Source organism: Mesoplodon mirus (genome assembly GCF_964341445.2).
Source record: "Mesoplodon mirus genome assembly, chromosome: 15".
Classification (NCBI taxonomy): domain Eukaryota; kingdom Metazoa; phylum Chordata; class Mammalia; order Artiodactyla; family Ziphiidae; genus Mesoplodon; species Mesoplodon mirus.
This window is the reverse complement of record NC_138991.1, coordinates 37,171,864-37,460,221: the sequence shown is the minus strand read 5'-3', so window position 1 is coordinate 37,460,221 and position 288,358 is coordinate 37,171,864. Positions and strand designations below refer to the sequence as shown.

At 47.6% G+C, this 288,358-nt stretch overlaps 3 protein-coding genes and 1 pseudogene across 15 annotated transcripts in view; 1 reads left to right on the top strand and 3 right to left on the bottom strand.

The window, feature by feature from the left end:
* Positions 1–9,517, bottom strand: part of NCF1 (neutrophil cytosolic factor 1) — a 14,531-nt gene extending 5,014 nt beyond the window's left edge. The window contains exons 1-5 of the mRNA XM_082644758.1: positions 9,339–9,517; positions 4,673–4,753; positions 2,059–2,134; positions 1,742–1,907; positions 650–705 (exon numbers count right to left, since the gene is read on the bottom strand). Of these exons, the coding sequence (XP_082500884.1) occupies positions 650–705; positions 1,742–1,907; positions 2,059–2,134; positions 4,673–4,753; positions 9,339–9,410 (451 nt within the window). The 5' untranslated portion in view covers positions 9,411–9,517. The remainder of the gene's footprint in view (positions 1–649; positions 706–1,741; positions 1,908–2,058; positions 2,135–4,672; positions 4,754–9,338) is intronic.
* Positions 9,518–17,823: 8,306 nt separating this feature from the next.
* GTF2I (general transcription factor IIi) lies at positions 17,824–116,422 on the bottom strand (the record flags this gene model as incomplete). Of its 7 annotated transcripts, none has more annotated exons than XM_082645464.1 (35): positions 116,048–116,422; positions 96,227–96,330; positions 91,675–91,813; positions 88,708–88,842; positions 87,319–87,502; positions 87,122–87,150; positions 84,032–84,086; positions 83,488–83,531; positions 74,580–74,657; positions 65,741–65,800; positions 63,658–63,714; positions 61,692–61,754; positions 53,280–53,390; positions 52,112–52,177; positions 48,112–48,295; positions 44,508–44,566; positions 43,631–43,702; positions 38,565–38,748; positions 37,502–37,560; positions 34,273–34,344; positions 32,687–32,870; positions 31,981–32,039; positions 31,521–31,595; positions 28,745–28,846; positions 28,080–28,145; positions 27,348–27,531; positions 25,807–25,865; positions 25,348–25,428; positions 24,521–24,604; positions 24,172–24,355; positions 23,074–23,102; positions 21,071–21,112; positions 20,232–20,273; positions 19,692–19,767; positions 17,824–18,966 (listed from the first exon to the last, which is right to left on the bottom strand). In XM_082645464.1, the coding sequence occupies exons 2-34, from the start codon at positions 96,323–96,325 to the stop codon at positions 19,709–19,711; spliced, it is 3,000 nt and encodes a 999-aa protein (XP_082501590.1). In that variant the 5' UTR covers positions 96,326–96,330; positions 116,048–116,422. The 7 variants fall into 7 exon arrangements, with proteins under 7 accessions (XP_082501590.1, XP_082501591.1, XP_082501593.1 ...); XM_082645465.1 differs by having other exon boundaries at positions 65,741–65,797; XM_082645467.1 differs by lacking the exon at positions 61,692–61,754.
* On the top strand, positions 56,202–58,328 carry LOC309817292 (elongin-C-like; annotated as a pseudogene). The gene has a single exon. The product of its transcript is annotated as an elongin-C-like (transcript).
* Positions 116,423–168,598: 52,176 nt separating the features above from the next.
* On the bottom strand, positions 168,599–282,243 carry GTF2IRD1 (GTF2I repeat domain containing 1). 6 transcript variants are annotated; one of them, XM_082644188.1, is made up of 27 exons: positions 281,991–282,242; positions 247,745–247,873; positions 244,923–245,064; positions 241,952–242,107; positions 239,936–240,119; positions 238,816–239,126; positions 237,649–237,738; positions 236,147–236,230; positions 231,262–231,445; positions 225,722–225,747; positions 224,690–224,798; positions 223,780–223,817; positions 223,258–223,338; positions 222,566–222,655; positions 214,953–215,000; positions 213,981–214,046; positions 212,688–212,871; positions 207,097–207,146; positions 206,821–206,877; positions 205,244–205,327; positions 200,837–201,020; positions 200,215–200,243; positions 177,446–177,523; positions 174,999–175,191; positions 172,922–172,959; positions 170,278–170,396; positions 168,599–169,194 (listed from the first exon to the last, which is right to left on the bottom strand). In XM_082644188.1, exons 2-27 carry the CDS (start codon positions 247,865–247,867, stop codon positions 169,126–169,128), a joined length of 2,817 nt encoding a protein of 938 aa, XP_082500314.1. In that variant the 5' UTR covers positions 247,868–247,873; positions 281,991–282,242; the 3' UTR covers positions 168,599–169,125. The 6 variants fall into 6 exon arrangements, with proteins under 6 accessions (XP_082500314.1, XP_082500317.1, XP_082500315.1 ...); XM_082644191.1 differs by lacking the exon at positions 170,278–170,396 and having other exon boundaries at positions 281,991–282,243; XM_082644189.1 differs by lacking the exon at positions 214,953–215,000.
* Positions 282,244–288,358: the final 6,115 nt, after the last annotated feature.

Genomic DNA, 288,358 nt, shown 5'->3' with positions numbered 1-288,358 from the left:
TCTATGAAACTTTGTTATAGCAGCCTGACCTAAGACACTGCTGGTCACTGGACCACACTTTGAGTAGCCCAGAGTACTTGACCGTGTGTCCCACCGACTGGCTAAAATCCTGCTCCACATTTAGTAGCTGTGTGTCCCTTGTCAAGAATCTCAACTCAAATCAAGCCTCAGTGTTGTCCAGTTGCAAAATGGGAATAATAGCACAGTTGTACCTACTTCATACTATTATAGAGATGATTACATGAGTTAATACATGGAAAACATTTAAAATAGTGCCTGTAACAGGGTAAGTGCTCGATAAATGTTAGGTAGTGTTATTAACAATTATCATGCAATAAAGACTAGTACTGTCATGCCCCTGAGTCACCCCTAAAGGCCACTTTTGCCCCTAAATCTGTTCATCCATTCAGCCAGAACATCCTCTGGGCTGTTGGGAGCCAGGGTCTGTGCTGGGCACTGCAGCCATGGAGGTCAGCTCCCTTCACTGACCAGTGACCCTCAAAGACGCCAACACTTCAGTGCAGCCACCAAGACCCTTCACAGCTGCTCTCACCTCCTGCTCTCTTCCCTGCACACACCGAGCTCAGGGCCCCTGATGGTGTCAGCAGTCCCTTAGGGTGACCTCACTTGGCTGACCACGGCCTCTCACCTGCAGCGTTACTCTTGCCATCTCTGGGCATCAGGTATGTCTCTGGCTTTTTCACCCTGCATCAGAGAACAGTCTGGGTTAGACGCTCAGCTTCCCCTGGGGAACAGCATGCTCCGGGCAGACCTACAGAAGAACTTGCCAAGAAAGTTCCCAAAAGGAACGTGGGAAATGGGGGCCGCCGCAGAGAGAAGGTAGCAACTGGACTGGGAGGACAGGGCTTTGAGGAGAACAGGATCTGCTCAGCCAGCCCGAGGAGGGGCCCCAGCCTCCTGCAGACCCAAAGGAGAAGGCTCGTGGGCCAGCTCCCTTCTGCTGGAGCCTCGAGAGGGAAGCCAACAGGAGTGGGCGCCCCCAACCCCCGGGGCCAACGGGAGCTGCCCTGCCCAGGATCGGGGATGTGTTCAAGGGTCCAGATGCACTGGCTGGAGTTCTGCTGTCTGTCTACAGCAGCCCTGTCCTCCAGGCCTCCCCCAGCGCTCAGTACCAGAGAGGGGCAGAGAGAAGGACCTTCTGCAGCACATTCCCGCGAGATCTCATCAGCATCTCCGATGCTGTCCACGCAGGGCCCTGAGCACAGGAGATCCCTGGGGCGAGGGCAGGCAGAGAATGAGGTGACAAAGGATAGGCAGGAGCCTGAGAGAGGCTCAGGAAGGACCAGAGGCCATCGGCCCCCCACGTCCTCTCGGGGGCTCCACACTTCACAGTTTGTAAGCACTCTCCCCAGCACCCACTACTGCATCTGGCCCTCACCACCCGGTCACAGAAAGGGAAGCTGCTTTCAGAAGGCTCCAGGTCCCACGGCCAGGCAGTCTCAGAGTCAGGACAAGGACTTAGGACCTCAGACCCCCAGCCCACAGTGCCTCCCCCCGACCCCCAGCACCTTGAGGCTCAGAGGGGTCCAGGTAGAAACTTGGCAGGGATGCTGGGGGTGTCCAGAGTTGGAATCCTGCCTCCTTGGCTTTCCCTGCTGTGTGACTTTGGGCAAGTCACTTCCCCTCTCTGAGCCTCAGGCTCCTCCTGTGTAACATGGGGATAGTCCCACCCCCTCCAGGCAAGGGTCTGACCACCACCTTTCCTCCTCCTGCCACTCACTGGCTGTCCGTGGGGAGCTTGAGGTCGTCAGGGCGCACCTTGAAGAAGTTGAGGAGGTGGGGGCAGCGGGAGATCTTGCCAGGCAGGTTCATGAGCGAGTTGCAGTACTCGGTGAGGGTGCCCTGGCGGCTCTCGGCCACCCGCTGCCCATCAAACCACCGCGGGGCTGGGCGGACCAGGGAGGGGCACCAGAGGACCAGTGAGCACACTCGAAAGGTCAAGTCCGGAGAGGGTGGGAGTGGAGGGGGCAATCGGAGGGCAGGTGAGGGGAGCTGGGACAGGTGAGCCTGCCCAGGTGACTCAGCCCTGCTCCTCACCTGGCAGGTGGGGGATGATCCTGTTCTCTGGGTTGATGTCCCCTGCCTCGATAGGAAACATCTCCTTTAAGGTTTTCTAGACAGAAAAGCAGACGTGAAGGAATCTGTTTTATTACAGCACTGTAAAACACAAAATTGGACATGACCTAAATACCCTTCCAACTGCTCAGGCTAGAAGCTCCTGGTGGCATCCTGGATTCTTCTTTCTCTTCCACCTCACATCCAACCCATCCGCAAATTCTTTTGGTTCTGCTCCCCAAATCCATTCAGAATCTGATCCTTCTCACTACACCTGCTGCCACCACCCTGGTCTGAGCTTCCACCGGGTCTGGTTATTATAACCTCCTTAGGTCACTCACCCCTCCCCCTCCCTTGTCTGTCCTCAATCCACCATGCAGAGGGATCCTCTGAAAACCTAAGTTGCATCCTGTCCCTTCTCTGCTCAGAACCCTCCCTGCCTCTCAGCTACTCAGAATGGAAGCCAAAGGCTCCGCATTGGTCTACAAGACACCATGTGACCTGCCTCTGCCTGCCTTGCTCACCTCTCCTGCCCCTCTCCCCTTGTTCACTCTGCTCCAGCCACCCTTGAATGCTCCAGGCCCACTCCTGCCCCAGGGCCTTTGCACGTGTGATTCCCATTCTTCCCCCACACAGATCAATAGCTCACTCTCTCTCTCTCTTTCTCCTTCTTCAAGTCCTTGCTCAGATATATCCCACTTCAATGAGGCCTCCTCCCTGACAGCTGTCCTTCCTTGTCCCTCCCTTCCCACCTCCCCTCCCTGCTTTATTTTTCTCTGTAATTCTAAGGACCATCTAACATACTATATAAGTTACTTATTTTTTTGTTTGTCTGTTATCCTGACTCCTCAACTAGAACATAAGGTCTACTAGGGTGGGCAAGGATTTGCATCTGTTTTTTATGCCTTTCAGCAGCATTTCCTTCTCACTAAGTAGAAAGTGCCTGGTACTTAGTTGGTGCTCAATAAATAGTGGTTGGATGAATGAATGAGTCGACCAATTAATAAAAGAAGCTAATCCTACAATGGAATAACCCAGAACAGTTTAAAGAGGTGAGATGAAGCCCCACCAAGTATCGGCATGGACTGGTCTCAAAAATGTAACCTAGCAACAGTAATAAGATTGAGAAAGAGGCAAAAAGCACACTGATGGCATTTATATACACTACAGAAAATGCAGGCTCCACACTACTGCATGTTGTTTCTGTGTTGTGTGTGTACGTGTGCGTGTGTGTGTGTGTATGGCCACCCAGGGTAGGAGCTGGGAGGGATATGAGATGAAGGGCGACTTCCACTGCTTTTGTAATGTTTTATCTCCTTTATCTTAAAAACACCTTATCTTAAAAACACCTTAGGGCTTCCCTGGTGGCGCAGTGGTTAAGAACCCGCCTGCCAATGCAGGGGACACAGGTTCGAGCCCTGGTCCGGGAAGATCCCACATGCCGCGGAGCAACTAAGCCCGTGCACCACAACTACTGAGCCTGCGCTCTAGAGCCCTCGAGCCACAGCTACTGAGCTGGCGTGCCTAGAGCCCGGGCTCTGCAACAAGAGAAGCCACTGCAGTGAGAGGCCCGCGTACCGCAATGAAGAGTAGACCCCGTTCCCACAACTAGAGAAAGCCTGTGCAAAGCAATGAAGACCCAACGTAGCCAAAAATAAAATGAATTTAAAAACAAACAAAAAAAAAAAACGCCTTATAGCAAACGGCCCAGTGATATCAGCTGTGACTCCAGGTGCCGGGTGTACAAGGCTGGTTACAGTTTTCTTTGCATTTATCTGCATTTCACTTTAAATAATTCACACAAGAGAAGTGCAGGAACCTGTACGCTTCCTGAAGCCCCTTGCCTGGTTAAGGAGGGCCCTGCGTGTGGAGTGGGCCCTGGGGGAACCCATCTGGCTTTTGTGGCCCCTCCATCCATATGACCCTGTCTGAGACCAGGACCCAGCACTGTGTGCACTGTGACCCCCGATGACCACCCCCAATTTTGTCCAACCAGCCACTGGTGTTGGGAACCCTGGGGGATTCTCTCATGTGAACCTTGGTGATAACAGGCACCCACAAAGCAAGAGGACCCGGTTTCTTGGGTGTCAAGATTATCCGCCCTCCTAACCCACCAGGGGTCCTCATCAGGCCAGTGACGGTGAGTGAAAGAGCAAGCTCCTAGGATGACACCTGTGGTGGGGACACTGGCAGGCTGTCCCCTGCAGGGACAGAGCAAGCAGGGCCCTTGAGACGGCCCCCTTGAGAGCCTGTGGAATGGGTGCAGAGTTTTGGTTTGGGAAGACAGAAATATTCAGAAATGGGTGGTGGTGTTGGCTGTGTGACATTGTGAATGTACGTAATGCCACTGGCTTGTACACTTAAAATGGGTAAAGTGGTAAATGTATGTCATGTATATTTCACCAAAATAAAATGTGCTTTAGTGCTTTTTAAAGTTAAAAAGAATAATGCCCCCTTATCTGTGGGCTGGGAGGGGATGGGGGGACTCTGGGTTCCTCAGCTCCTGGTCAGCACCTGGGGCGCTCCCCTCCCCAAAGGGCAGAGCTGGGACTGGGTGTGGCATCCCCTCCCTGGACCCCCAACACAGGGCACTCACATGGAATTCGTAGATGTCAGTGAAACGCCGGTAGACCACCTTCTCAGACAGGTCCTGCCACTTCACCAGGAACATGTAGACCTGGGGGGTGGTAGAGGTGGGGCACCTCGTTCAGCCATGCACCTGGGCAGCCCCCCACCCCATGGTGGAAGCCCACAGGACTGGGGGTGGGATGGAGAATGCTCTTTGTGGTAACCTGGGCCATAGAAAGAGCACCAAGTTCATGGTCCCCAGGGCAAGAGGGATGACTTCTCTCAAATTAACTCAAATTCATCTGTAAACTGGAGGTAAAAGTAGGATCTCACTGCTGAGGCTGGTATGAGAGTTAACAGAAGGTAAGATACAGAAAGGGCTGGCCTCAGACAACACAAGAACTCAGTAAGATGTTGTATGGTTCCATTTGTATGAAATGTCCAGGGAGTTCCCTGGTGGTTCAGTGGTTGGGACTCTGCACTTTCTCTGCGAAGGTCCCAGGTTCAGTCCCTGGTTGGGAAATTGAGATCCCACAAGCCACGTGCGTGGCCACACACACACACATAAAATGTCCAAAAGAGACAAATCTATTGAGACAGAAAGTAGATTAGTGGTTGCCAGGGGCTGGGCGGGGTTGGGGGTAGGGGGGCTGAGGTCTGACTGCTAATGGGTATGGGTGATGAAGAAAATCTTCTACAATCAATTGTAGTGATGGTTGTGCAACTCTGTGAATATACTAAAAACCACTGAATTGTACAATTCACATAGGTTAATCGTATGGTATGGGAAATATATCTCAAAAAAGCCATTATTTAAAAACAAACAAACAAGAAAAAAACAAAACAAAAAACCTCAGGAAGGAAAAATAGGCCTGCAAAAATAGTTAGGAGAAAACCCCTCAGCCACAAAAAAATAGTTAGGAGAAAACCACTCAGCCACAAAAAAATAGTTAGGAGAATACCACTCAGCCACAAAAAAGAACAAATTACTGATACTTGCAATCACATGGATGAATCTCAAAATCATTAAATTATGCTGAGTGAAATAAGCCAGGCATGAAAGGCTACATATGATTCCACATCTATGACATTCTAGAGCAAGCACAACTAATTTAAGGTGGAAAAAACCTGGGGGTGGGGAGGAATGACTGGGGCGTGAGACGGGGTGATGGTCATGGTCTACATCTTGATGAGAGTTTGGGTTACGTAGGGAGATGTACTGTCAAATCTCAGCAAATGTACCTCTGAGATTTGTGGGTTTCATTTTACATAAATTTTACATCAAAAGAGAAAAAAACTACAGAAAAATACTGAACTCTAGTTGTGATATGCATGCTAAAGTATTGGGTTGGTTCGTTCGTTCAGGTTTTTCTGTAAGGTCTTAAGGAAAACCAGAATGAACTTTTTGGCCAACCCAACGTTTAGGACAGTGTACTGATGTTTGTAATTTGCCTTGAAACGCACCAAAAATAAGATAGATTGATGGGTGGATGGATGGATGGATGCATACATGATAAAGCAAGTACTATAGGAAATGTTAATGGTATAATCAAGATAGTAAGCATGTGACTGGTTGGGTTTGGTTTTTTTTTTTTTTAATTAATTAATAATTTATTTATTTTTGGCTGCGTTGAGTCCTCGTTGCTGTGCACAGGTTTTCTCTAGTTGTGGCGCATGGGGGCTACTCTTTGTTGCAGTGCACAGGCTTCTCATTGTGGTGGCTTCTCTTGTTGCAGAGCATGGGCTCTAGACGCTTCAGTAGTTGCAGCACACGGGCTCAGTAGTTGTGGTCTGTGGGCTCTAGAGCGCAGGCTCAGTTAGTTGTGGTGCACAGGCTTAGTTGCTCTGCAGCATGTGGGATCTTCCGGGACCAGGGCTTGAACCTGTGTCCCCTGCATTGGCAGGCAGATTCTTAACTACTGCACCACCAGAGAGGTCCCTGGTTGGGTTTTTTGTTTGGTTTTGTTTTGCTGTAAAATTTTTTTCAACTTTGCTGTATATTTGAAATTTCTCAGAATAAAATCTTGGGGAATAAAAAGAATAGCTACCAATGGGGATGATAAAAATGTTCTAAAAATTAGATAGTTGTGATAGTTGAAGAACTTTAAATATACCCAAAACCATAGTGCACTTTAAATGGGTGAACTTGCTAATATTTTACATATTTAGAAGTAAAATCAACAAGGATTTTTTTAACTTTAAAGTTGGAAACAAACAGAAACAAATGAACTTAACTACATATAAAATGGGTAATAACCTAAATATTAAAGGAGAATGGAAAAGAATCCAAGTAGCTTTTAGTTGCAACACTTTCAGTATTCTGTCCAAAAGGACCAAAAAAACTGCAAAGAAAACTTAAATTTGAATTAATAGGTTAGTAGGTTTATTGTTAATAGTGGCGTGGGTGTAATTATTCTGAAACAAGTTTATGTGTATTTTAGAATTGAGCAGAAGAGTGAATATACTGATCTCATTGGGAGCCAGGGTTCCTGCAGTGAGAAAAAGGAGCTACAAACATAAAGTGATGAGAAGCAAGGATGATATGAAATAGCTATTTCCTCCAGTCTGTCCACTGGAAAGGCAGTCATGAGCCATGACACCTTGATGGCAATGAGCACACCTAGCTTCCAGATCTTGGGTTCTAATATCACTCCCACTAAAAAGAACCAGGGCTCTTTAGTGAAATGGTTGAGTCCAGGACTAGGGCTGGGAAAGTCCAAGTTAAGCTGGCCCACTTTGTGCCATAAGAATGTACCCAGGTGCCCTGTCCGCGCCCCCCCAAAAAAGAATGACAGGATATATTAAAAAAAAAAAGTACAGGGCTTCCCTCGTGGCGCAGTGGTTGAGAGTCCACCTGCCCATGCAGCAGGTGCGGGTTCGTGCCCTGGTCCAGGAGGATCCCGCATGCTGTGGAGCGGCTGGGCCCGTGAGCTGTGGCCTCTAGGCCTGTGCATCCGGAGCCTGTGCTCCACAGTGGGAGAGGCCACAGCAGTGAGAGACCCGCGCAAAAAAAAAAAAGTACAGAAGCCAGCCTGAAGGAGCGCCCAGTCACCAAATCTGGGACATTCTGAGCATCAAAATAAGTAATGATGGTATTGGATTATAACTCACTGAATAAAACAGGAATCCATGGATCCATACTGACATAAATAAGGAAGAAGGGAAGACACAGGAAAATGTTAACTAATAAATGCAGAAGGACCAGTAGAGTTTAAAAATCATTATTTGGCAATCATTATAGTAATGTGATTCAGGCAAGAGTCATACAGGTACTATAAGGCACAGGATATTCACATAGCTTTACATAACCTCCCCACAGTTTAGTTATTAATTACAAAGGGGAAAATAGTAACTTTACAGCAGAGAAACTTGGAGGACACATCCAGGACTCAGTGATCAAAGTTAACATCACCAATAAAGGAACAAATCAAAATCACCTGCCACCTGATAGGATCAATGAAAAGAACATATCAATACTTCTGGGGTGTTCCTGCATTACCAAGATCTAACAAAATATCAGACACACCCAAATCGAGGGGTGTTCTGCAAAATAACTGGCCCCATCTCTTCAAAAAGTCAAAGTTGAGGACAAAGACTGATTAAGACTGATCTGGATTTAAAGAATCCCAAAGAGACATGACAACTCAGATGCAACAGGTGATCCTGGATAGTTTTTGTTCATTTGTTTTAATTTGTGTGATCTTGGATTGGATCCTTGACCTGAAAAAATTTTCCTACGGAGGGACAAGAGGACAATTGGTAAAATCCGAATAAAGTCTGTGGGTTGCATAACAGTGTTTTATCAGTGTTGATTTCCTCATTTTAACACCTTTGGTTATGTAAAAGAATGCCCTTGATTTTAAGAAATACACACCTGTAATAAATATTTAGAGGTAAACAAACACAGTGTCTCCAAATAACTCTCAAATGATTCAGAAAATGTATATTCAGAGAGAGAGAAAGCAGGAGGGACAAAGAGAGGGGGAGAGACAGAGAGAGTGAGAGGAGAGAGGAAATGTGGGTGAAGGAATATTGGAGTTATTGGTACTTTTTGGGACATTTCTGTAAATTTGAAGTTATTTCAAAATTAAAAGTTAAAAAAGAAGGGTCTTGGCACATACACTAAAAGTGTCATTCAAGTGCCAATTTACTAATTGGATCCCTCCGTGGCCTTCCTCTGGGTTTGGGGACCCCGTGATGGGGTGGCCATGCCTGGGCCTGCACTCCTCCAGCTCCCCCAGGGCAGGAGGGGGGACTCCTCTGGTCCCTGTGGTGGTTTCACCCTACAGGAGGGGTCACGACTCTAGTGTAACTGATCGCCACCAGCGCGCCCTCCCGAGGACCCTTCCCAGAGGGGCCGCAGGGACACTTGCCGGGCGTGGAGAGGGGACGCCGGGCTGGGGCGGGAAACAGGGCGTGGGGTGGGTGGGTGGCCGGGCGGGGGCCGGGGGCCAAGCCGCTGTCCTCGCACCGAGGGCCCGGGTGGTGGCGCGCATCTTTTGAAGGGCGCACATCGACTGCGGCCACGGCGGGAGGCCTGAGGCCCAGAGCCGGGGAGCCTGGGCCGCGACCCCGCGCCCTTACCCCTCGGCCGCCCGCGTCTCGGGCCGGGAGTCCCGGGGCTGCGCGGGGACCGGCACCTGCGCCCCGCCAGTCCTGTCCCCACGCGCAGGGCGCCTCAGGCCGGTACTCACGTAGTGCTGGCTGGGGACGAAGCGCTTCTCGAAGCCCAGGAGGGCGATGTGGCGAATGAAGGGGTCCCCCATGGCTGAGCTGCGTGCGGCCCCCTCTTCTCCGGGGCGCTGCGGGCTGGGACTTAAATAGGCTGGAAAAAGGAAGTCGCCTCTTTCGCGGCGGGGCCGCGGGCAGGAGGGGGCGGGGAGCGTGCAGATAGGGCTTTGCTTCTTCTTTCAGTTTCTGGGCTTCCTCGGGTTTCCGTGGTGCGGACATGGGTAGCCCCACGCACGCAGTTGTGCGAGGACACGCCCGTCATTTGTCCTCTCCGTGGCCCACCCGACTCCCAGCTCTCTCCTCCTGCCTCCTCTGAGCCAGCCACGCTGGCCCCTCTGTTCCAGGTGCTCCCATCTCAGGGCTTTTGCACAAGCCATTCCACCTGGCCCGTCTCCCACACACCTGTAACTTCCACCCTCATCTTCTACAGGTTTCTGCTCAAAGGGCACCTCCTCTGAGAGGCCTTCCTTGATATAAACTTCACATAAAATAGCAAAACTTCATGAGGACCCCACCCCTTTCCTTTTTTTTTTTTTCAGACCACTCATCACTATTTTTATTTTTACAGTGTCTTTCCCTACCAGAATGTGAGCCCCATGAAAGAAGGGTTTGGCCTGTTTTGACAAGGGCCCTGGCCCCAACCCCTAGAGCTGGTGCCTGGCACACAGTGGGCCCTCTGTAAGTATTCGGATAGTAACTGCATCACTCGCGAAGTGATTGACGGAATGAATCTTCCAGGGGAGCGTGTGCAAGCCTCAGGCGTACATCCCGGGTGACTGTGGCTGAGGGCAGGGGCAGCGGGGCAGACTTGTTTTTGGTGGGCAGAACCGCGTTCAAATCCTGATCAAAGAATGGCCGCTCAGAGCAGACGTGGTTTCCTCCTGAGTGAAAGGGGACTCCCAGCTCCGCTGAGAAGGGGGAGAAGGGGATTTGGGATGGAGGGGTGAGGAGGACAGCGGCTTGCTGGGGGAGAGGCTGGGGCCACTCTCACTAAAGCCTGGGGTGCTTGGCCAGGTAGATGCGGGGGCCTGGGGGTCTCAGAGGTTATAGAGCTGGTTCAAGGTCATGCAGCAAGTGGCCTCAGACCCAGGCAGTTTAGCTGCAGGCTCAGGTGGGCAGGGCCAGTTTGTGGCCCAGATCCCCAGATTCCAAGATGGAGAGATGATGGCAAAGGCCATCAGCACTGGGAACACTCTGAGAGCCACAGGTCCCCCTGGACCACCAGGGGTGAGGGTTGATCTCCGGCAGGGGATTTTATCTAGGAAGCCCGGCGTCCATCTCCTCTGCTCTGAAAGATCTGCTTGGCAGGTCCTCTCTGGTCACTGCTGCTCCCCGATCACCCTGAGGTCACCAGCCCTGGGTGTGACCAGCCTTGCAAGTCCTTCCTCTGATCATTTCCATTTACACATCTAGGATCTCCCTGCACAGAAGGATGATGCACTACTCAGCAATGGGCAGGAACTGCCGGACACAACATGGGTGAACCTTCCAGACACAATGCGGGGATAGAGAAGGCAGACACAAAACACACCTTCTGCAGAATGCCATTGACACCAAGCTCAAAAACTGCCCATGCCAGTCAGTGGGGTTGGAAGCCAGGGTGACCTCCAGCGCAGGGGTGGGGTGGGGTGGGGCAGCAGTGAGTGGAGGCAAGTAGGAGGCGGCAGGTGATTTGCTCTGTTGATAAGGATGCCATTTCCACAAGTGCACTCACTTTCTGAAAATTAACCCAGCCCCAGACACGTCAGTTTCATGCACGGCCCTTTTTTGTGGGTGTGTTGTACCTCAAAAGAAAGCTGAAAGCAAAGAACATTGAGTGGGATCACATGATGGATGCCAGTCCTCACTTAATCCCACATCAGTGGCCCCTGCAGCACAAGGCCCTTGGCTCACGGCTGAGTGGCTGTCCTTTCATTACTCACTAAATGCCCCCTCCCTGAGGGATGCTCAGCTTGTCTCTGGTCTTCCCTGTCCCATGTAGTGCTGCCTTGCGGCCCCCACACAGAGGTCAGACTTGCAGCATTGGCTCACCTGGGAAGGGTAGAGGAAGTGGCTGGTGGGGCTGGCTGCAGTGGTACCCACCCCCCCACACACCTCCATGCCCCGGCACTTCCTTCCCTTCTTCTCAGCGGTCTTTCCACTCTTGCATAATTGCCCAGCCAGGCTGCTCTGTCCTGCAGACACCAGGCACAACTCAGCGGCCCAAGCCATCAGCTGCTACCTCTCCACTTCCCTCCTGTGGTCTCCCCAAACGTCGCCTTGCTCCTTACCGCGCCCAGGCAGAGTGCAGGCGTCCAAAGCATGAAGTGCTAAGAACTCGTATTTACCTTGTAAGGACCTCCATAAGCGGGCTCATAGCCTTTTGTTGGGATGAGATAGATTTACTTGAATGCATGGATGAAACAAGTGAGTGACCAAATGCTTAATTTTAAAAAGTGAACAAAACTGGAGATAATTAATAAATAAGTTTGTTTTGGGAGGGAGATACAAACTTAAAAATTTTAGAACTTTCAAATTGTGAAATTATAGAAAACTACAGAAAAATGAAGTTTAAACATAAAATTTTAGCTAACATTATAGATATCTCGTTACCCATCACCCAGGTATTAGATGAATACCAGAGCCCCCAGAATCCCCCCCCCACTTCCCATTGAGTGCTAACAAAGGACTTAGCCTGGGTCAGGAGTGCTTTATATTTAGGATCACATCTTATCCTCACAGTGAGACTATCAGGTAGGTACTGTTATTTCCCCTACTTTATAGATGGGAAAACCGAGGCACAGAGAGGTAAATAGGTTGCCACCACTGGTAAGCAAAAAGCTGGGTCTTGACCTAGGCAGTCTGGACCCTGGACCCACGCTCTTTTTTTTTTTTGGCTGCGTTGGGTCTTTGTTGCTGTGCGCGACCGGGGACTACTCTTCATTGCAGTGCACAGTTCTCATTGCGGTGGCTTCTCTCATGGCGGAGCACGGGCTCCAGGCGCGCGGGCCTCAGTAGTTGTGGCGTGTGGGCTCAGTAGTTGTGTTGCACGGGCTTAGATGCTCTGCGGCATGTGGGATCTTCCCGGACCAGGGCTTGAATCCGTGTCCCCTGCATTGGCAGGCAGACTCTCAACCACTGCGCCACCAGAGAAGTCCTGGACCCACGCTCTTAACCACTGGCTCCCCTGAGTGAGTGAATGACGACTGGGGTTCACAAATGAGGAGCCAGACTGTGCAAACGCCTCAAAGAGGGAGATTCTCGCAACAGGCCAGACTGGACGGGAAGCAGGGCTTCCCAGTCTGGCCCAAAGACCTTGGCCTCTCCAGATGCCGCCTTCCTCAGATGGACAGGGCTGGGCAGTTCCTCAACCAGGAGATCCCCAAGGCTGGGCCTTGGAGACAGGCTACATGGAGAAAGGTTTGGCCTGAGGGCCTGAGGCCCAGGCAGTGCCCTCTGGGATCTCCTGTCAGGCTTCCCAGGATGGGAACAAAGCAGCCCTGGCTACAGGAATGCTCCTTCCCAAGTCTAAATTAAGCCCCTCCCGCTGGTCCCCAGCTAGGCAGTTCTCGCCTGGCGCCTGGAGGAGGAGGGGCCCCGGGCCGCTGCTGGCCGGTAGGCTAAGGGCGCCCTCGGCGGTGAGGCTGGCTGTGCGGGGGCTCTGAGGGCAACCAGGGGTCTGCATGGAAATGTCGGCCACGCACAACCTGCCTCCCTTTCTTAGCAAATCAGGCCAGGAGCGGGCTCGGGCTGGGTCAGGGATGGACCTCGAGGCCTCATCAGAAGAGAACCGGGAGCCTGCACTCAGGACCGGGGCTTAGGACATACCCAAGCCACACGTGGGAATTCCTTCTCCCCTGGGCCTGATGACACTGATGTCCAGTCCTTGGCCTAGGGACACAGGAGTGAGGGCTCCAGTGCTGGACATGCACAGGAATGAGACTGAGCTTTTGGTCTGCAGGAGGCCACGTACACGCCAACCGCTGGCTATGAGCACACGGCCCGGAACCCAACCCACACTGACCTCCTCCCATTCAGGGCTGTGTGCCCCTGGGCAAGCTCCGGGCCTGTACTTTTCACCTGTAAAATGGCATTAGTAACCGTACCTACTCTGTGGACTGTTCGGAGGATTTAGGGAGGTCCGAGGCAGTTTCTTGCTGTTTAAACCGAGCCTTTAAGGAGGGAAGTGTCACACGGATGAGAGCTGGCACTCCAGGCTGCTGGGGCGTGCAAGCCTCAGACCCCAGGTCAGGCTTGTGCTCTCTGCCGCAGCCATCACGGGGAGCCGTCAGCACGCTGCGAAGCCCCTGGCCTGGCCCTGAGAGAGCTCAGTAGTGCCTGGAGCTGTGGGCGTGGGATGGGGACTTCCCAGACCAGGCTGGGGAAGACAGCAGCTAAGGGCATGGACAGCAATTTGTTCTGGGGGGCAGGGCTGGGGCTGTCCCCTCTGCACTCCGGCGTCTGGCAGGGGTCCTGACACCAAGAGGGCCCTTAACAAATGCCAGACGGACAGGAACTCTGCAAGCTGGTCCCACTCCAAAGCCAGGAGCCCAACGCTGGCCCCCAGGGACTGCCTGTGCCCGCCCTCCCGCCCCACTTCCTCCCTGGGGCCTGATGTGTCACGTGGTGAGAGCTATTTGAAGTTCACCGACCAACCATCAAGGGTAAATCCAGCAGCAGGCTGCCGCCTCAGGGGGTTTTGTGGTGATTTGTCTAGAGCTTGAAGCTAATTCCAGTAATGAGAACTCCCGCCTAAATCCAGTCACCAGGGCTGGGCTGCCATTTCCACATCTCCCCAGCCCAGACACAGCGCAGAGGAGCAAGCTGGCGGCAGCATGAAGTCCGTCTGGGACCTGCCCAGGGCTCAGTACCTCTGCCACTGCCCAGGGGGTGCCGAACAGTAAAGACGCACAGGCCTGGGGTGAGGGGCTGGTCACCTGTAGACAGATGGTTTGCTTACAAAGGTTCCTGGCAGGGCCCCATCTTGCCTCAAGCACCGGGGCAATGATGCCACTCCCCTGAGACAGAAAGCTCCTCTTCTGAAGGCCAACAAGAGCCAACACTTGCTACGGCTTTTTGACCACATGCCATAGGGTGCCTGCTCTGACCTTGCCATTCTGGAAACCTGCGCTTGCTATCTTTCATTAGGGGTTTTTCCTAGAGGATATATTGATAGATGGGTCGTTGTCAGGGAGAAGGCAGTTTGTCTAAATTACAGAGCATGCAGATCTATAGATCCTTTCAGGATTTATCTAAATCTTCTTAGGAGCCTTGGAGGTGGGCTTTCTCTTCTGCTGCCTCTGGTTGGGGCTCGTTCAGTAAATGAGTTGGGGCTACTCAAGTGGGAACAGCTCTTACTAGGTTCCCCCAGTCACTGCCAAGCACATGGTCTTTGGTGAGGGTCATTATTGCTTTCTACAACTTGAGGCACTGTGGGTTTTAAACAGGCATCCTGAGATCATGCATGAAGTTGATGCTGCAAAAGGCCCATCAACCACCTGCTCTTGCTTCTGAGAAGGAAACCCGGCAGGAAACACTTACAAATGGGCATTGTATCATAGCTTGTTTTCAGTGCTACCTTTCCTGATACTTCCTCAAAATAAAACCACAAGGTACAGGGGGTTAGGGGTCGGACAGGACAGGACAGGAGGGAGGTGACACACAAGACCATTGTTGACCAGAGTAGGGGAGCTGGGAAGCCAAGGAGCTTTGCTGTTTTTCACCCAGCACCCGGGGTTAAAAAGCCCCTCTGGAGCAGCAGCTAGGTCCATCCACTGTGACTTGTCAACGGGGCCACCATACCCTGAGGAACTTGTGATTTCAACAACCTGCTACAAGCCGCTTTCTTATCTGCCTTTTGAGCCAAGAAAGCTGGCAGCCATGAGGGGAAGTACAGAAAGCTTACCAGCCCTTTAGTAGGTAGTGGAGTAAAACAGAACCCAAACTGCAGAGGTTGGAGAGCAACTCTACGGTGGTCTAACCAGAAGGCTACACAGCCCCACTTGTGCTCATCCTACTGGACTCAGGGCTGAGTAGAACAGGGACCTCAGAGACTGCCTCAATCCCCACATCCTGTCTCCCTCTTCTTCCCTATCATAGGGAAACCGAGGCATCTCTGGGAGACCACCACATCTTTCAAAATACATAGTCCAGAAAGTGGGGCTTCCACTTAGCAAGGTGAGACCAGATTGTGACAGTTACCTGTCCACTAATGGTTAAGCCAACCAGGATCTTGAGTTTATTTAGACTGGGGCTTGGGGTGTGCAAACTGGAGGGGTCTGGTCTCTCAATCTCCCTCTCCAACGGACCTTTCCGGTTCCTGTTGGGGGAAGAAAGAGAAAAGGCAGAAATGAAGCTGGAGGATGCTCACATAGCCAGCCTACTTCAAAGGGGCATTGGCTGCCTGCCATAGTAGGCAGCTCTGTCCTGGCGACACTGGGCGCTACAGACCCGGGCCCAGTCTCGTCCCTCAGTCTCGGAGGTAAGACTGTGCCAATGACTTGATTTCTTGTCTTTATTTCCTCATCTCTCAAATCCCAAGGTGACCTGGGCATAGGGTGTGAATGCACAGTGAATAAGCCTAACCTCACTTCCTGCATCACAGATGATTTAGATCAATGAAAAGATAAAAAGGTCTCTTAGGATGTGCTGACTGCTCAACAGGGTAAGTTTACGTGCACTTGCACAGTCTGAGTGGTGGCAGGCTGGGCAAATGCAGATTTCTCTCAGCACTGCCGACAGCCATGCCCACAGTAGCTCTGCCAACTGCCCAAGGGCAGAGGCTGCCCCATGAACAGAGCTCGGCTCTCCCCGCCACCCAAGGCCCAGAGCTGGGCACGGGGTCGTTAGCACTTGGCCCAACTCCACCAAACGGGGTTTAACTCATACAATCCTGCGATGGACACATTTCTTTGGTTCTACCGTTTTTCTGTCGGCAATTTACTGAAGATAACAGCTGTCCAGAAGCAGAGCTTGGATTTGGTCACAAGGCCTATGTTCCCAGTCATTCTGCTGCACTTCCTGGTAAAATAAGGTTTAACCATCACTATCATGGAATCAGGATGTGTTCCAGAAACACATTAGAATTACTGATGAGACCTATGTAACCTGTCATTTGTTTTTCAGTCCGGTCCTTACTGATCTAGTGAAGACCTTGGTGGCCAAGTTTTAACACCCCTCACCCCCTGAAGAATCACGCTATCTATCAACTGTCTCATTTCTGAATGCACCACCTGTTCACTAACACAGGCGGTGGAAGGCTTGTCTTGTACACGGTTCCCGGGCTCCGAATGAGCAGGCCAGGGCGACACTCCAGCCATTTTAAAACAAGCCCATGATGCTGAAACCAGGGCTAATCTGACCATCGCAGGTAAGGAGGCAAATTGCTAAGGCAGTCACCTCACCAGGAAACAATGCTGTCCTACGGAAGGCTTTACTGAGATACCCGACTGTGGGAAGCAGAGAGTTAATGAGGTATGTTAAAACGACAGTGAGTTAATAAATAAAAATGACTTATTCCACCTCCAGGCTCTTCCACTCAAAGACAGATGCAGGAACAGCACCCCTTGCCTGAGGTTCAACATTTCTTAAAGGAACCAATAAGCCTGTTTAGAAGAGAGGCAGAATGGGACAGGACAGCATTCTTAAACCTTTTGCGTATCACCACAAGGAGGACGCAGCACTGGTTCTGTGCTGTTGTCCATAGTACAGAAACGGATGCACTTGCTAGACGTTAAGAAACTTTATATATATATATTTTTTAAAAAAGCTTTCTAATAGTATATATAAAAACAAAAGACGTGTGTATGCATATATACAGAATTTTCATACTGGATGTATACACTTACACTGGGAAACAGATCTCCTTGTAAGTCTGTGCTCCCGCAAACTTTTTGTTAAAGAGTTACATGCACAAGCTTAACTCCTTTTAAAAGCAGCCTTTGGATGACTACGGTTCTCCAGTGGCTGGGATGGGAAGCGTGGGTGGAGGCAGCCAGGCTGTGAACACCTTAAGAACACGGGAAAGGAACCCTGAGACTCTACTGCAGCAGCTGTCTCCTCCTAATGTCGGTTGGTAAGTTAGGAACAAACCAGTTTGGCTTTCCCTGAGGTCACACTTGTAAGGGTAAAAGAGAGGCAGAGGGTGATGGTGGAGAGGACAGAGAAGACCTGGAGCCAGTGTGTGGTTTTCACGGGGGAGGGGCTGACATACGGGCTCTACCTGGGGAGGGACTCTGACCTCCAACATCATGCGTATGCTGCATACAGTTGGCATGTCACAGATAAAAAGCTGGGGGCTCCAGCCCCAGCTCAGCCCAGAGGCACAGCGGTCTCAGACACACCGTGAGCAGTGGTGTCCTGACAAGGGACTGAGCCTCTGGACCGTGCCCACCTAACCTCGCCTTGCATTCCGCCGAGCCACCCAAGGTTTCCCCACACAGTCATGAAAACACCTTAAAAAGAAATGAATTAGTGTGTGAAAGGCATGGATGGATTTTATTTATTACCCTATATCTACAATTTGAGGTAAAATATAAGCAACACATAAAAATGCCTATTTCTGCTACCATGTAATATAATTCTCCATCGTGAATATTGTGATAAAGCTAATGAAAACTCTATGCCATCACATACTCTAGCTTTTCATATAGCTGGTATTTTACAACTCTTACTGTTTGTGAAATCTCAACACATGTAAGATTCTCCTACAAATGGCGCAGAATATCAGAGGGCGCCTGATCAGCTTACTGACCCCTCCCTCCCCACACTGGAGCCTCAATGTTACAAGTAGAATTGTTAAGTAATGAAGGCAGTGAAACTCCCTTGAGTCTGATCCAAGCTGGAATAGTGTTCCAAAGAATTCCACACCACAATGGGTTACATGATAGTGAGGCTTTAGTGTCATTCAGCTTGCCCAAACACTTATACCTGATCTGAAACTTCTGGTACACCATGCATTTTATTTGGATGAAAAGTAAATGTGGATGGAAGAGGTCCTCTGTACTCCATCGATAAGCCACACGCTGAGATACTGACCTCTTACTGGCTGTTAGGTGATCCAGATGGTTGATTTTTAATTACGATAAAAAACATATGAACCATGATAGAGAGCTTAGGAAAAGGTTTAGTCAAATATACAGATACTAACTGTTCACTCAGTCATTAAGGAGAACCGTGAACAAAAGGATCAATTAGGTGATTTTTCAAATAGAAAAACTAAAGAGCTGAACTATCACAGGTATTTTCTTCACTGCAGAAGCTGAGATGTTCCAGTAGGAGAGATCTTCACTTGATTGGGAAACAAACACCACAGCTGAAGGCTCTGCTGAATACGTAAAAAATCTGATGAGATTCATCCCTGTCATTTTCCCTGTCGTTTTTCCAGCACTGCTGTAAAATCCTTATAATACATTCCAAAGTAAACCAGCCATTCCAAATCTACAGTCACTCTGCTCTTTAATTCAATTCACAGAACTGCTGAAAAAGTAGACATTTCTATCTAAAAGTAGAAAAAAAGGTTTGTATAGAAGGTATTTCTGTTATACAAGTATATTACACAGCTTGGGGCAGTAACAGGTCCGAAAAGCTCTTCTCACCCACTGATACTTTAAGCTAAAATAGGAGAGAAAACAAACAAACAAGAAAACAGGTTAATTTGATTATAGGAACTTATGATTCACTAATATCTCAACTTAATTACCACTTAAATCCATGGACTGACAGTACATGGCCAATTCCATGACCAAAAAAGTCTCTGGAGTGTCAGGTACAGATGAGAGCTAACTGTATCCTCTAACTATCATGAAAACATTCAACAGCTGGGGCTTAGTGTGGTTCAATATGACATGAAAACCAAGTTTCACTGACTCCTGGTCTAGAGCTGCCCCTCCTGGGTAGTAACCTGGCCAAGTTTAAGATGTTTGGAATAACTGGATCAGGCTTTATAACTTAATTATGCAAGATGCACAATGGATTGTGTAGCTCAGCCAGACTCTGCAAATACTGTTACTATGATTAGGGGAAAAAGTCAGTCTGTTGATACCGACTCTCAGTGAACTCCAATGGCAAGGACAAGATTTAACCTATAGGTTAGAAACAAAACACTTTCCATTTGAGGCAAAGCGCTTTACCTTCTTTGCCTGACATATATTGATCCAAGGAAAATCTGCTTGAACCTTCTAGCTCAAACCACCCAGTATGCTTATACTTTGTCCTCACGTGCCCTGAAGGCGGGGGCACCATTTATGACTGAAGCAGGGAAAACACTTCAGCTTATGAATATGCAGGTGGGTTCAGATAGATACCACATGGCATCCTGGACACAGAAGCTGATTTACCCTAGGAGGGAAGAGGTCTACCACGTAGGGTCTGGTTCTTGCTTGATTTGAGAGCTTCCATCAGTCTCCTTTATTTCTATCAAGTAAAACAAAAGGGAACCGATTAACTGTACTATTAATGCAAATCTGTTCAATTACAAATCTACTCATACCAAACTATTCATTACAATGACTTAATAGGAATTATAAGATACTAAAAATGATAAGACTGTTCTCTAGCAGTAAGTTCTAAATTTTGTTACTTAGATTTTCAAAGTAACGAACATCTTATTAATTATGCATGCAAAGGACCCACACTAGCTATATCTAGGTTATATAGCAGTCATTCAACTATTTCAGAATTCATTAAGAGTCATTTGGGGAAAATGGAGGAAAAGAACCCATGAGTCATCTCTAAACACAATGTTTCTGGGCATAAACTACAAATCCAGTTCACCCAGAAACAAAACTACCATACAGGTCCAGTTAAACGGCGTTAAAAACACAATTAATCCTTTGTCTTTGGCCCTTAATTTCTGACAACCAGACTACTCTTTTTACCTTCTGTTGCAGGAACCTCCAACTGGCTTGGCTCGGCTGATTCTGAAGAGAAATACATAAAGATTTTACTTTAACATTTTTCGAAAGTTGCTTTCAGTTATTTAAAGAGCCCAGAGGGAGAAAGCTCCCTAGACATTGTACACAAAGCCCAGGTCTCGGTGAGACAGCAGCCAGATTCCTGGGATCAAACACACCGTTACTCAGCCAGGCTCTCAAAAACCTGCTTTTCTGAAACCTGTGAAAGTTGCCTACACAATCGAAACCTTAAATAACAATCTTAATTAACACAGCTCTAACATGAAAGTAGGAGTTTCTCTCTCTCTGTCTTTTTCCCCTTTCTTCTGTGGGCTCCCTTTTAATAAAAGCCTTTTGTTACTTTCAATGAATCACACAGCAGGCCTAAACACTTTGTTTCTAAGGGCTTTTTAAAACTACAATGCATGCATTTCCGCCCAACATAATTTTGGTTTATAGCAACCATTGGAAACAAATGGCATAAGAAGCCAAGTTAAAAAACAACCTTCTCCCCCCATCACCCCACAACTGCATTCTTCGCCACTGGTCTCAGGGTTCCTGACCTGGGACGGTGGGAACAAATGGCATGTGGTCCAGTTCTCAATGAGGACCTATGGCTTGAGCTTATATAGGCTTTCAGACAAAGGAGTCCAAGCAAACAAGTCTGCATGTGCACGAGTGTGTGCATATGTGTGTACATGTGTGCTGTGGAATTAACTTTCCCTGAAGTTACGTAAATGTAAGCATGTGAGGCCACACAATTTATGTGACCTGTTTTATTGACTAAGTAGGAATACTTCTATATTTTACCAAGCTTAATTTACCTTGGATCACTGGGCTTTCTGACTCACTCTGATCAACCAACTCTGAAAAGAAAGCAGATTCATTTAAGTAATAATTTAATGATATGTTGTTATATTTGAAAAGCACTTTTTACATACATTCTCTAATCTGATGCTCCAACTTTGCTATAACAGGCACTATTTTCCTTATGACAAGAAGGGAACAAATATTAAAAATTCTAGTATGTCCCATCAAAGTAACTAATTCAGAGTAATTACCATAAAATTCTATAATAATAGACTAGGGCACAAGGAAAAGAACAAAACTGAACATTTTAAACATAAGGTAAAGGAGCAGGGAGGCATAAAATACAGTGTCTTTTGAAATTAAAAATTACACAGAAGGTAGATGAATTGGGATCAATAAATTCTTTTCCCCCCCAAAAAACCCCACACCTTATCATGAGGTTTCTTTAAATGACAAAGTTCCCGGGTGTAGTTAAAGCTGAATGCCAAAGATGACTGAAAATCTATGAAGCAAGGTTTACTTCTCTTTCATTCATTACTGACATCCCCAGATGCTAACATACTTGGCCAAGATAGACAGTATAATAAAAACAGATTCTATAAAGAAAGAACTCATGGCTTGGGGGAAAAAGCAAATAAATATATTTTGTGATAAAGTGAAACTCGAAACTTGGGGGCAGAAGAGATATAACCAAATCCGTGACACTGAAGGAGTGGTGGCCACAGAACAGCATCAATAGTGTGAAGCATGGGGGCTTCCCTGGTGGTGCAGTGGTTGAGAGTCCGCCTGCCGATGCAGGGGACACGGGTTCGTGCCCTGGTCCGGGAAGATCTCACATGCCACAGAGCGGCTAGGCCCGTGAACCATGGCCGCTGAGCCTGTGCATCCCGAGCCTGTGCTCTGCAACGGGAGAGGCCACAACAGTGAGAGGCCCGCGTACCGCAAAAAAAAAAAAAAAAAAAAAAAAAAAAAAAAAAATAGTGTGAAGCAAACAGGGGGGTGGGGGCAGGCACAACAGGGGCCCAATTTCTCAGCTCAGGGGACAAACCAGCAACTCACGAGGCTCAGCTGCTCAGTGACCACTGAAAACTCCTGAATACTTTCCCAACAAATAAAGTATACAATTGAATACCCAATACAGATGGATTTTAAAGAGTTGGAATAATACCAGTTGGAAAAAAGACTGAAATGCTAATGGTATTAGTTAAGGATAATTCTCACTTTTGAAATTTTTTAACAATAAAGTTAACAGAAGAACATAAAACATACTAGCATAATTAAGTTTTGCTAAAAAAAAAAAAACTGTTTAAACTGATACGAACATCAGGGAACTAGAAGAACACTTACACTTGTTTATGCAACAGTATCTGAGGGCCCAGTGGCTGCCAAGACACTAGGCCTAAATATTAACAGAAGTAGCTAAATCACATTAAAAGACTTATTTTTTCCAGCCCAGTAATTACAAACTAATAGTAAAAGTAATAACAGTGGTAGTAAAAAGAGTAACAAATATAGATTTTGCTTACTGAGCACATACTAGGGTCGGGGTCAACAAACTTTATTACAAAGAGGCAGTAAGTATTTCAGGCTTTGCACATCAGCCCAGTTTGCCATAAGCAAATGGGCCTGGCAGTGCTGTAATAAAACTTTATTTACACGGACCGCAGCTTGCTGGTCCCTGTTTTAGAGGCCTGACACATAATGTGTCATTTAAAATGCTCTAAAACTCCCAGAATGGGTACTAATATCATTACCATTTTCCTAATAAGTAAACCGAGATTTAAAAAGGTGAAGCAACTTGCCCAGTTTTACACCTAGAAAGTGCCTGGTGCCTCACACACTGAGGGCTAAAATGACGACTTTGAATGATTACTGCTGTAGGTGAAGTAATAAAATGTTACACTCTCAGGTAAGTGTACGTGCAAGTGCACACACACGCACACGCACACACACCCCCACACACCCTTCTCACATCCCAGAAAAGAGAAAAAACAAAAAGACTTCAAGAAATACTCACGGTTATTAATCACAAGTCCTGGAAATGGTCTAAAGAGAGAAACAAATTGTACAAGTTTTTTTTTCTACTCTACAAGAGCTTACATGTATATTCAGTTTATTCAACTAACATTTAGCCCATGTCACTTACGTGCTAGAATGAGAAAAGCTGTCCACTACTGTTTAATCTTATACTTTTTAATCTATAGACAGATATACGAATAACTAATATGGCACATTATTAGAAAATGCTACATCAAGATGGTGGGAAAAAAATAGGAACAATGCAAAGGGAACAGAGTAATTGTAGTGAAAGGAGGAAAAAGCCTTGGGAAGGTAATACATTAGCTATTTCTGAGTGTTGGTCCTATGCAGACAGTGGGAACTTGACAATGAATGGGTGTTATTTAATAACAGCTAAGTTTGGGGAGGTGGAAGAAAAGAGTGAAAGGCACTTGGGACTTCTGCTTAGGTGGATGACAAAAGGATACCGTAAGACTTACTGTGACAAGCACACATCAAAGACTGTAATTCTCACAATGCTGTTAGATGGCAGGTGTAACCATCATTCCTACTCTGTGGATAAGGAGCTAACACTCTCAAAGGAAACAACTACAATCTCACTGGACAGACAAGGAAACAGAAGTGACTTAGTATTGAATCCCTGTCTGATCCAAAGCCTGTGAAGAGATGCCTGAGGCAGAGGCTGGCAGCATTTTTCTGTAAAGGGCCAGACAGTAAATATTTCCAGCTTTGTAGACCACACTGTCTCTGTCCCAACTACTTAATTTTACCACTGCAATATGAAAGCAGCCACAGACGATATGTAAACAAACGGATGTGACTGGGTTATAATAAGACATAAAACTAAAATAAAAGCAGATGGCAGGCTGAAGCTGGTCCACAGGCCATGGTGTGCTAACAATCCCCTGCCTTAAAAACCAGAGAACTGAGTCAGCACAAGGAAGAAAGAATCTAATAGTACAGTAACTAAAGAATTTCATTATAGTTCATTTCATTACATGGCAAACTTACTACATACGACTACATTTTGGAAGATGACTCAGCCTCAATGATCTGCAGGTTCATTCTTATGACCAAGCAAGGAACTCTCACGTACCTAATGACTGTGAATTTAATGAACTCAGCAGAATCTAAGATCCTTCTCATGGAGCTGATTTCCAGATAGCTGGGGGCTTTGAATGACACTCCAGGAGGCATGCCATCAACCACCACACAGCCAGGGTTAATTGTGATTTTCCTGTAGGGAACTTTCACAGGGAAACCCATACCAATGGCTTCACCTATAGCAAGACAAACGGCATAAAAGCACAGATGAACCTAGCACCTTAGTTGAGTGTTGTAAAAGCACAGATTAAAACTACCTGAGCATAATTTACTTTTAAGATCTTATTGAGACGAAATTTCCTTGCTTACTGCAAGCTATACTATGCAAATGCAAAACTTACCAAATTTTCGACTGAAGAGGTCATTAACTTGTTCTCTTAGCTGTCTAGCTTTTTCAACTTTTGACAGTCTTTCATTATCATCATCTAAAAAGGTTAAGAGCAAGTTGTGACTTAATAATGCGATTTTAATACCAGATAAATTTTTAGGTGCTTTATGTAACTTCACTTTATGGTTTTGGAATGTTTTTAAAAATGAATCAAGGGCTTCCCTGGTGGCGCAGTGGTTGAGAATCTGCCTGCCGATGCAGGGGACACGGGTTCGAGCCCTGGTCTGGGAAGATCCCACATGCCGCGGAGCAACTGGGCCCGTGAGCCACAACTACTGAGCCTGCGCGTCTGGAGCCTGTGCTCCGCAATAAGAGAGGCCGCGATAGTGAGAGGCCTGCGCACCGCGATGTAGAGTGGCCCCCGCTTGCTGCAACTAGAGAAAGGCCTCGCACAGAAACGAAGACCCAACACAGCAAAAATAAATAAATAGATTGTCTCCTATTTAAAAAGTAAAATAAAAAATAAAAATCGAATCAAGATTGAAATGATTTAACCAAACAATTTAATAATAACACCAAACTGACAATGTTGCAGTTATGAAGAGCTTTGCTTGCCGTCTTATACAAATTTTTTAAACAACACACTAGGCATCTGGGTAGCCTACAGGTTTTAGCTCATGCTGAGTCTCATAACTGCCAAGAGCTGTTTAGCGATAAACTGACAAGGTGATGTATTTGGTTAATAACTTCTGCAGGGGCTGGTGGGGACAACACACAATGTGCAGTGTATTCAAAATCCATGAAACCCCACAAACTACGACTGAGGCAGAGAGATCATACCTGGAATCGTCACCTGAATGATGTTAAGGTCTTCAACACCTGATGCAGTAGTATTCACACTGGGCGATGAATTTATTTTTCCTTAAAACAGAAACTCGAGATTAGAACATATACAAATGCAATCAGATCTTCCCTAATAAAGTGCTTACAATTCAGACTACAAAAGATAGTATTTTAACCCAACTTTGTTCCTTTTCATGACATGTTTTGTTGTTCTGTGATATTAGGCTTCCTGAAAGACGTTTTGCACTTTTTTCTCTTCCTTGTGGTGCTTCGTAGAGCATCAAGATATGTGGAGACCCTTAGGTATTAAAGAACTTAAAAATCGTAAACTAGTCCAAACCCCAACCTTGAATGAGCTTTCCTGCTTTTATCTCAGTAGCCACTCTTTTAACGATTTTCTAAATTAGCGCTGCAAAGTAAGTGTCTAACAGCGTGTTTTCTGCAGCAAATGCTTACTTGGAGGGCTCTTAGAGGAGGAGGTGCTCTCCTTAATGGCCGTCTCAAACATTTCAGGCCTAAGAACAAGAAAAGAGAAAAAACTTTTGGGCTAACATTCCAATAGTAAAACATTAAAAATTAAACAAGTAAGAGATTTTAAAAGCCAGCAACTTTCTATAAATACACATTCTTAGTAATGGAAGAACAGAAGTAACATGGATCTCTAAAGGAACACACATATAAAGACTAATTATAATTGTGATTTTACCATCCACCCCAGCCCCATCTAGTATAAACAGCTTCTTCCTGTCATTTCAATATATCCTAGAAAGAGTCAATGCTAGACTGGAGAAGGAAACAGGAAGAGACCCGAATGCAGGTAGCATGGAAACAGAAGACAGGCTGTAAACACCTGAACACAAGAGACTGTCTCTCTTAGGAAGCAGAAGCAGGGGCCCTAGCCTCTACAGACCTGGCTGAAGGTACAGAGGGAGGACATTATGGTCGGCAATGTCAGCTGTGATTATTCGACAGCATCCTTAGGCAACTCAGAAGTAACCTTTAATAAATAAAACCTAAAATTCCTTTCAATTCATTTCAAATGTATTTTGTTAACTCTAATTATTTCCATTTACTTCAATTGTGCTGGCATAATTCACAGATTTCCAAGCAAACAGGAGAGAAATTTAAAATATTCTGCAAGCTGGAGAAATAAAAGGGCTTTATAAAACTGAACCACTGGGCTTCCCTGGTGGCGCAGTGGTTGAGAGTCCACCTGCCGATGCAGGGGACACGGGTTCGTGCCCAGGTCTGGGAAGATCCCACATGCCGTGGAGCGGCTGGGCCCGTGAGCCATGGCCGCTGAGGCTGTGCGTCTGGAGCCTGTGCTCCGCAACGGAAGAGGCCACAGCAGGGAGAGGCCCGCGTACCGCAAAAAAAAAAAAAAAAACTGAACCACTGCCTAGGCTCCAGTAGTATCAACCATTAGGATATCACTGTGAGGCTTCCCTGGTGGCGCAGTGGTTAGGAATCCACCTGCCAGTGTAGGGGACACGGGTTCCAGCCCTGGTCCGGGAAGATCCCACATGCCACAGAGCAACTAAGCCCATGCGCCACAACTACTGAGCCTATGCTCCAGAGCCCACGTGCCAAAACTACTGAAGCCCGCACACCTAGAGTCCATGCTCTGCAACAACAGAAGCCACCACAATGAGAAGCCTGCGCACTGCAACGAAGAGTAGCCCCTGCTCACCGCAACTAGAGAAAGCCTGCACACAGCAATGAAGACCCAACACAGCCAAAAATAAAAATAAATTTATATTTTAAAAAAATGTCACTATGCATAGACTTCACAAAATCAAGTTGTTATCCCCCTGATAAGCCATAGCCCTCCCTCTTTTGACCAGTTATGAAAAATTTAAAATATATACAAAGGTACAGCTTAAAGAGCTTCTTTGACCCTAAGGTTTGGCTGAGCTCCAAAGTTGAATCCATGTGCCATCTCCCAGCATCAAACTGTATCAACTCATGGTCAATCTTGTTTCATCTTATCTCCTTACTTTTTAATGATGAACTTAATTTTGGCTTTGTTTCTGAGTATCTTCTCCAGCCTTGGAATGCCAAAAGTAGATGGTCGTCGGAATGGCACACCCTCGGGTAAGCCTTCCACGTAAAAGTCTTCAGGGAAAGACTCAAATAATGCAAACGGCACTTTCACAGCTTGTTTAAGGCCAAGAGCTTCACCTAAAAAAACAAAACACATTTACTGGTTCTCATATTTATAACTTTAAAAAAAACTAAACCTTTTTTTTTTTTTTTTTTTTTTTTTGCGGTATGCGGGCCTCTCACTGCTGCAGCCTCTCCCGTTGCAGAGCACAGGCTCCGGACACGCAGGCTCGGCAGCCATGGCCCACGGGCCCAGCCGCCCCGCGGTATGTGGGATCCTCCCGGACCGGGGCACGAACCTGCGTCCCCTGCATCGGCAGGCGGACTCTCAATCACTGCACCACCAGGGAAGCCCAAAAAACTAAACCTTTTTTAAAAAATGCATTTTAAATTACATTTTGCAGCTACTAAAACCTTTCTTTTTTAAAAATCACATTAATTTTAGAAAAGTTTCTTCAATTTCTTGGTGCTCAGAAATGTGGAAGAAATTATAAAATTCATGCCTGCAAAACCCACACTTCTGATGACAGTAATATTTAAATGCTGAACAATTTTACTATGCTCACATTTTTCTATTTTATAAAAAAGCTACCTCATATTTTAATAGTATTTCAAAATAAACTTACCACATTTTTCATTGAAAAGATTTTCAACTTTCTGTTTTAGGTCAGTGATTTTGGCATTCCAGGCCTCTGCATATAAAAAAACCAAGAGCGATTAAGATGTTAGTAATAGTTACTAGTATACATCCAATGGCAGAACTTCTGCATCTTTTATTGTGCATCTTTAAGCAATACAAAATAAAAAATACATAGGTTTTAAACACAGGCATGTCTTGATAACTACTCTAATCCTGATGCATTATTTAACTGTTTTATTAACATATTTAACTAATATGTTGGCTACGAATAAATAAAAAAAAAAAGAAAACCAAAATACCCCCCCAAAACAATTTCAGTATCTACTACGTGCCAGATATAGTTTTACCCCTTAAATGATCTGGTATTTATAATCTTCATAATAACCCTATGGAACAGGAAGTAATGTTATCCCCACTCATAGATAAGGAAACTGAGGCACAGAGACGTTAAGCAGCCTGCTCAAGGTCACAGAATTATAAAGTACTGGCACCAGATTTGAATTCAGTCTGGCTCTATAATCTGTGCCTTGAATTGCTAATATATACTAACTCACCAAATAAAAAAAAAGAAAACAATTCAACTAGTAAAATATTTTACTGACTCCTTTTATTTAAAATAATGAAATAAAGAAAAACATAACACGTATTTACCAAAGGAAAACTCTCTCCCTCGAGGCTTGAAGGGAACATTAGAACCATTAGTCTGGGTAGAGGTTCGAACAGCTGAGGTTTGAGGGTTGCTGTTATTAGGGCCTACAGAATTAAAAAACATAAATAAAAAACATAATCAGCACATATATTCAGTCATCCTTAAGTACTGCTCATGATTTCTCTAGGACATGCTCTTGAAGTCCAACCTGTGCTGGAAAAGTTATGTTCAGTGTGTATACAAACAAGCACTCTGCAATGAAAATAGCCACTGCTGTCAGTTTTACAGACCTCCATCCATTTTCCTACTTCCATCCCTATAATCAGGCATTTCCCCCCAAAACACATCTAGCTTTCTGGCTGATCTGAGGAACTTTCAATTCACTTAATGATTCATTACGCCATTCTGAAGCCACTGGTTACCTATGTTTGCCTTTTATGTTTTTCTTTCGGCCTTTGAACATAAACATGACTTTAGATACAACTATAGTCGTGTTTATGTTCAAAGGCCGAAAGAAAAACATGAGCTTTCCTTTGGATTCTCTAGCTGACACTGACATATCCTTTCTTTGAATTCTTAGTAATATACAGAAACAATGTTATGGGTTATCAGTTGTTTTCCATTAAAAGCCTGACTATGGCCTCAAAATCAAATAAAATATCAAGATTCAACATTCTAATCTTTAATTACTTCAAACTCCTGAATAAAAACCCCACAGCTTCCTTAAAGAGCACAGTGATAAAAGCAAAGTATTTCTGGACCAGCTGGATCTAGCAGCCTGGTTGACCTGGCAGGTATAATAACCAGACAGAGGAACTCAGTACATCCTATTACCATACTTCTTTAACAGGCTACTAAGATCACTCAACTAATATCTCTTTTTATACTCCATGTTCATAAAGCAGCCTTTTAATAGTAACAGGGCAAGACAGGAAGAGACTTGTGGTCACCTGACAGAATTAAGCTGACTGAAATATCTACTTGCAATTCAAAAATCAAAAAACTGGCATTCTGGTCTATGCTTAAGTGAAATGACACTACACACCCACTAGAACGGCTAAAATAAAAAGAATGACAATATCAAGTACTGTGAGGACGTGCAGCGACTGGAATTCTCATACATTCCTGGCACAAGTGTAAAGCAATACAATCAGTTCAGTAAACTGTTTCTTAGAAAGTTAAAAACCCAGTAAATTCCACTTTAAATATCTATTCAAGAGAAGGAAAGCATACGCCATGTTTTGTACACAAATGTTCATATAGCATCTTGACTAGACAAAGACAGGAAATAAACCCAAATGCCCACTGATAAATGCATAAATTAATTCTGGTGAATCCATACAATGGAGTAATACTCAGCAATAAAAAGAAATACTGAAACATGCAGCAAGTATAAATCTAACAACACTGTGCTAAGTAAAAGAAGGCAACCATAAAAAGAAAAGATACAACATGATTCCATTTATATGAAATTCTACAACAGGCAGAAGTGTTCCATGGTGACAAAAAGTGGATCAATGGTTGCCTGTGGCCTGGCCTGTGAGGGAGTGACTGCCAAGGAGCGTGTGGGAGACCTTTTAGGGTGAGGGAGATGTTCTATCTATTGACTAAAGCGGTGCTACAAACGTTTTTCAAAACTCAAACTGTACAATTAAAATGTATGCATTTTATCACGTATAAAGTGTACTCAATAAATTTGATTTTTAAAGTAATAAAAAAATCCATTTACAAGCATGATGTATAATTTAAAAGAAAACATTAGTATGGTGGAAAAAGAAAAAGTCCCTCCTTGCTATCACACTCTTGACAAAAAGTCCCTGAACATGGACACAGCTCTTTACTACTCAAATTAGTTAGTGTTAAACCACTAACAACTATTTTGTGGTATTTTAACAAATATAAATTAAATTTGGGGTCTATTTATAGCCCTGGTTAAGCAAAAGAAAGCTACTGTGGGACAAGGTCCTCTGTGGCTTGGGTAAGACAACAGAAAGAGATTCTCTGTTAATCTGAAGGCAGGTCAAAACCATTTTTCATTAACCCATCACTGCCCTTGTACACGAATGTTCAGAGCAGCATTACTCATAAATAGCAAGAAGTAGTATAAACCAAATGTTCATTAATTGATGAATAAACAAAATATGGTATATCCACACAATGAAATACTAGTCATCAATAAAAAGGAATGGACACCCATTAGGATGGATATTATCTAAAAAGCAGAAAGTAACAAGTGGTGGCGAGGCTATGGAGAAATATCACCTTGCAACTGAAATTGTTAATTAGAAACATTTAGAAATCTAACTTTGGGACTACCCTGGTGGCGCAGTGGTTAAGAATCCACCTGCCAATGCAGGGGACACGGGTTCGAGCCCTGGTCCAGGAAGATCCCACATGCCCTGAAGCAACTAAGCCCGTGCGCCACAACTACTGAGCCTGCGCTCTAGAGCCCGCTAGCCACAACTACTGAAGCCTGCGCGCCTGGAGCCCGTGCTCCACAACAAGAGAAGCCACTGCACCGCAATGAAGAGTAGCCCCTGCTCGCTGCAACTAGAGAAAGCCCGCACGCAGCAACGAAGACCCAATGCACCCAAAAATAATTAAAAAAAAAAAAAAAAAAAAAAAAGAAATCTAGCTTTATTGCAGTTAAGTGTTCTGCACCTAAAACAAGTTTTATAAAAACTCATCTGCATAAAAATATAAATAGTAAAGTGAAGAAGCAACAGATTAACTAGTGAATTGGAGAGCAGACAGGAACGGGCCACAGAGCAACCTCACCTTCAACAGTGACCTCAATTTCAGGAACTTTTGAATTACTCCCAGGGCTTCGTGGTCTTTTCGGGGACTGCAAAGCTGTAAAGTAAGCATACAATTTCTTTTGCATATTGTAAAAAAATCCCGAAGGAGATGCTTTATAAAAGCAGAGTATTAGAATTCATACAGTTTGGCTCTTTTCAAAGAAACCTGAAGAATTAAACTGGTAGTGTAATCCTCCACATGAGTCTCAACAAAGCTGTGGAAACATGAATGAAGGAGGATTGCAAACATGAAACTGCCGATGAAATGTTTACTTTTAAGAGACAGAGAGGAGGGAGGGAGGGAGAGGGAGGAGGGGGTTCATTAAATGAAATACCTTAAAAAGCAAAGAAACAAACCGAAAGCCCCCAAAAGATATCTGCCAACAACTCAGCATGTTTTAACGCACTGAAGTATAATGAAGGTATACATAATCTCTTACCTTTAGTGTTTATTTTACTAGCCATTCCAGGAGGCAAGTAGGAAATAACTAGTTCAGGTCTAGAGAAAAAACCAAGAAACATTAGAGTGGCCAGTATAATATTGGTCTTCACAGCTAGTAAAAATTGTGATGACCAATGTTTTTTTATAAAGGCGACCACAAGATAACTCTGTAATGTAACAATAGTTTCTTCCATTATGGACCAAAAAAATTCACTTTTCCTTCCTACAAATACCTGCTAAATGATTTTATGAAGAGTAAATGACTTCTTTCATGAAAATGAAAACTAGCTATCACTAGTTTAGTTTCTTCAACTACTGAAATGCTGCAGACATATAAATGTGAAACTTAATCACTTAAATTCAGTTGCCCATAAGTTTAACCAGGAATAACAGCACATAAAAATCAGCACTTTCATCCTTCCCTCAAGTATCTATCAATAGTAAGAGACAACACAGCATCCCTTAACAAACTTCACCTCCACCAATGTGAGGCAGGTACAACTCTCCTTGTCCTGATGAAGAAAATCAAGGACAAGTTAAAGGATGGGAGGCAATGGACAAGGCCAGGACTGTAGCTCAATGCTACGCTTTCCATCATGGACTTCAAAGCCTTAGCCATAACCTGAAGCTAGAAAAAATTTAAATAGAAATATGCCTTGATTGTTCTAATTCCAGAAAGGACTACATTGGCAAAGAGAACTTACTTTTTAACAACAAACTTAATTTTATTACTTCCACGGACAATCCTTTCAAGTCGTGGAATTCCAAACCAGGTAGGGCTTCGAAAGGGAATTCCTTCTGGCAAGCCTTCTACATAAAGGAACTCGGGGTTTGATTCAAACACCGGGTATGGTACTTTTACTGCCTCTGTGAGTCCAAGAGCTTGAGCTGAAAGTGTAAGAGAACATAACTTATGGAAGGTAAAATTTTACAGACAGTCTTTTAGTTTTGTCTGACAGCAGTCTCTGTTTATGTTTTTAATACATATACTTTTTAAAACTGTGATATAATGAACATATAACATTATATTAGTTTCAAGTGTATAGCATAATGATTTGCTATTTGTATATATTGTCAAATGATCACCATACTGAGTGTAGTTGACATCTGGGCATTCTCAAATACGTTGTGCAAAAATTCCCAACAATCTAGCAATTTCCACCTAGTAATATAGGTATTTTGCTTAGTATATTGTGTAAAGTTGACAAAGAAGCCTAAAAAATAAGAGGAACATTTTACCACTTCAAAGCAAAGGGATAATTAATCAAAATTGTCTCTGTGCTCTGGGCAGAAATGAACTACAGCCATTTCACTGCCATGCTACCAAAATGGCAACTATCCAGCCCTTGTGTTATCATCTAGGTGCAAGTTTGCTGTTTAAAAGATAAGAGGGCTTCCCTGGTGGTGCAGTGGTTGAGAGTCCGCCTACCAATGCAGGGGACGAGGGTTCGTGCCCCAGTCCGGGAAGATCCCACATGCCGCAGAGCGGCTGGGCCCGTGAGCCATGGCCGCTGAGCCTGCGCGTCCGGAGCCTGTGCTCCGCAATGGGAGAGGCCACAACAGTGAGAGGCCCGCGTACCACAAAAAAAAGATAAGAGGGAATTCCCCGGTGGTCCAGTGGTTAGGACTCTGTGCCTTCACTGCCGAGCGGCAGGGTGCGATCCCTGGTCGGGAACTAAGATCCCACAAGCTGTGCGGGGCACGGTCCTCCAAAAAAAAACAAAAAAGAAAGAAAGAAAGAAAAAAGATAAGAGGTGCATAAGATGCATCTGAGCAGAACTGGTCAAGAGTACTGAAGATTCCTGATCCAGGACACAAACGTCAATACCAGTTATTAAAACGACGATGGCAACGCCCCAGGAATATTGATATCACTCCACTCCTTACTTCCTTCTCCATGACAGACACACCCAATCAACTGAAACACTCTTGCTGAGCCTCCTCAGAATCCTCAAGACAGCGCTCCAGGAAACCGCTGTCAACAAATCTACGTTGAAACAGACGATGAAACCTATTTGCCACAGGTGTTAGCCAGGTTACAAGTACAGACAGCGGAACTGAGATTCCTCCCCAACTCCTCCCTTCCTCTCCCACTCTGACACATGAGAAAACAGAATCCAGGAGACAGAAAGTAACTCGCTCAGTTTAAGTAGTGAATGTGGTAGGAGAAAGTCAAACCCAGTTTCTGGGACCTTCTTTCTTTAGGTCCTCAACTGCTATAATGTTCATTCAAAACACTGCCTTTCATTAACGTTTTTAAATTAAGACATAATCACTGTGTTTTACTTACCAAATTTCAAATTAAAAATCTCTTCCACTTGCTTCCGTAGCTTGGTAATTCTGACATTCCAATCTTCTTTGACTAGAAAGGAACAATAAATCTAATTAACAATGGCCCTTATGGATGCTGACACAAAATTAGACTGGATGCTGTTCTTTCCAGTGATGCTATTTTTTAAAAACTTGAGATATAATTGACATATAACACTGTATTAGTTTAAGATGTACAATCCAGTGACACTCTTAATAAAATTTTGCTTAAAAGCAAAAACTTCAGATAAGGAACAGAAGGATTTCCTGCACTTGTCAAATATCAGAAGTACAGGGAGATAGAATTCAAATTTAAGTTTACATTGTAAATAAAGAAGAACTTGTTCGTAAGTATTCAAAATGAATGGTTTTCAAACACTTTTCCTTGGAGGTACATCAAAGAACCCTCTCAGGGTTGGGAGGACCAGCTATATAAAGATCCAGGCCTCCTATACCAGGTTCAACCAGAGGAGCTTCACTTGTATTTGCTTTCTAAACAGGCATTCCTTGTTTTATCGAACACGTGTGCCTACAGATTTACACAAAGGAAAACTTCACTAATCACAGCAAGAAGTAAATGATAAAGTGATTAGGGAGCTGTCACTCAGCACTACTCACATCTGGAATCCAGTTTATTTCTTTACCCCTCATTTATAAGACAACCATCCCCTTTTAAATACAACATAAAAATAAAGAAAAAATAAGCTATTATAAAAGACACGTAGGGTGGCACTTACTTGGGCAGATAATCGGGGCTTGTTTGGTGGAGCTGAGGATGGAGAGGACGGAGGTAGACTTGGAGACAATGGAGGATGGTTGGAGGTATTGGATAAGGAAAGGAGGGAAAGAGAGAGTAAGAGGAAAGGGTAGAGAGTGCAAGAATCGCACTACGTGTGAAAGTCACTTGTGTCTGTGGACAAGGCGATAGGAAATGTTGGAGAAGTTCTGAAAATACTGCTAAAGGTTGGGAGCCTCAGAAGATCTTTCATTTCCACTTTACTTTTACTGTGAAAGTACTTTGAAACCTTTTCTTTAAAAGAAAACCCAGCATCTCAAGGGCTTAATATGGTAACTCGGCCATTCGGCCAGACGAAGTCAGTCTGGTATAAACCAAATTTGAATATTGCTATAACAATATCTAGACTCTCCTTCTCCGAGGTAAAGGGCTTCTGTTAACCTGGTGCTCAGCCTCCCCTTCCGCCTCACCCTGCACTTCCTTCTCTGGTATTTGCTGCTCTAAGACAAAAAGATCTCTGTACTGCTCTACACAAGAACCAAGTCCCTTCTCATTCTTCCCCTTCAAAGCTCAGCTATCTATCTGGCTAGTGCCCCAACTTCCTCACATGTGACATCTACCTTTTACCAAATTGAGAACAAAGTGCACCCACGTGTGTTTAAGCATACAACTGTTACCTCAGTTAAGTAGATGTCTCTGATGGCAAGGACTAATACAATTCTTCTGTCAGGTACGCTGGGACTTGAATTGGCCCAGCAAGACTAACGCCTGGGTGACTGGCAGACCCAGTAACATTTTGTTGAAATGAAGGAGGACAACCTTTGATTCTTTCCAAGGTCTTCTACGAATGGTAGAAGGCCAAGCATTGTTAATAATTGGGAGAATGGAGAATCTTTTGATAATAGGCCGGTAACCATCTATGCTAGAAAACATCAGATCAAGTACTACTGAAAATATTACTAAATCCTCGGAGTAACTTGTATGGTGCCTACAGATCGTTCGAATAATACATGTTTAACATCCTCAATTTGCAGTCATTATTAAAATTGCTCCTAATAAAAGCAGTTATCACATTAATCACAAGCTTGAACTTGAGGTCTGTCTTGCGAAACGAAGACTCATACATAGACTTTCATCATACTCAGACTAATGCGTATTAAAGCGCTACCTTTGGGAATATTTTTCTTTGCATTATTTTGCTTAGCAAAGTCTCCGTCATGTCCAATCTTCAATGTGTCACCAATATTTTGTTTCTTTGCCTAAATCAAAAGCATTCTGGGGAGCTTGCTGAGTTAATGTTGCTGCTCAACCTGAGAAGTTAAGCCTCAACTCTATCTTCTCCCCGGCAGGATTCTGGGCACAAGATAGTTTGTTTCCCTAGTACAGTATTTCTCAAATACTTCTCATGCCATGATAAACAAAAGATTATACAATCTATTTGGCATACTGGTGACCTTCACCGGTTGCCTCCAGGTACCCTAAAAGCTCAAGAATCAGTATTATAGTTCAGACAAATAACCCTTCCTGTACAGTAGTTCACCTAAACACATTTACAAAAATGATTAACTGCAAAAATGAAAGATAAGGAAGGAAGGAAGGAAGGAAGGAAGGAAGGGAGGGGGAGGGAGGGGGAGGGGAGGAGAGAGGGAGGGAGGGGGAGGGGAGGAGAGAGGGAGGGAGAGGGAGGGGGAGAGGGGGGAGGGAGGGAGGAGAGAGGGAGGGAAAAGATTAACTGCAACAATTCAGAAACACCCATTGGTTCTTAGCAACAGAAGTTCCTAAGGTTGTAGAAGTTCTACAAGTTGTGGTCACTTTTTCTGACATTATGGAATGGAAAACAAAAAGATGGGAAAGAAATAAAGGCACACTTATACCTGAAAGAAAATAAAACCATTCGGACAACTGAGACCGAGACTTTTATTAAAGTTCTTTTCTATTGGGCATGATGTCAGCACAGCTGCTGCAATCACAGTATTTGTCATTTTAAAAACAAGGTCCTTGTGAATAGATTAAGGCCTAAATCTGCATGGTCTGGCACATTAGCCACATGTGGGCAACTGAGCACTTGAAATGTCGCTACTTGAATTAAGATGTGCTGTAAGTGTATAATACATACCAGAGTTTCAAATAAAGAATGTAAATAAATGAAATGAAAAATGTAAACTAACTCATCATGTATTTATGTTGATTACAGGATGAAAAACAGATTTGGCTACTAGAAAATTTTACATGACATATATGGCTTGCATTTATGATGCACGTTATATTTCTACTAAATACCACCGGTCTAAATTCAAAGCTCGAGACTGTTTATGTTCATGTGGATAAATCAAGGAGTGCCTGTATTGACCTTCCACAAAAGACTTTTTGGGTGGAAGGGAGAAAAAAGAGGAATTCCATGGCATTAAAGGATTAATAAAAGCTTAGAAACTATTTACTTAAGCTTTTAAAAAGGATTTCACAACTATCTTACCTGGTGTATTCGTTCTTGGCTGAGTAACTTCAGTAGTGCTGTGAGTCAGAAGTTCTGGTCTGTAAAAATACAATTGACATCGAGATGAGAGCATTTAAGCCCACCTTAATTTCCAGTGTGGTTCACTCTACCTTCATCTGCAGTGACAATATCATTTTGGTGACTTCAATTATTCTTAAAGTAGCAATTTATAAAGATTCAGGTGGAACCACCTGTATGTCCTCAAAGGAATTTTAAGCTTAACTTGTGCAAAACAGTTGTTTTGCCCCAAAGCAGTTCGACCTCCTGTTTCTGAAATTTCAGATGAACTAGAGCACAATACAGGTAGATATATCTAGCTATGTCACCCTAAAGCATGTCCCAACAAATAGACATACAAATGCACAACCCCCAATCAGCAAGCAAATTCTATCCCAACGATAATTCTTCTTTATTAAATGGGCCTTCTGTTCCCACTCCCTGCCCTCAAATTACCCATTCTGCTATCCTTCAAACTCAAGCCAAAATAACACTCTTAAGGTCCAATTCAAATTATTTTAAGAGGAATCAGCTTTAAAACCTCTTCAGTACTCTGCTGACTGTGAAGGACATAAAGCCTTCCTCCACTGGGCCGTCTCAGCCTGTCTACCATGCTACGCCCTCAAGATCATCAATCCTTCCATACAGAATGGTGTGGTTATGCAAACATTCGAGTACATCTGACACCTCCCTGCGCCTACCTACTTATGTTATTTCCTTTATTTGAACCCCCTTCTTGCGTTCTCTATGCACAAGTGACCAAACTGCAGGCCACCCTTGCCTTCTCCCCCAAAGTGTTCAAGTAGCATTTTACTGCATTGATCTATATAATAAGCCTCCCAAGGACAGGATTCCTGTTGGGCCCAATTTTGTACATCTGGTGCCTGGCACTGCAGAGACACTTGCTCAAAAAATGAATCTAAATGTAATACCTTAATCTTAATATGGAGAGTAAGACCAACTGGGAGGGGGAAAAGCCCATTTTTATAAAATTAATTTTTTCTTAATGACAACATTAAATTGTTTCTGCAAATTATAATCCTACCTTTTAATAACAAATTTAATTCGATTGCCCACTTGAATAATTTTTTCCAGCCTTGGGATTCCATACCACGAGGGACTTCTAAAAGGAATGTTTTCTGGTAGTCCTTCCACATACAGATCATTAGGATGTGCTTCAAATTTCTGGTAAGGTACAGCCTTGGCTTCGGTGCTCCCTAAGGCTTCAGCTTTACAGAAGAAAAGCAATTCAAAAGACCGGAGACTAAGTTTCCACTGAAATCATATTTTAATACAATCCATAGCAAAGTATATGTCAACTTTTTAAAAAGCAAAGTATACTCTGAAGATATCAACAGCAACTACTGAAATAGACTTAATACAGCAAATGCAAATATTAAATGACCCACGATCAAGAAGTAACTTTCGGTGAATTTAAGTTTCCTGATACTAAGGCCATCTTAATAGCTCTAAGATCTTATTTTTATGTATTCTTTTTTAAAAGATATTTATTTGGCTGCGCTGGGTCTCAGTTGCGGCATGCGGGATCTTTAGTTGCAGCATGCATGTGGGATCTAGTTCCCTGACCAGGGATCGAACCCGGGCCCCATGCATTGGGAGCGTGGAGGCTTAGCCACTGGACCACCAGGGAAGTCCCTCTAAGATCTTATTTTTTAAATTCTCAGTATCCTTGAGAATAAATAAAGAGAAGAAAATCATGACCAACAATAAAGAGCGCAACTTAAATGCTACTTTTTCAAATATCCGGAGGCAGACTTTTGCTACTTAATGCTTCATGAGTACAATAAACTTTTTATTGGCTCTTGCACACTAACTTACTTCAGGCTATACTTTTATCTGTATTGCAACCATGAGATTACTGTTCTTTACCCCTTAAACCTCATCAGTGTACCATTTTCCAAGGAAATAATTCATGGAATGACAAATAAAAATAGTAAGCGGAGGCTGGTTTAGATTAAAAGAGACATATCAAGCAAAATTAAGGCACAAAACTTTATTGTTTAAATCCAGGTTCGAAGCAAAAACTTTAAAGATACTTTTCAGATAAATACTTTGCAGATAAATGAGGAAATTCAATGAAGGACTGGATAAGAGCAAAGAGACTGTTAATTCTGTCAAGTGTGATGAGGACACTGTGACACAAAACGTCAATGTTGGGACTTCTCTGGTGGCGCAGTGGCTGGGAATCCACCTGCCAATGCAGGGGACACGGGTTCGATCCTTGGTCTGGGAAGATCCCACATGCTGTGAAGCAACTAAGCCCGTGCACCACAACTACTGAGCCCGTGTGCCACAACTACTAAAGCCCGAGCACCTAGAGCCCATGCTCCGCAACGAGAAGCCACCACAATGAGAAGCCCATGCACCACAACGAAGAGGAGACCCTGCTAGCCACAACCAATGAAAGCCCATGCGCAGCAACGAAGACCCAACACAGCCAAAGATCAAATAATATAAATAAAACTCAATGTTGTTCAATGGTGCACACTGAACAAGGAAAATGACACCATGCCTGTGATATGCTTTATTAAATTCCTACAAGGGGAACGAAAGAGGAAAGGATGAACAAAATGTGGAAAATCTTAAAGATCACTGATTACAAAAATGGGTATATGGGAATGCATTGTACTATTTTTCTACTTTTGAATAGGTGTGGCATTGAAATTTTAAAATGTAAAAATGTAATTACTAACCCCTACTATGAAGCCACATCCAAACAGAGCTTGTAAAAAGAAAGATCCAAGCAATTTACAAAATATCAGCACTTATAGGTCTCCCTTGTATTCTGTGTTAATTCAAATATTTTACAATCTGATGGTTGAAAAAAGAGTGGCTCCTTGAAGAATCTGCATTTCTTTGATTGTTAGTTTGACGTTCCTCTCAAATTCAAAGGCCTTCTGTCTTAATTTCTTCCTTCATTTCATTAGCACCAAATCTGAAGGGCTCAAGTATAGGATCTCTTTGATAAAAGTAAGGAATGTGTATTTGAAAAAACAAATACAATGTAATTTAGATCATGGCTGTTAAAAGAAATATTCTCTTTTAAAATATGGTAAAGGCTTTCACACTCACACCTGGGAGTAATATTAATTGTAATTATTCTGTTAAATATAACAAAAAAGAACATAAGCCTAATTCTAACAAACTTTCTATAAAATAAAAAAGAACCAAACTGTTGGGAGTTGAGAGAGAAACAGCACAAGTTACAGAAAAAGAGCAAGGCCAAGTGCATTAGTGGTCATCACATCATCGAGGTCTCCCCTATATTAAGTAACCAACCCCCTGTCTCCCTATCCCCCTCATTTTCCTTAATTTTTTCCTGAACACTTAACACCTTCTAATATACTGCATATTTACTGGTTGCTTTGCTATGCATATTTCCCTAAGTTATAAGTGAATGCTTCCCAGGGGAAGCATTCATCATCCTCTGTGCTGCTGAGTTCTCAGCACCTGACACATAGGGGGTTCACAGGTGCTGAATGACTATGCTGCTGCTGCTATACAACTTTCAAGACTTGTGTTTGATATGACAGACAATCATACGTTTTCTGCTTTCCCTTTCAGTAACCTTAAAGAAAGCAACAATCCTGCTGGCTTTTCACTCTCTAAAGTAACTCCAGTCCCAAATGACCCACCTGAGGCCACAAGCAGGATTTTGCTGTTTGTAATATAACAATACATAAACTCTTATGTATTTTCTTAGCTCTGATACAATGAGAAAATATTTTCTACAGGCCAATTTTTCTTTCTATGAGTACACTATCTCACCCACAGCTTTCTCCTTCCATGAGGGAAAAGTCATGGGTGCCATGGCTGGCTGGCACGCACCCATGATCTAATAGGATTGGCTGTTTCTTACCCCAGGCTGAATTTCTAGAACTAAATGTGAGGCCAAAGTTTAAGCCTGTTAATGCAGATGCACATTATCCTATGTCAGCTACTCATGAATTATGATTATGACGACACTATGGTGGCATCTCAAATGACAAATAAGGTTCATAATCTTATTTCACTAAATGTCTTGGAAATATAATGATTTTTAAAGTGGTGAAGATTCTCTAGTTTATTGTTCATTAGCTGATTTCTGACCAGATGTACGAGGAGATACATTTTCATTAAGGTCCTACATTCATGTTGGGTGGTCAAGGATACTGATGAGGAAAAGCTTACACTCTGACTTTTTCTCAAGGCTCAGTAATTTCTCAGTAATTTTTTTTTTTTGTGGTATGCAGGCCTCTCACTGTTGTGGCCTCTCCCATTGCGGAGCACAGGCTCCGGACACGCAGGCTCATCGGCCATGGCTCACGGGCCCGGCCACTCCACGGCATGTGGGATCTTCCCGGACCGAGGCACGAACCCGTGTCCCCTGCATCGGCAGGCGGACTCTCAACCACTGCCCCACCAGGAGAGCCCTCTCAGTAATTTTTAAAAAACTGTTCCATGTATTTTTATTTTTTAATTAATAAAATTTTTTTGAGTCACACTTTTATTTATTTGTTTGTTTGCCAAGGGGCATGTGTGATCTTAGTTCCTGACCAGGAATCTAACCCGCGCCCCCTGCTTTGGAAGGGCACAGTCTTAACCACTGGACCACCAGGGAAGTCCTTCTGAGTAATTTTTTTTTTTTTTTTTCTGTGGTATGCGGGCCTCTCACTGTTGTGGCCTCTCCCGTTGCGGAGCACAGGCTCCAGACGCGCAGGCTCAGCAGCCATGGCTCACGGGCCCAGCCGCTCCGCGGCATGTGGGATCTTCCAGGACCGGGGCACGAACCTGTGTCCCCTGCATCGGCAGGCGGACTCTCAACCACTGTGCCACCAGGGAAGCCCATTCTGAGTAATTTTTAATGACACTGGTCCATTCAGTATTTGTTGAGTATCTGCCCAAGCACCAAGCACTATTCTACTAATAGCCAAGAGATACAAGATCTGGGCTGCTGTTTGAACTGCGTTGTAGTGGAAGGAAAAAGGTAGCCATTAGTGTTTTAAGAAAAAGGGTGATGGCATACAGTGTACTTCGTGGTTTATGTTAGAAGGGTAGGCAGTAAAATCTGGCTGCTTTGGGGCATTGACTTTGACTACAGTGACAGACAGCAGTGAAGAAAAAGATATGGATTTGCAGTGTGTTTTAAATGTACAGTCAGCAGGAGGCCTTGTGGAAATGAAGAAATCAAGTGTGACTGCTAGGGGGTTTGGCTTGGAAGACTAGGTAGAGTGTGGTGCCACTGGGAGGACTGGGAAAGGAACATGCTGGAGGGGGAATCAAGGACTCTATCTAGGACCTGTGAAGTCTGAAGAGCTGTCGAACGGCTGGGTGAATATAAAGGTGTGGTGTAAGAGGAGTTTTCAGGGCTAGAAACTTGAATGTGAAAGTAATCGGGAATATAGACAACACACTATTTTTAAGATAGAGTGGGACCATCTGTGGAGGGCTCAGGACTGAGCTGCAGAGTAGCACCCCAAAATTTAAAGAATGGACTAAAGGGAGGTACCGACAAGAGAACGAAGAGGACAGCCAATAAGACATGAAGAAACCCAGGAACAAACCAAGAGTCAATAACGTTTGAAACTTTCCCTAAGAATAGTTTAAAATGCTTAAGAGAGAAAAAAAAAATAAGACAACTAGGTTGAACACTGCTGAAAAGTACAATAAAGCAAGGGAGTTACTTCTGGTAACAAAAGATGTTGCAATGATAAACCGAACCTGAGCAGTTTAAGGGTTTAGGGATGCCAGCACAGCAAGCACTGCTAACCAGCAGCCTGCCTTCCAGGGACAGACTGCTGCTGCTGGTCCCCTATATCCCGGGGTGGCACACCATTAAGAGGTATGAAGACGAAAGGATTCCCAAACTGTGAAATGCCCTGTGCCGAATAGCCCGTACACAGTATAAATAGCTTAGTCAAGAGTACATGGGTTTTCATTACAATATTCTCTTCCCTTCTGTACAGACTTAAAACTTTTCACAGTATACGTTAAAAAAGTAACAATAAAAGAAAACTGGAGATGAGTCATCCATTGTATTTACTTTCTTAAAGCCAAATCTGGAAAAGTTATTCTGTGATATACTTTAGCTAGGGGGGAAATTAAACTTACCAAATTTTTTGCAGAAAAGCTGATCTACCATCTTTCGTAACTTAGTGATTCTGGCATACCACTCTTCTTTTACTGTAAGGGTAATACACACAAATTCTTCAATTTGATGACATTAATAAATTATTAAATGTTACTAAATAAATTATTAAATAGGTGGTATTGTTTTTCTGTTCTAACTAAAATTACTTCTAAGATTTTAGAATGTGTTTATTAAAACAGTGCTGACATTGAATAAAAAGTCTAAGAACTAACGAAACAATAACAAAATGAAAATTCACAATTAATAGTAACTTTACAGAGATACATTGAAAGTGTCACCACTAAAGCTAGGAAATAGAATTCATTTTACTCAAGATCAGCTAGCAGGTGATTTTTGTGATGATAAATTTGGGGCCACAATAATGCTGGTAATCCTTTCATTACACCAACTCTAAGTGATGCAATTTCCATTTCTTATCCCCACCCTACTCCCTCCACTCCAGAGCAAAAGCAACTAAGAGAACAGATCATGATTGGATTTCCTTCAAAACACATATAACCAACAAGTGATGATGCCCATGGCTATGTACTCTAAGAAGTAAGCCTTTAGCTCCTGGGTATAATGACGGATGATCATTCAACTGATACTAATACAGACTAGGATACTACAGACTAGGATAATAAACTGTTCAATACATTATGCCAGAAAAATTTTGCATCTCAAATATAGAACAGACATGGTTCTTTTATAGTTTATCCAGAAATGTGATGTTTACATTTATTTATAATGGGTTATTAAGAACAAAATGTGTTTATTATTCTAGAGAATCCTGGACAATATTCCTTGTACATCATGTTCTGATCTGACATACAATTTGACACAAGACTGGAGACCTACCTCCTGAAGCTGGTTTATCAAGCTGTAAGTCTTCACGTGTTGAATTCAAAAGTTCATGTCTGAAAGGTGAGAAAAATTACTAATAACTACTAGTATTTGTCATATTCAGTCATCAAAGCCAGTTTTTAAAAGACAGCCTGAACTCTTGAGCACAACTAAATCCTAATTTCTTGAGATTTCCAGAGTCATAAAACCAAATGGTAACTGCAAATTGTTTCTTAATGTGCTTCATGGAGTGTGTGTACGCGCACGCACACACGCGCGCACATACACACACACACTCACACACACAGAGTAAACTTTGTAAATCAAAGGTATTTCATAAAAGCATAACACCAAAGGAAGCAAACTGCAAAAATTTTAAATGGGAGTCTTCAATTTTACATTACATTCAAGACCACCTAAAAACATCTATAATCTGGTTATAAAAACCATATATATTTCAAAACTAACATCTGCAGGACAGCACACATGCTTTTAAAAAATTCTTCCGAATACACAAACACCCCACAGAATTTTTACAATCTAACTTATGTATCCCGCCTCACTCTATTTTGTTGTAATATCCTGAAGTAACGGGGAAGAGGGAGGAGACTGAGATCACAGAGAAGCATGGCCATGTATTAACCATAATCTTGAAAATGTTAGAAACTAATATAGGGTTAAGTCAATGGAAGAGCTGTGAAATAAAACGTTTGCTGAAGTATAGCATTACCCTTCTAAATAAACATAATAGTTTCTGTTTATCAAGACTAACCACATTAACCTTTGGGGAAAGGCTTACAAAGTCCCTTCCAAATGTGAGAGATGGCTTCCCATAAATAAGAACATCAAAAGGACTTGAACAGAACCTGCACAGTATGAGTACCTTGTGGTGAGCTTGCACAAACATTTAAATACCCAAAGATAGAGTTTTATATGCTTTAAGATCAGCAACCATGAGCAAAATCTGAAAAATTATTTGTATGTTTTCCTTAGCTATTCAAAAAAAATTTCAAAACTTCTAACAAATTAAAATGCAAGCACTGTAAGAAAATGACAGTACAAGAGTTCTTAGAACAGGCTTATTAATATATCAATATGTAGGGGGGAAGGAGTGGTTATTTGATTCCTGACTAGGACTGGTGTCAGGGTTTTAGAACAAGCCTCTTTTGTTTACCATTCAATTTCATGAGAGACTAAGAAATGTTCATTCATTCATTCATTCATTCTTTCTTTCTTTCTTCCTTCCTTCCTTCTCATTGCCTTGTTTCCTCATCTGTTAAAAAAAAGTGTGGGTGATAATATAAAGTGCTTGACTGTACTGGACGCATCGGGCTGAACTGCCATTACTATTATTCTGACTTCAAAGCTTGTTCTCCACACCAAGGTGTCTCAAACTTTAATGAGCACTGGAATCACCTGGGATCCTCATCACATGCAGGACGGATCCAGTAGATCTAGGTAGGATCTAAGATGTGGTGTCTCTGAAAGCTCCCGGGCGATGCCAATGCTGCTAGTCTGCACGGCTGCCTACCATGCTGTCTCGTGTAAGGAGAGTTTCGCTTGAATTGTTCATAGAAAAATGGAGGACAAAATCTTTTAAACTACAATTTATTTGAAAGAAAAGTATCTGTTAGCAACAAGTTTCTCTGTGGAGGACAGCTCACCTATTACCTATGGTATTTCTTGGGTCCTTTTTATCCTTAGTTAAATCCTATCATTCCCTTATTTAATACCAATACAGAGGCAAGTCTGCTTGGTTATAATCTTTGATCAAGGTGTTTGTTAATTTCCCCACTTTCTCAACAGTATCAGAGCATTGCCAGAAAAATGAGCATGAATACTTCTGCAAATGACTATCATTCTGCTACTGTTATTGACTTTACTATTTATAGCCCAAAGATATGTGGGAAAAAATTAAATCAGTTATAATATGCACGTGACTCAAAAAGACTCATTCATATTAGAACTTAAAATGAAAGCCACGTAATTCAGGGGAAGTGAACCCCGCCCCCATTCACTGAAGGGTGAGTACTACATGGTCTACACCCATCATGGTGCTATCTTTCCCATGCCTGTGCCTGGCTGAGGAATAAGCACTTGACATAATCCTAACCAAAGAGAAGTAAGGCCATATTCCAAGGTTTCCTTCTCTCAGAGAAACACAGGTAGCTACTGTCCCTCCTAGTAGATGTGTCTGGCTGTGAGTTCTGGAACTACTGCATCCAGCTCACTAGTCTAAGGAAACTATCAGCACAAGGAAGGAAGAATCTGGAAAGGAGCAGAAGCAGAGCCCCAAGTATCACTGTTTTGTTTATTTTCTAATTTTTTTAACTTTTTTTTTTTTGGCCGCACCATGCGGCATGCAGGATCTTAGTTCCTGACGGGGGATTGAACCTGTGCCCCCTGCAGTAAAAGCGCACAGTCTTAACCACTGGACTGCCAGGGAAGTCCCCAAGTATCACTGTTTTAATCATCCTATCTCTGACCCCCTTGCTACATGAGATAAGAATCTTACTGTAACAAGCCAATTTGAATAAGGGTTTTTGTTACTTGGTGCTGGAAACATCCCAACTGCTACCCAACCTCTTTCATGCTGCAATCTCTATTTGCTTTCAAGCACGTTTGGCTACAGAATTCAAGGCTCAAATCATTTCCAATTTGAACTTGGAAAGAATGACGTAATAGCGTTACATCCCTTACTGCTGAAATCAAGTATATGATATCTGCGTGATTTTCATTCTTTATGATGACATGGTCTTATTCTCTGGAACCTAATGATTTCTACCTTTATCCTTAGGACACTGAAACTTTATGAAATGTGACCAGGCATATATCTTTGTTTTCTTCTCATATCCTTTCTCATGTCTCATATACACAATCATCTTTACAATTTATAATACTAATAATCTTTTAGCCCTTTCATTGAAAATTTTAGTCTAGCAATTATATTTGATAATTTCCTAGACAACTATTCTCCAACTGTTCCTGTTTACAAATGCATCTAATACTTGCTTCATGCATCTAACAGAAAGTTTTCATATATCGACATTTGCTGAAATATGTTGATATATGCCCTCTTAGTGTTTTAAAACTTTTATTGTGATCTTAATAGAATTTTAGTCAGTAGAAATTATGGAAATGTGTGATGTAGCTGCCATTTTTAAATGGAAGCATTTACACTTCCAATTGCTGCACATAATTTTTTTTAAAGCTCCTTGCTACAACCCTACGTCAGTGCTAAAGAATTTATAGCATTCTACTTTTTCTTTTCATTCTTACTTCTACTGTTTATTTTTATTTTTATAATCGACTTTATTTCCACCTATGGTTTTTAAAATTCAGGTCTAAAAAAATAAGACACTGATACTTCAATATTTTCTTTAGCATACGTAGAGAAAAATGGTAAAAGAAAATAACAGCTGTATGCCAGTCAGGCATGGACAGGTGTTCATACTCCAAAAGCCAACCCTGGCATAACTCACATAGACACACTGAAAAGTAGAAATAAAACAACATATAATAACTCAAACTTAATTTAAATATAGCCCTAGTGGTTAGTGAATATTTGTCAACAATATAAAAAGATGCACTAGTCAAGAACAAAGTCCAAGAGTCTTACTTCTTTATCACAAAACGAATCCTTTCCTTTGCAAGTAATATCCTCTCAAGGCGAGGAATTCCATAAGTAGATGGCCTTCTAAAAGGGATTCCTTCCGGAAGTCCTTCTACATAAAGATCTTCCACGTGGGACTGGAAAAGAGGGTACGGGATCGTCACAGGACCTTTGGCTTTTATAGCTTGAGCTTTAAGGGTAAAAAGAGAAAGGGAAAATTATGAAACGACAAGGATTAAGCACAGTTTGTAGAAAAGAATAATAATCGAATACGTACATATTGCTTTGCAATTTTTATTATCACTGCATCAGAAGCAAAATAGTACAAAAGGACTAAGAGGAAAAGAACACCAAAGATGCCAGTACTCTACTTAGTCAAAACTGCAATGAAATAATATATTATTTTGAAATAATGTAGATATAGGTAGACTTTCTACTCAAATCTGAGCCACAAATGACCCCAGAAAAACATACCAGCTAATTTCAGCTAATACATACAGCATATAATGAAAAAGAAGTAATATGTTAAAAACATAAATGTTGATGTAAAAAGGATTTTTTAATAAAATAACTGAAGCAGAACATTTTTCTGAACTGTAAAAATTCTAAAATTTATTTATTGAGAGTACAATAATACAACAACTACAACAAGCCAAATGCACAAAGAATCTTAAGAATCAAATACAATGAACAGCCTTTGATAGTTTTATTAAACAAACTACAAAGAGTCAGTTTTTCTAAACAATAGGGGACATTTAAATATCACTGGGTATTAAACAGTGTAATGTTTTTAGATGTGACAATGGAACTGAGATTAAGACAATGCATTCCTCTCACCCAACTTGGAATTTTACAATTTAGAGTTTTGAGAGGTGAAATGACATGATGTCTTGGACATCAGAGTTTTAAAATGTTCTTGCATCACAAAGAGGGCAGGAAAGGCCAAGAAAGAAAATATTGTAAAATATTAAACACTGTTGAACTTGGGTGATGGATATTTAAATAGAGGGTCTTTGGAAGTATGAATTTCATAATAAAAAGTTTTAAAAAGCATCAGTTTACGTTCATCTACAACACAAGCACATTTTTAGCTAGCATTAAAAATTGCACAAACATTTTGATACTAAGTAAAGCAATGCCAAATTCTCCATGACTACATAGCAAACACCACTAATTCTTTCAAAGGTTTCTAGTTCATGTAATTAACATATAGCACAGTTATATAAACTGCTTTCCAGCGAACAGAACAGCACAGATGCTACTGACCTTGCCAGAAAGGTTCCAAAGCAAAAATGACTACGGTGGACTCCCCTCAGCCCCTGCTCCCTCAGGAATCACCTCTCAGAACAGGTCCACTTTTTTGCTGGTATTTTATGTAAAAGTTTATTTGCTAAACATTAATCTTTGTACTCAAGTTTCAAGTGTACCATATTACACATTAATTCTGAGTTAGAGTTAATATCCTTCGTTGATATACTACATCTGAAAATCATATTCATATTTAACAATGAAAATACCTTCCCCGAAGGCAATTACCATTAAAGATGCTTTGAAATTATGAAATGTGAATATTATTATTATAATTTCACAATGACTGGTAAACATTATTCTCTTATATGCAAAATAATCAAATAAATATATCACCATCACAACAAAAGTAAAAACATAACCTTTGCTTCTCTTTATGAGAAACACAGAAATTTATAAAAACTGTGATAAGTAAATTCCTGTTATTCATAATAGTACTAAATTAAGAATACAATTAACAAAAATATAAACAGCAAGCATTTATTATGTACTTACATCCCAAGTATTATAGGAAGCACTTCACAAGCACTATCTCATCTATCTCATCAAATCTTCAGAGTAGAGCTATAGTTCTCATGCCTTTCACAAATGGCTCAGAGAGGACTAAGAGAACATGGCCAGAGAGTCTGTCCCCACAGCCTGTAATCTTAACCACCACGTTATAGTGCTTCCACGTAGAAAGAATATGTTGTGAGTTTTTACTTTGAAATTGTCTAATTAAAATCACAGGCAATAGGACTTCCCTAGTGGCGCTGTGGTTAAGAATCCACCTGCCAATGCAGGGGACATGGGTTCGAGGCCTGGTCCGGGAAGATCCCACATACCGCGGAGCAACTAAGCCCACGCGGCACAACTACTGAGCCTGCGCTCTAGAGCCCGCGAGCCACAACTACTGAAGCCCGCGCGGCCAGAGCCCGTGCACTGCAATGAAGAGTACCGCTCACTGCAACTAGAGGGAGCCCGCATGCAGCAACAAAGACCCAACGCAGCCAAAAATAAAATATAAATAAATTTATAAAAATAAAAAAATAAAATAAAACAAAATCACGGGCAATAGACTCTGACTCTGAAACATGGGAAAAATACTGAGAACCTTAAGAAAATAACTGAAAATATTAAAGAAGGGCTTCCCTGGTGGCTCAGTGGTTGAGAGTCCGCCTGCCGATGCAGGGGACACAGGTTTGTGCCCCGGTCCGGGAAGATCCCACGTGCGGTGGAGAGGCTAGGCCCGTGACCCATGGCCACTGAGCCTGCGCATCCGGAGCCTGTGCTCCGCAGCGGGAGAGGCCACAACAGTGAGAGGCCCGCGTACCGCAAAAAAAATAAAAATAAAAATAAAGAAAAAGTTACTGAATTCCTCATGAAGTTTACTCTAATTATAGATCTTCCCTGAGGAGTATTATAATCCGTGATAGGGAACTGTTCAAGTTACTTAAAGTAAATAATCCCAATGTTGTTTATCATTTAAAAACTTCACTTAGAGGGGCTTCCCTAGTGGTGCAGTGGTTGAGAGTCCGCCTGCCAATGCAGGCGACACGGGTTAGAGCCCTGGTCTGGGAAGATCCCACATGCCACAGAGCAGCTGGGACCGTGAGCCACAACTACTGAGCCTGCGCTCTAGAGCCCGCGAGCCACGGCTACTGAGCCCTCGCACTGCAACTGCTGAAGCCCGCACACCTAGAGCCCGTGCTCCACAAGAGGGGAGGATGCCGCGGTGAGGGGTGGCCCGCTGCTTGCCGCAGCTAGGGAGAGCCCGCGCGCAGTGGTGAAGACCCAACGCAGCCAGAAGTAAAAATAGATAAAATAGATTTATAAAAAATAAAATTAAATTAAAAATTCACTTAAGAGAAATTCAGTAATGCAGGATAGCACTACAGACTTCCAAGTTAAAATTCAGTGTATTATACAATTTTACAGCTTTGCCAGTCATTTGCAAAGAATTCTCCGAATTTAAAAAACCCAACAGGGTTTCCCTGGTGGTGCAGTGGTTGAGAGTCTGCCTGCCGATGCAGGGGACGTGGGTTCGTGCCCCGGTCCGGGAAGATCCCACATGCCGCGGAGCGGCTGGGCCCGTGAGCCATGGTCGCTGAGCCTGTGCGTCCAGAGCCTGTGCTCCGCAGCGGGAGAGGCCACAACAGTGAGAGGCCCGCGTACCGCAAAAAAAACAAAACATATTTTTTAACAATTTTTGCTATTTCTAGGTGAGCATTTGATACCAGGTGATAATAAATCTTGTTTCTCTGATTACTATATAAAGGTAGCTATAGGACGGAATACTAAAATAAAAGGAAAAGAGAATTTGAGATCTAACAAACTCAGGTATCTATCGAGAGTAGGGAAAATAAGGGCATCTAGATGAATACTAGATTTAACACATAAGGTTTAAGGAACACTATTGCTTAAGAAAACACTCTTCAGTTAAATCTCCAAGATTCAAGATTTTGCAACAAATATATAAATAAACTCCCAAACACACATGCTTAAAGTTTAACGGAAATACTAATTGATAATTAAAGAAAAGAAGCTTCTTCTAAAGCTTTGTTGTGATCTGGAAAGAAAATTTCTAATATTTGGACAGATAAGTAAAGAAGGCACAAACACTGGTAGAATGGGACTTGCTCATATTAGATGAACAGTAATTCCATTGTTAAAAAGCTTACGGACCAAACCTTACAGGAATTTTTGAGTTTAGACTTACCATACTTTCTCTCAAACAACTCTTCAACTTGTTTACGCAGGTCAGTAATTCGAGCATTCCATTTCTCTGAAAATTGAGAGAAAGTTAAAACTCAATGATAAATCCCTGTTTGGAGGCACTAATATGTTCTGAAGACGACCCAACATCTAACGACTTATTTTCTACATAATATATCCTGATTTTTAATAATCCACCTGTCTATATAATTTTACTGTTTTCCTAAGGACTTTATCTTTTTTGCAGTTCTTATAATTGGTTCAATGAGAGATTATAGGGTTGTTTAAAGATTATTTTCAGAACACTTCATACTGAGTACAAGCAGGAGGGCAGAAAAGACCTGTCAATTAAACACTACAAAGTGAGGCGAAAAAGAGAAAGGTCCTCAAGACTGTGCAGGAAACCTTCTAAAACATGTCTACGTTGTACGGAACTAAGACTTTATATACAGTTGCAACTTATAATAAATAGCATGATAAAGACTATATATAAACTTACTATATATATAACTTCAATTTATATTCAGTAATTATGACTAAGACAACTTAAAATATTCAAGTACTATTTAAAAAACGTATAAAGCTAAATGTTCTATTTATTCAAAATATGGATCACAAACACATCTTGCCACTAATATTTTACTTAGTCCCTTCAAAAGGATATCACTGTGGTTTGATTAGATCAGAGGCCAGCAGTTACACAAAGCAAGAAAAATTAATATAAAAATTATATCTGAAATAAAAAAGTGATCCAAATCTCAGACAAATAACTGAAATACTAAGTCATTAACACTGATTTTTAAGTCTACCCATTTTTATTTTATTTTATTTTTGGCCACATTATGGCTTGTGGGATCTTACTTCCCTGACCAGGGACTGAAGCCGGGCCCCAGCAGTGAAAGCATCGAGTCCTAACGACTGGACTGCCAGGAAATTCCCTTAAGTCTACCAATTCTAGTTAAGATACAATGTCTTATGCTTTGGTATACACAAACATGTGTAAGCAGTGTCTTTAAGGTTACTTCAAACTGTCCATGGCTTTCCTCAGCTTAGATTATAAGGCAGTAATATATTTAAGGCATCCTCCCCAAAGAATGCTGTAACTCTTCAGTAACAGAAAAAGTTTGGAAGGAAAAAAAAGTAAAGAGGACCACATTTAATTGACAACTTACCAAAGTTGAACTCCCTCACTTTCCGTTTGCCGGCATTGGCAGGTTCTGTGACTGGCGGCTGGGGAGGCTCATTGCTCTTTGGTCTCTTGGTAGGTGGAGAATAATCATCATCTTGAAAAAGAAAACTATCATCACTGGAGGAACAGTCTAAATGAGTGACAGCCACTGCCTGTAAAATTCTCAGCATTCGAAAGACGTGGGGGGATTTAAATATGACTGGGACAGCAACCGTTATTTCTGTATTGCCATTTTCAGCGTATTTTTTCCCAGTTACATTTCCAGCTTTCCTACTCTTTTCGGAGGTGCTCAAGTGAATAACCCTCGTTTTCCTTTGTCTTGCTCCTTTTTTTCAGTTTGCTTAATTTGAACTAAGTCATATAAATTTCCCCTTCTCCTAACTCCTCTCAGACAGCTGTCTAGGATTATAGTGTATTTTAAATCTTCCAAGAAAAAGGTTTTAATGGAGACAGCTACCAACAACTATACAAATATATAAGAAAATGGGGAGAAAATATATCTTGAATGGAGAAATATTTAAGCTTATACAAAATTCAAGCATACATAAAGGAGGTTGGATAACTGTATATTAAAAACTTTTAACAAACAGAACTAAAAGAAGTAAGATTATATTATTTGTGAAACAGGTATTGTTGATTCATCCAATACAATACCCATGTATGTAGAAAATAAGCGATCATATATTTAATCACAGAATATAGACTATCCAAGACTTTGTAGTAAGAGTTCTTTGCGGCTACGCCTGCAACTCAACTCTGCCATGATACTTCAATACATCTGGTGCTAGAATAAAGGACACTGGATCAAGTAAGAAAAGCTATCAACTGTCATCTTCTTCTGGTCCCTGAAAATATCAGTTGGCACACTACTGAGATTTCTGCTCAAACACCATCTATAAATTACTGAAAATACCATTTTCAGATATCTATACTTTAAAAAATGTGGGATGAAGAAGAAAATAATTACTGGGTTAAAGGCAACAGCAGTAACAAAAAGATACCATAAGATACACTAAGTTCCCCTTTTCAGTATAATTTTCATTCTCATTTTATAGCTAAACAAACAAGATCAGAGAATGCTATATGACTTAACCATGTCATATGCTAGACAGTGCAGCTGAGATGAAATTATGGGTATCATTCTTTCAGCTAAACAGGTTAACTCTCAAAAAACAATAAGAAATTCAAACTTAGCCTAATATACAATGATGCCTTGGACAGCAATGGATAACTTTTATATACTTTGTATGTTAAGCAAGGGAAAATCTGACTAAAGCCTAAAATACTTCAATCTCATTCCTATCATAGCATCAGAGAACACAGACATGGCTGCCCTTGTTCACTGACTTTGGGCTCTTCCTTTACACAGCCTGTGGATACCAAAATCCACAGATCCTCAAGTCACTTATATAAATTGGCATATAATTAACCTATGCACATCCTCCCTTATACTTTAAATCATCTCTAGATTACTTCTAATACCTAAGACAATGTAAGTGCTATGTAAATAGTTGTCTGGCACATGGCAAATTCAAGTTTTCCTTTTTAGAATTTTCTAAAAACCTCTTTCTGAATACCTTCCATCTGCAGTTGGTTAAAGCTTGCAGCTATGGTGGGCCAACTGTAATGTCAACAGATATTCTGATTACCTAAAATCATTTACTGACTGACTATTCAAACCAATAAGACAAAAAGGTATCAACGTCACTGATACCAGATAAAGTCATATTAGGACCCATTTATGTGCTGGGAAAAGGAATACTATTTCAGGAACAAGTTATCATATAAACAACTTACGACACTACAAAACCTTTCACGCGTTGAATTCCACTGTAGAAACCCATGTTCAAATCCAGAAAAAAACAAAAAAAAATTTGTAGTAAAAAACAATTTAAAAATGACAAACTACCAGTAAAATAAAACTTGACTATGTAACATGGGCTCATAATGATTAAACTATTACAAGGATTAAAAATGGTCAAAAAATTCTTAAATAGGTTATTAAATAATTAGATTCACACCTAAGTAGATACATTTTGGAAAACATACAAGGTATTTCTCTAATGTCTGGCTTTCAATTCTGAAAACAGCTGACAAAATCCCCCCTTTCCAATTTCCAAATAGATTTTTAGACGCCTGAGAGTATTTTCAGGCTAATTTGCAAAGGGCAAAATGAAATATACTCATTTCACCTATGAATATTGTCAAAGCATTTTAAATGCTTAGTATTAATATTTCTTTACAAACATTAAGCAGTGACATTTAAAACAAAAATATTTTCCTTACAGGCTAATGTAGCCTAAATATTTCTATAGATTATCATTTAAAATTATTGCTAATTGAATTATATAACATGAAAACCAAAAGAGTATAAAATACAAAAGAAAATATAGCTTTAGGATATGGTAATGAAAAGTCAGTGCTCTATCATATTCATCGCAATTGTAATCTGAACGGTTTGAAATTGAGGCCAAGGGGAAAGGGCAAGAGAGCTTTTCTTTAGTGTCCAAGACCTCATTTGTTCAATCAGATTAACTTATTTTAAAACAAAAGGATTTAATAGTATAAATATACTTTATAAAAGTAACCTCATCGGCCATAAACAGAAAAAAGACAAATCTAGGAGAGTGTTTTTTAACAAGATAACAAATGATTTAACAAAGACTGTAAAATATTAAAAAGTGATTATCACATTTCTCTCCAGTGACAAATAATGAAGTCAATCTGTTAAATGTAAACAGAGATGAAATTAATTATGTGTGATGATAAAATACCACACCACATATTTTATTAAAAGACTAACCCATTTCATATATTTATTACCTGATCTTAGAGTGTTTTAATTCATATGAAACATAGAATTAGATCAAGAAGAACTATGAACTCAACCACACCTTCTATTTTTTTTTCTACTCTTGCAGCAAAAAACTCTGATTTTGAAAAAGTATGAAAAACTGTTACTCTTGACCTCAAAATCTCTTTCAGAAAGGATCCAAATTATTTCTCTGTAGCAGAAGCCAGTCTGCCTCTAAACAATCAGTCCAGCAGGTAGCACTGTTTTCTAACTATCATGGTGCTTCAACATTATAAACAACCACTTTTGTGTAAAAAGACACATATCTCTGGACACTTCCAATTTAAGCCCAAACTAAAAATATTTACATCATCAAAACTAAAAGCTTATAAAATGAATTTCAAGATATTTTAACATGCAAAGGCTGCAATTCAGTGAGGAATATGTGACAGCTATGCCTCAGTCTTAAAAACAAGCCTCCCAGGCTTCCCTGGTGGCGCAGCGGTTGAGAGTCTGCCTGCCGATGCAGGGGACACGGGTTCGTGCCCCAGTCCGGGAAGATCCCACATGCCGCGGAGCGGCTGGGCCCGTGAGCCATGGTCGCTGAGCCTGTGCTCCGCAACGGGAGAGGCCACAACAGTGAGAGGCCCGCGTACCACAAAAAAAAGCCTCCCACCCCTTGAAAAAAGGCAGTAACAGACCCTAACCCAAAATTACTATCTAAAAAAATCCTGTTTTCCTTTTTGCAACATACTTACAAATATGCCTATAGATAACACAGACCTCAGAGCTAAAATGTGTTACTAAACTCATCTAATTCTTGATGAATTCATTAATAGCATATAAAAATTTTTTCTGATACTCTTTTCAGCATAATCAAATTGGTAATGTTTTATCAAATAATCTGACACCTATTCAAAGTAAAAGAAACAAATTAAAATAAACCAGGCGCTCTTTCTCTTAATTAATTACCCTACACATTTCAAATTAATAGATGGCATTTTCCACCCATGGACCCAGGTCCTAAATCCTCCAAAAGTCTAATTTTTACATAATAATTGGATGTTCATTAAGTGATTTGTTAGCAACTATAAAGTTGAAAATACAAAGTATTCAAACGATAACCTACCCAATTACATAGATTCTATGAACTCTCATGTAACATTTGTAAGATAAGCATAATAACTAAACAGTGACAAATAGCAAAGACTATTGCTCTATCTTCAGAAATGCCCAGAATTCAATCACTCCTTATCCCTACTGTCACCATCCAGTTCTACAGCACCTCCCTCTCTGCCCTGGATAACTACAATAGCTTCGCTTCCACTGTGGTCTGCTCTCAGTCTTTACAGCAGCCCTGTTTCTTCAAGAAGGAGGACAGAACTTATCACTTCTCTGTTCAAAACTCTCCAGTGGACTTGCCTTTCTTGTTCACACCTTAGCGCCTAGTACAGCCCCCAGCACATACAAGGTGCCTGGTATTTGTGGACTGATTAAATGAACATTTGAATACTGTAGTCCTTAATTTTGTGCAGCAGCCAAGTATTTATGAATGTCCTAAGCATAAATTTCATGAAAAAGGATACCACCAGAGGATGAAATCCAACTATTCAAACTCTAAAACAGTGTTATCCAAAGTGGCCCTGGCATAGGGCTGTGGTGGTGCACGGGGACCCGGTGCAGTGACAGTGGTCGCTGCGGAGCTGATGAGAAACTACTAAAGTTCCTGTGGACGCAAAGCAGAATTTCATAAGAACATAGTGGATGGAGAAGAGAAAACCTACGGTGGCTGTGAGGGCCCTGATGCCATGCATGTAAAATTGTTATCTTCGGATGGTCACGAATTTACTATAAAAAGAGAACATGCGCTAACATCAGGAACAATAAAAGCCATGTTGAGTGGCCCAGGTCAGTTTGCTGAGAACGAAACTAATGAAGTCAGTCTTAGAGAGATCCCTTCACATGTGCTATCAAAAGTATACATGTATTTTACCTACAAGGTTTGCTACACTAACAGCTCCATGGAGATTACTGAGTTCCAATTGCACCTGAAATTGCACTGAAACTGATGATGGCTGCAAACTTCCTAGACTGTTAAATACATTATTTTTTAAAAAACCCAAAAAAGTATAGTCCATATATAGGTGGTATTGTGAACTGCATTCCGGTGTGTAACTATTTATGTATACTTTTCAATTTATTTAAGAAAGAAAAATTTTAATTTCAAGAAGAGTCTTACTTAAGAAGACACAAAATTAACCTTTTTAATCTATTTAAAATCCATTTGAAGGGACTTCTGTGGTGGTCCAGTGGTAAAGAATCCGCCTTCCAATGCAGGGGACTCGGGCTCAATCCTTGGTCGGAGAACTAAGATCCCACATGCCACGGGGCAACTTAAGCCCGCGCGCCACAACTACGGAGCCCGTGTGCCTCAACGAGAGAGGCAGCATGCTGCAAACTACAGAGCCCACACGCCCTGGAGCCCACGTGCCACAACTAGAGAGAGACCACCTGCAAACCACAACTAGAGATAAGCCCGCGCGCGCCACAACTAAGACCCGACACAGCCAAATAAATAAATATAAATAAATTAAATTTTAAAAAATCAATTTGAAGCCAAATTAAGTTAAGAAACAATGAGGGGGTTAGGCCACAGCAGAATAAACATGTGTGAATGACTCAAGTTCGGGGGAAAATGCATTGAAAGTGAACTGCACTGTAAGGAGACCTCTTCTCAAGCAAAACACGTCCTGTTATTAGCACACCCACGACAGCCAGACCTCAAACAACTCTTAGGTAAGACTGTCTCTGCACTTATCAAAGGCATGCATGTGTCAGAGACCTGACAACAGTCTGATTTTGCCCAGAAATGTAGTCACCATGTTTATGAAATTAAGGCACACACAGCCATATTACTCCAAGGGGTATTTCCCAAACCTAAGTAACAAAAGTTATACATGCGCACCACTGTCTTCAAGAACAAATTGATCATCCCAAATGGAAGAGCACATCTCAGCTCAATAGACTATTTCCTGCAGTTTAACATGTCTGCATCAATCTCAATTAAACCCTTCATAACATCACATAATTGCAAATAAAGATATCAAGGTTAAAGGACCGTGGAAAATCTTACAAACTTACTTGATGACAAAGTTTCTTTTTTCTTTTCTATAAACTTTTTGGGAAATGCAGAAAGATACAATATGAGAAAACAAAAGTCACCCCCAGGCAAGCAGGATTATCTTATTTCCTTCAAAGCACAAGTATTTTCCTAAACAAAACTAACATAGTTCTCTAGATACACTTTTCCTTTTAAAGGTGACTTGTTCTTGAAAGGCAGGGTTTTTCTTTTTTCTTTTTTTCCACTACGCATATTACACTAGGGGTCTTTTTTCAGATCACATATTTAAAAAAAAAAGTTACCATTTCAATGCCAATATATTTTTTCTAATATGAGAATGTATCAAAATTTAATTTTCTAACTATGGATATTTTCCTAGTTTCTAGCATTTTATAATCATCTTTCCAGAAAAAAATACAATATACTTATCAATAAGATGTGCATGTGAGTTCTCATTTGACCTGCCTTGTTAATATCACAGATTACATTTTACCTTCCTTAATGTATGGGTAACAATTAGCAATTTAATTAGAGTCGGTATATAATAGTTTGTTCATATCCACAGAAAATGCTACCCTGAAAAGTAATTACGTTACACAGACCTGGTATTTCACTGGTCTTCTGAACATAAGGCAGCAGCCTAAATAGCAAAATTCTACTCGTGGACAAATTTGGATGATGTATCAAACTTCTGGTACTATGTCTTAGTTTAAAAGAAATGGGATTTATCATTCCCTCCAAAGAGTTAAAACTGAAAAGACTGACACACATTTCAAGTTTATAAGCCATTTATTGCATAATTATCTTGACATCCCTTTAAAGGTCTTATACTATTAAAAACAAGTCTTTATTTTCTAAACAATTCTAACATAGCCTTTATCTGTTTTAAGATTTGCTTTCAGATAAATCAATGTGGTTATTAGTACTATTTAAAAGCTTTACGCTAATAATTTTTATCATCAATTTTTCTTATCTCTATAGGAAGGGAAAGGTTCTCAGTGCTCATAATATAAATATAATATTTATAGATTTTTTTCTCATAGTTGAGTTTCAAATTAAAAAGCAATCAAATTCAATTACTGTGGACTTCCCTAGCAGTCCAGTGGTTAAGACTCTGTGCAACAGGCTGGGGTTCGATCCCTGGATGGGGAACTAAGATCCCACATGCCGCCCAGTGTGGACAAATTAGTTAATTACTTACTTACTTGACTAGAAACAATTCAAAACTGCTTTTAGGTTAGTAAAATTATGTTAATGATAAAATATGTATATTAAATTGAGATGTTAACAAAGTATGAGAAAATTTCTGATATTAGGTAAAAGCCACCAATCAACTTATAATTTAGAAGCAATGAAGACAAACACTTTGAATAGCCTGAAGTAGCCAAACACCATAAATAACCAAGTGGACACCAGTAGGAGACAGGTTATTTAAAAAAAAAAAAAAAAAAGGAAAGACAAAGACAGCAAACCAAGAAAGGTTATGTAGCAGTTAAAAAAAATAATAATGATGAAGTACCAAGATGTAAAGTTATGGGGAAAAAAACTACGGAAAATGTGATATGTGTGTATTTTATTTGTTCATTATAATGCTGTATGCTGAAAACATCCATGTATTTTCGCAAAATGAAATATGCATGTGTGTATGTATATACATCAAATTATTTTTAGATGTATACACAATAAAGTGCCATCTACCACTGAGTAGAGGGGTCACTGGAGTAGGGCGGGGGTTAACAGAGCTGTATTTTTACCTTAGAGAAAACTACTTTGAGGAGAAAAAACTTATAGAGGAATAGTGTGACATAACTTCAAAGGAAAAAAAAAATCAATACACATTTAATAATTATTAAATATAAAGCATGATACTGTTAATAATTAGCTGAATCTTTAAATAATTCAGGACAGACTGGCTCATCTGCATTCATGCATTATCCTTGAAGAAAAAACTACATTTGAAGCAACTTTAACTATATAGAGAGATTAGTTTAGAATATTTTTGTAGCTGCTGCTTCAAAAGTTTTGAAGGACAGATTATATGCTAGCCTCTAACTGCATTTTATGGGGGAAAACTATCAACACCTTCTCCTCCACTTCACTAAGGTAGACACAGGGGTTCCAGTGCTAATTAAGTCTCTTATATCACACCCAATAACAGGTTATAAATCTGTTTCTGTGTGCATCCAGTCTGGTCATGGTTTTCGCTTTTTAAAAATCCTCTATTCCCAATGATAGAAAGTATATAGGTTGGCCCACTGCTCGTTTTCACGGCTTACTTTTTGTTGTCTAAAACTCCCAAAGCACTGGGCGTGCTGGTGGGATATGGGCTGCTTTGGTCACACATACACATATATGCTTCAGGTTTTTTTTCACAAGTTTCCTTTAAAAATGAATGAAATGCATACTTAGCAATGTGAATGTGACAAATATTTTTATGACCAGAAGTAAACTTTTGGAATCAATGCTTTTAGATAACTAACCTTCAATAGTCACCTCAACTTCGGGGTCCTCACTTGTTTCTGAAGGGACATGTTGAGTAGAATCTTGAAAAAAATAAAATTCTAAAATGACATTCATTATAAAGCACTTTCTATTATGTTCCAACATTTTACTGATTTGATATTCCAAAAGCAGCCTACTATAAAATTTTACTGGCATTTTAATTCATCTCGTATTTGTTAAGTTAAAATATCTGACCCTTTTCATTGTAAGTAGGGATAAAAGAAAACAGAAAGTAGAGAAACTCTGGAAAACTATTAGACAATACCAAATTACCTGCATTAATGGACTCAAAAAACTTTTATTTTTAGAGGAATAAAATTATAATGAAGTCACAATTATTTTCCTGCTGTAACTAGAAGACACTAGGATAAAAACAAAGGTTTTATTCTTTTTAAACTATTTCTCCTCTTCTTTCAGAAATCCTAGGAGTGGCTTATATTGTTCAATAAAACCACAATCAAATTTTTTGCAATGGGGACCTTCATATCAAAACCGTGACTATAACAAATGCATACAGGACTGTATCACCTAACTTTATATGCAACATACTTTACCAAATTAAATATTTGTGTTACTACACAAAACAAATGTACATCAGAATGTTAGTGCTGGAAGCTCAGCTAGAGAGTATCTGCATCAACTCTCTTTTCATTTTGCAAAGGTTGAAAGATTAATTGATTTGCCAAAGATTATGTTTACTTGTTAGTAAAGGAATAAAGAACAGAACCGAACTTCAATTCGACTCTATTAACACTGCAATATGACAATAAAAATTTCCTCAAAAATAAAGTAGTTCAAGGCCTAATATCTAATTCACATTGCCCAATGAACCCCAGTACAATTTGTCTTGTATACAGGTATCTCCTTGCTGTAAATACTGCCTATCCAAAACAGAGGATTTTGTTACAGAGGAAATATCTAATTACCTACACACAGTAAAAGAAAACAAAAAAATTTTCATCCACACCATCATCTATTAAAAAAACTCAACAAGAAATTTAAAATATTATTTAAAATGAGCATTTCAATACTTCTGCAAGAAATGTATTCCAATTAGAATACTCTAATTCTACAACTGAATTTGGAAAGATCAGTCAACTTTCCAGGGACCTTCAGAACTCCCTCCACTCGAAGAAAGTAAAAGATCAAATTACTGATTTAAAAAAAATAAAACAAAAAAGCAAATATAAGGAATAAAAAGGTACAGAATAGAGTTCCTTTTTATTCTTAAAAAAATAAGGCTTGACACGACCAGTTTATGTGAGAAATAATAATTCTAAAACAATGTCCAGTTACCTTAACCAGTTATTTTCCTTGGGAGAAATCTACAAAAATTCTTGTGGAACTATCTAAACGGTTTAGCAACAGGAAGCCACTCTGCATGGTAACCGTTTAACTCAAGATTCCAATAACTAAAAAAGCTGTACCATAGTTGAATATCTATTCAATCCTACAGTCAAAGGAGGATGGCTGGCTAAGAGACAAAGCAGTCCACAGGGTGGCTATGGATATAAAAATGAGCCAAGAGGAGATCTTTCTTTCATTAATCGTATGAAGAATACATGACCCTACTTTAAAAAATGGTACTAATAGTATGTTTTAAAATGAAATATGAACAGAGCCTGTAATAATTTTAATTCTAACCATCAAAACCATTCTTTCAAAATATGGCAAAAAATGACCAAGAAAAAATGGGCAGCATTTTGCATCATGAAGAGTTTTACTTACCACTTAAGTTTTCCTCCCCATATGCTTTATTATTCAGTACAGTAAAAGAGGTATATTAAATATCATCTTAGGACTAAAAACACAACCTGTTGGCTAAGAAGGCATACCATAACAATCATCATTTCATTTCCAAATAAGGTGCTTTAAGGATAATATTCTCTATAGTACAGAACAACATAATACAAATACAGCAAAGTAAAAATCCCTGTATCTAACCTTCTGCTGGTACTTCCATTTCTGTTCCTTCATTGCCCTCTGAAGAATGATGGCTTCCTAAAAAGAAAATATACCACATATAATAAACCAATAAAGACTGATACTGGAAGAAGAGATACTAGGTAACAATGCAAATAATAACACGAATACAAACTGATTCCTTAACTCCTTAGCAGTTAATACAAACAATGTTATCTAATTCAGAAAAACATGTAACACTTCTGTATGAAAGCTCAAAAAATTATTCTAAAACGTAAATATATAGATTAAACCGAAGTAGGTTTGGGGATTTACTATTAGTTACTGGAACTGCACAATATAATTACTGATAGATGTTAGAATTTGAGAAGTAGAATAGTATGTTTCAAAGTGCCATGCTCATCTGTCAATGACACACACACAAAAACACACATCAGAGTAAATTTCTTCTTTGTTCATAGACTCTATCAAGGATAGATAAACAAGTTCAGGTTGGGCTGTGAAATGTTTCCTGCTTTCCATTTTTACTATGGTGGAAGCTATGGAAACTCAATCCCCATTATTTAATCAAAGTTGCACTTAAAGGAAACTCATAAGTTAAAACTTAAGATACTACCTTTAGTCTCAAAAGCATTTTAATTCAGGTAATATAATCTGCCTGCTTCTAAAAACTGGAACATAAAGCAATGTATCAGGTTAGGCAGTCAAAAGGTAAACAGGCTCATCCTACCAGAGAAGAAGCTATACTCATAAATAGGAAAGAAGTAATCTAAAACCCAAGAGAGCCAATTAGGACAAGTGCCCAAACTGCCCCAGAATATTTATCCTCTGTCCTTAAATGTATGAGCTACTAACATAGAAAAGATTGAAAATCACTGCATTCGTGTATAAATAAAAATATATTACCTATAAGGAAGAATAAAGCACAAAGGGGGAGGGGAAGCAAAATCAGGTCTATTTTGTCATCCATTGGTAACTAATTAAAGAAACTACACTAAAGGTTCAATTCCCAGACACAGGTTTCAAATACACTTTATCTTGATTTTTAAAGAGCACTGACTACAAACACTGTCATGCACTGCCTAGCACCTTTGAATTTAAAGTGCCATGCAAAAGACAAAATGTTTTTGGTTTTCAATGTCTAACTTTATGGTGCTATAATTATCTTGGGATTCTTTTCCACTTATTTCATATTCTGAAAACTCACCTGAGCTCAAAACACTAGATAAATCTATAAATCTGTAGCCATGAATTATTTCTTTATTTAACTTCTTAAATACGATTTCTCAACACACAGCCCCCACCCCCAATTAAACGTTAACATTTGAATTTATGGAGCATTGGGTTCTTTGACTATAATGCCAAAGAAAACAAAAATGTGAGGTCAAAACAATGAGAGATAAGGGAGAAGAGGCCAGTACTTAAAAAGGCAAGATTGGGTAAGAATAAGAAAAATTAAGGTGATTGTCCCACCCGGTCAGAATATTACAAGAGTACACGTAAACAATGATTCTACGTGTACTTTTTGTTCTTTAAAAATCTAAAATAAGCAATTACATTTATTTTAAAAGTAAAGCTAAATAAAATAAATCTTATGAGCTAAAAGCCAGAATAGACAGAAGTAAAGTAAAAGCCAGCACAAATAGCCTATGATCATCAAGTTAGGGAACACTACACAGAAATTCCCAAAGAGGTATTCAATCAATAAACTTAGGGATTTACAAATGATATCTTACAACCTTTCTAAAAACGAAGTATCAACATGACCTTATTGATATTTACATTACTAACTATGCAATATAAGCCTTATTTCTGACTATTCTGATATAAGGTATAAATGTGTACTTTACCTTAAATATGAAAGTGTGTCATGTACCCATTTCGAGATTCATTACTAGATTCACAAAAGGGAAAATTGGTTTTGAAAAATTGTTGCTTGTGAAGTTCATTTATATGTTTAAAAAAAAAGGCCAATACATTTCTTTTTCCTTTTCCATTTAGAAAAGTAATAATACAGATATAAATACTAAAACACAGTCTGTCCAATATAAAGAAACATTAAATAAGAACAGTATGTGGGAAAATGGAAGTGAAAAAGTTATACCTTGCAAAGACTTCGAAAGGGGGAGTTTGTCATCAACATCATCAGTTTCAGAAGGGCCTGCTTTGGGATACAAAGATAATACTTCAAAAGTAATCCCAAAAATGTATTTTGGGTCACTTCAGCAAACAAATTTGGGCGAGAGATATGGAATAATACAGCCTTTTCATGAACAAAAAAGGCAAAACAAAAAAAAAAAAGAAAAGAAAAAAAAAAGACTGACAAAATGAATGGTGTCAATTTATGGTCTTAGTGAATGGAAAAGGTGTATTCAGATAAACTCATATATAGACAGTCAAAAGAAATTTTGAAAATGACTAACTCCACATGAATTGAATGGGAACAATATGTCTAAAATGGTGGATATGGGTAATGTTCATGACAGCAAACTGCAACTTTTACTTCATACAGATTATAAGTGCAGATATATCTTACAAGGTGCATTTGTTTCTTCCTTGCCAAATATTTGGCTTAATGTTTTGTCATACTAAAGAAAAATGCAGAATCAAATTGTTACACCTTCCTTAGAATCTCTAAAATAACACAATTAACCTATCAATAAGCTTGAATCTCCACTGAAATAGAAACATGACAAACAATTAATTCAGAATCCTCCCTTCCTGAAGATCCATAAACACTTTTTAATAACTTAACTTGGTTTTTCCCAATTATTAACATACAACTTATTTTGTGTTAATTAAACCTTCACAGAATGCTATAGATTTTGACAACACACCTGCATGTATTATGCTTTTAGTGAAAGTAATAGATTTAAAAGAGAACAAAACATTGTGTTTTCAATGACTACTTAACATAAACATGTCCTTGCATTAATATGAATACAAACCACTTCACTACCTCTGAATATTTTTTGGAAAATATCCTAAGACTTTTTGAAAGGCTTTGCAAATGCATGACGGATTTCACGAAGAGGCACAAAACTACACATTATAAATAAAGGACACAGCATAGAAGAAAATAATTACATAGAAAATAGAAAAATTATTTGTATTTGGAATCTCAACTAAGAGCAAGATGATAAATGAAAGACACCTGAATTCAAATGCCAGATTCACTGCTTCCTAGTCATGTGATCCTGGGTAAAAATATACAGAAGAAATAAATTAAATGATAGCTAAGTGTACTAACTGACTTCTAAATACTGCTTTAGCTGCTTTTCCACAAGTCTAGCTATGTATCATTATCGATATTGTTCTGTTCTAAATTATTTTAATTAGGTCCTCTTTAAGTCAATAAAAGTGTATTTCTTAGGATTCCCACTGTATAGAATTTCTATTTTAAATAACATGCTTGTTATTGACTTCTAATTTAACTGATTACATTATATTCGGGGAATTCTTTAAGGCTACCTGTGAACAAATATAAAGTCAACTTTTGTAAAAGATCCATGTTTTGTAAATAAACATTTATTTGCTGGGTAAAGAGTTCTGGATATACAACCACTAGCTTAAGTTTGTAAATTTCAGAGTTCAAATACTCTATTTACCATTTATAAGCATTCATCATTTGTTAAAATCTCCCACATGGACTGCATTTACAAATTTATCAATTGTATCAAATTATATCAATTCTTTATTTAGACTTCTGAGGCTACACTGTTAGGTATATACAAATTAATGATTATCCTATTAACTTAATGACTTAGTAGTATATAAATTATATAGTCTTACTCTTCATATTTGTTTTTTTTTCTTTTTTGGCCTCTAATATTACTAAACTTGGTTTCTTTTGGTTACTATTTGCCCAGCATACCTTCACATATCACTATACTACCAAATTATGTTGTTTACTTTTAACCATACATGTTATAATAGCAAGATGGACTCGGACTCCATCATAAGATCAGGAGCACACTTCACCCGCACAATCCCGGAGTGTCTAACAGTCACTGCAGACAAATCACTTTCCCAACGCTCACATCTGAGAACATCTTAGAGGAAAACTGACAGGTACACAGAGATGTGTCCAAGTCTATTTTGGAATACCGAAAGTTTTGGAAGAAAACATAAATGATTTTAAGTGCAAGAATGAACACATGAACTACAGTATAATCACACAGGTAATTGTCGCAATGATAGTATTAAATCTGTACGTGACAAAAATAGGTCAATCTCAAAAACTTGTACTGAATGACACACAAGAACATATACAAAACACATATACGGTATGATACCATTTGAGTCAAGCTTGAAAACAGAAAATGTAATACATAAAATGTATAGGTGCCTGGATACACAGACAAAGACGTTTCTGTGGGAATGTATATGCATTTAGAATATAAAATCGTTATCAGGAAGGACAACCCTCAATTTCAAGAAAACGGTTAACTCAGGAGGAACAGAGAAAAAAATGGGAATTGGAAGGGCCTAAAGAAGGGTGTCAATAACATAGTTAACATGTTATATCACGTAAGATTCAGTAAACCTGGGCAGATGTATATTATGTTTGTGGGTTTTAAATATGTTAATAAAGCATTTTAGAAATACAGCCAGCCATCTGTATCCCTGCATTCAGCCTCTGCAGATTCAACCAACCATGGATCAAAAATATTGGGAACAAAAAATCCCAGAAAGTTCCAAAATGCAAAATTTGAATTTGCAGCATGCTGGCAACTATTTAGCATTTACATTGTATTAGATATTTAAGTTATCTAGAGATGATTTAAATAAAGTATGGGGTGGGTGTTTGTAGGTTATATTCAAATACTACACCGTTTTGTATAAGGGACTTGATCATCTGTGGGTTTTGATACTGGGGGGTGGCCCTGGAACCAATCCCCCTGTGGATACCAAAGGATGACTGTACAGTACAGCAATGCAAATAAACGAACTACAAGTACACCCAACAAAATGTCTCACAAATGACGTGTTTACAGAAGAAGCCTGATACATGCTGACGGGTTCTATTTATATGAACTACAACAACAGACAAAACTAACCTAGGTTATTACAAATCAGGACAACGGTCTGCACTGGATAGGGGCTGCCAGGAAGGGAGCCCAAGGGACAAGGAGCTTCTAGCATAGTGATCCCTAACGACAGACCTTCAGAATGCATGAAGCAAAGCGAAAGAACTGGGAGGAGAAACAGACAGACGCAGTTGGAGATTCCAATACTTTTGTAGTGGACAGAAGTAAAGAGAAAGGCCAATAAAAATACAGCAGGCCTGAATGACCGTCAAGCAACCTTAACAAAGCTGAAATAACTGAAAGTATACAAAGAATGTTCTCCAACCATAATGGAAATAAACTAAAAATCAGTAACAAAGCTACCTGACAAGTCCACAAGTATGTGGAGATTAAGACTACACTTCTACAGGGAATTCCCAGGCGGTCCAGTGGTTAGGGCTCTGCACTTTCACTGCCGAGGGCCTGGGTTTGATTCCTGGACAGGGAACTAGGATCCCACAAGCCATGCGGTGCTGCCCAAAAAAAAAAAAAAGGAAAAGAAAAGGAAAGACTACACTTCTATGTAAATCAGAGGACAAATGGGAAATTAGAAAATGATTTGAAATGAATGAAAATTTTAAAAAAAGTTTATAGGGTGCAGTTAACTAATGCTTAAGAGGGAAGTTTATGGCATTAAGTACTCATATTGGAAAATATTTCAATGATTTAAGCTCCCGTCTTAAGAAACATAAAATAAAACCAAATTAAAATTAAAGCAACCAAAAAGAAAGAAAGAAACATAAGAGCAAAAAAATCACTGAAATTTTGTAGAAGCTAGATCTTTGAGGAAAAAAGAAAAAAACTGAGAAAGTTCTAGAGCAAGAGCAATGGTTCTCCACTGGAAGTGATACTGTCCCTAAGGGACATATGGCAACGTCTGGAGACGTTGCGGATTGTCACAACTAGGGAGATGCTACTGGTATACATCTAGCAGGGAGAGGCCAGGGAGGATACTAAACATCCTACAATGCAGAGCATAAGACAGATACTGACAACAATGAACTGTCTGATCAAAATGTCAACATTGCCAAGTTTTAAGACAAAGCTCTGAGCTAGAATGACCAATAAGAAACAAACCAAAAAAAGACACAAATCACTATAATTAAATTACTACAGACCCTGCAAACGTTAAAATTAAAAAAAAAGAAAACTTAAGACAAAGTAGACAAATTCCTTAAAAGACACAAACTGCCGACTCTTAATCAAGAAGAAATACATAACCCGAGCAGACCTACAATGATTAAAAGAAATTTTAAAATTAAAAGATGGAGCAAATTTTTAAACCTTTCATTAGAGAAACCTCAAGGTCCAGGTGGATTCATAGGCAAATTTTACCAAAAATATATAGAAATGTAGTAATATCAATTCTCCAAAAAAATTCTTCAAATATATCATTTCCCAATTCACTTAGGCCAGTATTACCAAAACCAAATAAGGACATTTACAAGAAAAGAAACTTCTAACTAATATCTCTTAAGAACATTTGAAAATATTCTTAAGAGATAATAGTCAGAACCAACATTTGAAAATTAATGTTGATGACCATTTTAACAGACTAAACGAGAAAAATGATGTAATCATCTCCAGAGATACAGAAAAGACCTTTCACAAAATTCAACATCCAATCACCATAAAAACTCTTTACAAACTCTGAACTGAAGAAAGTTTCTTCAATCTGATGAAGGGCAACTACAAAAAACGTACAGCTTTCACAGAGAAAAGATTTCCTTTTAAAACTGCAAACAAGGTAAGGATGCCTACTCTCACTACTATTCATCGTGACACTGGAATGTTGAAGAGCTGGTGCAATTAACACAAGAAAATGAAAGGGAAGAAATAATACTGTCTACTTATAAAATCCCAAAGATTTTTTCCCAAAGAGTTGCTATACTAATAAATGATTTTTAACTAGGTCACAAGACACAAGGTCCGTATGTAAAAGTCAACTGTAGTTCTACATATTAGCAATAAATAGTTGGAAGCTGAAACTGTAAAAGAACAGTACACCGTTTACAATAACACTGAAACACATTAAATACTTAGATATAAATCTTACAAAATATGTACAAGACCTGTATGTTGAAAACAAAGCACTGATGAAAGGAATCAAGAAAGAGCTAAATAGATAAGGTACATATATCATGCTCATGAATCAGAAGATTCAGTATTAAGATATTCAACCTAAATTAGTCTATAGATTCAGCACAATCTCCATCAAAATCCCCATGGTGGGGGAAGGGGGAAGGGCTTCCCTGGTGGTCCAGTGGTTAAGACTTCGCCTTCCAATGCAGGGGGTGCGAGTTTGATCCCTGGTTGGGGAGGTAAGAAGATCTCACGTGCCTCCGGCCAAAAAAACAAAACATAAAACTGAAGCAATATTGTAACAAATTCAATAAAGACTTAAAAAAAATTTTTTTTAAACTCTTGGGCTTCCCTGGTGGCGCAGTGGTTAAGAATCCGCCTGCCTTGCACTGGCAAGGGACACGGGTTTGAGCCCGGGTCCGGGAAGATCCCACATGTCGTGGAGCAACTAAGCCCATGTGCCACAACTACTGAAGCCTGCGTGCCTAGAGCCCATGCTCCGCAACAAGAGAAGCCACCGCAGTGAGAAGCCCATGCACTGCAACAAAGAGTAGCCCTGCTCGCCGCAACTAGAGAAGCCCGCGTGCAGCAACAAAGACCCAACTCAGCCAAAAATAAAATAATTAAAAAAAAAAAAAAACACTCTTAAAAAAAAAGGAGTCGGGCTTCCCTGGTGGAGCAGTGGTTGAGAGTCCGCCTGCCGATGCAGGGGACACGGGTTCATGCCCCGGTCCGGGAAGATCCCACATGCCACGGAGCGGCTAGGCCCATGAGCCATGGCCGCTGAGCCTGCGCGTCCGGAGCCTGTGCTCCGCAACGGCAGAGGCCACAATAGTGAGAGGCCCACGTACCGCAAAAAAAAAAAAAAAGTCCCCACAGGGCTTTTTGAACAAATCAATAAGCTGATTTAAAAAATTTTTAAACTTATTATATAAACTATAGTCCTCAAGACAATGTAATTTTGGAAAAAGATAGAAACAGATCAATGTAACAGAATATTCTCGAGAAAACTGACAGAGATGTAAAGGTAATACAATAGAAAAAGAACAGTTGTTGGTCTTCCCTGGTGGCTCAGTGGTTAAGAATCCGCCTGCCAATGCAGGGGACACGGGTTCGAGCCCTGGTCTGAGAAGATCCCACATGCCACAGAGCAACTAAGCCTGTGCACCACAACTACTGAGCCTGTGCGCCACAACTACTGGGCCTGTGCCCTAGAGCCCGCGAGCCACAACTACTGAAGCCTGTGCACCACAACTACTGAAGCCCGCGTGCCTAGAGCCCGTGCTCTGCAACAAAGAGAAGCCACCCCAATGAGAAGCCCGCAGACCGCAACGAAGAGTAGCCCCCACTCGCCACAACTAGAGAAAGCCTGCCAACGCGGCCAAAAATAAATTAAACAAAATAAAACAAAAAAAAGAACAGTCATTTCAACAAAAGGTACTGGAAAAACTGGATATCTGTATGCCTTAAGTTTGAACCTGGTATTCTGCACACTATACAAAAATTAGGCCTAAACCAATCACAGACCTAAATGTAAAACTATGAAAACTTTTATACGACACAGAAGAAAAATCTTTGTGACACTGGGTCAGACCAAGATTTCTTAGCTATGATACTTAAGCACAACTCATATAAGGGAAAAAAAAAAAAAAAAGCACTAAGTTGGACACCATCAAATTAACCTATTTGCAAATCACATCACAAAGGACTTTCATTCAGAATATACAAAGAATTGCCAAAGCTTATTAAGAGAAGTACCCAAACTGCATGGACTGTATCTCTCAGCCTAGATGAAAAACTAATAGTCTGGCTCCCACCTTCTTCAGCTGCACTTAAAATATTATCATTTCAGCAATCTTTTCCTCTATAAACATCTGATTTCCACTCTTATTGCTTAAATCACTCACACTCCCTATTTCAAAGGGGGAAAAAAAAGCTTCTATAATCCTGCCTAGTAACAGCAAAGCTAAAAAAGGCAATACCAAAGATAAAGGCAGACATTTTATTTTAAAAATTAAATATAATGTGCTAAAAAGATGTTACTAAACAGTATTAATTAAATATATGTTAGTAAGGTACCAACAACTGCTATAAAGGCTAAATATTTTCCAAATTTTTAACTTTTTAATTAAAAATCCTCAGAATTATCCCAACCTTTTAGCCATGTGATTACTAACATCACAAGCAATAAAATATTCAAATCTGACAGATAAAAATTATGAAATCCAAATACCTGTATACAGATATTCACATGATTACAAACAGAACAAATTTACTCATAACTTTCTTATAATACTCCAGAACTGATAAAGCCTTATCTTTTTAAATGAACTAAACCTATTAAGCAAAGGCAAATTAAAACCAAAAAGAGGTATCACAAGACATCCACTGAAGTGGCTAAATAATGCGGACCATACAAGTGCTGATAAGGATGTGGAGCCACTAGAACTACTGTCCCCACTTATGGAAATGTACAATAGTAAAAGCACAGTGGAAAACAGCTTAAATACCTACCATATATCTCAGCTATTCCAGTTCTAGGGATCTACTCAAGAGAAATGAAGGCGTATTTCCAAACCAATGTTTCAGCACCTTTACTTTTTTTTTTTTTTTTTTTTTCTTTTTGCGGTATGCGGGCCTCTCACTGTTGTGGCCTCTCCCGTTGTGGAGCACAGGCTCCGGACGCGCAGGCTCAGCGGCCACGGCTCACGGGCCCAGCCACTCCGCGGCATGTGGGATCTTCCCAGACCGGGGCACGAACCCGTATCCCCTGCATCGGCAGGCGGACTCTCAACCACTGCGCCACCAGGGAGGCCCAGCACCTTTACTTTTAATAGCCCCAAACTGGAAACAACCAAAATGTCCATCAATAGACAGAGGGATAAACAAATTGTGGTACAGCCGAACGATGGAATAACAGCAATAAAATGGAATTAGCCATCGATATATGCCACACTATGGATGAAATTTCAAAACAATTATGTGGAATTTAAGAAGTCATAGCTCCCCACCCCAAGAAAACAGTACATACTTTATGATGATTCCATTTACATAAATTTCTTAAAACTGCAAACTAATCTAAAATGATAGAAAACAGATTGGTGGTTGGCTGGGGAGGGCTGTGCATTACAAAGAGACTTAAGGGAACTTGAGGGTTATGGACATTTCTTTATCTTGACTGCAGTGAAGATAGTTTTATGGGTATATACATAAAACCAATCAGATCTTATACTTTAAACGTTTAATGTACTTTATGCATCTATAAAAATTAAACTTACCATGAACTATAGATGTTCTTCTAAACTAAAACCCATCAAAGCATAAAAGCAAACTGCATTGTGAAATTATGACCTTTAATTCCCTCTTGATAATCAAGCAGCTACAGAACAAGATAATAAATACCTAAACTTAATGTCTTATCTTTTACAGTTTTAACATAGTGATAAGGCAAAGTTATTTTTATTGCACAGTGATATTAAACGTTTAGAAGAGCTCTTATGCCTTTTGCAAATAACTGAAAAGTCAAATCGAATTCTAAATTGTGCCACAACTTTTGCTTGTCCTTTTAAGAATATTAATGATTATTTAACATTTCCCCTGTAAACTGAGTTTACTTTAGTGCCCCATTTTTGAAAGCTATTTTATTCCAGTGATCAATTACAAGTATACATGCTAGTCAAGGACCAAAGGACCAATCAATAAAACAGTATCTAAGGAATCCGGGCAATTAAAGAATTTTAATTTAAACCACCAATAACTTCTGGAAAGAAAAATTGTATTAAACAGTATTACCTTGAATGTTATATTGATAGTAATCAGGATCTTCTGATTCTTCCTTTACTGTCACAGCTGCCATTTCCAGAGAAATGCCTGTAAAAACAAATTAGTTTTTTAATTAAATTATATAATTACACTTCAGGGCACTCAGACAGCATAGGGAAATCCCTTCTGCCCTCCTAATAATGCAGAATGACGCATACATATTTTAAAGGCTTTCAACAGACCGAAGTTTGCTAGGCGTCCGGGGGACAAAGATAACCTACAACCCAACCTAGACTATTGCTAGTAGTACCAGGGGTCGTACCGACAGAACTACCAACTGCCAGTGTGGTAGTTTTAACCACGCCACTAATACTCTGGGATTACTGAATGCTAAATTTGTTCTCCAACAAGTTCTGATCTTGGCAATTAAAGAAAATTAGTCACACTCTATTTTCACTCAATATTTAAAATGTTTTTATAAATCACTGAACATCACCTGCAAACATAAATTTTAATAACTCACTATTCCAGAGTAAATATGGCATAACCATTTTAATAGTGAGACACATTAATTTTTTCCCCCTCTTAATATATCCCTTTTTTAACAAGGGTAACAAATCATACCTTTCAGCATAACACTTTGCCCACGATGAGGATAAATAATTTGACGTACACCTTTGTGGCCAGATATAAATGAGTGCATATTTTACAATTCCATGTAGAGGAAGGTCAAAATTAGAGAAAAGAAATTTATGTTGTTAAAACTCAAGTAATGTCAATTATCCCTCAAGAAAGCTGAAGAAAAATTAAAATGCACAAGCCTTAGGTTAAAAAAAACCCACTCAAGCAAGTAGTTGATTTTGGGAGGGGAGTAATGAGAGGGGGAAGAAGACCTTCTTGGGGTGTTATTAATGTTCTGTATCAATGAGTGTTAGGTTACAGGTGTGTGTACTTTTTATTTATTGAGCATATATACACTTACACTTTGCATACATTATACTTCAATTAAAAGTTTTAAGAAAGAAGATTCTTAACTAATTCTTTAATGAATTCTTAATAAAGATATATTCCCCATATATTCAAAAACAAAGAGCTCTTGGCTGGGGAGCCTCAAAGGGTTACACAGGAGGGGCTTTCAGAAATGAAATGCTGATTTCACCAAATGGTTGCAGTTCCTACTCTCTCTCTTTCTCATCTGCCATGTCAGGAGTAGATGATACTCTCAGACAAGTTTAAGAAATCAACAGTGGATGGGTGTATGTACACAGTTCAGACTAAGATATCAGCTATAATCATACCAGTCCCATCATGGACTTAATATTGAGCTGGTGCTATGTGACTTTAGAAGGTTTGTACAGAGTATTTTCAACTGAATAAATACTTCAAAAAGAGTTAGTTTGATACACTAAAGGACATTTATCCCTGAAGCCACAAGCAAAGAAGGGGGTTACTCTATGGACAGCAATCACCAATGGAAGGTTGGTTTGCTGCCAGAAGATGGTGGTAGGGAACTTGTCTGGAAACCCTGGGATTCTGTTGGGTGTCTAGTACTTCCATGCTCATTAGCAGAAGTTAATAGAAAATCAAAGCAAACAAAAAAGGCAAATCCATTGTGGAATGAAGGTTTGGGCCACCTCAACCAGGTAAAGAACCTTACCGGATAGGGTCCTGGCTGAAGGCAAAGAAAACATAATATAATGGGTAATGAATTAAGAAAGGTATGAATTTTTGTGACAAGCTGCAGAAATGGGGACACTGCATGTTTTCTTCCTTGTTATGAGTATGTGTGTTTCTGTCAATATTATATATTTGGTTATATTAACTGTTCTCTCTTCTCCTTCCCATTATTATTGTACAAAAATTTTGTTGGAGGTTTCCTTTGCCGGTTAGCCTTTAGATAAGAGAATATATAGGTTGGGGGTATATTTGAGGAGTAATTAACATAGTCCATGACTGGGCAGTAAATTAGTCTCCCAGAGACGGGTACAATGACTATTAGAACAAGGGCGAAAATGATTCCCTCTGTAGGAAGGGAAAGTTGCATCCCGTCAGATGGGACCGTTGTTTAGTTGTTACATGAAGGTTTAAATATGCGGAGGTGTGTGTGGATGCCATGTAGCCAAAGGGGTAGCCTGTGTGAGTCATTAAGCTGCTGTCTCAGGTCCAGACCTGCCCTCTTAGACGCTTCTGAAGCATGGACTGCAAACCAGTTGGTTCCCTGAGAATCTCTGCCACAAGGGAATAGAGTAGGGAGGCTATAAGGCTAGAAGAGAGAAAAGGGACTTGCATCTTTCTTTTGGCTTGCTGCATCCTGTTCCCACCAGGGTCACTCACTCCTTGGTATATTCCTTTAATCTAGTGAAAGCACACCCTTCCCATAGCAACACCTGGATCCACCTTACAAGTTTTCCAACACAACCAGAACCAGTTTCAACATGTCCCCCACATACACCAGTACCATCCAAATAGTATCCCACCTTAGAAATCAGAAGCGAAGTTTTAGGGGTGGCAGCCAATTCCTTGAGTCATTACTTACATGATACCTTAGTATATAGTCCTTTTTTATTACAACTAATTAATCTGTAAATTTTTTCCATAATAATAACTGGTATGATTCAAATAACTGGTATGGCTGTTTTCTCCTAAACAGACCACAACTGTTATGCCCAAGAAATATAAAAAATAAAATAAAATGGAAATTTTAAAAGAAACTGCAAGAAAAGTTAAGACACACATACAAAGGAATATAAAGACAAAGTGTAAGGCAGAAAAAAATAAACCTCTATGATAGTGATGTGTACTATTATATCTATACTTAAGATGGATAAAGAATTCCAAAAATATGATTTTTCTCCATTCAGCCTGTTTATTTTTGGATGCAAACTATTCAGGAGAGGAATATATAAATAAAGGGGAGAAGATATGCGAAATGGTGATTTCAGCACAATAAACTAAAAACTAAACCGAAAATTGAAATTTCCTGTGACATGGAAAAAAGGGGGGAAGAAAAAAACTTCTGTAAAACAAACAGAGTAATAGATTTAAATACTTATTCCCCAAAAGGAGAATTCAACACTGCCTGTCTTGCAGACCTCCCTAAAAATAACATACATAAAAAGTCTCATTCATTCACTCACATATACTCATACACACAGAGTTCTCTTTCTCCTTACCCCAACAATTCATTCCAAATGCCGTTAGATTATGCTGACCAAGATAGGCAGCTGCGTCGGGGAGGTCTGATGGTCCAAAGCAGGGTAGCAGAATGAGACTATTTATATGAGGGGGGAGAGGAAACTGAGTAACAGGTCTGGGAGACTGAGACAAATGGGGGACAAGCATGAGTGGAGTGGTGACAGTCCAACAAAGAGTGTCAAAGTGTCAGCAAGGCAAGGAGGCTGGCAATAAGACATGGCTTAAACGAAGTACATAAACATACTGAGAATATCTGGTTGCTATGATTCTAACTGTGACAAATACTCTCTAGAAAAGGGAGGTAAAAAAGCTTGGGGTGTCAAGAGTGGAACTGAAGATATGGGCATGAAAAAACATAGATGTAAATGGATGTACATATGTATATAATTATGTGTATATAAATACAAATAAACAGATACCCTAGCTTTGTCAACTTAGAAGCAATGACATCCCAACTGCAATAAGAACATCTAGCACCTAGCTTATGGTTTCTTAATAAATAACACTCTCCACAGTGAGGAACCAGGGCTGACTCTAGTGCTGGATTAGGGAAAGAATAAGATGAACCCTAACAACCTTGCTTAGCAAAAAATTAAAAGTTCTCTAAAAACGATGGGCATATTTACAAACAAGGAAGGACACGGGGCACATCTTGAAGTGGTTCCCAACGGCCAAAGCAAGGGCTATTTGCAAATCAAAATAAATAATGATAATAATGAATTGTAATGCACTGAATAAAACAGAAATATACTATAAAATAGAAAGAGTGTACTCTAATATACATGAATTAAATTTTAAGTGGAAGTTTGATGAGTGGTATATATTTCCATAGTCTCAGAGAAACTCCCATGAATATAATAATTACAAAGGAAATACAATTAATATAAAGAAATTACAGTGGAGAAGCCTAGAAAAACTAACTCTGGTCACATAAATAGTACCTTCAGTGAAGGGATAAATAGAAAACAACTTCCACCTGATATGAAAGGAGAAAAAAAAAACCAGCATCGTTTCCGTGCTATTTTTGCAAAAACTGCATTACATGAATCTAATCATGAGGAAATACCAGATACTTCCTTCAAACGTGTCATGGTCACAGAAGACCAGAAAAGCCCGAGAAAGCTGAAGAAGCCATTACTGGGAAAACAAACAAACCAACAAACCCAAAACTTGAAAAGGGTTTGAGAATTAGGAGTAATTTATCTCCCTTATTTTGATGATTATATTGTAGTAATGTGGGACAATATCCTTGCTTCTAAGAATCACACGCTGAAGTAGCTAAAAGAGAGATAGGGGAGACACTGCTCTGGGAAAGATCCCTGGTGTTCTGGCTGCACACTAAACACACCTGGTGTTCTTGCTTTTCCCTCCCCACCAAAAAAAAAAGATACGGTATCACATTGGCATCTTACTGTCAAATGGTACAGGAAAAAGGTCCTTATATTGTACATGCAGGTTTTTTATTAGCTTGCAATAATTTCAAAATGTAACATTTTTAAATACAAAGTTTAAGGCATTACAATATTATTCATTTCTTTCATCACATCTAGCTTTTCTCTAGCTAACAAGTAGTCTGTCTTACAGACACTTGTGCATCAGTGGATACAGATCTACTGCCTCACTGTGTTCAAAGACAACATAGAATTCACCAATGGAGCTGCAGGTTAACTGCTCTTTCTGCAAAGCAGCAACGGGTCAAAGAACATGTGCATCTCCAAATGAGAGATATTACCGAAGTATCCTCCATAAGACAGCAATAATTATTACACACATCAAGGATTTTTAGAACTGCCTGTTTCTCTACACCCTTACTGAGACTGGGTATAAGCAGAATTTAATGTCTGCCAATCTGCTGAGTGCAAAACTTTATCTTTCTTGGATTTTTATCTACATTTCTTTAACTAAACTGAGCATTTTCTCTTGAATCTTTGGTCATTTATTTCTTGAATTAGCTCTTTGTAAGTCAAGTAAAACAACCCTTTGTCATTGGTCTTGCAAATAGCCATTCCCTGTTTCTTACATGTCCTTTGATACATTTTGGCTGATTTTGCCATACAAAACTTTTAGAATTTTTCCCTAGTCAAACTTTATTGCTTAGAAAGCTTTCAAAGGATTACTAAATGTTTTTTCAATCGCTTTTAATCTAAGTTGTTATTACTTGCAGACTTTTTTTTTTTTTGCAGTACACAGGCCTCTCACTGTTGTGGCCTCTCCCATTGCGGAGCACAGGCTCCGGACACGCAGGCCCAGCGGTCATGGCTCACAGGCCCAGCCCTCTGTGGCATGTGGGATCTTCCCGGACCGGGGCACAAACCCGTGTCCCCTGCATCGGCAGGCAGATTCTCAACCACTGCACCACCAGGGAAGCCCTATCTGCAGACTTTTAAACACTTCTTGAAGTAGAATAGATTATGGATATTTTGTTTTTAGTAATTTTCTAGTTGATTCTCTTTAGTGTTCTGTATACATAATCATATCACCTGTAAAAGTGAATGGTACCTGCATTTTCTAATTACTTACTCTTATTTGTAATGGTTTGGACATCTGGAACACTGGTAAGAAACATGAAAATGTGCTAGCGTCTTACGAGGAGTGCTTCTTGTGGTTCACTATTAAACACGAGGGGGTGGCGTTTACAATTATGCATAATATTCCACCCAATCATGTTAAGAATTTCTGCTGCCTTTCATCATCTACCTAAATGATATATTATTTGTAATTAGTTCAATAACGTAAGTGAATTAAGAGATTTTCTAATAAAATCATCCTCATGTTCCTAGATGAACTCTAAATCTGAAATTCACTGCATAAGATAATTTTTGAAGTAATCTTAGAGTACAGCAAAAGCCCCACAGTGACAGGCCCTGCAACAGTGAGAATTCAGATGTAACACAACGTAATACCAATTGGCATCCATCCTCTCTCTGCAAGAGGTCGAACGGGAGACATCATAGTTTATATGTGCCTTTAGTAAGAAAAAACTGTAAAAATCCATTTTTTCCTTACCAATCACCAAGACTAATTTAAAAACATATCCCTAGTAATAATATGATGACCTTTAAAAATTATATATTATTTTTAAAAGATGAAGTTGCTTTCATTCTGACTCTTATCATAGAACCAGAATAACAATAAATTATTACAATAAAATTGTAATCAAGTCAGGAAGACCTGTATGTTTTAAAAATAAGCAAAAATACTCTACCCTAGAAATGGAACATGGCAAGAAAGCAAATATTAAGTAAAATGTCCAAGACAATGCTCAGTTCTAAAAGAACCTGAATAGGAAAAATCAATTTACCTCTATGATAAAAGTGGGAAAAAGGGAAGAAGTATTGGAAACAAGTGGTAAAGGAATTATATTCTCATTTTCCACGTTAATAGGCAACAAATAAAACCAAACCTTAAAACTACATGAAGGGCTTCCCTGGTGGCACAGTGGTTAAGAATCCACCTGCCAATGCAGGGGACACGGGTTCGAGCCCTGGTCTGGGAAGATCCCACATGCCACGAAGCGACTAAGCCCGTGCGCCACAACTACTGAGCCTGCGCTCTAGAGCCTACATGCCACAACTAGTGAAGCCCGCGTGCCTAGAGCTCCGTGTTCTGCAACAAGAGAAGCCACCGCAATGAGGAGACCGTGCACCGCCACGAAGAGGGGCTCCCGCTCACCGCGACTACAGAAAGCCCGTGTGCCGCAATGAAGACCCAATGCAGCCAAAAATAAATAAAATACAAAATAAATAATTTTTGTTAAAAAGCCCACATGAAATACAGTATGGTACTGGCCTAAGAATAGGCATTAGAGTTCAGTGGAATAGAGCTGAACATGCAGAAGTAAACTTGGTCAACTGATTTTTTGACAAACATGCCTAAAAGGCAATCCAATGGAGAAAGGGTATCTTTTCAACAAAGGATGCTCAGACAACAGGATATTCACATGATAAATGTGATAAATATTAATGATAAATGATATATTTAGACCCTTATATCACAACATGCACAAAAATTAACTTAAAATGGCTCTTAGACCGAAATATAACAGTTAAAACTATAAATTCAGGAAGAAAGCTTACATATAAAAATCATTATGACTTTAGGTAGGGCAAAGATTTTCTAGATATAACACCAAAGGCAAAAGTGAGAGAAGAGGGCTCCCCAGGTGGCAAAGTGGTTGAGAGTCCACCTGCCAATGCAGGGGACACGGGTTCGTGCCCCAGTCCAGGAAGATCCCACATGCCGTGAAGTGGCTGGGGCCGTGAGCCACAGCCGCTGAGCCTGCGCTTCTGGAGCCTGTGCTCCGCAACGGGAGAGGCCACAGCAGTGAAAGGCCCGCGTAACCAAAAAAAAAAAAAAAAAAAATAGTGACAGAAGAAAAACTTGGAAAACTGGATCAAAATTAAAAACTTCTAGGTTTTGAAGGACATCATTAAGAAAAGAAAAGCCACAGGACTTCCCTGGTGGCGCAGCGGTTAAGAATCCGCCGGCCAGTGCAGGGGACACGGGTTTGAGCCCTGGTCCAGGAAGATCCCACACGCCGCGGACCAACTAAGCCCGTGCGCCACAACTACTGAGCCTGTACTCTAGAGCCTGCGAGCCACAACTACTGAGTCCACGCGCCACAACTACCGAAGCCCACGTGCCTAGAGCCCGTGCTCCACAACAAGAAAAGCCACCACAATGAGAATACCGTGCACCACAATGAAGAGTAGCCCCCACTCACCGCAACTAGAGAAAGCCCGCGCACAGCAACAAAGACCCAATGCAGCCAAAGATGAATAAATTAAGTAAATAAATTTATAAAAAGAAAACTATATGAAATAGTATGAGAATGATATTTAAAAATAAAGAATTACTAAGCAATACTTTGTAATGGCAAAGAATCTAAATATGGGAAAAGAATCTAAAAAAAGGGACTTCCCTGGTGGTCCAGTGGTAAAGAATCTGCCTTCCAATGCAGGGGATGCGGGTTCCATCCCTGGTTGGGAAACTAAGGCCATGTGCAACAACTACCGAGCTCGTGTGCGGCAACTAGAGCCCACACACAACTAGAGAGAGAGAGAGGAGAAAAAAAAAAAAAAAACCGCATGCCACAACTAGAAAGAAGCCCGCACGCCACAATGAAGAGCCTGCACACCTCAACAAAAAAGATCCTGCATGCCGCAACTAAGACCCAACACAGCCAAAAAAAAAAAAATTCTGAAAAAGAGTGGATATATGTGCATGTATAACTGATTCACTTTGCTGTACTCCTAAAACTAACATTGTAAATCAACTATACGCTAATAAAAATTTTTTAAATAAATAAATAATGAAAATGAAAATAAAGAATTAAATACCAAAAACAGCTTAGAGTTAAAGACAGTTTCCCTGGGGAGTAAAAAAAAATGGGAATGCAATGGGAAAAGGCAGAGTCAAGACGATATTATATTGATTTTTGTAAAATGCACTATAGGACTAGATGACATTTATTATTATTATTCCTTGTGTAATTGGAAAAAACTATTAATAAACTTTGTCTATAAATATGTAATTAGCAATGAATTTCTAGCTACCACTTTGTCAAACAAAGTACTGTATTGGGGTTTTAGTATAATAGAGTAACATTAACAACGTCACCTTTGGAATAAATTTGTTCTGTCTACTTCTCACCAAAGCAATAAGTAATGAGTCAAAATACAACCTTCTACATTAAGGAAAAGGCTTCTTACATTTCATAGAGTCTAAAAGCACAAATACATACCAGAATCTTCTGTAGGTTCAGTTTTCACTTTGATGGGGCCACAACTGAAAGGAAAAGAAGCCCTGATGAAGCTCTGCATTGTGAGGGCCACTCACACAGTGCTCAAATGTCCTGAACTCACTGTATAAACTCATTCACCTGACCAAGCTCAATGCAAAACTGACTCACTTTAAAATTTACGTATTTATTTCTTGCATAAATAACCTGTCAAGTGAATTTAGTACTTTAATTCCAATCAACCATATGGGAGGGAAAAGTATAATAAAACAACACCGAGTAGCAAATCCCATCTTACTATAAGGCCTTCCTACTCACAATGTGCTCATCAGACCAGTCACATCAGCTTTGTCCAGGAACTATTACCTTTCAAAACTACTAAGTCAAAAAGTGCATTTTCACAGGACCTCCAAAGGATTCAACTGCATTATTAAACATCGAGATGTGTGACACAGTGCTTTTTAATATTCTAATACCTCAGTAATCTAAACACTAAAACTTGCTGAGGTGTAGAGAGGTTCATTATTACTAATGAGATATGCTTTACCTTCCACCTGGAGATAGCATTGACCTTTCAGCATCTGTTACCGTCACTCGAGCACCTATGTACAAAAAAAATTAGATTTAGATTTTTCCAATACTTGAAGTATGACTAGTATTTCCAAAGGTCCTAAATGCAGAATGACCCAGGGAAGGGATTTCACAGCTCTGGGTCATCAGAATGAGTATGGTGTTAGTTTAAGAGTGTCCTTCGTTCTCCCCTATAAGGAAGGTAATTAGGGATGATAATCATCTAACAGCTTTTATCCCCTCAACCCTCCAGAACCCTCCCTTTAATGAAAAAGCTCTTATTCTTATCAATGAAACAAATACACCAATACACTATTACTGAATAAGACAATACCGATGTATAAATGATGCCAGATTTCTATTAAGAGTAGATCTGGATCAGAAGAACTGGAAAACAGTAACTGCTAACAGGTACAGTGTTCTTCTTGAGGTGATGAGACAGGGTGATAGTTGTACGTCTTATAAATATCCTAAAACCCACTGAATTACACAACATAAAATAGGGAATTTTATGTTTGTGAAAATAAAAAAGCAAAGACTGACACACACATACACCCCCGCCCAAATGATGACAAAGATAGATGTAGAACAACTAGAATTCACACACTGCTGGTGGGAGCATAAACTGGAACAACCACATTGAAAGCCAGTTTGTCAGTGTCTTAAAAAGGTAAATATGTAACTAACTACCATATGATCTCACTATTCCCTTTCAGGTATTTACCCAAGAGAAATGAAAATATATGTCCACATAAAAACCTGCCCTCAAATATCATAGTGGCTTTCTTTGTAACTGCCAAGAAATGGAAACCAAAATATTCACGGGCAAGTGAATGAGTGAACAAATCGTAGTATATCTATACAGTGGAACACTAATCAGCAATAAAAAAAAATAACTACCAATACATGAAACATGAATAAATCACAAAACAAGAAGCAAAACAAACAAACAAAAAAGAGTACATACTATAAGATTCCATTTCTATTTAAAAAAAAAATCTAGAAAATGCAGACACATCTATGCTGATGACAAGATGAGTGATTGCCTGGGGACGAGGCAGAGAGAAGAAAAGAAGAATTACCAAGAAGTGTGAGGAAGCCTGTGGGTGAAGGATGTTTCATTACCCTGATTGCAGTGATGGTTTTCACAGAATATTCATGTGTCAAAACTTAACTGTACACTTTAAATAAGTGTAGTTTATTGTATGTCAATTGTATCTCAATAAGCCTGTTAAAAAATTTTTACACTGGAAAATACAACCCCATTACAATTGCAACTTTTCAATTACTTTGAAGTTGGTAAGGCAAAAGACCTGAGTCATACAAACCCACCCACTTGGACAACTCATTATTATAAAACACCCTATAGAAATATTCTTTAATTAACCACCAGGCCCCAATGTTTCAGAACAAGTTTCTAGAATCAAAGACCTCATAAAATACAAATAGCAAACTAAGGATACTTAGTTTACTCAGTATACTTAGAGTACTTCAGGGAAAAAAATACTGATCACGAAAAAGTGAATTTTAATTTAAATGACAAATCTACACTTTCTCAATCTTAAAACGGGCATATACAAAAACCAACAGCTAACATCATAATGGTGAAAGCCTGAATGCCTTCCACCTAGTATCAAGAACAAGGCGATGTATGCTACGGCCACTTCTACTCAATACTGCATTGGACATCCTTGCCAGAGCAACAAAATTAAAAAATAAAAAGCATTCAGATTGCAAAGTAAACTATCTTGATTTACATACAACATGACTCACTGTGTAGAAAGTCCAGAAATAAACAGGGTCAACTAAGTTGTCAAAGCAATTCCATATACTACAGGGACTATATACTTAAAATGTTTGAACTTTATGGCATGTCAACTATACCTCAACAAAGCTTCTAAAGTATTAATCTTTTTGGGCTTCCCTGGTGGCACAGTGGTTAAGAATCCGCCTGCCAATGCAGGGGACATGGGTTCGAGCCCTGGTCCGGGAAGATCCCACATGCCGCGGAGCAACTAAGCCCGTGTGCCACAACTACTGAGCCTGCGCTCTAGAGCCCGTGAGCCACAACTACTGAAGCCCACGTGCCACAACTACTGAAGCCCGCGCGCCTAGAGCCCACGCTCCACAACAAGAGAAGCCACTGCAATGAGAAGACTGCGCACCGCAACAAAGAGCAGCCCCCGCTCACTGCAACTAGAGAAAGCCCGCGTGCAGCAGCGAAGACCCAATGCAGCCAAAAATTAATTAAATTTATTAAAAAAAAATATATATATATATATATATTAATCTTTTCATCATGGTGAAAATAACAAAGGTTACTTATCAGAAAACAATATACACTTGGGTGTCTATATATTATTTTGCCCTTTCATGTTTATGTTGCTTAAGGGGTTGCCAATGACAACGGTTATTTCCTTTTAAAAGTCTCAAATAACCCTGGCTCCAAAGGGTACTTTTCCCTTCAAATGGAATGTCTGGCCCTCCCAGAAGGAAGTCCTATTGAAATCCTCTTCTTTCTTCAAGGACCCATCTTAATGCCCTCTTCCTCATAAACATCTTCCTGGGCTTCCTCTAACGAACCTCCACTAACCATTCCTACAATGTGTACGCTGTGCTCTTCTTGTGGTGACTATGGGTTTTTATCTCCACCACTAGACTACCAGCACTAAAAAGCTTTAATGCTTATACATAGTTTTGTATCCCCTCTTCACCCAATCTTATGTCCAATATTTCCATGCCTGCTCAGTGAACACTATGTAAATTAAATCACTCATAATTCTGGGAAACGAGGGCAGATCCAGGATATGACCTTACACATTGCAAATATAAAACCTTGAAAACATCATAAAGCAAGCAGCTGAGTTGAAAACAAAAAAAAAAAGTCTCTGGTTTTTCAGCTCAATGACTCTTCACTGGTTTATATAAACACCATAACACTCCACTCCAAAACGCCTTACAACATATTCTCAAAGAAGATAAAGGAGAAATCATTAAAATGTATTAAATTTGACACAACAGGTTTAGGAACCCATCCTGTTATCATGTAAGCAAAACAACCACTTACCTAGGAGCTTCTTTGGCTCTAGGAAAGGTCTGCATTAAAATAAAACAAAAAACTATACGTAAATACACAAAATTACCATAAAGCATAAATTTAAATGGCTTCTACAGTAAATAAGAATTTTTAAAACATATTAACATAACTTAAATATTCAACTTTATAGGAATAAACTGTTGAGGGCAAGGGAAAAAGTACTTCACCTCTTAATGATAAATGAAATCCCTGCTTTATTCTCCAAAATCCACTTCAGGGTTGCAAGATCATAGTTTTCAGGATGTTTAAAGGATACTCCTTCTGGAAGCCCCTGCACCACCACAGCTGACTGATCTCGTAGCATCTTTTCATATGGAACAGGTACCACTGTTGATTTGCCTAAAGCTTTCCCTGAGGTTAAGAGACAGGGATGAGGTAAAAAAAAAAAGGATAATCATTAAATGGTAAGATTTGAAAAAACTAAACCAACATTAGTTATCATGGCTTAATAGATGGCATTTGTGGGTTTTGTTTTTTGGGTTGTTTTTGGCCATGCGGCTTACAGGATCTCAGTTCCCCAACCAGGGACTGAACCCAGGCCACGACAGTGAAAGCCCGAAATCCTAACCACGAGGACACCAGGGAATTCCCCGGCATTCATATTTTTGTAATATCTGATTACAAAACTACTTTCAAATACTATAGGGCCCTATTCTCATGTTAGCAGAAGTCTAAACCTGAAATGAATTCAAAAGGCCAAAATGAAAAAGATATAAAACACTTATATAAAACCCACACAAAAGGAAAGGAACAACGGCCCCACCCTGGTATAACACAATCTTTTCATAGGCAATTCAGCCTCAGAACATGGAACCCTGACAAACCCAAGTGTTACCATAACATACCAGGCAGTTTTTGGCTAATATTCTCATTGAAAACCTATTAGATAAACACACGCTACATTCACAAATGAATATATCCTGTCAGCTGTCTGTATGTATCAGTGAGCCCACACATGCTAGAAACTCCGTTCCCCAGAGTTGTTTTACCTACAACCTCACAGTGCAACCTACATCCTCCCCCTCTTTCCCTTATTCTTAAAAAGAGCTGTTTACTGCATAATTAGACTACCAAAAGGTGGTTTTTCCCAGGGATTTGGTAAGACCAGCACGCATGTCAAACATAAACAGCCCTCTTTAGGTGACTGTGATGTGTCCTGTAGTTTCTCTGGTGGGGATGCTGACAGTGGGGAAGCTATGCATGTGCGGGGCAGGGTCACGTGGGAAATCTCTGTACCCGCCTCTTAATTTTGCTGTGAACCTTAAAACTGCTCTTTAGTTAAAAACAAAACAAAACCTCTAACAGCTACATTTATTTCTGGGCTCCAACAAACTGGAACTAGAAAGTAAGGTCATTTCCATAAAATCTACTTTATCCAAAAAAAAAAAAAAAGAAGAAGAAGAAAGGTCATTTGTAATGTTAACCCAATATTTGGGAATTAACCCATTCATTTGTAGAAGTATGTTACATGAATGTTAAGTCAATTATGTGATCTGCCCTTTAGAAAAGTCAACTGTATAACATATCTTTTAGAAAATTCAAGTGTATAACCCTACCATAGCAAAAGCAGAAATAGTCTTCAACTGTTTTTCTGAGTGTTTCAATCTCTACAGCATCTACATTCATCCGATTCGCCTGGGTTGTTGATTTCATTTTATGCATCTCTGCAGCCTTTTCTTCTTCTTCAACACCTATCAAATATTAATGATATATAAGGTCCATATCCATGATCTCAATATTTGATTTTTTACTAAGAATATTTTTTCCTAATACTAAGATTTATGATTTGACAGAAAGGAAAGGGAGGAGGAGGAACTTTAAAAATAAACACCTAGGGCTTCCCTGGTGACGCAGTGGTTGAGAGTCCGCCTGCCGATGCAGGGGACATGGGTTCGTGCCCCAGTCCGGGAAGATCCCACGTGCCGCAGAGCGGCTGGGCCCGTGAGCCATGGCAGCTGAGCCTGCACGTCTGGAGCCTGTGCTCCGCAACAGGAGAGGCCACAACAGAGAGAGGCCCGCGTACCATAAATAAATAAATAAATATAAATAAATGGACACGGGTTCGATCCCTGGTCCCACGTGCCATGAAGCAACTAAGCCCATGCACCACAACTACTGAGCCTGCACTCTGGAGCCCACCTGCAACTGCTGAGGCCCGCACACCTAGAGCCCGTGCTCCGAAGCGGGAGAGGCCACCGCAATGAGAAGCCCATGCACCGCAACGAAGAGTAGCCCCCGCTCGCCGCAACTAGAGAAAGCCCATACACAGCAACGAAGACCCAATGCAGCCAAAATAAAAATAAATAAAATTTTAAAGACATAAAAAAATCAACACCTAAAAGACATAAATGACTTGAATGGAAATGATAAGAAACGGTGATTATCTCTGAAATAAGAGTAGCTATATCCATTTTACAAAGTAAAAATTAGGTAACAGTTTAAAAATGGAAAGATACCTTAAGACTAACTACAAACTTAAATATGGGAAGATTATCACCACAAAAAACATCCTTGTTGCAAAGTTTAACACAATAGCCACTCAACACCTGTGGTTACGGAGCACTTGAAATGTGACCAGTCCGAATTAAGATGTATTGTAAGTTTACAATACACACTAGATTTTGAGGACTTAGTACAAAAAAGAGTGTGCAAAATACCCCACTGATAATTTTTTATATTGATTACATGTTGAATGATGTTTTAGACACCAGTTTAAAATACAACGATTAAAATGAATTACTTGTTTCTTATTTTTTATTAGAAAATTTTAAATTAAGTGATTTACATTACATTATTTCTATTGGACAGTGCTTTTCAAAATTCTGAAAGAGAGCTTAGAATTTTCTTCCAAGAATTTCTAAAACTGACTCATAGGGACTTCCCTGGTGGCACAGTGGTTAAGAATCTGCCTGCCAATGCAGGGGACACGGGTTTGAGCCCTGGTCCGGGAAGATCCCACATGCCATGGAGCAACTAAGCCCGTGTGCCACAACTACAGAGCCTGCGCTCTAGAGCCCGCGAGCCACAACTACTGAGCCCACGTGCCACAACTACTGAAGCCTGCGCGCCTAGAGCCCATGCTCCACCACAAGAGAAGCCACTGCAATGAGAAGCCCGCGCACTGCCATGAAGAGTAGCCCCCCTGCTCACCACAACTAGAGAAAGCCTGCACGCAGCAACAAAGACCCAACGCAGCCATAAATAAATAAATAAATAAATATTTTAAAAAACTGACTCGTACACCTATTGATTTAGTTTCAGAAGACAACTACTGATCCTTGTCTGCAGAATAATTTATAGAAACAAATATTAGGAACTTAAGAATTACATCCAAAGATTATTCTCTGTGGCATCAAATTATTGGTAACAAAAAAAAGTATGAATACTAATAGGCAGGGACTACAATTTGCAACTGAGGACAATTCCCCTAATGCTTAGTTCTAACCACTGAAGAACCACATTAGCAAGACAGTATAGGGAACGGAAATGTAAACACAGCTGCCAGTTGGATTACAGTATTCATAGGACAGATGGTAACTGATATACACATAATCAAAGCAACATTATTAATATAAATTTAAATACATAAACATAATCAAAGTCTTAAAAATTCTCAAAATGATAAGAAATAATGGAAAAAAATTTAAATAGATTGCTACCATAAAGCTTAAAAGATTATAGCGGGGTGGGGGGCAGGGGTGGGGAGGGATGTTTTACAGTGGAGGGGATATGTTTTTTAAAAATACAATTGAGAATTGAAATTAATGAATTAAGTAAACTATTTTTATTCACCCATTATCTGCTTGTTGTATCATGAATTGGATCTAACTGGATAATGGAAATTTAAGTTTGGATCTTAAAGACATACATATTATATGCTGATAGACATGTTTAAGAAAATGCTGTATCACTGAGTTAACATAAAACCTATGGAGAGTGTTAGGTTAAACACAGATACGAAAACTGTCACACTGTGAGAGGTCCTAGGTATTAACACCCTACAGTAAATTTCTCTACTGCATTTGTTCTGGTATCAACTAAGTACACTACTTAGATGAACTCCTGAAACTGACTGAGGACAGAGGATAAGATGATTCCACTGAGGGAGTCAAGAAGACCTGTTTAACTTTGCTTCATGCTTACTCAAATTTAATGCACAGAGAAAAACTTTTTTTTTTCCCCAACGCACCAAACATCTATCAGGGAAAGACCTGCTTACCTGAATAAGAAATTTTAATAAGTTTGACATTTCTCTACCTTCTAACATGTTTCACGAATCCAGAGTAATGTCAAGCAAGGAGCACAGTACAATAAACATTTACCATTTTTCTTAAGCTCTTCAGTATTTCCCCTAATATGTTACCATGTCAGTGATTCACTTTGAGCATTCTGAAATGTCTCCATGGACTTCAGAAAGTCTTTTGGGTATAAATTTCATTCAGCTTTAGAAGAAAATACGATGTGCTATCCATAAATATTTAGGTTTAATATTTATGAAATACCGAAGATAATACAATACTTACAGTATTTTACGAAATCTTTCTGAAAATCCTTTCTGGTGTTGACAAAAGCACGTCCTCTCTCTGTTCCAACAACAAATACGTCTGTTTCATACACTGCGATGCAGGCCACTTCCGCCTTGGACTTGGCCAGTTCTTTACACTGAAATACACAAATAGGAAATCTTATGTTATATACAGATGTTTAAAAGCACTGTTTCTGCTCGATGAATAAAAAATCTTATCACTTGACCTGCCTTAATACCTAATGTGGATGACGTGAAGTTCCTAGTTTGGGCCTTAAGTTATCATATACACAACAGAGTCCCCATTTTTTTTTAAGGGAACTCTCTTTCTAACAGATAGTTTACAACCCTGATTTTATTTTATTTTTTGATATTTATTTATTTATTTATTTTGGCTGCACCGGGTCTTAGCTGCGGCACGCAGGATCTTCGTTGCAGCATCTGGGATCCTTTAGTTGCGGCATGAGGGCTTTTAGTTGTAGTATGTGGGGCTTCTTAGTTGTGGCATACATGCTGGATCTAGTTCCCCGACCAGGGATCGAACCCAGGCCACTTGCATTGGGAGCATGGAGTCTTACCCACTGGACAACCAGGGAAGTCCCAACAACCCTGATTTTAAAGAGAAGAAATCACACAATTTATAAGAAAAAAGGCAGAAATCCTTTGTAATCTGTTATAGGTCAAATACCCAAGAAACAGACTCAGAGTTGCACACAGGCTTACTGGCGAGCACTCCCAATAACAACAGCTGTGCACTGGGAGGGGGCCAGATTCTGAAAATGGGGAATCAACAGCTGCCACAGATGCACCGCAGAAATTCTGGAGCTGGGACAGGCCTCCCCAAAGAAGGGGAAAGATGCTGGGCAAGGGAGCCTCTGACACTCATAGAAACTGGGGGATCAGTGCCATCAGTCCTGAATGGGGGAGGTGGGGTCTGGAAGCCACGCTACAAATTCCATCACATAATCCCACCTCCAGAAGTATCTCCATATGTATACACCAGGAATCTCATTTAGATGAGTATACTTTTACTGACTATATTCCTATGAGATTAAATATTCTTTAAACTCTTAATAGAGTATATACCATTCCATTTTATGGATAAACAATAATTCATTTAGTGCAAACCTTATTGAAAATGTTGCTGATTCTAATTATCACTCCTAAGAATAACAATGAAATACTAATCTGGGAACAAAATATTTACGTGTATCTTGAGTGACTTTCTCAGAACAGAGTCAGAGACATGAAACAATATAGCCAAAAAACTCTGACTCTGAAAGTAAATACTTTTAAGGTTCTCAAAACGTACTAAAAATTGCTTTCTAAGAAGGTTTTATCAGTTGATACTCCCATCTGCACTTCTAGAAGAGCTAACTCACAATATCCTAGCAAATGTTATTGTGCAACTTTCGCAGAACCATTTAAAAAGGGTACTTTAGGACTTCCCTGGTGGCGCAGTAGTTAAGAATCCACCTGCCAGTGCAGGAGACACAGGTTCGAGTCCTGGTCCGGGAAGATCCCACAAGCCGCGGAGCAACTAAGCCCGTGAACCACAACTACTGAGCCTGTGTTCTAGAGCCTGTGAGCCAAAACAACTGAGCCTGCGTGCCACAACTACTGAAGCCCGCATGCCTAGAGCCCATGCTCTGCAACAAGAGAAGCCACTGCAATGAGAAGCCCACGTACTGCAACGAAGAGTAGCCCCCACTCGACACTAGAGAAAGCCTGTGTACAGCAACAAAGACCCAACACAGCCATAAACAAAAATAAATAAAATAAATTAGAGTATTGTACCTTGGACAGTTTTTTGTAAATTAGGCTAACTTTAGCTTATTTTTCTACTATGTTAAGTGTTTCTCTATTAATGCGTAACAGTGCCTCACTGATTTTAGGCATAGAAAAGCTGTTTATGGAATTAAATATATAATTATACATATTTTCTTCTGGTTTTTTAGTTTATCTTAATATGACAATTTTTTTAAAATTTTACTCATCTAGAGTTTAACTTGCACAATAAAGACTTTCTTCCCCCTAAAGAACCTATGTTCTCAGCATCATTTGTTGAAAACTACAGCTTCCTCCATTTGTTTTTTGTTTTTTTAATTTATTTATTTTATTTATTTATTTTTGGCTGCGTTGGGTCTTGGTTGCTGTGCGCGGGCTTTCTCTAGTTGCGGTGAGCGGGGGCTACTCTTCATTGCGGTGCATGGGCTTCTCATTGTGGTGGCTTCTCTTGTTGCGGAGCACTGGATCTAGGCGCACAGGCTTCAGCTGTTGTGGCTCGTCGGCTCTAGAGTGCAGGCTCAGTAGTTGTGGCTCACAGGCTCTAGAGCACAGGCTTAGTGGTTTTGGCGCATGGGCTTAGTTGCTCCGCGGCATGTGGGATCTTCCCAGACCAGGGCTTGAACCCGTGTCCCCTGCATTGGAAGGCAGATTCTTAACCACTGCGCCACCAGGGAAGCCCCCTCCATTTGTTTTTGATTTGTACAATTACCACCCTCTAATTTCTTAATTGGAAATTACTTGAATAATATCGCTTAAAAACAGTATCTCAAATAAATAATTTTATACCCACTGTCACGATCAGAAATCTTTTGAACTGTAGTAAAGCCACAGTGGAGAACTTGTGACCGAGGTGAGCCGACAATTGTTCCCAACATGGCGAACAATGCTGTACTGTAATTTTGTTACATGACATTTCTATGATATGTTATATGGTACATATCTATGAGATGTACCATGGCTGCTCACCTGTAAGGAACTATTATTTACTTACCTTGTGATAAATGAGGGTGCATTCTTGCTGCACTATCCACACTCTTAGCTAGACAACCCTGTCTCCAAAGGCAGTATTTACGGAACAGTAAAGCAAGATTCATGTACTGTCTAAGGATTAGATCAAAGAAATCCATGGGCCAAAGGAAGAAGGATGAAGCCGACCTATACACCTGTAAATTATACTTCACAGTATACAACTGGGAACAGGAGGAGAGATCCTCTTACTTCTGCCAAAGATGAGAAAACTATAAAGACATTCTAAGGAAGGGAATTGGTCCTATGTGACCCTATTTCATCCTACACAGAGAGCAGTATTAAAGAAAATTATTTAATATCAACAGAATAGGATTTAATCTCTAAATTATTTAACATTACAGCCACAAATTTTGGCTAACTTTATGACCAAAAGCAAGAAATAAGTGACAGAAAGTTATAGTAGGAAAAAAAAAAACAAAAAGAAAGTAATAGTAGGGACTTCCCTGGTGGTCCAGTGGTTAAGACTCCATGCTCCCAACGCAGGGGGCCTGGGTTCGATCCTCGGTCAGGGAACTAGATCCCACATGCCACAACTAAGAGCCCACATGATGAAACTAAGACTTGGTGCAGCCAAATAAATAAATACTTTAAAAAAAAAAAGTAATAGTATACATAGCCACTAACCATTCTAAAATTTCTTTCTTTAAGGAGATTATTTATTTATTTATTTTATTTTATTTTATTTTTTTGCGGTACGCGGGCCTCTCACTGTTGTGGCCTCTCCCGTTGCGGAGCACAGGCTCCGGACGCACAGGCTCAGCGGCCATGGCTCACGGGCCCAGCCGCTCCGCGGCATGTGGGATCCTCCCGGACGGGGGCACAAACCTGTGTCCCCTGCATCGGCAGGCGGGCTCTCAACCACTGCGCCACCAGGGAAGCCCAAGGAGATAATTTTTTTTAATTCTTATATAGCAGAAAGAAGAAAAACAATGCCCTAACGGAAAAACAAAAAAGATTCCACGAACTATGTCATATTGAGAACTGTGAGGTTAAATGCTATATAATACTAGTCAATGCTTAAGACAGGAAATACACAGCATCCGCCTGCTTAGAATATATAATTTCACTGTGTCAGAAAATACTTAAGTCTGATGTTTCTTAAATCTATGAGTTCAAATACATATTCAGAAAAACATGATAAGCCAACTGAATTACTACCATGATAGTAATATAAAAGTACAGCAAAAGAATACTACTCAATATTTTGCAATTATGTGTACAAGTTTTTTTAAAAATAAAGAGTTAACACACTACTTATTGGGTAGAAGGTCACAGAATTCAGACAACTGGGAAGCACAGCACAATAAAATAAAGAATAGATGTAAAATAGTGAATATGCTCTTATGGCCCAAAATTGTGGTAATGTTCTTTACATAGATACAATAAGACACCAGCACCACACTATAATATACAAACTCATTCTGAGTAACTTCAAATATTACACTTAAATTCAAAGTTAATGCTTACAAAACAAGGGATTGCCTAAGATACTGGGAGGTAAAAAATTGAAATTAAATGTAAAAAATTACACATTCAGATAAGTTAAAAACATTCTGAAACATGCAATAAAATTTGAAAGGCTTAAATCCATAACTATTACTCAAGCAAAAACAATATGTATTTATTAAAAATAATAGACACAGTGTACGTTTTCCAAAAACAAATCAATCTCATTCACAAGCCCAATCTTATCCAACTATGGAAAACTTTATAGAAGTGCAAAGCCATCTCACCATGGACTCAAGAGCAGACATAAGGAATGTCACCACCATCCTGCTCTCCGAGGACTCCTCATCTTCAACGGGCAGGGTAGACATTGCTACTTGGGCCATGATCCCTAGAAAAGAGAAGTATTAGGAAAGTGAGTGGTAGAAATTCAGTGTCTTGCTCAACATATGTTTAGAGCTGTGAGGGTCCTCCGTAAATTGCCTAATTTACAGTTTTCCTGCTTAAGAGAAAAAATAAGACTTAAAAACCAAGTAATCTATCAATATTTGCCCCAAACTTCTATTATCCTATAAGATAGAGAATCTAACCCTCAACTTTCCATCTAGTTTTAGCTCCATAAAACTAGGTCAGGGCTTCCCTGGTGGTGCAGTGGTTGAGAGTCCGCCTGCTGATGCAGGGGACGGGTTCGTGCCCCGTCTGGGAAGATCCCACATGCCGCAGAGCGGCTGGGCCCGTGAGCCATGGCCACTGAGCCTGCGCGTCCGGAGCCTGTGCTCCGCAACGGAAGAGGCCACAGCAGTGATAGGCCCGCGTACCACGAAAAAAAAAAAGGAATGAAGTTCTGATACATACTACAATATAGATGAACCTTAAAAAATATTATTCTAAGGCTTCCCTGGTGGCGCAGTGGTGGAGAGTCTGCCTGCCGATGCAGGGGACATGGGTTCGTGCCCCGGTCCGGGAAGATCCCACATGCCGTGGAGCGGCTGGGCCTGTGAGCCATGGTTGCTGAGCATGCGCGTCCGGAGCCTGTGCTCCACAACGGGAGAGGCCACAACAGTGAGAGGCCCGCATAAAAAAAATATATATATATATATTATTCTAAGTGAGATAATCCAGACACAAATGGATAAATGTAGTGTGATCCACTCACATGAGATTAGCTATAATAATAAAATTCACAGAGACAGAAAGTAGAATGATGGTTGCCAGGGTCTAGAAGGAGGGAGCAATGACAATTTATTATTTAATGCATACAGAGTTTTAGTTTGGGATGACAAAAACGTTCTGGAGATAGACAGTGATGATGGTCACACAACAATGTGAATGTCAAAAGAGACATGTACCACAATGTTCACTGCAGCACGGTTTATGGTGGCCAGGACATGGAAACAACCTAAACGTCCACTGACAGATGAATGGATAAAGAAGATGCGGCATATATATATACAATGGAATATTACTCAGATATAAAAAGAAACAAAATCGAGTTACTTGTAGTGAGGTGGATGGACCTAGAGTCTGTCATACAGAGTGAAGGCAGAAAGAGAAAAACAAATACCGTATGCTAACGCATATATATGGAGTCTAAAAAAATGGTACTGATGAACCTAGTGGCAGGGCAGGAATAAAGACACAGACATAGAGAATGGACTTGAGGACAAGGGATGGGGGGAAGCTGGGGTGAAATGAAAGTAGCATTGATGTATATACACTACCAAATGTAAAACAGCTAGCTAGTGGGAAGCAGCAGCATAGCACAGGGAGATCTGCTGCTTTTCGATGACCTAGAGGGGTGGGGACAGGGAGTGTGGGAGGGAGGCTCAAGAGGGAGGGGATATGGGGATATATGTATGCATATGGCTGATTCACTTTGTTGTACAACAGAAACTAACACTGCATTGTGAAGCAATTATACTCCAATAAAGATGTATAAAAAAAATTTTTAATAGAAAAAAAAACCCACAATGAATCTACTCAATGCCAGGGGAACTGTACATTTTTAAATGGTTAAAATGGTAAATTTTATATCATATATATTTCATCAAAATTTAAAAATTGAAAGGCAAAAATACATCCCATAAAGACATTCTAAGAAGCCAAAACCTAAAGCAAATTTTTTTTTTTTTTGCGGTACACGGGCCTCTCACTGCTGTGGCCTCTCCCGTTGCGGAGCACAGGCTCCGGACGCGCAGGCTCAGTGGCCATGGCTCACGGGCCCAGCCGCTCCACAGCATGTGGGATCCTCCCGGACCGGGGCACGAACCCGTGTCCCCTACATCGGCAGGCGGACTCTCAACCACTGCGCCACCAGGGAAGCCCTAAAGCAAATTTTTAAAAATTCTAATACTAAAAGAACTCTTTCTATAAATAGCATGCAAATTAGATGCCTATTAAAAAGTACCCCTTTTCAATTTGGTTAATTCTAGGTTTTAGCAGGAGACCAAATAATCAAATGAAACTAATATGAAAGGATGACTAAAAAATTAATGACTGGAAGCATAAACAGAAATTCTAAAAATAAATCTGTGTATATAAGTTAATTTACTAAAGACACCTGGGTGTTCCTTAACTGAAGGCCCAATATTAGAGAACACGCTGAGCTGTTACCATGAAAAATCGTTTTGGCTTAAAATGTATGTAAATCTTTCCCCTATTATTAAAGATCATCAGGGAAGGGAGGAGGGGCAAGATATGGCTAAGGGATTATAAGGTACCAACTACTATATTAAATAAATAAGCTACAAGGATATATTGTACAGCACAGGAGAATATTGTCAATATTTTATAATCACTTTAAATGGAGTACAAGCTATAAAAATATTGAATCACTATGTTGTACACCTGAAATTAATATAGTATTGTAAATCAACTAAATTTCAATTAAAAAAAAAAGAGGATGATTTCCCTATTATTAAAAACTGTGGGGCTTCCCTGGTGGTGCAGTGGTTGAGAATCTGTCTGCTAATAAATGCAGGGGACACGTGTTGAAGCCCTGGTCTGGGAGGATCCCACATGCCACGGAGCAACTGGGCCCGTGAGCCACAACTACTGAGCCTGCGCGTCTGGAGCCTGTGCTCTGCAATAAGAGAGGCCGCGATAGTGAGAGGCCCGTGCACCGCGATGAAGAGTGGCCCCTGCTTCCCGCAACTAGAGAAAGCCCTCGCGCAGAAACGAAGACCCAACACAGCCATAAATAAATAAATAGACAGACAGAAAGATAAATAAATAAATAAATGGAACTGTGATCTAGCTCCACCATGTGTTAGCATTTGAATTAACTGCTAGGCTAGATTTGGGCATCAAAAACTAATGAAGTACACATACTTACGAAATAAAATTTTATAATAAAAAAACTGACACATCCCCATAGCTGTTAACAAAAAGAATTTTGTTTCCCAAAACAGAAAAGGCAGTATCAAGCAAGAGAATGGTTAGATGATAGAAATTATTTTCCATAACAGCCTAGGTCCTATTCTTTTCTCTTGGATAAGTAAGTTTTAAGTAAACTTATAGTAAAATGTGGCTCAGTCAAAATGGACAACAAGGCATATTATTTTTCCATAATAACCTTCACTTAGAATATACTATCATTATTTCTGAAAGTTCATAATATATCTTTTTTTTCCATAATATATCTTAATAGTCTCACTTTCCCTTTAATTCTCCAGCAGGAGAAAAAGATGTGTTCTCATTTTACAAATGCAATGATTTGTCAAGGTCATATAGCCACTATCAGAGGCAGAACATAACACTAGGACAACTTTCTGCCTACTGCTATTTCCACTTCTCACCCTCAATTGCCACAGATCTGCTATGATGTCAATCACATTCAGTGTGTGATAAGAAATGGCAGGGACTCCATACCAACAGCCTGTGGGGATGCCACAGGCGATGAGAAATCCTGTTCCATAACCAGAACTTTTCAACAGCATCTTAGTACATTTTGATGGTAAGAACCCTGGAGGTGATCAAGTCCAGTCAGGTTTGATGGGGAAGGATGCACTTTGTTTGGGGCTTTCTGCTCTCTAGAAATGGCTGTATCTGGATTACAAAAGAAATTCACTGAACTGTTCTTTGCCTGTCCCAAGAGGTCATTTCCCTGGATAGTCCTTAGTCAACACTGTTCATGGAACATTCCCTGCACCCTTAACCCAATGACTGCATCCTCTCCTGTTCCCTTTGCCAGAAAGAAACTGCCATCACACAGTGGCATTAACAATGAACACCAGAGGACACACGAGGTCAGGCTGGTGACGCAAGCTTACAGACCATGAGGCATGATGGGCTGGTCCTCACAGAAGCAGGAGCCAGGAAAGCCAGGTTGTGGGTTCCCCAGACCACCAACCTGCTCTGGGACTCCAGTGGGCAACGGCCCTCAGGATCCTCCTCTATGAACAGAGACTCTAAATCAATCACTTACCATGAAGGTTCCTTTCACCTCTGACCCTATAAAATGACTAAATTTAAAATAAGAGCAAGATAAACAAAAATACAACCACCCTGTGAGGGAGAAAGAGTAAGAGAAGAAAAGCAAAGTGGAAGTATCCAGGGAGCCTAGAAAAAAAGACTTGTGAAGGAGATAGCATCTCATAAGCCACTAGGGCAGGAACCATGAACTCTTTTTCTGATTTAATTTAAACAGGTGTGTGTGTGTGTGTGTGTGTGTGTGTGTGTGTGTGTGTGTGTGTGTGTCACTAGAAATGAACAACAAATATCACCAGGTGTGTGTGTGTGTCACTTGAAATGAACAACAAATATCACCAGGATATGATCTGTTATATCTATCCTGTCAAAACTCAGAAGTCTCCCAATTAAAAAGACCATGGGGGGACTTCCCTGGTGGTCCACTGGTAAAGAATTAGCCTTCCAGTGCAGGGATCGTGGGTTTGATCCCTCGTTGAAGAACTAAGATCCCACACGCTGTGGGGCAACTAAGCCCACGTGCCACAATTACTGAGCTCGCAGGCCTCAACTAGAGCCCGTGTGCCACAACGGAGAGACCACACGCGCCTCAACGAAAGATCCCACCTGCCTCAATGAAAATCCCACGTGCCACAACTGAGACCCGATGCAGCGATAGATAGATAGGTAGGTAGGTAGAAAGAAAAAAAAGAAAGAAAAGAAGGAAAAGAAAGAAAAGAGAAGAGAAGAGAAAAGAAAAGATAGACAGATCATGGGGAACTCCCTGGCAGCCCAGTGGTTAGGACTCCACACTTTCACTGCCCAGGGTCCGGGTTCAATCCCTGGTCAGGGAACTAAGATCCCGCACGCCACTCAGCATGGCCAAAAAAATAAAATTAAATTAAATTAAAATAAAGTGACCATGAAACAAAAATTTAAAGTACCTAAAATGGGACAGTTAGTTCTTTGGAGCAAAAAGGAAAATGACCAAAATGATCATGTCCTCCATAAAACAGTAAATATAAAAATGGTAGATCCCTTTTAATCTTTTTAAACACAGAAAAACTGAACTGAGACAATTCAGAAGGTGAGCCCAGGGACTTCCCTGGCGGTCCAGTGGGTAAGACTACACACTCCCAATGCAGGGAGCCCGGGTTCAATCCCTGTTCGGGGAACTAGATCCCGCATGCATGCCTCAACTAAGAGTCTGCATGCCACAACTAAGAGTCCGCATGCCACAGTTAAAAAAAAAAAAGACCCCACATGCTGCAACAAAGATCCTGCGTGCCCCAACAAAGATCCTGCGTGCCACAACTAAGATCTACTGCAACCAGAAAAAATTAAAATGAACAAATAAATAAATATTTAAAAAACATACACATGCACTACAGGAAACTAACTTAAAAAAAAAAAAAGATGAGCCCAATGTTACACAAGAAAATGACTTCTGGGATTTGTACCACAATGTATTTATTCCCCATTGTCTTATCTCTGATGCTGTCTTGGTAAAGGAGAGGTGGTGTAGAGAGAAATGGTGATCTCTCTTTGTAAGGAAGGAGGCAGTAATCCAAGGCAGAAAATCAGCAGTCAAGGAAACAACTGGAAGGTATCCCTCTAGAGATGTGCTATCCAATATGGTAGCCAATAACCACAGGTAGTTATTTAAATTTAATCGAGATTAAGTAAAATTAAAAATTCAGTTCCTCAGTAGTTTTAGCCACAGTTCAAGTGTTTAGCAGCCACATGTAGTTAGTGACTTTTGTAGTGAAGAACCACAATATAGAACTTCTCCATTATCACAAAAACTATACTGCTATAGAAATTAAACTATGTTAAGTAAACTTTTAAATTCTCATGACCTCTTGAGCCACCATGGTAGTAGCAATAGCAAAAGAATGAACTAATCAATGGAAAAGAAACTTAAGGGAACATGAGCCAGGATACAAAGGCCAATCCCAACTCTGTATGAGCATTCTTCACTGCCAATCTCCAAGGATTCTTTTTTTTAATTAATTAATTTATTTGGCTGCGTTGGGTCTTCGTTGTTGTGCGCGGGCTTTCTCTAGTTACTGCGAGCGGGGGCTACTCTTCATTGCTGTGTGCAGCCTTCTCATTGCAGTGGCTTCTCTTGTTGCGGAGGAGCACGGACTCTAGGCACGCGGGCTTCGGTAGTTGTGGCACGCGGGCTCCAGAGCACAGGCTCAGTAGTGTGCCACACGGGCCCAGTTGCTCTGCGGCATGTAGGATCCAACCGGACCACATGGGCTCGAACCCGTGTCCCCCACACTGGCAGGCAGATTCCTAACCACTGCACCACCAGGGAAGTCCCAATCTCCAAGGATTATTGCTACAAGAGTATCCCCATAGAACAGAGTACCAATGTAGCCTGCCTGAGAAAAAGAACACAGAAAAGGAACAGAGAAGTACAGTTTTATGATATAGTAAAGTTAAAATGCATACACAAGACATCTGGGACGCAGATTCTCAGAATAATTAGTAAACTTACAAAGAGCCTAACCCACTATGAGTACAGTGACCTTGCCTTAATGATCAAGTAGCATCATCTACCTGTCATGTTACATATTCTTACAGAACAAGTTATTTAAATAGCTGCATAACAGCCCATCGAAATGGAATCATACAATTTCTCCCAACATCTTCATAAAATTGGCTTTTGCCTTTTTATTTCTGTATTTTAAAAATTTAATGCTGAAATATAGCACGAAATTCTTTATACCTCTTAATACATAATGCTAAAATTTTTCCATTGCTACCAGAAATGTTTAAAAACACTAAATTCATCAGTCTCACCAACATATTGGAGAACTATGACCTAATCACTATGAATACCTCATTATTCCTAAAACAGCTGAATTTCTTTGCTTACTAAAGAAACACTTTTCATAGTTTTATCATCTCTATTTCTTCCTGAGTGACTCATCTGCTTAGGGTCCTATGCCCATTACTAAACTGACCTCTGATGATGACTACACATTGCATAACCTGTCAGAATTCTGATAATTATTATGTGGATATAGCTCCTTTAGTATTCAGCTTTTGTGTATATGTATTTTAATTCTGTATTCTTAATGCAATATTATTTATTTCGAACAATTTAACTTTCATTTTGATTTAACCACATACATATTTATGAAATTCTTTGCTCATTCTTTCTTGCATCTCAGATTTTCCTTCTGCCTAAAGTTAATCCTTTACAGTTTCTTTCTCATGGCAAACTTATTGTTTGCTAAAAATTCTTTATTCTTGAAAGATACTTTCAACTAGAATAAGAATCTGGGTTGACAAATACTTCCTGTCAGCACACTGAGGTTATTTCATTATCTTTTGGCTTCATTATATTTTGGCTTCCATTGTTGCTATTCAGAAGTCATCTAGAATCTCTTCTAAAGGTAATCCCAATCCTCACCCCTGCTGTTTTTAAGATGTTTTCTTTGTCTTTGGTTTCTACAGTTTCACTCTGTATAGTGTGTGTGTAGTGTAGATTTCCTTTTATTCAGTACATTTATCATTCACTGGGCTAAGGATTGTCATCTTTCAGTAGCGGCAAATTCTCAGCTATTATCTCTTTAGGTATTGTCTCTGTCCCATTGCCTATCTCCTATCCTACACAGAGACGCAGACTAAATGTATGCTAATCCTTAAATCTCTTACCCTCTTCTGAATTTTTCTCATTTTTCCTCCCTGACTTATCTTTCTTCTGACTTATCTTCCATTTCACTAATTCCTTCTTCATTTATACTTATTCTGTTGTTAAAACCACCCATCAGGTTTTTTATTTTGTTTATAATTTTCATTTATACAATTTCTATTTGTTGCCATGTCACATTTAAAGTTTCCTACTCTCTAAAGATTTTCAAGCTCGACATATTTCTTTAAACATAGTACGGGTAGTTGTTTTACAGTCTATGATAATTCAAAAATCTAAAGTCTTTGCAGGTGTATTTCTGATGTTTCTCATAGTTCTAGCTCATACTCACAGTTCTCGTTCCCATGTATGCCTGATTGTCTTCTACTGTATGCTGGTCGTTTTACATCAAAACACTGTTTTAAATATGAGACCTGTTATCTGGGAACAATACCTGCCTGGCATCACCATAATCCAAAGCTTCAGGTTCTTCGGATCACCCAGAGATGTTAACCCAGGCCACAAATAGGGATGCAAGCTGGCTTATTTCTTAATCAGCCTTAACCAATTTGAGGTCTCAACTTATTGAGAGGAAGGGTCTATCTGTCCCCTGAATTTTGTGCAGATTCTGGGCTTTGATTTCAGCCTCTCATCTCACATGGTTTTCAAAACTCAAGTTCATATGGTGAAATTGGCAGATGCCCTTAGGGCAAAAGAGATTCTCACTTCTACTATTAGTTCCTATTTTCCTTTTTTTTTTTTTAAATTTTGCCTGTGCCGCAGGACTTGCAGGATCTTAGTTCCTGGTCAAAGCCATGCCCCCTGCAGCGGAAGTGAGGCGTCCTAACCACAGGACCGCCAGGGAATTCCCCCATTTTCCTTTTAATATTAGCTTCTCATAACAGCTCTTCAAAATTCCTATCTTATCAACTTTTTGGTATTTTTACAAAAGTTTTGTTTTATAATTCTAGAACATTCTTATTAGTCCCACCAACTCTGGGAACCACACCTTACTTATATAGTCTTCTATTTTCAAGAACAGTTTATGAATTAGCAGAACTATCTTACACTGCAAGGTTACAAATACCCAATTCAAACCACCACAAGTGAACAAAGGAATATTTACTGTTTTATTTAACTATTCAGCCTAAACATTGCACTGATTCTATACACAGCTAGATCAAGGAACACAAGAGGTATCATTAGAGTTCTCTCTATTCCCTCCCTGCAGGCCTCACTTCTTGAGCAGATGGGTTTCTTTCCTAAGACAATGATGGCCACATGCACCTTTATGCTTACCACACATCTATACCGTGATCCTAGAGGCAGCAGACTATCATATCTTCTTGCTATTTTTTGCACAAAAGTTCTGGGGACTTGGGTCATGAGCCTATCCCAAGCCCACGTGGCTAGTCAGAACAAGATTACCTGGGATACACTGTGATTGGCAGTCTAGCCAGAACCACGTGGAGTAGGAAGGTAAGCAGTTAAAAGGCAAAGCAGGACACTGTTATCAGGAGAAAAGGGTTGATAAAGTGTGCCAGTACACAAAAATAATAGCTACCAGAGTCCGTTCCATTTTCTTTCCCATTTTTTCAATTTCCTTAATTCTTCAATTCTGAACTTTTTTTTGACTTCATCTTTTGTTTCCCTGATTTGATTTTAATTCTCCTTTAAGTTCAAAGCTGAACTTAATTGGCCTGTTGCTGTTTCATCTTTTTATCTTTTATCCTGTCAGCTACTGTTTAATAGAAGCAATGCCTTCTTTTATGTCTCTGAAAACAGACTCCAGCCATTCTTTAAAATCTTCTTGTGTTTCTTATTGGAGATCCATTTCAGGGATTAGGTTTATCTGTGTCCTTACTGTACTGATCCATTCTACCTCAAAATAAGCCCATAATTAATTCCATGTAAGTGTTTTTCTTTGACCACACTTTTGTTTTTAATTTACTGATCCTTGCCGTTAATGCTGAACAGCAAAACAATAAAAAGAAATTTTACAGTGAGTCAAAGAGAACTCTAAAACACTTTCAGGGACCTTCCTGGTGGCGTAGTTGTTAAGAATCCGCCTGCCAATGCAGGGCGGCACAGGTTCGAGCCCAGGTCCGGGAAGATCCCACATGCTGCAGAGCAACTAAGCCCATGCGCCACAACTACAGGGCCTGAACTCTAGAGCCCCCAAGTCACAACTACTGAGCCCACAAGCCACAACTACTGAAGCCCGCGCACCTAGAGCCCGTGCTCCGCAACAAGAAAAGGCACCGCAAGGAGAAGCCCATGAACCACAATGAAGAGTAGCCCTGGCTCGCCACAACTAGAGAAAGCCCACGTGCAGCAACAAAGACCCAAGGCAGCCAAAAATAGATAAATAAAATAAATTAAAATACTTTCACACAGGCCATCATCACTCTAACAAAAAACTGAGATTCTCGGGCTTCCCTGGTGGTGCAGTGGTTGAGAGTCTGCCTGCCAATGCAGGGGACACGGGTTCGTGCCCCGGTCCGGGAAGATCCCACATGCCATGGAGCAGCTGGGCCCGTGAGCCATGGCCGCTGAGCCTGCGCGTCCAGAGCCTGTGCTCCGCAACGGGAGAGGCCACAACAGTGAGAGGACCGCGTACCGCAAAAAAAAAAAAAAAAAAACGAAAACAAACAAACAAAAAAACTGAGATTCTCAATATTTCTGATTATGTTGATTTCTAAAATATTCTAAATTTTCAATGTGTTTCTGCTTCAAATTAAGGTTCAGGTCAGGCTGTTCAGACCGTGGGAGGTGGGGGGGGGACCCATAACACTGATCTTGTTTCTTTTATTCCATTTACGTCTTACTTCTTTTTTGTGCTATTATTTTGTTATTTTCAACAAACATTTCTCCATTTCAATCTTAAAACTTACAATCTTAGATAAAGAAGAAAATTCAAGGGACTTCCCTGGTGGCGCAGTGGTTAAGCCTCCACGCTCTCAATGCAGGGGGCCTGGGTTCGATCCCTGGTCAGGGAAATAGATCCCACATGCATGCCGAAACCAAGAGTTCACGTGCCACAACTAAGAAGCCTGCGTGTCGCACCTAAGGAGCCCACCTGAAGCAACTAAGCCCCGGTGCAACCAAATAAATATTAAAAACAAACAAACAAATCCGCCTCAGCCACTGCTGCCTCCTAAAAGAGCCTTCTTCTACAAAAGAGCCCTTTTAATGCATCGTGCTCCATAATTCTCTTCTCCAAACCAAGCATCCCCAGTTTGTCCTGTGCTTTACCTGTAACATGATTTCCAAAATATTCCTCAGCAGCACCATTCTCAAGATATTCTCTAGTTTTTCCAGGCAATGTCCCAGAAGTGGACAGAACATTTTGGATAAGATCAGTTTGCCAGAGACTACACTAGGACCTGTAACTCCCAGAATTTCCTTATTCCTTGCCTATTAACACAGAGGAATATTTTAATACGCATCTCTAAGAGCTTATCTCTATAGGCTTAACAGGTATTTTCAAAGGGAATAAATTAGGTTGGCGTTTCGTCAGAGGTTCCATTTTACAAATATTTAATAAAAGAATACAAAGTATCACAATTTATAGTAATATGGTAACACATATATTTAATATATACACCGCAGCAAACAAGAGAAATAGAGCCAAAGAGACCATTTAGAAAGAAAATTAGAAATCCCTAAAACAAACCTTTGATCAAGATTGATTTTTAAAAGTCAAGGCTTTTAAGTTTTCATAGCAAGCTATGCTTACATTTTGAGATACTAAAATTTTTCTTTCTGCTGAAATAAAGCTGGTAATTTTATCAGTAAACACCAAGTGATCTCTCGAGAAGAAACAAAATACATCTGAACGGTTAAGATTTGAAATGATCTGCAAGTGTGTTTATTTTTATACTTAAAACTTTATACCCTCTCCACCCCATTTCCAAAATACTGTTGAGATAGCTAACAAAAACAGCTAAATTTTATCTTTTTTTAAAAAGCCAGGTGAAGGGAAGAATGATAAAATTTTAAAAATGAAGGCATAGAAAGAGAATCTGCCCAAAGGTGAATCACACAAGTTCAATAATGAGTGTCACAGTAGCCAAAACACTGTCTTTGAAACAAACAAACAAACAAACACCTTATCAACTATTCAGGAAGACCCACAACTTTTCTTGGCACTAGTTTGAAATTTTTCACAAATGTGTAAGTTATACTTTTAAATTGATAGTGCAGATTTTTTAAAAGTAGAAGCTTTCTCTGCCAATACACAAAGAATGTGCCCCTTTGTCCTTACTTCAAATTTAAAAAACATTTGGTAGTTGATAAGTTGGCTCACTTGTTCTTTTTCTAACTTTGTATGAATTGGAAGAGGAAATGAAAATCAAGTAACTGTGACCTAAAAGTTCCATCTTTATCTTTTTAATGTATTGTTTACAGAAAGCAGGCTACAGAGCAAAGCTATTATGAATGGCAGCTTTGGAATCATGCCAAGTTCTGAATTCAAGTCCTAGCTCCAATATTAGATATGGTTGACTGTGGAATTCTTTAATCCCAAATATACTAATCCGGAAAATGACAATAATGTGTGTACTTACCTCACAAGGTTGGTATCAGAAGCTATTAAGTACCTGACAGAGCGCTTAACACAACCATTCAATAAATTGAGTAAGCATTTAATTTTGGTTTTTTAAAATATTTATTTATTTATTTGGCTGCGTCGGGTCTTAGTTGAAGCACACGGGATCTTCATTGCAGCATGCAGGATCTTTAATTGATCCATGCAGGATCCATAGTTGCAGCATGTGGGATTTTTAGTTGCAGTATGCGAACTCTTAGCTGCAGCATGTGGGATCTAATTCCCTGACCAGGGATTGAACCTGGGCCCCCTGCACTGGGAGCGTGGAGTCTTAGCCACTGAACTACCAGGGAAGTCCCAGCACTTAACTTTAAATTTAATTAGGTATTTCCCTGGTGGCAAAGTGGTTAAGAATCCACCTGCCAGCGCAGGGGACATGGGTTCGATCCCTGGTCCAGGAAGATCCCACATGCCACAGAGCAACTAAGCCCGTGCGCCACAACTACTGAGCTTGTGCTCTAGAGCCTGCAAGCCACAACTACCGAGCCCATGTGCCACAACTACTGAAGCCTGCGTGCCTAGAGCCTGTGCTCCGCCACAAAGAGTAGCCCCCACTCACTGCAACTAGAGAAATCCCGTGCACAGCAACAAAGACCTGACGCAGCCAAAAATTAAAATAAATTAAATAAATTAAAATTTTTTAATTACTTATTTTTAAAATACACATATATGTAATACCTATTTATCTACCTATAAACTCTCCAAATCCAAGCCTGACAAATGAAAATTTCCCAACTAACTGCTTTAATTAATACTGCTAAATAAAATAACCTATTTTCTGATGGGGCAGGAAAAATAATAAGAAAGTTGTCAAAATAAATCACTGCTTTTTTTTTTTTTTTTCTTTTTGCTGTATGCGGGCCTCTCACTGTTGTGGCCTCTCCCGTTGCGGAGCACAGGCTCCGGATGCGCAGGCCCAGCGGCCATGGCTCACGGGCCCAGCCGCTCCGCGGCATATGGGATCCTCCCAGACCGGGGCACGAACCCGTATCCCCTGCATCGGCAGGCGGACTCTCAACCACTGCGCCACCAGGGAGGCCCCCACTGCTTTTTTTTAACCATTTATTTTTATTTTTTTCCCAGCTTTTTTTGAGATATAATTGACCTATAATACTGTGTAAATTTAAGATAAACAACAAATCACTGCTTTGAAATATAGTATGTGCACCTTTTAAAGCATACATCCAACAAGCATGAAAATTTGCTTGTATCAAACCTACTCCTCAAAGATTGTTTCACAATTTAAGTTTAAAAGTCACCTTGCGCCAAATACCAAAAAAAGTACACTAGACTGAACTAAGGAGTCTTTATTGCGAAGCTCTCAACAAACAATAGAATTTGCCCATACCAGCATTCTCCTAGAAATAGACTGTGTTCTGGGGGTTGTGTTCTGAGGGCGTCACACAATACCTAACCCACCCAGAAGGCCTTCAATATGTTGGGTAAGTAGATAAATGAGTACTGCTCCAAATGTGGTAAGGGATCTCTTCTTTTCCAAAGCTTAAAACATAGACAATGAATAGTGAACAATAGTTCAAACACTCATTTTGTTATTATAAAGAAAACTGATTTTCCTATAAGTAAGACTACAAATAAAGAAAAAAATTATGCTCGGTGCTTTGTGACCACCTGAAGGGGTGGGATAGGGAGGGTGGGAGGGAGGGAGACGCAAGAGGGAAGAGATATGGGAACATATGTATATGTATAATTCACTTTGTTATAAAGCAGAAATTAACACACCATTGTAAAGCAATTATACTCCAATAAAGATGTAAAAAAAAAATTATGAAGTGAGTTATCTAGTTGGGTAAAGTGACTACCCCACTGTTTTACAACATACCCTAAGAAAAAGTACTCTAAAAGCTTTACAGAAGCAATCAACACAACAAAAATACATAATCAGAAAATAACTTTTTTTTTTGCTTTATAACAAATTTAATCAGTTATACATATACATATGTTCCCATATCCCCTCCCTTTTGCGTCTCCCTCCCTCCCACCCTCCCTATCCCACCCCTTCAGGTGGTCACAAAGCACCGAGCATAATTTTTTATTATATGTTAAAATAACTTTTAACATATAAAAGATACTATGGTCTCTAGAGACAGTGTATGCAAATGCAATCAAAACACACATCAATTTTCAAAAGTATGGGACCTATACAATCAGAAATCTTCACAGGCTCAGTCTAAGAGGGCTGAGTTTAACCAAATACCCTAAATAGGATCAAACTCTTCACTCCTCTCCACTTATATAATTATACCATAATATAGTCATACACAGTACTTTAAAAAAATCACCTCCTTTGCCATACTATAAAAACAAAAACTTTAAAAATCACTATAACAATAAAAAAGGATGGAAATTCTGACACATCCTAAAACATGGATGAACCGTGAGGACATTACGCTAAATGAAATAAACCAATCACAAAAGGACAAATACTGTCCAAATAATTCCACTTATGTGAGGTACCTAAAACAGTCAAATTTGGGACTTCCCTGGTGGTCCAGTGGTTAAGACTCCACGCTTGCAGTGTAAGGGGCACCAGTTCCATCCCTGGTCAGGGAACTAAGATCCCACATGCCTCACAGCAGGTGCCAGGGGCTGGAGGGAAGAGGGAATGGGAATTACTCTTTAATGGGCAATTTCAGTTTAGGAAGATGAAAAAGTCCTGGAGATGGATGGTGTGATGGCTGCTCAACAATGTGACTGTACAAAGTGTGCACTTAACACTGTATGTTAAGTTTTGTGTTACGTATATTTTACCAATTTTTTGCTACTCTTTTTTTCTTTTTTTTTTTTTGACCGTGCCACATGGTGTGCACGGCCCCTGCAGTGGAAGCTCGGAGCCTTAACCACTGGACTACCAGGGAAGTCCCTACCACAATTTAAAAAAAAATCACTATAAGGGGACTTCCCTGGTGGCGCAGTGGATAAGACTCCATGCTCCCAATGCAGGCGGCCCGGGTTCAATCCCTGGTCAAGGAACTAGATCCCACACACATGCCGCAACAAAGGAGCTGGTGAGCCACAACTGAGGGGCCCGCCTACCGCAACTAAAACCCAGCGCAACCAAGTAAGTATTAAAAAAAAAAAAAAAGAACCTATGTCTATACCCACTGAGCCATATTCCCTCTCTCTCAATTATAAATTCATTTTGCCTCAAGTTACTTTTTTTTTTTCTTGGTACACGGGCCTCTCACCTTTGTGGCCTCTCCCGTTGCGGGGCAGAGGCTCCAGACACGCAGGCTCAGCGGCCATGGCTCACGGACCCAGCCGCTCCGCGGCATGCGGGATATTCCCGGACCGGGGCACGAACCCGTGTCCCCTGCATCGGCAGGCAGACTCTCAACCACTGCGCCACCAGGGAAGCCCTCAAGTTACTTTTTAAATAAACTAATTCTTTTAAAATCCTCTGTAATTTTTCATCAAGTTAAACCAAGGAACATGAGTCAATCCGCCATCAACTCTGACAGTCCAAGGTTATATGCAACTTTCTTACTTTCCCACTAGGTCAAAGTGTTTAAAGCAAAGGAGTAGTGCCAGAGACAGGCATGGGATATGAAGACAAGGACTGTAGAAACAAAGAGGATAAAAGAAAAAACAAAAACAGGGAAGCTGCATCGTTGAGCATTCCAGTAAAGGAAAGACAAGAAAGAGGGAAAATGGTAAAGGAAGAATGAGGAAAGCATGGAAAATGAAGAATATTAAGATAAAACCTTCAGCACTTCTGATCTATCCACATGATTTTTTCCCGTAATTTCCCCATAATTTTTAATACATCCTCTAAAATACTAATTCTTAATTTTACTCTCCCAGGCAGGTGGCCTCAGCTACACTTTGTTTAACCAAATTTTATTCTTCATATTGCTATGCTGCCATTGAAGCCCATTGATTACAAGGAAACTCAACTCTACAATTACAATGAACAACTGATTAATTGCATTTCCTACTTTCTTTCAGTTAGTAACAATGAATACGCTTAACCCTAATAAATGTAGACAACTTCTGAAGAAAAATGGTACCAATGACCTTTGGTAAACTGCTATTAATAAAATTCATGGTATTTATCTTTCAGGTAGATTACCTCTAATGCATTTCGGGAAAAGTGAAATACCATTCTCAAAGGGTATTACTTCTCAAACAACTCTTCAAAAAATGCTTTCCCTCAGACATACATAGAAATTACTTATCAGCATCTGTTTAAGCCAGTGATTAAGACAAGTTCATGTTAATTATACCACAGCAGTTATATGAAGAGGACTGCAATATTTTAAAAATTCATGTTTTCAATGAAGAAAGAAACAATGGTAGAACTGAATTAGGTAGAATGCAATGCAAATAACTACACACCAGTAATAACAGAAAAGGTTAAATGTTTTATTTACTGCTCCTTTAGATAATAACAACCTGGAGCGCGGACCTTGTCTTTTATATTTCATGTTTTGGAACACACCATTGATCTATGGATCATCAAAAAAATGATAGAAGAGAGACTTCCCTGGTAGCGCAGGGGTTAGGAAGCCACCTGCCAATGCAGGGGACAAGGGTTCGATCCCTGGTCCAAGATCACATGCCGCGGAACTAAGCCCACGTGCCACAACGACTGAAACCACGCGCACCCTAGAGCCCGCCTACTGCAACTACTGAAGCTCGCGCGCCTAGAGCCCGTGCCCCACAAGAGAAGCCACCGCAATGAGAAGCTGCGCACCACAACGAAGACCCAACGCAGCCGAAAAATAAATAAAAATTTAAAAATGATAGATTACCGTAAATTAATCCCACTCCTACCTGATTTGAGCTTACTTACTTTCCTCAGAAAGAAATCCATTATACCAAAAAAACTAAAAATCATTCTCACCAAGACGTGTGCCCCAAGAAAAAGAAGCCCAACGCCTACATTTTAATGACAAAGTCTTTGTAGCCATTTTCTTAAAAGTTAGCCAAATCATTGGTGCATGGAACTGGCGGGAGGGTGGAGTTAGGGAGCCCCAGCTGCTCTGCCTGCCCCAGCCTGGCCCAGCTTACCTCAGTTCCAAGCTCAGGCCCTATCTTTAGACTCTGGTGGGGATAGGATGCTTTAGGCATCACTTGAAAGAGATAAATGCCTGTGCCATGAAAAAAATAAATGAATGAGAGGGGAAAAAAAGCCAAGATTAGATTTCTAATTGTATTCTGTACTCAAATCCATGGCTCCTTTTTAAACTGGAGACCTATTAAACTTTACTTTTGTAACCAACAAAGAAAAATTCTTAACTCTCAGTTTTCCAAGCAATCTACAGTAAGCAGTACGAATTACTTTTGGTTAAGATCTCGTTTTAAAGTAATGAAGAGCAAGCATCTAGAATTAACTTCCCTCACAACTTAACTTCCTACGGTAGTGAACAGCTCTCAACTTGTCTGTCCTGGGAGTAGCAGCAGCACCAGGGAACTAGTTAGAAATGCAAATTATCCGGCCCCACCCCAGACCTGCAGAATCAGAAGGTCTGGGGTGAGACCCAGCTACTGTGTTTTAACAAGCCCTCCAGGGGAGGATGATGCTTGCTTGGGTTTTCAGAACCACTGGCTTAGGGGTGAAGAGTCATACTGCCTAGGTTCAAATCTTGGATTCAAGGTTTACTTGGTGGGTAACCAAAAGGTAATTACACAGCTTCTCTAGTCTTGTTCCTCATCTATAGGAGGTTGTTATGAATATTAAATAAGAAAAACAGGGACTTCCCTGGTGGCACAGTGGTTAAGACTCCATGCTCCCAATGCAGGGCGCCTGGGTTCGATCCCTGGCCGGGGAACTAGATTCCACATGCGGCCCGCAACTAAGACCCGGTACAACCAAATAAATAAATAAACAAATAAATATTTTTTTAAAAAAACATACCTTAAGTGTTTAAGAGCGATGCCAGGCATATAAACATTATTCAAGCGTTAACTGTCGCTACTAATATAAACAAAGCACTTTGACGGCTGTAGACTGGAAGGGGGAGAAAAACAAAGAAGGAAAAGGCTTAATCCCTACCGCTCCAGGAGTTTAATACCTAGTGTCTAGGTCAGACACGTGTATACAAAGCATAACCAAACACACTCCAAGAGGAAATAAAGACGCCAGCCTAGGAGGGGCAAACAAGTTGATTGTATGAAGAAGCAACAAATTCTGACCCAACGTTATAAGATATGGCTTTAAAGAAGTAATTGCATGTGAGCAAGAAAGAGTTCCACAGCCTCAAGCGAAGAAAAAGTCATTCCAGCCTACAGGTGCGAGCCATGATCCCAATAAGCGGGAGAAACTAAAGTGCAAGGCAGTAGACTACAGTGGCTGGAAAACGGACAAAGCAAAAATATGTAATAGGAAATAAAATCGGATATCCCAAATCCTAGGGCTTAGCGGGGAGGAGTGAGGGGGGAACACCCGGCCTCCTCGGGGCACTCTACGGCACTCTCATTTGCAAACTTCCCCTTTGTTTCCTGAACCCCCGGAGAACACTTTTATGCAGTGGACCATCAAGCCATTGTTTGCAGCAAAGTTGAATGCAGGTAGGTGAGAAGTCTGCCCGGAGCCCCGCATTCCGAGGAGTGAGCACCACACCAACGGCACCCAACATCTGAACATTCGCGGACGTAAATGAGCGCAAAACCGTAACATTAAACACAAAAAAGAAACTCACTATTAAAAGGCAAAACTTGGATAAGCACAAGTAGTGGGGAAAGAGGGCAGTTTTTTGTCTTCTTCCCTGAACCCCGGACCGGGTGCTGGCAGAATCCAGACGGCTTATTTTCACAGCCTGCAGGCTGAGGTTTTCCTTCCGGTCATTGTGTTTACTTCCCCAAAAGAGCAGGCCCCGCGGGGCAGGCGCGCCGGCCGGGCCGGGGACAAAGCCCACTCCGGACTCCACCTGGGCGCGGGTAGGGGCGGGCAGGGGCAGCGGCGAAGAGGGGCGGCGCTCCCGGGCCCGCCCGCCGGCCCGCAGTTACCAGGCAGCGCGGCACCGCCCCCGCCGCCCGCCGGCCAATCAGGCGCGTCTGCTGCCCGGGCGCACGAGCCCCGGAGACACCAGGCCGAGCGCGACCCCACGGCTCGGGCCTGGCACCGCGCGCGCACCCGCATCGCCGGAGCTGGCCAATCAGCGGCCGGGCATGCGCAGCCCGCAGGCTCGCTCGCGCGCGGGCCTCACGCGTGAGGGGCCCCCCCACGCCGCACCGGCGCGCGCGCCCCTCCCCCATGCACCCAGGAGCGCGCGTGCAACTGTCGTCCCCCGCGACCGCGTCTGCTCCTGCCCCACCCCCAACCACGGCGGGAGGGGGTGGGGGGGCCTGTGGCCCCCAACACGGCCGCCGACGGTCCCCGGACCCCTGTCAGTGCAGGCCCCGGAGGGAGCGAGTCTCAAATAAAGACCGTGCTCGCGATGGCAACCGGGGCGGGGGACCGGAGATGAGGCGACAGGGACTCACCCGAGTGCAGCCGCCTCCAGGCAGCGCCGGGGCCGGGGGTGCTGTAGGGAAGCGAGTGTGGGCCGCGCGCGAACTGCGGCTGCGGCGGAGCACCCTCGGGCTGAGGCTGGCTGGCGAGCGGGCAGGAGGTGAGAGGGCGAGGGGCCCGAGCGTCTCGGCCGAGCTCCTGTCACCGCCGCATGGCCGCCCCGGCAGGGCCTCGCTCAGCGCCTAGATCCGCTCACAGGGGACCGAGGGATAGGCCGGGGTAACCGCGGCAGGCGGGCAGCCACGGCTAGAGAGCGCGTGCGGGAAAGCGGGGGGGCGACCGGCGGCCCCTTTCCTCTGCTCTCCGAGCTTCTCTCTCACCCTCCTCCTCTTTTTTTTTTTTTTTTTTTTTTTTTTTTTTGTTCCTCGAAGGCGCGCTGCGCGTGCGCACCCGCAACACCGCCCAGCGGGAGTTGTAGTCTCTGATTCGTCCCCACCAACGCGGCGTCGGGGGCACTGGACTACGACTCCCAGGAAGCCTCGCGCCGACAAGCCCAGAGCCCTAGGACGCGGCGAGCGCGGCGCCCGGCCCTCTCGGGCAAGGACTGTCAATGGAGGCGCGGGTGGTGGGAGCGAGGAACATGGCTGCACCTGGGGCCTGTGCTGCTGCTCGGGTGGGGGAGGGGAGCCGGGGCGCAGGGATGAAAATCCAGGCCGGGCGAGCTCCAGCCTGCTCCCTGCCGCTCTGCAGCCGGCCTCAGTCACGGTCCAAGCCTCGCACTCACTCTTGCACCCGAGATTGCCTGCAAATTGAGAGGCCGGACCACTGCAAAGGCCGGAGAGTCCCAGGACGGCCTGCCGCCTTCCATGCTCCGCCAAGGGACCTCCTCCACCCTGCACCACCCTCCGGAACACAAAGAACTCCTGTTAGTTTTGAAAGCTTGCCTCAAAATCGGCCAAAAGAGACTGTTGCCCCAACTTTGCACGGGCGAGGGAAAGGCACCCTTCTGTTTTTATTCACCCTCCAACCCCCAGGCTTTGCTCACTTTCACTCAACATTTAGAAAGTTAAAGTGGAAAAGCCATGGAGGGGAGCAGAAAACGTGGTTTGCAGCCCGTTTTGTTCTGTCAACCGCTAGGCAATTTTACTCAGGCCCCTCCCCCCGATAATTTTTTGCATCTCAACTTTCATTAGGTCGTGAATTTCGAAAATGGTGAGACGTTACTGTTCACCCAAGTTAGAAGTTCAAAAAACTCGAGCCCAGAGATTTTAGATGTTTATGTAAAGAACGAAATCGAGTGATTTTGTGATGTTTCTCCCCACCGGAGATTCGGGCCCCGCCGGCCATCCTCCCCCTCCCCCTCCCCCTCCTTCTCGGTAGGTGGCGACCAAGGCGCTTTTTCCAGCCTTTGTCGCTCGCAAGAAAACTTTCCGAGCAGCTAGTCTTTTGATGTAGGTCCAAAACCTTTCCTTTGAATTTGGGTTCACAGATTGGCGTTCCTCATCTTCTTTCTTCCACCGACCGCACCCATAATGCCTCGTCTAGAATGTCCATGTTGGATTTCTTTAAAATAGATGGAGAATTTAAAGGTCCCTGCGAAGCAATCTGATTACAGAAGACTTCCACATTTTTCCCATTTCCCTTGCAATCTTTTACAGTCATTTTGTCTTCGCCTAAATCGATTAGAACTCTCCTTTGTCAAGTCTCTCCGCAGCGTTTAGTTTTTCATAAGGACAATTTTTGCCGTCATATTTCTTAACATTTTGGAATATTTAATTAAATTCCGTCTTCCCAATACCAACTACAATTAACATATTTAGGAACAAACATTAACTCTTGAGAAGCCTACAACTCAGCTGCTAAGAACAGCCAGCCTACGAGCTGCAAACTCAGCGGCTGTGAGCATCAGTGAGTATGTTTTATAGAGGGACTGGAGTCCTGAACGGTTTCTTGGGAAGATTGGGAGGTTGAGGACAGTGAAGGGAGGATGCACTGGGTGTGGTGGAGCCATGGAGTAGCATTGGAAGGGTGTCACAAAGTGAGTTCGTAAAGCAAAACTTCATTTAGTCGAGATTACCCTTGCCGTTGACTTATTTAGGAGATAGTCCCTTCGCTTTCTATGAATTGAACAGCTCAGAGTGAAATTTTGCTGCTGCTTCATGAACAACTCCAGCTTCCTTGGAGGTTGAAGCTGTTCCTAAAACTATCAAATCCTGACGCAGGTCCTAAAACTTTAGCTGGCTTTGAATTGCCTCTGGACAGAAAGCTGGCCCTTTGGGGACAATGAACAGTGTGTGGAAGGGTATGTGGTGTGAGCAGTGTGTAGAGACCAAGCTTTTTTCCCAGTGTATGGCTGTTGGCAGGTGTAACCCTCAAATTCATGTCTCACAGTCATAAATCTCATGCATTTTCAGTTTTCCCTGAGGCCTGGCTTACCACCTTGGCTGCTAGTAATACGCTTGTTGCTGTTTGTTAGCCAGTTTCTCCCTCACCTCATTGGTACAGATGCTATGTTAATGGTGACCAGAGTTACAAGCCACTTGGATACCAGCTCAGTACAGCCAGTTGTTTTTCCAGCACAGGATTGCACTGCTGTTTTTTGGGTTGAGCAAGAAATGAAAAAAAAAAAAAAAAAAAAAAATCATTGATTTGTATTTAGGGATGATTTCGTGTGGAATCCTTTGTTTAAATCACACTCAACTTAACTTTGTTTAGAATCACATTCAACATAACAAGATGTGTGTACCGAGACCAAGATTGCAGGACGAGAAGATTCCCAGCTTTTGGCTCCTGCTCACTTGAGACATGAGTACACAGAGGCCAACAGTTGGCAGAATCTTGCAGCTTATTTCAAATTATTTTAAATATTTCTCTCTTTTTAATGTTTAACTTAGTGGATGCAGTCCTGCAGATGAGTGTCCAAATAACATGACACTCCATTCTACTGCATACAGTAACCCCTCCTTATCCGTGGGGGATACATTCCAAGACCCTTAAGTGGGTGCCTGAAACCAAAGATAATACTGAACCCTCCATATACTATGTTTTTTCCTATATGCCTATATGTACATACCTATGATAAAGTTTAATTTATAAATTAGGCACAGTAAGAGATTAATAATAACATAGAATAGGGACTTCCCTGGTGGTCCAGTGGCTAAGACTCCATGCTCCCAATTCAGGGGGCCCTGGTCAGGGAACTAGATCCGCATGCCACAACCAAGATCCTGCATGCCGCAACTAAGAGCTGGCGAAGCCAAATAAATAAATAAATAAATATTTAAATATTTTAAAAATAAAAAGATCATGTCCTAGAAATTTCCAATAAGAGAAAGTATTCATTAAAAAATAACGTAGAGGGCTTCCCTGGTGGCACAGTGGTTGATAATCTGCCTGCTAATGCAGGGCACACGGGTTCGAGCCCTGGTCCGGGAGGATCCCACATACCGTGGAGCAACTAGGCCCATGAGCCACAACTACTGACTGCGCGTCTGGAGCTGTGCTCCGCAACAAGAGAGGCCGCGATAGTGAGAGGCCCGCGCACCGCGATGAAGAGTGGCCCCCGCTTGCAACAACTAGAGAAAGCCTTCGCACAGAAACAAAGACGCAACACAGCAAAAATAAGTTAATTAATAAACTCCTACCCCCAACATCTTCTTAAAAAATAAAATAAAATAACATAGAATAATTATAACAATATATATTGCAATAAAAGTTATGTGGGGACTTCCCCTGGTGGCGCAGTGGTTAAGAATCCGCCTGCCAATGCAGGGGACACAGGTTCGAGCCCTGGTCTGGGAAGATCCCACATGCCGCGAACAACTAAGCCCGTGCGCCACAACTACTGAGCCTGCGCTCTAGAGCCTGTGAGCCACAACTACTGAGCCCAATGCACCACAGCTACTGTGCCCACGTGCCTAGAGCCTGTGCTCCACAACAAGAGAAGCCAATGCAATGAGAAGCCTGCGCACTGCAACGAAGAGTAGCCTGTGCCCACCCCAACTAGAGGAAGCTGGCACGCAGCAACAAAGACCCAACGCAGCCAAAAATAAATAAAATTAATTAAAATTTTAAAAAAAATAAATAAAAGTTATGTGAATGTGATCTCCTCAAAATATCTTATTAGGACTTCCCTGGTGGTCCAGTGGTTAGGACTCCATGTTACCAATGCAGGGGGCGCTGGTTTGACCCCTGTTTGAGGAGCTAGTATCCCACGTGCTGAGCAGCGAGGCCAAAAAATAAAATTAAAAAAAATTCAAAATGTCGTATTATACTGTACTTACCCTTCTTGTGATGATGTGAGATGCCAGGTAGCACCAGAGTTAATCTGTCTTTCCGTGTTTTATGCCCTGGTGCCTCCTTTGCACTTTTATGAATGTAGGTTCTATTGGGCATCTTCTTCCAGAAGAGCCCAGTTTCATCACAATTGAAGACTTGCTTTGGATAATCTTCTCTGTCCTTAATCAACTTCTTCAACTCTGCTGGAAGTGTGGCAGCAGCTTCTTCCTTAGCAGACACAGCCTTTCCAGTAATTTTTATATTTTTCAGTCCAAACCTATTCCTGAATCTGTGTAACCATCCCTTACTCGCAGTAAATGGCTTGGTGTCACCCGTTTCTGGGGATCCCTGGCTGAAGTCTTCGTACAGGCTCAGTGCTTTCTGGCGCAACACATTGCTGTCAATGGGAACACGTTTTCTGTTCATGTCTTCCACCCACAAATTTAATTCCTCTTCCATCTTAACTATGCACTTATCACGCACTGTGGCTGTAACTTTTGCAGTTTGAGGCGCTACAGCAAAACTAGCACGGATTTCTTTTTCCTTCTTCACAATTTCACGGATAGAAGATTCGTTCTTACCGTAGATCTTAGCAACCTCAGCATACGATTTTTTTTCTTTCCTTACTAAGTCGAGAACTTTCACTTTTTCAATTAAAGGAAGCACTTTACGGCTTCTCTTTGGCACATCCGAACTGCCAGCATCACTACTCTTGCGCTTTGGGGCCATTATTAAGTAAAATAAGGGTTACTTGAGCACAAGCACTGCGATACCTGGCAGTTGATCTGATAACCCAGGCGGCTACTAAGTGACTACCGGGCAGGATACGCTGGACAAAGGGATGATTCACGACCCAAGCAGGACGGAGCGGGCGGGCGTGAAATTTAAAACTTATGAATTGTTTATTTCTGGAATTTTCCATCTGCAGTCAGCCCTCCGTATCCGCGGGTTCTGCATCTGCGGATTCAGCAAACCATGGATGGAAAATATTCTAAAACAAACAAACAAAAAAATGCCAGAAACTTTCAAAAGGCAAAACTTGAATTTGCTGGCTGGGTGCCCGGCAACTATTTACATAGTATTTACATTGGTTTACAACTATTTACATAACAGTTACATTGTATTAGGTATTATAAATTCAGAGATGATTAAAAGTACACAGGGAGGATGTGTGTAGGTTGTATGCTAATACTACAGCCATTTTATATAAGGGACTTGAGCATCTGCAGATTTTGGCTCTGGGGAGTATTGGGGGGGCGGGGCGGCCCTGGAACCAATCCCCCTTCGAGACCAAGGGACGGCTGTAATATTTTCCAAATGCCTGTAACTGAAACCGTGGAAAGTGAAACCGCAGATAAGGGGGTCTACTGTACTGTGGGAGACAAAAGCCAAGTCAGAAGGGCCACAGCCAGGATAGATAAGGATCTAAACCAAGTGTGAGCTCTTCCACCAACTTAAATGCATCTTCATACAGTCTCTGAGCACTTACAGTCTTGTTAATTGCTTTTAAATAGCAAGTGATGTGGCAATGTTTGAATGTCTTCGCTAGTCCTGAAAAATAATCACCTTCTTCTTGGATTTTTAATACTGGTATCAGGAGTCTGCTTCCTCCATTATCATGGGACCCACCCCCATAGGAAACCCCTATCAGCTACCTATGCTGACAGAACCACACTTACACCACTTGGTCAAGGTCACTGTGGTTGAGATTATTTAGTGGGTTTTTGGGGGCGGGTTCGGGGGGGGGGGTGCGGGTTATGCTGTGATCTTAGTTCCCCAACCAGAGATCGAACCCGTACCAACAGTGAAAGCACCGAGTCCTAACTACTGGACCGCCAAGGAATTCCCTAGTGTTAAAAAGATGCTCTTTGGAATCCAAACTGAATAATTAATCTTTTTGTGACCCTGTCGTATATTTTAGATTGTTCAAAACCGTAACTCTAGCAAAAACTGAGATACTCTTTTTTATTATTATTATTTTTTAATTTACTTATTTATTTTGGCTGTACTGGGTCTTAGGTGTGGCATGCGGGATCTAGTTCCCGACCAGGGATCGAACCCAGGCCCCCTGCGTTGAGAGTGCAAGTCTTACCCACTGGACCACCAGGGAAGTCCCCAAGCTGAGACACTCTTGACACACTCTTTTTTCGAAGTACATCAGTCTTTTGATGAACACTAAACAGAGGTTTTTTTTTTCCCATGACTCTGCTTCATGCAGGACCCAAACTTCTGGGTCCAATTTCTTGGTTTTTCTTTACAGTATATACATAGTACAGTATATTGAGAGAATGGGATGTAACATATCTATCATGTGTAAAATAACAGTTTGATCTTTTAGATCTGGGATCCCAGTTAGGAATTGCATGCCTAGTCCAGATCACATGGGTAGGGCCAAAATGACATCTTTAGCTTCTGCATGGGTGTCTGCCCTGTAACAGATAACTCCTTTGTTATTACAAGCATGCTTTTTTAACTGCTTATAAAACACTCTTTTTGAGCAGTTTTTTGTTTGGACAATTTGAATATTTCGAATCCTGAATAAATTACCTTTTAGAGAACTCTTCCAAAGGTGGAAAAAATAAAACTAAATCCAAGTTATAATTTATTCATAATAATTAATAATGTAGATGTAACCTAAATAGACCTTCTAGCTCTTGCTATGCCTTTTTGTGCAAACATCTGCCCTATGCAGTAAATCTAATATTCATGTAACATCAACTGAAATAAACAGTTTTATTTGTTGTTTTAACAGGATCTAAATGAATGTTATGTTCTATTTAGTATTTTGTTACTATTGCTGTAATTGTTGTGTAAGTTCATTTTTAAAACATAAAAATCTCTATAGTATTTTCTCTGCCTCCCTCAGGGATTTGGGGAAATCAGGCAATATGTAAATGAAAATACTTTATAAACTCTTAGTTAAGTGTTCTATAAATATTAAATGGTATAATTTAGCATTCAAAACAGTATTTTAAAATATCTTATGAACAAAATGTTCATGTTTCTTTTCTAATTAAAGAATTTTAAAAATGCTTTTTGTTCTAAGATTTAAGAAAATATATTTACAGATACTAACACTTATCATTGGATTCAGGTGGACTTGTTATCATATCTGACTGATCAGGTGATGCAACTAATAAAGTAACTAGCATTATAAGCAACACATCCTTTCAGAATATATCTCTGCCAAGAATATTATACTCAGAAACCTTTGAGTAGAAAATCGAATCAAGGAAAGTTACTTCCAAACAAAATGCATAATCGATAGCCGTGCAACATGTCATTCCTAAAATCAAGAAAAGGATAATCTGGACTTAATGCTGAAAACAAATAGCCCCATTCTTTCCCTTTATTTATTTTAATATTTATTTATTTATTCGGCTGCATTTGATCTTACTTGCGGCACTCAGGATCTTCCTTGCGGCATGCAGACTCTTAGTTGCAGCATGCCGGATCTAGTTCTCTGACCAGGGATCAAATCCGGGCCCCCTGCATTGGGAGCATGGAGTCTTAGCCACTGGACCACCACAGAAGTTCCTCTTTCCCTTTTCTATTTTTGTTTCCAATATCAACTTAATGTCCAGGTGCTTGATTATTATCTTTGCATTTACCAAGCCTTTACTCTTTTTCTGGTGAATCAAAGCAACCTTCTTAACCCCCTCCTGGCCCTGTGTTTATTATAATTAAGGTAAATACATTAGGAAAGTTTTCATCTAAGAATGAAGAGAAATTTTGAACAAAGGATTAGAGGGGGAAAAAAAGAAGCCAAAAATAATGATGCTGTTCAAATGTGAAGTTAGCCATCATCAAGTAGTCAAGTACTACTTTAAATTGTTTTCCCAGCAGTGGGAAGGTATGCTAACCATCTTTTCTCTTCCCCTTGAATCTAAGGAGAGGGGTTGGGCAGGCTCTGTGTTGTACCTGGGGCCTTTCCCCAGTGAACTCAGATTAACCCCAAAGTGAGCAACAGGAAAGAGGCTGAGCACTGATTAAATTCTGGAAAGCCTGAGAGACTGCTTCTGTCCTCCAGAAATGTATAATAAAGGCTAACATTTATTGAGCATTCCCTCCATGCCACTTGCTTTGCTCAACACTTAGTAAGTTATCTCACTGCACTGACAACTACCCCCTGTGGTGGGTGCTTAGAACCTCCTCATATGCTAAAAAGGCTCTGAAAGGTTAAGTTACTTGGCCAATGATACACAGATGGCAAAATCCAGATTCTCATCTAAATCAGCCTGTGTCCAAGTCTGAATTTTTAACTATTGTTGTCTATTTATTTGTAGGCTGCAGTCATCTCATCCAGGTTGATGTGACACATGAATCAAATACCAGGTACACTCTGGTAAACACCATCAGATAGTACAAGATGGGTGGAGATAAAGCAGGCAATTTTAAATGGAGGAGGCAGCATTTGCAATGAATATTAAAGGATGGATAGAATTTTAAAAATAATAATAACATGAGTTTTTTTTAAAGGGGGAGGAACTCTCTTAGCCTTCTGTGAAATGAAATTCATATTTTATGGCAAGACAAGAAAAACTTAAACACAATAATTCTTCTCTGACCTTTGGCCTCCTCTCTCCCCCCCATCGTGCATTGTGTATTTGCATTATGCATCGACCAGACCTCCCCCATCCTCAGGAATACCTGCTCAACCATAAACAACAACATTCTCCCCACATCGACAAGACAACTCCTTAAAAGATAACATTCCTGAGGGATGGGTTGGGAGTTTGGTTTAGCAGATGCAAACTATTATAGAATGGATAAACAACAAGGTCCTACTGTATAGCACAGGAAACTATATTCAATATCCTGTGATAAACCATAATGGAAAACAATATGAAAAAGAATGTATATATATGTATAATGGAATCACTTTGCTGTACAGCAGAAATTAACACATTATAAATCAACTATACTTCAATAATAATAAAATAACTTAAAATAATACATTATTTGATGTACAGCCCTCCACCTCAAAAAACTTATATAATTGTGCCTTGACTTCTAACAGGCAGAACAGTTCTCAGAGCTTTCTGAGATGATCTTCCCAGGTTATAATCTTCAAATACGGCTCGAATAAAATTTTCCATTTCCTTCTTAGATTGATTGGTTAATTTTTCATTGACACTTCTAATACTTCTTTTTTTTTTTTAACTTAAGAGTTTATTTGGAACATATTCTGAGTTGCACAGGGTTCTCAACTGTGAACAAAAGTTAGAAAACAACAAAAACAAAACAAAAAGACCCCAAACCCAAAAGCCAGGAATAGCATTGCCCAAGCAGGCCCAGCACTGGCCTGGTGAAGGCACCAGTGTAGCCTTCCTTGGGCATTAAATACCACAGCTCGCAAACCTGAAACCGCCTGCATGCCTGTGAGGTCTCTTGGACTGCTGCTCCGGATGCTTCTAGAAACTCAGTGTTGTCCTGCCTGTTGACAGGTGGATTCTTTTTTTTTTTTTTTTTAGTTTCTGCTTTATAACAAAGTGAATCTAATACTTCTAATCAAAGTCATCCTGGTGGGGGCGGGCATGCAAGCCTATAGTGGTGTATTCACATCGCTTAAAAATGTATAGAGATGAGATCATACTATGAATATTCTTCTAATCAATTCCTTAATGATGGACCTTTAGGTTGTTTCTTATATTGGCATGTTTTTAAAGCAAATTCTTGGCAGTACAATTATCACGTAAAAGGATCTGTGCACCCTCCTATGTTCATTGCAGCACTATTCACAGTAGCTCAGATGTGGAAACAACGTAAACTTATCATCCACAGATAAATGGATAAAACAAAATGTGATCATATATATATATATGGAATACTATTCAGCCTTTAAAAAGAAGGAAATTCTGCAGTATGGAACAACATGGATGAACCTTGAGAACATTATGCTAACGGAAATAAGCCACTCACAGAAAGACAAATACAGCATGATTTCACGAATATGAGGTATCTAAAATAGACACTCATAGACTCAAAGAGTAGAATGGTGGTTGTCAGGGGTTGGGGAAAAGGGGAAATAGGAGTTATTAATCAACAGGCATGAAGTTTGTTAAGCAAGATGAATAGGTTCTAGAAAAATGCTGTACAATACTGTACCTGTAGTCAACAATGATGTACACCTAAAACTTTGTCAAGACCACAGATCTCATGTCAAGTGTTCTTACCACAATAAAAATTTTAAATGACTTTTTATGTTTTTTATTTTATTTTTTTAAATTTATTTATTTGGTTGCACCATGTCTTGGCTGCGGCTGGCAGGATCCTTAGTTGTGGCATGTGAACTCTTAGTTGCGACATGCATGTGGGATCTAGTTTGCTGACCAGGGATCGAACCCAGGCCCTCTGCATTAGGAGCGCAGAGTCTTAACCACTGCACCACCAGGGAAGTCCCTGACTTTTTAAATGTTAAAAAAATACAAACCTGTGCACCTAAAACTTTGATACACATTGCCAGTTTGTCCTCCAAAAAGATAGCACCGCTATACATACAAGGTGTGAAAATGCCCATTTCCTCAACACCTGCCCAATTTTAGTGGAAAGTAGTTTTTTATATTAGTGGTCCTAATGTACACATTGTGAATGAAGTTGGGCATCTTTTCATATTTTTATTATCCATTTACATTTATGTTTTTGCAAACTAATCATTTGCATTTTCGCAATTAGGTCTTTGCTCTTTTTTCCCCCCTTATATTATATGAGTGCTATTTATTTATTTTTAATTGAAGTATAGCTGATTTACAATGCAGTGTTAGTTTCAGGTATACAGCAAAGTGATTCAGATATAGATATAGGTATGTATATAGAATATATATTATTTTTCAGATTCTTTTCCCTTTGTAATAGGTTATTACAAAATATTGAGTATAGTTCCCTGTGCTATACAGCAGGTCCTTGTTGATTATCTATTTTATATATAGTAGTTTCTATCTGCTAATCCCAAACTCTTAATTTATCGCTCCCCGCTCCTTAAGTGGTTTTTAAATGAAATAAATTCTCCTTTTGTTTAAAGTGTTACAAGTATTTCCCCAGATTGTCTTTGTGACATTTTTTGTGTGTTGCTGTCATACTGAAGTTTCATTTTTACGTGGTCAAAGTTAGCCATTTTTTTTCTCCATGTCGTCAGTGTTATAAATCAATAGTAAGAAAAGCCTCCCCCACACCAAGATAGGTGTGTGTGTGTGAGAGAGAGAGAGAGAGAGAGATGTGTACATACACACACATAGTCTCCCCACAGCAAGATGTCTATATTTCTCTGTCTCTTTCATCTTTTCCTTCTTTTGCTTGGCCTGTCTGGGGCTTTCCATTTCATGGTCTCTTTTAAGCCTCTCCCTCTGGGTCCCGCGGGTCCAGGTGGGCTGCGCTGGAGCCTGGAGTCATCCTTTCCGGCGCATGGGGCCGCCTCCAGGGCTCCGGAGACCCCGCAGGCTCTCACTTCCCTTGTGGCCCCGGGCCATCATTTTCCCGGCACAGCGGAAGTCGACCTTCCCTTCCCTTAGGCTCGCGCCACTGGCTTATCTGCTTCAACGGTGGTCCCGAGCACGCTGGTTCTGAGCATCCCTGCAAATCCCAGAAGCACATGGCCGAAGGAAAGTCTCGTAGGGTACTTAGGTCCTGGGTGAGGAAGTTGGAGAAAGGGCCAAGGATACCGCTGAATCTTGCTGCAATCGCTCTCGGGCAGCTGCCAAGCAACGGGGAAATCCCCATCTAGGGAGGGATTTCCCTCTCCATATAGTTTGCAGACAGAACATAAACAGCTTAGAACAAAAGCCCCTTTGGTCCGTCGGACATTTCTGTTTCTCATTATAAACTGTGAATAGGTAAATAGGTATTTTGGTTTTATAGTTCCGTCTGTGGGAGCTTGCGCACGGGTTAGCCTCCGCAATCCTCGTCTGAGTCCTGTTCAGCCAGACGGCATCGTTACCTAAATGGTGAAAAAGGTTTCCCTTTAACACGCCCTTTTGATCTTTATAAGTAAGTTGAAGAGACAGTCTCAGTTTGGTACGGATTTTGGTTTTGTTTTATTGCAGTAAAATATGTATAACATAAAATTTACCATTTTAACCATTTTAAGTGTAAAATTCAATGGTATTACATGCATTCACAATGTTGTGTAACCATCATCACTGTTTCCAGAACTTCTGTCATCACCCAAAAAACTATCGATTAAGCAATAACCCCCACTCTCTTCTCTCCCCCCTCTCCTGGTAACCTCTATTCTACCTTGTGTCTCTGAATTTGCCTAGTTTAGATACCTCATAAAACTGGAATCATACAACATTTGTCCTTTTGTTACTGGCTTATTTCATTTAGCATGTTTTAAAGATTACATGTTGTTGTACGCATCAGAAATTCATTCGCTTTTATGGCTGAATGGTAGTCCATTGTAGGTATACACCATGTTTGCTTTACCTCTTCATCAGTTGGATCATTTCCACCTGTCGGCTATTGTGAATAATGCTGCTATGACCATTCATGTACAAGTATCTGTTTGAGTCCCTGTTTTCGTTTATTTTAGATATAGACCTAGAAGTGGACTTGGTGGGTCTTACGGTAATAATATGTTTAACTTTTTAAAAATTTTTATTTATTTATTTATTTTTGGCTGCATTGGGTCTTCGTTGCCGCATGAGGCTTTCTCTAGTTGTGGCACGCGGGGACTATTCTTCCTTGCAGTGCCTTCTCATTGCAGTGGCTTCTCTTTGTTGCAGAGCACAGGCTCTAGGTGCGTGGGCTGCAGTAGTTGCGGCACTCGGGCTTAGTTGCTCCGCGGCATGTGGGATCTTCCCGGACCAGGGCTCAAACCCGTGCTCCCTGCATTGGCAGGTGGATTCTTAACCACTGCACCATCAGGGAAGTCCCTTTTCTTGCCTATTGATCAGGCTAACGTTTCTGGTACTACGTCACATAGAAGTGGCAAAAGTTAACATACTAGTTTTGTTCCTGATCTCAGGGGAAAAGCTTTCAACCTTTCATCATTGAGTATGATGTTTGCTGTGGGTTTTTCATACATGGCCTTTATCATGCTCAGGAAGTTTTCTTCTGTTCCTAGTCTGTTGCATGTTTTTATTATGAAAGGGTGTTGGATTTTGTCTAATTATTTTTCTGCATCAATTGAGATAATCGTGTAGTTTTTTCCCCTTCCTTCTATTAATGCTGTGTGTTACATTGATTGATATTTGTATGTTGAACTAAACTTACATACAGGGATATAGGGATATATCCCACTTGGTCATAGAATATAATTCTTTTTTTTTTTTTTTTTATCAATTTGGCCACATTATGCGGCTTGTGGGATCCTAGTTCCCCGACCAGGGACAGAACCCGGGCCCTCAGCAGTGAAAGCGTGGAGTCCTAACCACTGGACCACCAGAGAATTCCCTATATTCCTTTTAATATGCTGCTGAATTCAGTTTGGCAGTATTTTGTTGCAAATTTTTGCATCTGTGTGTACCCATAAGGGATATTGTCCAGTAGTTTTCTTTTCTTGCAGGGTCTTTGTCTGGCTTTGAGATCAGGGTAACGCTGATCACGTAGGGTAAAAGGTGTTCTCTCCTCTCTGGTACCTTGGACAAGTTTGAGAAAGATTAGTGTCAATTATTCTTTAAATATTTGGTAGAATTCACCAGGTAAGCCATCCAGTCCTGAGATTTTCTTTGTTGACAGGTTTCTGGTTTCTGGTTTAACCTTATTCCTTGTTAAAGGTCTGTTGAGATTGTGTGTGTGTGTGTGTGTGTGTGTGTGTTTGATTTTTTTCTTTTTGAGTCAGTTTTGGTAGCTTGTGTGTTTTTAGAAACTTGTGCATTTCATCTAGGTTATCCAACTTGTTGGCATATAATTGTTCACAGTATTCTCTTCTCTTATAATCCTTTTTATTTCTGTAGAGTTGATAGTCATGTCTCTACTTTCATTTCTGATTTTAGTAATTTAAGTCCTTTTTTCTTAGTCAGTCTAGCTAAGATTTGTCAATTTTGTTGAACTTTTTAAAGAACCAACTGTTGGTTTCATTGCTTTTCTCTATTGTTTTTCTGTTCTCTATTTTGTTTAACTCCACTCAATTCTTTAATATTTCCTTCCTTCTATTAGCCTTAGGTTTAGTTTGCTCTTCTTTTCCTAGTCCCTTGAATTGTACAATTAGGTTATACACATTTTTCTTCTTCTTTAGTATGGATATTTACAGTTATAAATTTTCCTCTTAGCACTGTTTTCACTGCATTGTATTAGTTTTATTTATTTATTTTTAAATTTTATTTATTTATTTATCTTTTTATTTTTGGCTGCACTGGGTCTTTGTTGCTGTGCACAGGCTTTCTCTAGTTGCAGCGAGCGGGGGCTACCCTTCATTGCGGTGCACGGGCTTCTCATTGCAGTGGCTTATCTTATTGTGGAGCATGGGCTCTAGGCGTGTGGGCTTCAGTAGTTGTGGCATGCAGACTCATTAGTTGTGGCTCCCAGGCTCTAGAGCGCAGGCTCAGTAGTTGTGGCTCACGGGCTTAGTTGCTCCATGGCATGTAGGATCTTCCCAGACCAGGGCCCGAACCTGTGTCCCCTGCATTGGCAGGTGGATTCTTAACCACTGCGCCACCAGGGAAGTCCTGCATCCTGTTAGTTTTAGTATGTTCTGCTTTATTTTCATTCATCTCAAAGTATTTTCTAATTTCCCTTATGATTTTTTCTTTGACTCATTAGCTGTTTAAGAACATGTTGTGTAATAGCCACATATTTGTGAATTTTCCAATTTTCCTTCTGTAATTGATTTCTAGTTTCACCCCATTGGGACCAGGAAAGATACTTTGCATGATTTCAATCTTTTCAACTTTGTTAAGACTTGTGGTCTATTCTCAAGAATGATCCATGTTTACTTGAGAAAAACTGTTGTTGAGTGAAGTGTTACTTATATCTCTTAGGTCTAATTGGTTTGTGTTGTTGTTCAAGTCCTCTGTTTCCTTATTGATCTTCTATCTGGTTGTTCTATCAATTATTAAAAGTCAGGTATTGGAGTCTCCTATCGTAGAACAGTCTTTCTCCCTTCAGTTCTGCCAAGTTTTGCTTCATGTATTTTGGGGCTCTGTATGTATATATTAAACCCCTTTAGTGAAATTTTCATTTCAGTTGCTGTGTTTTTTCCGTTACAGAATTTGATTGGTTCTTTTTGATAATTTCTATCTCTTTTATTGATATTCTCATTTTGCTCATACATTGTTTCCCTGATTGCTTTTAGTTCTCTGTCCATAGTTTCCTTTAGCTTGTTGGGCATATTTAAAATAGTGATTTAGGGCTTCCCTGGTGGCGCAGTGGTTGAGAGTCCGCCTGCCGATGCAGGGGACACGGGTTCGTGCCCCGGTCCGGGAAGATCCCACATGCCGCAGAGCGGCTAGGCCTGTGAGCCATGGCCACTGAGCCTGCACGTCCAGAGTCTGTGCTCTGCAAGGGGAGAGGCCACAACAGTGAGAGGCCCGCGTACCGCAAAAAAAAAAAAAAAAAAAAAAAAAGAAATAAAATAGTGATTTAATATCTTAACTAGTAATTCCAGGGTCTTTGCTTCTTCAGGTATGATTTCTGTCAAATTCTTTTCTTCCTATGAATGGGTCATACTTTCCTGTTTCTTTACATGCTTTGTAATTTTTTTGTTGAGAACTGGGCGTTCTAAGTATTATAGTGTGGTAGCTCTAGAAAATCTGATTTTCTCAGTCCTCACGGATTGCTGATTTTGCTTGTTGAGGGCTGGGACTGTCTGTGTCTTTTACAAACTGTTTTCATAAGATGTATTTATTGTATGTGGTTACTGAAGTTTATATTCCATTATCTCTGCAGTCAAGCAGTGACCTAGGGACTTCCCTGCTGGCCCAGTGGTTAAGAATCCGCCTTCCAATGCAGGGGATGCGCGTTTGATCCCTGGTCGGGGAACTAAGATCCCACATGCCGCGGGGCAACTAAGCCCACACACTGCAACTACTACTGAGCCCGCCCAACACAACTAGAGAGAGAAGCCCACACGCCACAATGAAGAGCCCATGCACTGCAACAAAAGATCCCGCATGCCTCAATAGGATCCCGTGTGCCGCAACTAAGACCCAACGCAGACAAAAATAAATAAATAAATACATAAATAAATTTAAAAAGAAGACAAAAGGAGTAAAAGCATTTATATCCACAATAAATAGTTAAAGGATACACACACACACACACACACAAAACCAGTGACCTAGAAAGAGTCCCACCCCCCACACACACACACAAAAATGTTCTGGTCCCTTAAATCTTCCAATAAGTACTGCCAAGGAACCTGCAGTAGCCCAAGGGGGGCAAAACCAAGGCAAGTGTCTGCACTAGTCCCTTAGGGAACCATCAGACCAGCCAAAATGCACAACCCCAAAGATCCCCACTACCCACCCTGGCACAAATCCAGCTGCTCCAGGAACATAGGCTGCTATCCCTACAGTCATGGTGGGACTGAGGAATCGGCAATAGTAGCTGGTTTGTGCACACAGGTTGTGAAAAATCAGCACCTCTCCCTCATCAAGCACTCTCCTGGTTGTTATAAGTGTTTGATCAGGTTCCAGAGTTTGGAAATAATGGATTACAGTCGTTCTTTCCAGCTCAAAGTTTGCTTCAATGGAGGAGGGACTAATCCCCGGAGGTTCCTACTCCACCATCTCGTGTGACACTGGAATGGACTTTTTTTTTTTTTTGGTCATAAGAATTTATTTTTTATGTTTTTCCCAGCTTTATTGAGATATACATGACATATAATAGTGTGTAAGCTTAAGGTATACAACGTGATGATTTAACCTATGTATATATTGTGAGGTGATTACCATAATAAGGTCAGTTAACACATTCATCACCTCACATAGTTACCTTTGTGTGTATGCTAAAAATAGAATGGAATTTTAAAAAATCAACTTAAATATGCTCATTTTAAAAGTACAGTTCTTTGAGTTTTGACAAATCTGTAATGACTGTTGTCATCAAAGTAGAGTCCATTTGTAGCCCCTTCCTATTCAATCCTCAACCAGCCCTAGGCCACCATGGGTCCTACCACCATAGATTAGATTTGTCACTCCTGACTTTTCATATAAATGGAGTCATACTCTATGCAATCTTTTGTATCTGTCTTCTTCTTTTTTTTTTTAACATCTTTATTGGAGTATAATTGCTTTACAGTGGTGTGTTAGTTTCTGCTTTATAACAAAGTGAATCAGCTGTACGTATACATATATCCCCATATCTCCTCCCTCTTGCATCTCCCTCCCACCCTCCTTATCCCACCCCTGTAGGTGGTCACAAAGCACTGAGCTGATCTCCCTGTGCTATGCGGCTGCTTCCCTCTAGCTATCTATTTTACATTTGGTAGTGTATATATGTCCATGCCACTTTCTCACTTCGTCCCAGCTTATCTGTCTTCTATCACCCAGCATAGTGTTTTTGATACTCAATTGCATTTTTTCCTATGTTAGTAGTTTTTGGTCATTTGTCTTTTTATTTCGTTTTGTTTTCTTACTGAGTAGTATTCTATTGTACAGATATGCCACAATTTGTTTATCCCAGCACTTGCTGTTTTTTTTTTTTTTTTTTTGGCCGCGCAACAGGACATGTGGGGATCTTAGTTCCCAGACCAGGGATTGAACCCACGCCCCCTGCATTGGGAGTGTGGAGTCTTAACCATTTCACGGCCAGAGAAGTCCATATCCATCACTTGCTGATGAATATTTGGGTTGCTTCCAGTTGGGGGATATAAAGCTGCTATGAATATTTTTATATGAATATCTCCATTTTTCTTGGGTAAATACCTAGAAGTGGAATTGCAGGGTCTTATGGTTAGTAATTTTATAAGAAACTGACAAATTGTGTTCCAAAGTGGGTACGCTATTTTATATTCTCACCTTTCCCCACTGAATTACCTCAGTACCCTGGTCAAAAATCAACTGTCCATATATGTGTGGTCTATTTCTAGACTCTCTGTTCTATTCCAATGATCTGTGTGTCTATACTGATTTTTTTCCATTTGAGGTAGTGATATAAAGATTTCTTACTAAATATATAAATGTACTTAAATTTTTATGCACAACAATGTTCATTGCAGCATTATTTACAGTATCCAAGATATGGAAGCAACCTGTGTCCATGGATACATGAATGGATAAAGAAGATGTGGTACACATATAAAATGGAATATTACTCAGTCATTAAAAAAAAAAGAAATCTTGCCATCTGCAACAACATGGATGGATCAGGAAGGTATTATGCTAAAGGAAATAGGTCAGAGAAAGACAAGTACCACGTGATCTCGCATATATGTGGAATCTAAAAAACAAAACAAAGGAAAGAAAATGAAAATGTATATCGCAGATACTGAGAACAAAGAAAATGTATCTCATAGATACAGAGAACGAAGGAATGGTTGCCAGAGAGGAGGGGAGTGGGGGGAGCAAAAGAGGTGAAAGGGATTAAAAGGTATAAACCACCTCCAGGGACTTCCCTGGAAGTCCAGTGGTTAGGACTCTGTGCTTCCACTGCAGGGGGGCCAGGGATTGACCCTTGTTGGGGAACTAAAATCCTGCATGCTGCATGGCATGGCAAAAAACAAAAACAAAAACAAACGAACAGAAAAAACACCTCCACTTATACAATAAATAAGCCAATAAGCCATGGGGATGTAGTGTACAGTGTAAGTAATATGGTCAATAATATTGTAATAATTTTATATGGACACAGATGGTTACCACACTTATAATGGTAATCATTTCCTAATGTATGCAAATGTCAAATCACTATGTAGTATACCTGAAACTAACATAATGTTGTACATCAACTATATTTCAATTTTTTTAAAGTACTTAAAATTTTAAGTCTTTATATATGTAAATTTATATAATTATTATGTTATATTTATGTCATTTAATAAATAGTTAGAATATATTATAAATATTCTTAATATTTTATATGAATACATATATATATAATATTTATATATAAATCTGTGCAATTGGTACAAAGATATTGCAAAAATTATAAATACTGAACACAAATACCTGAAAAGTTTTAGGACAAAAACATTCCCTAAATAGTATTAGTTAATTCTCAAGGTATCTTCCTTTGGTAACTTATCTCAGTGGTTATTTGGTTTTCCTCAAGTAATACCCTGCGTCATTGTAAAAACTTCTACCAACTTTTGCAAAGTCCAAATGACACTTGCTTCAAAAAATTTTCTGTAGCTGGGGACATATATTTTCGAATAAATAGATTTACCTTAGCATTATTTATAACAGCAGAAAAGTAAAAACCATCTAAATGCTCAATAATAGAGCACTAGATAAAATGATGTTGGTGCATCTATATATTATGAGATAAAATGCCTCAGGATTTTATCCAGGATTCTGGGGACTTCCCTGGTGGTGCAGTGGTTAAGAATCTACCTGCCAATGCAGGGGACACGGGTTTGAGCCATGGTCTGGGAAGATCCCACATGTCGTGGAGCAACTAAGCCCGTGTGCCGCAACTACTGAGCCTGTACTCTAGAGCCCATGAGCCACAACTACTGAGCCTGTGCGCCACAACTACTGAAGCCTGCGCGCCTAGAGCCCACGCTCTGCAACAAGAGAAGCCACCGCAGTGAGAAGCTTGTGCACCACAATGAAGAGTAGCCCCCACTCATTGCAACTAAAAAGAAAGCCCACGTGCAGCAACGAAGACCCAACGCAGCCAAAAATAAATTAATAAATTAATATATTAATTTTTAAAAATTCTAAAGAAAAAACAGGATTTTGAAACAATAATGACATGGAAAATGCTCACACCATATCTTGGGCAACTAAAAGCAGCCTATAAATATGATATGTCATTTTTATTAAGATATACACACAAAAAAATAAGATTGGAAGAAATATACCAAAATGTGTGGAGGTATTATGGTTGAGTTTTGTTTTCATTTGTTTGTTTTTTGGCCCTGCCATGTGGCTTGAGGGATCTTAGTTCCCCAACCAGGGATTGAACCCAGGCCACGGCAGTGAAAGCACTGAGTCCTAACCACTGGACCACCAGGGAACTCCTGGTTGAGTGTTTTTTAAATAGTCATTTATATGTTTGAATCTTCTAATTTTTCTATGATAAGAATGTTTTATTTATAATTGGAAAAACATGGTAAAGGCCTTGGTGAGCTCTCTATTGATATGTGATTTCTCCCTTCTTTGGAATTTTATAGCTTTCTATAAATCTCTTAGGAAACATACCACATTCTAGCTTGTATTATAACTATCTGTATACCTCTCATATCTTACTTTTTCGATTCTGATTTCTTGAAAACAAAGATCTCATCTCATTCATTTTTTGATCCCAGTCCTGGCACAGTGCAAGTGCCTGTCACATGTCAGATACCTGACAAAATAAATGTGAATCAGCCAGTTGCTGCCAATCAGGAACATAGGTCTCTTGTCACCGAATTTTCTGATTAAGAGAAACCAGACAATTTGAATTTTGGTGGAACTCCATTGATTTTTTAATCATATAAATATTCAGAGTTCAAAGGGAAAAAATTTAAATAAATACAAGAGGAAGGAGTTTTCAAATGAGCATCATTAGTACTGGAATAGTGCTAGCTGCTTAGCTTACAGAATTGGCTGGTGTGGGGTCTCTGGAACCTGAAAATGTCCCTGGGCTTCATTTACCAAAGTGGCATTTTCATGTGTGTTCACCTTGTCACATTTAGCACCTAAGCATCGCTTACTAAACAACAAAACAAATCAGGAGGTGTGCTAAGTAGGAAATGAACTATGGGGAAAATTTTATTTCTGTACATCAGTACCTTTTGTTTGTTTGTTTGTTTAAATTTATTTAATTAATTTATTTATTTTTGGCTACGTTGGGTTTTCGTTGCTGTGCTCGGGCTTTCTCTAGTTGCGGCGAGCGGGGGCTACTCTTCGTTGCGGTGCACAGTCTCCTCACTGCAGTGGCTTCTCTTGTTGCGGAGCACGGGCTCTAGGCACGCAGGCTTCAGTAGCTGTGGCTCGTGGGCTCTAGAGTGCAGGCTCAGGAGTTGTGGCGCACGGGCTTAGTTGCTCCGTGGCATGTGGGATCTTCCCGGACCAGGGCTCGAACCCTTGTCCCCTGCATTGGCAGGCGGATTCTTAACCACTGTGCCACCAGGGAAGCCCCTTCATGTACCTTTTTAAAGGTATTTATTTCTTTATGAAACAATAATGTATGGAATATTACTCAGCCATAAAAAAGAATGAAATTATGCCATTTGCAGCAATATGGATGGACCTAGAGATTGTCATACTGAGTGAAGTAAATCAGACAAAGACAAATATCATATGATATCACTCACATGTGGAATCAAAAAAATGGATACAAATGAACTTATCTACAAAACAGAAATAGAGTTACAGATGTAGAAAACAAACTTATGGTTGCCAGGGGGTAAGGGAGGGGAGGGTTAAATTGGAAGAATGGGATTGACATATACCCACTACTATTTATAAAATAGATAATTAATAAGGACCAGTAGGTGTCTCCACTAGTACCTCAGGGAACTCTACTCAATACTCTGTAATGGCCTATATGGGAAAAGAATCTGAAAAAGAGTGGATATATGTATATGTATAACTGATTCACTTTGCTGTACACCTGAAACTAACACAACATTGTAAATCAACTATACTCCAATAAAAAATGTTTTAAAAAGTAAGAACACATTGAAGCCGTCAAAAAAAGAAAGAAAAAAGGAGCGGTCATATTGGGCAAAATCCTGAGAAGTACATCAATTAAGATAGATATGGGTAATCTTATAGATTATCTTAGAACAAAGGTCCAAAATGTTGACTAAATTAAATGAAACTGTTAATTCAATGAAGTAGAATTAAAAACTCAAAACAAATTTTACCTTATTGTCACTACTTCTTGGTTTACCAAAGATAAAGGGCAATTGGAGGAAAATCCCTCATTTTATCTAGAAAAGGTGCTGAAATTTGGTTTCAACACATTTTTCATTTTTGTTGACATATGCCATGCATACAGACAGGAGCACAAATGTTGAATAGTTTTATAAACTTTCACAGTGAGCACACCTGTGTAATCAGAACTCAGATCAAGAAATAGCACAGTGGGACTTCCCTGGTTGCACAGTGGTTAAGAATCTGCCTGCCGATGCAGGGGACACGGGTTCGAGCCCTGGTCCGGGAGGATCCCACATGCCGCGGAGCAGCTGAGCCCGTGCGCCACAACTAGTGAGCCTGCGCTCTGGAGCCCGCGAGCCACAACTACTGAAGCCTGCATGCCTAGAGCCCGTGCTCCACAACAAGAGAAGCCACCACAATGAGAAGCCTGCAACGAAGAGTAGCCCCCGCTCACTGCGACTAGAGTAAGCCTACACGCAGCAACGAAGACCCAACACAGCCAAAAATAAATAAAATTAAAAAGAAATAGCACAGTGACAGCATCCCGGGAGGCTCCCTGGACCCCCTTCACAGTTACTACCCCCCAGTGAGAACCACAGCCCTTACTTCCTTTCCTACAGATCCATTTTGCCTCTTTTTGAGGAATCATGACATGTATATACTCTTTTGTATTCTTTTTCCTCCCTCAATATTATGAGATTCATCCATGTTGTTCTAAGTAGCAATACTTTGGTTTCATCATATCTTGATGATAGGTTTAATTTTTATAAAAACATAAAGTAAAATATAGGCACTAATTTCTAAATTGCATTATTTTCGGTGGGACCACGTAGTCAAATATTTAGCACAAATTTATCTGTTCCACCAACGAATTGGAAAGCAGGTGAAAACAAGTAACACTCGGCCCCAAATCAGAGGTTAACTTTGTTTTCAAGTAAAGTGAAATGATCTCTGAGCTATTTCCTGACATATTGCAGACAGACATAGGAAATGAAAGATTTTTTTTTTTTTTTTTAGAAATCTGACTAGGAAAGTTCACTCTCTCAAAATCAAGTTTCAGCAAATGAAATGGACAAAACTTATAACAAATATCTGGACATTTAGTCCATTTCAGCACTGTTCAAGGCACCAGAAAAGCCATTAAGTTTATAAAATGGACAGGGAAAGTTATGTTTGGTCCCTTACATGTGTGGTGGTCACATACTCCAAACTCAAATTCTAGCAAAAATGCAGGCAGTGCCAGCATCAACCTAGTTAATAAAACCAACCAGATTTTTCATATCACAGCAGTGACTATCAGCCCACCAAAGAACTATAAATCCATTAGCCAAACCAAATCCTTAGATCCATAGCTGGCTGCCCTTGAGAGGGAGTGTGCAAAGGTTCCATGGATTAGGTCCCTCAGGGTGTGTGTGGAGGTGTGCACAGAGAAGAAATGGTGGGCCCCTGCTGTACATACTGGTGCGTGCTGGTGCAGACAGCAAAGAGGAGGAAAGGTAGCCTGTATTCATTCATTCATTTATTCAATGTTTGAATATATGTTTGCGCTATCTGCGAACTTTTCTCCTCTCTGAGCTTCATTTATTTTCCCACCCTCCAGGTCTAGGACAGTGCCTCACACACACAGTAGGCCTTTGGTTTTTGTTGACTGACTGAGTGACGGTAAAGAGCACAGGCTTCGGAGCCTTAGATTTAACTCCACCACATCCTGCCTCTGAGATATTCAGCATCGTTGCCTAAATTCTCTGAACTGCATTTTCCTCATCTGCATGTTGAGGAGAATAGCATCTATTTCTTTGGGAGGCTGTGAGAATTTATTTAGCAAATTTATTTAGGCCTACCGTATTGCCTAACAGGCATTCAAGGGAATATGCTAGCTGCTTTGGAGGATACAGGAAGGAATATGGCCCTGTCCTTGACCTCAGGGAGTCTACAGACTTGTGGGAGGACAGAGTAATGAACAGGTAATCACACAGTATGACTGGTACACTGTCACGAGGCCCTGAGGATGTGGGGAAGGGACCCTTGAGTCAGGCTTTGAAAGATGCATGGAAGTTTCTAGCAGAGAAGATGGAGGGTGGAGGGTATTGAAGGCAAAGAGAAGAGCGTGTCAAAGATATGGAAGTGTCGGGCTTCCCTGGTGGCCCAGTGGTTGAGAGTCCACCTGCCGATGCAGGGGACACGGGTTCGTGCCCCGGTCTGGGAAGATCCCACATGCCGCAGAGTGGCTGGGCCCATGAGCCATGGCCACTGGGCCTGCGCGTCCGGAGCCTGTGCTCCGCAATGGGGGAGGCCACAACAGTGAGAGGCCCGTGTACTGCAAAAAAAACAAAAAACAACAACAACAACCAAAAAAAGATACGGAAGTGTCAACGTACACAGCTCACAGAGGGGGTGCTGGCAGGGGCTTGGGGCCGGGAGCAGACCAGGCTGCAGAGGGACTTGTGTCTGATCACAATGGGCCTTCTGTGCCACCTAAGAAGTTTGTGCTGGGCACGTTAGTCAGGATGCCTGTCATTCCAGCTTTATTTCTAGGCAAAATTGTGCCACCCACTCAGGGAAGCTGGACTAAGCGGTTTTAAACAAATAACAAAACCTTCATTCAAGTATTTTATTTACACAGAATAAAATGATTCCTTTTTGTGTGTTTAGTTAAATGAGTTTTGACAAATGTGTTTACCCACATAACCCCCTGCCACCATCAAGATATAGCACATTTCCATCACCTTCAAAAGTTCCCTCCTGCCCTTCTGCATGCATCGATCCCACCCACACCCACTCCAGGCATGGCCTCACCTGATCTGCTTTCTGTCACTAGTCTTCCTGTTCCAGAATTTCATAGAAATGGAGTCATCCAACATGTAGTTTTTGTGTCAGCCTTATTCCACTCACTCAGCCTAGCATTTTAGAGATTAATTCATGCTATTGTATGTATTTGTAATTTGTGCGTTTAACTTAGAAACTGCAGAACTGTTAGAGAGAGAGAGAAGAGAAGGAGGGAAGTGGGGGGCAGAGAGATAGAGACAGATAAGAGAGAGGGACTTCCCTGGTGGACCGGTGGTTAAGACTTTCTTCCACTGCAGGGGAGGAGGGGTCAGTGGATCCCTGGTAGGGGAACTAAGATCCTGCATGCCCCCTGGCTGCTGCCAAAAAAAAAAAAAAGAGAGAGAGAGAGAGACAGAGGAGACAGTGCGAGTTTATCTAGCCAGTGGGGGAATTAAGATTAGAAAGCAGCAGCCGGATTATTTGGGAGGGGGCGGGGGAGGCACGTGCAGGGCGGCCCCGCATCCACATCTGTGTCCCGGCCCCACCAGCATGGCCACCGCAGCATCCGGAGGAAGCACCTTCTCCTCCCAACACGTAAAGCCACACGGAACAGTACATGGAACCCGAGGCGCCCCCATGAAAGAGCCAGAGCGGGTGCCCCCAGGAGTCCCCGGAAGCCTGAGACCACCACGTGCAGTTGGGAGCGGAGGTGGTCCGGACCCCGGGGATTAAGGCCTTGGAAGGCAAGCAGGGTGGGATGCGTGGAGAGGCGAGGCGGCGCCCACCCGGTCTTCCCGAGGCCCCCTATAGGCATGAGGATGGAGGCCCGGAGGCCGGAGGAAGCGCCTGTCCCGTGAGCCCACCTGCCAGGCCCCGGGAGCGGCCTGCTCGGGCCCAAATGCCGGCCAGCACAGGCGGCCACTCTCTCTGCAAGCGCTTCAAGGTGGAGGAACTCTTCGGAGAGATCCAACTGCAGCAAAGGGAGGGGGGAAGAATAACAGTGCAGAGCCCTTAGTGAAGGCCCCTCTCCACCCGCATTCCTGACGCCCCACCTTGGGAAGCGGGAGAAGCCACAGGCCCTGCGCACTGCACCCCGTCCCTGGCAAGGCGGGACACCCAGGCTGCCGGCCTCTGCGCCCCACTCTGACCCTGTCACCAGCAGAGCAGCCAGCAATGGCTTCCACCCCTGAGCAAATTTGCCAGAACCTTTTATGAAGCAAGAACACAGTGGTTTTCAGCGTGGAGACAGTAAGAAGTGCTCCCAATGGGCTTCCTGGCTCCATCATCAGGGCACCTGCTCTCTGGTTTCTCCTGGATCCAGCCTACCTTGACGCTGGGCCAAGTTGGCCCAGGAGATGCAAATAGCATAGGGAGGCCTAGGAACACAGCCTCAAAGCCAAAACTGCAGAACTAGATGAGGCTTCTGTGAAATTCCCAGGCCAGAGCTCTGAGCCCCAAGGCCTCTTTGCATGCCTGGCCCTGGGTTTGATCTCGGAGGCGGCTGCTGTTCCCTCTTGCCATTGCTACTGGTTTCGTGTCAACTTTCAGCTATAGGTTGTGTCCTGAGAACCCTCTCTGCCTGTTCATTCTGTGTGTGTGTGTGGGGGGGGAGCCTTTCCAGCAGTATGAATTTTTTTTTTTTTTTTTGGCTGTGTTGGGTCTTCGTTGCTGCGTGCGGGCTTTCTCTAGTTGCGATGAGCGGGGGCTACTCTCTGTTGCAGTGCGCAGGCTTCTCATCGCAGTGGCTTCCCTTGTTGTGGAGCACGGGCTCTAGGTGCATGGGCTTCAGTAGTTGTGGCTCGCGGGCTTAGATGCTCCGTGGCATGTGGGATCTTCCCGGACCAGGGTTGGAACCCATGTCCCCTGCATTGGCAGGCAGATTCCTATCCACTGTGCCACCAGAGAAGCCCCTGCATGTCCATTCTTGTATAACTTGAAAGACCTTGACCCTTCCCGGCTCCCATAAGCACACCTTTCTTTTCTGCTCACTCAGATGAAACACCTGGGGCAGCAGTCTTGCACAACAGGGCTTCCGTGGCCCCCACAGATGGACTTTGTCCCAAGGTCAGTGCTGTGGGAAGTATGTGTCTGGAGTCTGTGTGTATGTGTAGTGTGTTTTACATACTTATTCATAAAGTTCAAGTTTTCAGATCTTCTGCTTTCTGGCTATGAATTCGATGGGACACAATTACGGTTATAAACATTTGCTTGCACAAAAAGACAAATACTTTATGATTCCACTTGTATGCACTACTTAGAGTAGTCACATTCATAGAGACAGAAAATAGAATGGTGGTTGCCAGGGGCTGAGAGGTAGAGGGAAAGAGGAGTTGTTGAATGGGTATAGAGTTTCAGTTTTGCAAGATGAAAACAGTTCTGGAGCTGGATTGCACAATACCGTGAATATACTTAACACTACTGAACTGTACACTTAAAAATGGTTATGATGATGCATTTGATGTTATGTGCATTTTACCACAATTAAAAAACAATTTGCGGGGAGTTGGGGAGGGAAGGATTGGGAGTTTGGGATTAGCAGATGCAAACCATTATGTATAGGATGGATAAGTGACAGGTCCTATTGTATAGCACAGGGAACTATAGTCAGTATCCTATGATAAACCACAATGGAAAAGAATATGAAAAAGAATATATATATGTGTAACTGAATCACTTTGCTGTACAGCAGAAATTAACATTGTAAATCAACTACACTTCAATAAAATTTTTTTTTTCAATTTACTTGGCCTACAGAAGATCATGAATATTTTATGGCTTTGTAAGACTCAAGAGTAGATGGCTTTATGTATAGCGATAGTTATAAGATATAAGCACTTTGCAGGCCCAGAGTATGAATCAGAAGTTAGGATGCTGGGGGGAAGGGGAGTGAAATAGGTGAAGGGGATTAACAGGCACAAACCTCCAGTTATAAAATAAATAAGCCACAGGGATGTGGCTTATTTATATACAGCATAAGAAATATGGTCAATAATATTGTAATAACTTTGTATGGGGACAGATGGTTACTAGACTTATCGTGGTGATCATTTCATGCTGTATGCAAATGTCAAATCACTATGTAGTACATCTGAAACTAACATAAAAGTATGTCAACTATATTTCAATTAAAAAAAGAAAGAAGGGCTTCCCTGGTGGCGCAGTGGTTGAGAGTCCACCTGCCGATGCAGGGGACACGGGTTCGTGCCCCAGTCCGGGAAGATCCTACATGCCGCGGAGCGGCTAGGCCCGTGAGCCATGGCCGCTGAACCTGCGCGTCCGGAGCCTGTGCTCCGCAACGGGAGAGGCCACAGCAGTGAGAGGCCCGCGTACCGCCCCCCAAAAAAAAAAAAAAAAAAAAGAAAGAAGTAGTTATGATGGGCCATGGCTGTGGTTAGGATGATGTAATGAAGGCGTTACAGATATGCAATCTGGCTACATCCCAGTGAATGTGTGGCCCCTAATAGCGAAATACCTGGACCCCAGCAGCCTGAATTTTGCATTTGGCCAGAAGTTGCTGCCCTTCCTTGGTTTCCAAGGCTGCAAGACAGAGTTTATTTTGAAGAGGTGAAGTTCATCGCACATTTGTTCTCTACCATGGCATGTCAGGACCACATTTTACAAGAAGGCCTTGTTTCATTTGCTATTATTCCTGGAAAGGAAAGTTGTATGAAATTATTCTGGTTTTATTACAGAATGGTTTTTCTTTTTTTTAATTTAGGACTTATTTTGAAAAATGATGAGTTCAATTCAAATGTACGCAGATACCTTCCAAAGAAAGGTAATTTTATAGCAAATTAATCTTGATCAGATAGCATGGAGAAATTTTCTGGAATATTCTTTTTTTTCTTTTTGGCTGTGCATTGCGGCATGCAGGATCTTAGTTCCTTGACCAGGAATCAAACCCGTGCTCCTTGCAGTGGAAGTGTAAATTCCTAACCACTGGACTGCCAGGGAATTCCCCGGAATATTCATATTTGAAGATTATTAATGAATGCCTCTGATTTTATTTATTTATTTATTTATTTATTTATTTATTTATTTATGGCTGTGTTGGGTCTTCATTGCTGCGTGCGGGCTTTCTCTAGTTGCGGTGAGCGGGGGCTACTCTTCGTTGCGGTGTGCAGGCTTCTCATTGCGGTGGCTTCTCTCATTGCGGAACACAGGCTCTAGGACCGTGGGCTTCAGTAGTTGTGGCACGTGGGCTCAGTAGTTGTGGCTCACAGGCTCTAGAGTGCAGGCTCAGTAGTTGCAGCACACAGGCTTAGTTGCTCCACGGCATGTGGTATCTTCCCGGACCAGGGCTCGAACCCGTGTCCCCTGCATTGGCAGGTGGATTCTTAACCACTGAGCCACCAGAGAAGTCCCTCTGATTTAAAACTAACCAAAAACTGCTAATATTTTCACTAGAGGGGCTTAATAAACTTGGTTGCAATAAATGAAGTACTTAAAATTAGTTAAAAACTCTTAATTTAAGTATCGTTTTGCAGAAGAGATGGGGAATGGAGGAAAGAAGGTGTTAAAATAATGTATGAACAGGACTTCCTTGGTAGTCCAGTGGGTAAGACTGCGCTTCCAATGCAGGGGCCCCAGGTTTGATCCCGCACGCGTGCTGCAACTAAAGATCCCTCATGCCACAGCGAAGATCCTGTGTGCCGCAACTAAGACCCGGCACAGCCTAAGTAAATAAATAAATTTTTTTTTAATTAAGGTAGACAATAATAATAATAATAATGTATGAGGGTAGTCATCTAGTGCCTTTGGTTATTTGGACATTAATTTCAGAAGTGTCTCTATAATTATAGTAAAGATCTTTCAAATTATAGGCCACAGGTATCCACTTTCAATGTTGAATAATTCTATAAAGATGCTATTTAAAATGAATGAAAGGATGTCCATTTAACTCAGTTAGGTCAGGCTGGCTTTAGCTCCCAAGGGATCTGTTAGGTTGAATTTGAAGCAGCTGTTTAACAGACTCATTTAAGCGAAAGCTTTGGTTTCTTGGCTGGCAGTGTCCTCAGCAAGGAAACCATGTGACCACTCAGGGTAAGGCCAAGTCCCTTCAAGGACATTCAGAGGTTTATGAAGTGGCTGCTTCAAGTCCACGCCCCACCCCAGAGGGACTGTGGTGATTGCCCCAGGCTGGGGTGAGGGCTCCCTGGTGACTCTGATGTGCAACTGGGGATGAAAACCAGCCAAGAATTGACTGACAAGAGGATGATGACTTTGGTCTTACTTCCATTGTCTGTCCTGCATGGGAGACTGGCGAAGAAGAAAAAGCCAGTGGATAAAAATATTTTGGTGACCTGGTAAATGTCTGCTCTAACTCCAGCTAATGTGTATGGCACGTGAAGAGTTTTTAAAGTGTTTTCAAAGATGTTCTCTGCTTTGCACTCTACAATTCCGTGAATAGATATTGTTGTCATTATGTTTATGGTTGAAAAAAACTGGTTTAGAGAGATCAGGTGAGGGGCCCAGCTGGCAAGAGGCGGAGCTAGGGCTCAGACTGGCTTAATCCACCTGCCCCTTTGTTCTGAGACTGAAACAATTCTCTTCTCTAAGGGCCCATCCATTCTACTTTTTGTTCTCTGCTGCAATCCAGCTAGCTTAGTTCTTTTCTTATTCTTTTTCTTACAGTGTAAATTGAGATCAGTGTAATTTCCGAGAAACTAGAAATTCACAGGGCAGCCATCCTGAGAGTGAAAAGTAAGGGACACAGTTGGTCGGTCTTGAAGCATGAAACACTTCCAGATGCCAAAATCACTTACTGCCCGCTTCACTTTCTTTGGCAGGGCTAAAATTAAATACTGCTTTCCAGTAGCTGGGATGGGAATTGAATTTTTGCATCTCTTGTTAGACGCTTTGGAAATGACCTTGAAAGATAGAAGAACCTCAATTTTTGTTCGTTGGTAGAAAATACTGTCAAGAGAATAGCGACACTTGAACACAGTTTCCTTTTTTTTTTTTTTTTTTTTTTTTGTGGTACGTGGGCCTCTCACTGTTGTGGCCTCTCCCACTGCGGAGCACAGGCCCCGGACGCGCAGGCTCAGCGGCCATGGCTCACGGGCCCAGCCGCTCCGCGGCATGTAGGATCCTCCCCGACCGGGGCACGAACCCGCGTCCCCTGCATCGGCAGGCGGACTCTTCAACCACTGCGCCACCAGGGAAGGCCCCACAGTTTCCATTTTTAAGCTGAAGGACTTGTAAATCACAGATTTTATTTCAAGGCAGGCAAAATTCAAGGGTAGGAAAGAGATCACTTTATTGGCAAAATTTTTTTTTTTTTTTAATTTTCAAGCAAGATTATTTTCCACAACTACTTGAAGAACTGCTGCCACCGCACGGAAAATTTTTATAAACTTCCAGTTTAGGCAAGAATCCATGTTTGCTGTCTTCTAAGGCCTTCTAGTCACGGCTACTGTGTAACACTCCCTGGGACCAAAACCCCTGGGAATCTTTGGCCTGCCAACTGCAGCTTTTATATCCTTTGAGGTCACTTCGAAAATGGTTAGCATATCATAGAAACAATGGGATTAGCTATTAAGTAATAATACTTATTCTTAAAATATTTTGAATGTAAATTTTTTTAATTTAAATTTTTAAATAGTTCTTTGTAAAATAAATATTATTTCAGTTGTAGTTGAAATGAGTAGAGAGGACCTAATGATGAAATGTGTCCTCTGTAGCTCATGCCTGCCTGGTCTTGCACACACGTGAAATGACCTTCCCAGCATTGGGTTCGGGTGAATTCTTTTTTCAAAGCTCAGCTAAGGAATGGCTCCTCCGTGGAAACATCCTTCAGCTCATCCAGGCAGAGTGGGTCATTTTCCCCTCTTTGTTTCCGCAGGAAATTGTGCCCACTGCTAGGGTCATATTTACTGTTACCATATTTACTGCTGTAGCACTTTATTCCTTTTACTGTAATAATTTTGTAGAGGGAATGAATAGTGTGAGAGCTGAGAGCTCCCACTCCCGGTTCAAATCCTGGCTTTGCCTATTACTAGCTGTGTAGCCACGAGCAAGTTTTCTCTGGCGCAAAAGGAAGATAATTATAGTCTTACCTCAAAGGGTTATTATAAGCCTTCAATGAGCTAATAGCCGTCACGCGCTTAGAACAGGGCCTGGCACAGAGGCAACCCTCTGGAAGTGTGAACTCGCATTGCTACTGTCCACATTGTTATGCCCCATGTGCAGGTCTGTCTCTCCCAAGCACAGGCCTTTTGCATCTCCGATTCCTCCATTTAGAACAAAGTGAGTCAAGCAGTGCTCAGTTGTGTTTGGTGAATGCAGGTGTGCACAAATGAGACGTTTAAAATCTCATTTTCCACACAAATATTGTCACAATGGTGATCTCTGAGGGAGTGTGTGTGCGCTGGGGCCGGAGCTCTCTCTCCCCTGCCCGGGCATGTTCTAGCCCCCCATTTCAAGTCTAGTTCTAACTTGTAAACATTACACCAGGCTTAGGAGAGGGCAAGCTCCAGGCAGTCTCAGGCATGCAAAGTTTTTTGTTTTTTGGGTTTTTAAAATATTTATTTATTTGTTTGTTTTGTTGCATTGGGTCTTACTTGTGGCAGGCGGCCTCCTTAGTTGTGGCATGCAAACTCTTAGTTGTGGCATGTGTGATCCTTGACCAGGGATCGAACCCGGGCCCCCTGCATTGGGAGCGCGAAGTATTATCTACTGTGCCACCAGGGAAGTCCCATCAGGCATGCAAAGTTGACATCAGCTAACACGCAGCCCAGAACAGAACCTGTGCACATGATGGTAACACATCTGGGTCAGAAGCCCAGCGTGGGAAGAAACGTTTCCTTTCCAGACCCCGAGCTGCAGATACCTCCAGTTGCCTCCCCATATCTCCATTTTCCCCTCTGTTTTAGTTATTGTGTTAATTTCCTAGGGCTGCCGTGATAAAATACCATAAACTAAAAATAAAAATATCAGAAATTTATTGTCTCAGTTCTGGAGGCTAGAAGTCCAAGATCAAGGTGTCAGCAGCGTTGGTTCCTTCTGAGGGTGAGGAGGGAACATCTGTTACAGGTCTCTCTCCTAGCTTCCTGTGGTTTACCAGTGGTCTTTGGAATCCCTTTGCTTTCACGTGGCATTCTCCCTGTGTCTCTTCACATTGTCTTCCCCTGTGCTTGTTTGTTTCTGTGTCCAAATTTCCCCTTTTTATAAGGACATTAGTCATACTGAATTAGGGTCAACCCTAATGACATCATTTTAACTTAATTACCTCTGTGATGACCCTATTTTCCAATAAGGTCACATTCTAAGGTACTAGGGATGAAGATTTCAGCATATCTTTTTTGCGAGGACACAATTCAACCCATAACAGTTATGGAGAAGATTTGAAGATATTGCTGTTAGAGGATTGGTAGAATTGCCATATTCTTGACCTTTCTGGGTGAAGTTGAAGCCAGTGTGATATAGCATTTAAGATTTGGGGGCTACTATTTTTTCCCCAGTTTTACTGAGATATAATTGACATAGAGCACTGTATAAGTTTAAGGTGTACAGCATAATGATTTGATTTACATATATTGTGAAATATTATTTGGTTTTTAAAGGGCACAGGGATCAGCACAGATGTTCATTGCTGGGTTATTTATAATGGTCAAATAGAGGAAATATCTAAATGTCCCACAGTAGGAGGATAGTTAAATAGATGCTGATGATGAGAATGATAACCAACATTCTTCATGGCTTACTCTGTGCCAAACACTGTACCAATGACTTTATATGAAAATTACCATTTAAGTGTAAGTTACGGTTCACAACCTGATAAAGAACATCTACAAACCCCCCCACAGCTAACATCATACTTAATAGTCAGAGACTAAAAAGCTAAAATCAGGAACAAGATGACGACGGCAATTCTCACCATTGCCATTCAACTTTGGTTGTTTTTTTGTTAATTAACTAATTAATTTATTTTGGCTGCGCCGTTTCTTAGTTGTGGCATGTGGGATCTTTAGTTGTGGCATGCGAACTCTTAGTTGCAGCATGCATCTGGGATGCCCCGCCCAGGGATCGAACCAGGCCCCCTGCATTGGGAGTGCAGAGTCGTACACACTGGACCACCAGGGAAGTCCTGCTGTTCAACTTTGTACTGGACGTTCAAGCCAGGACAATTAAGCAAGAAGAAGAAATGAAAGGCATCCAGGTCAGAATGAAAGAACTAAATTACTTCTACTTGCAGATGACATGATCATGTATATATAAAACCTAAGGAAGCCATTACACACACATGCACACACACACACGCACACACACACACAAACTATTAGAGCAAATGAATGAACTTAGCAAGGTTGTAGGATACAAGACCAGTATACAAAAAACATCAATTGCATTTCAATCCAAAAATGGTATTAAGAAAAGAATTCTGCTTATAATGCTAACACACATATATGGAATTTTTAAAAAGTGTTACTGATGAACCTAGTGGCAGGGCAGGAATAAAGACGCAGACGTAGAGAACGGACTTGAGGGCACAGCAGGGGAAGGGGAATCTGGGACAAAGTGAGAGAGTAGCACTGACATGTATACACCACCAAATGTGAAACGGGTGGCTAGTGGGGGGCTGCTGCACAGCACAAGGAGATCAGCTTGGTGCTTTGTGACCACCTAGAGGGATGGGATAGGGAGGGTGGGAGGGAGGGGATATGGGGATACATGTATACATATAGCTGATTCACTTTGTTGTACAGCAGAAACTAACACAACATTGTAAAGCACTTATACTCCAATAAAGATGTGAAAAAAAAGAATTCTACTTATAACAAACTCAAAAATAATACAATATTTAGGAATAACATTTTAAAAAGTAATGTAAGATTTGTACAATGAAGACTATAAAACATCATTCAAGAAATTAAGGAATGGGACTTCCCTGGTGGCACAGTGGTTAAGAGTCTGCTTGCTAATGCAGGGGACATGGGTTCAAGCCCTGGTCCAGCCTTGGATGGGGGAAGATCCCACATGCTGCAGAGCAAGTAAGTCTGTGCACCACAACTACTGAGTCTGCGCTTTAGAGCCCGCGAGCCACAACTACTGAGCCTGAGTACCACAGCTACTGAAGCCCACAGGCCTAGAGCCCGTGCTCTGCAACAAGAGAAGCCACTGCAATGAGAAGCCCGCACGCTACAATGAAGACCAGCCCCCACTCACCGCAACTAGAGAAAGCCCGTGCACAGCAACAAAGACCCAACGCAGCCAAGAGTAAATAAATAAATTTATAAATTAATTAATTAAAAAAAGAAATTAAGGAAGACCTCAATTAATGTAAAGACATCCCATGTTCATGGATTAGAAGACTTAATGTTATTAAGATGATAATACTCCCCAAATTGATTTATAGATTCCAAGTGATCCCTATCAAAATCCTAACTAGCTTTTTTGAGCAGAAATTAAGAAGCTGATCCTAAGATTTATATGGAAATATAAAGGACCCAGAATAGCCAAAACTATCTTGAAAAAGGAGAACAAAGTTGGAGGACTCACTACTTCCTGATTTCAAAACTTCTAAGCTAGAGTGCAGTACTGGCATGAGGATAGATACCTGTATCAGTGGGACAGAATTGACAGCCCAGAAATAAACTCTCACTTCTAGTCAATCGATCTTTGACAAGTGTGCCAAGACCAATCAATGGGGAAAAAATTGTCCTGTCAACAAATGGGACTGGTAGAGTTTTATATATATATGCAAAAGAATGAAATTAGATGCCTATGTCACACCATATACAAAAATTAACTCAAAATGGGACATCAACCTAAATGTAAGAGCTTAAAACTCAGTCTCAGAAGAGGGTAAATCTTTGTGACCTTGGATTAGGCAGTGGTTTCTTAGATATGACAACTAAAACAACAAGAGAAAAATAGATAAGTTGGTAGCCAGCCACTGGGGGAACATGGACCCCAAAGTTCCCTGCCTCCAGGTATTCACACCCTTGTGTAGTCCTCTTAAGTTGTACTAGGTGTGCTCTGTGCGATCAGCAGCAGAAGGCAGAAGTGATGATCTTAGGTGATTAAAAAGCCTGGGGCTTCTGTCTTTGGTGCTCATTTTCTCTCTTGAATCACTCTTTCTGGGGGAAGCATGCTGCCACGTTGTCAGCAGTCCTAAGGTGAGGCCTATGTGCTGGGAAACTGAAGCTGCTGGCCAACAACCATCAAGAAACTGAAGTTTGGGTTTCCCTGGTGGCACAGTGGTTGAGAATCCACCTGCCAATCCAGGGGAAACAGGTTCGAGCCCTAGTCTGGGAAGATCCCACATGCCGCAGAGCAGCTAAGCCCATGCACCACAACTACTGAGCCTGCACTCTAGAGCCCACGAGCCACAACTACTGAGCCTGCGAGCCACAGCTACTGAAGCCTGTGCACCTAGAGCCCGTGCTCTGCCACAAGAGAAGCCACCGCAATGAGAAGCCTGCACACTGCAACGAAGAGTAGTCCCCGCTCGCTGCAACTAGAGAAAGCCTGTGCACAGCAATGAAGACCCAACACAGCCAAAAATAAATAAATAAATAAATAAATAAATAAAATTTATTTAAAAAAAGGAAAAGAAACTGAGGTTTGCCAGCAGCCATGCAAGTAAGCTTGGAGCAGATTCTCCTGCCCCAATTGAACCTTCAGACGACTGCACCCCAACCCACAGCTTGAGTGCAACTTCCTAGGAAACTCTGATCCAAAACCACCCATCTAAGCTGCTCTTAGATTCCTGACCCTCAGAATCAATATTAGATAATAAATGTTTGTTATTTTAAGCTATGAAATGTCAGGGTAATTGGTTCACAGCAATTGATAAAAGTAATAGATGCCCCTCTTTCATGCAGTAAGCCACTTTGGGTAAATCTAAACTTCAGAAACAGACGCAATCAGCAGTAAAGGATGTACCTACAAGGACATTTATTGCCACTGGCTTTGTTTTGGAAAATGAGTCGGTATAATTATAAATTATGGTGGTATTATTCTGTAGGACTATTGTACAGCTTTTGATAGGAATCTGAAAAGATTCATGATACATCAAGTGCGGAGAAAAAGAGTTGCTGAGTTATTGGTATGGTATCTATAGTAGGCATTGCTGGATGTGTCTCCCCAATACCTGTACTCCCCTTCTTCCTTATTCACAGGTCATGTACCCAGCTTAAAAAATAAACCTTGGGACTTCCCTGGTGGTCCAGTGGTTAAGACTACCCCTTCCAGTGCAGGGGGTATGGGTTTGATCCCTGGTCAGGGAGCTAAGATAGCATATCCTCACAGCCAAAAAACCAAAACATAAAACAAAAGCAATATTGTAAGAAATTCAATAAAGACTTTAAAAATGGTCCACATCAAAAATTCTAAAATCAATCAATCAGTCGATCAATCAACCTTGATTTCTCAGCTTCCCTTGCAGCTAGGCATGACCACATGACATATTTCTGGCTAATGAGATCTATAAGCAGAAATCTAGAGGAAGGAACCTCTGGGGAAACTATTGTTTTTCTTGTAGCACGTTATTATGCTTTTAATCAGTCAGCTGGTATATATCTGTTATCTTTTGCCCTCCTTCTTCTGTCCGCCTGGAACATGGACTCAGCGAATGCAAGGCAGAGCCGTCTTGTGACCAGGGGACCAAAGTCACACTTTCAGGATGGGGAAACATAAAGAGATGTGTGCCTGAGTGGCGGCAGCAGCCCACATCAGCTAACAAAACACATTTCTTACTTAAGCCACCATTTAGGTGCCGCATGCACTCCTGATTACCATAGGATCCATTTTCATTTAAAGGGAAAAAAAAGGGAGAAAAATTACCAGTGGATGTATGTGTGTGATGAATTATACTAGCATAAAGATGTTGAAGGATACACATGTCACCATGAACATTGACAGTTAATAGCAATGGATAAGCCTGGAGGCAAAGTCGAGATTATGAAGTTTCCATTTGTACTCTATGTTGTTGACATTGGTACAGGAAATGTTCATTAATTTCGTGATAAAATACAATAACGTCCCAAAACCTTATTTAAAAAAAAAAGAGAGGAAGGGACTTCCCTGGTGGTCCAGTGGTTAAGACTCTGAGCTTCTACTGCAGGGGGCACGGGTTCAATCCCTGCTTGGGGAACTAAGATCCTGCATGATGCATGGTGTGGCCAAACAAAAACAAAAACAAGACAACAGAATAAAAAGGGAGAGAGGAAGAAAGAAAAAGGGTACAAAACCTTCTTGGAATTACGTGTTATCACTCAGCCAGCTCAGGTTCAAGGCAAGCTGGGCCCCAGTGACTGGGCAGGTACTATGGAGAGGGTTGTGGAGCCAGGCGTGGGGAGACTGAGGAAATGGAAGATTCGGAAGAGCTCTGCAGTGTGAACCAACACCACCAGATTCAGAGTGTTCCGCAGGCCTTGGCGTGGAGGGTGGGGCCCTAGCACCAGCAGCCTAACAAGGCAGGCACCCAGGAGATCATCAGAACCCCGCCTGGAGACAGGAGGCTCCAGGGTCAGGTGCAGCCTGGCAGAGAGGGGGAGCAGCCAGGGGTAGCTGGGGCCTGGGACCAGCGGACGACACAAGGCAGGGGTCCTGACCTGTGGCCTAGCACGGCTGTGCATGTAGCACGGGCCGCAGGCTCCCCAGCGGTCCTGGCTTTCGGGAGCAGGGCTCAGTTACCTTGCCTGCTCTGGGGGCCTGGCCTTGGGGCTGGATCCTGCCGTACATGCAGCTGAGCAGGGCTGCGGCACACAGGAGCCAGGTGTCCGGACCAAATCACAAACAAAACCGTGCAGCTGACTGTGCTTGGGCTTTTCAGCGATTCTTCACTTTCTGGAGCCGTCATGGCCCTCACTCTGTGCCACCAAGGGGTCGGGGTGAGGGCCACAGTGCTGCTGTCCTGGACCCACCTCCCCCAGCGCTGCCTCCCTGCTCCAATTTCCTCTCTCGAGGCAGCCAGAAGCTTCCTGTCCTCTCCAGCTGTCTGAGCAGCTTCCTCATTTATCTCTCGACGTCTTGCAGCAGGTGTCTGGATTGCTTCTGTGCTGAGAAAGGCAGACAGGCTGGGAGCAAACAGAGAGCCTCTGGGATTGTTCAGAGGTGCACCGTGAAAGGATTGGCAGCTCAGCTTGGCGGGGCCCAGCTAGGTTCTGGGGGAGAGAGGCCACCATTTTCCTGAACCAGGTCTGATCGCTCTGTTTCTTCCTCCATCCTCCCCCGCTCAAAGGCCGCCTTCTCTCTGCAGATAACAGAGTCTGGCTTCTAGGGGAGGGTGGCCAGAAAAATACAGAAATTTGAATTTCAGATCAACACCAAATAATTACTTTTAGTGTAAGTTCTGTCTCAAATATTGCATGGGATATACACATACTAAAGAATTATTTGGTGTTGATCTGAAAATCACATTTAACGGAGCATCCTGTATTTTTATTTGCTAAATCTGGCAACCCGATCCTAAGATGGCTCGGCTTTCAAAGTTCAAATCAGATTTCCCAGAAAGAGAACAAAAGAAAAGAAAAGAAAAAAAACAGAAAACAGTGAAAAGAGCATGTGTGTGACTCAACAGCTGCCCCTCCTCAGGGTCTGGGGGTGGAGGGACCTCCCCCCGGGGGGGCCTGAGACAGAGAGAGGCTCAGTCTGGGAGGGGCCACTGGGGTCCAATCCTGACTCAGCCACCAACTTCCTGTTGGTCACCCTGGGCAGGGGCTGGGCCTCCCTGGGCTCCCAGGCTGGCGTCTGCGGCCTTAGCACCCGTTCATTCATCACACTGGTTCTGAGAAACCCCCTCCGTGTGTTAGACTCAGGCCTGGGAGAGGAGCGGGATTCCCGGACCCTTGAGCTACTGGCCAGCAGTTGGTATGTACAAGATACAGTCACAAAAAAGGATCCCCATGATCCAGAAAGACGGAATTTCCTCCTCCTTCCAGATGGAGAGTGGCTCAACCCCCACTGGGCCCTAAACCTGCCCTCTTCCTGGTGACTGTGGCCACTCAGGGATCTGCAGGGACTGCCTCTGGGAAGCATCGCCTGTCATGGCACTTGGAGTACTCAGCACTGACACTGCCATCATTGGCAAAAAGCCCTCTGGGGCTATTCTCTCTGTTAGGGGAACCACTGACAGAAACCGCCCACCCTGGCCCGGCAAGACAGTAGCCACTTGCAACAGGAGGTCCTGGTAAGGAATGCGGAACTAACAAGCTACCACCAACTAGAAGAATTCGGGAAAGGTCAAACGGAGAGAGGAGACGCTAGTCCATATGTCCTACCAACCTCCCAGAATCCTTCTCGCTGAAATCCACCCTGGCTGAGTGATGCCCACGCCACCAGGAAGGACCCTGAGTCAGAGTGATTGGCCAGAGACAACCCAGTTACCATAAAACCCGAGACTGCGAGCCCCGTGGCAGAGCGGTTCTCCTGGGTTCCCTGACCCTGCTGCTCTCCACCTGGGCACCCCTTCCCAATAAAGTCTCTTGCTTTGTCAGCACGTGTGTCTCCTTGGACAATTCATTTCCGAGTGTTAGACAAGAGCCCGTTCTCGGGCCCTGGAAGGGGTCCCCCTACCTTCAAAATTTCTCTACAGTGGTATAGTTTCAAGATGCTCTGGAGGGACTTGCTTTCCCTGGACCAGCTGGGTTGGGTTGGATCAAGACAAGCTTGGGTCTCCCAGACGCCCACCTATAAGTGTCCAAGGGGCTTCCGATCACCTGGGTGCACCAGGGAATCTTTGAATGGCAGGCTGAGGATGTTATGGTCAATACTACGTGCTTTTTCCAGCATGGATGGACGGTGGGAAAAACGGAAGGAGAGAATTTGATTTCGATGACTAGAGGGGTCATCTAGATGCCACCACTGTCCTCCACGCAGCAGCCAGAATGCTTAAAAAAATTTTGTTTTTGGGCTTCCCTGGTGGTGCAGTGGTTGAGAGAACGCCTGCTGATGCGGGGGACACGGGTTCGTGCCCCGGTCTGGGAAGATCCCACATGTCGCGGAGCGGCTGGGCCCGTGAGCCATGGACGCTGAGCCTGCGTGTCCGGAGCGTGTGCTCTGCAACGGGAGAGGCCACAACAGTGAGGGGCCCGCATAACGAAAAGAAAAAAAAAAAAATTTGTTTTTAATCATGGTAAAAAATATATAACACTCACTATTTAGGTGCATAACTCAGTGGCATTAAGTACACTCACAATGATGTGTAACCATCACCACTATTTCCAGGATGCTTTCATCATCCCAAACAGAAACTCTGTACCCATTAAATAATCATTACCGAGGGAATTCCCTGGAGGTCCAGCAGTAGGACTCTGTGCTTTCATTGCCAAGGGCCCAGGTTCAATCCCTGGTCAGGGAACTAAGATCCCACAAGCTGTGTGGCGCAGCCAAAAAACAAAAAAGAAAGAAAGAATAATCATTCCCCACTCTTTCCCCTCCCCTCCTAGCCCCTGGTAACCTCGAATCTCCTTTCTGTCTCTGTGAATTTGCCTGTCCAAATACCTTATAGAAATGGAGCCGTACGCTATTTGCCCTTTTGTGTCTGGCTTCTTTCACTCAGCATGTTTTCAAGGTTCATCCCTGTTGTAGCAGGTATCAGAACTTCATTCCTTTTTGTGGCTAAATCATATTCCATCGTATGGATACACTACATTTTGCTTATCAGTTCATCTGTTGGTGGACTTCAGGTTGTTTCCACCTTTTGGCTATTGTGAATAATGTTGCAATGAACATTGGTATACAAATGCCTATTTGAGTCCCTGCTTTCAATTCCCTAGAGTAACGTCTTAGAGTGGAATTGCTAGGTGAAAATGAAAAACTCCTGTGTTTCTCCTCTATTACAACATTCTGCATTTCTGGTCACCCAAATGTGTGGGATTTTTCTCACACCAACCAATTTTCAGACACCAGCTTAGTGGGTCTACAATTTAACTCAATTTTAATGCTATCTACCTGGAGATAGCATCAGATCCCACAGGTTAAGGGCTCAGTTCCACAAGACTGACCCCACTTTGGATGCCAATCCTAAGTCCAGGTTGTCACCTGAGCTTCTGAAGGGCTGGTGATAAATTAGAGGTTTCCATGACTCCCTTCTTGGGTTCAGTCTTTTGCTAGAGTGGCTCACAGAATCAGGTTAACAATTTACTTACTAGATTTCCAGTTTATTACAAAGGATGTTAAAGGATATGAATAAACAGCCAGATGAAGAGGTACATAGGGCCAGGTCCAGAAGGGTCCAGAGCACAGGGACTTCTGTCCCAATGGAGTTTGAGGTGCGCCACCCTCCTGGCACATGGAGGCATTCTGGTTCATCCACTTGGAAGCTCTCTGAACCTGTACCGTAGGGATTTTTATGAAGGCTTCATTACTTAGGCAAGACTGATTAAATCATTGGCCATTGGTGAGTAATTGAATCTAGCCCCCTTTCCCTCCTCGGAGTTCAGGGGGTGGGGCTGAAAGTTCCAACCCTCTAACTATAAGGCTGATTCACCTGGCAACCAGCCTCTTTCCTTAGGGGCGGTCCAAAAGTCACCTCATTAACATAAACTCAGGTGTGTTTGAAGGGCTTGTTATGAATAACAAAAGACACCTCTGTTGCTCTTATCACTTAGGAAATCCCAACGGTTTTTGGAGTTGGTACCGGGAAAACAGGTGAAGACCAAAATATATATTTATCATATCACAATATCACACTGGTCATATAATTCCATGTTTAACTTTTTGAAAAACTGCCAGTTGCTTTTCCACAGAGGCTGCACCATTTCACGTTCCCACCAGCAATGCAGGGAGTTTCCAGTTTCTCCACATCCTCTCCAACCCTTGCTATTTTCTGTTTTATTTTTTATCATAGACATCCTACTAGGTGGTACCTCATTGTGGGGTTTTTTTTGGTTTTTGTTTTTTTTAATTTTTGGCCACGCTGTGTGGCATGTGGGATTTTTTTTTTTTTTTTTTTTTTTGCAGTACGCGGGCCTCTCACTGCTGTGGCCTCTCCCATTGCGGAGCACAGGCTCCGGACATGCAGGCTCAGCAGCCATGGCTCCCGGGTCCAGCCGCTCCGCGGCATGTGGGATCTTCCCGGACCGGGGCACGAACCTGTGTCCCCTGCATCGGCAGGCGGACTCTCAACCACTGTGCCACCAGGGAAGCCCGGCATGTGGGATTTTAGTTCCCCGACCAGGGATCGAACCTGTATCCCTTGCACTGGGAGCACAGAGTCTTAACCACTGGACCGCCAGGGAAGTTCCCCTCATCGTGGTTTTGATTTGCATTTCCCTAATGACTAATGATGTTAAGCATCTTTTCATTAATTGATTGGCCATTTGTATATCTTCTTTGGAGAAATATCCACTCAAGTCTTTTGCCCATTTTTTACTTGGGTTGTGTGTGTTTTCTGTTGAGTTGTCGGAGTTCTTTACGTTCTCCACAGAGCAACCAGAGTGAGTTATGAAGAAGCATAAATTGGATCGTGTTGCTCCCATGACTAAATAAAACTCTTTGGCAGTGGCCAGGACACTGCGGATGAAGCCTTGCTTCTCCAGCTCCATCCCATGGCTCTCTCCCCTTCACCCACCACTCGTCACCTCCACAGAAAGAAGTCCACTTCCTCCCCAATCCCCACCTCAGGGCCCCCATGCCCTGCTCCCTCTCTCTGGAGATGTTTGCCTTCCTCCTGCTCTTTGCTTGGCTGACTCCTACTGACCTTTAAAGACTCAATTTCATCCTCGTCTCTTTCCTGGCCGACCCCAGCCTTGGTTCCTACACCTTGTTCATTTCCTTCACAGCTCTGGTCTTGTAGTTACATGTCGGCTGTTGACTTACTTCTTGTCCATCACAGGCAGGAGGCACGAGGTCTTGGCAAAGATGCTTCATGAGTGTTTGTTTAATCACTAAATAAGCTAATGAAATGTCACTCCAATGGGCTTATGACCTTTCAGGAGGATGCTTTCTTGTCACTTTCACCTCCTGGTCCTGACAGCCACCTCAAGAGGTTCACAAATCTACTGAAGACACAGCAGGTAACTCCCCCAACCTCTGCAGTCCCTGCCCCTTTTCCAGATTCACTTCAAACCATTCTCTTCATTGGGATCCAGGGAACCAGGTGCTTAGGCCCTGAGGATGTCTGAGGTCTGGAGAGCAGGAAGTCCCTCAGGTGATGAGGCAAGTATGTGAGCCTCCCAGAGTCCTAGAAACACCTCCTCCGAAAGGAGGTGGGGGCAGTATCAGAGCAGAGAGAGAGAAGGAAGGAGGCAGAAGCAAAGGGAGCAGAAGCAGCCTGGGGTACTCCCTGGCGGTCCAGTGGTTAGGACTCTGCACTTTCACTGCTGCAGGCATGGGCTCGATCCCTGGTCGGGGAACTAAGATCCTGCAAGCCAAGTGGCATGGACAAAAAAAAAAAAAAAAAAGCAGCAGCCTGCAGCTGCAGGGTTGGCTGACAGCAGAGCAGGGCAAGCTCTTGGAGAAGGAAAAAGGGTCAGAGACCCCCCCGCCCCGCAAAAATGAGGCTCAACAGACTACCAAATGGGAGAAGATATAAGCAAATCACATAGCTGATAAGGGGTTAATATCCAAGATGTATAACGAACTCACACAATGCAAGAGCAAAAAGCAAACAATGGGCAGAGGAAGTAAGTCAGAAAGAGAAAGACAAATATCATATGATATCACTTACATGTGGAATCTAACAAAAAAATGATACAAATGAACTTTTTTACAAACAGAAACAGACTCACAGATCTCGAAATCAAACTTATGGTTACCAAAGGGGAAACCTATATGGGAAAAGAATCTGGAAAAAAAAAAAATATATATATATATATATATATAACTGATTCACTTTGCTGTACACCTGAAACTAACACAACATTGTAAATCAACTATACTCCAGAAAAAAAAAAAAAAGGGCAGAGGATCTCAATAGACATTTTCCCAAAGAAGAGGTACAGATGGCCAATAGGTACATGAAAGGTGCTCAAAATCACTGATCATCAGGGAAATGGAAATCAAAACCACAATGAGATATCAACTCACACCTGTTAGAATGGCTGTTATCAAAAAGACAACAAATAATAAATGCTGGCAAGGAGGTGGAGAAAAGATAACCCTTGTGCCCTGTTGGTGGGAATGTAAATTAGCATAGCGACTCTGGAGAACAGTATGGAGGTTCCTAAAAATTAGAAATAGAACTACCATATCATCCAGCAATTCCACTTTAGGGTATTTATTGGAAGGAAACAAAAACACTACCTTGAAAAGATATCTGTACCTCTGTGTTCACTACAGCATTATTTGCAATAGCCAAGACACCGAAGCAACCTAAGTGTCCCTGGATGGATGAATGGATAAAGAAGATGTGGTATATATATATATACCCACACAATAGAATATCACTCAGCCACAAAAAAGAATGAAATCTTGCCATTTGTGACAACATGGATGGACTTAGAGGGTATTACACTACGTGAAGTAAATCAGAGAAAGACAAATATCATATGATTTCACTTACATGTGGAATCTAAAAAACAAAATAACAAATAAAACAACAAAAAACTGGGACTTCACTGGTGGCGCAGTGGTTATGAATCCGCCTGCCAATGCAAGGGACATGGGTTCGAGCCCTGGTCCGAGAAGATCCCACATGCTGCGGAGCAACTAAGCCTGTGCGCCGCAACTACTGAGCCTGTGCTCTAGAGCCCGCAAGCCACAACTACTGAGCCCATGCGCCTAGAGCCCGTGCTCTGCAACGAGAGGCCCATGCACCAAAACGAAGAGTAGCCCCCGCTCGCCGCAACTAGAGAAAGCCCATGCGTAGTAACTAAGACCAACGCAGCCAAAAATAAATTTTAAAAAATTAAAAATCCTTACAGATACAGATAGATTGGTAGTTGGCAGAGGCAGGGAGTGGAGGATGGGTGAAATGGGTGAAGGTGGTCCAAAGGTACAAACTCCCAGTTATAAAATAAATAAGTCATGGGGATGTAATGTACACCATGGTAGGGGGGAAAAATGAAAAAATGAGAAATGAGACTTCAAGAGGAACAGCAGATTTCCTGAGCAAGGAAGGCTTGTATCTCAGACTTCAGAGCAGGACGTCTGGAAGGCGACAGAGAAGAAAAGGACATTCTTTTTGCTGGGGGATGTTTAGGAGATATTAGGAGCTAGTGTTTCAGGCTGTGTGTTCAATAAGCTCTTTTTTTTTCAGGGGACAATAGCACATTGTGTGGAGTTTTCTGAGAGCACCTGCTGGGCCGGGACCGCCTGGGGAGGTGGCACAAGAGAGGACCTTCCTGCTGGACCACAGAGCAGGGCAGACCCTTGTGAAGCAAAGGAAAGGGGAAGGGCCAGCCAGGCTGAAAGCCGGGGCAGAGGCGTGGAGGTATGTTAGGCTCTAGAATGTTCTGAGAACAGTAAGGACATGGTTTGGCTGGAGCCCAAGGCACACTGGGAGGTACAGAAGGAGTTGTTGGGGGCTGGGCCCCAGATGCCAGAGTGAGGCCAGAGGATTTCCTCCTGGGGCAGTTGGGGGCCAGCAGAGCTGTGTGCTGGCGGCGCTGGGTGTGTCCAGAGCTGTGGCTGAGGATGGCCCCTCTCTGTGCCACTTTCTCAGATGCCAGTCCAACATCTGTGAGCCAAGCACTCTGCTATAACTGGGGATTGTGACAACACCTCTAATTAACAGTTTGAAAAATATGTGTGTGTATGTGCGCATATGTGTATGAGTCTGTGTGAGTGTGTATACGTGAGATTGTATGTGTTTGTATTTCTCTAGTCCTTCCAGCTGGGGCCTCCTGTTAATGTCCCTTTCCTGTGCACTGAGTGTCTTAGCAACTTTTCTGGGCAAGCCTTGAACTGGAACCCATTTTTCCTCCCTCTTTTTTTTTAAATAAATTTATTTATTTTGGGCTGTGTTGGGTCTTTGTTGCTGCGCACAGGCTTTCTCTAGTTGTGGAGAGTGGGCGCTACTCTTTGTTGCGGTGCGCAGGCTTCTCATTGCAGTGGCTTCTCTTGTTGCAGAGCCCGGGCTCTAGGTGCGCAGGCTTCAGTAGTTGTGGCTCGTGGGCTGTAGAGCGCAGGCTCAGTAGTTGTGGTGCACAGGCTTAGTTGCTCTGCGGCATGTGGGATCTTCCCGGACCAGGGCTCAAACCCGTGTCCTCTGCACTGGCAGGCGGATTCTTAACCACTGCGCCACCAGGGAAGCCCTCCCCCTTTTCCTATTTTTTAAATAAATTTATTTATTATTTATTATTATTTTTGGCTGCGTTGGGTCTTTGTTGCTTCCCGTGGGCTTTCTCTAGTTGTGGTGAGCGGGGCCTGCTCTTTGTTGCGGTGCGTGGGTTTCTCATTGCGGCGGCTTCTCTTGTTGCAGAGTCCGGGCTCTAGGCGCACAGGCTTCAGTAGTTGTGGCTCGTGGGCTCTACAGCGCAGGCTCAGTAGTTGTGGCGCACGGGCTTAGTTGCTCCACGGCATGTGGGATCTTCCCGGACAAGGGCACGAACCCGTGTCCCCTGCATTGGCAGACGGATTCTTAACCACTGCGCCACCAGGGAAGCCCCCCCCCCTTTTTAAATGTACCTCTGTTCTTCTTCAAACAAGGAGGAAACGAGATGAGAACTCCTCCCAGCTGGAGGTTGCTCACTGCTTTTCCACCCCTTGCCATGTACCCAGAGCGGGGAGGGGCAGATGCATGCAGGATCTACCCTGGGGCAGCACTTGGTGGCCTGAATCCTCTGAGTCAGGCAGCCCTAGCTTTGAATCCTGGCTTGGTGCTCTATTTTTCCTAGTTGTGTAACCCTGGATAATAACCCTTGATCTTTTTTGAACCTCAAATTCTTCATCTGTAAGAGGAAGAAAGAATATTTACCTTGCAGGGCTATGAGGATTAACAGTGCACACAAAAGGTCTTACCTAATGGCTCTGGCATTGTAGACAGTTAGTATATAGTGGTTATTTTACTATTATCTGCAAAAGTGTAAGCCAGGTGGAGTGTTTTTCGTACCTCTTGTAGCACCTAGTGTTTATTCTGGCTCCCATTTCCTACATCTTAGGTGGACCATTTCAGGGACATTGATGTTGAAACATCGGGCTTCTGGAGTCTAAACGTTTGACCAGAAATCAAGCAAGCAGGCTTCAATGGTGGAAAACAGGCAGAGGCACCTGTCCCGGTTCCCCATAGATGGGAGGGTGATGGGGTGGGGTCAAGGTTACTGGAATCACTAGGAAGGAGGATCTAGAGTTAAAGGAAGGGAGTTCCCTGGAGGTCCAGTGGTTTTAGGACTCGGTGCTTTCATTGCTGAGGGCTCGGGTTCAATCCCTGGTCAGGGAACTAAGATCCTGCAAGCTGAGTGGTGCAGCCAAAAAAAAAAAGAGAGTTAAGGGAAGGCTCACTTTCTGCCCCCCTGTGGAGATGAGTGCAGTAATAACATGTTTTTTTTGTTTGTTTGTTTGCGGTACGCGGGCCTCTCACTGTTGTGGCCTCTCCTGTTGCCGAGCACAAGCTCTGACACGCAGGCTCAGCGGCCATGGCTCACGGGCCCAGCCGCTCCGCAGCATGTGGGATCTTCCCGGACTGGGGCACGAACCCGTGTGCCCTGTATCGGCAGGCGGACTCTCAACCACTGTGCCACCAGGGAAGCCCAACGTGGTTTTTTTTTAAAGGAGGTGAAATTTAAAAATTATGAGGTGGAGGGTATTTCTGCTTTAGACTGGATGGTCTGGAGAGGCCTCTGTGGAGGGGACATTTCAGTGAAAGGTAAAACAGGAAGGCGCTGCCACGTGAGTTGGGAAGAAGGAGAGGCCGCTTTGAGGAAATGAAAGAAGGACCCCCAACCCCATGTGACACAAGGGCAGTGCTGGGGAGACGGCCCGGGAGATGAGATCAGGGGAGCACGGGGCAGAGGCCAGATCACTCAGAGAGAGTCTTGGGGATGTTGGGGTCCTGCTTCAATCCACACACGTCAACCTCTACTCCCCTTCCCACTTCTGCGTCCTCCAAACTCGATCAACCAGAAACTCTGACACCCAGAGCTGCCCTTCCGGCGACCACCAGCCTCCAGCTCTGCTCCTCCACCATCTTCGTGCCTCAGTTTCCCCGCCGAAAAATCCCTAATACCATTTTCCCCGAGGAGCCCCTACACGAGGCTTCAAAGAGGTGCTACCATCCCTCTCCATCTTTCCTTTCTCCTTCTCTGCCTGGCCCAGGTGGGAGGGAGCAGACCCTACACCTTGGAGGTCAGCAGCTGAGCCTTAATAAAGCTTTGACTCCTTACTTAAAAAGGTATCTAGAAGGATTGTTGTGAAGCCCCTGCCAGTAAAGCTCAGGCTCTCACCCTCCTTTTTTAGCAGAAGGGAAGCAGCTGGGCAGGTGAGGGAGGCTTCCTGCAGGGGAGCAGGTGCATGAGAGCTGCTCCCCGCCCCGCTCCGGCCTCACCCTCTCTTTGTCCCTGCTCTGATTATTGCTTTATTACTGTTTTCAGTCAGATATAATTCCGGCATTTTCTATAATCTTGATCTTTTCATTGATACCAGATTTCTATACAAAGATTTGTATATAAAATGATTATGTACCCACCAGAATACATTTCCCAGCAATTAGAACGCCTGAGATGCAGCTCCCAACATGCTTCTGCACATTCCTCATTTATTACTTTTGAAAGTGTTTTGTGATTTTTTTTTTTTTTTTGGTGCATGTGTTTACAAATCCAATAACAATTCTCATTTAGAGTTGCAAAACACGAAGCCAATTTTGAACCCAGACAGATGGCGGCTAAATGAAGTTTAATTAAAGAATGAGTGCTTTGAATCAAATCACTTTAAAAAGTACAGTACACTGAGATTCTGGAGAGGTTGCATAAACAGCATCTGGCTCTCTTGCAGAAAGCAGGGGCTGCTTGGGAGGACATACTTGGTAAGGCATCTCCCAGCGTATCTGGGGGTGCTGGCTGGGCACACGGTGGGCAAAGCGAGCAGGCGGGGTCGGGGGTGGAGGGGAGGTGGCCAGCGGCCCCCAAGCACATCCTCTGTACTCAGCCCGGACACACCTCCCAAAGCCCAGAGCGCCCGGGACAGGAGGGGAAACGGACACAGGTCACCTCTTGGTTCAAAAGCTTTGACTTGGCGGGGGGCGGGGGGGGGAGGTCCCCTTTATGCTTTTATGAAATGAAGTCCGGCAACAAGGCGCGAAGGTTTGCTGCACCAACCTACCTATTTGCACACGTCCGAAAGATGACAGATGCAGAGATTCTGCAGTCCACAGCGCTGGTGTTTCGGGGTTCCAGCGCCCTTCCCCGGGGCTCCCTGCCTCTCCGCGCAGCCGGCGGCGGGCACGGTCTCGGTTACGCGGAGCCCCGCCCGCCCGGGGCCAGAGCCACTTCCGGCTCTGGCGGCAGATCTGAGCCCGGGGGCGGGGCGGCCCTGGCCGGTCTAGACAACCAGGAGGCGCCAGCTGGGGTGAGGGGGCGCCAGGTGGACCCAAGTCCCAGGCCAGCCAGGCCGCGAGGAGGCCGGTGCCAAGGCTGCAGCCGCTCACTGCTCTGTGGCTGACGTGGAGAAGAAAGGGGACAGATCGGTGGGATGAGAGGCAGAGAAGGGGGACAGACCGGGAGCGCCAAGAAGTTGGCACTCAGTGCTGCGGGAGAGGGAAAGCAGTGGGGTTTTTTAATCCAGGGAGAGACAGGATGAGATGGGGGAAGGCTGGGTGGCAAGAGAAGGGGGCTGAAGGCAAGGTAGCAGCTGCAACGATGTCCTTGATCTCCTAGGCAGTTTATGCCTTGAGGGTGGTGGTCAGTATAGGGGATCGCCCCACCCATATCCTGGAGATTACAAGCCCAGCTGGGCCCAGGGCCAGGGGCCTGAGGATGGAGTGGAGAGCCCTAGCAGGTCCTGGGGCCACTGGCATGTAGCAGAGAGAGGACAAGCTTGGGTGGGGCATACCAAGCTCATGGTTCTGGCTTCTTAACATCTTTCTAGGAGGACAGGGCCTTCCCTCCCAGCTCTGGGCACCGGGCTAACCCAGAGGGCTGGCAGAAGCTGCTGAACTGTTTGGATCGTATACTTAGCTGATTCAGGACTCAGTTCCTCCAAGCTGTAGGCCTCTTGCTGGACCTTGGCTGGACCCCGTGGTCACCCTGACTCCTCTATGCCCCAGCACTTGCATCCAATTGACCTCCAAGTCCTGTTGGCTGACCTCCCTGTTATTCTCCACCTGGCTCAAACCCCTGCTAGCTCTCGCTGGAACAACTACAAGAGCCTCCCACGTGGCCTCCAGCTTCTCTCTCCTCTGAAGTTTCCTGTCTGCTGGAAGTGGACCCTTCCAAAATGCAGATCTGGTCTTGGTTCTCCCCTGGTACTCCGTGCTGTGGCTCTCACCACCATACCCCATCACCTCTCCCCGGCCCACAAGGTCTTCCACCAGGGCTAGGGAGAACAGGATGCAACATGCAAGGCTGGGCCAGCAGAACCCAGGCTGCATTTCTGCCCCCGCCCACCTCTCGATCGCAGCACCATGTGCAGGGAACAGCCCGTCGGGAACACACCCGCCTCCCCGTCACATCTCCAGCCGCTCTCTTCGAGTCTTCTGCTCCAGCGACTCCTTGTTCCTGGAGCTTCCAGATTCTCAGTCCGGGCCTCCCTGCCTTTGCACGTGCGGCTCTCCCCCGCTTTGTCCCACCGTCCTGAGCCAGCCCTCCCCGCTTTGTCCCACCAACTCCTAATGTGCTTCTAAGACCATTTCCTGATTCTGTGCTAGGTAAGGGCGCCCTGCCTTCCCCACCAGGACTGAATGAGCGGCCACTGGGTGCCAGGCCTGGACTACCTCCAGGCCCTTTCGATGTGTCTTTCTGCCTCTGGTCTCATTCTTTCCTTCACCTTTCCACCTGCCACCAAAGTGGTCTTTCTGAGAAGCAGCTGTGACCCATCACTCTGCTTCAGTACCCAGAACTCTATCAAAAACCCACCCCAGGTGCTGGCTTTGGCAGTACATACACTAAAATTGGAACGATACAGAGATTAGCATGGCCCCTGCGCAAGGATGACATGCAAATTCGTGAAGCGTTCCATATTTTTAAGAGAAAAACAAATACTGGATGCTAACACATATATATGGAATCTTAAAAAAAAAAAAAAGGTTCTGAAGAACCTAGGGGCAGGACAGGAATAAAGACGCAGACGTAGAGAATGGACTTGAGGACGCAGGGAGGGGAAAGGTAAGCTGGGATGAAGTGAGAGAGTGGCATGGACATATATACGCTACCAAATGTAAATAGATAGCTAGTGGGAAGCACCTGCATAGCACAGGGAGATCAGCTTGGTGCTTTGTGTTCACCTAGAGGGGTGGGATAGGGAGGGTGGGAGGGTGGGAGGGAGATGCAAGAGGGGGGAGATATGGGGATATATGTATATGTATAGCTGTTCACTTTGTTGTACAGCAGAAACTAACACACCATTGCAAAGCAATTACACTCCAATAAAGATGTTGAAGAAAAACACACAAAAAAACCCCCACCCCAGCCCTCCAGGCCCAACCCAAAGCCCCTTCGCCAAGATGCCTTCCCTCCAGCTATGGAGATTCCATACTTGCTTACCATACTTGACTTAAAATATATATATATATATATATATATATATATATATTTATTTATTTATTTATTTATTTGGTTGCATCAGGTCTTAGTTGCGGCAGGCAGGCTCCTTAGTTGCAGCTCACTGGCTCCTTTGTTGTGGCACGTGGGCTCCTTAGTTGTGGCATGTGGGACCTAGTTCCTGGACCAGGGATCAAACCCAGGCCCCCTGCATTGGGAGCTCAGAATCTTAATTGCTGTGCCACCAGGGAAGTCCCCATACTTGACTTTTCTGACTGCACCTGAGTTACTGGGGCAAGGACAAGACGGCCCCTTACCACACTGAATGCTCCCTGAGGCCAGAGGGGACAGCCTAGCACTTTGCCTTCCATGGTGCCGCATCCTGAGGTCATGTGACCCCAGCAGCAGCCACAAATTCCAAGAGAGAACACGCAACAGTTAGGAACAAAGGCAATGTTTTTTTTTGTTTGTTTGTTTTTTGGCTTTTTTACTTATTTAAAAAGGCCTTGCCGGCAGGAATATAGTGTAAAAATCATTGGAAAAACTAAAAGGCATCGATACATATCCGAATATACACTTTGTACATAAATTACATTTCCTTTAGTCTTTTTGAGTGAGGTCCTGATTCAGCACTGAGGTCTAGTAATTCAGAGGTCCCGGGAGCTGCACGTTCAGGCCGGCATAGTCCACCATGTACATTGGCCATTGCTAGAAAGAGGGGGACAGAGAGCCCGGGTTAGGACTCCAGGTGATGTGGAGAGCATACCGGAACATTCAGCGCTGCTTTCTGAAGGGCTTCCTCAGATGTTATTTATTTTGAGGCCATGGAATGCCCAGAGATGGGACGTGACCTGTCTAAGGTCACGCAGTTCACCAGTGGCCATGGGGCCTGGGCTGGAGCCTTCTGACCTATTCCCACCTGTGTCCTGGGGGCTAACCACGTGAGCAGACATGTGGGGAGGGAATTGGGGATTGGCTCAGAACTGCTGGTCACCCCCATCAACTCAGCCCCCTCCAGGCCTCAGGCTCCAGAGCAGCTGTCCTGTCTCTCTGGGTGGTGGGAGGGGCTCGGGACCCTCTGTGAGCACCCTGGCAGGAACAGAGGCAGAGCCTGAGCTTTGGGGTTTAGCAGGAAGGGGTCCAAGGATAAACAAATCCTAAACTCATTTTCAACTGTCTTCCAATATTCTCCCCATTTGGACTCGGGATTTCAAAGCTAATAGTTTGAAATTAGAAAGAACCCTCAAGTGTGTGCCCTTAATGAGGTTTTCCTCGTGGGTGGGAGAGAAAAATCCAGCCACATGGCAGAACAGGTGGAGCTTTGGAGGTGGGGTCTCCATCCACCACTGACCAGCCATGAGGCCATAGAGTCATTTGGCCTCTGACCCTGGTTTTCCTTGTCTACATACTGTAGGGAACACCTCACAGGGCTGTGGCTCAGAGCATGTGATGTGAGCACAGAGATTAGTCTAGCATCTGATTGCCCCGGGAACCCAGGAGTCTGCTTGAGGTCCTGCCGAGTGGGTGGTCAGGTCCCTTCCCTCTCCTCGGCCTCAGCTTGCCCATCTGCACAGTGGGGGTGTGAACTCCTTCCCCGGGCGCCTGTGGGCACCTGATGAGAGTGGGGTGGACCATCTCATGGGCAGGGCAGGCAGATGTGTCTGCAGACTCTATTCAGTGCCCAGCATCTCCCCGCACCCCAGACCCATGCTCCAGAGTAGACGAGCCTGCCCGAGTGCCGGCTGAAAGCCAGAGAGAAGAGCAGTCAGGTCCAGGTCTGTGCAACTTTACCACGAGTGAGATCTGGTTGGTGGATGCCACGGACTCCGGGTTAGAGGAGGAGGAAGAGGAGATGGAATTCCCTTCGGAGACCCGCTTTCTCTTGCGCTTGGGGATGCTGCTGTCTTTGGCTGGTGGGAGAAAGGGTTGCTGACGCCGGGTGCCAGGGCCACTGTGTCTTGGCCTCCTGACCCCGCCCCCCCCGGAGAAGGCCTTGCTCTCAGGTTTGAAGTCCCCTTCTCAGCACTCAAGGCTCCCGGCCCACCAGTGGCTGAGGCCCATCTCTCCAGCCTCCTTCCCTAAGCAGCCCTGTGCCCCACTCGCCCACCTTCCTGCTCCCGCTCACCTGTCTGCTTTGCTAACAATAGAGCCTCCTCCCCCAGGTAGGTCTCCCTAGCAGGTTTCCTTATACCCTCCCCAGACCATGTAGCCTGCGGGCTCCCAGCCTCCCCAGAACTCCCAGACTCTGAGCCACACAGACTTAAGTCTTAAGGGGAGTCACTTAGTGGCCAACGGGCCTTCATGTTGTCACAAGTAAGATGTAAGATCCTGCAGGCTTGCTGGGAGAGTCACGTGAGCTAATGTGCCTGGTCCCCAGCAAACAGTCAGAAACTGAGAATTGCTATCAGTATTGTTGCTACTGTCTACTGTTACCGCTGATGTGTGATGACCCAGATCTGATTTGCTGTGAATGATGACAGGTCACAGGTACTAGTAGACAGGCAGTGTCCCAATGGAAAGAAACCCTGGTTTAGAGCCAGAAGTCCTAAGTTCAAACTCCAATGCTGCCACTTACTAGCTGTGTGACCCTGGTAAATTGATTAACCTCTCTGAGCCAAAAGGGGACAAATATATGAGACTCAAAGGAGATTATGTGTATGAAAGAGCCTAGTACCAAGCCCAGCACAGAGCAGGACGAGCAGGGGTTGTGTTGCTGCTGAATTCAATTCATGTGAATATGTAAGACTTATCAAAAAGATTTGCAGCTGTATATTGGGGAATTCCCTGGCGGTCCAGTGGTTAGGACTCTGCACTTCCACCGCAGGGGACCGGGTTCCATCCCTGGTCCGGGAACTGAGATCCCGCATTCTCAAGGCCAAAAGAAAAAAAAAAAAACGATTTGCAGCTGCGTGAAGCATAGGTGGGGATTGGGCTTGACTGAGTGGATGGACAGGTTACTGACACAGCCACCAGAAGGGTCTTAATGACACAGCAGGAGGGCAGGCTGGGCCCAGGGGGCCATTATTTGTTCAGCTGCTGAAGCAAAACCAGAGCCTGGCGTCTGGGATGTGGTATAAAGACCCTGGGAAATAGGAGACTCTGGAGGCAGGAGGAGCCCAGGTTGTGAGCCAGGGAGGAGGAATCTTTGTAGGAGGCTCCACATGCAAACAAGTCAGCGGTGCTGGCCCAGGGCTGTGGCCACCCTAGGGTCACTGTAAGACCCTAAAGATGGCCATGGTGTGTGGGGGGGTGGATGTAAGTGACAGCATCCAGTCTCTGATCATTTGTCCCAAACTCTCCTCCCTGAGGCCTCCATGGGGCCTTCTGTGTGTCTGCCTTTGACTTGGGAGCAGCTCCCAAACCTAGCCACCTCCCTACCATGAGTGCCTAGTGCCATGCCCGTGGCATCAGCACATGCTAGAAGGAGGTGGCTGCTGGTTGCCTGTGCCACCCCAGGCTGTGGTGTCCCAGGGGAACTGGGACCATCTGGAGTTGGACCATCTTGGGTCTCAGGCTGGGTTCGGGCCACCTCGCCGAATTCCGTCACTGTCCCCATTAAGCAGCCATGCTGGGGCCTGCAGTCCATGGTGGCCTGTGGTTCAGATGGATGGTCTGGACACCAGGTTCTAGGCGGCCACCAACTCACTATATGGCCTTGGCAAGTCCCTGCCCCTCCCTGGGCCTCAGTTTCCCAGAGGTACCATGAGAGGTGGGACTAGATGGGTGTTTCTTAATCAGAGGTGCACCTCCCAATCCCCAGGGCTCCATCCTCTCGAGCTCTGTGGCACACCTGCTTAATCAGAATCCCAGAGTTTCCCAGGTTCTTGCACCCTGAAGGGTTCCAGAAGACCAGGGTCTGGTGCAGGTGCTGCCCTGCAAATGCAGGCAGAATCTAGGGGGCCCAGCCAGTCTCGGGCAGCGCCTGCCTGCCTCACCCCTGCCGACCCCACGCCACCCCTCCTCCCCTCCCCAGGTGACTTCCGCCATCCTACCTGACGCCCCCTCTTGCTGGTTCCAGCCTGTCCCTCATCCTCTCTAGCAGATCTGACACCCTCTCTAGCTGATCCTCTCTAGCTGATCTGGCCCTGTGTGGCAGGGCCTCTCTGAAGGGCGCCTGCAGGCTTCCTGTCCTTCCAGCACCTGGGGATACTGGCGCTGCAGAGGGAGGTCTCAGGCTCCCTGGGGAGGTACTGGGCAGGGGGATTACACTTCCCTCTATTGCGTGCCACTTGGCCCAGATCTGTCCATAGACTCTGGTCCCTGAGAGGCAGAAGGGTGGCCTTTTTTTTTTTTTTCCAGCCACACTGCGTGGCTTGTGGGATCTCAGTTCCCTGACCAGGGATTGAACCCGTGGCCCCTGTAGTGGAAGCTCAGAGTCCTAACCACTGGACTGCCCAGGATTTCCCAAGGATGGCCTCTTTAGCCTCTGACTTACCTGGCACCTTGGCATCATTGCAGATTTCTGCAAAAGGTCTGAAAAAGAGAAAGATGAGGTGGCAGTTAGAAAATGAGGTTTCCCCTCCCCCTTCTCACCTGCTCCCTGAGTCTGGGCGACATCTCTCGTGAGATGACATGAGATGAGATGCCGCCACTGCTGGAACATTAGCCAGGTAAGACCCGGATGAAAACGGTCAGCATCCCCACCCAGAGCAGGCACGTGATCACCAGTCTCGGGACCTGGTTTCCTCTAGAGAGAGAGGGTGTCGTCTGACCAAGTGATCAAAAGTGTGTGCCTAGATGTATGTCAGTGGATATTTGAGACAGTAGTGTATTTTAATACATCTTTTACTGTTTATTTTATTGATTGTTTGACTTGCAGTGTTATTGTATGAACCACCCCCCACAAATTAGACATAACCCAGATGTCCATCGGTAGAGGACATTAGGGTCCATCTAAATAGTCATTAAAGGGAGTTATCATGGAAATGGATAATGGTGAAATAAACGCAAGGTAGCCAGAGAGGAAACAGCAAGTTTACTTACTGTCTACAGATAAATACTGTTTGATCTCAGTTTCATTTTTCAAAATATATATATAACAGGCATTAAAAGAGAAGTGGAAACGTTGAAGGAAAACCCCAGAATGTCTTTGGTGGTTCTCTGTGGAAAGTATGCCTACAGGGTGTGGGGTGGGCATTTTCTCCTATTTTCCAGAAGTTACTTCAGGGGGTGGACTGTAGTTGGGAAGGAAGGGAAACCTCTACTTTTCATTTGAGACCCCTCTGCATAATTTGATTTTTTTGACACATGCAAATACTATTTTAATTTTAAAACATGGAGTATAAAATTGAAAAGAAAATATGGGTAGAGGAAAAACTAAGAAAGAAATGCACCATCAGGGACTTCCCTGGTGGTCCAGTGGTTAAGACTCTGTGCTCCTAATGCAGGGGACCTGGGTTTGATCCCTGGTCAGGGAACTAGATCCCACATGCCGCGACTAAAGATCCTGCATGCCGCAACGAAGACCTGGCGCAGCCAAATAAATAAGTAAATAAATAAATATTAAAAAAAAAAGAAAAGCACCACCAGTGTTAATTCTGAACAGGAGTGTTATGGGTTATCTTCCTCGTTTTTTCTACTTTTTGTATTTTCCCAAGTTTGCTGTGTGTATTGTTTCTAAATCAGAAAATAATCAAATAAACTACCGTATGTTTTAAAAAACACTATAAGGATATATAGTAAAATACAGACAGTGGTTGTCTCTGGGGGGTGGGGGTACTGAATTACTGTTATTTTCTAAATACAGTAAAATGGGTAAACATGAGGGGAATGGTAAAAAAAAAAAATCAAATTTAATTAAAATCAAAAAAATAAACACCCATGAATGCTGAGGCCTTGTGTTTCAGTTGAAAGGGGTTGTAATCAGGACATCCGGGGCTACAGACTGAATGCTGGTGTTCCCGAAAAATTCAAATGTTGAAACCTAATCCCCAATGTGATGGCATTTGTTGGTGGGGTCTTTGGGAGGTGATTAGGTCAGGAGGGTGGAGCCCTCGAGAACAGGATTAGTGCCTTTATTAGAGGCCCCAGATTTCTCCCTTGTCCCTCCCACCATGTGAGGACACGGTGAAAAGAGGGCCATCTGTGAACCAGGAAGAGCCTCACCAGATGCCAAATCTGCTGGCACCTTGATCTTGGACTTCCCAGCCTCCAGAATGGTGAGAAATAAACTTCTTTTGTTTAAGCTACCGGGTCTGTGGTATTTTGTTACAGCAGCCCGAATGGACTAAGCTACCTGGGTCTAGAGCCCAGCTGACCCACTGTGACTTACACTGTCCCTTTCCTCACTCTGGGTATCAGTTTCCTGATCTTTAAGATGAGAGTGTTAAGCTAGTCCGTCTCCTGGATTCTATGCAAGTGAAAGGTCCCTCTCTCTCCTTTTCTCTGTCTGTCTCTCTCTCTGACTCCTGGCTGGGCCTGCTTTGGGGGTTCCTCTCCCAGATCCAAGCAGCACCCTCTCCCACAGCCCCCGCCACCCTGCCCACCCTGACGCAGGTGCTGGGGGCACTCACTGGAGCTGGTTGATGATGACCATGCGGACATGCTCCCGGGCCTTCAGGATCTTCTCCAGCCGGTGTATGTCATATGTATTGGGGTTCCGGAAAGGGATGTCATCGGGCAGGCCTGTGACCTCGACAGCATCTGGGCTGTCCCGAATCAGTTTGTAAGGGACCAGTACAGGCCGGTTCAGGCCCAGGGCCTCACCTAGAGGGCACAGGGAGTCAGGGAAGGTGTCCCCTGTCAAAGCCAAGCTGTGTGGGGAAGGGCTGGGACCCAGCACAGCCCCACTCAGTCACCACCGCACCACAGAGAGTTTATAAGTCAACACACACACCACTTTTTTTTTTTATCCAATTAGCGAAACTAAAAATCCAGGAGGGGTGGGGGTGGGAAAGAGTGGGAGCTTGGGATTAGCAAATACAAACTACTATATACAGAATGAATAAACAACAGGGTCCTACTGTATAGCACAGGGAACTATATTCAATATCCTGTGATAAACCAGAATGGAAAAGAATATGAAAAAGAATATATATAACTGAGTCACTTTGCTGTACAGCAGAAATAATACAACATTGTAAATCAACTATACTTCAATAAAATTTAAAAAAAAATCCATCAAATTCCCTGGCAGTTCAGTGGTCAGACTCCACACTACCACTGCAGGGGGCATGGGTTTGATCCCTGGTCAGGGAACTAAGATCCCGCATGCCTCAAGGCTCAGCCAAAAAAAAAAAAAAAAAAAAAAAAAAATTCAATATCCAACACTGGCAATGAAACAGGTACTTTCACACATGCCCAGTGCAATGATTTGTTAAGTGTGCACGCCTGGACCTGACAAATGAGGACCTGATGCCTGCTAAAAATCCACTCCTGTTGTATTAGAAAACATAAAAGTCCTTACTTAGGTATTTGTGGCTGAAATGACGGGATGTCTTAGATTTGTTTCAAAGTACTAAACCTATCAAAGTGTGCCTGTGGAAACAGATGAACTAAGATTGGCAAAATGTTGGTAAGCACAGAAGCTGGGTTTGGGTTACATGGTGGGTCATTTTGTCATTCTCTCTGCTTTTGTATATGTTTGAAAACTGATTCCAAAATAAAAAGTGAAAAAGACACCACAAACCACCAGCAGAGTTGCTTCCTGTTACTCTCAAAATGAAACCCCAACTCGGAGTCCTGGCCTGCCCACCTCTCCCCACCCCGTCATTGCGACATCTTCCCACTCCAGGCCCTCCTGCCTTCTCGCTGCTCCCCAGTCACCGAGCTGTTCTCTCTGCCTGGCAAGCTTCCTTCTAATGTCTGTCCCCTCCTGACATTCAAGTTCTGGCTAAAACGTCCCTTCGTCCAAGGAGCTTTCTTTCTTTTTTTTTTTTTTCAATTAATTAAGTAATTAATTAATTTCATTTTTGGCTGCGTTGGGTCTTCGTTGCTGAGCGTGGGCTTTCTCTAGTTGTGGCGAGTGGGGGCTACTCTTCGTTGGGGTGCGCAGGCTTCTCATTGCAGTGGCTTCTCTTTTTGCAGAGCATGGGCTCTAGGCGCATGGGCTTCAGTAGTTGTGGCTCGCAGGCTCAGGAGTTGTGGCTCATGGGCTCTAGAGCACAGGCTCAGTAGTTGTGGTGCACGGGCTTAGTTGCTCCGCGGCATGTGGGATCTTTCCGGACCAGGGCTTGAACCCATGTCCCCTACACTGGCAGGTGGATTCTTAACCACTGTGCCACCAGGGAAGTCCCCAAGGAGCTTTCTGGTTCACCGATCCAGACAGGCCATGGCTACCCCGTCTCACCCTCATCACACTTCTACATTTTCCTGTTTTCCTTTGTCACTCTCTGAAATTCTTTCTTTTTTTTAACTGTCTTTCTCTGCTACAATACAAAGTGGAGCCAATACTACTAAATTCATCACAAACAAATTGTATATAGAGCACCTAGTGCAGCCTGGCACCCAGTAATCTAGAAAATGCTCCATCAGTGGTAACCGTATTATCAACTGCACCATCCTGGGTTCCGCCCTGGCACCTGGATGCTTTCTGCACAGGACCTGGCACCTTTCATATATTCCATGGCCAGTTCCCTCCCGACACTGAGCCCCTGGACAGTGGGATCAGATGCCTTCCTCTGGAATCTCAGGGCTGAGTGTATGTTGGGCAGACAAGCATCTGCGTGAACAAGCACTTGGCTGTGGGGCACGGCCTCTGCCACACAGCCCAGCCCTAGAGAAACAGAAATGCTGACCATAGCTATCCCCACTGTGTGCACCACAGATCAGGGTTTTTTTCCCCTTTTTTGGATGGGGAGAATGAGGGATCAGCTCCCATCAGTCTCGGACAAGGCAACTATGTCCCCAGGGAGCGGACAGGCCAGCTGGGGGCAACTGGAGGCCAGGATGGCTCCAGAGGGAGGGGCGCCTCCAAGGAAGGCTGCCCGCCAGGCCCTGCCCTCCCCCGCCATGCACTGACCGTATTTCTCGTTGAAGAGCTCCTTCACCTGCTCCCGGAGGATCACCTTCTCCCCAAGTCTGTTGGCATCATCTTCATCTACAAGAGGAAGACGAGGGGGCGTGAGGGTCGGCACGGTCTCGGCCACCGGACCTGTTCCTTCTCCCCCATGGCGGCCCAGACCCTCACCTGCTGGCGCAGACTCTCCAGGGCCCGCCCACTCCCCTGCAGCCTGTGTCTGGCCTCAGCCGTCTGTCTGTACATCCATCCACCCGCCCCACATTCTCTGAACACCTTCCCCGTACAGGCCCCATGTCAGGCATGGAGCACCCTGAGGAGAGGGAGGCCGTGAGCCTCCTCCCAGGAACTCACAGCCTAGCAGGGGTGGCGCCCAGAAGTGCGACAGGGGACACCTCCGATGAGACATGGGGCATGAATCGGGGTGCCTACCCCATCCGTGCAAGTGTGGGGGGGCCCCCTGGGAGAGCAGGATGTTCAAATGGTCTCTTGGAAGGCAGGTGACGAGTGGGGTGCAGGTGGGAAAAGACAGCAGGTGTAGGACTGGCCCATCCGTGGGCACTGAAGGGAGAAAGGTCACAATGTGCTGGATGCGGCTAAAGCCCGGGCCAGTGCCGGGGAGGGGGCAGTGATGGGTCCAGCAGCGTGTGCCGGCCTGACTGAGCTGGCTCTCAGAACTCACCCTGGTTGCCTTGCAAACCAAGAGCCCCAGGCCTGTGACCAGGGAGACAGGCGTGCTTTGGGGGTGTAGGGGCCGCACACTCTTCCGGCCTAGCGTCCAGGGCAGCCCTCCACGGGCACTTTCTGCTTGGACCCCGTGCTCCCCTCACTCCTCTCCTTGGCCTAGAAGAGCGGGGGGGGGGGTCAGTGGGGCCCCCCAGGGACAGGGTCAGGCTGGGCGGGAGTGGATGGCATGGCAAAGGTCCGGGCTGCGGGCTTGTGCCCTGGGCTGGGGAGGGAGCTGGAGTTCCAGGAAGGGCCCGGGCACCCTCGCACAGTAACCACAGGGCTGGGCCTCTGGGGTGGTGGGTGAGGACTAGAGCTGGCAGCCGGCAGGAAGCCAGGGCCTGGGAGGTGAGGGGCAGAGCAGACAGAATGGGTCTGTGAAGAAAAACAACTCCTGTGTTCATCTGGAAAATCTCACAGAACTCGGTTCCATTTAGGAAGCCAAGGGCTCTGTGCCACTCAGACTGTCTGCTGCCCCCGCCTGCCCTTCATGCCCTGTCCAGGAGGCCCAGCCCTCTCCCTGCACCAGCGCCAGGGAGGGGCCTCCAGTCCCAGGCCAGGGCCGCCCCTCAGGGCAGAGAGCTTCCCGCACTGCCTGGTGCCTCCTCCCCCTTCACCCTCTGTCCCTGGTCTGGTCCTGTTCTTGCCCGCGCTCCTGACTCTGGAACCTAGATCTGCCATATCTCGGAGTTCCTGAATCTCTCTCTTCAACCACGGCCTACCAGCCACCTGGGTGCCCACGAGGCACTGCAAATGTCAGGCATCCCAGATAACATCCTCCCTCCTGTGTCCCCATCTTGGGGAGTGATGGCTCCCCTTGGCCACACGAAGACCCCAAACTCAGCACCCCCTGGAGCCCTCCATCTTCCCATACATCCCAACATGGCCCTTCCAGATGGTTTTCAGGACCCCGGATGTGGCGAGAGTCAACCTGACCCTCCTCCAGGTCAGCAGACAACTAGGACCGAGCGCTGGGTCCCAGGGCCACCTAGAGCCTGCAGAGAGGTGGAGGACACTCTCTATCTAGCTAACCCCCTACCACCAGGGATTGCTCTGGTGGCCGGCATTCTGCACAGGCACAGCAGCACCACAGAGGCCAGGGAAAGATCAGCCTGGATTCACCCAATGAGCGCTTGGATGCTCTGCTGGCAGCTTTCCCGGATGCGGTCATGGCCACTGCTCACCACAGCCAAGGACACAAAGGTTCAGAGAAGTTAAGTAACCTGCCCAAGGTCACACAGCCGCTAAGTGCCAGGAATACTCTGTCTGACCCAAAAGTCCTTGTCTTTCACTCTACCACGCACCCTGGGTTTCCTGCAGTCTCAGTTTCCCATCTGTAGAAAGAAGGGTTGATCTTTAAAGTGTTTCCTCTAAACCTCTCATTCCATCAGCTCATAGTTCCACGCCTGTGTCTCCTCTCAAACCCAGGGTAGGGCCGGACTCAGTCAGTACATGACAAAAAGCCTTCTGGATTAAAAGACAGCACCTCGGGGCTTCCCTGGTGGCGCAGTGGTTGAGAGTTCACCTGCTGATGCAGGGGACGCAGGTTCGTGCCCCAGTTCGGGAAGATCCCACATGCCGCGGAGCAGCTGGGCCCGTGAGCCGTGGCCGCTGAGCCTGCGTGTCCGGAGCCTGTGCTCCGCAGCGGGAGAGGCCACAACAGTGAGAGGCCCGTGTACCGCAAAAAATAAAAAAATAAAAGACAGCACCTCAAAGCAAGCCCACAAGCTCAGGTCCCCGTAGTTGCTGGACATGGCCGTCACCTGTGCACCTCTCTGGGAGCGCAGGACTCACTCACCAACCCCACCTCCCCCTGAAGGCTTCTGCTGCACCGCTGCCAGCTCGGGGAGAGAGACAAAGACAGGGCAGGCCTGGGCTGCACACTGCCCTCGCCTTGTGGGAGGCAACGCCAGGCCCTAAAGGGCCACGCCATGTCACCTCTCAGCATTTCAGCTCACTGTCTTGATATAGTATTCGTCTTGGACAAATATTTCACGAGCACCGTCCCATCTGGATGCAGTGCTGCCCTTGGGCATTTAGCAGAGTACAGAGCACAGCCCTAGACAAGGCAGGGGACAGTGAGGAACACTTGGTGACCCACTGGGCTTGATAACTGTCAGTGCATGGCTCGTGGAAACATGGGGTGGGGGGGGACGACCCCAACCGAGCCAGGGATCAAGGAGGGCTTCCCAGAGGAGGTGACATCCGTGCCACCCAAGGCCCCATGGGACGCAGACTTAGCTGCACGTTGGGGCTGCATGCATCCCGTGGGTGCTCAACACATGTTAGGGGACATGGAAAATTTCCCCTCCCCTATGTCCTGTCTGATCTGCTGGGGAGAACACCCCCAAACCAGGCTGCAGCTGACAGGGAGGGATGACACCACATCACAGGGTAGCCAGCACGAAGCTCACAGGTCGGTCCCAGGCAGCAGTTAAATGTCAGGAAAGTGGGACCTGAGTTGCCTGAGGGACGCTGGTGGCACCGGGAGGTGTCCTGAATGTCTCTGGAGTGTGGTGGGAGTTTAGGGGCCTTTTTCCGTAATACCAAGAATAATCACAGCTGCTGAGTGGACCAAGCATGTCCCACGTGCAGACTGTCAGGCCCACGACGCACGTTACCACTGGATCCTCCCGGCTCAGCGTCGGGCCTCTGAGAGGACGCCCACGTTTCTCCGCAGCTGCTCCTGGCTTCTCCCCCACCTCTTTGTTTTTACTTAACTTGGAGGAAGGGGGTTCCATTTTTCTTAGAGGACTAGTTTTTGAATGAAATAGGCCAGGTTAGCCTCTGGCGGGGGCTGGAGGGGAGAGAGGCGCTGGTCCTCTGTGTACTCAGAGGCAACCCCTCGGGTGGTAAGGGCAAAGGAGTGACGCAGTTGCTGGGAGGTTGAACCTGAACCCCAGGTGAAGAGGCCCTGCCTGTGTTCCTGCTTGAGCCCCAGCCCTCCAGCTCCATGCAGGGGGGAGGGCTGAACACGCTTGTGTCGGGGGCTCGGAGGTGCCCAGGACAGAGCTGGTCTCCTGTGACTTGAATCATGGCCACTGTCCTCAGCTGGCCCCTGGCCGAGTCCTGGCGAGCCCCGGTGTGGAGGAGGAAGGCCATGTACCCTGCTAGCCTGCACCTCCAGCCAAGTGGGCCTGTTGGCAGGCTGCGGGCAGGTCACAGGACTCCTTCCTGACAGAGCCAGGCTCCTGCCACCACCGTCACACACCCACTGTCTGGAGAGGGGGTGGCCAGGCCTGTGGTCACCAGGGACCTCCCCAAGGATGGCTGTGGGCAGCGGCTGTTCCAGCCTAGGCTGGGGTGGGACAGTCCCGGCAGCCATCATCTCCGAGTCTGTTCTGCTTGTGGGCGAAACTAGGATCAGGAAACATGAGAACATGGGGAGGGGGGTGAGGCACAATCACTAGGGCCCCGTGGGGCCTCGGCCGTACACCCAGTGGTCTTTCCCGGGCTCTGAGGTGCAGCCCTGTTGCCAGGAGTTAAGACTACACGCTCTGAAGTCTGACTGCCTGGTTTCAAATCTTGGCTCTGTTATTAGCTCGGGACCTTAGGCAACCACTGGATTTCCTTGTCTGGCAAGTAGCAACAGGGCTTCCCTGGTGGCGCAGTGGTTGAGAGTCCGCCTGCCAAGTGGACACGGGTTTGAGCCCTTGTCCAGGAAGATCCCACATGCCGCAGAGCGGCTGCGCCTGTGCACCACAGCTGCTGAGCTTGTGCTCTGGAGCCCGCGAGCCACAACTACTGAGCCCTCGTGCCACAACTACTGAAGCCCGCGCGCCACAACTACTGAAGCCCGCGCGCCTAGAGCCCGTGCTCCGCAACAGGGGAGGCCGCCGCAGTGAGAAGCCTGCTCAGCACAACGAAGAGTAGTCCCCAATCGCCGCAACTAGAGAAAGCCCGTGCGCAGCAGCAAAGACCCAATGCTGCCAAAAATTAAAAAAAAAACCTTAAAAAAAAATTAGCAACGACCGCATGGAGCTGCCGTGAGGATGAGGTGAGGACATTATGCCCATGCCTGGCACAGTCTACGGTCTAGTTATTACTCTTCTTCTCTGGGGGAGTCCTGCCTGAGCTTCTCTGAACCCAGGTTGGTTGTAAGGACACCAACGGTTGCAAACATTTCAGAAGGTTCTCCATTTGGAAATGTCACAGGGCTCCATGCGGAGTGTGGTGTGCCCTCAGTGTACCCGCTTGAATGCCTGTAGACAGTGGGGAGAAAGGGGGTCCTCAGGGCCAGTGACAGGGAAGTTCCCTGGCCCAGCAGGTTGCAAGACAATCTTGACTGTAACCCTAATGCTGTGTGGTATTTGGAAAAGCACTCAACTTCTGTGAGCCTCAGTTTCCACATCCCTCAAATGGGAATCCTGGCCTGTTGGGAGGGATCCAATGATACCGTGCATAAAAAAATTTAAGGTCTTACGCCATCAGTGTCAAGTTACCACTGACGTTATTACCAGTGCCTCAGTTATCTTGTGTAGTCTCAGGAAACGAAATCTTCCATACAAAACTCTTCCAGATGATGGAAGTTTGTTCTCTTAAGTCCCTGGGTTTGCTTTACTCATGTGGGAGAGACCATTTTCTAAAACTCATCAAGTACCCCTCTCTTATTAAGCACGTGGTTGGGGGTAGGCAGAGGTCACCCTCATAACCTGACCGCCAGTGCTGTCCAGAAAGTGCTGTTGAACTTGCGCTGGCTGCAGTGACCTGTCCCCCACTGCCCCAGGCTGGCATTTCTCCTGCCTCTTGCTGCTGTTTCCAGTTTTCTGGTCTCCTCTCTCTCACTACTGTCTATCTCACTACTGTAGCTCTCATCTTGTTGTTTCTAATCTGCTGTCTGTTAGCCTGAGGATTAACTGAATTTTGCCTGGGGAAAGAAAGCAACCAAGCTTATTAAACCACAGCCATGCTATGTACACAGTTTTAAGCCAGTCAGCTTGGGGTGATGCCTGGGGTGGCCTCACAGCCCTCTCCTGGGGCAAAGTACATGAGCCCTGAGCAGCCTGGCCTTTCTGAGCCTAGTCTGAGGTCCCCAGCTCAGGCTGATGACTGTGTGCTGACAGCCATGATGCAAATTGACACAGAGGCAGCCAGCAGCAAGGAATGCTGCTCAGAGGGAGAGAGCAGATCTCTGGGGAAGAGTGGAATAACTATTCCTCCTCAACCCTCTCGAAGCAGCCTCTCCTCTCTGCCAGGCTTGGGCTGGGCGATCCAGGCAGAAAGCAGACCTGGGCGGGCCTGGCTCTCAAGAGAGCAGAGGGTGGATATCCACCCCACCTTGGCAGAACAGCTGCCTTGTGCAGGAAGCAGGGGCCGCTCAGGTGGGGGACGAGCCAAGTCCCTCTCTGGGACCCTGCGACTTGCAAGATACCTCCCTTTCCTGGCACCAGACCTTTGCCAGAATAAAAGGGTAAAACTCAGTTCATCTCTTAACCCCTTCCATGATCTGTATTTAGGGGCAGCAGGAATTCTGGGGGTTTTTTGGCCAGGCTGCACGGCTTGTGGCGTCTTAGTTCCCCGACCAGGGATTGAACCCGGGCCCTCGGCAGTGAAAACGCCAAGTCCTAACCACTGGACCCGCAAGGAAGTCCTCCATCTGTTTTACAGACGGAGAAGCTGAGGCTCAGAGAGGGGATGGCTGTGCTGCAGTGGGGTGGAAGCCCTCCCCAGGCCCATGACCCCATGTACCCAAGAGAATCTTTCGTATGTGTGCCAAAGAAAACATGCTCAAGCGTGCTAAGAGCACTCTTAGTAACAGCAAGACCATGGAGGGAACCCAGATGGCCAAGGACAGGAGAATGGACAAATCATTCGTGGTACAGTCACTTAATGGAATATTACAGAGCCCTGAAAACAAACAGCTATGGCCACACATTTCAACCTTGTGTTACGTCATGTTAAGTGACAGAAGCAAGTCCTAGGCTTCTTACAATAGGACACCTTGGTTATAAAAGTTAAAAAAAAAAAGGGACTTCCCTGGTAGCAAAATGGATAAGACTCTGCACTCCCAATGCAGAGGGCCTGGTTTTGATCCCTGGTTAGGGAACTAGATTCCACATGCATTCTGCAACTAAGGAGCCTGCCTGCCACAACTAAGACCTGGTGCAACTAAATAAATAAATAATAATTTTTAAAAAGTTAAAAAAAAACATGAAATAATTTTGGTTTATGCCCGTATTATATGCAATAGACATGTTAAAAGAAATCAACCTGTGAGCAGTGATTAAATCACGGGGTACGACAGTATCACAGACATTTTTGGGAATTTGAATACAGACTGTCTATTAGATGACAGGGAGTTAGTAAGTTTTGTAAGTGTGAAAACGGTATTGTGGATCGGAAAAGAATAGCATTGTTCTGGAGAGTTGTGGGTTGTGTGTTGAAATATTTAGGCACGAACAGTCAAGATGTCTGCAACTTACTTTGAATGGAGAAAGAGGCAGAGACAGAAATCAATGGGGCGGGGTCTGTGCCTGTGGGAGAGACAGAGAGGGACGGAGGGAGGGAGTGAGGGAAGGAATTTGGCAAAATGTTAAGAATTAATGACTCCAGGGACTTCCCTAGTGGTCCAGTGGTTGGGACTCCACGCTCCCAATGCAGGGGGCCTGGGTTTGATCCCTGGTCGGGGAAATAGATCCGACATGCATGCCGCAACTAAAGATCCCGTGTGCCACAATGAAGACCCTGAGTGCCACAACTAAGACCTGGCACAGCCAAATAAATAAATAAATAAATAAATAATTTTTAAAAAAGGAAAGTATTAATGACTCCAGGGAATTCCCTGGTGATCCAATGGTTAGGACTTGGCGCTTTCACTGCTAAGGGCCTGCCTGGGTTCAACCCCTGGTTGGGGAAATAAGATCCCGAATGTCTGGGCTTCCCTGGTGGCGCAGTGGTTAAGAATCCGCCTGCCAAAGCAGGGGACATGGGTTCGAGCCCTGGTCCGGTAAGATCCCACATGCCGTGGAGCAACTAAGCCCGCGCGCCACAACTACTGAGCCTGCGCTCTAGAGCCCGGGGGCCACAGCTACTGAGCCCGCGTGCCACAACTATTGAAGCCCGAGCATCTAGAGCCCCTGCTCTGCAACAAGAGAAGCCACCACAATGAGAAGCCTATGCACCGCCACGAAGAGTAGCCCCCACTTGCCCCAACTAGAGAAAGCGCGCATGCAGCAACGAGGACCCAACGCAGCCAAAAATAGAAAATAAATTTATTTTAAAAAAAAAATCCCGAATGTCGCATGGCGAGGCCAAAAAATAAAAAATAAATAAAATAATAAAAAGAAGAAAGAAGAATTAACACACACAAACACAAAAAAGAGAATTAATGAATCCAGACAAAGAATATATAGGCAGGCATTATACTATTCTTTTTTTTTCCTGCAGTTTTGCAATTTTGAACGGAAAGAAACCAAGGGATTGACACACATAAAATTCAGAATATTTGTTCTGGGGAGAGAGTCAGACAGGATGAGGGAGAGCATGTAGGTGGATGTACGTTATTGGTTCTGTTCTGATTCTTAGACGGGTGGCGGGTTCATGGGCGTTCACCATAGTATTTACTAACGAGTGAGCAAACAAATATGTGGGAATACGAATGAAAGAATAAAAATAAATGAATGCTAAATGCAATGTGGTATCCTGGACTGGATTCTGGAATGTGAAAACGACATCGGTGGAATAACTGAAGAAATCTAAATAAAGCCTATAGCTTAGTTAATCGCATGGCACCAATCGATGTTAATTTCTTAGTTTTGATAAATGGACCATGGTTATGCAAGATGTTAACATCCTACATGGGTCAGACGGTATTTGGGAACTCTGTGCTATCTTTGCAACTTTTTGTAAATTAAAAATCACTTCAGGGCTTCCCTGGTGGCGCAGTGGCTGAGAGTCCGCCTGCCGATGCAGGGGACACGGGTTCGTGCCCTGGTCTGGGAAGATCCCACATGCCACGGAGCGGCTGGGCCCGTGAGCCATGGCCGCTGAGCCTGTGCGTCCGGAGTCTGTGCTTGGCAACGGGAGAGGCCACAACAGTGAGAGGCCCGCGTACCGCAAAAAAAAAAAAAAAAAAAATCACTTCAAAATAAAAAGTTACAACCATCAATCAATTGATCGATTGATGATTACATGCAGGGATTGATGGCAGAGTGGGTTATGAGCCAGGATCGTGACGGATCTGATCAGTGCATGGGGTTCACTGGGGAGGGGGACAGGGGAGGGAAGAAAGCAAGCCTTCTCCCCCAGAGTTCCCTCGAGCTGAGCTCTGTGCCCCCATCAATCCATCTCCCTTCCCTGGGATGGAGGTGCATGGTGGGTGGACCACAACCTGCCTGGGCAGGTGATCCAGGTTCCTCCCTGGAGTCCAGCTGTCTGAACTTCAGCTGACCCACTACACACAAGAGCCTGGAACAATGGCCAACAGAGAGCTGTCTGGCTGGGGCCTCCCCTGTTGGGGCTCCAGGCCCTTTCACTGCCCTCCCAGCTGCCAGACACTGGGATGCAAATCTTCCATTTGCTGATGTCACGTGCCCACCAGAGACAGTGCCTGGTGATTTACACAGTGATGTTCTTTATTCCTCATGACAAGCCTGACCTCTAGATGTTATGATCTCCATTTTACACATAAGGAAACCGAGGCTCAGAGGAGTCAAGGTGCCTGTTCCCAGCCACCAAGGCCGCATGGTTTGCGATGGGTGGCGCTGAGGCTCAAACCCAGGTCTCTCTGACCCCTGGGTGCTGCATTCCCATCTGAGAACAGCTCAGTACCTCCTCAGAGGGCTTTCTCACAAACTCTCCTGCAGCTCCATGCTCGAACCTGCAAACCTGGCTGGGCAGAGCAAGTGCCAGGTTTTCTTGTGGGGGTCTGTCTTGGACAGACAGTCCTGGGAGCAGACATGCCCATGGCCCTTCCCAAGGGAAATCGTGTCCTTCCCTCTCCTCTCCCCTTCCCTCCTCCATGGTCCCAAGGCCGAACTGTGGCCACGACTGGCCAGGTACGGAATGCCACACACTAAATGTGATGAGCAGGGCATCAGCTCCCAGCCTGGGCAAGGTGGGCAGATGGAGGCAGTGGACTGCACAGGCGAGGGAGGGCTCTACTGCCTTACGCGGGGAGGGGGTACCGATCCCGATCCTCATGCTATACAGCAAACTCTGCAGCCAACGACCCGAGAACAGATGTTTCCTGTGGGCTGAGCGTGCAGTCTGTTTGCACGTGTTCAGGACTACAGCCCCAGCACCCGCAATAACACCCGACACATCACAAGCGCTCGGTAAATAACTGTCTGAGAAATTAAGCTCCTGCATGCCAGGCACTCTTCTTAGATCTTTGCATGGCTTCCTTCACTTAATCCTTCTGACAACCTTATGAAGTTGGTCCTAGGACTGTCTGCATCCTACAGACGAGGAGACTGAGGCACACAGAGGAAGCCACGTGCCCCGGGTTACACAGTGAGTTAGAGGGAGAGCCAGGATTCACCCCAGCCCACTGACCACCTGGCAGTACAGCCTCGTTCTGTTGTGGCTGGGAGGACAGGGCAGGAGTGTCCGACTCAGTTGCTGCACACGGGGAGGGAAGAGATCTTCCTCTGCTCCATCTATGCTGCTGTTTCTTCTCACTCTCTCTGCATCTGCAACCCCTAAACCCATGTTTCCGCCTGCTTCCTTGAGCACCTTTGATTCTGCACATCCCGGGCCGGCTTCTCCAGGTCCCCTCAAACCTGTCCCTCCTCCCTTCTCGTGGGTCCCTGGCTCCAACCTCCCACACAGTCACTTAGGAGAGAAACCTCGGCTGAGTAGTGGCTCCCAAAGCTGTCCACGCCCTAAGCCCGGGAGCCTGTGACTATGTTTCTTTACATGGCAGAAGGGACTTTGATGGTGTGTTTAAATTAAGGATCTTGGGGCTTCCCTGGTGGCGCAGTGGTTGAGAGTCCGCCTGCCAATGCAGGCGACACGGGTTCGTGCCCCGGTCCGGGAGGATCCCACATGCCACGGAGCCGCTGGGCCCACGAGCCATGGCCGCTGAGCCTGCGCGTCCGGAGCCTGTGCTCCGCAACGGGAGAGGCCACAACAGTGAGAGGCCTGCGTACCGCAAAAAATAAATAAATAAATAAATAAATTAATTAATTAAGGATCTTGAGGTGGCTAGATTATCCTGGGTTGAGTGGACCCTAAATGTAATCACAAGGGTCCTTGTAAGGAGGCAAGGTCAAAAGCAGAGGGAGAGGGGACAACAGAGGTTGGACGGATGCACTTTGAAGATACAGGAGGGGCTGCAAGCCAAGGAACGCAGGCGGCCTCTAGAACATGGAAAAGACAAGGAAACAGATTCTCCCTCGGAGCCTTGGGAAGGAACCCACTCTGCGGACACCGTGACTAGCCCTGTGAGACTCATTTCGGACTTCTTAGCTCTACAACTGTAAGGAGATAAACCTGTGTTGCTTTCAGCCACCGAGTGGGTAATTTGTTACAGCAGCCAACGAAACCCCTCTGTGCCCCCTTGTCTCCATCCAAAAATCCAGGTGGGTCTTCTCACCTGCCCACCCCGAATTCATCCTCTGCTTTGCAAGCCACTCAGATTTTTCTAAACAGTCTATCCGACCATGTCCTTCCTTCGCTTTAAACTCACTGAGGGCTCTCTGTTGTCTGTGGGGCAAATCCATCCTCCTTTCCCCGGTGAAGGAGATCCTCTGCTGGTACCAGAGAAGTTGTTTTCACCCAGCCCTGCCACTCTCCAGGTCCCCACCCAAGAGGGCATGCAGAACCTGCTGTTTCATGGAACAGACAGTGGAAACCCGGGGCTCCCCTACTTCGTGCAGCGGAGGGGAAAGCTTCTCCCGCTTGCCTTGGGTGGCATTTATAATCCTGCACAGTGGGCCTGGGGCCTGCTGAGAAGCCATCGTTGCTCAAGGCCTGACCCCTGACATCCCTGCAAGATGCTCAGCCGCGTCTCTGGGCTGTGGGAGCCTCACGGCCACAAGGGGAGAAGGGCTTCCCCCAGGGAGAATGGGGTTTTTCCACTCAGCCCCAGGATACCACCCACTCCTGGCCCCTCCCGGTTTTTTCCTTACCCACAAAGGCTGAAGGCACCAGGGCCCTGGCCTCTGACTCCGCTCACTCCCGATGATCTCACTCTGTCAGGGCTTTAAATACCAGCAAAATGCTTGTGATTCCCCAAATTATACCTCAAGCCTGGACCACTCCCTGGACACGCCCCCCACCCTCACTCTACATGGAACAGCGCCTGGATAATACCCCACACTTAACACGCCACAAACATGCCTGAGACTCCCCCCCCACCCCCCGGCCAGCTCTTCCTGCATCTTCCTCGTCTCAGCTACCTACCCGCACCTCCATCCTTCCAGAAGCTCAGCCCAAATCCCTGAGGTCAAACTCAACTCTCTCACAGCCCACATCAGCAAATTGTCGGCTTCAGTTACAAACTGCCCAGAGTCAAGGACTTACCACCACTGCTGTCACTACTGGGCCTCACCTGCTTTGCCAGGACCAACTCCCTACATCGTCCCCTGCTGCTACCCTGTGTGTCCTCACCCAGCAGCCAGAAGGATCCTGTTAGATCCTAAACTGGATTCTGTCTCTCCTCTGCTCAGAAGCCTGCCCTGGCTCCCAACTCACTTGGAACAAGGGTCAGCATCCTGATCCATCGTCCACAATCGGCCTTCTCTCCCATTTCCATCTCATCTCCTACCTGGTCCTCCACCCAACCTGGCCTCCCACCCTGGCAGGGGACCTCAGGGCCTTTGCAAGGCTCTTCTCTATGCCCTCCTGGCTCACTACTGCCGCCTTCAGGCCTCTGCTCACCAGCCTTCCCTGGCCACCCCACATCTAGCGTTGTGACTTCTCAGCACTCACACCTGGTACACTTTACCCTTGGCACATGGTCTGTTCTCTGCATCCATACCAGAACGTAAGTTCCACGAGGCAAGGTTCTCTTTAATTGGTGTTGATCAAAAGCTACTTACACCCGGCCCAGTGCCCGGCCCAGAAGACACCTCGGAACCGTTCACAGACTAAGTACCTGGTCCTGAGCTCCCAAACCTGCAGGGGTCCCTCCGCAGGCTGTGCTGTGCTGTCCCCATCCCCACCTCCCACCATGAGGTCTCTTTTGCCACCAGACCCTCCCCCACCCCACCCCACCCCACCCAGCCCAGGAGGTTGGAAAGATCCGATCCACCCAGTAAGCCACGTGCGATCCACCCAGTAAGCCACGTGCGCTGAGCCATCCTTCGTGCCCCACCCCCCAGGCCTCCACTTGCGTGGCTCAAAGACGCATTTATCAGCCAGCGAGAGAGCTTCTGTTCTGCACGCAGTGCCTGGTGACCCTGAGAGCTGATCTCATTCCAGCCTAAATAAAGGCGTTAGTTGTTCCTGTCGGCTTGGGTGGTCCCAGCTGGGGAACTAGTTTCGGTGAGGTTTTCTGGAATGTTGCAGAAGAGCCTGAAGCCCCCCATTGCTCGCTCCTGGGGCCTGAGAAGCCCCCTGTCTAACAGCCGCTGGGAACCTTGAGGTACCCTTCCCCCACCTGGCAGAGCTGAGGGAGGGCAGGGCTGGGACCACTGACCAGCCCAGGGGCAGACTGGGGCGGCCACGACCCATATGGAAAGGGCGGGGCCTCCCCTCCTGCAGGAAAGGAGGCAGCCAGCCAATTCCGGGCCTGGCAGCCGGGTGTCTGCCCACAGAGGCCTCCAGGCCCCACCCAGCAGATGCCAGCTCTTCCCGGGAAGGCAGAAGTGAGATCATTACTGGAGCCTAATTAACAAAGAAAAGCAGAGATAATGAAGTGGAGAAACATGTGGCTGGCACTGGAACTGTGACATCTTTAGAAACTTGAGAAAGGAGGGTTTTATTTTGAGCTCTTACGAGTTGGAAGGGTGGAGGGGGGTGGCGTAGGGAAGAGAGGGAGGCAGGAGTGTGTGACAAGGGTCGCAGGGTGGACCATGAGAGCTGTCCCTGCTCCATGTGACCTCGAGGCCCAGAGATAGCAAGTTAACTTATCCAGGGTCACAGACAGTAAGTTAACTCATCCAAGGTCACGCAGCTCCCGAGGGCCCAGCAGGCGACTTGTTCCTGCTCCTATTCAGTCCCTCCCCCCACCCCCAAATGCCCTCTGTTGAGGTCAATCCCAGGCCTAGCTCAGGTTCCCTTCTCCGGGAAGCCCACTCCTCCCAGCACCTGATGAGTGACAGGAGGCCCCGCACAGACCTAGCAGAGGCCCCAATGGGGACAATGACAAGAGGTGCCATTTGGGGCTGGAGCCGTTCCCTCCTTGTACCCTCCCCGCAAATGAGATCACAGCCCTCCCCTCCGCAGACCCTTCACCCACAGCTGAGCTTCTCAAACTGGGCCTCAGGCAACGCTGGGGGTGGGAAGTAGGTCAAGTGGGAAGATCTATTTTCTCAGCAGAATGTAACATGACAGTTCCTTGAATGAAAACGCAAGTGGAGACTCTCTGAAACGGGGGCTTCCTAGGTAAAGCTGGGGCCCGGCAGAGCTTCGGCCCTGTCCCGCAGGGGTGCTCGGGCTCCGGCCTCGGGGACGTCAGCGGAAGAGCTTGCCAAGGCCGGGTCTGCAGGGTCCAGTCCACGCTGCAAAGCCAGGCCTTCCAGGCCCTCCACGCTCCGGCCTGGCCGGCCTCTCCGCCTTACCCCTCCCGCGCACGACGGGCCATTTATTCCTCCTTTCCTTGCCCTGCTGGGGCACCCCGGGGCAGCCCCAGTGTAACTCTTCCCACTTTGCAAAGAGGGAAAGCGAGGCCCAGGCAAGCAAACCGGACTTGCTGCTGGAGTCACACAGGAAGTCGGCAGCTCTGCTCTGTCTGTGGGGCCCGGAGCCCCTTTTCCGGGGGTGGGCGGGCTTGCTGCTCACCAGGGAGTTCCCCCAAGCTGGCAGGGAGGACTGAGCTGCTGGGGTCCAAAGAACCAAACCAAAAGGAGAGGAAGCTGGAAGCCTGTGTTTGGCCAGAAGGGAGCCGGCGCAGGGCAGCTGTGGGGAAGCCTGGAGCCGGCAGCTGAGGGAAGTGAGTCGGTGGGTGGGAGACCCCTCTGTCTGCGCCCTCCCTAGTTCCAAAGGGCTGGGGCTCCGGGCAGACAGGCACAGGATGCACAAACCAAAGGTAGCTGCAGCGGGCAAAGCCCCTCCCACCTCTCCTGCAGTGCCTCCAGGTGAGTGGCTGCTTGGATGCCTCCAGTGATGGGGAACTTACTACCTAACAAGGCTTTTTTTTTTTTTTTAAAGTCACTGCTATTCGAGAACCTTTCGAGAATGTTCATTTCCTTGATCTCTCTGGTGTTGCCTAGGACTCTGCTCTCATGGGAGGTTTGCAAACAGCTGCCTGACTCAGCGCTTCTTACCCGCAAATCCCTCCACCTCCTTTCCTGGGGCTCCACCTCCTCCGTTCCTTCACAGGCTCCTCTCCCTCAAGGTCTCTTGGAGGTCGGTGTGCTCCCGGCTCTGCCCTGGGCCCTCTCTGCTGGCTCCACGCTCACCCAGGCCAGCCCCAGTGCCACCCTGCAGGCTCTCAGCACCACGACTGCTCTGGATGTCCCACAGGCCTGCAGACCCCGCCTTGGGGATGGACACCACCATCACCCTTCTGGAACCTTCTACCCTCTCTCCCTCCTCATGCCCCACTGCCACCTCTAGATCCTAACCCCACCCATCTCTGGGTCCCACAGCCCGTGCTGCTCCAGTTTTGCCTTCTCCCATCCACCTTGGTAGCTGGAAGTGTGGTTACCATGGTAATCGTAAGACAATACAAATCCAACCCTATCATTTCCTCGACTGAAAAAGCCTCCAATGCCACCAGAGAAAGCTTGAGTCCCCAGCGTTTAGGTCAAGGCCGTGCATGATTCGGCCTTATTCTTTTTCTGCGATCTTCCCCCATGCCCAACCAGCCCAGGCTCCAGAACGGCACAGCCCTGGGTATGACTTCAGCCCTGTTTACCTATGTGACTGCTTCTTTCAGCCTCAGTGTGCTCAGCTGCAAAATGGGAATGAAAACAGCATCTACCTCGCAGGCTTGCTGTGAAGACCCCAAGAGGCTCTGGGGGAAAGGCCTGGGGCGTGGCACGCCATGGGAATTCAGCGAGGGTTGGACATGGACGGTCATTTCAGGGCTCCCCACCTCTGCAAGTGCTGCCTCTAAGCCTGGAATCCCCCCATCCCCAGGGAGGAATGTCAGCTCCCCGGGAAGCTCTCCCAGACCCCCAGATGCACGTGGCCTGCCTGCGGGGAGCTGATTCTCCTGGGGAAGGGGGAGGACTGGTCTTTGCCTGCGGGTGGCACTGAACTTGCACGGGGCTCAGGATACCCACACCGCTGCCATCCGTCCTGTTTCCTGGGGATCAACGTGCGGGCAGACACGCCTTCCAAGCCCCTGGCCCTCCCTGTCTCGACCTCCTCTCCTCTTTCCAGTCACGTCTCAACCCCGTGGTCATCAACATTGGTGGCCCCTCCACGGTGTCCAGGCCATACTTCCTTCTGAGACTGTCCCTTCCCATCTTTCCAGCCCTCCCTCTAGGACCCTAACTCCAACAATCTTCCCTCCGCCCCAGTCACCCTGCCCCTGTCCCCCTGTGTGCAGAGGGGTTCTGGCAGCGCTCTCAGCACCGCCTTCCCCACCTCCTGTTCTCAGGGGGACGTCCCTCCTCTGCCCACTCTCCCCACCCTCTCTGCTGCCGTATCATCCATTTCTCTAAAATCACACTGTCACTATTCAACCTCTAAAACCCTCTTCTCATCGCATTTCACCCTGCAGCTCCCACCCCACCGCTCCTCTGTCCCTAAAGGGCCATCATCCGCAGCTGATGAGTTCATTTCTTTTCTCTTGTTCTCCCCTGAGCCCACGATTCCACTCAGGTCCTCTCCCCTCCCTGAAACTGCTCTTTTTTTTTTCTTTAATAAATGTATTTATTTTATTTATTTATTTTGGGCTGTGTTGGGTCTTCATTGCTGTGCGCGGGCTTTCTCTAGTTGCGACGAGGGGGCTACTCTTCGTTGCGATGCACGGGCTTATTGCTGTGGCTTCTCTTGTTGCGGAGCACGGGCTCTAGATGCGCAGGCTTCAGTAGTTGTGGCACACGGGCTCTAGAGTGCAGGCTCAGTAGTCGTGGCGCATGGGCTTAGTTGCTCTGCGGCATGTGGGATCTTCCCGAACCAGGGCTTGAACCCGTGTCCCCTGAATTGGCAGGTAGATTCTTAACCACTGCGCCACCAGGGAAGTCCACAAAACTGCTCTTGACTGTGCCATCCTTGGACCTCTGGGCTGCTCCATCCCACAGTCCCATCTCAGGTCTGAACCTGACCTTGCGGCAGCACTGGGCCCAGGTGATCACTCTCCTTCTTCAACAGTTTCTCACTCAGTTTCCAGGACATCACACCCTCTGGGGGTTCACTTGTCTCTCCTCAGCTCTAAATGCTGGAGGGCCCCAGGGTTCATCCTTGGACCCTTGAGTCCCCAGTCCCCCCATGGATAGTCCCCTGACTATCCATGCTGAACCCCACTGTGATCCAATTTCATGACTAAAATGCATGAAGTACAGAATGGCTCCCGACTGCATGTCTCCAGGGGGACTCTCTCTGTAGTCAAATGCTCTATCCCTAAGCTATACCCCTCAGTGGGGATCTCTCTGATTTGTAGATCCAACTGCCTTCCTAACCTGTCCACTTGGGTGTCATATTTGCCCACCACTCGGATCCTCACCTCCCTTTCCCTCTCCAGCTGCTTGGGACAAAATCTTGATGCTATCCTGTTTTGTTTTGGGTTTTTTTGTTGCCACACCATGTGGCTTGCGGGATCTTACTTCCCCGACCAGGGATCAAACCCGTGTCCCTTGCAGTGGAAGCATGCAGTCCTAACCACTGGGCCACCAGGGAAGTTCCTTGATGCCATCCTTGATCTCTCTCTTTCCCCCTCCCCACATTCACTCTCAGCAATCCTGTTGGCCCTACTTTCAAAATATGTCCAGGGCCCCAGGGCCTTTGCACTGACAACTCTTCTCCCTGGATGTCTCGACCTAGATTTCTTTTTTTTTAAACATTTATTTATTTAGTTAATTTATTTCTGGCTGCACTGGGTCCTAGTTGCAACACGCAGGATCTTCATTGAGGCACAAGGGATCTTTCGTTGCGGCACGGGCTCTTCGTTGTGGTGCGCGGGCTTCTCTCTAGTTGTGGCGTGTGGGTTTTCTCTTCTCTAGTTGTGGCGTGTGGGCTCCAGGGCACGTGGGCTCTGTAGTTTGTGGCACGGGGGCTCTAGTTGAGGTGCGCGAGCTCAGTAGTTGTGGCACGCAGGCTTTGCCCCACGGCATGTGGGATCTTAGTTCCCTGATCATCGACCTAGATTTCTACATGGCTTATACCCTGTCTTCATTCAGGCCTTAACTTCTGGTGGCCTCTCTAAAATTGTGCTCTTGACAGTCCTATCTTTTGTGTGTGTCTCCATGGCACTTGTCACTATTGAATATGATACGATTTGTTCTTATTTACCTGTCTCCCCTATTAGAATATAAACACCACGGGAGGTAGAGATTTTTTTTCTATTTTGTATTCCCAGATCTTGCTTGGCGTACAACAGGCATTCAATAATCTTTTTATTGTTGTGCAAATAAATGAACTCAAAGGATTATGAGCCTTAAGGGATAGACAGGCAGGACTAATGTTATAGATGCTGATAGCCAGAAGGGGGCAGCAAAGACCTACCCAGTGTGGATGAAAGGTCGGGGGTGGGGAAAGCCTGGGCACATGCTGTGTGACCTCCAGCGAGTTCCTTAACCTCTCTGAGCCTGTTTCTTCCTGTAGGACTGGTTATTGGGGGAGATCAAATGTGCTGGTATGGGAAGGCTTGGTAATCAGCAAATCATCAGCCTGATGTGGATGTTAGGTATCCACGGTGTGCCCTAATGTCCATTCTTGGGGGACAGGGCTGTTATATAACTATGATGCACCCTGATGACAGATCATTGTAAAGTGTCTTAAAGACATGGGAAAATGCTTATGTTTAAGCGTGTGTGTATGTAAATTTACGGAAAGGACGAGATATACAATTAATAAGCTTGGGGAAAAATCTGGAAGAAAGGTATCATCGTAAAAATAAACAGCCATCTGGGCAGTGAGATCTCTATATTTTCCAGATTTCCACCATGGGTATGTATTCGTGTTTCCCGGCCTACTAGAATGTTCTACAGCTGTTGCTACACCAGCTACCTGGGCAGAGGGCCTCTCCTTCCTTAGTCACCACTGATCTTTCCCAACGTATCATGAACAGCCCCCTTTGCTGTCCTGGGTTTACACAGCCTCGGGCCCCTCTGGGTCTGGGGAGAGACCCACCTTGACTTGGTGCTGCTGAGGGCAGAGACTGTTCCCAGCCACCTGCCTCTCTGGCCCCTGGCCCAGTGTCCCTAATTTAACTCAGTGCTGCTGCAGGCAGGTGGGTGAGGTGGGGAGCAGCCTGGCCAGGTGGCAAGGAGCTTCCAGTGGTGTGCACCTCGCCCAGGCCTCACTCACTCAGGCCCCTGGGATTGAGCCTGGTTTAGTCAGACACCCGCTCTGTGCCCTCACTTAGGCTGTGCCCTGTGTTAGAACCACACAGCCTTCTGCTCAACTCCAAGGCCCAGCTTAATGTCACCTCCTCCAGGAAGCCTTCCCGACCCCCAGGAATAACAGTAACAACTGCCAACCCCATTGGCTGAGCCCTTCCTATCACAGCTGGCCCAGGGTTGAGGGCTTCACAAACATCTCTCTCGAGCATCAGCAGGGGGAAAACCATCCTCCATGGCTCACCCACCAATGCCCACCCTTCATTCATTCAGATCACCTGGGGAGGCAGATATGACCATCTCCATCTCACCGATGAGGAAGTGGAGGCTCGGAGATGTGAAATAATGAGCCCCGAGTCACAGGGTTAGTAAGAGCCGTCTGGGGTTTCAACCTGGGTGTGTCTGAGCACCAGCCTGTGCTCTCCCACGGCCCCCACATCACCTCGGCCCCCAATCCTAAAGCACATCATCTGCCACCCCTCCACGCGCACAGGTACAGCCTACCTTTCTCCAGGCTACAGCACCTGCCAATGTTCCGCCTTCCCCAGAGACCTGACCTCCTGCTCCAATTCACCTCGGAACCCCAGGAGCTAGCCCGCATCAGGCTTCAGCGACTGTCTAATGGACAGTTTGGGAACAGCCCTTTCTGGGACAGGAACAGCACCCAGCGACCTCTGGTGAACCCTCGGAGGCCCCTGTGAGTCTGGACACCTTCCCAGCCCAGCGTGACAAATGGCGTTAGGAAGCACACAGCTGGCCTGCCAGCCCATCTGCCCCGGTCCCTCCAGGCTGACACCCGGCCCAGAGCGCCAATGCCTGGAAAGGCGCTGGCAGTTCCATCCCTGAGGCCTGGGGCCAGGGCCAGGTGCCCATCTCTTCTTCTAGGCAGCCTGCCACCCTCTCTCCCATACCACGTGGGCAGAGTAAGCATTTCCAAGGGCCCTCTCTGCACACAGGGGGGCCACAGGGAAGGCCGATGGGTGGGTGGACTGGCACAGAAAAATGGGGGGCGGATGGCCACCCTGGGGTCATGGCTGAGATTTAAGAAGCTGTTCGAACAGGAAGATGAGCTGTCGAGCCCCCCTTGCTGGAGGGCGAGCCGTGGTCAGTGGAAGAGGTCACCCCCCCAGAAGGGGGCGATGGCTGCTGGCTGCCTCTCTGCCCCCCAGTGTTTCTCCCCAAAGCCTGACACTCCGCTATTTGGTGGCTGCTCTGAATTACATGCCGCCCGCCTGGCATCAGTGGGCCTCCCTGACGGAGCAGGGAGCCAGGTGTGGAACCAACACTTCCTCCACTACAGGTTGGGCGTCCCAGGCAAGTCACTGAAGTTCCCTTGGCTTCAGTTTCTTCAGCCGTAAAAAGGGGACAAAAAAAGGTGATACGCAAAGCGCTGAACTCACAGCCCAGCATACGATCACGTGTATTTCTTGCTTTTCAAACTCGTTAAAATATGTGCATACCCCTGGAGCAGCTATATTTTCAGGCCTCCATGGGGCCCTTCCTTCTGGGTAGGAGGGGCTGGGGATCACAGGGTGCGCAGGGGGAGGCCGGCGGACTGCCTCGCTGTGTTTCTCCTCTCCATCAGCAGAGGGAGGCCCGGCCATCCTTCCTGCTGCCGCTCATGGGAAGAGGACGGACACTGCCCGGCTCTGACACCAACCTGGGCAGAAAGTGAAGTCGGGACGGGCAGTGGCTTGAAGCTGACTCAGTGGCATAGGGCTGACAGGGTCACGGGGCCCCTGCTGTGGGGCAGGCGAGCGGACCACAGGCTGCCCACCACAGTCCTGGAGCAAGGCAGGTCCACAGAGGGCTGAGTGACCTGTCACAGAGCAGGGATGGACCAGGGGCCCCAGGTGGCACCAGGGGACGTTTCCTGCCCCCCATGGCCAATGAGAAGAGGGTCCCTGGGCCTGTGATGTTCTCACGAGCACCTGAGCCCTCGTACCCCTGTTCTGTCCTGCAGCCCCCAGAAGCACAAGCCTACCTGTCCACGGGGGCGAAGTGCTCCAGATCACGGGCCTAGAGGCCGGCCAGGCCACTTGCTAGCCGTGTGACGTGGGCACATTGCTGAAACGCGAGCCTCAGTTTCCCCCTGAAGGTCAGGCTTTGGCGCCAACCTCACAGGTGTGAGGAGTAAACGAGATGCCTCCTCTGTCTGTAACCACGGTACCCAGACCACTGCCCAGCCCTAGGAGGAAGGACCTCCAGAAACATGTGTAAAATGGACCCACGTGAAGCGGTCAGCACAGGGTCTGACACCCAGTCATCTCTTGGCAAGGTTTCCGCCGGGGCCACCACTGCTGCGCTTTGCTGCTCTCATCTTCACCATCTCTACCTTACTAACATCATCCCACGGCTTTCACACCTCCGAGAGTTCTGGAAACACACTTTGGGCGTAGGCCTTGGACCCCTGCTGCTTCCCCAGCTGACTGCCTGCCTCTCCCTCCCTCTCCTCTCGGCCCTCCAAGTCCTGCTCTCCCCCGAGGCCCCACGAGAGCCTTCCTCTCCAGGAAACCCTCCCAAGCACCCCTTCCTCTGTTCCTCCTCCTTGGGGTCCCTGCAGCCCGACAGCACCTGCCACACTGCTACCCCCCTCAGTGAGTCTGGCCCCCCTCCAGGTCGCCCCTTCCCCAGAAGCCCACCGAGCCAGGCCTGGGCGCAGGGAGTGAACAGCTATAGGTGGCAGGGTCAGTGCGCACAGAGGTGGGTGAGGAGTGAAGTGGGTAAGACCGCGACTGTGAAATTGGATTCCTGTCCTGCAGGCTTTCTCTGTTCCCAGCGCAGCCTCCCCAAGGGCCCAGGGCTGCCAGTGACCCCGCGCGGGAGGAGGGCAGAGGCGGCAGAGCTCGTCTCCACGCGCAGGCTCTGGGGTCTGCGTATGCAGCTGCCTCCTTGACGGCCCGGCCAGCCGTGAGTGCTGACCAGGTGGTCATGTCACCCCCCGCAGGGACAGCCCCTGCTCATTCAGGGTTTGGGAGGGCCAGGACATAGCCTGGGGGATGGTGTGTGTGGGGGGTGGGTGGATGCCTTGAAATGGGGCCAGGAGAGGCATTTTAGGAAGCAGGTAAGCACTCACCCACATCCCACCGCCAAGCTCGCAGGTTCCCCTGCAGACACCCCTCCCTCTGAGGTTAGGAACCCACCCCATCAACCTCATCTGCTCACCAAGGCCCCTGCATTAGGGGAAGTGGGGGGCACTGACCCGGCCAGGCCCCTCCCTCCTGAACACCCATCCCAGGCTTAGAAGTCACCAGTGCCACCCCACCACCCCTTTCTCTGTCCCAGGAACCGGGGCCAGGTTCCAGCTTGGCCCCTTCCTCCTCCCTGCTGGGGCCAGAGCCCAGGGAGGCGGGACAACAGAAGGGTGGGGGCTCCCACTCCAGGGCCCTGGAACCGGTGCGCCACGGTGAGCTCCACTCTGGCCTCTGGCCCCCAGCACCATGGCCCACCCCTGTGCCAAGTGGCCCCCCCATAGCCAGCGCCTCTTACCAGGCTTTGGGATGAGTCCTTGAAAAGGCCTGGAAGAGAAACAGAGATGGGGGTGTCAGGGGAGGGCCTGGGAGCTTGTGAGGAATGCGTGGGACCCACCCCAGACCTGCTGAAGCAGAATCTGCATTTTTAACAAGATGCCCGGTGCTTCGTGTGCACGGGACCCTGGGGACCCTGGGACGATCCGGCAGGGCGGCTGTGCACCAGGCCAAGCAGGGTCTCCTGCTGGCTCTGCCCCGCTGGCTCCACCCAGCTAGCTCTGTGGCCTGGGGCAAATCACTAGTCTCGGTTTCCTCTGCTCTGACACGGGCCAAACGCCTCTTCCAGGGGATGAGGAAGGAATGCAGTGAGCAGGTGCCGCAGCAGGTAGATGGGGCCCATGAAGGCTGCCCCCGCTATGGCGGCTGGGGGGCAGGGGAGCTAGTCTCACCTCTGTGGGGCTCCCTGCACCCTGGCTGGCCTGCAGTCCCCCTTCCTCCAACCCCCAGGGCCCAGGGTGGTGCTGGAAGAGCTGCCTTGTCCATGGAGGGCAGGTCCACCCGAAGGAAAGGCCAAGGGACTGTGGTGTGAGCCCCCTCCCGTGGTAGCCTCGCCTCCTCTCTGTCTCCCTTCCCCTGAGTACCTGGTGACGGTGAACTTGATCTTGTCAGCCACCGCAAGGATCCTCTCCAGGTTCTGGGAGCCAAAGGTGCAGGGCTTTCGGAAAGGGATCCCGGGGGGCAGCCCCTCGATGATCACCGAGCCGGGGTTACTCTTGATCCTCTTGTAGGGGACCTGGACTGGGTACTTGATGCCCAAGGCTTCCCCTGCGGACGAGAGGGACGGAGGAGGTGTCGTCAGGAGCCAGAGGCGGGGCTGGTGGGTTGTTGGCAGCCAGGGGGTGCTCCATGCACGAGTGTGATACACCCCGTGCACAGGGGGGTACAGTGGGGGGCTGTCGTGTAGCACTGCAGAAAGGCACAGTCAGTGAGGGACTGGGAAGCAGGGGCCCTAAGGGGTCGGGGGTGTGGGCGTGTGCCCAGTGCAGGCTGAGGGGTGGCCAGGGGACGTGTGGCTATGGCTGCTGGGAGAGGGCAGGGGCTAACGTCAGAGGCCTCACAGCTTGAGAATCTGAAAGCCGTCTTCCCTACAATGGCCCTTCCCTACAACGCCTGACCCTCCATCAGCCCCGCCTCACCCTGGTTCAGGATCGGCCTGGCCTAAAAGGGCAGATCGCGTCTGGGAGCAGGGAGGCCAGCCAGGGTGCGGCTCAGACCTCAGGGCTCTCTTTCCACATCTGGGGCTCGGCCTCATTCCTGTCGCCAATCCCCTCTGCAGAGGGCTGTGGCATGTCCATCCCAGGGACAGTACTTTGTCTCACAGCCTGGGAGCGGCCCTGAGTCCACTGCTGATCCACTCTAGGCCAAGGCCTGCTGCCTGCTGTCAGGCTGATGTGAATGTCCATGGCTCTCTGACTTAGGTGGGGTGCACCATGGGAGCCCCCTCCTGGATGGAGGGCTGGACACTCCTCAGTGTCACAGGATGCCCCTTTACAAAGATGTGCTGCAGAAATCTCTGCACGCCTTTGCACTAGGAGAAGTAGCTGAACTTTTTCTGGGCAATAAACTAATTTTTATCTCGTGGACACTGGGAATGGTATAACTGGCCTCATTTCCCTTTTTGCTCTGGCTCCTAGGAAACTCAGAGCTTGATGCATGCCCTGCATCTAGCACGTACAGAATGGCTGAGTCTTCATGTCACCCCTGGCTTCGTGCCATTGCTTCAGCTTGTTTGTTTGGCTTTATTTAATTGAGATGTAATTCACATACCATAACATTTACCATCTTAAACAATCCAGTGGTTTTTAGCGTACTCAGGAGGTTGTGAAATCATCACCACTATCTAACTCCAGAGCGTTTTCATCACCCCAAAAAGAAACCCCATCCCCATTAGCAGTCACACCTCACTCCCTCCCTCTGTGCCCTGGCAACCAAACTAATCCACTTTCTGCTTCTATGGATTTCCAGCCTGTTTTAAATTCTTTATCCTGACTTTGCTGCAGACAGAAATGTACTTATACCCATAATCCATGAATGGGGACACTGCCATCTCTACTTCCTCACTCCTTGCCCCCAAAAGGGCTCTTCCTAAAATGATTGACGGCCTCTGTGTTGCCCAACGCAGAAGATATTTGCTCTCTTTTGGCAAAATCCAACACAGATGACCACTCTCCCCTCCTTGAAGCCCTGTCCTTGGTGTCCATGATGCCTCACTTTCTTGGTTTCCCCTTTCTGGCCACTCCTCCCCTTCCTGGACTTCACCTCTAAACACAGGGCTCCTTAGCTTTCTGCATGGGTCCTCTTTCTGCTCTCTTTGCACCCCTAGGGGTGTCTCCTCTGCGCCTATGGTCTAATTTTTGCAGCCCATCTGGACACCTCTCCTGAACAGCAGACTTGTCTCTCTGCCTGCCTGTGAGACATCTCCACTCACCCTTCAGACTCAACATATCCAAATGGAGCCCATCATCTCCCCTCTTCAAACTTCCCCGCTCAGTGAGGGCGCTGCCCCTTCTCCCTGGCTGGCAGTTTGGGTATCCACCTGTCTCTGGCAGCTCTGTGCTCCCCACTCCTCCCCCTTGTCATGGTGACAGGTCTGGGTAACCCAGGCCTAAGCCGATGAGCACGTGGCATTTCTCTGCCATGGGGATTGGGTAAAGACTGGACATGTGACTCAGTGGGGATCCATGAGAAACAGGGGAGGGCCCAGGGAACTCTGGGAAACTATCAGGCTTTCCTGAGAGAGCCTGTGGAAAAGCCAGCTCTCTCCCTGGATGGGATGTCTGGACCTGCCGTGGTCATTCTGCTAGCAAGCAGGAAGTCAGCCTGAGATGATTCTGACACAGTGGAAGGACACCAAGTTCATTCCCTGAGCTGCTGGATCCAGCTAATCCTGAAAGCCACCCTACTGCTGGATTTCCTGAGTTATGGCTAATTGTACTGTCCAAAGACAGCGGCACCAATCTTTCTCCCATCCCACATGCTCCTCTTATAGTGTAACATCGACACTCCCCATAGAGAAGGGGGTCTATATACCCTCCTCTTACACTTGGGTGGAACTTTGTAACTGCTTTGACCAATGCAGTATGGCAGAGGGGACACTGCACAACCTCTGAGGCTGGGTCATAAAAGGCAACGTGGCTTCTACCTGGCTCTCTCTCTCAGGACACTCAGGAGCCCTGACCAACAAGCAGGAAATCCAGCTACCATGGAGTTGCTATGCCAGAAAGCCCAAGTAGAGGGGTCACACAGAAACTGAGAAAGATGCTTGAGGGGCCCAGCTGTTCCAGCACCAGCTCTTTCCCCAGCCCAGGCGTCAGACATGTGAGTGAGGATGCCGTCCAGATGACCCTAGCTTCATCCGCCTTCTGCCTGCAACCCCAGGACAGACCGTGAGTGACAGCTGCCCAGCTCAGCTTGCTCCCAAAGTCCTGACACCCTCAGAGATAATACATGATCATGGCTATTTTAGGCAACCACGTTTTCGGGTGATCTGTTGTGAAGTCATAGTAACTGAATCATCAGCCAATTAACCCCCTTAACGGTTGAAGCCAGTTTGTTTTTGTTACTTGAGACCAAAAAGCACCTTAACAGATACAGCTTGTCTTCCTCGAGGCAGGACGCAGCTGGATGCCCCCACTCCTCCCGCTGCCCCCGTCAATCTGCGCCAGCGATTCTCCCTCTGAAGCACATCTCACTCCATCTGGTTTCCTGCAGCATCCCCGCCAGGGCCTGCCCAAGCCATCATCACTCTCGCCTCAATACCGCTCCAGCCTCTGGGCTGGACTCCCAGTGTCCACTCCCACCCTCCCACAGCCACTCACTTTCCTCACAGCAGCCAGGAAGACACTTTAAAAGTGCAAGGCTGCTCCATTTACTTCAATCCTCCCAAAATACAAACCCGATATCATGGTTCCCTCCAAGGCCCTGGACAACTGGATGTGTCTTCTGGCCAGCTCCGCAGGGCCCTCCTCTCCCCCAGTGCCTGCCCTTATGCTTTGGATTTTTTTTTTTTTTTTTTTCGGTACGTGGGCCTCTCACTGTTGTGGCCTCTCCCGTTGTGGAGCACAGGCTCCGGACGCGCAGGCTCAGCGGCCATGGCTCACAGGCCCAGCCGCTCCGCGGCATGTGGGATCTTCCCGGACCGGGGCACGAACCCGCGTCCCCTGCATCGGCAGGCGGACTCTCAACCACTGCGCCACCAGGGAAGCCCTATGCTTCGGATTTTGGCTCCTTCTTATATCTATCTATCTACCTACATATATATACATATGTATATGTGTGTGTATATATATATATATATATATATATATATATATGTTTTTTAAATTTTTTGGCTGCACCGTATGGTTTGTAGGATCTTAGTTCCCTGACCAGGGCCCACGGCAGTGAAAGCACCAAGTCCTAACCACTGGACCGCCAGGGAATTCCCTTGGTTCCTTCTTAAGACAAGCCTCAGGGCCTTTGCACATGCCATTACCTCAGCCAGAATGCCCTTCCTTCACACTCTGCTGATTACCCATCGTTCAGTTCTTTCTTCCAAGAGCCCTTCCCTGGCTTCCCATCTAAGGAAAGCTGTTTTCTCTTGAGCAGCCTGCTCTTTTCCTGCATATTCATGGGACAACGCCTCACTGTCACTGGATTCTGGGTAGAGCTGCTCAGTGTTGGTCTCATGTCACTGGTCTGCAGGGTCCCCCAAGGGCAGGGACTGCGTGGTTTTCTTGTTTGTTTTTGGCATGTGGGATCTTAGCTCCCCGACCAGGGGTTGAACCCACAGCCCCTGCAGTGGAAGCGCAGAGTCTTAACCACTGGACCACCAGAGAAGTCCCCATGAGACTGCGTGTTTTCTTCACTGCCTTTTCCCCAGTGCCTGGCACACAGTAAGTGCTCAAGACATATTTGTATGCAGGTGAGTGGTCTTCCCAGAGGAGACCACGGCCAGAACCGGGATGCTCCTGCCTCTCTTCCCTCCCGCCAGGGTGTCCCGGGCTCACCGTATTTCTTATTGAACAGATCCTGGACTTGTTCCCTCAGCGTGTTGGCAATGTCTATCCGTGAGAGTCTGGCATCATAATTTTCTGCAAAGTGAAAAACAATTACGGATTTGGGCTGTTAAATGAAAAGGCACTTGGTGACTTTAAAGGAATATGATTTCCTAACTATGGGGAACTCCTTCTCAGGCAATTATCAGCTCCGTGGAGTGGGCACCTTGGAGTCCTCCAGCACTAACTTCTTGACGGAGACGTGTGTTATTTCCGGAAGGACGCACACTCTCGCGACAACAGCAATGAGTCAGAAATTAACTGTTGACATTTGAAACCCACACCAATGAGCCAGCCCTGGAGGTGAGAGACGCCACGAAAGGGAGCAGCCTCCTGCGTCACCGGCGGGTGGAGTGGGGCCTCGCTCAGGGTCAGGCAGGAGGCAGGAGGCAGCGCAGGGACGTGAGCTCAGCTGACAGGACGGCCCCGCGGAGGCAGGGAGCCGGCCTGGCAGCTCCCAGCGGTCACTCACTCACCCAGAGGCTATCGCTTACGGAGCCCGCGTGCCAGCACCTGCCATGAGACCCCTGGACAAGCCCCCGGCCTTGGGGAGATGAGAGCCTGGCACTGCCTTGTGGGAATACAGAGGTGGAGGAGGATGGAGGAGGGAGGGGGTGGGTCTCTGGCTGGTCGGACCCCAGTCTGCTAAGAGGGCTGAGTATGAGGGGTCTCGGGGTGAGGTGAGAGACGGAACTCCCCCGTCCCAGAAAGTTCCGGCTGCCCAGGAAGGAGTTGAGAGGCTGGGTGGGGGGGTAAGCAGGTGCCCCTCTGGGATTTGGGTCCCATCTCCCCGGGCTCCTCCACCTACAGGGGCTGGCCCTTCCTGCCGCTGGTCTGGCTGACCCTACTTTCTCCTCTGGGTCACACTGACCACCCAGGGCCCACATGGGGAGCACCCACCCTAGGGGACTCACAGCCACACCCTAGAGCTGCCCCGACTTGCACGTGGACAGCTGCTCTCAGCCACCGCAGCCCGTACTGACACCACACTTGATCTTAACCAAAAGGTAATACCAGCCTCCACTATGGGGAGAGAGCTTCCACTGTCAGTCCCTGGCCCCTCCCTGCGTCTGTTTCTCACGGCCCTCTCCACAGTCCTGCACTCAGGGTTCCCCCATCTTCCACGCCTCTTCCTCCACGCTCACATCCTCCCACCCCTCCTTGGCCCGACCAGAGTCCTCCTTCTCGGGAGAGCCCTCCCTGCCCTCCGCGACCTCCTCTCCTCTGATTTCAAAGCACTAAAAGCACGGCAGGCTGCCTAATACGAAGCGGGCAGTCAGCTGCTTCCCCAGACGGACAGCAGGCCGGCTCCCACGCCCTGTACCCCCGAACCCCCAGCCACCTTGCAGAGCCTCTCACTGGGGCTGGCAAACTCCAGCCCTGCCTGGCTGCCCGCCGGCCTCATTCAGACCCCGGGGCCCTGAGGTTGGTGGCCAGCCCCTCCCACCCCTAGCCTGGCCCTCCAAACCCAAGCCAGGTCAAGGTCATGGCACTGGGACTGCGGACCCCATCCTGAGCTGCAACCTTACCTTGAAAGCCCTGTCTCTTCAGGCTCTCGTCCACAAGAGGGTCCCCGGAATCCCTCTCTGGGGGCGGGGGGGAGAGAAGCCAGGGTGAGCAGGCAGCTCCTGGGACCCAGGACAGAGGTGGTATCTGGTGGGGGCAAACCCAGCAGGGAGGGCAATGGGGGGATGCCAGGGTAGACGGGACCAGGACAGAGGAAGCAGGAGGAGGGGTGATGGCAGAAGCCTGGGACCCCTCCCACGCCCGGCCCACGCCTCGGCCCGTGACCCTGCGCAGGGTACCTTGGCTGTCTGTGAGGGGCTCTTTGACTCCTTCGGTGAGCAGCTCAGGCCTGCAAAACACAAGTGGGGCTATCACCAAGGTCCCTCCAGGGCTCCCCAGTACCACCCAGCTCTCCCCCTGGGCCTCAGTCTGCACATCTGTGCAGTGGGGAGCTCCTGGCTCTGGACAGTCAAGGTCTGGGGTTTCTGCCTCCCAGGCAGCTGTCCTGCTGACCCACGTGTGTGATCTGGGGGCTGCGCTGGGCTCTGAGGATCCAGCCAGGAGCGAAACCAGCCTGGTCCTGGCCCGGTGGAGCTGACCCCCTCACTCTCGGTTCCAGGATGCTGTATAACTGCCACTGGCCAGGGTCAGAGCACGTGGTCTGGGGGCCTTCCTACGGAGCTGGTTTGAAGTGTAGACACAGTCGGGACTGACTGTGGCAAGATCTTGGTGTAGAAGGTCCGAGGTTTCTGGCTGACACCATTTCACTCTGGAGTCGGGGCCTCAGGGACCAGACCCAGCTTTACACTAATGTCTGTATCCCTGCAGACTCCACAGAGCCCGTCCTCACATTAGGTAACCCGCCCGACATCCCTGAGGTAGGCGCTGTTTCCATCATCCCACTTGCAGGATGAGGAGACTGAGGCATCGGGAAGGTGAGTAACGTGCCCAAGACCACACAGAGAGAGGGGCAGAGTTCAAACTAGGCATCCCCTCCTCCTCACCTGCAGCCTCTCCAGCTGAGGGACCCCTCCCACCCCAGGCCTGTTTTCTCATCTGAAATGGAATAATAACCCTGCCCTGGCTCAGAGGGGAACGGGCCTCATAAATCCATACTTGAAGAAACAACAGGACCTCAGAAAGCACTCTGGCCTGGGAGCTGGGAGCCCTGTTCAGTGCCTTTGGGGAAATCATTACATTTTCTGGGCTTCCGTTTCCCCATAAGAAGGCAGAGAGGAAGTGATGGGGTGTCTAAATGTAGTCTGAGGGCTTTTCCAGCTCCTGAAACTGTGATCCAAGGCAGGGTTGTGCCTCCTCCCTCCCTGGCCCTGTAAGCTCAGCTCTGTGTCAGGCACAGATGCCCGCTGCCAGGAGGGACACCAAAGCCTCATCCACTTGATGGAGGGGGTGGTGCCCTGAGAGCCTGGCCTTTGGCCTCACTCCCAGGCAGGGTCTCCTGTGTCACTGCTTGGATACCCCTGTGAGGAAAAGCTCAGCATCTCCCCGGGCAGCCTCACCCACAGACCCATCCTCACAATGAACCCTGGTCCAGCATCCCTTTCCTTCGGGAGATGTGAAGGAGTGATTCTGGTACCTGTTGCACCCGCCATGCCCTGTCAGCCCTCCTCTGGCCAATGTGACCTTCCCAGTGCCCTCAGCCTGCCATTCAGCCCAGACCCCCGCCACCCAGACAGGCCTGCTACAGTTGGACAAGGTTGCACCAAAAATGGGGCACTTAGAATCAGTGCTGTATAATATAGCTTGTCTGGTCTTCAAGCCGCTGGTATCAGCCAGACCTCTTGACCTCTAGGGAGGGGAGGGGGGCTGGAGACAGTCCAATCACTTGGCCAGTAATCCAGTGAAGGCTAGCAATGGATTCCAGTAAAAGTGTGGACACTGGGGTCGGTGGAGCTGCCTGGTTGGTGAACACACTGATGTGCTGGGAGGGTGATGGGGCCTGATTTCACAGGAAGAGGGGATGGAAGCTCCACGTCCAGTCCCTCCCAGACTTTGTCCTTTATGTTGCTTCATTTGGCTGGTCCTGATTTGCATCCTTTCTATAAAACTGTCATTGCAATACAGTGCTTTCCTGGGTCCTGTAAGTCATGCTAGTTTATTATCAAACTTGGGGAGGGGTCCTGGGAACCCCTGAATTTGCAGCCAACTGCTCAGGAGTGTCGGTGGTCTAGGGACCTTTGAACTTTAGCTGATGTTGGAAGTGGGGGTGGTGTTGCTGGGGACTGTGTCCTGAATCCGTAGGGTCTGCTAAGTCTGGGAGGTCGGCACCAGAACTGCCCTGCAGCACTGCAGTCAGACAGACCTTCTGCCACTCCTCCCCTGGACCTCAGTCTCCCATCCGTGTGAATCCACCCATGGTTTTCAATTTCCCAAGGTTTTTTTTTTTAACTTTGGAGAATTTGATGAAAGCAAGGGACCCTATTTCCAGAAGAATGCACAAAAGAATATGAAAAATTTGGATACATGTTTGTTCAAGAATCTCGGTTAAGAATGTTTTTTGATCAAAGATTTAGAAAGTTTGATTTGATTCTGTGCCAACTCTCATCAACTGGCAGTTGCTGTCTGGAGGCTGTTTAGAAGGACATGGAATTCAGGTTTAGGTGGAAATCAATCCATCAGTGATATCCCCTCCAAGTGCTGATTTCTCATATATATTTTTATAGGCTCACTGTATTTCAAAATAAGGTCTTTAAATGAGGACATTAGGGTGGGCCCTAATCCAATCTGACTAGTGTCCTCATAGGGAGAGGAGATTAGGTCACAGAGAGATACCAAGGATGTGTGGACAGAGAGAAATGACCATGTGAAGACTTAGCAAGAAGGTGGTTGTCTGCAAGCCAAGGAGATAGACCTCGGGGGAAACTAACCCTGCTGACACCTTGACCCTGAACTTCCAGACTCCAGAACTGCGAGAAATAAATTTCTATTGTTTAAGACACCCAGTCTGTAGAGTACTTTGTTATGGCTCCTCTGGCAAACTAATATATATATATGTGTGTGTGTGTTTATATATATATAAACACATACGAACATACATACATAAGACACACACATACACACACATACATTATACTTTATTGAGATGTAATTCACTCTTTAAGGTACACGCACCAGTGGTTTTTAGTATATTCACAAAGTTGTTTATGCAGCCATACTTCTAATTCCAGAACATTTACATCACCCCCAAAATACCTATTTTTTAGAAGATTAATGAGAAGTGGCGATTTTTCACTAATATTCCCAATAGTATTTTTGGCTATTTTTTTTTTTTTTGCGGTACGTGGGCCTCTCGCTGTTGTGGCCTCTCCCGTTGCGGAGCACAGGTTCCGGACACGCAGGCTCAGCGGCCATGGCTCACGGGCCAAGTAGCTCCGCGGCATGTGGGATCTTCCCGGACCGGGGCACGAACCCGTGTCCCCTGCATCGGCAGGCGGACTCTCAACCACTGCGCCACCAGGGAAGCCCCTTGGCTATTTTTTTAAATGAAGAATAACAAAATAAATATACTCAAGGGCTCAATCTCTCTTCTCCAATTATCTCTTAGAATCACCCCAACTGTTCCACTGGACAAAGTTAATCACTCTTTCCTACTTGAATCATTTTCTTCACTTGGCATTCAGAAAACGAATTATCTAAATTCACTTTTTAAAATTGATATATATATATATATATATATATATATATATATTTTTTTTTTTTTTTTTAAGCAATGAACTCCTGATACAGGCAACCACATGGGTGAATCTCAAAAGCTGAGTGAAAGAGCCAGACCCAATGAGATGCACAATGCATGATTCCATTTATATGACATTCTGGGAAAGGCAAAGTGGCAAAAAAATGATCAACTACCAGGTCACAGGGTCTGGGGTAGCCAACAAGAGGGCACAAGGGAAGCTTGTGGAGTGATGGAACTGTTTTGTATCTTGATGGTTGTGATGTGACAGTGTGAGTTTGCCAAAAATCAAAGAGTTGTGCATTTTAAAAGGGTGAGTTTTACTGAATGTAAATTAAACTTCAATAAACCTGACACTAAAAAAAAAAAAATCTTAATTGAGTACCTACACTGTGCCAGGTCTTTTGCTAAGCCTTGATCTCCAGGGCCACCCCACAAATGGTACAGTATGCCCCATTTAACACCCTGAACAACCTACCCAAGGTCAGGGGGAGTAACAGGAGGAGCTGAACTTAGACCCAGGAGCCTGCGAGTCACCCAAGGGCTTCCAGTGCTCAGTTTGAGGGGATGGATGAGGCAAGCAGCCCCCATGTGCTACATCCCTCCTGAATGCTGACAGGTTCCCACGTTCTGTCCCCACCCCGACCTCTCTCCTGAGTCTGACCCCCGTAATCCACCTGCCAACCCTCCCTCGAAGGCCCCCACGCACCTCAAACATAACACACAGCAGACCCACATCCCATATATCAGCAAATTCTACCAGCCTCATCTTCAAAACACTGTCTGAATCTGACAACTTTTCACCATCCCATTTCTACCTTTACCTAATCCAAGATGCCACTGTGTCCCCTGGACCAGGAACAGCCTCCTCACTGGTCCCCGTTTCTGCCCCTGATCATCCTCCTCAAAAACTTCTGGTGAGTTCTCGTTAAATTTGAAATAAAATCCAGACTCTTTAAACTAGTCTAAGACCCTGTATGATCCAGCTCCTGCTATCTCTTGGGCCTCGCCACTCACACTCTTCCCTCACTCCCCCTGCACTAGTCACAATGGCGCCTTGCTAGACTTCAAACACACAAGGATGTCCCTGCCTCAGGGCCTTTGCACCTGCTGTTCCCGCTGCTTCAATGCTCTTCCATTGCAAATAATTTGCAAACCTTGCTTCATTAGGTCTCTGCTCCAAAGTCCCCTCCATAGACAGGTTCCCCCTGCCCCTCTTTCTTTGCCCCTTTAACCTGCATCATAGCATTTATCTCTACCTGATACTATATTGTGGTTTAATTCTGTGAGATCAGCCAACTCAAGGGCAGGACTCGGTGGCATTTGCTGCTGCATCACTCCTGGAACACGGTGGGCACTCAAGATGTATTTGTGGAAGGAAGGAACCACGTGTCCACTATTTGCATCTCCTGGAGCATCACCCTCTCTGCTTCTCCTGGCGCAAACCAGCCCCCACGAGAGAGCTCCCTGCTCAGCACCCCATCAGCAGCCTGCCACTTGAGGCGTGAAGGACACTGTGAGTCTCCCAATTTGGGGGCCATCTATTCCCCCAGGGAGAACAAACCCTTAAGAGTCTCCTCTTTCTTGTCACTTCCAACCAAACCAAAAGTAAATTTGTAAGACATCACGTTAATACACAGAAGCAAAAAAACACAAAACAGTTCACCCGAGGTCCTCCCTCATCTTTTAAAAATTCAGTAGCTGCCTCCATCTCCTCCAAAGGGACTTTATATCTGAGCTGGCACACAGGCTGGATACACTGGAGCTCCCTGGGTCCTCGTTGACAAAAATTAGATGCCCGAGGAAACAGAAGAGACTCAAAATGCCAATGCCTGATTTGCCAGTCCGGGGGTCATGGGGCATTGTCCTCAGCCTGGATGCCCTCTGGCCCAGAGGATGCTCAGAATTATCCAGGAGATCAAGCTGGTGGGTGTATTCCCATTCTACATCTGGGTAAACTGGGGGCTGTTCTTGTGGGACTGAGAGGGCATTAGTGTCTGGCTGCTTAAGGTCCTTCAGGCCTGGACTGGGCCTGGGCAACCTCGTGCCTGCTCAACTGAGGCCAAACCTCATCGAATGCCCTATTTTTTTTTTTTTAAAAAAGCCTTCCCCAGTCTGAAGAGGAAGATGGCTACTTGGCGCTGCTCCTGGGTGCCGGGCAAGCCTGGAAGGGCTCCCGTGGACCCGGCTGGGCCTTACCTCTTGATGACGAACTGGATGCTGTTGCTGGCCTCCAGGATCTTCCGGAGCTTGGCGATCCCGAAGCAGTTGGGCCTGCGGAGGGAGATGCCTTCAGGCAGCCCCACCACAAACAGCTCCTCTGGGTACATCAGGAACTTGGAGTAGGGCACCTTGACAGGCTCCGAGATGCCAATGGCCTTGGCTGCAGAGATACGGCTGCTGTAGGGCCACCCAGATCTATGGGGCCACGAGCCTCAACTCCCACCTCCCATGTCTGCATGGGGGGGCCGCAGGTGCTGGAGCCCTTTTGAAACTTAGCCCTTAGTTGAACCCTCCTGACCCTCCTGAGGTAAGTACTATTAGCCCCAGGCTGTGGGTAAGAGACCCAGAGCCCAGAGTGGACGTGACCTGTCTCAGGTCTCAGAGCCCCAGAGCTGGGGGATGTGAACCCAAGTAAGTGGGGCCCCCAGACCTACGCTCAGTTCGTGCCCTCATACCCTGGCAATGCAGGAGAAACTGCTGACGGCTGGTGAGACCTGGCATCGGCTCCATCCAAGTCCACTTGTCCCTGTGCTGCCAGAAAGGCTCTCCAGAGGGTCCCCCTGCCACCATAAATAACGCCAACCCCCTGCATGGCCCAATACCACGCCTTGGGAAGCAGAGAGATCTGAGGTCCAGGCCAGGCACTGCCACTCACTAGTTCTGGGGCCTAGGACAAGCCACATCACTTCCCCAGGCCTCATTTTCCTCATCTGTAAAATGGGCATTATGACACAGGCATTTTGTGAGATGGGATAGGAGAACTCATGTGAAGCACCTCGCCAGTGCCTGGCCAACCACAAGGGCTGAACGAAGAGTAGGCTTCTCCCTGCCTCCCTGTTCTCCTTCCTGGTCTTTCTAGTAGGAAAGACCTTGTTATCCATCTGTCCTCCTGCGGACCCTGAAGGAGGGTGTCTGTGGGTACAGAGGGGCAGTGACAGCAGTCAGAGTGGCCTCTGCAAGCTGAGGCTGAGGCAGACCGTGAGCGAGTGTGAGCCTGTTGAAGGAGGAGGTGGGGACACTGCGTTTCAGAGGGTGGGGTTCTCTGGCAGTGCCTCAGTCTCCCCGGGAGGGAGGTCTAGAGCTGAGGAAGGGGCAGGATGGCAGTCCCTGCAGAGCCCTGGCCCTTTCCCAGTGGGTCCCAGCCCCTCCGGCCCCTCCCTCCCCTGTCTCTGTTCCAGGAGCAGCTGGGATGGGGAGTCAGGCCCTCTGAAAACAGGGCAGCTGGGGGGAGGCCTGGATGCCCTCGACCCTACAAGGCTCCTCGCTCACCGTATCGCGTGTTGAAAAGCAGCTCCACCTGCTTCCGCAGAGGCCGGATCACGTCACCATGACTGTCTGAAAGGCAAAGAACAGTTTGGTGAGCCTCCCCAGTGGCAGCAGGACCCTGCTTCTCAGCTCATGTCCTAGGTCTGCTGGCACCAAGAATGACCCTGCGCTGGGACCTTGGAACGGGGAAGGGTAATGGTGGCAGGTAACTTACTTCCTCAGAAGTGGCAACCCTGCAGACAGGTCCACAATTCTGGGGCTCAGATACCTGCTTGTGAAATCAGATCTAGGGCATTACCAGGACTGAATGGAAGGTTTTGAGGTCTAAGAATGACAATGGGCCTTTCTATGTGAATGTCACTCTAGACCAGCACCGTAAGTGACTTAGCTAGCACGTGAACTCTAAGCCTGCAAATTGAGAATGCCGCCACTAGGTGGCAGTGGATGTTGATTAAAACTTCAGAGTTCCTCCCCTGCCAGGCTGGGTTTGGGATTGGGAAAGTGACGCTCCTCTCCTCTGACACCCACTCATTCCGTTCCAGGGGTGAAAACAGATCCATCCTCACCTTGATCTCCCTGCCTGTCCTACTCCCACCCTCCGCAGGGTGGGAATGAGCAGTGTTCCTGAGATTGAACATGTCTATTGGACACAAAGCCAATTTTGTGCTTTCAGGCCTAAATTCGACTTGCTCAGGAAGACTCAGCCTTAAAACCTTTGTGGAAAGAGGCAGGGTGTATATAAAAACAAAATAAGAAAGGCTTACAATTTCCTTTACCAGAAAGAGCTGCTTCTACCTCTGACCGTGTACCTCTTAGTTCTACAAGACAGGTCTATAAACCTCCTCCCAACTCAGGCAGCCCACAGAACACCCACTCCCAAACCCAGTGTTGGGAAGAGACAAAAAGGAGATGCAGGACAGGGGAGGGGAGGAGACGTGGGGTGGGGGTGAAAAATGGGGGTGAACAGTGCCTCACCCTCCACAGGCCTCTCCTCAGGCCGCGGGTCCTCGCTGGGGCCTTTGTCTGAAAAAGAGGGTGCCAGGCAGCCATGTTCATCATCTCCTGCACCACCAAAGTCAGGGCAGACAGGTGGGGAACGGCAGGCCCAGACTCTGGAGCATGGCATGGTGACGCCCAGATGGGATCAGGGACCCCAATTTTGCACAAGCACCTGCCCTCGCCTCCATGTGAGTTTCAGAGACCAGATACCCTGTGACATTTGGTAAACACCCCGTGGAGACCAGCCGTGCACCAGCCTGTCCTTCCCTCTACTGCCTGCCAGGTTCTGTTCTAGGCATTGAGGACACACGGGAACAAGACAAAGCCTTGTCCTCCTGGTGTGACGTCAGACATTACATACGATGCCAGATGGCAGTGATGCCGTAAAGAAAAACAGAGGGAATTCCCTGGAGGTCCAGTGGTTAGGGTTCCATGCTTCCACTGCAGGGGGCAGAGGTTCTATCCCCGGTCAGGGAACTACGATCCCACATGTCACATGGCATGGCTGGATAAGGGGGTGGAGGAAAGGCAGGTGGGGGCGTGGAGCCATCTAGGGTCACGTGGTCCCGGGGCATCTGACAAGATGACACTGGCTCTGGCCTGGGCCCAAGGGACCCAACCTTGTCCCCAGGTGCCCGTCCAACAGGCAGCAAGGTCGTGGCACAGTGAACAACAGGGGAGGTGAGGGCACAAGCTGTACAGGGGAGGGGTGAGACTGGCCTTGGGGGGCCGATGGGGGGTACACCTGGGCTGGACCCAAGTGTCCAGGGAAAGCAGTGGGGTGGGAGAGGGACACAGGCAGGGAGGAGGGAACAGTGTGTGGGGGGAGGGTGGTGGCAAACTCAGAGATGGTGGATTTCCGCAGGAGGATGAACTCCAAGTGCGGACAGCGGAAGTGGGGTGCAGGGGGCGGGGCACAGGCCGACCGGCGGGCTGCAGGGCCTCCATCAGCAGCAGCTCTTTGGTGCCAAGAGCTGGAGGAAGGCGTGGGGACTTTCAACACTTGAAACAACCAGAAGGAAACTGCGACTTAGGAAGTTTGCCGTGTGTTTGCCAGGTGCTTTCCCAGGCAGGGCTAACCCTTAAACAGCCCTTCTCAGCTCCTGACACGAGGCTGAGCTGGTGAGGGGTGGAGCAGTCGGACCCTGGGTCTGCTCTTGGCCAGCTGGTGGAGAGGATGCTCGGTGATGAGGGATGCAGGGATGTTCCAGATGGGATCATGAGTGGGAAGGAAAGGGGCTGATCCTGGTAGAGCTGCCCATGGTCAAGGCCCACTCACGGATGGAGGGAAGGGGAGCCTGCATCTGGGATTGCCAGACAAGCCTAAGCCTTGGGGCTCAGCCCGGAAGGTTCTGGAAGGTTTCATCTATGTTCAGCCTCTGACTTAAAAAGGGCCAGGCCTGAGCTTTCGGCCTAAATTTTCCTCATGGCAATAGGTACACTATGGGCAGGTAGATGCTGGGCCCCCCTGACTCTGCCTAGAGGCTTTTTTATGGCTGTGGGAGCAGACCAGCAAGGTACAAGGGCTGGGATCAATGACTGGAAACAGCTCTCAGCCAGTGATGGAGGGCAGATCACCAGCCCAGCTCCCAGCTTCCTCAGCTGCATTAACTCAGGCATGTGATTTACGTGGGCTCCCGTGGTCCCTCAGCTCAGCTGCCCACAGGGGTGACAGTCCTGACGGCACTGCTGTCCTGTCCGGTCCCCCTTCGTACCGGGACGGCCCTTCCCGGACTCTCCTCCCAAATGAACGAAGGCCCCTGTCTCAGGGGAAGCCCCTGGGGGATCCCAAACTCATCAACTTCATCTTTGCCATTTCTAGACAGAGAGGGGCAGACAGGAGGAGGGGAGTCCGGTGGGGACAGAGGGACAAGCAGCACTGCCAGGGAGGGTTCCCTGAGTCAGGGAGCTGGATCTGTCTCAGGGCGGAGGGAGAGGCCCAGATGTCACAGCAGCAGCACCGATCAAGTTCACGAAATGGCTTGAGAGGAACAAGAGGGGAGACCAGGAAGTCTGTCCCCGCTCTGAGCTGTCCGTGTGTGCAGGGCCACCCCCAGGCGGTAGCAACAATCTGAGAGCCAGGCAGGAGATGACTGGACCCAGACACCCACAGGGAACCAGCTCAGCTCTGTGGCTCTACTAAGCAGGGGCCACTAAGGAGGGGCTTCTGCCAGCCTTTGTTGTAGGACCCTGAAAACAGAAGGAAGCGGGGCCAGGTCCTCTCCTGGGGGGCGGGGGGCTCTTTCAAAAGCAGCAGGAGATGATGACCTGTGTACTTTGGGGGCCCTAATTCCAAACGTGAGAAAGTTGCCTGCTTTCCCCCCTGCCCCCTGGCATGGGGGCGGGGCTACTTACCCTGAACAAACCCGTCCATGTGATCACTGCCTCCCCATTTTCAACCTTGGTAAACGATCGAGGGCATGACCAGAGATGCCCAAGGCACCAGGTGAGCAAACGAGGGATGATTTGTACAATACAGTAACACCACCAGTTGGGAGAAGCCTTTCCAATAGAAATGGCACCATGCTGGCCACGCCCCCAACCCCAGGGGCCTCCACAGATCGGGACCACTTGGTCTTCTTTTTTTTTTTTTTTTTTTTTTTTTTTTTTTGCAGTATGCGGGCCTCTCACTGTTGTGGCCTCTCCCGTTGCAGAGCACAGGCTCTGGACGCGCAGGCTCAGCGGCCATGGCTCACGGGCCTAGCCACTCCGTGGCATGTGGGATCTTCCCGGACCGGGGCACGAACCCATGTCCCCTGCATCAGCAGGTGGACTCTCAACCACTGCGCCACCAGGGAAGCCCGGTCTTCTTTTTTTTTTTAATTTATTAAATTTATTTATTTTTGGCTGAGTTGGGTCTTCGTTGCTGCACAGGGGGCTTTCTCTAGTTGCGGCGAGCGGGGGCTACTCTTCATTGCGGTGCGCGGGCTTCTCATTGCGGTGGCTTGTTGCAGAGCAGGGGCTCTAGGCACGCGTGCCTCGGTAGTTGTGGCCTGAGGGCTTAGTTGCTCCACGGCATGTGGGATCTTCCCGGACCAGGGATAAAACCCGTGTCCCCTACGCTGGAAGACGGATTCTTAACCACTGCACCTCCACGGAAATCCCCCTCGGTCTTCTTTTTTTTTAAATTAATTAATTTATTTATTTATTTATTTATTTTTGGCTGCATTGGGTCTTCATTGCTGCGCTCAGGCATTTTTTTCTAGTTGCAGTGAGTGGGGGCTACTCTTCGTTGTGGTGCACGGGCTTCTCATTGCGCTGGCTTCTCTTGCTGCAGAGCACGGGCTCTAGGCACGAGGGCTTCAGTAGTTGTGGCACGTGGGCTCAGTAATTGTGGCTTGTGGGCTCTAGAGCGCAGGCTCAGCAGTTGTGGTGCATGGGCTTAGTTGCTCCGCGGCATGTGGGATCTTCCCAGACCAGAGCTCGAACCCGTGTCCCCTGCATTGGCAGGCGGATTCTTAACCACTGCGCCACCAGGGAAGTCCCCCCCTCGGTCTTCTTAATACTGCTGTGAATGCAGCCAGGTGACATGCGACTTCTTAAAGACCAGGCCACACTGTCAGCTCATCCTGAACCTTTGGTCCACTACACTCCCCACAGTTACCGGATTGCTTCCAATTCCACTCATGCCCAGCCCGTGCCTGACAGTATTCTTTCCTCATTACCAAGGTATTAAAAGCACATCGCAACTGATTTAGGGAGTGACAAAGATAAATCGCTTAACCTAACATAGCTACTTTTTTGATATTTCCCCCCCCAAAACAGTGATTATGTTTTCAACACAGTTGTAAACACCATCAGTTTTGTGTCTTCTACAATCTCCCTTGTTGCCTATTTTTAGTGGCTGCCTAATAGTCCATCAGGAGGATACCATTAACAGTTCACCGACAGCTGCACGAGCTTGTTGCAATTTTTCATGGTCATCATTAACGTTGGCACGAACATCTCTGTGCAGAAAACACTGTTCACATTTCAGACAGTTTCCTCGGACCGGGTTCCTGCTGGACGTATGGGGGAGGGGGTGGTGCTGCTCATTTTTATGGCTCTTCAAGCTGACAAATTTCTCTAAAAAGCAATTTGCCCATTTGCGTTCTTACCAGCACCAGGTCTGTGCCCATTTCCCCATGTGCTCAGCAAAAGTTCTGTTCAGTTAAAAGGTGCAAGAGATGCCCCTTTGTTCAAGCCCTTGTTTCTCTGTGGCTGCATGTGTTTGTTTCCTGTCTCTCTCTTCTGCTGTGGCAGGTACTGGCATGTACTTACTACTCAGATCCCCTTCAAGGAAGAGCTTGTTGGCCTAGCAGTGGGGAGTGTGGTCAGCGGGCAGCTGCCCCTTCAAGGACTGCCCTTCCAGGCTGGCCCGCATCTCGTGACTGACTGAGGTGGAGGTATAAAGGTCAGGATATCCAGTGCAACTGGGGGCAACTCTAAGGGGCCTTTCTGGCTCCGAGCTCCCCGTGGGGTGGGTGGACATGTTGCTGCAGCGAGATCATGGCTTGCCTTCTCCCTCGGCCCCCTTGTGCTTCTGCCCCCTCCCTTACAGAGGTGTTGATCCCAAGGGCAGCTCCTAATAAACACCCCACACATTAAACTCCATCTCAGAGACTGGGCGCCAGGGAACACAACCCATGACACACGTCCTGGGGCTGTGAATTTTTCTTGTGCGTTTCAGCTCAGTGTTCTGGTCTGTCAAGGCCATGGGGAACATCATTCTTGGACGGACTGACCACTCCTCCCCACGGATCTGCAAATTGCATAATCTTGCTGCCTAAGGTCCCTTTATCCAACTAACTGACAAATGTTTGAGGAAGGACCAAGCCCTCCAGGACAACAGGGGAAACCTTCCCCATGTGGAGGCTGGGGTCCCCCTGCAGCCCTCCCTTTTTTTGCTTGAAATTCAAATAACTTTTAGTTAAATTGAAAATAATACTTAAAAAACTTCATTTAGGGGCTTCCCTGGTGGCGCAGTGGTTGAGAGTCTGCCTGCCGATGCAGGGGAGGGGGGTTCGTGCCCTGGTCCGGGAAGATCCCACGTGCCGCAGGGCGGCTGGGCCCATGAGCCATGGCCGCTGAGCCGCGCGTCCGGAGCCTGTGCTCCACAATGGGAGAGGCCACAACAGTGAGAGGCCCGCGTACCGCAAAAAAAACAAAACAAAAAAAACAAAACAAAACTGCATTTAGAGTCAAAACCCTTTTGTTTATAAAAATCATGAGGAGCTTCCACAGCTGGAGGGTCATCTGGAGATCTTGATGTCGTATGAACCAACTCAGTCCTGTGGATGACCCCATATTGGGTCCCCTCTGATGGCTTGCAGTCGCCCATGTAGAAATCTGTTCCAGAACTGTGCCTGGGACTAACGAATGGTCCGCCTGTTTGCAATTTGGGCAAAACCTCGTCCCCAAGTCTATCTCTGTTGTCAGCTCATCTGTGTCCGCTGTGACTTCTCACGTCCTATGCACGTCTTAGGTATTATCCATAGATCACACTCATCCACAGCAGCTCTGAGGACCCTTTATATCTCCTTACTGAACTGGACTCCCAGGTCCTCCTCACTCTTTCCTGTTTTCAGACCATTCTCCCTGACAGAGAAGACGGAAGCAGACGAGGAGCAGAGATAGTCTGCCTTTATTCTGTCACCAATTAACGCAGCACCACCCATCTGGGCCTGTAGGAAACCTTCTTATTTATTTTTCCAGTCACTTGTTTATTTTTGGTAGGGGAAAAGTTAAAAAGTGCAGTAAAGCATACAGAATATTATAACAAACACTCATGGACCTATCAGCCGGAATGAATACACATTAGCATTTTGTCATATTTGCACACGATTTTTAAAAATAAAACATTAGCAATACTATTTTTACATCTCCAAATTTATAGAAATGCTATATTGTCTATATCCTTCTGCACTTGCTTTTCACATTGAACATTACGAGATTTCTTCACACTGTTCATTTAAATACACCTACTATGCTTTTGCACAGTATCCTTAAACAATACCCACCCCTCTCCCCTCCTAAACAAGCCCACACCAGACATCACAGGCAAGGGAAACAAATTCCAGCCGTCTTCCTAAAGTTTCCTGCCCTGGCCCTGCATCCCTTATTACAGAGCCTTCCAAACTCAAATCATCTAAGTACTAATATCGTTTTCTGCCATATCCACAAACCTTCTATAATTTACATACTATTTGTCTTTATAATGATTCACTTAAAAAAATTTTTTTTTTTATTTTTTGGCTGTGCCACGCAGCACGCGGGATCTTAGTTCCCCAACCAGGGATCAAACCTGCACCCCCTGCAGCAGAAGCACAGAGTCTTAACAACTGGACCGCCAGGGAAGTCCTATAATGATTCACTTTTTAAAACAATTAACTATGTGTAATAATTCTTACTTCTTATTATCAATAACAACATCTGTTGAGAATGGTTGGAGCTGAGAGTTGGGCATGTGAGATTCATTAAGCTATTCTTTTCAACTTTGGGTGGTTTTGAACATTTCCAAAATAAACTTTCAAAAACAAAACACACAGAACCCTACCTTCTCCCTGCTGCTGTCCACCTGCCCAACCATTCCTCTTGCCTAAATTATCATCAGTCTGTTTCTGTCTTTGTCCCCAGACCTTCTGCAGTCTGTTCTCAGCTCCACAGTCAGAGTAAACACTGTTAAAATGTACTCCATTAGCGCCAACCCCGCACTGGTTCCTGTCTCTTCAGAGTTAAGTCGTCAGTCTTTCCTTTGATGTACACAACCCTGCATAACTCACCCACCACCTCCCTTTCCCCACCTCACTCTGTTCCAGCCACCCGGCCTCCTTGCTGTTGCTGAGACATGCTGGGCATAGCCCACCTCAGGGCCTTTGCCTATGCTGCTCCCTCTGCCTGGAAAGTTCTGTCCTGATAACCACACGGCTCCTGCCCGCACCTCCTTCAGGTCTTTGCTCCAATGTCATTTTCTCAGTGAGGTCCTCTCTGACCACTCACATCCTGTAATAACCACCCCTCCTGCCCCTGATACTTCCCCTCCTGGCTTTGTGTCTCCCTATAGCACTTACCACCATCTGACTTTCTATTTTTCTTTTTCCTTTTTGGGGGGACCGCACTGCACAGCTTGCAGGATCTTAGTTCTCTGACCAGGGATCAAACCTGGGCTCCTGGCAGTGAAAGCCTGGAATCCTAACCACTGGACCACCAGGGAATTCCCCTATTTTTCTTATTGATTTGCTTACTACCTGTCTCCCTGCACTGGGATGTCAGCCCACAAGGGCGGGGACTTTGGTCTGTTGGGTTCACTGCTCTGTCCCCAGCACCTTGCACGGGACCTTGTACATAGTAGGTGCTCAATAAATAGTTATTGAATAAATAAACAAATTTATCCAAATGGGAGCTCCTGGGAAAGACACAGTAACCAGACTTAATATTAACTCAAGGTCTATTTCAAGTTTTCAGAAAGGAACCTGGCTTGGATGGGGGAGCCAGGCATATACTGTTTCTTCCAAGGGGGACAGTCAATACCAAGAGAAGTCTAGAGGCTTCCTGGCCCACCCCTCTCCCTGTTACATCCCAGGGAGGTGGGTCCCCAGCCCATTTCTTACCAGTCAGCATCTCCATCCCGTAACCTGAATCTTCCGAGGGCACATGTCCAGGCATCGAGTCTGTCATTTCCTCAGAGGTTGGGGAAGGGTCTGGAGGCAAAACTCCAAATGACAACAGCATCTTCTGTCTGTCCCACCCCATCATGGTCCCTCAGGGACCTCCCAGCTCAGCATGCCCACAGAGCAGGACCCTTAAGGAAGCTGCACCCTGGACTCTGGGAGGGTAGCTGTGCCAGAGGACAGCGGGGACCCAAGGGGCCTGGAGCCTGTGGTTACCCCATACTGAGCCTCCAGATGACAAGTACATGCCCCTCTTCACAGATGTGGAAACTGACGCTCAGAGGGATCCAGGTCTGGAGTCAAACTCAGATCCTCTTACTCCAATGACCTTTTCTTCTCCCCCGCAGCCTCTCAAATCCCAGGGATGCCAGGCCAGAGAGGTGAAGGCTGGGGGGACCTTTAGGAAGGTCAGAGCTGAGACCTGACCCCCAGCCCAGAGGGCAGATGTGGCTACAGAAAGCACACGCAATGCTGCATGCACCCTTTCACGATCAGACCAGAGAAACAGCGGCCTGGCGACCCCTTCTTGGCCGGGGCAGGTGCTCAAGAGACAGAACAGGACAGCCCAGGAGGGGACACGGTGGTGCTCGATCCCTGTACCTTCAGACGGGGGTGGCAGGATCAGCCCTTACCTGGGACAGTGACCTGAATGATATCTAGATCCTCTGGCTCAATTTTGATGGGTCTCAGCCCACCCAGCTCCCCAGAGGTTCCTGTGAGGGGGAAACGAGGAATCTGGTCAAGTGTGGGAGTGAGCTTGGCCGGGCAGGGGAGTCATTCTTGAACATTCTCCTGTCTGTGACTTGTTAGTAGTGCCAGGAAAAGTCATGTCTGCCCTGGTGTCTGAGCTATAGGTAGATACAACGTATAGACCTGGCAACTGAGGCCTGCAGCGCCAAGGATGTGGAGGCAGAGGTGATACCCGAATCCAGGTCTCCCACAAAGCCACCCACATCCCACCTGCCCCTCCCGGCCCCCAGCGAGCTCCCAGCATGCTCTGCGGCCTGGGGGAGGGTCAGGGGACAGGGGTGGACGGAGGACATTCATGAATACCCAGGCTCGTGGTCTGAGCCGGCCTCCTCCCCAGAGCTGCTGAGTGGGGCTGGTGGACTCCCTCCCACCCCGGACACGCGCAGTGGGGTCCAGATCCTCACCTGGCCCACAGTCTTCAGAGAGACTGCTTTTGTCCGACCTGTGGGAAGGAAGCCGAGAAATGACATGGCATCAGCCCCAGTTTTCCCCCTCCAAGTAGTCCGGGGCCCACAGTGGCTGCCAATTCAAAATGCGCCCCTGACCACATCTGCTCCCATCCCAGCGGGATCCACGTCGCCCCCCCGCCTCCACCGCCAGCAATACTCCCAGTAACCCGTCTCCCGGACAGCAGTCTCCTGGCTGCCCCAGCCGAGCTCCTGATCCGTATCCTGGGGTGACGTGCTGGGCGTCCACCTTGCCCACCAGCTGGGAGGTCCTGAGGCCTGGGACTGGCCAGTCTAGGAGCCCCACCACTTAGTGCAGTGGGGGTTTGATCAGTGCTTGTCGGGGGGACTGAGAGCTGTAGGGACCACCCGCCTGGAGAGGCTTTAGGAGTCTGGGGAGGGGCGTGGGATGGAGGATTCGGTTCATTCATAGAACACTGTCGGGGAGGCCTAGGCTGGACGTGGGGATTCTGGGATAGATGGCCCATCCCTGGCCCCCAGGCACTCAGGGCCTGGGTGGGGGGCACTGGTGAATGGCGACCAGGCTGTAAGCTGAGTGTGAGGCCTTGTGGACATGCAGGGTAGATTCCTGACCTAGTCTGGGTGCCAGGGAAGGCTTTTGAGACTAGATAATGTATGGCTAGATCCCAAGGGGTGACAAGAATCCTCCAGGTGGAAGAAAACTGGCGAAATCTCTGTTCTCCTTCTGGGTCCCTTTAGATTCTCCCTGGCCCACAGTGGGGTGAGGCGCACAGGTGCCTGTGCGGGGTGTCCAGGTGGAGTGAGACGCTGGGCCCAGCATCCTCCAGCCAGCCCTAGGCCTTGCTCCTCCCTGCAGAGCTGGCGTAGAGCTGGGGTGTGGCCTTACCGAGCAGTCCCAGCCAGGTCCAGGACGGCAGCACGGGAGACCTCCGCAGAGATGTCCTCGGGCGGGCTGGCTGGCTCCAGCTTTGTGGGGTCTTTGGTAAACTTGTTCCCTGGGGAGAGAGCCAGGGAGGGGCAGGGCGGTCAAGGCGAAGGTTCTCCAGCCTCCTCTGCCTGCGGGGCACCCAGCAGGGGCCTCTGGAGGAAGCTCCTGGGGGCACCCCTCAGGTATGGTCTGGCCTCTGTCCCTCCTTCTTGTGGCCTCCATGTCCAGCCAAGCCAGGAAGGGGTCCAGGGAGAGATGCCTCCCCTGGGATGAGGAATAAGGATGCCGGGGATCTCAGAAGATTGGGCAGGAGGAAGAAGCCAGAAATGGCTGTCCTGACCTCAGGACAGGGGCTATGCTATTGGGGCTGAGGGATCCCTTGGGAAAGGGACCGAGTCTCTCCCATTCTCTCATTTAGTTATCCCAGGAACCCAGAGGATGGTGCTCTTATCTTTTCACAGATGTGGAAACTGAGGCCCACATGACTGTGCCCAAGGTTCCAAAGCTGGGGGGAGGTAGGGCTGGTATTGGGACTCAGATATGTTGCACCCCAAGATCCGTGCTCCCTTTGCTGCACCTGGCAGAGCCCGCCTCTTCCTCCTGAGAGGCAGACCACCTACTGGTCATGGCCTGGGCACTTCGGTTTGCATCTAGACCCCAGTGCTCACTAGCTAGACTTCAGGGAAAAACCAGAACCCACTTTATAGGACTGTTGCAAACTAAATTAAATTAAAATTAAATACGCTAACAGCTTAGGAGAGTAGCCATCACATGTTAGTATTCAGCAAATGTTAGCTTTATTATTCCCCATCCAGGGCTTCCCATGTCTGGAGGGGATGTCCTGACAGTCTGTCCGTGCCTGGGAGCTGGGGCCCCCGGATACAGAAGCCACACCCAGGCTCCCTCGGGTTCAGTGTGGTGGCAGCTCAAGCACTCTTGGGGGCATCAGCTTGGTGGCTTCAGAACAGACTAGATGGTACCCACACATACCTGTGAAAATTCGCTCATCGAACATCCTGGGGAGAGAGGAGAGATGGGCATGAGAGGGGAGCCGGCCTCCAGGTCCCCTCAGTGACGGTCACTCAAGTCCCACATGCATGGCTGCAGACCTGGGCACCGGGCTGGCCTCACATGGGGGCAGGAGAGGGCACGGTCCAGAACAGCCAGATACCCCCAAACAACCAGACATCCCAAACCATTTCTCCACAGCCAGGGAAGGCACTGGCCAGCCTCTGTGGGGGTCCCGGAGGGTCCAACCTATTTATCTCAACCACCCAGGTTGGGGGGCGGGGCTTCCTCCGGCCCTGAGCTCTCCTCGGCCACAGCTGGCGGATAACTCACACCCCTTTCCCACCAGGGCTCCGCAGCCTTTACCCACCACCACCTGTGTCTCAGTGACAGGCACGGGGTAGGCCCTGCTCCCAGGAAGCTCTCTGTCGATGGCACAAGCCAGGAGCGTTCCAGATCACAGCCTCACAGCGTGACATGTGGGACCCCTCAGATTTGTCTCAGAAGCCAAGGGGACCCAAGCAGGGAGGGGGTCAGGAAAGACTTCACGGAGTTGGGGATGGCAAGCCCAGGTGGGAGGGCAGAGAGGCTGTCCAGGTAAAGGCACAGGGAGGGCTGGCGGCTCCATCTGGCCGGCTGGAGGCGTCCTGTGGGAGGTGACCAGCCTTCAGTGCTGTGCCCAGGCATGTGGTCTCTACACCGTGGGCAACGGGGAGCCCCCAGGGGGCATGGCACCCTCAGATCACTCCATCATCACACAGAGGATGGCTTGGAGGGGGGATGGCTAGGGGCCCAGGGGCCATTTGGGAACTCCTGAGTCATCCTGATAAGACTCCTGGAAAGCGAGGATGGAGTAAAGGTCAGCGAGGGAGCTGGGATCACCTGGCCGCCTACCTGCAGGGCCGCTGTTCTTTCTGCTCGGCTCCCAGACCCCACCAGGGTGGCTCCCAGCGGGTTGGGGAGCCTCAGGCAGCTGGTCTGGGGGGCCTGCAGTAGAGCCTGCGTGCCATGGAGCGGCTGGACAAGGGGACAGGGCTTTGGCCACTAAACTGGCACCCCCAGAGGCGACATGGGACAAATGAAGTCCCGCTTGTCTGAGTCCAAATACAAGGGGGCCGACAGTGCCCAAGGCGGGCCCAGAGGGAAATTCAAACAGAGGCAAAAAGGTCAGTGACAGAAGGCAGAGGGGGGTTACCAGGGCAGTGAGACCCCAAGCATGGCATCCTGTTCTTATTCTGAGAGGCGCCAGGTTCCCCCACTGTTCCTGTAGGCTCATACTCGTCTGGGTCCCCCAAGGCCGAGAAGCAGCCACAGGGAATAATTCTGGAGAAAACTGGCTTCCACTCTGAGGCATGCTTCCTCAGCTCCACCCAGGGACAGGGAGGATCCCAGCATTAACAGCAGGTTTTATTATTTATGGTTATATTTACTTATCAGGGAGCACAACGGAGGGGGTGTGACACCTTGGCCTGCAGTTCCTAGTGGAGTTGGCGGGCGGGGAGGGGGGAGACAGATGACAGGGAGAAAGTCTGACCTGACGTGGCTCCAGTGCTGTGACAGACACCCTCATGGGCTGCCTGGCCTGGAAGGCCCACCTGATGAGCACTGACCAAGGGTCGCTGTTGCACACTGCAGAGTTCTAGGACCCCCTCCAGACACTTTTCCCTCTGAAGTCCTCCCTTAGGTAGAACTGACACATGTGAACTCAGAGCCTCTCGCTCTGGGCTTGTGTCCTGCGGGGAACCGGGGATTTAGGGGTCAGGGCTGGGCATGAGTGGGGACCCAGGGGCCAGGAAGCCCCCTTCCACTAATAACAAGACCCACAGGCCTTGTCGAGGGGCTTCTCCCTTTTGTCAGGAGAGCACCCTGACCTCCCCCCCACTGCAGACACCTGGGCTGGGGTGGCAACTCCCCCTCCTGGCTGCTTCCTAAGCTCTCTGTTCTCTGACTCCCGTCTGCTAGGACGATCGCAAATGTGATCTCAAATGTCTCCCTGATGAGGCTGGGATGTGCAACAGTGAAAATGCACTGGGGCTCAGAAAGGAGCAGCCTCTGTTCTAAGCACCTTGCTCACATCCATATAGTCTCCCATCAGTACTATGAAGCCTGAACAATCATTAGCCGCATTTTATTTTATTTTATTCTTTAGCCACACAGTGCAGCATGTGGGATCTTAATTCCCCCACCAGGGATCGAACCCATGCCCCCAGCAGTGGCAGCGCAGAGCCCTAACCACTGGATCACCAGGGAATTTGCCTCATTAGCCCCATTTTATAGACGAGGAAAGTAAGGCAGAGCAGTTAAGTAACTTGCCCAAGGACACACAGCTGGAAAATGGTAGGGCCAGGATTCGAACCCAGGTTGTCAGCACTGATAAACTACTTCTCTATACGTGAAGGAGATGAGGTCAAGGGAGAAGACTCACGTTTATTGAGCATCTATTCCATGCCAGGTATGTTATGTCTACCTCCTCATACTATGTTGAGAAAAACCTGAGGAATAGGGCATCATTGTCCCTATTTTTACAAATGAGGAAACTGAGGCTCAGAAGAGAAGCGCTAGTCAAGGTTATCACGCGCTGTGTGGCTTCAAGCCCAGTCTGCCTGATGCCAAGCCTCCTCCTCCAGGAAGCCCCACAGGCTTGCTGCTCAGATGCCATCGAGTCTACACCTGGAAACATGCTGTTTGATGCTCCCAGGACTCATCACAGGAGTGACCGCCCCCCATGACTCGCGGTAGCCCCTGGGGGCAGATGGGGACTGTGCCTGCTGTTTCGTGAAGTTCTCAGTAGAGCTCAGTGAAGGGCTGGGCCTGCAGGAAGCGCCTGGCAAATATTAGTGAAGGATTAAACGACCTACCGTTTGGACAGAAGGAGATGAAGGTCAGCCACAGTGAGGACTCAAATACCACAGTCAGGAATGTAAGGGGTCACTGCGATGCCCTTGCTGCTTTCTGCTCTTCTAGCCTCCTCCCTTGCTACCAGGAGTCAACTGAAGGAAAAGGACTTAGGCAGCAGCAAGAGAGACTTAAGCTAGACAACAGGAGGCACTGCCTGACAGAGGCCAAATGATTTTGTTTTTGGCCCCGCCACGCCACTCAGTTTGCGGGATGTTCGTTCCCCAGCCAGGGATCGAACCCAGGCCCTCAGCAATGGAAATGCAGAGTCCTAACCACTGGACCGCCAGGGAATTCCCTCGAATGATTTCAAATTCACCTCCAGAATGATTTATCAAGTGGGACCCCTGGTAGGGGTTGAAGGGGAACAGAGGTGGCTCAGATGTGGTCCCACTGCCGCCAGTGATCAGGGTAATGGGGGGTCGGTGGGGACGCGGATGGGGGGAAGAAGCCATCTGCTGCGGGAGGGGGAAATTCTTTCCGACTGAGGACAGGGGAGGGCTTCTAGACAGGATAGTGAGCCTTGAAAGACAGGACAGGTGGGAAGGAGGGCGGGGAGCAGCTCCAGGCAAAGGAAAGGGCTCCAGCGATGGCTGGAGACACGTGAGGAGGCAGGAGTTCAGAGAAACAGGAGGGAAGGCGGAGCGGCACTAAGCCGGGCACGGTGGCTGCTGACAGGCTGGAGTGTGGTACCGTGGGAGCCGCTACACCGGGGCTCACGGAGAGTGTGGGAGCGGGGAAGGGTTCTGAGCAGGAGTGCCCCACAGTCAGAGCTAACTCTCAGAGTCACCTCCCTCGGTGGCAGTGAGATGCCCACCCAGCTCCCTGGCCACTCTCAGCCTCCTCTGCTGGCGGCCCCTCCTCATCCTGGCCCTGGCCTCTAACGTGGGGATCCCAGAGTCCATCTGGGTCCTCTCCACCTCTTCTTTCTTTTTTTTTTTTTTTGGCCACGCTGCATGGCTTGTGGGATCTTAGTTCCCTGACCAGGAATTGAACCCGGGCCCTCAGCAGGGAAGAGTGGAGTCATAACCACTGGACCACCAGGGAATTGCTCCCTCTCTTCTCTTCTCTATTTCTCTCCTGCCCGTGATCCCTTCCTGGCCCACGCTGCCAACTCTCAGATTTTTATCTCTAACTCCCAGACCTCCCTCCCGAGCTTCAGACCTCTCAGCTGGGCTTCTGAAAATTCCATCTCCTGATCATCTCCAAGGTGAACTCACTCAGAAACATGGGGGTGATCCTTCTTCCCCACTCCCCTCCCCACTTGCACGGTCCACTCACCAGCACACCCCGTCACCACTCAGATTCCATCCCCAACCCAGCCGCTCTCTCCCTGTGCCCACCACGCTGGCCTGGCTCACGGCTGCAGCAGCCTCCTCGCCAGTCTCCTGCTTCTGCTCTCTAGAGTCCGTTCTCCCCCAGCAGCCAGGGGGCCGGGCAGACCCCAGCTCTGGCATCCAGCAACCCTGCAGAGGTCCTTCCCAACGCTCAGAACAACTCCATGCTCTCAGGGTCAATACCACGGCCTCTTGCACCCCAGCCATCTGGGCTGCTCACTGAGGTCAATTCTTCTGCCCAGACGCTGCCCAGCTGGGTGCAGGCGGCCCTTCTCAACCTCCCGGCTCTGGCTTAACCAATGGGACCTTCTCTCAGAGGCCCCCAGACCACCCTAAACAGGTCTCCTCACCCACCCACCATTTTTCTCTCTCCTATTACCCTGTTTATTTCCTAAGCTCTAACAAGTTAGATGGCCTGAGTCCAAATTTGGACAAGCACTTTCATCCATCCATCCTTTTATTCCACAGATATGTACTGGCATCTCCCGCAGGCCAGGGTCTGCTGTGGGTGCTGGGGATTCAGCCACGAGCCACACAGTCCCTGCTTACAGTCTAGGGCAACAAAGAAGTGGGCGCGTGAACACACTGGGAGCACACCCTCAGCGGGCTCCCAGAATGGATGCCTGGGAAGGGCCCGATGCAGGCAGTGCTGCTGGAGGCAGGGGGCTGGACGGCAAGGCCTCTGGCCCCCTCCCTCTCTAACTATTTAGGAGGAAGCATCCCAGGAAGCCTTGCATTGCCTGGAGATGCCTGCTCGCTGGTGAGTCCGGCCAGCTGTGAGGACAAAGCCCCCTGTGGGAGTTGGGAGACAAGGCTGGGGGGTGGGTGGCAGCAGGCTGGGGGGAAGGGGCTGCAGTTCCAGAGTCCATAGGGCTCCGCCTTCTCCCACCCACCCGCACCTGCACCAGGGAAACTGGCCACCTGGGAGGACAGGAAAGGTGGACAAACTACCAGCAGGCAGGGTAGTCTGATGGGAGGTGCAGAAAGGGAGAGGCTGGCCCAGCCCCAGGTGGGCTCCTCTCTGAAGGGAGGTAAGTACAAAGGCCTCAGGTCTTCTTTAGTGGCAGGAAAACACCTCTAAGAACTTAGCCAGTGCCTACTCGGGTCAGACACTGTGCCTCCATTTTTCCATTCAATACTCAGAAGAGGCCAGAAGGAGGAGGCCACGTAGCTGTCAGGTTACAGAACCCCTTCGTTCCACTCCTGACCCCTGTTGCCTCCCCAGGGCCCTGCCTTGTGCCTTCTGTTGTCCCCTTGCCCAGCCCTGCCCCCCTGGACCCCATCCCCTACCTCTTAATGACAAAGTGGATGCTGTGCCGTTCCTCCAGTATCCGCTTCAGCTTGGGGACCCCGTAGGTGCAGGGGCGCTTGAAGGGGATCTTGTCCGGGATGCCCACGATCTCCACAGCCTCCGGGTCGCAGGCGATCTTCCTGTAGGGGACGGGGACCATGTGGTCCAGGCCCAGGGCTTCCGCTGGAAGGGCAACGGCAAGGCTGAACGCGGGATGGAGGCTGCGGGACATGCAGGGCCCCAGGGCCTGGTCATCACCACCTCCCACCTCCCAGGCACCACTCTGGCCACTCAGCAGCCAGAGGGATCCTCCTGAAACACCAAATACATCACTACTCTCTTAAAAAATGCCCATAGGCTCCCCTCCCACTCAGCGATGGCCAAAGTCCTACAAGGCCCTATGTGACCAGGACCCCATCACCTCTGGCCTTATCTCCATCTTTCACCCCTCTACTTGCTCACCCCAGTCTCTCTGGCCTCCTTGTTGCTTCCCTAACATGCCAAGCACGCACTCATCCCAGGGCCTTTGCACCTGCTCTTCTGTCTACTCAGACACTCTTCTTCCAGATCACCATACCCTTCCCTCCCTCCCTCTCTCCATTCAAGCATCTGCTCAAATGTCACTTCACCAGCCTAAAACAGCCCCCTTTATCCCTCCCTAGCCCACCCTGCTTTGTTTTTCATCCCATATTTATCATAATCTGATGTTACAAACATATTCATCTGTGCGTTGGTTCACTGTCTGGAACCTAAATAGGGCAGGACACGTAGTAGCTGCTTCCTGCATATTTGGGAGTGAATGAGCGGCTAAGGGAAGCTTCCAGGCTGGAGGTGGACTCTTGGCAAGATGCTTCCAGTTGTACAGGTGTGCCCTTTCCTCCAGGGTGGGGCCCGGCACTCTGCTCACTCGTCAGTGACATGAGACGCCGCTGGAAGCTGACAGCTTTGTCAACAGCAGTGTAGACAGAACCTGAGCTCAGGAAGTGGTTACTTGCTCTTTTCCTCCAAACCATTAGGTGCGGTCCTGTGCCATTTCAGTCACTCATACACCCCAGCTCCTCCTTTTCATTCATTCACTCACCAAATACTTCTTGAGCACCTACTATGTGCTTGATGGTACTTTCATGGGGCCCCAAGGCCTGGGAGACGAGCTGAGCTGGGTGTCCCCTTCACTCCTGCCTCTCCCAAGGGTTCCACGTCACCTCACTGCTCCTCAGGCCCCTCCCCATCCTGGCCTGGCTCCTCAGGCCACACCAGGATGTGTCTGTGTTCTGACAAGTGCCAGCCCAGAGCCGGACCCCCTGCAGTCATGCCAGGACCAGGGCAGGGCAAAGTCGCCTGTCTGTGGCCCTCCCTGGGGCACCGCCAAGATTGTTTTTCTGTTGATGCGGCCCAGGTCTGCGCTGGAGGCTTTGGCAGCCAGATCCCACTGTGAAGTCACACTTAGCTCATCGTCTAATTAAACCCTCACCATCTCAGCAGCTGTCAAACCATCTCTTCCCCCAAACCCCAGCATCACCAGCCACCCTGCAGCCCCAGCACTTGAGCAATGGGCTCTTGGCTTCTTCGAGTCTACGTGAATCCACCTCCCCTCGGGTTCATCTGACTTGCTAGGCCTGTCTTTTCAGCCCAGGGCACAAAAGCTCCAGCCCGTCCAGCCTCCAGCTGCTGCCCACTTGGAAGAGGAGGATGGAGCCGCCACGCACAATCCTTAGACCCTGGCGTAATCTCAACCTCCCCCCGGGTGACAGAGACACTGCGGCTTCCTCAAGGCTGGGGCTCCCCCCATGTCTTTTCTATTTCTTTTTCCCCCCTCTGCATCCCCAGCAACATCGCTGGCCCACTTGGCCCGGAGCTGGTAGCTGAAAGGGTGGAACCAGGAGCAGGAGCGGCTCGTCCTGGGTCTGCAGGATTGTTCAGGCTGCCAAACATCCCCACCCCTGCCACAGGATCCCCCAGTACTCATGGTGGGGGGGCGGGGGGCGGCAGCTTCTCCCCAGGGCAGCTGAAGGGACAGCTCAGAGGGAGCTCTGGCCTGAGGAGGGGCAAGGTCTCAACCACTCCAAGCCCAACACTCCTCCTTGGATTTGGCCATGGTGGTGGGCCCAAGTGCTGACCTCTAGGAAAGGCTCAACATTCTGGAAACATCCAGCACGCACGACAGGCTGGAAGACTGGCAGCTGTCATGCCCGCAGCGTGGGGGCAGAACCCACCCAATGTGGACAGAGCCAGCCCTCCCCAGCTCCCCTCTCCCTACTCCCTGTCCTGCTCACACCTGTCTAGGGAGGGAGGGGAGAAGCTTGGGTACAGGCAGCCCCCTGCAGTACGGGGCCTCGCTCAGCCCCACCCCAACCAGGATGGCCCAGCCCACCAAACCCACGTGACCAAGTCTCCCAGGCCCCAGAGTGGATCAAAGAACACCTCCTCCATGAAGCCTCCCCTGACTCCCCAAGCCTATCGAGAGACCTCACCTTCTTCTGAGCCGTCCTCCCTTTCTGAGGGCCCCCACCCCTGCACGTTACTACATACTAGAACGTACTACTGTACACCATTGCGTGTACTGCAGACCCACCTGCAGCCACTTGGCTGAAGCACCTTGAGACCAGAGTTGGTCTGAGTGCCTGGCACAAGGTAGGGAGCTCAAAACACGATTAGAGGGACTTCCCTGGTGGTGCAGTGGTTAAGAATCTGCCTGCCAATGCAGGGGACACGGGTTCAAGCCCTGATCCGGGCAGATCCCACATGCCACGGAGCAACTAAGCCTGTGCGCCACAACTACTGAGCCTGCGCTCTAGAGCCCGCGAGCCACAACTACTGAGCCCGTGTGCCACAACTACTGAAGCCCGTGCACCTAGAGCCTGTGCTCCGCAACAAGAGAAGCCACCACAGTGAGAAGCCCTCGCACCGCAGGGAAGAGTAGCCCCCGCTCGCCGCAACTAGAGAAAGTCCGCGTGCAGCAACGAAGACCCAACTCAGCCAAAAATAAATAAATTAATTTAAAAAAACCAAAAACGCGATTAGAGGGTTGGAAACATCCCCCACTCCTGGGAGGGGACGGGGCTGGAGGCTGAGCTCATCACCAATGGCCAGTGGTTAAATCAATCACACCTACTTAATGCAACCTCTGTAGAAACTCTAACCGAAGGGGTTCAGAGAGCTACCATGTGCCAGGAGGCTGGTGCACCCTAGACTCCACGAGGACAGAAGCTCCTGTGCTCAAGACCCTTCCGGACCTTTCACCATGTACCTCTTCATCTGGCTGTTCATCTGTATCCTTTGCAATAAACAGGTCAACAGAAGCCAAGTGTTTCCTCCCTCAGTTCTGTGAGCCATTATGGAAAACTGCCGACCCCACGGAGGGGGGAGGGTCCTGGGAGCCACGGGTGTGCAGCCAAATTGGATGGAAGTGTGGGTACCCTGGGGACCCACCACTTGTGACTGGCATCTGAAGTGGGGTGCTGTCTTGGGAGACTGAGCTCTTAACCTGGGGAGGGGTCTGTGTAACTCCGGGGAGTTAGGGTCAGAATTGAATCGAGTTGTAGGGCCCCCAGCTGGTGGCCACAGAGAACTGGAGGGTTGCGTGGTGTGGAAAACCCACACTTCTGCTGTCAGAAGTGTTGTGAGTAGAGAAAGAGGGTTTTTTGTAGCCAAGCAGGAGGGGAGGGAGGGCAGGGAGGGCAGTGAAGCCCTACCCCGGCAGGTCTGGTCTGGTCATGGTGAGAAGGCCAAGGTTAGGCAGGGAGACTGGCCATCCCCAGGGCATCCGGCAAGCGTCCGTGGACTCCCAGGGCAGTGCTCTCCCCTGACCCGTACATGTAGGCGGCCCGGGACCCTCCTCTCTGTCCCTGCAGCTCTGGGTGGTGCCCCTCCCCCCAGCCCCCTCCCTTGGTCCAATCGTGCAGAGGGACTTCCCCAGAGAGGGGTTGCGCAATTCAAGTGGGGTTCAATGACATCACGCCTGCGTGCTGAGTGATCTGTGGGTACCTGCATCATCTCCGCAGTGACTGAGAGCCACTCACCCTGGCCAGAGCCACGCTGCGTCTGACCATTGAGCAGAGCTTATAGACGGAGCGCAACAGACGCTGAGCGAATAAGTGAGAGTGAGCGAGGACTGCTGAGGGGACAAAGGAGACCAGGTGTGGGAGGACACTCAGGGGTCCCAGGACCCAGCGGGGGAAGGGCTTACAGGTCCGTCTGGTCCAGCCCCTGCCGTCTAGCCAATGAGTGGCCACACTTTGCACTTGGCTGAAGCTCTACCACATGGAGGGCATCCCTGCCCCAGTTACCACCTGTGTCTGCTGCCCAGAGTGCAATGAGCCGACACGTGCTCTGAGCTCGGCTCTGTCCTGGGTGCTGGGGGCACAGAGGGGCCAGTGCTGTCCTGGCTTTCAGGGGTACAGATACAGACAAGGCGCATCAAGTGTGCGACATGGAACAGAGAGGAAACCATCAGAGCTTTAAGGGCTGAGTCTTGAAGAACAGGTAGGAGTCTGCCCGCAATACGTGCAAAGGGCACGCTGGGCAGGGGGCACGGCACAGGCAAAGGTGAGGAGGCAGGAGACAGGGTGGCGCATGGGGGACTTGCAGGCACAAGAGGCCAAAAGCCGTTTTCCCGGATGGTCGCCACCGCCCCCCCAAGTGGCCCGCCTCCCACAGGTGAGCCAAGGTCTGGGGCTTTGCCGTCAGTCCCGCCCCCTGGAGAATCTGGAAAGGAAATATTGACACAACCACCCCCTACCCAGACAGGAGATGACATTTGTGTTGACGGCGCGTGGTGCCAGCATATGGCTTCCACCGTCATGTTGGGGAACACGAGTGATTGCCACATAATGAGATGCTCAGTGCGCTGCTGGGGCCACACCACGGGCCGCGCCGCCCACTCACCATATCTGCTGTTAAACAGGATCTGCACACACTCCCGGAGCGTGTTGATGTCCTCGGTTTCTTTTATGAAGGCGTCCCACTTCTCTATCAAAACACAGGAGGTACAAGTGAGGGCCCGTTGGAGCAGGGACCCCATGGCTTGGCTGCCTCTTGCCTCTCTGTCCACCCCCATGGCAGCAGATATTGTGCAGGCTCAGCCAGTCCATCCTGGGCCTCTCCTGAGACTTGACCTTGAAAAACTAACCCTCATGCCTTGTGCACCCAAGGTCTCACCCAGCTTTGGCCCTGTTGGAGTCCCTCGAACCCTCAGCCCTGCTGGCCTCTCCCATAAAACCAAAGCCTCTGCTTCAATTTAATATTAATAACTAGAGCGATCATTTGGTTCATTAAAATTATAAAAGGAACATATTTAATTTATTAAGTACTTATCTGTGCTAAGTACTTAATATTTATAATATCCTAGTTAATCCCTCAGGACAATGTGCGGAAATAGATATTATTCCCATTTTGCAGATGGGAAAACTGAGGCTCAGAGAAGCTGAGTAACTTGCCTGAGATCACCCAGCTAGTACCTGGTGAGATTCTATCTCTGCTTGTATCTCTTGCCCACCACGGCCTCCCACAATGCTGTTCTGCCTGGACATCCAGGTCCCCTCCCTGCCCGGGATGTATCTTGTTTGTGGCAGTGTTGGTCTCCATTCTGATCCCAGGAAACTAGGTTTCTTAAAGAACCTTTCACTGAAGGTGAGGCTGAGACCTCCACAAGGCAAAGTTGCTGGAAAGTCTCACTACATCCCTTTTTGGTACAAATGAATCCCAAACCTTCTGGTTCTCTGTACTGTGTGGTACTTTTAAAATCTGTCTACATATTTTTTTGACCCTTGTTCCTTCATGAGGTGGAGTTTAATTCCTCTCTCTCCCTTGGGTATGAACTGGACCAAGTTCCTGACTTCTAATGGGTAGGGTATGGCAGAAGTGACAGTGATTTCTGAGGCTGGGTCATAAAAGACGTGGTTCCTTCCTTACTCTCTCTCAGATCACTAGCTCTAGGAAACCAGTCACCACGTTGTGAGGACACTCAAGCAGCCCCGAAGAGGCCCAGGTAGTAAGAAATAGGTATCCTGCCAACAGCCACATGGGTGAGCTGGAAGTGGATCCTCCAGCCCCAATCGAGCCTTCAGATGATCACAGCCCCCGCTGACATCCTGAGAAATTCTAAGCCGGGACCACCTAGCTAAGCTGCTCCTGAATTCTGACCCACAGAAACCGTAAGGTATAAATGCTTGTCATTTTAAGCTACGTTTGGGGGCAATTTGGCATGAAGCAATATGTAACTATTATATATTGGCTTTACTCTGGTTTCACTCACAAGTCCCTTGTGCGGTGCTGTTCCTCCTTTCTCTCACAAAGACCCAGTGGACACACATCCATTTCAGTAATAAGCACCACCCCAGTCCTGGATCCCCACTCTGGTCAGGGTGCTGCCACGGGCACTGTCCTACCTGACTTGTCATGGACGATGGAGAAGAGGATGCGCTTAGAGGCATGGACGTTCTGAATGAGAGGACCGCCAGGCCCAGTGGGCTTCTGTCCTGGACAAGGGAGCGGAAAGGTACAGGTTCCAGGTGGGCCCCAAGAGGGGTTCCCCAGATCTGGCCTGAGTGCGTGGGCTGGGGCTCTGGGGTAACAGTCTCCCCAGGGAGAACCCAGGACTGAGCCCTGTGATCATGAACTCAAGGCAAGTTCCCTGACCAGAGGCCTGAGACATCCTTTAGCAGAGCTTGCTCTCCGAATGGCAGATCGGGGAGGGCAGGACGTCCCAGGTCACATTTTACAGATGGGGACACTTGTTTCAGGCACATAAGTCCCATCCTCCTGCTCAGCCCTCATGGCTGTGGAGGGGAGGGGGTGTCCTTTTTTCTCCTTCTCATAATAACAATAACAGTTAAGTGTAACTTATAAGCACCTACTCTGTGCCAAGCACTGGACTCGGTGCTTTAATACAGAGGTTCTCAAACTTGAGCACCCGTCAGAAACACTTGGTGGACTCGTCAGTTTGCAGGCAGCTGGGGCTCACCCCGCCCCCAAAATGCCAGATTCAGCAGGGCTGTGGCTGGGCCTGAGAATGTGCATTTCTAACGTGCTCTGTCATTTCATCATGATAACAGCCCAGCGAGACAGGTACTATTGGCATCTCCATTTTACGGATGAGGAAACTGAGGCTCAAAGAGGTAGAGATTTGCCCTGGGACACATAGCCATTCAGTAGAGGGGCCAAAATATGGACACAGGTCTTTCTCATGCCCAGCTGTTCTTTTTCTTCTGTTTCCAGTACCCCTAATCCACGCTGGGTGGAGGTAGTAGGTGCTCATTAAATGCATGTACCTGATTAGCACGTCTATTCTCTCCCTCCATAGACTCCCCTGCGAGTCCTTTCGGGCATCTCTTGGCCCCAGGCCAAGGATACTGTTCCCAGATGACTGGGCAGGGGCCCGGGGTCTGACTAAGTCCGAGCTACCACGCCTTCTGTCCCGCCTCAGCTCCTTGCTCCGACGTGCCCCCTGCAGCCCTGAGCACCCCGATCTGCCCTGGGAAGCTTCTCCTGCATGAGTGACCTCTGTCCCGTGCCCCCACCCCCTCCCAGACTCGGGAGTCCCAGCAGCAGCTTACCACAGCAGTCTGGGAAGTCTTGGGCAGCGGGGGCCTTGGGCTCAGGCCCGGGCCGGCCGAGGCCCAGGTCACTGGAGGCAAGAGGGCAGGCGGGTGCCTCCTGCTTGAGCTCCCGCACGGTGTGGTTGGCAAGGGCGGTGCTGTACAGGAAGCTGGCCACGGACGAGGAGGTGGCGGTTGGGGGCAGGTCCTGGGGTGGCCCCTTGGGGGCCTGGCCGTGCAGACCACAGTCCCGAGACCCCTTGGCTATCAGGGAGATGCCATTCAACTCCACCAGGGCCTTCGAGTCCCGCCCACCATCCTCCAGCGGCCTGCGTGAAGGAAAGGACACGTGACAGCTTCATCCACCTGTCCCACCAGGGGTATGTCTTCCCTGAGACCTCCCTCTGCAGAACACGACAGGCCGTGCAGTATGCAGGACCAGTCCCCATTTTACAGGTCGGGGTGCAGGCCCGGGTGGGGGTGTGACATGCCCAGGGCCACACGGCTGGGCCACTCGAGGACCTGGGCCCTGCCCCTTGGCCTCTGTGCCCCCTCTCCAGCAATCACGTCCTTTCAGCTGCAGCTGATCGTCTCGCACCTCCTAAGGCATCGCTCGTGCGCTGGCCGTGGTGCCCGAGCCCTGACGGGCCACGTTCAGCCCTCAGGCTGCTTCCTGGCTGCCCCAGAGATCGGTACCCTCCCCGGCCCAGCCTCCATGACCTCATGGCCCGTCAGTCCCTAATGGAGTCCTCGGCTGACAACCCAAGCAAGCACCCACGATGTGGCTTCCCGCCTCCACGCCTTTGCACGGGCTGTTCCTGATACCTGGAGGGCTGCTGGTGCTATCTCTTCCCCAACCAAGCCTCTCTGCAACACAGAAGTCCCCCGGGAAAGGCTTCCATGACCCCACACCTGGCTCAGAGCATGCTCTGTGACTGAGTTTCTGCCTCACCTCTGCCATCGGACCGGGAGCTCTTACACCAGGGTCCCCTGTGGGAGTCTGAAGTCCCCTCCCCTCAGGCAGGACAAGCGGCCACAAGCGGCTGAGCCCGCACGGAAGCAGGTCATCGCCCGGCCTGGCCCCCGGGGTCCAGCCACCAGGGCCCCGGGCCGCTCCCAGGCGGGCTGCCTCACCCACCTCTTGAGCTTGAAGCGGATCCGGTGGCTGTGCTCCAGGATGGCCATGAGGGCCTTGGGGTCGTACTCCGCCGGCCTCCGGAAGGCCAGGCCCTCAGGCAGCCCCTGCACAGCCAGCAGCCCCGGCTCCCGGAGCAGCCTCTCGTAGGGCAGCGGCACCACGCCGGCCCGGCCCAGGGCCTCGCCTGTGGGAGGGGTCGAGGAGGGGGCCTAGTATGAGACGGCAGCTAGGCCGTGGTGAGGACCGGGCGCACCCTGGAGCTGGGGCTGCGCTGAGTGACGCCCTGTGGTGCCGGATCCTCAGCAAACAGGACCCCAGAGGCCCCTTCACTGCAAACTTCCCACAGAATAAGCCCCTGCCTGCGGTGAGGGGGGCGGCAGGCGCTGTGGACAGGGGCCTGTGGCCTGCACCTGAGGGCTGGGGCTGCCCCATCGAGGGGGTTCCCTGCTTCCCCTGCCATTCTCCTCTCCGGGCATCTGGGTGGAGGGGAAAGCAGGCCCCGGGGCTGCGAGCAGGAGGTGAGGAGAGAGGGGTGAGGGAGAGAAACTGCAAGAAAACAGCCACAGGAAGGAAGAGAAAAGGAAAATGAGAGAAAGGAGGGCAGGTAAGGAAGAGAGGAATGGAGAGGAAGCAGAAGAGAGAGAAGAGACAGGATGAGAAGCTGCTGAGCACGTGGGAAGGGGGGAGGGGAGGGAGGGCCGAGAGTCTGGGCTCACAGACGTCTGCTGCTTCCCACCTGGAGCCAGAAGGAAGCCCCTCCCCTCATAATCACCTCTGATTCTGCCCGAGGCAGGCAAGGGGGGTGAGCAGGGGTGCAGGGGGCTCTGGGTGTGAACCCTGCATCTGGCAAAAGCGTCTGCAGTGGCACAGCCAACCATGCGTGACAAGTCCCCCCGTCCCCGGGGCCAGCATGCCCACCAGGGCCTCCGGGCCCCCTACCCCTCTTGGCCTCCTCCTGACATCTAGACAACGGCAGGAGTCCCCCACACCCCACCCCGACCTTTGCTCCACAGAACCAAAGGCTGCGGTAGGGAAAGGAATAAAGCAAATTAGAAATCATGGGATGGGACCCTTAGGGACAAAAGGGACCCGCATGAGGTCACCCAGGGAGTGTGAAGGTCACCACTGGGCCAGAGACTCTGCAACCTGACACTTCCCAAGGGAGACCAGGCCTGCCTGTCCCCTCCCCTCTTTCCCCCAAAGGAAGCACTTGGCTAGGCAGTTAGCCTTCACTCAGTCATTCAACAAACACCCTCTGAGCACCCGCTGTTGCTGGGCTCTGAAGTGCAGGCTAGGAACAGCAGAAAGAGAAGATACAGTCCCTGATCCTGGAAAGCAACTGGGCGAGTGAGGGCACAGGGCACAGTGGGTGCCCAGAGGAGGCCTTAACCCAGTGCAGAGCTGGGGGCTTCCTGGTGCTGAGCCTTAGAGAGCAATGCGGCGTCCACCAGACAAAGGAGGGGAAGGTCGGCCCAAAGGTCACAGCAGGTGTGAAATGAAGCCAGAACGAGCGGGAGAATAGGAGGTGGGTCAGCATGCTGGAGAATAGGAGGTGGGTCAGCATGGCTGGAGGGGGCTGGGGACGGGCCGTGGTAGGGTCTGATGCCACGCCCAGGGTGACAGGGAGCCCGAGTAGGCAGTGGAGGGAAGAGCTTTGTGGTCAGACTTGTGCTTCGGAAAGATGCCCTTGGTCACAGGGCAGGTGGGGACAGCAGGGAGCTGGGCTGGTGGCGAGGACACCAGGGTAAGCCTGGGGCCTCTTCCAGGCACGAGGGAGCAGTGAGCAGCGCAAGGGCAGGGGTGGTAGGGATGGTGGTTCAGGGAACAGGGCTGGGACGGAAGATCCACGCCTGGGGATGCAGAATGAGGGAGGGCTGGGGGTGGGGAGAGAAGGAACCCACGCCTTGAGGTTCCGCCCAGGGCCTGTAGTGGGGCAGGAGGGGGCCTCCTCCTCTGGGCAGGGCCGGGGGCTCCCACCCGCCTGGGGGCCCCAAATGGAATGAGGAAGGATCTTACTATAAAGAACATCAAACACCTCCTCTACCATCTTCCGCAGAAGGTACACGTCCGAGCCATGGTCCAGGGCAGACCGTGGGATGTTCCGGCTGCCACCCTCACCCCGAGGCACCTTCTTGGGGTGCTCTGCCTCCGGCTCCTTCCACGGGGGCCCTCCTGTGGGACACAGAGCATGCGGGGCCATGGTGAGTACTCATCACACCACCAGCCCAGTGAGCTGGGACGTCCCTGCCCTGTGCTAAGCCCTGTAGCTGGGCACCCAACACGGAGTGCAAGTGGATGAATGAAGGAAGAATAAATGGGTGAGTGAGCCCTGCCCCAACCGCCCTGCCTAGGGCCAGGGCTGCTTACCTCAGGGTTCCCAGTACCCAGCAGAGGGCATTCATCCCTGCTCACCTCTAACTCGCTGTGTGACCTTACACAAGTCCCTTCTCTCTCTGGGCCTCAGTCTGTGAGCTCTCATGAGAGACCAGATGGGCTGGCTCAGAACTGGGGTTCAACGAATGTCTGTTCCATCACCTATTTCTTTTTTCTTTTCTTTTTAAAATATTTATTTATTTATTATGTATTTACTTTGGCTGTGCCGGGTCTTAGTTGCAGCATGTGGACTCTTAGTTGCGGCATGCAGACGTCTTAGCTGCGGCATGCATGCGGGATCTAGTTCCCCAAACAAGGGATCGAACCCGGGCCCCCTGCACTGGGAGCATGGAGTCTTAGCCACTGGACCACCAGGGAGGTCCCCCATCACCTATTTCTGAATTAACCAGTTGAGGCCCTAGTTTTCTGCTCTGCCAAATGGGGAGACAATGGGGACCCCACCAGGAGGCTGAGGGTCTGGGAAGAGGCAGGTTCATGCCAGGCTGGGCCAGGGTGGGGGCCTGGGAGTGTCAGTGGATTCCTGGGCTGGGAAGATGCTAGGCACTGCACTGGAAAGGGGATGAGAAGAGGGCTTGGGGGCCCCCCTCCCAGCTTGGAGTGTGCTCTCCTCCAGGACCTGAGAAGCTTGAAATAGACCAGCCAAGTTCCCGGTGCTATAAATAGCAGCTCTGCCTGGCTCTGGGAAGCCAGGTGCACCTTCCCCAGGCCCCAGTCTGGCTCCCAGCCTGGCCATCTAGGGCCACAGGACTCTGCCACTGCCCACCCTACACCAGTCCATCCCCCTGCCCAACCTTGGAGAGGGTACAGGTTTTTAGGGCCGGGTGGGAGAGGGGCTGGCTGGGGAAGTAGCTGGACCCCAGTAATGATACGCCCCGGCATGGCGGGGACAGCCTTCCCAGAAATGGCTGATCCCAGGGTCGAGGCCCAGGCGGGGGTCGGGTAATGGAAATGCTAATAATGGTGAGAAAAACAACAGCTGGCGTTTAGTGAGTGTGAACTAAGTGCCAGGCATTGTTCTAAGTGTTCACCATGTATTAATTCATTTAATCCTCAGATCGACCCAGGAGAGGGTAGCACTGTCCTCCCCTTTCACAGATGAGGAGGCTGAGGCCCAGTAGGCAGCAGCTGGCAGAGCCAGGATGTGGCCCCAGGTGTCTGAATCCCCAAGATCTCTGAGTCCCAACTTCTGGGCTAGAATGCCCGCCCAGGCTCTAACCCCATAGGACTTAATCCACCATGAAGGGGAAGCTGACCTGCCTCGGGAGCTCACCGCCAAGCTGGGGCATAGGAGTGGATGGAAGTTTAGGGCACAGGAAGCTGCAAGCGGTGGGGGGCAGTCAAGCATGGGCGCTGGGGCGGAGGGGCACCGATGGGGCCAGTGGCGGGAGGGATGTCAGTCTGGAGGCTGGGGAGGCATCTGCCAGGCAGAGGGGAGGAGTGAGGGCCTTCCAGGTGGGGACAAAAGGCAGTGGTGAGCAGGGACACACAGAGCCGGGGAACGTGCACTTTAGCACAGTGCAGCCTGGTGAGCACCAGGGATGCTGGGAGGAGAGAATGCAGAGGCCGGGGCTGCTTATGAGGGGCCCTGAAGGCCTAGGTAGCATTGAAGAGTTGGGGGCTTCAGAACGACCCCTCTGCCTCGGGGCTCACAGCTCACAGCTCTGAGTGCTGGTGCTGGTTTCTTCCAGGAGCGACCAGGACCCCTTGGCAGGGGTCCCGGGGGTGCCCATGCTGCATCCCTCGTTTTTTTTTTTTTTGGCTGCGCCACGTGGCATGTGGGATCTTAGTTCCCTAACCAGGGCTTGAACCCGCGTCCCCTGCATTGGAAGCGCGGAGTCTTAATCACTGGACCTCCAGGGAAGTCCCTGCATCCCCCCCCCGTTTTGAAGGGGTGCAGCCAAAAGAGCAAACTCCACCTCCATCACTCGTCAGCTGTGTGTCCCCTGGTTACACTCACTGCATCTCATTTTCTCGTTTGTAAACCGGTGATGACTGTTTCCCGAGCCTGCTGGGAACAGTAAACAGCACCAGCACGTGGCCCAGCCCGCGGCTCTATTTATCACATCAACCCTAACTGTTCCCGTTTCTAGAGCATTTCCTATGTGCTGGACAAGTCCTCAGTCACTTCATCCCCACGGGCCACCAGGAGGCGGCTCCAAGATTCTGCTACTGTAACAGGGTCAGTGCCAGCCTCTGTCGTCAGGGTAAGTGAGTTAGTGCTTAAAGGGTGTCGCACACAACAGGCGCTCACTAAGTATTAGCTGAGCACGTGCACTCGGTCCCTGCATCAGGGACGCACAGGAACTGGGCCACAGCACTGGGCCTCAGTGTCCCCTTCTGTCCATGAGCACATGGAGGCAGCTGGATCTGGCCTGCCCAGAGCCTCTATCGGCCGAGGGGCTGCTGTGTGACTCCAACAAAAACTGTGGCCGCCCCTGATAACGCGACATTGGGAAGCTTGCACCAGCCCCTCCTGCCCAGTGCCTCCTCCCACACAGGGCCACCCGGTGTTGCTCCAGGGACCCAGCAATGTGCCAGAGCTCCTCCCCTCAGGGACAGTGGGGACTGGCCCTCTGGAGCCCCGGGTACTCACGGCAGAACCTGAGGAAGTCTGATTGCAGCTCCTTGCGTGCGTTCAGGAACATCCTCCCCTTCTCGGTGCCAACCACGAAGGCGCTCTCATCATGCACAGCGACACAGGCCACTTCTGCGTTCAGCTTGGAGAGTGCTGAGCACTGCAGGGGGTGCAGGGATGTGAGCCGGGGGAAAGACCCCCCACTCCAGACACCCCCAGTGCCAGCTTTGGGGGGTGGGAGGTGAGCTCCCCGCTGCCCGAGATCCCACCAGGGGCTCCAGGGAGAAGTCACCGTCCCAACGTTCTGGGTCTTAGACTGCAGTGGGAATGAACGAACGACACCCACAGAGCTTGGCCAAGGTCGGGGGAAGAAGACAAGGTTACAGGGGCTGGAGGACAAAGGCACACGTGGCCTGTGCCCCTTCCTCCTCCCAGGCCCTCCTTGCTCTGGGGTGGGCTTCCTGCTTCAGGCCTGGCCCCAGCCTCAGGGATGATCCTGTCCTGGGCTCTCTCCAAGTCCTGGATGAGGAGGTGGGATGGGTCCCAGGAGAACCAAGGCACAGACAGATCCAGGCTTTAATCCTGCATCAGCCTCTTCCTGCAAGTCATGCCCTTCTCTGGGCCCCAATTTCCAAATCTGTAGAATGTGGACAAGCAGCCCAGCTCCCAGAGTTGTAATGGACTTGTTGTGGGGATTCAATGGGGCCTGGTTGGTGGGAAAAAGTCTCTAAACCGGGGCATCCTGTGTGGGTATGAGGCAAAGAGGTTCTTTTAGCAGCCCTAGAGTTGAGATTGGCAGGCCTACTGCACAGGAAGCCCTAACACAGGGGGCCCTGCGACCAAGACCACCAGCATCTCAGGCCTACTGCACTGGGAAAACCCTGCCTGCAAAGCTCGGGGCATATGGTCGGTGCCTGATAAATGCTGGTTTTTATCTGAGTTAGCGCTCTGCGGACAGTCGGGAAGTCTGGCTTCTAATCGCAGTTCCACTGCTGTGTGATCTAGGACAGGTTCTACAACCTCTCTGGGCCGTGATCATGCCTTTAGTGCCAGCTCCGTCTTGGAGTCGCTCCGGAGAGGAAGCTGGGGACATCTCAGGGCCAGCAGGACTGTCCCCTGGGAGCTCCTGGGGGCAGGGATGGTGTTCATTTCCGGCTCTCTAAGATGAAAACCAAACCCCACTGCTCTCTTGCCCTGTGACAACACTGTATAACAAAGACGCCAAAGAGATTCAGCCGTTTCCAAGGAGTGGCCAGCCGAGCTGGAGGAGAGCCTTCCCTGCGCTGCATGGTCACTTCTCAGCTGAAGAAGCTAAGGCCGCAGCAGGGAGTAGACTCAGCCAAAGGCACAGAGAATGGGGGTCGGGAGGAAATGCCTGGAAACGGGTCTGAGACTGGGCGGGAGGAGGTGGTGAACGGACAGCACTTTGGCCCCAGTCGTCCTGCAGACCGCCTGAGAACCTGGCCCCAGGCCCGCTGGGTGCCGGCGTTAAGTCACTGCCAAGTAAGTGCCGCTGTCACCCACGAGGTCCCTTAGGAAACCTGTAAAGGCCTTGTCGCAGGGCGGGGGGAGCCTGTCTCGTTCATGCCACCAGGACAGCTACAGGGTCGCTGGCTCCTCCAAGGAGCCTCTGAAACACCCTCTAGACCAGCACTGGACCCTGGAATTTCTGCAATGATGAAAATGTTCTATTTCTACACTGTCTGATACCACAGCCGCTAGCCACATGTGGCCACTGAACTCTTGAAATGAAGCTAGTGTGATGGAGTAACTGAATTGTTTAATTTTCACAAATCACAATTTAAATATCAACTGTCACATGTGGCTAGTGGCTGTGGCACTGGCCATCGCTGCCTGTGTCAACTGGACCTCCACCACCACACCAAGCTGACACTGCTACCGGCATAGGGCTGAGCTCCTGGGGCCCCCCTCCTCATGAAGGCCACTCTGTACAGGGGAGGGGCCAAACCCAGCTGGCCTTCCCAGGGGTGTCTACCACCTCTGCCCCAAATACCACCTAAGCAGCCCTTGAGCTGCCTGCAGCTGGAATAGCCTGGAGGGAGGCCCTTTGTCCTTGGGAAACTGTAGACTTTGCCCCTGGGAGCCCACTTTAAAAACTGATCATGCTGTGTGACATCAGACAAAGTACTGTCCTCTCTGAAGTTCAACTTCACTGAACCAAAATGCAGGGGGTGCAGCTAACGGATGCCAGACAGATTTTTTTTTTTTTTTTAAAGACACCTGCCTACCTTCTATCACAGAACTTGCCCCAGGAAAAGTCTACAGGAAAATGACATTATTATTTTCTCTCTCCCTCTCTTTTTTTTGGCTGAGCCGTGCAGCTTGTGGGATCTTAGTTCCCCTACTGGGGCTCTAACCCGAGCCCCTGGCAGTGAAGGCTCTGAGTCCTAACCGCTAGACCACCAGGGAATTCCCTATTATTTTCTCATTTGGGATAAACTGCTATAGGTTTAGGTATGGAGGCAACGGTGTCAGAGGAGTGATGCAGTTACAGCCCTGGCTTTAACAACAGGGGTGACAGCTTTCTAATGAATCACTGTGACACATTACCCTACAGGTGACCTGCTGGGAGGGAGACTTGTGACCATCCCAGGGATGGGACTTCAACTGTAAGAGGTGACGAAACGAAGACGGGGTGAGGGGGTGAGGGCTGGAGTTCCACACACTTGACCTCACTTAAGCCTCCCACCCCGGCGTCGGCAGACAGGCCTTGTAGCAGGTGGGGACACTGAGGCTCAGGTTGGCAAGGGCTCCTGCGAGTGGCAGAGGTTACAAAGGCTGGCTGCCCCACCCCTCCAGGGGTGGGCAGGGGCACTCACCATGGAATCTAAGGCAGACACGAGGCTGGTGATGATCTCGTCTTTGCGGGCAATGGCAGAGTTCCAGCGGTCAGGCCCACAGCCGTTTGTGGGGACGTCGCAGCGCTTTCCCAGCAAGGCCATGGTCGCCTGGATGGAGGAAGGGAGGAGGCGGAGGTGGCCGTGGGCCGTAGGGCGTGTCACACGTGGTGGCTGCCCCCACCACTAACCCACCAGGCCCCCAGGATCCCCAAGGCCACCTCTACTTCCCAGGTGGGACAAATCAAGAGCTGGCCTTCTCTTCACCTAAGGGTCTTATATGCATGATGAGGGTTGAGCTTTGACAGGCCTGGACACACAGCAGCCTGCACACGGCCTGTACAGGTGTGGGAACAGACAGCAGGATAACGGAGGGGGGTGTCTCAGGGCATGTCTCCCCAAGTCTGCACCCCCAGAGCCAAACCCACAAGCAGTCTGCCTGGCAGGCCCTAAATGCCAACTCTCCCCACGCACACCCCTCTGGCCATGGCCCTCCCTTGCTCACACACCCTCCATAGCTCCCTGCTGCCCACATTAGCTCTTGACTCCTCAGCCTGGCATTCAAGGTTCTAGACTCTTGTCCCTCGCCTCAGCTCCTCCTCATACCCCATGCTCTCGGCACTCTACGTGTCACCATCCTCCAAACACACAGACATCCTTCACGGCTCCTCAGCTGTCACCAGTTCTGTTCTCCCTGAGTGCCCTCCCTGGCCCCTTCGGCATCTACTGACTGCCCCCTTAGCTTTTTTTTTTTTTGCGGTACACGGGCCTCTCACTGTTGTGGCTTCTCCCGTTGTGGAGCACAGGCTCTGGACGCGCAGGCCCAGCGGCCATGGCTCACGGGCCCAGCCGCTCCGCGGCATGTGGGATCTTCCTGGACCGGGGCACGAACCCGTGTCCCCTGCATCGGCAGGCGGACTCCCAACCACTGCGCCACCAGGGAAGCCCTGCCCCCTTAGCTTTTAACTATCACCTCTGCTGGGAAGGTGCCCCAGATTGCCCCACCTCCTGCCCCTTCCTGCCCAGGCTGGTCAGGTGTCCCTGGCCTCCCACCTGTCCCCGAGCCCCCCATCACAGCTGTGTATCAAGTCACATGCTCCCCGGGGGAAGGCCGCCACCCCAAGGCCGTGGAGCTTCGGTCTACTTCCTGGCTTCCAGGACTGAATCTCAGAGGTGCAGAGAGATACCACGGGGCAGAGGCCCCTTCACCTCAGGTGAGGTTCCCCCAACACAGGACACTGCCCCTCGTCATGAGGTTCCCGGAGGACACAGCTGTATCCTCCCCCCTTGCTGAGGCGCCCTCAGATCAGGGCGTCATGTCGGGGCGACACCAGGCAGGGAACAAGTCTGCTGGCCCTGTATTACCCCGCCGGGCCCGGGCCCCACTAGATACAAAGGTCAGCCTCCCTCGGTCCCCGATCCATCCTGCCCCTCCCTTTCCTGACCCCAGGAATCAGGTCCAGGGGGCCCACCCACAGGACGCCCCGGTGCCAGCATCTTCCTATGGGGCAGCTGTCCCCTCGCCAATCCAAGCAAAGGAGAGGGTAGAGGGCAGAGGCAGGAACGCTCAGTTTCCCTCCCCAGGCTCGGACCTTCTAGCGCTCTGTGCAAGGGCCCCAGGTGGCCAGTTTGGGGGTGGGATCAGGGAACAGAGCTGCAGGCATCAGAGGGAGCCTGTGAGTCCTGCCCTCTCTGCTTCTTGGGGGTAAAGGAGTCTGTGCATGCAACTGGGGTTGGGGGTCGGAGGTCCTGGGTAGGTGATGGCTGGGCCTGGCACCTAATATAGTGCCAAGTCCATAGTGTCTTCTGCCACCACAGCTGCCCTGTGGACTGTAAGCTCTATGAGGGCAGGGACTGGTCTGCCAATCACTGCTGCACCCCCAGTGTCCAGCTCAGTGTAGTCCAAACCACAGACTGTAGCCTTTTAGTGGGTTATAAAATCGATGACACGGAACAGCAATCAGAGCACATCACACATACAAGGTGAGATGCATCCAATGACAGAGATGGAAACATTCAAAGAAATTAGGGATGCACCAGAGCTTGGCTCTGGACTCCGTCCTGGCCCAAGTTGGCTACTTGGCTGTAGATAAATACTGATTTTAACAACAGGCCAGGGACTTCCCTGGTGACGCAGTGGTTAAGAATCTGCCTGCCAATGCAGGGGACGCGAGTTTGAGCCCTGGTCTGGGAAGATCCCCCATGCTGTGGAGCAACTAAGTCCATGCGCCACAACTACTGAGCCCGTGTGCTGCAACTACTGAAGCCTGCGCACCTAGAGCCCATGCTCTGCAATAAGAGAAGCCACCGCAATGAGAAGACTGCGCACCACAACGAAGAGTAGCCCCCGCTCACCACAACTAGAGAAAAGCCGGCGTGCAGCAACAAAGACCCAACGCAGCCAAAAATAATAAAATAAAATAAATAAGTTAAAACAAAACAAACAAACAAACAAAATAACTGGCCAGGTCAGCAGCTGGCCAAAATGTGTATGGGTTCACTTCTAAATGTTTATAAAATGTATTTCTTCTCCTAGGTTGCCTTATTTATTTATTTATTTTTGGCCATGCTGCATGGATGTGGGATCTTAGTTCCCCGACCAGGGATCCGAACCTGTGCCCCCTGCAGTGGAAGCGTGGAGCCCTAACCACTGGACCACCAGGGAAGTCCCGGTTGCCTTATTTTTAATAAAAGTTTGAAACCCATGTTATTAAGGGATGCTGAGGGTATGACAGGCCCCGGATGGGACCTGCTAATGGACCAAGCATCAGCCAGGGGCCTTCTGTGGCACGAAGCCCAATCGCAGGTCTGTTGCATGACCAGCTGAGAGGTTTGCCTGCCTGGGGTGCGTGAAGTCTTGCCCCCTCCCCTCAGCCACCCCCTGCCCCCCAGTCCCTTGAGCCACTTCCAGAAAGGCCTCAGGCTGCCAGCCTCCCAGCTGCTGGAGCCTAAATCGAATCAGGGCAAAGCAGGAGGCACCAGACAGCGCTCCAGTCCTGGCCTCCGGTCGCCCCAGACGGCTGCTGGCTCCTTCCGGCAAAGGTCCTAATCCATTTAGAAAGGAGCCAGGGAGGGAGGAGGAGGGGGCCAGGCTGTGGGCCATCCCCTGACTTCTAGTCCGTCTGGGCTCCCAGGACGCTCTGTCTGGAGCTGGAGCCCAAGGAGGCCGAGCCCTAGGCAGCTGGGTGTGTTTGGGTAGGAGGGCAGGAGAAGATCCTCCCGGACCTCGGAGAGAGGGGCAGGTTCCCGTGGCTGGAGCTGCTGTGGGTGGAACAGGGGGGCCAGAGCGCTGGGCTGGGAGCCACGAGCTGTGAACCACGCACACGGTGAGACCCAGGCCTGGGGCTGCCAGGACCACATTGGACCAACCACCTAAACCCCCCGTTTTCTCATTTGTAAGGTGGGGCTACTTCTAATCTGAAAACAAGGGAGAAGAAAACCATCCAATGAAACCAACAAACGACACAGAACAGAGCGCGAAGTATGCTAGTTAACCAGAAGGCAAGTGCCCAAAAAACGAACAGGAGGAAGTCCCCAGGGGGAGTGGATGGCAGGAACAGAGGCCACTGCCTGAGCCGTCACACACGCCACACGCCAGCAAGCGAGGACGAGGGGCCGGGCGAGGCTGGAGGCAGCTAAGGGCTGCTCTGTGTCACCTGAGAGAGGATATCAGAAGTGACATCCTGGGTGATGGGTGGCTGGCTCCTGACCTGGGGCACAAGTGGCTAGGAAGCCCTCAGTGACAAGGGACTTCCACCCACCCCCGGGTTCCTGGGGGGGTAAGGCCTACGAGGGCCAAAAGGCAGCAGGGAGCTGTGAGCATCCCTCCCCAAACCCTTCTCCCAGGGCTGCCAAGGGCCACACACCTGGCTTCCCCCCAACCTCCCGGCCACGTCCCTCCTGGCACTGACCGCTGACCGCTGGAGGCTCCTGGGCCCTCTTCTCATCCCTGTCCAACTCCCTCCCTCACTGCGAGGCAGTCTCACGGCTTACATGTCACCTGTGTGCTGGGGACTCTCCATTTCTCTCTCCCCTCCCCCGTCTCCTGAGATGCTACCTCCTCCCCCTCTCCTGTTCAACGTCTAACAAGCAACCCAAACGGAACACGGCCCGCGTTTCCTGCTCAGATCCGCTCCTCTCCTGTCATCAGCTCAGATGCAGGCTGACACTGAGGCCTCACCCCCGGCTCTCTTCTGCCACGTCCCTGAATCGATCCAGGGAGAGTCCTGCGAGCTCGCCTCCAGGATGCACCCAGGTCTGCCCACTTCTCGCCGCCTCCCCGTCCAGGCCACCATCCTCGCTCACCCACGTGGGGACGGTGGCTCCTCACTAGCCTCCCTGCCCTCCTCCTGCCCCCACGGTCCCCCTGCAAGCAGCTGCCACATCAGTCGCACGTGGCTCTCCCGCTAAGAAGCTTCCAGGGGGTTCCCACCGCAGGCAGAATGTCACCTCCCCACGCTGCAGGCCCGTGTGACCTGGGCCTGTCTGCCCTCCCCGCTCTGTGCTGGCTCCAGCACTGCCCTCTTTCTGTCCCCAGAACACACTGTGTGCTCCCTTCTGGGGCCTCGGACTCACGGCTCCTCCCGCCCAGAAGGTTCTGCCCGGTCCCCGTCTCCTCCCGCTGCCCTCTTCGCTCTATCAGGCCTCAGCCCAACCACCAGGTCCTCTGAGCCTTCTCCGACCCAGCAGCCAGGCGGCAGCCCCCACCCCTTGCCCCCACCTCTTCGTTTATTTCCTTCAGAACATCCGAAGTGACCTGTTCACGTGCTTCCTGCCAGATTTCCCCACGTGGAATGTGGCCCCGGGAGACCAGAGGCTGTCAGGTTTACCATATTTTCACTGCCTTGAGCACCTGCTTGGGTTTTCAGGGACACTCAACAAATAGTCGGGGAAACGGAGGGGACTTCCCTGGCCGTCCAGTGATTAGGACTCCGAGCTTCCACCGCAGGGGGCACGGGTTCGATCCTGGGTCACGGAACTAAGATTGGGGAGCTAAGATCCCGCATGCCGCGTGGAGTGGCCCAAAACAAAAATATCTGGGGAACTGACAACAAGTGTGATGGTCAGCCACTCTAGGTGGGAGCCAGGATGTTTGCAAGCTTTAAGCAGGGTGGTCTGACAACGGTGGCCTGGCCTGGCTCTCAAAATAAAAAGGTAACATGGAGGATTGCAACTTTGGATGTATTTGGATCACGAAGGAGGTACAGTCCAGGAACTGAACATGAGGGAGGCTGCTGGGTCAGACAGGTGTCCTGCACAGGTGCTCCTCCAAGTGTGGTCCCAGGACCTGCAGCATCAGCACCGCCTCGACGCTTGTCAGAATGTGAGCCGCCTTCCTTGCTGTATCATCACTCCATCACAGACGGTAGTGGGCATGAGCTCCATCCATCTGTCCCTCTGTCACCAAGCCCAGTCCTCTCCCGTTAACATGCACCATGAGGACTGTACCCCTCACACCTGCCAGGACGCGGGGAGAAGGAAGACCGGCCGATCGGATCCACAGCTGATGCTCAGCCAGGCTGAACAACTCACCCTGGTTTGCCTGGGACCTTCCCGCGTTTAGTACAGAAACCCCTTAGTCCCAGGCAAAGCAGGATGGTTGGTCTCCCCATGACACAGGGACCAGCAGAGCCGGGAGCCCAAATGCCCCTCTCGGCCACTGAGGACAAGGACAGACCCCAATAAGGAAGGCAAAGCCAGGGACATTAGGTCCTGCCTTTGGGTCCAAAATATCCAATTTCACTTAGAGATGAGAGACAGGCTTGGGGGCTCCTCAGGGGAGGGGACAAAGGGGGAGGGTCTCCCAGAGCAGGAGGCGGGGTTGTTTCATCCAGGAGATCACAGGAGGGGAGGAAGCCACTCTCTTGATGTGTTTGAAGGCCACACAGGGACCAGAGGGGACAACCTTGTTTTATAAAGCCCCAAAAGGCAGAGCTGGGGCAGGTGGAGGGAAGATCTGGGTCCCTGGTCTGCAGGGACACTGCTGTGTGACACCTGCCCCATCACCCGGCTTTCCAGCCTCCCTTTGCCCATGTGTGAGTGAGGCGGGCAGGTGGCCCAGCTGCCGCCAACACGTGCCGGTCCAGCTCCCAGCTTCCTGGGGCCCACCCCCTAGAAGCCCTGAGGTGACAAGTCTACCTCAGGTCCCGGATGCTGTATTTTTCAGCCCCTAGGAGATTCTGACACGCAGTCAGGTACAGGGCCTGGATGATCTCTGGGGATGTTTCCAAGCAGCTCAGTTTTTCTGCCCGCCGCCTGCCTCCTACACTTGTCTAGGATTTCTGGCCCAGACAGTGGCAGCTTTGCTGGCCACTGAGAGGTGGAGGCCTTCCTGGTCCCTGAGCCAAAGATTAGCTGAGTGCTGTGTCCATGGCTGAGTCACCGCTGCCCCAACTCAAGGCAGACTTGCCCCCGGGAGGGAGGCCCCCATGGCAGTCGGGCCCAGAAAGGCCACTCCCCCAGGCCCTGGGCGAGGGTGAGGAGACAGCACTTGGGCTGGGGTTTCCAATCCTAAACACCCTGCACTGGGCCACTGAGAGGCTAAGGGGGGACTGTCCTTGAACTTGTCCTTACTGCTGTCCATGGCCTGGGCCCTTGGGAAGACAGGTGCTCACTCTGGAGGGAACCTGACCTCCCCCAGTGACAGGGGGCCCCGCAGGAGAAGTGGATGGGGCTGATGGCGGAGGGGAGAAGGGTGTGTAGGCAAAAAATCAGGGCTGCAGATAAACCTCCCAGCTCAACCCATAAAAAACCCGTCTTTCCCCACCCACCATCCTAGATGCCCCCTTCATCCAGGGGTTCAGCACCCTGCATGCCCCTTCCCTCCTTGTCCTGCTTCCCCTGCCAGCTCCCTCTTCCTCTTCCTGGCTGAAGAGCCACCCTCTTGTCCCCCTCCCCTGGGAGTGCCCGTTTATGAGCACGCTCACACCTGTGACCTCCACCCCTGGAGCGCAGCAGGATGGAGGGAACTGGGCCCATTTCAAGGGTGAAAAAACCAAGTCCCAGAGGCAGCACATTTTTGCTCAAAGTGAGTGATGAAGCCAGGATGAGATTAGGGGCATCTGACACTCACGGTCCGTTCTCTTTTTGCTCCTCCTTGGCGCAGGACTCCTAATTCAGAGGAACAGGGCTAAGGGTGGAACCCCAGGCACGGTGACAGGACAGCCAGGTGGGTGATGAGACCGGTGGGCTGGCCCCACTCCTGGCTGGAGCCGGGCAGACAGGAACCAGGGCAGGGCTTGTGCACTTGACCGCAGGAGCCTAGGCGCTTGTCCTTCACACCATGACCCAGGGACTCAGGGCCGCACGCAGAGGACACGCAAAGTGGGCCAGAGCCAGAACAGCAGGTGCCCAGGGGAGGGAGGGAAGAAGCCGAAGCACTGCTCCCCAGGTGCCCAGGACTGGTTAATTCTCACAACCACCCTCAATTTACAGAGAAGGATTTCGAGTTTCAAGCGTCCCAAAGCCAGGATGTGGCAAAGCCAGGACCTGAGTCCAGATCATGCCGACTAATCCTGGTTCCTTCCACCCCACGATGCAACCTTCAACTCACTTCCCTCTGGAGCAGCGACAGATCGGGGGGCTCAGCCCGGCTGGCAGAGAAGGGGGCCCACCCTGCACCCTGCTTCCCTGCCCGTGGGACCCCAGGGCAGGCGCAGGTAAGGAGACTCCTGGCAGGAGGGTATATTTCTCCTTCCTGGGCCTGCCGGAAGCGAGCCTGTCCCCAGAGCCCAGGGCCACCTTTGACAGGTTCCTTCCCTGGACAGTGGCCCAACTGGGAATCCCACGTTCCTCAAGTCTCCACCGAGGTTGAAGAGCACGTGTTGAAAGAGGCAGAAGTGTGAGTAAGCATTCATGTGTCGGCATGGGGATGGGTAAAAAAAAGAGACAGTGTGTGTATGACACACACAGAACAAGAGAAGCCACCAGTCAGAGTGAGACCAGCCTCACCAGGTCACTTGTCCCTGCTGGCTTGGGGGTGAACCAAGAAACAAACGCCACCTGCCCTCCTGCAAGCAGCCTAACTAGGGGGTGGCGAGCAACGGGCTAACCACGAGCCGGGTCTGCAGCAGCCCAAGCCCTCCTCCCATGTGCCGGCATGTCCGGGTCCCCCAGCACATGTGTTGGGCACCCCTCCTTCCTTTCCACACACATTTGTTGAACCCCGAGGGCTACACTGGGTACTCATCAGCCACCCAGCAAGGCCACACTGGGACAGAACAGAGAGCACACCTCCACCTGGTCATCAGTTGGGTCAAAGTCCCAAGGCAATGTGCTCTTGGGGGGTGGGGCGGGCAGCCTACGACAACTCAGCAGAAGCTGGAGGTCTGGCCACCTGTGGGGAGGCCCCAGGGGAGATGCTTCCCGGGCCTCCTTTCACCCCAATTTGTTTACTTAACACCTCCTGGAAATGACTCAGACAGCCGTGCCTGCCCTCTTAGAGCTCACAGGCCCAGTCCACAAAAAATTACAGAACCAGGGATTTCCCTGGTGGCGCAGTGGTTAAGAATCCACCTGGCAATGCAGGGGACACGGGTTCGAGCCCTGGTCTGGGAAGATTCCACATGCCGCGGAGCAACTAAGCCCGTGCACCAAAACTACTGAGCCTGTGCTCTAGAGCCCACGAGCCACAACTACTGAGCCCACGTGCCACAACTACTGAAGCCCGCGCGCCTAGAGCCCGTGCTCCACAGCAAGAGAAGCCACCGCGATAAGAAGCCTGCACGCTGCAATGAAGAGTAGCCCTGACTCGCCACAACTAGAGAAAGCCTGCATGCAGCAATGAAGACCCAATGCTGCCAAAAATAAATTAATTAATTAAAAAAAATTATAGAACCATGAAATGAGAATAAGAGGAGAAGCTCACCCAGGCAACAAGGCTTGATATGGGGGGAAAAGGCTCCCCCCACTTTGTTTATCAAATATTTATTTATTTATTTATTTATTTATTTGGCTGTGCCAGGTCTTAGTTGTGACATGTGGGATCTTTAGTTGCAGCATGTGGGATCTAGTTCCCTGACCAGGGATCGAACCCAGGCCCCCTGCATTGGGAGTGCGGAGTCTTAACTGCTGGACCACAAGGGAAGTCCCACCCTTTTATTTAAACAATTTCTGTTTATTTAGCTTTGGGGGAGTCAGGGTTTCCAAACAAGGTTTTCCTGAGTTGATGATTGTTGAGAAGGGTTTTGAAGGGTGAAGAGGAGTTCTCTGAGAACACAAATGGACAGACAGTATTCGCATTTCTGTAGAGAGAGGCATAGGCAAGAAGCATGGCTTGGAGATACATAACACTTACTCTATGAGTAAGGGGAAGTGTTTGGTTGTACTCACTAAGTGTCAACACTAAAATGAGAGTGGCTGCTCAGTGACCTCTGCTGGAATGGGGCAAGGGGGAGAGAAAGAGTGTGTACCTGACAAACACATCTCTGACCCACAGGTGAGTGTGAGCTCTAGCAACCCAACACACACTTATCCGCATCACAGGTGCACACGCAAGTATGCTAATGCAAGTCCTGCTGGGGCTCCCCCCGTAGGGAGACAGTCAGAGAGAAGGCACCAACCCAAGCCCAGGCCCAGCAGTGCCACACACACAGATGAACAGGACACAAACCTTGCCCTCGGGGGTCACCGTCCTGTCCAAAGTCACAGCTATACCAGGAGATGACCTGATCCCTGATCCTAGCCTTGCTGCCCTCCCTCTGGCACCCAAAACACCAGCCTACAGGCCCCTGGACATGCCTGACCTCTGGCTTCTGGGCCGTAGCCCCCCTGTGCCCTTCAGAAGAGACACCCTTCCCTCTTCCTGGCTCACTCTTTGCTGTGGTCAGGCATATCCTGACCCTCCAGGCTGGCCTGCTGCCCCTCGTCTGGGCACCCACAGCTCCTTCTTCCCTCCAACCCTGCAACCCTCCTTCAGTTAGGATGCAGAGGCATCTGGGTCCCCATGAGACCACCAGTTCCTGTGTGCCCCCCAGGCCTGCTGAGTACCAGCCTGGTACACAAAGGCCTGGAAAGGTGTCTGATGGGAGGGGCTGTTTCTGCAGGTTTGAAAGAATCAGGAGACATGAACAAGGTGGGTGGGGAGGAAGGGGGCACTCTGGACAGGAGGTGGCATGGGCAAAGACCCTGAGTCACTAGCAAGCATGATGTGGCTCAGGGTCATCAGTGAGGCTGGGAGGGCAGATGGCTGAAGCACTTTCTACACAGACCACGGTCAGGTTCTGGGACTGTCTAGTAGGAATCCCACCCTTGACCTCAGAGCCTGGGATTGCACTTCAGAGGTCCTGCTCCAGCCCTGGTCCAAGGGGCAAGCAGCCTACAAGCCTAAGAGGACACACCCCACATCTGCCCCAGACCACCTTCTGGGCACTCAGGTCCCTGGAATCCACTGGGCAAGCAATTCCCCGTTCTGGACCCCCAGGGGGCCTCTTCTCTGGTGTGTCCACCCAAGGTGGCTTTAAACATGATGGCAAATTCTTTAACACTTCTCCCATCCAATGGTGACATCCAATTCCCATCCTCTTGAATATGGGCCTTAATCACTCACTTCTTTTTAATTAATTAATTAATTAATTAATTAACCTGGCTGTACCGGGTCTTAGCTGTGGCTTGTGGGGGTCTTCATTGCCATGCGCGGGATCTTTAGTTGCGACATGCAGGATCTTTAGTTGCGGCACGCAGGATCTAGTTCCCTGACCAGGGATGGAACCCGGGCCCCCTGCACTGGGAGTGAGGAGTCTTAACTGCTGCACCACGAGGGACGTCCCTTAATCACTCACTTCTAACCAACAGATGTTCTGGAGATGCCACCCTGACCTCCAAGGCCAGGTCCCAAAGGGCGCTTGGTTTCTCTTGGCATCTTGCTCTCTTAGAGACACTCAACGTCGGAGCTCTGGGTCAACATATAAGCAGTCTGGCTGTCCTGAAGCCACTGTGGTGGACAGGTTGAGTGGATCTAGAGATGCCTGAGGAGCCCCAGCTCTTTCGCAGGCCAGGCACCAGCCTCGTGAGTAAGGAAGTCTTTGAGACAACCCCGACCCCAGCCATCTTTTGACTGTAATTGTAGGAGAGACCTCGAACAAGAACCATCTAGCTTAGTCTAGTCAAATCCCAAACTGTGAGAGGTTAAAATGAGAAATGACTGCTGTTTGACATTGCTAAGTTTGGGGCTATTTGTTATGCAGTGATAGGTAACTGATACACTGAGGGCAGACCATGCAGATGCAGGTAGGTGCAGGTGCATCCCCAGGGGGCAGCTGTTTGGTAGGGTGAATGGAACTTGGGTACATGTTTAGGGTGTCCACAGGCACGTGTGCAAGGTTGCCCCTACTGTGGGGCAGAGCTGAGATGGGAAGAGAAGCGGGGGTCAGCTGGGAATTTCCACCCACCCCCTCTTCCTGGTTGGTATATATTACCAGAGAGCCCTTCTATAAGAACAGCTGCTCAAATTTGCCCTTAAGGACTTGTGGTAGGCCCAAAAAAGGCCCCGCAAAGACAGTCATGTCCTAATCCCTGGAGCCTGAAATGTCACCTTATATGGAAAAATCACTTTTGCAGATGTGATTAAGTTAATGACCTTGCAATGCGGAGATTATGCTGGATTATCTGGGTGGCCCTTAAATGCCATTACACATATCCTTATAAGGAGGCAGAAGGAGATTTGACCCACACAGAAGGCCACATGAAGACAGAGCAGAGAGAGATGGGAAGATACCGGCCTTCAAGACTGGAGTGATGCGGCCACAAGCCACAGAATGCCAGCAGCCACCAGAAGCCGGAAGAAGAGGGGACAGATTCTCCCTGAGAGCCTCTAGAGATAGCACAACCCTACTGACACCTTGATTTTGACCCAGTGGTACTGATTCTGGTTCTGGTCTCCCACACAGTAAGAAAAGAATTTTCGGTTTTTTTAAGGCACTAAGTTTATGGTAATTGTTACAGCAGCCTCAGGAATGAATCCAGGACCCCTTCACTCACCACGTCCCCCTCACAAATCCCAGTCCACATCCTCAACCTCCTGGACACACATTCCTCAGTTCAGGCTTCTACAGAGCTCAGACCTGGGTTTGCTGGAAAGTTCTCCCATCCCTTCCCTATAGGAAATGCCAGGAGCCACCAATGGAAAGAGTTGGATTTTTTCCGGATGCCAGGGGAGCACCTTTGACTCAAGTCTCAATGCCCGATGTACCAGCTGGGCACTGGAGCCAGTGGAAAAAAATACTATCACCACGCCAAAGGCAAGAGCACACAAACCACCCAAACACGGCCCCCGCACCATCCGCTGCCATATGCCTGTTTCTTGAAAAAGAAGCTTGAGAGAACAAACAAAAAGAAATTTCTCCCCTCCTGAGGGGAGGGGGGGCATCCCTTCTCCCCAGCAGTCCTACCTACAATGGGATCTCCTGTCCCAGGGGCTCCCCAGTGGGGATGGAATTACCTGGGGCCCTGAGTTCTCGCCCCCTCCCCACTGTCCACCCATCGCTGCAGCTGGCAGAGAATAAAGCAGGCCACTGCCCTGACTTCCACACCAGCGGGGCAGCTGGAGGGGGTCTTACACTGGCCACAGTACAATGGAAGGCAGCCTGGATTTGTGGTCGAGACACCAGAATCCCAATCCCACCTCTGACCCCAGTCCTTTCCCTCCTCCCTGCTAACAGAGCTCCCGTTATGTCCTGGCACCTAAATTCACACCTGGGGCAGCAAATTTTGGTGACGCCCTGAGTCTTACATCAAGGCAATCCCATTCCCTCCCTCACCTGGGATTGGTTCAAGGAGAAGCATGGAAGCTACTTCTGGCCACTGAGACACGAGGCTTCTAGGAAAGTTTTCCCTGCTCTTAGAAAGGGACTGAAACAAGGATGTCGGGATGGTCTAATGTGACACCCCCAACCATGACAGCCGTCTGAGGACCACGAGAGGAGTCAGCACAGGAGGTGAAGCCATCATGCAGAGGACAGCAGAGCAGACCCGTGGAAGAACCTGGATGCTCATGATCTGGACCTGCCACCTCCGGGCTTCAGGCTGGATATAACAATAGCCCACGTTTCATAAGCCTCGCTCGGTGGAGGTTTCTTTTTCTTGTAGCTAAAGGCATCCTAGTTAAGTCAACCTTTACCAGTTGTAAAAAAAAAAAAAAAAAAAAAAATCACCCATTTGGGGAATTCCCTGGCAGTCCAAGGGTTAGGACTCGGCGCTTTCACTTTCAGGGCCCGGGTTCAGTCCCTAGTTGGGGAACTAAGATCCTGCAAGCCTCACAGTGTGACCAAAGAAAAAAATCATCCGTTTTTGCTTCCTGGTCTATTTTATAACAGACCAACACTCCTTTTGTAACTGGTGACTAGAGAGTGGCCATCCCATTTGGTGATCGACCCGCAGAAAGCATCTAGGATTCTGTGGCCAACGGTGTAGCTGGTTCACTCAACCCTCTTCTCTCCTGCACACAGAGCAGGCACTGGCTACCCCACCCCTCCCACCTGCTGCCTAGTGGCCCACAGTCCCGAGTACCTCAGGATGACCAAAGCCACCACCTAGGATGGAAAAGCCAGGGAAGGGAAGGCACTGGTCTCCCTAAAGTCCCAGAAGGCTGCCCCAGGGCTGGGCCACCTGCCTCCAGACTTCTCATTATAGGAGGAAACAAACCCCTCACTTCTTTTCTTTTTTTAAATATTTATTTATTTATTTGTTTGTTTGTTTATTTGTCTCAGTTGCGACATGTGGGATCTTTCGTTGCATTGCGTGGGCTCTTCGTTGTGGTGCTGGCTTCTCTCTAGTTGTGGTGCCTGGGCTCAGTAGTCACAGCTCAAGGGCTTAGTTGCCCTGCGGCATGTGGGATCTTAGTTCCCCAACCAGGGATTGAACCCGCATCCCCTGAACTGGGAGATGGATTCTTTACTACTGGACCACCGGGGAAGTCCCAACCCTCACTTCTTAAGTCTCTGTTTATCAGATTACTTACAACTGAACACAATCCTAATGGAAACAGACTCCACGGCACGCATCTTTATCAAACTTAGGCTCACTTCTGCTTCCGTGTCAGGACACAACCTTTGTTTTTTACTGTCTTTTTAAAAATTTTTATTGAATTTGTTACAATACTGCTTCTGTTTTACGTTTTGATTTTTTGGCCACAAGACATGTGGGATCTTAGCTCCCCAACCAGGGACTGAACCTGCACCCCCTGCATTGGAAGGCGAAGTCTTAACCACTGGACCACCAGGGAAGTCCTCCAACCATCTTGCTATATAGTTTATGTTTCTTTATGAATCATTCAAATCCCTTCTGAAATAAGATGGGATATAACTAAACAAAAATAAATCAATCCAATAACCTTTAAAAAAAAGCCCCAGTGCCGGGCACCGTTCAAGGAGAAAAAGCCCTTCCTTCCAGGAAGCAAAATATTTAATCTCCCCAAACCTTGCTTTCCTCATCTGGAAAACAGGGCAAATCGGATGTACCTCACTGCACTGTTGAGGGATTAATTCCTGTCAATTGAAATGGAATCTATTCTTATAGACCTCAGTCTCCAAGACTCTCTTGATAAATATCACCATCCCCTAATCCTTGCCATGCAGGAACATTGGCCCAAGCATCAAATTCGAGTTTCTCCTGCCAAAGCCCCCACCTGCTTCCTTCTAGTGGGTCATCTGGAGACAGAGGAGATGGCTGGTTGAGCTTCCCTCTACCATGATCCCTCTCACAAAGCCTCTTTCCTCCACCCTATGCCACCCCAGTTCCTGGCACTCAGATGGTCAGACGTGTTAGAAGGTAGTAGGGCTCTCATCCCACCCCTGGCATGCATCCAAGGCCGGAAGAAGTCTCAGCAGGATACTGGATGGACCGACTCAAGCACTGAAGGAGGGATCGAAAGAGGTGACTTCTCAGATCCATCCCAGGTTTGAGATCCTATATCATAGCGATGTTGATAATAATAAAATAATAATATTATTTTATTATAATAATAATAATTTATAATAATTAAAAATAATTATTTTAGGGCTTCCCTGGTGGCGCAGTGGTCGAGAGTCTGCCTGCCGACACAGGGGACACGGGTTCGTGCCCCGGTCCGGGAAGATCCCACATGCCATGGAGCGGCTAGGCCCGTGAGCCATGGCCGCTGGGCCTGCGCGTCCGGAGCCTGTGCTCTGCAATGGGAGAGGCCACAACAGTGAGAGGCCCGCGTACCGCAAAAAAAAAAAAAAAAAAAAAAATTATTCTTTTATTAATATTATTATTATCAGTCTCCAAGAGATAGTTATACACTTATGTCCATAGCAGCATTATGCTATGGACATAGCATAGCCAAGTGTCTATGGACACTTATAGCCAAGTGTCCACTGATGGATGAATGGATAAAGAAAATGTGGTCTATACATACAATGGAATATTATGCAGCCTTAAAAAGGAAGGAAATTCTGACACCTGCTACCACATGGATGAACCTTGAGGACATTATGCCAAGAGAAACAAGCCAGTCACAGAAAGACAAATACCGTGTGATTCTACTTATAAGCGGTACCCAGAGTAGTCAAATTCACAGAGGCAGAGTCACATGTGGGTGCCAGGGGCTGGGGAGAGGGGGAGGGGGAGTTAGTGTTCAAGGGGGATAGAATTTCCCTTTGGGAAGAAGAAATCAGTTCTGGAGATTTGTTGCACAATAATGTGAATGTACCTAAAGCCACTGGACTGTATGTACACTTAAATACAGTTGAGATGGTAAATTTTACGTGATGGGTATTTTACCACAATTAAAAAGTAATAAGAACACTAACAGTAGCTCCTACCATTTACCGAACACTATCAAGGGGACCCACGATGCCAGGCCTGGTGATGCCCATCATCTCCCCAGTCTTTGATTCATGACTGGCTCCTGAAGCCCCACACTAGTCCATGTGCATTCATGTCACACTGGTAGAGGTTACAGGGATACAGGCTTTGACTCAACACAGGAAAAGCTACCCCACCGGGAGGGCTGTCTCCAAATGGAAGACCAGGAGCCTCGTGGGCCCCGGGGTCCCCCATCCCTGGGGGTTTTCAAGTAGAAGCTGCCCACTTATCAAGGCCTCTTAGAGAGGGTCTGTGCAAGTTTTTAAAGGAGAGACAGGCACCATCTGCAAAGATCCTTCTGTCAAGTCACCTGGCCTCGGGGTAATGTGGGCAGAGCTCAAAGACAGCTCACATTTGCTTTATGTAGAAAGTGAGGCAAGTTGGTAAATAGGATCACGAGACCAAACTTCACCCACTTTAGAAAAGAAACTCTTAGTGCTTTTAAGTATACAATGTCATAGCACTCAGAGCTGGATGGACCCCCATCCGACCACCTCCACGTGCTTCTGGGGAAACCAAGGCCCAGAGGGGACGGACTGTACCCTAGATCCCCGCACACTCAGTGCAAGCTCATCCCGTAACACGGCGTGCTCTCCCATGAGCTTAAGTGCTGTGCTGTGCTGGCTGCAGAGTCTTTCTTATTCACCAGAGCAGGGCCTTTAGGGAGACATACTTTATGTCTTTGAAGACGGGCAATAATCCAGATGGTATCCTGCTTTCAGTGTGTTGCCCATGTGTTTGCCTCCAATGCATTCTCCCTGATGCCTGATCTGTTGAAAAAGACATCAGATGTATGAACAAAACACAGCTACACGCCATGCCGCGGCCGAGTCTCTCCAATACGATGAAAGAATCCAGGTGTGAAAGGTCACGCTGCAGAACTCCTTTTATGTGCGGTTCAAACACAGGCCAAACTCTGATGTTACAGGTCGGGATGGTGGTCATGTTGGCAGGGAAGTGGGGTGGGTTGGCTGCTGTAAGGGGGCATGACAGAGGCCTCTGGGGGGGCTGGGAATGCTCCAAACTTGATCTGGGTAGTTACCTGGGTGACCTGCTTTCTAACACTTATCGAGCTGCTGACGTAATAAATAGCTTTGTCCCCCCTCAATAAACCGCTTTAAAGAGACAGGTTTGGGATCCCCAGTTACGCAACATACAAGAAAGTTGTCTTGACACGGTCTCCTTTAACCGAGTTTTAACTGAGTTCCCACCCTTTGACTCAGTCCTTTAATCAATTTATCCTTTTTTTTTTTTTTTTTTCTCTTGGCCGAGCCGCAAGGCATGCGGGATCTTAGTTCCCCGACCAGGGATTGAACTCGGCAGTGAAAGTGTGAAGCCCTAACCACTGGACCGCCAGGGAATTCCCTAACAATTTATCCTGAGAAAATTATCCAAAACACAAAGACTTATGTACAAAAACGTTTCACCAAAGCATGTCCTACATCCGGAAATACACACGCCAACACATAAAAAAGGGAAATGACAGACAACCTAAGTGCCCCACTGGAGCTGAAACCGGCATCATACAGACTAATGGCCTCACGGAAAAGCCTGGGATGGAGACTCCAGACATTTCATCTCCGTGGCCGGCATCCACGAGTGACTTTCTCTCCTCTTCTGCGTTTTGTAAATGATCTGAGGTGAGGAGTATGACTTTTTCAATTTGGAAAGAAATAACAGAAACCTCATTCTTAAAAAAAAAGTTTTTTTAAAGAACCAACCCACGTGCTGCCCCACCCCCAAGACAGGAAAGCAGCCCAGGCCCGGGCAAAGGGCAGACACGTGCATCATGCTGCTTCCTGGGGAAATGAGGGAGGCCTTGTGCCTTCCCCGCCTTCCGCTTGGAGGAGGAGCTGGGGCCTGGCCGTGGGAAGCCCCGCCCCTGCTGAGCTCTGGATTCTGGAAGGTGGGGCTTTAGCCCTCTCAGGTGGGGATGGGGGCTTATGAAGGTGAGCTCTCTTCTCAGAGCGGGCTCCTGAGTACCAGGCTAGGGCCACGCCTGTGCTCAGGGCGCTAAGCCAACGAAGGGAACCCCCAAACCCAGGCTCTGCCCCAGAAGAGACGGGGCAGGTGCTGTTGGCAGTGTGCGGGTGTCTGGGTCGCCTCAGGGGCCTGTCCCAGCGGGAGGGGAGGCCAGGCTCCGGTGGGCAGACAGCTCCCCGGGGGTCAGGTTTCCATTTCGTTATTTAAAGCCCGGCTCCTGGCGGGCAGGCAGGGGCGGCCACCGCCTGCGTGACCAGGATGAGGAATCGCAATCCTGACTCGGGCCCGCGTGCCCATGGCAACTGGCGTCGTGGCCTTGGAGACTAATCTCCAGGCTGCCAGCCGGCTGGGGCCTCTCTGGGAGGGGTGTTGGTCCTTGCGGAGGCCCTGGGCTGGGGAGCGGGATCAGGCACTCTCCCAGCTGAGGAGGGGGCATCTGGCCTCGCAGCAGGGCCCCCAGCCAGGTTCAAAATGCACCAGTTCCCATGGGCACAGCCTCTGCCACACCCCGCCCCCAACTCATGGTCACGCATGTGGACATGACCATATGCACACACACGCCAAAACCATCACACTTCATTCCACAGAGCACTGGGACAGACAGCAGGTGTTCCTGCCCTAGAGAGAATCCCAGGCTGGGAGGAGATAGGATAGTTACAATAAAACAGACTTAGAAAAAAAAAAGAGATTAAAACATAGGGTGACACTTCTTGATTTGAGTGGTGGTTACACGGGGCATATACATAGGTTAAAACTCATCACGCCGGACACTTAAGATTTATGCATTTTACTGTTAAGTAAATTATACTTCCGTGAAAGGTAAAAAGTGACACACAAGAAGCACAGGATGGTGGAAGGCAGAATCAGGGAAGACTCCTTGGAGGAGGCGATACCCAAGCTGACTGCAGTGTCATGTCACGTGGGAGCAGGAGTTTGCAGGGGAGCAGCAAAGCCAGGGCAGCAATACCCAGGCACCGCTCACCTACAAGGGGGATGACTGCTCTGCCCCCGCAGGGCCCACCTCCTTGGAATAAAATGCTGAGCAAATACGGCAGGACCGTTTGAAGGAAAGCCAAATTAGGCAGGACTGTTTGAAGGAAAGCCAAATCACCGGCTGCTCAGGAAACCCAACCACCAGCCAGGGCCGCCCATGTGTCTTGGTCGAGCCTGAGCAGAGCGCTGGGTTGAGTGGGGACGGGCCTGGCTCTGCGTGGCTGGAACGTCCAGGGCAGGGCAGGAAGTGGTGGGTGAAGACATGGGCACGGTTGCTGGGCCCAGGTCAAGGACCTTGGAAGGTCATCGTTTAGGGGATGGGAACCACCAGCAGGTTTGGGGCGGGGGCAAGACAAGGTTAGTTTAGGGGGTCCTGGCAGGTGAACTACAGGGAGCAGGACTGGAGATGGGGAACTGGTAGCTACCAAGCTTCTGCAAGAGTCCAGGCCAGGGATGGCCACATCTGAGGCAGATGGTGGCAGTGGGACAGAGGAGAGGATGGATGTGATCACTGAGCAGGGCAGAGCTTTGTGACTGAGTGGATGGGGGTGTCCTGAGAGGGAGGCTCCTAGAGTGACACCCGGGTTTCTGGTTCTGCTGATAGAGCGGATGAGGGTGCCCCCAGCTCAGCAGGGAACAGAGGGAGGAGGACAGGAGGCCTAGAGGCTGACTCTGGGATCCCGAGGGACACCTGGCACCCGTGGGTGATCAGGGGCTGGGCTTGGTTGGGAGCTCTGGGCAGAAGGAACAAGACCTGCAAGACATGCGGCAGAGCAGTAGCAAAGGCCTAGCGTGCCAGGGAGAACATAGTGGGAGAAATCAGGGGCACTGAAGACAAGGGAGAGTCAGAGAGCCAGGGGAGCGGAAAAGGGTGGAGGTCAGAGGTCAGGAGGCTGGCCAAGGAGCCTGGAGGAACACAAACACGGGGGTGGGAGGTGCGGCAAATGGGTGACCCCAGGGGAGCAGATGTAGAGGGCTGAGGAAGCAGGTGGAGGCCGTGGGGTGTGGGCGAGAAAGGAGGGGTGGGGAGGGCTCAAAAGGGCTTCATCCTTTAGGATGAGAAAACCTAGAACCAATCGGGTTGGATGGAGACACAGTCTGTGCTGGGGACCAGGCCTCCCGGGTCCTTCCAGATGGACCCCAAAGCCTCTGAGTCCAGGACACAGGCCCAAAAACCCTTGTGCCAAGCCCTCTGCCAATCCAGGACAATGAAGAGTGCCAACCCCACGGCCACTTCGTTCCATCGGACGGGAAGGTGTGTGCCGGTCAGCAGAGGCTGGAACCCAAAGACCAGCCAGGGAGGCAGAGAGAGTGCTGGTCTCACCAGCCTCCCCAACAGGACGTGCCCACGTGGGGAGGGGATTTTGTTTTGTTCACGGCTGTCCCCCAGAACCACAGCGGGCAGTCCATAGTACTTGCTGGGTGGATGAATGAGTCACTAAAAGGAACCAGAAGTCTGAAGAGTGAGGGGGAGGCAAAACCAAGCTGAGCCAAACTCCACCATCCTTGGCATCCAAGGCCCTGCCCCGGCACGTCCAACCCTACCACACTTGCACCCAGCCGGCCTGAGTCCCCCTGCTGCCCTGGCTGCCCCTCTCAGCGTGAGGAGGGGGGAAGTGCCTGGGCTTTGGGGTCAACCAAAGCTGGGATCAGGAGTCCACCCAGCTTTCACCAGCCTGTGACTTCCATTGGGCACCCAAACTGTCCACGTGTTTCCTCCTGAGCAAAATGGCACCACCAAATGCGCCGCTCTCAGCATCGAGAGGATCACGCGTGAGATAACGTGTGAAAAGTGTCTGGCTCGGGCCTGGAGATCCTACAGGCTCGTTAAAGAGGCAGCCGAGATGACGGTGATGACGGCTTCGCACTGACATCACCTGCTGAGTGGCTGTCTCCTCCTGACATCACCTGTCTCATCATCTCCAGGTCAGCTCACCCAGGGCTCCTGACAGGCAGCACAAGGACCCTTCTGTTCCCCTACGTGCCGGGGGGACTTGGGTGGGAAATGCAGGCCTGGCACTCAGCTGGGCATCAGGGGAGCTGGCTGACCCTGGGCAGCTCATCACTGAGCTGAGTGGCAGCACTGGTTCTCAGGCATCTGCAGAGCTCAGGGGCTGGGTGTCAGGAGACGGTGGGAAGAAGCTAGGTGGTGCCAGCCCCTGGGGCAAGCGCATCTCCCGAGAGTCCCCCTCCCAGACGTAAACAGGCCTTCTCAGAAGGATGAGAAACCTGGATGAGGAGCACCAGGCCCTGTCTTGTTGGGAAAAGGCTGGGCGGAAGAAAGCTAATCACTTGTGGGTGAGCTAATCGGGCTGCTGGGCTTGCTCACAGGCCCCCACCCCAACTGGCAACCCAGCCCTGCCCTCCTTCCTCCTGTTTCTGGCTTCTACTCAACCCGGCCCCCTGACCTGTGAGCCACCAGGGGTGTGGAGCAAGGGTCCCAGGAACCCATTGGAAGGAACCTAGCTTCTAACTCCTGATGACACCCTGAAGTGGAGCCTGGGCACCACCCATTTCTGAGCCTCAGTTTCCCCATCTGTAAGTGGAGAACTTGGGCTACAAGTTCTCAGCTCCAGATGGAAGGACCACCACAACCCCTCCCCGGCATCTGGCCTCTATACCTGCCCTGATCTACTCCAGAGCAGTCATCTGAGTCACCCGCCCCCTCACACCCCTTCCTCATTTCTGGCCTGTCCACAGGCACCACCCCCAACCTGGATGCCCTCCAGCCCCCTCACCCTCTTGTTCTTACTCCTTTATTTCATTTTTTATTTCATTTTTTTAAATGTTTTATTTATCTATCTGTTTATTTATTTTGGCTGCTCAGGGATCTTAGTTGCAGTACACAGGATCTTCCTTGCGGCCCGTGGGATCTTTATTTGTGGCAGGTGGACTTTAGTTGCGGCATGCGTGAGGAATCTAGGTCTCCGACCAGGGATCGAATCCGGGCTCCCTGCAATGGGAGCGCAGAGCTCCCACCAGACCACCAGGGAAGTCCCCTGTTCCTGCTCCTTTAAATCCTGACCACATACACTCCAGGACCCTTTCCTCCTGCCCTCCCCATTCCGGGGGCTCCCCCAGTCCTAGTCCTGTCCACCCCCCTGAGCCCCTTATCCACCTGAAGGATGCCACAGGACCTTAACTAATTGCACAGTATTTTCACTGCACCTGTTATGACATGGACCCAGAACTGGGGTGACTCAGGCCCAGTTCCCACCCCAGAGCTCCCAGATGGGGAAAGGGAAGCCAAAGGTTATAAATGGTGACCCACACATGAGAGAGGAGGCCCCCTCCGTTCAGAGGTCCACTCATCAGGTATTTGTCAACTGCACCTGCTGCCTCCCCAGGTCCCTGTGCCCTCTGTCCGCACACTCACGCACACATCTCATGGCTGACACGTGCTGGTGCCTCAAGTCCCATTCATTCCTTTCACAAATAGTTAAGTATCACCTGCAGACCCACTGTGTGCTCTGGACGAGGAACGCCACCAGACGGGGAAGATGGAGCCACATGGTCCATCCTGGGGGTGTCATGGTGAATCCCTGCCCCTGCAGGATGAGGGAGTTGGTTCACATCAATGACCAGGTCACCAAGGGATGACACGCATTCTTTTGTGGCGGGACGCTCACAGGCTCCCACACACAGGTGCACACTGATCACCCCTCCCTGGCCACAGCTGCTTTCACACACCATCACATCTGAGGCCCCTGCACCCTGGGAGGAGGGCAGGATCTAGATCATCATCCATCCTACACTGGACAGCTGAGGCCCAGCGTGTAAGTGACCCGCCCTCCACCGCACAAGCCAGGGGGAGCCAGGGCTCCAGGCCACATGACCGCTCCTCTCCCTGGCCCTCCCCTCCTGTGTGTACTCAGGCTGGTGCACAGACACCACTTCCTTCTCCAAACTCATGCCCCCATCTCCACCCTCGCTTGGGCGAGGGGAGCCTAGCTACCTCGATCCACCGGGGACAACCTGGGGCTCCCCTAAAGCTCCAGCCAGGTGATGTGATTCAATAAAGTGACCGGTGCCTGCCCTTCTCTTCCAACCCCAGGGACTGGGAGAGCCTGGAGGAACCCAGTCCAGGTCACCCCATTCCCTCCTTAGGGCCCGATCACTGCTGACGGGCAGCCCCCCCTTCCAAAAGCCCATGGTCTCGGGAGCGTGCACAGGGCCAGCCCTTGGGAGATCTGGGTCTAACTGATGGTGTGCCACCTACCGGGGCTGTGTGACGTAGAGCAACCTGCTTCCCCTCTCTGGGCCTCAGTCTCCTCCTCCCATAGACACCTATGGCACCCTGCTGCTTCCTTCCTCAGAGCAGTGGTGGGAGGTGAGAGCCAGGCCCCAACAGAGCCTTTCTATCCAAATCCCACCTTGGCCTGGGTCCTGGCTGAACCCCACTTTTCCACGAAGCCTCACAGTATGGCCATCCTTATCAGCAGCCATGTGTGACCACCCAGTGCTGTGCTGTTAGCATCCTTCTTTCAACCCCCTACAGCAACCCTCCAAGCACAACTCTACCCATCTGACAGATGAGGACACAGATGCTCAGAAAGGCTGAGTAGCTTGCCCAAGGTCACACAGCAGGAAGACTTCGAGGCCAGCTTCAAAGCAAAGTCTGCCAGAAGCAAACATGTGCCCGACACCCACACACCTCCCCTGAGCAGCCCCCCAAGCACGGCTCACTGCCCAGTGGCTGGCGTGCGGGTATCTGCAGAAAGGCTGAGGGGTCCTCCCTTGGTTCATTAGTCCAAACTGTCTTTTTTGCCTCCCTCAAGAGAGTGAGGGGCTTCAGGACAGGGGCCAGGCCTCCTTTCCGGGGTCGCAGTGAGGCCCAAGGAGGGCTTCCCGGAGTCATCATGGGTCCTGACAACCAGAAGGGACCCTACAGATACGGAGATGTAATTTTCTGAGCCAAAAACAGGGCAGAGGGCGGTGCCAAGATCGCAGACCTTCCAGGTTGTTGGGATGAGTTGTGGAGACGGTGTGGAGAATTCTGGCAGCTGTCAGCCCTCCATGACCTGGGGTCGCCCAGTCTGCCCTCACATCTGCAGCAGCAGACGCCAAGCCAAAAAAATGGGAGCAAGGAGGCACTGGTTTCATTTCCAAAACAGAAACCCTGTCTGACGCCTGGGATGAGAAAATCACTCCTCTTCCAAAGTTCTGTCCCTGCAGAGGGGCAGGCCGGCAGGGAGGGGTCCCAGGCACTGCCCCTGGCATCCCTATGTCCCCTCCCATTGGGCTCCGGGGTCCTGGCCCTCCAAGGCCTGCAGAGTGAGAACCCTCCTGGTGGGACTCACATAGCTCTGAACTGGCTCCCCAAGGTGGGTGGTGGGCACCTGGACCTTAGCCAGCACCAGCTCCGTGCCACGCCCACCTGCCCACCACCCCACGTGCTCACGGAAGCCTCGAGAGCTCTCGACAGCGCCATGAGGACGGACGCGGCCCACACAGGCAGTGACTCAACATTACACCAGAGAAATGTAGCACCCGCATCACCAAGATTGGGTCTACCTCGTACCAGGAGCGTCACTACCCACGATACTCCACCTGCCCACCCCTGCCCCCGGGCTCCAGGGGGGATCCTTCCAGTTCGTCAGCCCCATTCTACAGATCCCAAGGACGGAGTCCGCTGGGATTTACCCTGGACACATAATGAGGCTTGAGGTTTCCCCGAGGTGACACCATGAGCTCCCGGGGGCAGAAATCAGTGCCCCTCTCTCCTGCTTGGTCCCAGGGGCCATCCGCCTACACTCTATTGCATCAACTGCTCAGCAGCCTCCTGCCTCCCGCCTCCGAGCAGAACCTACAGCCACCAGGTCCCGCTGCAGACTCTCCTCTCTCCTCATCTGGGGTGTTCCCCGTACCCTGATCACTCTCACTCCCCCACCCCACACCCCACGGTCTGCCCCCAGACCTCCCACCAGCTACCCTGCCGCAATGCGCCCACACAGCCTCCTGAAGAGGAAGCCCGGGGAGGCTCCGGGGCACCTGCCAGGGGACAGGGAGCCCTGGACCAAGAGTCACGAGATGTGGTCTTGGATCCTGATTCTTGTAACCCGGGGACCTTAGCCACGTGTCTTCCCAGCCCTGGGCGTCGGCTTCTCCATCTGAAAAGGAAAAGAGGTCAACGTATCCCGAGGTCTCCTCCGCTCTAAGGGTTGTGGCACATCCAGGAGGTTCAGGAGTAGGGGAGGGAGAAGGGTGCCTGAGGAAGGTGGCACAGGGGCTCCCACAGGAGCTCTGGGCCCCAGCCCTGGGCAGAAGTCACATCCTGAAAGACAGACCCTGACTGGTTGCCAGGGGATGGGTGTGTGTATATCTACTTAACAGGCCAGGACTTCTTTTTGGAGTGATGAAATGCTCTGAAATTAGACCATGGTGAACACTGCACAACTTTATGAATATATGAAAACACACTGCAGTGTACATTTTACTTTTTTTTTTTGGTCGCACTGTGCAGCACATGGGATCTTAGTTCCCTGACCAGGGATCGAACCCGGGCCCCCTGTAGTGGAAGCACGGAGTCTTAACCACTGGACCGCCAGGGAAGTCCTGAAGTGTGCATTTTAAAGGAAATAATTAAAAAAAAAAAAAAATCCAACGTGCTAGAGAGGAAGAGAACAAAGTCCCTAAAGGCACCGCTGAGCCCCAACCCGAGGCTCTGAGGACCTACCCACAGGCTTCTTCTTGGGGGGAATACATAAACCCCCCTTTGTTTACGCCTCTGTACTTGGGTTTTCTATTACTTGGAGCCAAACACGTAACTGATGGTCTCGTGCCTGTGCCACCCGCCGGGACTAGAGGGGCTCCGCACACTGGGCAGCACGCGTCTGAGGCTGGTGGTCAGGACTCAGCTAAACGTCAAGTTACTGGGCACGGTCGCTGCCAGCGGCCTCTGGATCACCACACAGATGTGTGCACACGCACGTGCATGCACAAAAGCGTGTGTCTAAATAGCCCAGGGGATTAACTGTTCTGAGGCTTCACACCTGTGCTCTCTCGACACGCACCAGCTGCACTTCACGGAGGGGGAACCCCCCAAACCGGTCTGCACACAGTGCCCCCCACCACCATTGCCATTACCCTCTGGATGCTTCTGAGCGGCACCGCCAGGCCAGCAGAGGCAGCAACTGGGGACAATGGGGTGAGCCTGTGAGAGCTGGGATGGAAGGGTAGAAAAGCCCCTTGACCTTCCAAGGCCCCGCCCCACATGTCCCGGCACCCAGCTTGCTTCTAATTCACTTAACAAGTTGGTACAGGACACTCACTGTGTCAGGCAGCGATGTGGGGGCGGGGATGCGGAGGGCAGGGCGGCACGGCCCTGACCCATTGGAGGGAGACAGACAAGTACAAGGCCAGTTGGAACACAGCAGGTGAGGGGCGCCGAGCTGTAGGAACACAGAGGAGGGGCACTTAACACAGACCCGGGAGGGGACATCAGAGAGGGCTTCCGGAGGGAAGTGACATCCAAGCTGGGACCTGCCAAGAATTAGTCCAGTGAAATGGATGGGGAGCAGTAAAACGTGTTTAAAGGAGAAGCAGTAGCACATTGTGAAGCAAGACGGGAACGCAGTATGTTCTGAAAACTGATGAAGCTCATCATGGCTATCATAGAAACAGGCAGGGCCTGGCTGGGAGCGAGGCAATCAGATGAAGGTCTTAACCTGGACCCAATACAAGGCCCTCCCCAAAAGTTGGTCCCCACGGAAGGCCTTCTGGAGTGTCATTTCCCATCTCTGGACCCTTTCCTACACTGCTGCCCCCACCTCGCCCCACCCCAGAATGCCCACCCCAGGCTACTCCTGAATCCCACCCGTCCTCCAGCCACCTCCTGAAGGCTGCCCCCAGGCCCACTGGGAAGTACGGTGGGGCCTATACCCCCAGGTAGCCCAACACCAAGGTAGGGCTTGGCATCGGGATGCCTGATCACCCACCCCAAGGGTCTGAGAGGTGGACAGGCCAAGGAGACTAAGCACTTCTACCCCTGGGGTTTTCCCAGCTTACAGAAACAGAGACTCAGGCACGGCACAGCCCACGCTCTGAGGGGAGAATAGGCAAGAGCAGAGCAGGGAGTGACGGCGTCCAGTTCCTCTCTGGGCAGGCCTGGAGCTCTCCAGGGGCCAGCCTCTGGGATCATCGTGTCACTGGGATGGGGACCAGATTCTCCCAACTGAACAGGCGGATCCTCCCAAGAACCCTGTCATGCAGGGATAACCACCCTCATTTGTTCAGATGAGGCTCAGAGAGGGAAAGTCACTTGCCTGAAGACACACAGCAGGTGAGGGGTAGCACTGGGGCTCGAACCCTTGCCTGTCTGGTTTCAAAGGCTCTGATGGTTAAATGGCACCCTGCTGGGAAGTGGGGAAGCTCTAAGGAAGCCAAAGGAGCCTGCCCGCAAGGAGGGCCACTGGCCTCCCACCCAGGGCATCCAGGAGCATCTCCCCGCCCTGGATGTGCAGAGAACAGAGCATCTGAGGCAGTGGCTGGCTCCGGGCGGGCGGGTGGGCAATGGACCAGGATCAGAGGGAGGATGTGGTTAGCCTATCCACCCAGAGGGCTGCACCCCCAGCCAGGGATGTGAACAGGGGGGCACCTAGCTCCTTCCCAGAGGCCCTACCTTTCCCAAGCTGGGCCTCTCTGCTGAAAGCCACCACACCTGAAAAACCAGCTCCTGGATAAACATGAGACACCAGATGGGCCCAGTCACAAGACCCCTTGGAGCCCGCCAGGACCACCTTGGAGCTGGCTGGGTGGGTGGGCAGGCAGGAGTCCTGCCTGCTCCAGGGAGCCACCCAGGGGCACCCGAGGGCCCTTCTGCACAGGGCTAGCCTGCCATGGTCCCTCCGCCGAGCACAGCCCAAGGGTGGGACTCAGGGGTCCAGCCTTTGAGGACATGGGGGAGGGGACAATGGTGGGGTGGAGGGGGGGCCAGCTGGCTTATCAGGAAAAGTCAATGACTTCCTCACAAGAAACAGTTAAAACCCCCCAAACCTCTCAAGACACCCATGCAGGCCATGCTGCCGTCACCCACGGTGCTCCCTTTCCTTAGGAAGCCACGACCCCTGGGGGGGCCCCCTTTCACTCAGGGACCGCCATTCATGAGCCCACAGGCAGTGCAGCCTCCGTTTTCTAGATGGTCAAACTGAGGCTCAGCTGACCTCAGCCATCCAAGCGACGCGCAGCAGGCAGGCGGCAGAGCTGGAATCGGCCGGACCAGAAGCTTCTGTGACCATCCGAAATCTCAGTGCTACCGCCCACATGAACATTCAGAAAAGCCACAGCCAACTGTGGATCTCAGATGTGTGTCAACCAATGTTTCATTCAGAGCCCTAACAGGTAACTTGGATAGAAGTGGCCCTACTCCAACTCAGAGGGGGACACAGGGTGCTGGAAGCCCGCATGACCCCACCTCCTTCCCCCGTGGGGTCCCGGGCTCTGTGGAAGCCCAGTGGCTTGTGTGACCCCTGCTGAGTCTCATGCTGGCCCTGGAAACCAGATGCTCTGTTCTGTTCACAGATGACCACGCTGAAGCACAGAGATGTGGTGTCACTCACCCGAGGTCACACAGTCCCATTCTGTTTGACCCTAAATCATGCTCCTGCCTGCCCTCCTTCCAGATCCGCTTGTTTCAGGAAAACACAGAATTTGTATCCCAAACTATAGAGCCGCAGAAGTGGGGACCAGGGACTCACTGCCAGAGACCCCCAGACTCCTGGGCGAGTGGGGCACACAGAGACGGGCAAGACACCACCGGGCACAGAGAGCTTCCCTCCCTTCAGGTTCACCCTCTGCCCCCAGAGCATCAATTGTCCAGGGAGCCACCTGGTTGATGGGCGGGTGGAAGACTGCAGCCCTGAGGGCGGCTGCAGGCAGGTGTAATTTCATCGGGAGCTCCCGGTCTGCGCAAGTCACCAGAAACGGAGGATGAAATTCCAGCTCTGCGGACAGAAGTGTGCAGCGATCCTGGCTGAGGGTCAGCTCTCAAAGCGGGTGGGGAGGGGGTGTCTTTGTGAACATGAGGAAAAGATACCCCCTCCTCTGGGTGGCCCCGAGCCGGAGCTCAGCTCTCCTCCACGAGAAGAGTGGCAGAGCTCTGTGGTATAGCCGTGCCGCGGAGTACTACTCAGCCACCAAAAGGACCAGCTCCCGATGCCCCGACAATGCATTAGGTGGAATGGAAGAAGCTAGATGCAGGCCGCATACCGCGTGATTGCATTTATGTGACGCTCTGGAGGATGCGAAGCCATAGAGACAGAAACCAGATCAGGGGTGGCCAGGGGCTGGGGGAAGGGAGGGGCCTGGCTGCATACAGGCTTGAGAGAACCTTTGGGAGGGATGGAATGTTCTATGTCTTGACAGGGGCTGGGCTATGTGAATGCATGCATTGGTCGAGTTCCTTGGACGGCACACTTAAGCCCTGGGCATTTCACCAGATATTCCTCATCCCTTGACAATATATATGATAACACGTGGGGTGAGCCCTTCCTACGTGCAGGCCCGGGGCTGGATGCCAGGACCTGAGACCCTGCAGACTTGGTGCCTCTGCAAGTTTCTCACTAGCTTGTGGAGTGACCGATGGATGGATGGACAGATACAGACCCCCCCATAGGGCAATTCTGCCAGTAACCAGAAAACGTACCTTGAGACCCCACTAGACCCCACCAGCAAACAGGCCTGGCCCTGCCCAAGCCTCCAGGAGAGAAGCAGCCTGAAGAGTCTCCTCCAGCTACAGGCCAGGAAGGCACATGGCCTCAGCTGTCCCTCCTTCCCTGACCACACAGCCAGGCCGGGCACCCGTGAGCTGCCCAGGACCCCAAGCCCTCAAGCTGGGACCTCTCGCCTCTGGCTTCCCACCCCGTCTCCACTCCAGACCTGCAGCGGTGTGACCCACCTACCCCTCTGTGGAGCCTCCACCATGCAACACTGAGCCCCCCAAAACCACAGCACCACCATCGGGCTCGGGCAGAGAGGGGGCATCACTGCCACTTTACACACAAACACACAGCCAGCTGGGGGGAGGGGACATGGGTCACTCCCTGGCCTTGGGCCCTCCCGCGACATTCCAGGGGCCTCAGTGCAACACAGGGGCTGGGGCTTCTGCCTCCGATGGCGGCATGGCGGCATGGCAGCGGGGAGGTAATTCCCAGCAACCAGCGTGCTGTACTCACCCGGCATCCCTTTAAAGGGACAACCCCTCAAACCTGTGACCAGCCCAGCAAGGACCCTCCCGTACCAGGGGCCCCAGAGGCGCAATCTCCAGCCTTGGCGGGGGTGAGCACCAGAGAAACAGCCTCTCAGGGCTCAGGCCTGGCTCTGCAAATCCTAAGTCGGTGTCAGACAGGGCGACCCCGGCAACCTCCCTGCTCCTGCCAACACTTCACACACCGTATGGACCGTAGTGGCACAGAAGACTCTGAACACCAGGGCCTCCCAGACTGGGGATCCCTGAGGCCCCACACTACCCAGGCCTAACAGGAGATCTGGACGCTTGGACCCCAGACAGGAGAAAGCCCAACCGAGGAAATCAGAATCGCCGCTGCCTGATTCAGACTCGCTCTAGACCATCCCCCGACCCTCAGGTTGAGTCCTGACCCCAACCCCAGGCCCCAGCCACACCCTGAGTCCCTCCCTAGCCCCCAACAGTCTCACTGCCCAGAGGCTGCAGCTGAAAGGTTGCCAGAAAAAAACACAAGACCCCCAGTGCAGTCTGAACATCAGGTAAACAGGAAGTAAATTTTTAGTGTCATTTAGAGCCCCAATACTGCATTATCTGTCACTTATCCGAAATCCAAATGTAACTGGGTGTCCCTCTTTTAACTGGCTAAATCTGGCAGCCCGGAGCAGGTGGTCCTGAAGGAGGGAGACAGGTGGGCCCACAAATAGCTGTGGGTCAGCCAGGCCCAGCTCGGGACCAGGAGGGAGTTCGGAGCGAGAGTTCTGCTCCCTGCCTGGCACACCCCCGCCAGTCACGCCAAGCCCGTGCCTGGTCAAAGCAAAGCCTCACCCAGCTCATTCAGGAAACCTAACTCACCCCGAAGTGAACAAGGGCTGGGCCCCATGCGCCAGCCTCCCCCAGCGCTCTGAGCCTCTTTGTGTCATCAGACATAACCCATAGCACTCAGTCTGAAGTGACGAAATATCGACCCCAGTGAGACAGTCCCAGCCAGACATCCTGCAAATGAGGAACCTGGGCGCCCAGTGAGGCTGGCTCCCCTTGGGACTCACCTGGACACCCCAACATTTACACTCAGAAGTCTCCCCTGTCACCAAAGGGGTGACACGCCACTGTCTTCGGACCAGGTTTGTCTCCTTCACTCCTCCCATATAAAACAATCCTCCCCACCGTCTGCCCCTGCTTGTGAATTCCCGCCGGGAATTCCCTTCCAGTCACCGCAAGGGGTCACATCTCATAGGCCCCACATCCGCCTGGGGGATCCCGAGCCCTCGGTCCTGGGTCTCGCTCTGCTCTCCGGGACTTGTGAATTAACCCTGCAGCTCTTGTTCCCAGTGCCCCCTGAGGCCTCCACAGAACCCCTGGAGCTGGCACACCCTCCTGGTCTGTCCCAAGGAACCTGGCTCTGTCCTGGCTGCAGGGCATCTAAGAGAGAGATGTCCGCAAATGGCTGAGAGTCGGAGGATCAAGAGACGCCGGATGGATGATGCTCAGGGAGCAAAGCCCCAGGCTCAGGTTTGGGGGAGACACAGGCTGGGGTGATGGGGTGAGGAGCCTCCCCGAGGATGCGGGGCAGGAAGCTCAGGGAAAGACCCTGGGATCCAACCATTGTGGGAACCTGCCCCAGAGATGGGAATTCAGGAACAACACGAGAAAGTGTGCTTAGCAATTCGGACCCTGGGGCAGGACTTCATTCATTCATTCACTCAATAAGTATTTGGGGACCAGCCCTGGGGCACCACGGAACCAAAAGCAAGCCTCAGTCCCCACCCTGTCCCTAGTACAGTCGGGACCTGTAACACTTGATTAAGATCAATGTTGGGACAGGGGAAGGACAGAATGTCATGGGGACACAGAGGTGGCACCTTGGCCAGTCCTGTGAAGGTTTGGGAAGGCTTCCGGCTGGAGGACATGACAGCCAGCTGAGTCCTGACAGAGGAGAGGAAAAAGGCAAATTCTACAGCTCTTATCCCCCATCCTCACCAAGTGGGGCCATTTAAGGAAGCCCTGCCCCCGCAGGTGGGAAGAACCTCTGAGGTGAGAGGAACGGCACGTGCAAAGGCCATTCAGGAAAACTGCAAGATTGCAGGTTTCAAAGAATGGGCCCAGGAGGCAGCGGGTGGGCAGACGAGAGCCAGAGGACACGAAGCAGAACCTGGAATGAGGAGGGACCAGCAGATGCGGTCTGTGGTCCCAAGGTCACGCTTAGGACACGAGAGCCCCAAGCTGTCACCCAGCACATCACCCTCAGATCCTCACCCGGGGTCTCCAACAACTGGGCCATTACCAAACTGGGGACGCCCTGGGTGCTGGAGACAGGGAGGCTGCAAGAACAGTTGTCTCCGAGACCCCTATCATTACGTCTGCCTTTCCGACTATTTCCAAGCATCAAACAACTGGAACCACGTCAGAAGGCTAGCCAGCTCCGGGAGACTGCCTTAAATGAACAGATGAAGCACACTGCAAATAAATGACCCTTCCTCCAGCATCTAGAGAACGGTCCTCTTAAGTAGGTTAAGCCTGCCCCTACAATGCTACCTTCCCAGACCCAGTTTTGCAACCTTTTCCCCCCAAGTCCACCCACATTTTGAACGAGTGGTCAGTGAGTGGCGGCCGAGTCCCAACCCTGCCTCGCTTCCTCCACTGGGGTCCTCTGGGACCCTTTGAGCCAGAGCCACAACTTTCTAGGTCACCCTCGGAGCAGGGTACAGAATGGGGTGTGGTCTTAAGCTCCCCACCTCCCAAAAGCAGATTGGGTGCTCCGACATCCTGTCCCCTTGGGGCCAGGTCTATCCCTTGGTCCACAGGTCCTTGTTCAGAAGAAGGCAGAGTGTACCCCCCACCCTCCTGGACCCCTACTCCTGATGGCCACCTGACCGCCCCCATCCTTTCTGCCCTTGTGCCCGGCCCCTCCCTGCCAGCAGTCACCAGCCTCCCCACCACCACTGCCTCTCACTCTGAATAAATAATCGATGCCGATGCCCTTACCCTTTGGGAATGACGTTGCTGAAATAAATGGGCTGCTCAGAGGCACTTCCCCAGCCCGGAGGCCCCAGGTCAGTACCAGGGAGCAGCAGTCCTAGCCACCGAGCAACCAGACACACGAGGGAGACGATGGCCAGTGGGGTCAGAGCAGCTTCTGGCCACCCCTTCCTTCTGCTGTGGGCAGTAAGAAAAGCCCCCGCAAATGCCCACTCCTCTAGAAGCTGTCCGGGCCTGCCCCACGCCCCACATCAACAGCACCATACTCCACCCAAGGCCATCGCTTTCCCCACGTGCTGGGCAAGGAGACCCCTACATGCCGAGCTCCCTCACTTGGGCTGTGATGTGGACACAGGAGCCTCCCAGCCCAGGTCTAGTCCTGGGAGCCTGGGTCACAGGGCCAGATGTCCAGGGCTCGAGCCCCCTCCAGCAATGCCAGGAGAGCGGAACTCTCAGATGCACTGTCCCCCTCTGCCCTGGGCCCAGGCCGGGGCATCACCCCTCTCCCTGGCCACAGGCAAGAGCTGGGGAACCCAGGAAAGGCATTAAGCCCATCATACTCAAAGCCCATCCAGCATCCTATGGCTGCTCCAGGGGCCTCCCCACCCATCTGCGGGAACTCAGAGACCACCCACAGACAGGGCATCCCCAACTTGCTCCTCTGAAAGCTTTGCGACCCCCACTGCCATCCTCTGAGTCTCCTTCCCCCCCACCCCACGAGGAGCTCAGCTGCCACCACTCAGGCCAGCCCCCTCCCCAGGGACCCCAACAGGAACCACTGTGCCGGGGCAGTCCTGCCTGGCTGTCCTGTTCAGTCCTGCCTGAACTCAGCCTATAAGTGGGGGGCACCGGCCAGGAGACCGGCCCAGCCCGAGAAGGGCGGAGGTGGGGGGAATTAGGGGGCGGGGGCCGCGGCCTTCCCAGCCCCCTCCGCTCCCACACTGGCGCCCGCCGTCTGGGCAGCACAACTGACCTCATTCGCCAACTGCAGCAGCCTGCGGGCGCCCGCTGCCCGCCCCGGGCGCCCCTACCTCCGGAAGGGCCGGGGGGGTGACAGCTCCCGACTGCCACCCCCTCCTGGCAGGTGGGGGCGGCCGTCCCTCCCCTCCCCCGGCCCGAATTATAATCCCAGTCACGTGCCTCCCAATGCACCCAAAAGCCGGACCCAGATTCTGTAACACCTTGAGGGGGAGGGGCGGGGGCCCCGGGGCGGGGGTGGGAAGAGAGGGGAGAAGGGCCTCGGCGCCCGCCCCCCGCAAAAGTTTCTCCTACCTTGGAGGATCCCCAAGCGCTCCTGCCAGCGGCGCCCCGGCCCCGGCCCGCGGCCAGGACTCAGACTCCTGCCGCTGCCTCCTTAATTAATCCAGGAGAATGGGGGAAGGAGAGGCAGAGGGAGGCGCGGAGCGGCGGAGGGGGCGGGCGGGAGGAGAGCGGGGCGCTGGGCGGGGAGGGGGCCCGGCGGGGGCTCTCGGGCCGGCCGGGGGGCTGGCGCTCGGCGGCCCCCACCCCCGGCGCGGGCTGCGGCGGAGGGCGGGGCGCGGCGCGGGGAGCGGAGCCGAGAGCGGGAGCGCAGGGAGGCTCTTTGTTCTGTAATCCCAGTAAGATTGCCAGCCATTCGCCCCGGCCCTAATCCCAGCCCCGCGCAACACCACCCTCCATTGGCTGCCATTTACATACGGGATTAGCCCGCCCTGCCCGCCCCGCGCCCCGTCCTGGGCACCGCGGGGGGAGCGCCGTGCCCCCGCCCCGCGCCCGGCGCCCTGAGCGCGCTCCGCCGCAGCGCCCGCCGCCAGGGTGGCCCGCAGGAGGGGCGGCCCCGGCGCCCCCTGGCTGCCCGCGACGCCCCTCTGCCTCCCCAGGTCAGGCCGGGACGGATTAGAAAGCCGCGGCTCGGCCCCGGGGGGCCAGGGCACAGGAGCCGGGCCGGAGGGTCAAGGTCACTCAGCGGGCGCCGGGAGGATCCCCGGGAGACACCAGGGCCCTGAGCGACCGTAGGCCCGGCGCGCCACGCGCTGGGGAAACTGGAAGTGCAGCGGCTGGTCACCCCTGCCGTGCCCAGGTTATTTCCCGGTGGCTTGGCCCGGGTGCCTCTTTCAGCCTTTGTCCCCTGGGATGGAAAGGAAGGCAGTGACATGCTCAAGGTCACAGCAGAGGCAGTTGAACACGCCAGGTCCCATCTTGTCTGGGCAGCCCTCCTGATGCCCTCGACCCAGGCCACCCCCTTCCCCTCCATACCAGCCGTGCTAAGAGTCAGAAGCACACCTCCGATCCTCTGCAAAGCATGCATCTTAATTCATCACGAGGAGCACGGTGGTTCATAGCAGTGCCCTGAGCCCTGTGCTAGGCCCTTGCTATGCTGGACACTGTGGGGAGGGAAACAGACCAGGCAGGCCCCAACCCCAGGGAGTGCCTGGCCTAGATGGAGGGAGTCAGATTGAGAATCTTCTAGGTCCTAGCAAAGCCCACTGGGGCCCTGCCGGGCACACAACGGGCCCTTGGTAAAGGCTGACCTTGGCTGGCCAGGTGTCCCCCTGGCAGGCTGTGTCCACACTGCCCAGCCCAAGGCCAAACCCAGAGGGGCCCTTGTGCCCAATGAATGCCTTGCCCACAGAGGGTATCAGCCAGAGCAGGGGATTGGGAATGAGGCCACAGTCATGCCTTCTAGCCCATGCTGCCCCGGCCTCCTGGGGATACTCTCTCATCCTCCTTGTCGCTGGGAGGCCTGGGGACACCTTGAAGCACCCTGTCTTGTGGTCCCCCTCAGACTCACATCCCCACCCACCCTGTGCTGGCCCTGGTGTGGCAGAGTGACTAAGGGGAAGGGCCAGGGTCTGGAGCCTGACCAGGTGACTTCAAATCCTGGCTCTTACCACCATGTGACCTTGGGCAAGGCAGTTCACCCCTCAGAGCCTCCATTTCCCCCTTCCTGCAGCCTCTCAGTGAACCACGGCGTGGCCTCTGCAGATAACAGTGATGATGGACACTGCTAGTTAAGCGTCTACTAGGCACCTATATCTACTAGGCATATTACCTAGGCTATCACCATTCCTTACATGAAGCCTGCAAGGCAGTATTATTGGCCTTGGTTTTTTTTTTTTTGCCGTACGCGGGCCTCTCACTGTTGTGGCCTCTCCCGTTGCGGAGCACAGGCTCCGGACGCGCAGGCCCAGCGGCCATGGCTCACAGGCCCAGCCACTCCGCATGTGGGACCTTCCCGGACCAGGGCACGAACCCGCGTCCCCTGCATCGGCAGGCGGACTCTCAACCACTGCGCCACCAGGGAAGCCCTGGCCTTGTTTTATAATGAGATGAAGTGACTTGCTTAGGGACATGCAGCATGTGAGTGGCATTGCTGGGACCCTCTCCATAGCCCTCATTCTGCCCACTGGCCTATGGTCCTTCAATTACATCTGCACAGACCCATGAGGTCTTGGGGGTTAGGCATGGCCTCAGTGGGCCCAGCTAGGGGAAGCTGGTCCCAGGAAGGGCTGGCTGGCTGAGCTGTTGGCTTCTGGGCAGAATGCTTCCTGGACCCCAAGTCCAGGGGCAGAGTGCCAGAAACCTCTGGACCCCGGCCGGGGCCTAAAGGATCCGAGGCTTGGTGTGTGCTCAGGACTGCCCTCTGCAGGCAGAATCCAGAGCAGCAGACAAACAAGTGGAGTACTGGGAGGGCACGTCCTGCCCCTGGGCTGCTCCTCCCCGTGGGAACAGCCAGCCTCACTTCATCCTCACCCAGGCAGAGACTGGGGGCAGTGTGATAGAGCAGAAGGCCCTGCCCCTCTCAGTTGCATGTGACTGGGGTATGACAGCTGGCTCCACGTTCACTGGCTGTGTCCTAGGCCAAGTTAGTTGCCCTCTCTGGGCCTCAGCTTCCTCATCTGTAAAATGGAGTCAAGATAGTCCTTTCTTAGGAACAAAATTGGGTCATTTGTAGAGAAGTGGATTGACCTAGAGACTGTCATACAGAGTGAAGTAAGTCAGAAAGAGAAAAACAAATATTGTATATTAATGCATATATGTGGAAACTAGAAAAATGGTACAGATGAACCGGCTTGCAAGGCAGAAATAAAGACACAGATGCAGAGAACAAACATATGGACACAAGGAGGGAAAGTGGGGGTGGGGGGGATGAATTGGGAGATTGGGGTGAACATATATATACTAATATGTATAAAATAGATAACTAATATCTATTAGAACTTGCTGTATAAAAAAATAAATTTTTAAAAAAGATAGTCCTTTCTTCATAAGATTGCTATGAGGATTAAATGGCATGTAATACAGGAAAATGTTTAGCAAGGTACTTGATGCATAGTAGGTGCTCGACAAAGGGCAATTCTCATTTTAAAAATGTGTTGGTTTCATCTAGGGGCAAAGTCAGACGTGGAGTTTTTGCTTGGACTGCTCTTCATAGGAGGTGGGGAATCTAAGGACAAGGTCATGGACACTCACATTTCTGTCAAGTTCAATTCTTTCTCCCGAGAAGGGCAACAACATCTCCTTAAGCACAGAGGGGAGTTTGGTTGAGAAATCCTTGCCCGTGGCTTCTTTCCACCTACAGGAACTTCTCCTGCCAGCTTTATGAAACGCCTTTGCACTGGCCCTGCCCCATCCTCGCCCAGGCCTGGCCAGGTCCCCACTATTACACAGATGTGGAAGCCAAGGCTCTTCTCTCCACCTTCCTCCTAACTCTCTCAAAGCCACAGGATTGCTCCCATGACAAAGCCCTTTCCACGCCCTCGTTCACTTGTCCCATTTCACAGGTGGGAATGTAGGATGGCTGGTCATTTGTGGAAGTGACGGTGCGTCTGGGCATCCTGTCTCCCCATCAGCCCAGGAATTCCCAGGCAGGAGCCGGTCTCTTCTTCCTGGCTCAGTGTGTTTGATTCAGGGTCTCTGACCAGCAGACTGGCCACCCGAGAGACCTGCCATATGGACTCTGCCCTCTGCTCCCTGGGGGTTTGGGCCCAACCTGGATCCCTGACCGCCTTGTGCATTGTTTCCTTTCCCACGATTCTGGGCCACTTCTGTCTCCTTGTTCCTTGGAGGTGAGACTCCATGGGGTGGGGGTGGGAGTAGTGGGGAGAGGGACAGCCCAGCCATCTCCATCAAGGTATCCCTTTTCTGAACACTGGGACAAGCCCAGAGGGAGCCTGGGGCTTGGCTGCCCTGGATGTGAACACAAGGACCAAAGCTGAGGATGGTGAGCCCAATGCTCTCATCTTACAGGTAAGCAGCCCGCAGTACCGAGAGGGGAAGGATCAACCCACAGCAGCCCAGCGGCGAGTGGCAGGCCAGGACCTCTGGACTCCCAATCCCCCCAACTGCCGTTCTTTTCTGCCATCTCCGTGGCTTTCCTTGGATTTTCAGGAAGAATGATTTTATCTAATAATAACTATCTAGCCTTTAAAAATGAGACTTGAATGGTTTCTGGATTTAACTACTCCTATTTCTCTTCAGAGCAACCTATCTCTTATTCCATCATGGAAACCAAAGGGAAAATAGATTCGATGTATGGAAATGTGCTTTCAAGGCAGCATGCAGAATCCATAAAACAAGGTCAGGCGAGGTGAGCGGAGAATCTGTAAGCCTAGATGTTAAATGTTATCCCTATCAGCCAGGGTGCTCAGATGGTGTGAGGGCTGCGAAGGAGAAAAGGATTGGTGATGGGCTTGCTTGGGGGTCCCAAGTCTGGGACCCAGATTTCCAACCCCCTCCCCCAACAAAGGGCCATCCCTCAGGCCACCGGGCATCTCCTTTCATCCCCTGCCTGGGCCCTGTCCCCCAGATTTTTCTTTCCATGGCTCATCCAGAAGGCTAAGGGCAGAAATCATCTCCCTTCTTCCAAGCTTTCCAGACCCCAGAAAGCAAAGCCCTAGTACTGGGATTTCAGGCACCCTGGCCAGCTGGGACAGACAACTGGGAGGCAGGGAGGTCTTCCTTTCATGACACAGGGAGCTCTGCAGCCCCAGCCTCCCAGGCCCCAGGGTTTGGCCCTGGTAAGTAGTGTACGGCCACGCGGGCCAACAGAAATAGAATATGAGCCACAAATGCACACCATGGAGGAAATTTTAAATTTCCTGGTAGCCATGTTGAAAGAGTAAAAGACCTAGGTGAAATTCATTTTAGTCGTATATTTGATTTAACCCAACATACCCAAAGTGTGTTCAACATGTAATTGTTTTTTTTTTTTTTTTTTTTTTTGCAGTACGCTGGCCTCTCACTGTTGTGGTCTCTCCCGTTGCGGAGCACAGGCTCCGGACGCACAGGCTCAGCGGCCATGGCTCACGGGCCCAGCTGCTCCGCGGCATGTGGGATCTTCCCAGACCGGGGCACGAACCCGTGTCCCCTGCATCAGCAGGCGGACTCTCAACCACTGCGCCACCAGGGAAGCCCCAACATGTAATATTTTTTTAAATTGAGATATTTTACATTATTTTCCTTGTACTAAGTCTTTGAAATCACACTTAAAACACATCCCAGTTTCAGCCAGACTTTAATATGTAACTAGTGGCCATGTGTTGGACAATGCGGGTCTGTGAGGTAATTTTCCAACCCTTTTTAAGTTGCAAAATCTTTTTTTCCAATAAACTCTTGCAAAGAAGCTCAGTCCATATGCTGCTCTGGATGGGAGCAGAAGTGGAGGTCCTGGAGCTGCCTCGAAATTCCCTTCATCGGCTGATTCCTCTGAGAAGCCCCTGTAGACCCCCTGCCCCCCGCTTTTCATCCCTCCCTTCCCTGCTCCACAGAACAACCATTGAAAAATATTAGTAATAACAATAACTGATGGTCCAGTGGTTAAGACTAGGTGCTTTCACTGCCGTGGGCCTGGGTTCAATCCCTGGTTGGGAAAATTAAGATCCTGCAAGCCACGTGGCACAGCCAAAACAACCCCAAATCCAAAAACCCCACAATAACTAACATTTACTGAATGCTTTCTCTAAGCCAGGCGTGGTGCTCAGCATCTTCCATCAAGCCCATTCTGTGGAAGAAACAGGCTCAGGGAGGTACCTGAGAAACACGGTCAAGGTTACAATTCCATCATCCCACCCAGAAGTTAGGCTGAGGCCGCCGGTGAGTCTTCCGTGGCCCCAACTTGGAAGATGTGGGACAAGGGGGAACAAAGACTTTGTCCCTCACATCATCCCGCACGAGGGGCCCCTGCTTCTCAGGTCTTGGCCCTCCAGCCCCCCACTCCCACCCCGACCCCCAGCGGGAACCAGCAGGCTTGACTTTCCAGCAAGTACCAGGCAGCAGCTCTGCTAAGCAAATTTAGAGTTATAAATTAGGGAAGACTTAGAACAACTTTAGGGCCAGAAAAGGAAAAAACAAGGGGAAAACACTTCAAAGCAACTTCCCCAGAAACCGTAGAAAAGAGCAAAGTCAGTAGAAAAGCTCTGGGGGGACTTCCCGCTATGAGTGTGTGCCCACGGAGGGTGTGGGGAAGAGAGGACACGGAGCAGCCGGGCGCCCCCCTCCCTGCTGGAAGTCTAGCACAGCAGGAACTGAAGCTCAGCTGTGTTGTTTGGGTACTTTCTTTTCTCCAAGCCTCAGTTTTCTCATCTGTAGAGGGAGTTTCTAACATAGCCCAAGGCCTATAGTGAGTTGAGCCCCAGCCCAGTGCTTGACACAAGGGCAGG

What these genes read in the sequence shown, in the direction of transcription:
- GTF2IRD1 (XM_082644188.1), bottom strand. Translation starts at nt 247,867, where the DNA reads ATGGCCTTGCTGGGAAAGCGCTGCGACGTCCCCACAAACGGCTGTGGG. An exon ending in CGGGATGGAGATGCTGACTG is followed by an intron (nt 215,001 to 222,565) that starts GTAAGAAATGGG and finishes CCTCTTTTTCAG; the next exon opens with ACAAAGGCCCCAGCGAGGAC. An exon ending in ATCCAGTTCGTCATCAAGAG is followed by an intron (nt 207,147 to 212,687) that starts GTAAGGCCCAGC and finishes TGTGTTTTGCAG; the next exon opens with GCCTGAGCTGCTCACCGAAG.